At 40.5% G+C, this 288,358-nt stretch overlaps 1 protein-coding gene and 1 pseudogene across 5 annotated transcripts; both read left to right on the top strand.

Annotated features, from left to right (window-relative positions):
• Positions 1–78,693: 78,693 nt before the first annotated feature.
• GLI3 (GLI family zinc finger 3) lies at positions 78,694–284,876 on the top strand. Of its 5 annotated transcripts, none has more exons than XM_014258681.2 (15): positions 78,694–78,816; positions 93,375–93,537; positions 145,148–145,390; positions 189,725–189,830; positions 212,657–212,862; positions 217,697–217,846; positions 225,400–225,601; positions 240,744–240,960; positions 242,414–242,527; positions 243,796–243,936; positions 268,052–268,201; positions 268,777–268,941; positions 273,040–273,330; positions 276,530–276,857; positions 278,023–284,876. In XM_014258681.2, the coding sequence occupies exons 2-15, from the start codon at positions 93,414–93,416 to the stop codon at positions 280,311–280,313; spliced, it is 4,728 nt and encodes a 1,575-aa protein (XP_014114156.1). In that variant the 5' UTR covers positions 78,694–78,816; positions 93,375–93,413; the 3' UTR covers positions 280,314–284,876. The 5 variants fall into 5 exon arrangements, with proteins under 5 accessions (XP_014114156.1, XP_005529985.1, XP_087912261.1 ...); XM_005529928.3 differs by having other exon boundaries at positions 242,411–242,527; XM_088056135.1 differs by lacking the exons at positions 78,694–78,816; positions 93,375–93,537 and adding an exon at positions 138,079–138,170 and having other exon boundaries at positions 242,411–242,527.
• On the top strand, positions 78,806–80,581 carry LOC148185177 (uncharacterized; annotated as a pseudogene).
• Positions 284,877–288,358: the final 3,482 nt, after the last annotated feature.

Genomic DNA, 288,358 nt, shown 5'->3' with positions numbered 1-288,358 from the left:
AAATGTAATTAAAATGGAACAAGTTGGAAGTTATGGGGCAATGTACACAATAAGAAATTGATGTTTCATCCCCTTGTAAAGTGGTGGTTGCAATTCTACAGCTTGAAAATGTTAATCATATAGTACACAAACTTATTCTGAGTCTCAAAAATATAGGTATTTTATGTTACTATTTTAATAATTAAATATGGAGCCTATTGAATGAGAGGAGCCTCCTCTCTCCTTATGCTTACTCTACTTGAAAAAAGTGCTACACAGTTTTCTGTTACCTTTAGACTCTAGACTCCTGCCAAAATTCCAGGAGCTCTCAGATCATTCCCAACAAGCTGGAAGTTATATCTGTATTCCCCAGACACATAGTTGGTTGCACAGATGGACAATTCCTGGGGACTCTTTTACAAATTACAGAGCACCTTGGCTGACTACAGATGATCACTCTGTGACTTCCCTGATCCATCGTGTCTTAGGGGTTTTGTTTTCTGTGCACTGCCTGCTGCCCTGAGCAACACCTGTTTCCTGCTGATGTCTACCAAGTTGTCACAGACAGATGAACCTCAGCAATCCCCAGTTCTTTTTTTGTGCTTGCACTGTATTCTCAATCCTTCTGTTAGCATATGTGTGTAGTATCTCCTCTGAGGCCTTCCAGGACCAGAATGAAAATGAAGGCATAAAAATTTGTGAAACAAGTTGGTTTCTGGGGGGGAAAAAAACCCATACAGTAGTTTCATTTAGTGACGTGTGAAACACTGTATCTCATGTTGGTGTATGCAAACACTTTTACCTACAGCAAGATAGATTTGGAGCCTGCAAGGGTGCCAGCACCTTATGTAAGTCTATATGGCAGGAGTGGGAATGAAAAATGCACTAAGGAAGCTGCAACACAAACACATCTTCTTGCCTGTAAAGGAAAAAGATAAAGAAAAAAATGTCTTGACTACTTAATCTGGAGAAAAAGGAGAGATTACAGGGTGGAGAAACTTGCTTGGAGGGATACTTGTTGACCTTGTGAAGACAAAATCAGAATCATCTTCTGCCAAAGCTTTGTCTCATTTTGGCTTTCAATTCTACTGCTGTGAAAGTCAAGGCACTAAGGCATAGGAGATAAGTGGAAGGGAGCTACTCTCCTATCCCTCACTGGAGAGCCAGGTCCAGCACAGGGACCACTGGTGACTGGCAGTGTGAAGCAGGCAGGTGGGGACAGGTCCCCCCAAAGCTACGTGGGGTGCAACGACCTGCTCTGCTCATATTGCCATAGCAGCACCTACATCATGAGGATGTGTCTGGTACTTTCCCATCCATCTCTCAGATGATTTCCAGTGACAGGGTATCTTGACATACTGCACTCAGCAACGTGCCTGAGCAGCTGAATGGTGGTTTAGTTTTGATTGTCATAGGAGACAAGCTATGTGGAAGCCAAATGTGATCAGAAAAGTAATCTTCATTTGCAAGGAGTTTTTTAGCTCTAAGGTGCATCATACCCAATCTTCTGTCTTTAGAAATGATGCATTAAGCCCTAAAAATTCATGCAATTAACTTTTTTGAAGTACTTTGTGAAGTGAAAAAAGTGAATACCTTTTTTAAGTACTTTTTTTTTCTATCTTTTTATTTTTAATCCCCCAGGCCTTAAGTTCATGTTTTCAGACTTGTCTCTGCAGGCACAAAATCTACTTTTTCTTTTAATGAAAGCTGAGATTTTTCACAACTCCAGAACCTGGAGCTCCAAGCAAAACAAACAATAATTACAACCATGAGACCTGGCAGTGCAGAGAAGTCTTCAAAATGCCTTCTTGCCTCTGCTAGCAAAATCTTTCTCTCACTGGATAAAAGCAGCCACTCTTCACCTAGATGCTCATTTAAGTTACAGCAAGGCAGCTGGAAGGGGCAGTTGAGATGTGGGATATTATTTCTGTGTTGGTGGCTGTTCTGCTTCCCTCTGACCATGCACAACCCCAAAGGCACGTATGAATACCTGTGCCTGGGCAAGGGTAAAGGAGGAGGAGATCTTTGACAAGTTTTAGAAAAGATAAATTCTGCTCTGTAAGAATTCATCCTGGTACTTTCTGAAATCTGATCCATACTTTGAAACAGAATATTCATACAGAATGAAACAGAATATTCATACTGAGCAGTTACTTTGGAAAGTTTTATAAAGAAAAGCATACATATCTTTCTTCAGTGGTTGCCTTTTCTGATTTTTGTACTGCAGATGTACCTACAAACTACAGTCCAGGTCCAAACCACCTTTGGGCTAAATAGTGGGCAGGCATGTAACAAGTTGTGTACTCTGAGTACATGTCTGGGGGAAAAAAAGGTAGTTAACCAGTAAATACAAAGCATCCTTAGTCTTCTAGAAACCCTTACTTGTACTCTTATGAAGATCACAGAATTTTTTATCCAATTATGAATCTATGACCTCCTCCAGTTGGCTGTTATATATGAAGAAATCAGAAGGAAAAAAAGGATCTTGTTTTAATATCTAGGCTTGTTCTAATATAATCTTCACTCAGCTCTGAATACTTAAAAGAATTTGTTTGCAAAGTTAGTTCTAAGCTTTCACTTATGTTCAGTGAAACAGTTCAGCAAAGACTAGTCTTTACAGAAATGTGATTACTGATAAAAACCTATAGCCTGCACTACAGCTGTTATTTATGACTGGTACAATTAGAGGCTTTTGTCTTAAAAAATAAACAGGGTAACAAATTTGTAAGAACCTCAATGTAGCCTCTGCAAACTTTTCTAGGGTTATATTCCATCACAGAGAAAGAGTCTTTCATTGTGTGTTTATGCAAAGCTTATGTCTGAGAAATTAATTAAATCACAGATGGTGACTGCAATTATCAGTCCATATACTTTTTAAGTCCTATAATTCTAATGTTTCTGTCAGTGTAAGATGTTTTTCTTTTAAATGAAGAGGAAGCAACTGAAGGGTGGTGAAAATTAAAAATATGCATATATACACAAACACATATTTGTGTGTATGCACCTATATATTAAATATATATTAAAATGTATATTTATATATAATATATAATGGGCATATATATCTACAAAGTGTTTCAGAGTTTTTCTTTCAAAGTTTGAATAAATTGACAATCTTGGCTGGCTTTTCTGGAGTCTTCCCAAGCCCAGCACATCCGTGGAAAGTACCAGGATTGCCTGCCTAAAAATGTAAGTTAACCTCATCTTCCTGCATGTGCCCCTGTGTGCAGACAGCCCCCAGGCCCTGTGCCACACTCCCTTCTGTAGCTGCAGTCCCTGTAGAGCGGGCTGGTGTCCCCACTCCTGTGTCAAGCCCTCGGCACACATTCCTCTGGAGACACTGAGTTCCAAACCTTTTTTAGAAAGACCTAGCTTGTAATTCCTCCAACTGCAAATACACAATAGATGGATACCAGGCACCTGTTGCCTAATTCTTTGCCAAGCTTTTCAATTTTAAATTGCACTAGATGCTTGTTCAGGGGAATCTTTGTAACTTATTAGCTGTAGAATGTGTGGGAAAGTACCGGCCATGTATGGGAATGGCAGAAAACTGTCTTTTGAGGTATCAGAGAAAAACAATAGCCATGCACTTACAGCAAAAATATGAAGCAACATCTGGTCTTAATTACTGTTGAGAAACGTGCGTATATCATGCATGGAAATGATATCTATCAGAGGAAATTCCTCTCAGTTATATACCAGTGTAATTCAACTGAATCCAAGTGATTTACTCCAGAGTCACCTTGCTGTGACTGAAAGTGGAGTTTGATCCACCAACTCACTGCTATGATCCTGTGTAAGGAAGCACATGTAATGAAAATATGTGGCATACACTTAAATTGTTCTTTCCTGAGCTTATACTGCAGCAGAAAGATACACATGAGACAGGGATAAGCACATCAGGGGCCTGCTTCAATAATATTTAACTGTCTGAAATGATCACTTTAACTCTAAGGAAGAGTTATTAATATTTATTATTTGCATTTTAGTTGTGACTGTAGGTCTCAACTGAGAAAGATAACTATGAGATGTAAATCCCTGTGTTCCTGCAGTATCCATCAGAGGATCCCCACAGCAATGACTGACATTTTAAAAGCTCTGTGGATGGTCAGTATTCCCAAGAAAAAGTCATTCAAGATGGCAATCAGAGGGAGCTGCAGCTTGCATTACACGAGGCTTTTCAAAGAGGTCCTGCAAAAATTCTTGGTATCAGATCCTGTACTTCCCAAATGACAACCCTCTCAAATGCATATATACATTGCCTTCTCTTGTTTAATTGTTCTGCTTTTATACACTGCCAAAATCAAGGCCAGGTCCTTTTAGGGAAGAAAGAGATTAATTCATATGCTATACATTTCACATACGATAACACAAACACTTGCATAGTTTTTTTAATTAACTAATTTGACAAACTCAGTCTGCACTTGAACCTCTGTAATATACCTTACAGATGCATGGGTTTTTCAACTGTTGCATTGCTGCAATCTGTAAACGTACCAAAAGCTTGCAAGACTGATTCTTTCACCACTGTAGCTCACTGTCATACACAAGATACCACCATTTATCCTTTCCCTGTTGTTTCTTTCTCATGATTTTGTCTACTGCAGAACGCACTTAACTGCTGTTAAAATCTCTCTATTATGCTCCAAAAGTGTATTTCTAACTATTTGCCTAAATCAACTTATTTTCAGCTTTCTAAAAACAATCTGTATAATCACTCAATGGTCTGCATACTTCTAAGCTGTGTTAAGTTGGCCTACAGGTCACCTGCAGGCAATGCCAGCTTTGATTTGCCACTACGGAATCTCAAACAGATTTTGCATTTGCTGATCCCTGGGTAAGTTTGCATTTCACGCTTTGTTCATAAATTCTTTCTCTAAATGTAAAAGACTTCTGAAAATAGAGTATCTTGCTGTGCTGCCTTAGCTACAAACAGCTTGCAGACCCCCTGTATGGTCCTCATCAGTACAAATAAAACAAGTGGAGCAGGTGCTTGAGGGTGAGTTCCCTCTGCTTCTCAGAGATACAACACAACTTCTCAACTGTTCCTCAGATTAGACTGAGTGATACTTTTCTTTCAAATTTGTAGGATGAAGGTGGGCAGGAAATGTTTGAGAGACTACTCTTATTTTAAGATTGTAGCTAGTATGACAAGTGGAATGCTTTCAGTATTTAATTTCTTGGTGCTCCTCACCCCAGAGAGCAGTCTCAGTACACCCTGCCTATCTCTCAGCTGACTAGCAGCCAAATACATTTTTGGTTCCTTTTCCGATATGCAATACTGAAAGCATATTACCTGATTTCTGTGCCTTTGCCTAAGGAGGCCTGAGAAACTGGGGTGATCTTTACCGTGCTTTCTACCAAACGTGAAGGTTCTTTAATCTGACCACGCATCCATCCCCCATTCTTCTTCATGCTGTGCTATAAGTTGTTATTTTTGTGCTTCTAATTAAATTCATGCATCTTAAAGAAGCATACAAATTATATCCATATAGGCCTTCAAGTGAAGAAAGCTTTGGGTGTGACTTCTTTCCAGCAAAGAGCTCCACAGCAAGAGTAGCGGAAAAGTCCTCATGTATTTTTGAACGAGGCCCATGAGTCTGCTTTGAGCTTTTTTCTGCTTGCTCCTGAGCAGACATTCCTGTCCCCTCTGGTGCTTTGTTTAACAGAAACAAGGCAGAATGGGATGTCCTAGTAAGCATAAGTTCCTATTGAATTTTCATGGGTTATTTTCCTCCCATAGGGATGGCTCACTGTGTGCTGCATCTCACTACAAATCAGCCTTTTTCTGCAATGACGTCTGAGACCTACATCTTACTGCAAAGGAGGGAATGTAAAAAGCAAAATGCTGTAAATTGTAAAAAAATATCTATCAGATAAGGTGAGCTTAGGACACAAGGCTGCTTTGTCCCTGGGGACATTTTTGTCTGTCATCAGATTATTTGGGAAAACAGGACCGGTACTCCAGAAGTCCCTTCAGAAAATTTGTGTTTTACTTACAGGGTCTGCTACAAATACTTTAAGATTAATGATACTTTGAAAATTGCAGGTAGCTGGAATCCTCTGAAGTTTACATATTAAATTAATGCCTTGAACCTTGTTTCTTCCCTGTGAAAGAAACAGAGAATAGGGAAGGTTGACTGCGAACGATATTATAAAGATATTATAAACATGGAAATTCCCCTTCTTAGGCACCATGGTTGAGCAGCTTCTGCTCTGAACATCTTAAAAATGGACACTTGTTCCTCAGACTAGAATATTTGTCAGTCAAAGAGGTTTATGGTGGCTTTGCTAGTTTTTACCAAGTCTAATTATAACTTGTGATGTTAGGAAAGAGATCTATACCGTGTCTTTCATATTCTGTTGACTTCTGTACTTAAGCTGCATTGTATTCTAAAAATCCAACAGTTGGAAAAGTTCAGTGAATCAATAAAAAGAATACATTAATTAAAAGAATATGTATAGAGCTTTTATATTTAAGGTATAAAACATTACCTGGTAACTGATTTCTATTACTGCAAAAGAACTGTGAATGCGTTTACTGCACTTAGCATATGTTTAGTGTCTTAACTCTGTTTTCACTTATGGCCCATTTCAATTCCTAACCTGTGATTTTCCCCTAAATATGGTCTGCCCTATGGAAAAATTAGGACCTTTACTCTGGAAACTATGAGTGTTTTGTTCTAGTAATGAAGAGTGCCTTGTTTCCTGTCCACAGAATTCCTGGTGTATAGCTGTCTGGAGTCTTTGCCTTCTATAGCAGGAATTGAAGGGAATCTCTAGTAATTTATTTACATGAATATCTTTGGTTTTCATGTGGGTTTTTTAGTAGGGTTTTTTTTATTGTTTTCATAATATTGCAGTTATTAGAATCCCAAGGTTAGAAAACCTCCTAGGTTTTCTGAGCAAATGCAAAATTGACTATGAAAACAGAATGTAAGTTTTCTTTGGTAGTCATCTGAAATATCTAATGTTCAAAATCCAGGTTTCCTTTGATTCATCATTGTCACATTTTATATTAAGGCACCCCACTTTCTAATTGCATCTCCATAGCTCAGTAATTTACAGCTGTGCATTTTGGAAGTCCTGTTTTTAGTTTATTCAGCAAAGTCCTAAAGTAACACAATGGCTACTCTTTCTGACAGAAAAGTTGTATAGAAAGTTTTGTTCTCTTTCATCTGGCAGTTGTGGGTCAGTGCTGAAAAGATGGTTTAGTACTGCACAGGGGACAAGGGGTTAACCTGTATTTATATGTTGTTGTTGATTATTCTGTCAATATCTTACAAATTAAAAATCCTGGCAGTAAAAGTGACATGTGAGGAGTCAAGTGAATAGACAAGCAATGCTTTCATTCAGGGAGGTTTGAACAGGCTAAAAATTGGACTGGGACATGAGCGTTTTGTTCTGATAATGTCGGTTTGGCTCTGCTGCAATTTCATTAAAGTGTTTCTAATCACATTGTTTCATGTTTTTCATTAATCTGAGGTACAATAATCAAGTTCAATGTTTCAGCTATGTTAGGAAAACATGAGCTGTCTATCTAAACCCATTGAAAATATCCTTACATGCACTACGGAAAAATACACCTTCATAAACAAAGTGCACATGTCTCTCTGATGCCTAATCATGTTCCTCAGAAATAAAATGACTGTGCTATATATGATTCTTAAGTGATATATATAGAAACAAGCTGTTCCATAAGCAGTGTAAGTAATGAAGCCTGGTTTCCTTAAGGTTTGTGTTCTTTGTTCTCAAATCCTCAAATTCAGTTCCCTCTGAGTTTACAGTAACAATGACTCACCCATTGTGGATAATATTAGAAGTAAATCAGGGATTAAAGAAAGCCATGTTCCTACGGTATGGCACAGCAATGTTTGTTAAATCCCTGCAGGAAATTTCTACTAAATGTAGAAATTTAGGATGCTACATGCAGAACTGGTTAATATTGTTCAAAACCAGAAGACTCCAAGCTCCAGCCATAAACTTGACACAACTTACACCAAATGTACAAAGCAGTTTCTCCAAGCCCAGGCTAAGGGCACCTCTTGTATCATGCTGAGAGTGAACTCGCGCTGTTGTGACACCTCCAAAAGAGCTCCCAGTGCTTCAGCACTCACCTGGGAGATCTATAGTTTTGCACATGGAAGCTGGGAGCTACATAAAGTGAAAAAATGGGGTAAGATAAGCCCATTTAGGAGTGCTCTGTCATTTTTCCATTTTGAACTTTGACCATAAATTAGAGACTGTTTGGGTGACATACTCCTCACTCTTGACTCCTTCCAGTACAGCTGTATGCCTTCACAGAAAATTGATTAAGACTCCTTGGCCCAGCAGGTGAGACAAGCAAGCGCTTGAGTTGTCTGCAATGCACTCTGGTGCTGTGACCCTGGGCTGAGAACAGGGAGAATTCAATTCTGGAGTGTGACCCTTGGACTTTGTCTGTGTGTTGTGGAAGGACATCTTGTAAGACATTAGCATCTGGAGGAGGAGGCTGCACCTCAGTCAGCAGGGGAGACAATTTGATGTGGGACCATGGGAACTGGCAGAAAATTGGGAAAAAGAGAAAGAGGTGGAGAAGATAATCTTGATCATCATGTACTTTCCACAGGCTGTATCATCCACATGACTGCTGATACACCTGAGAGGAGAGGGGAGCCCAGATCTCCTCCTAGTCACTGATGCTCAGGTGAACCCTGCAAGGCAGATGCAAAGGGAAATGCACATCCCAGAGCTCAGATAGACTAGCAACAGAAGTACTCAAAAGAAATTAGTGTTTTAATCAGATATTTTAAAAGCTGCCCACCTCCATCTCTGAATTTCCTGGTTTGTCTTTTCCTTTATGTACCTGTTTTTTAGATTGCTATCTTTGCTTGATAGAAACTACATTTACTGTCAAGAATGTCAGTGATACAAAGCTATAAGTAGGCAGTAAGCTGTAGTCTCTATTGATACACTATTGCAATAAAAATCAATAGAACATTAAGCAGTTTTCTAAAACCTCACTGCCAGATGGTTTCTTCCGACATTGCTTATCTCTTTGTGGTCTTTGGTCCTATGTATATCCCATAAAGTTTGTATGTGCATTATTGCATCTCTGCTTTTTAACTGCTGTTACTGTAAGAATGAACTAATCAGAAGTCTCTGAATGCCAGTCTAATAAAAGTGCATAAAGATGGATCCTGGGAATGACTTGAATGCATAGGGGACTTCTTGTATGAGTATGAGAAAATATGTTGGACTGTTTGTGACTAATATTTTTGTTTGATTTATGGATTCTGTCATCTTTTATAATCCTCAAATTAATAGAAAACACAAGGGTTTTAACTGTACTAAAACAAAAACACTTTTCATTGGTAAACTTTATCTACATTAGCTTTTCAAGCATTTTGGAAATCCGAAGTTCCTGAAATTTTTGAGCTGGGTGTGATTTGCTAAAATAATAAGGGACCCTCTGAGAGTGCAGGTTCTTGTCTTTTATTTCATTTGCTCCAGTATGTGGGTCTGTTTCTGTTTGCTTTGGGTGGGTTAGTTTGTTTTAAAATTCAGGACTTGAAACAAAACAAGTTTTCTCTGAGAAATGTAAAAATTTGTGTTGTTTACAATAATAAACAAAAGGTTTTTTGACGTGTGCTTTGATTAAGTAATAGTAGTATCTTATAAATCCATGAAATGAGTTACAAAGGAATATCTTTCTCACTTCCAGTTGAAAATAATTTTGAAAGCACAGAGATAAGAGATGTTGTCTATGCAAGGAGATCACCTAGAATGAATAAAGAAGGAGATGAAGAAAGGGGAGGGGAGCTAAAATCCATAACTGAAGGAAGACCGATTATTTCACGCCTAAACATATGTGTGCATATAAAAGCATGCCTTATACAATGCTTAGTTTTCAGACCTATATAAAAATTGTTGGCATTTTTCGCTTGAAGGAATGTGCAAGAGATGCAAGACCATGTACCCCAACTGGCTCCTCTGTGTCTGGGAGGTGAGTTGTTTGGGATGACTGTGAGTAATGGGGTTTGCTGCACAGATGGGCTCTGCTATTGCACCGTCAGTGAGCTCTTTGGTAGATAATTGTGGTCTGGTTGAAGCTCAAGGGACTGCTCGTCAGATCCATTCCATCTTCCATTCTTTCTCATGGTTTGCTGCAATCAGGATCTTTTTATTTTGCTTTCTGCTGCCTGACACATTTCCTGGAATAAGAGATCTCCTAGAATGCAAAGCTTAGAAATGAATATTCTGACTGTGCACAGATAAACACATGGTGAAATACAAAGCTAACTGCACATTGCTAACTGCAACTTCCCCCACTTGGCCATTGCTTGACATGTAGGCTTCCAAAGAAGCTAAAATAAGGAACTGGATAGTTTTCAAGTGATTTAAGTTTGTGGAGGAAATTAAAATCTACCATATTTTCACGTGGGAATAAAAAAAAAAAACTAAAAAAGAGATGCTTTCATGTCAGCATTTATTCAGTGTTAGTAATACATTCATTCTATGAAGAGACCACTCTACCATTAACTATTGTTTGGGCTCTTCCATGTTCATCTGATGTCAAAGTTGGAGTCCTGTGGAGATTAGACATTGTGGATCTCCAGCTATTATCCTATAATTTCCTAATTCCTCCAATATAACAAAATTTACACAACCACACAATAAGCTGGTCCTGAAACTCATAGCAATATGCTGAGCTGCAAAATAATATTTTTTGGACTGAAACTTTTGTAGCAACTACTGTTGCCTATTAAACAAGGAACAACTGGCCACACACCATGAAGCTTCTTCAGTGAAGGGTTACATCACATTAAAATGAATTTTCATTCAGCCTGTTTTTGTCTCTATATTATGTGTTGCTGAGGCACACCAGTAAGGGAAGAATTTTGATTGTAAAAATATTTATAGATATTTCAGAGTCAAGTGTAGTAATGAAATTACTTTTGGGCAGAAACATTCTGTGAATCTCCATCAGCCAACAGACACACCATCCCATGAGTTAAGTGCCAAACACACTATCTAAGATGTGGTGAATTAATTGATGATCCTTTGGTTGTCACTAGTCCTTAAATGTGCATTGAAAATGAGTTATATTTTTTGGGGGGGGGGGGGGAATTTTTCAGTAGTTACTAAGTTTGCTGTCTTTATTTACAAAAGTATATTTATGTTGGATGTCATTACTTTGTTTTGGAAAAAAATCAATAGTTTTAATGTCAACACATCAGTAATGATATCTGCCAAATATTAAATGGTAGGTAAAAAACACAAACAAACAAAAATCGAAAAAGTAATGGAATAATTTTGCATTAGGAACAGAGGGGAAAATAACATGGAAAATATTAGTAGGCCATTAGGCAATTAAGTATGAGGCATGTGTTCACTTAGCATGTGGGATGCCGTGCCCATATGTAGTGACTACAGGCAAGTCAGAACCCAGTGAAAGCAAGAAAAACTCAGGGAAGTATTAACAGCATATGGAAGAAGAAACAGCAGCTCTTATGTGAGGAGGAGTTGTTGTATGAGGTACTCCCTGCTATCTGAGAGGACATACATGAATTTGTGCCTGAGACTCAGTCACTTATTTCACTTGAGACTATAACCTGAGAAATGTAAAATGAGTAAGTCGTTCCTTAGTGAATTATTATCCTCTGGATTATTTCTGATTTCAAAGTTGAAGACAGTATTTGCATGTGGGTTTTGGTTTTTCTCTACCCTGAAATAGGATGAAAAATGATGACAGAGTAGGGCATTTTGTCTCAGACACTTTTCTTTCTTTTTTTTTTTTTTTTTTCTTTTTTGAGAAGCAGAAGAGTCTCTTACTCAGAACATGTAATACAGAAAAGATCATAGACTAAACTTCTGCTGTGGCCCCCAGGAAGTTCTGCTGCAGCCTTTTGTTGTTGTTCTGTCCTGGTAGCTGTCTACACTCACTCTGCATGGGTGAAAATGATAAGATGGTGTGTAGAAACTAGAAGATCTAACTTCAGAAGCTCTTTCCAATTTTAGTGTTTTACCTACTCCAGGAATAGTTCCTACAGTTAATATTGGAAATGACTCTACAAAAGAATATCCTATCTTAAGAATACATTTTGTAGTAAAGAACAAAAAAGATCAAAACCACATTGTATAGACAGGACATTATAAAACATTGTGAAAATAATATGTAAAATTACTTTCAGGTCTCATTCCTCATGGAATCATTTTTGTCAGTGTATATTTTATTGTTGGTGGTGCCTTTCATTTGGGATACTCTGTGCCAGGGGCTGTACTTACTTATAGTGAAATGAATGTTCCTACTGCAGAGCTCATCCAGCCTCAGCACTGATCTAAAAAGAATAATTAAGATAGGTAATTTCCATTTCCTGTCCCAGGGCAGATACAGTAATGAAACAGGCTGAGGATGACAAGTGATTCTAAACTTTTCTTTAAAATAAGGTTCATCAAGCCTTAGTTTGAAAGAATATGAGTGGAACTTGTAAGAGCCAATGACAGACATGCAAAAATGGGCAATGCTTCAGAGCTGCAATCCTGCGTGCCTTGCTAATGTGCTCCATCCCTTGCATGCAGCTAAGAGGTGGTGCATGAAGCTGTTCTTCACATACCCACTGACATTGTTACTAGGAACTCAGACATCCCACTGACCACAGCCATGGAGAAGACCCAGAACAAGTGAACCTCTGCGGTCACTTCACAAGCGCCAGGTGAAATTTAGTAGTCTTTTAGTTGCTTAACTGTAATTTTCAAATCAGCTTCTGACCACAGCTTAATTCCTCCTTCATTACCGTTATTTTATCTTAATTTGCCTTTCTTTGGCACCCCATTTAGGGCCAAGAAGGATTTGTTTGGTGATTAATTTGAAGTAGATGTAGGAATGCATTGGTTGGAGGGAGAGCAATATGTGTCACTCTCTGGGTTCCAGCCTGACCGAGACTTGACCCTTTTGTGCTTTACTGTGTTTTTGTTTTTGATTTCAGAAAGTTTTGATGATGATGCTCTTCAGGAAATAGAGCAAAAGCCCATTGTTTTCTTAGATTATCTCCTCAGATGCACCCCTGAAGTATATTGCTTGGTCTGACTGCAGATCAACCACAAATGCTAAAGCAAATAATACTGTGGGAGCCTGAAAGTGCAGATGCCATTCAGAGCAGTCACAGACACTTTGATGTGGGCACTTGTTATATTTCCTGTGTTTCTTCACTCTAAACATAGTTTTGGGTTAAACTGTTTTCAGCCAGTCTCTCAGGCCAGATCTCCATGCCATGGAAGGACAGTGTATAAACACTGTGCACCTGATGATTTGGTGTGTACTGTTCCATAACTTAGGCCACTAGTACCTGAAACAAAGACTTGGATTTGGAAGGATCAAACTCAAATGCGTACAGTGCTCACTGAGGAGGTTGAAACTCTGGGATTAATTTCACTGGCTATAGAGACTGGTACTAGCCAGTAATCCACACCTCCAAAGTCAGAAAACTGGGTACTCGACTCTGGAGTTTAAATCTGGCATGCCTATAATTTGAGCCAATCCAAGAGACTTGTTCTGGCAGAGTAGTTGGAGATAAAGGAGTGGGAAATGCCTTGTTTTAAGAATATTATATCTTTGTAGTGGAGGAATTGAAAATACCTGTCTTCTGCCGCACTGTACCATTTTCTTCATCTGTCTACTGAGCCAGTTAAAAACATGCTGTAAATCTATTTGTACAGCAAAGAGGATTATGTCTAAAAAGTTATGAATTGCATATGTGCACCAATTCTTGACATGTTCTTACCAGCACTACAGTAGTCATTAATATCTCCCATACTTTAGGTATTATCATCTCTTTTTCTCTCTCTGAAGGAATAACTTCCTCTCTTATTTCATGTGCCATGAATATTTTTCATCCACATATTTTTTTGTTCTTTTTGGCAACTATACTTCCAAGCTGCACTGGCCAGATGGGTTGGGATGGTCTTTAAACCTGCTGTGCAAGACAAAAGAAAACTGAAGAATCCATATCACAATAAAACATGCAAACACCCACAGAGCCTTCCTTTCATTTTCATTAATTTTACGTATGCCTCCAGAGTGCCAGTGCCGGTATGCCCATCTGCAAAACTACTTGAACTCTGATTGGAAGCTCCTGTCTCCAGCTTTAGAAGCAGGAAAATCAAGGTAGTTGTGGGCAAATAGTGGGATTTATGGAAGTCTAAACCTGAAAGAATTAGAAGGACTGTTAGAAAAGTATAAAAATGGCCCAGCAGAGTCATGCTGGCTTAAGCCCAAAAGTGTGGCAAATGTCGTTTACTACTCTGAAATCCCCTGAATGAATACCCAGAGCAAAATGTGGAAGAGCTAAGGTTGGTCTGCCAAAAAACTTCCACAACATTTTTGAGTAAATTCTGACTGAAAGATGGTTTGGTGGGAATGTAGCATAAAGTAGGATGTGAAGTGAGGCAATAGACTAGGAGACAGTCCAGTTAGAAAGGACACATACAGGCAGGAGAAGAGGATCACAGTCCATGATGGAGGGGAAAACTCCCAAGACAACTTGATATGTGAAAAGCAATGTAGAATATATTTTAAAAAAATAAATAAATCATGAACAGAGAGAGGGAAATAGGGTCACAGAGGATGTCCCAGCATAAGGAGCTTGATATAAGCCAGGGAAAGCTAGAAAGTACTATTTCTGCTTTACTTTCCACCTGGTTTTCCATCAAGTGGCTTCACTGCCCAGTTTCAGTGGTTGGCTCTTACATTTTATTGCAATAACCAGAGAAATGTGTTTAGTAAACAGACTATCCATAATTTTATTTGTTTCCATCATGACCTCTCACAGTCATCTCCTCTCAGAGAAGAAGAATGCTAGTTTGTCTAGAAGACACTTCATATTTCTCACCTTCCTCATCTTCCTTTATTTGTTTTCTGCCTCCCTTTTCAGAGTGGTCTGCCAAGGAGAGGAAAGGACAGATAGACTAGACTACATTCTGTATTTTGAATATTCACCTCCATATTGCTTCCCTCTATTCCATTCCTAGTTCTCCTCAGTTATTCAGAGATCAATTACCACCTCTTTCAATAATGCTGAAGAAAAAAATTTGACTGAGTCAAAGCCTGAACCAAAAAAACACAGCCCATTAAAAACTATAGCTTTTACTCTGGAGAAAATACTACATGTTCAAAACCATACAAACATACAACATAAAAGAATGCTCTTCACATCCATTTTCTTAAAAAGGAAAAAAGGAAAAGAGCTGTCAGGGTTAATTAAATGACATTATGTCATCAGCACACAGGAAAGGTGCACAGCTACAAGGGCAAGAAAATCTGATACAGAACTTAACACATTTGTTGTCTGCTTTGTCTGTAGCACAAAATTTCTTGGACAGAAATTAAAGCACCCATGCGGTAGCTAATAATGAAGGATAGATTTATTAGCAGTGGAAATGGTCTTAAACTTTTAAGTTCTTAACATTTCAGGGACTGTTTAGATGTAGATTTTTTTGGCTGAGGTGTAGTTTGGAACAATTTCTGGCTTTGGTTTTTTTTGCTTGTGTTTGAAGGCATTTAAATTCTATTTTGCTGTAGGCTTGATAGACATGCATGTACTATAAGGACAGGCAAAAAATATACAAGTGTATATGTAGAGAGATTTCATACAATGAAAATTTGATGGTGACCTTAAATTCATTGTAACTATTTCAGATTATATACTTCATCATTTATCCTGAGCTAGAAAAATGCTATTGTTAGTTTCCTTTCCCTCCAAGAAAAGACACACAAAGAAAGCAATCCAGTAAGCATATAGTACTTCATAGTACTTTCCTAAAATTTTTTGTTTGTTTTTTCCTTTACAAAAATCATGTAAAAATTTTACAAAATCCATAATAATGCAGAGAACTTACTCTGGTTAATATTATTTATGCTAAAAGTGTGTTTGCCTGTATATTCTGGCAGTCAGTATATCTATGCTCTTCCTCAAGCCTTTTGAACTCACACAATTATTCTGGTCAACCAATTATCTTCTGTGATGTCTTTGAAAAACTGTTTTCTTGCAATTTACCCCAAAACTGCTTCAAATCTCCCTCCCAGGAGACGTGACAAAGTTGAGATTCATTGATTATCTTCTGGGATGAGATGTCCATAACACAGCCTCCAACTGGGTCATTCCCAGATATTTAGTCTATAACCCCAGGACCTAAACAGAAGAGCCTCTTCTCTTGAACTAAAAATCTGTTAGGTAAGAAGGAGCAAAGAAGCAGAGATTCAAATATATATTCCCTTCAAAAAGGGAGGAGACAGGATGGGTTGGGATGGGGAATGAGTGAGCCATAGAGTCTGATGTTTTTCTCCCATGGGGAAAGGTGCTCAACAATCAGACTTCTCTGAAGTTTGTCAAGATCACCAATCAAAGTGAAGACATTCTCCCTACCCTAGACTCTACCAACAGAATAAAGAAATTATACTGTGGTCCCAGTAGCAAAAATGGGAAGGTGGAGTATGAACTGGACAGTCAGGGACATGTGCATTTTTTTACCTGGACATGTCTTTGAGAAAGATAATATTGGAAGAAAGCAAGTTTGTTTTCTTCCCTTCAGTAATGTGACTGTGATAGAAATGCCCATGAGAACAGAGGAAAAAGGGTGTTTATATTAAATCTCATTTCTTCATTAACCTCCTACCCAGTAACCAAATTTCCTCATTTCTTTTCACCAACACCAGCTCAAACTTCAAAATTCTCTGCCATTCATTCCCCAATCCATCAAAAATTCACCTCCTAGACCTCTCATTCTCCCCTATATAGAAACCTCCTCTGAATACGCAGCCTTGCAGCCAGATACCACCTTGGAAGGTGCTGTAGCCCTCTTGTGTGTACTACCCCTGCCTACATTTTCTCCTGTTCTATAAGCTGAACACAAGTTGCACATATATCAAAACAAAACTCAGGAAAAAACGAGATGGCAACAGGAACATGTGCAGAATAAAATATATGTGCTGTAGCTCAGTGTTGTGAAAAATGACTTCCTCCTCACAGGGCTCAACTCTGAGTTCAACATCTGCTAGGCTACTTAGCTCTTTTGTGGACACTGCATCATTGCTTTACCAAAAAGAATATCTTAACATGAAAACAGGGTTATCTTAGATGATACTTGCTCAATATTTCTACCTCCTTTCTGGCAGTCTCCAGCCTAGGCATTTTTGAATTAGAGGTTTATCTTTGTGTTTGTGGAATGTGTATCTTCGTGTTTAATTGTCCCTTGTGGACTTCCATTAATTTGTTTATTTATATTTTAATGCTTTTTGGTATTTTGGCTCCTTCTACAGCCAGGAGTGGAAGGAGGGAGTTCCACAGATTTTTCTGAGCAAGAAAACCCCTTCGGTAAGAAGTACGAGCTTGACCTCCATCATGACACTAGAACCAGGACTGCAATGAATGTGTGAGGGAAGCTAAGTTCAGTTTTATCAATTTGTTGATAAAACAAATGATGTTTGTTGACTCTGAAATCAAACTAACAGGATACAGAGGTAGTAAGTACCAGACTATCTAGAGAGACCCAGGTCACAACCTTTTATTAAAAATAATCACCCTGTAGTTCAGCAATATTTGTCATGCTGTCTCCCAGCTACTCTCAGCTGACTCCAAAAGCTAGTTGTTAAATGAAAGCAAATATTTCTTTTCCCAAAAATAGTGAGACTGGGAAAGGGAAACATCAACTCAATGCATGTCTCAAAAATCTTCTCTCCTGGTGGGGTAACACAATCGTGCAGCCACATAGTTGCTTCTTAAATGGTGGTTAAAAAGTGGCTTTTGTCAATCACTTGGAAAATGTAGCCACCTTATCAAGCACTGGCGAAGCTAATAAAAAGGGGGGAGTGGGTTGTCCTGGAATTCCTCAAAAATCCCTTCAAATATTTGTATTATTGCATTTCAGCTGGATTCCTTTTAAAGTTCCCTGCTTGACTGCCCAGAGCATTTCTGTTCTCTAGCCCCTCAAATAATGGTTCAGATAGAAACTCAGTTCTTAGAAGGATTTTTTTCCTCTTTTCCAAGGGAAAATGTGAAGACAAACAACTGCCTGGGATAAGCTGTTTCTTATCTTCATCTTGTAAAACTCCTCCAGGAAAGCTAATTACAACATGTAAGACAGGGCAAAGAAGTACCAGAAAAGGAAAGGAAAAAGAGGCCTTGAAACCCACAAGCAGTCAGGGGAAAGTCCTGGCCTTTATAGTTCCCGTCAACAGCAGGAGAAGCCTGGAAAAGGTTGTACAGTGAAATCTGTAGCTCTGTGATTCATTACTCTAAGGGGAGGTTTAACATAGCACAGGAGGCTGAGCTGCCCCAGCATTTCTGTGCCTGGGACAGAGCTCCTTGCTCCCTTGGCAGTTCCAGGCACTCCAGGATCACAGTCTTTCCCACACGGCAGACCTGAGCGTTAAGTACCTAGACTTCTCTGAAAAATCAGAACGAAACAAAACAAAAAACAACCCAAACAACAAACCAAACCAAACCAAAGGAAAAAGCCTAATCCCGACAGACAGGCTTGCAGCCTCCCTTCTGCACCTACACTCTGGCACGGCTGGCTCCCAGAGCTGGTGTCCATGTGGCAGCAGTTGGGAATCGTGACACTGAGGGCCAGCAGAAGGCTACTAAGAAAATAAAAAGAGGGTTTATTGCAAGTGCTGTCAGCAACGTGGTGGTAACAGCAATACATGTTTGTGGACCTTTCTCCAGGATATTTTTTTTTTTCTGGCATGAATAGATCTGTGTTGTTTCCTGACTGGCAAATAGGTGAAGTGCCGTTGCATTATGGTGTTATTTTCATCTGCATCTTTGAAACCTCAACGGGTATGATGTATTTCTAGCAGGAGATAAGGGGTGGTGATTTTTGGAAAATATCTTGCTGTGAGGGTAACTCTGGAAAAAATCGCCCTGAGTCACACTTAGGTGCTTGAGAACTCTCAGGATTTGCGACCCCATCAGGGAGTGGTGAGAGCAGAGGGTGGAATTCAATGTACAGATTCCCAGGGAAAATCAATCAATATCCTTCCCTTGTATCACAAGATTTCCCCCCATATTTAAAGAATGTTCATTTTAAAACAAGATATTGAAAAAATATTTTCCCTTTTGCTTACATGTGAAGATCCTAGTCCCAGGTTTTCCCTTTCTCCTTCGAGTGCTGCTGATGAGCCAGACAGCTGAAGTAGGAGGTGTGAGTTTGAGCAAACCATTAATATTGTGGTGCTTCTGTTTTCCTTCTTGTATGAAAAGACCATAACAGTTCTTACCTAGCTTATAGTACATTGAGAGGCTTATTATTTTCCAAGGACTGATGATCTTGATCACTGTTTGCTAAATCAGTAACAAGCTTTCCTCACTTTTTTGTACTCTTCTGTTTGTTTTGGTTTTGTATCTCTATTTTTTTTTCCTTTATTCAAGCCAGTTCAAGTTCCTGCAGCATTTTGTAGCCCTCTTTTACTTTTCACCTTTAAAATTTTAAAATCATCATTTGGGTCATCATTTTTAGTCTCCACTTCAGCTCCTACTCAGTCTGAATGTCTGAATCTCCTCCAGTTCCACAAACTCTGTACCTTGTCCATTTAGTCCTACTGTGGAGCTTGTCAGATTGCTTTGAGAAACACCCAGCCTCAGCAATGGTGCACCATAGCCCTTTCCCTAGCCCAGCAGTAACATCCGCAAAGAATTCCCCTCTGCTAGTGAGCCACGGTGACCTCCCCTTCCTGAAGACATGCTGGCTATTTTTTGTTAATCTGCTCTTTTCCAAATGTTCTCCTTTTTGACTCTAAAAAGTTTCAAAGGCTTTTGCTCACAACTCATGTCAAACTGACTAGTGTATAGTTTCCTACTATGTCTCTATAGGTTCACTTTTCAAGTTATGCCATTATGCATTAGTCATCCTTTTTCCTCAGAGACCAGTTCTGAACTCAGTAAACTTATGAAAACATCTACCAAAGTCTCTCCAGTTCCTACTGTTATTCCATTCAGTATTCTCTGATGGCTGAAGCACCAGAGTCCCAAAACCTGGTCCTGTGGAAGGTCCCCAGGCACACCCCTCATCTTTGTTACAGCCCTGGAGTTCAAAGAGTACATCTAGAGGTGCCAGAGGAGTTATTCTGGCTTTGCAAAACTGTTAATGACCCCAAAGGCTGTCCAGAGAGCATTTGAAATACAGTTTCTGGGATTATGAACACAGCAGCCTCCAGAGAGGCGCTGTAATTTACTCTAGGTCTCTTGTATCTTCAACTATATCACAAGGCAATAGCTAAATATCCACTCCTTAGGAGAACTCCAATGTTGTTTTTTTCTGTCCAAGTAATTAATTTACCATCTTCTCTTGTAGTTATTTATATCCATGACTATTTTAATCCTGCTCTTTGGAGACTCCAAAGGAGAGAAAAAATCATTGTCACCTGAGATCATTGTCAGGTTGTTTGATTTCTCTACTTCTGCACTTTGGTATAGCCTGTTCCCATACTCACTATGTATTTCCTGAATTTATTACATGTGGTTTGGAATAGCCACCATTCCTATGTGAAGTCTTATGCTACTGAGATGTTCTTGCCTTCACTAAAATGGACTTCCAAATGGGGTTTCCACATCAATGTTGTTTTCTATCTCAGTATTTACACTTCTGCTTTTACAAATAAATATTTATATTCTACAAGATATCTTCCCCCAGTATTTTCTAATATAAATTAATTTAACAGATGAACCTATGAAGCAATAAGGGGGTATAAATACAATTGTAAAATTTATAGTAATGTACGAGGTTTGAAAACACCCATTTTAAATTTGGATTAAATGGGAGAAAGGAAGAAAAGCAGAATGTTCTAATATTGAGATTGATAATGAAAAGTTACTTTGAAGTTGGGTTTTTTACTGAAGGATTTGCAAGGATGCATATTGGATGTTTAAAAGAACTCATTTTCCATCTATACTGCAATCACTTCTTTTCATTGCTTAGCATAGATAAAAATTATCTTGACATAATTCCTTCTACTTCCCCAGGACTTCAAAAAAACCACTGCTTTCCAGACTAGCATTCTTGGGCTTCCTGCATCTGCCTTCATGGAACTTGGTGGATGCTTGTCATGCTACTTGTCATACCTGTAACCTGTCCCAACACCACTTTTAGGGGAATATAATTGGAAATTATTTCTTCTCTGTCACTCTGTTTATCTTTTACTAAGCCAGCAGTGATCGCATGGTCTTTGAGGACTTTCTCTATTTTTGGATACATTTCTGTACTGCTGATGGTTGGGGAAGGCAGGATGTTTGTCTTTTTTTGCTTCTGTTTTTGGTAAAAGTCACTTTGAGTTCAAGGCCAGATGGAACATGTTCTTGGAAGAAAAACCAGTGAAGATTATTAAATACACAAGCACCATATCCTAATCAAGAACTTCCAAACTGAAAATAGTTGAAGAGTGGGACATTACTAATGGGATTTTTCAAGCATGCCTGTCTTTTTTTGTCCTCTTTAGGTATCCATGTAACTACCACAGTTGGAGAAAGCATAATGTGCTCAGTGGCCCATTGCTGTGATATGCAATGCCTTCCTGTCATTTCTTTTAGTGCAAATTTTTTTTGACAACGCAAAATGGATTTGTGTTTACCTGGTTACTGCTCCCCCAAGGGAAGAGCAATTCAGGTGCCTGGCTACACTGTAAATGTGTCCATGTGTGAGGCATTTAGGACATTTCAACAGGGCTGTAAAATGTAATGAAAATCTTCCTTTAAAAGTCAGAGCCAAAGAAGATGATCCACAAGAGACTTCTGCCCTTCTGGGGAGCTGGTAAGAGGCCAGGTGGGTCACCCTCATGTGCTGACAATGATGTGTCTGTTCAGGCACTCAGATCTCACCCTAAGATTTTCAGTGTAGTCAAGAAAAATATGTACCCTAAAAGGCAGGATTTACCCAGGGTGTCTTAGATATGCACCTCCAGATGGAATAACTCATACAGATCATATGTCTGACTCTTGGTGTTAGACAGATTAGAGGGCTCCTGGATAACTACCTAGAGATGCAAAGTTTTGGGACAGCAATGCCACATGCCATTTCTTTTGCCTCCTATCTTCTATCAGGGTTGACACTGTTAAGAAGAGAAACATGCATCTGACTCTCAGGCTGGATTCATATGTTGTCTCCCTGACACAGCAGTCCCAGCTGTTCACTCTAATCCTGGCTGGCCAGAAATGTGACCACTCCTTCCCAGTAAAATGTGTAGGTGTGAAATCCCACCAGGTAGCATCGGTCAATGGAAAATGTTAGTTTGGGCAGCAAATATTATAGATATACTCACTGAACCTTTCCCAAAAACATTGAATTTGAACTCTGCTCTAGGTTCCTGCTTGCAATGATAGATGTACCTATTTATTAAGTTATTAAGTTGACTTCTTCATTATCAGTTTCTTCTTCCCCCATATATATACATATATAATTCCCTATATATATATATATACATTCTGATGAGACTTTTCCTTCTTATTTTCAGCAGCTGAAGACAAAGGATAGAATGGAAACCTTAAAGAACTTTTAATGCATTGCATGCTACCTGCAGCTACCTCTTCAATAAAAGTGAGATCTGCTTCTGGATTGTATCCTTATGTGGAGTTCCAGTTTCCAAATCCTCCTTTCAGAGACTCCTTGAACCTGGGATGGTCACATTTTTTGCTGTTAACTCTTCCAAATTCACCATCTGGCACTTCTCAGCGCTGAAGAGTCAAGATAGTTGTCAGCAGCAATGCAAATCATTGTTGTTTTGATAAACTAACCTATAGTACATCCCCTCCTTTATTTCTTTTTTCTTTTCTCTTGCTTCCAGAGGGCATAAATAATAATGTTTAAAAATGAATAAACACACATGAAAAGACATATAATATCTCAGTCACATTCCAAAGTCCTTGCTCAGGTTTTTCATTCATTTACAATGCCAATAAAACTCTAGCTGAGGTGAATGTGATTTTGATAGACTAAAAATTGAGTAAAATTTGCTGAAGAAATTTGGCAGATACTTGCAACAGCAGCATTGGCAATCCAACTCAGAATGCTTATTAAAGGGAAAGCTGAGCTGCCATTTGTGGCTTGGAAAAAAAGTCTATTTTGAGGACTTGGCTTTTTTTCCTCCCATCACTGTATCCTTTCTCAGTAGTGGCATAATCATTAGCACTTATGGATAAAGTTCTGAAAATGTTGTCACACCCGCTACCTCACACAGCAACAATGAGAAATTCACCTCTGGCACACTACTAAGTTCTCTAGCATGAGACAGACAGGGAGCCCGATGGATGGATATCTTTGCTTTCAGTCATTTTGGTCAGTGAGTGGGCTGGTTCATTCATTGATTTGGTTAAAGAGCAGTCATTCCGAATACCATCTTTGCAAACTCCCTTGCAAAAAGCAAAGTTCTTCAGGAAAAGTTGTTGAGGACAAGTTCATAGTGGAGGTTGTATTTAGCACCTGTGGGTTCCTGCTGCCTGTGACACTGTGAATTAGCTTGATGAGGCACTGCAGAGTGCTGGAGCTGCCACCCTTTGTCCCCTGGGACTGTCACTGTGCAAAGTTTTGATCTCCTCCTACCTAACAGGCAAATGAGATTGTTTTCTCAGATACGAATCTTTGTTAATTATTAGCAGAGATATTTTTAAAAAATTAAATGACAAAATATAATCTTGGGGAAGTGAGCACAGCCACAGAAGCAGTTAAGGATCTGTCTGGAGATCTTTGAAATTTCCTGTTAGTGGGATTTCCACGCTGATACAATCTAACACTTTTTGGGGACTGTGTACTTCTCTTCTGCTAGGATATCAAAATTATCAATCTTTTGATTATAATATTCATGATAGACAAGCAGACCAGTATGAGCATTAAAATGTAATTTAATTTAACCATTTCCACTTTCATATTTCCATAGTTGCTGATACAATATCCTGGTGCAGCATATCCTCTCATTATCTTTCCATTTTGCCTTCACAGACTGCTCTCTGCATAGTTTTCCTTTTTCCACTTTTTTCAGACCAGTGGGTCTCATTCTGACCTAAAGTCTACCACTATAACTTCAAAGTACTGCCATTTTTTTGCCATTATATATTTGCACTGATACAAATCACAGCAGCCTGTGATCCTCAGCATGGCTTATGTTCTTCTTTTCTGTTATGATCTCCCTGTGCCCTGTATGTGACTGATCACTGCAGCTCACCCCTGACAGATCCTCAGGCTCCTCCACCCAAATCATCCTCTGATTGCTGCTAACCAAGGGCATATGCTGCAGACTGCCTTCCTCCTGCACCTCTGCCCCATCTTCCCTCAAAAGGGAAACCTTGAGAAGGAATACAGTAAAAAACATGGGAGGTACAGGGAGGAGGAGAGAGACTGAGATTCAACAGCTCCAAACTAATCTGTCAACAAAATCTCATTACAGTAATATAAGGTGAGTCTGTCATTGTACTACCAAGGCAAGTCCATCCTTGTCCCACACTGTTTTGCTACCAGAACTTTTTTCTCTGATCCCACCACCTCCTTCATTATCCTGGACAGTCACAGCCCTTCCTTGTCCACTTGGGAAGAGGCAGACAGCCAGAGGGGCCCAGAATCCCCACACCTAATTAGTGGGTTTGCTGTTCTAGACAGAGGAGAGGAGTGAAATGAGTTAATGTGGCAGCTTTTAGAGCCAAGTACGGTGCACATTGTTGCTCTCATCTTTTGTTCACACAGCTCTTAGTGCTGAGTAATACCTCAGTTTTGTATCACTGCAGCTACAGATTTAGCAGCTGCCTTTGCAGCTTCAGACCGCAAGATACAGACTGACTGACAACCAGTAAAGAGAGGATCCACCTTCTTTTCAGTAGTATAATATCTTAGGCACCAAATGTATTTGCTGTTTCACATTGTCACACATCATATTCAGAATGAGTGCCAGGCTCTGTGAAAGAAAAAGTTTTCTGTTTTGCACCTGAATCTAACAGGAAAGCTTTCCCAGCCTGCAAGGAGCCCTGGTGATTGCCTTGTGAGGCCAGAAGGGAAAGTTTAAACTTTTTAAACCTGACAAGGTAAGGGGTTTCTCCCTTTGTTTTCAAGTCACACTGACTATCTGATATCTGATAGTGGATTTTTTCACTCAGTGAAACCTATGGGTAGCAGAGGGCAAACACTTTTAAACATAATATATTTTTCTCATTTAATTAATTATTTTTTTTAAAAAAAAAAGATATTTCAAACACTAGTGAACCTCAAAAAGGAGTGAGCTGAACAATTTTAAAAATGGCTTATCATGCTCACAAGCCAAACAACCTTTGTGGAGGAAGTCAAGAAACTGATGAAAAAGCTGTTGAGCTTTGTGCTCAGTGTGAGCATCTACTTCAAAACCTCCTAAAGAGAAGACACATCCTGATCTAGTAATTGAACACAAGGTTTTATTAAACTTTTATTTCTTGGGTTATGCATACATGAATGCACTATTCAGTTGAAGGTTTATGAATTGGGTTTATGGAAGGGCTAATATTTTTTAAATCTTACATTACCTAACGGTTTAAGCTAATCCAGAATGTTGATGAATGTCTGAAGCCACAAGTAAAGTTGTTTTTATGTCTGGCACTTTTGGGAAGGTAGACTGTCTTGTTTCTTTAGACTAAACCAAATAGAAAAACCAGTTTTCACATATGAGATTTGGACAGACATTTTTCAGTTTTCTTTTACTGCTGCTGTCTTAGGTTGCATATAGATTAAAAAACAAACCAAACCAACAACTCTGAATCATGCAATACAAACAAAAGGGCCTAAAGGATGCAGAGAGACATATTGTGATTTATTGTTCCCAGTAATTTATAATTTTGGTATTGTTACTGTCTCATATATGAAGATATTGCATTAATTTATTTTAAGAAGATTGCCACATGAATTGCATGTGTATCCACATATATATTATTTGACTTTTAATGCAAGGGTATGGAAAAGCTAAGATGCCTTTGAGATAAGATGTCAGTGCTGTACCTGGAAGAAACTTCTGCAGACCAAACTTGGCCCAGTTTCCAGTTTTATTGAAACCAGATGCCTTTGCAGCATTTAGCTCCAAAATCTGTGGTGCTCTGTCCAATCCATAACCCCTGGGAACTGCTATCACCCAAGATACACCATGGGAGGGTGTCCCAGCAGCTGCTACCACAGCAGTGCAGAAATGATGGGCTTGGTGCAAAGGTCTTGCTTTTTGTGCAATTTGTTAAGAGCATTTAACTCCATGGGAGATTTCTCGTGAGGAGATAGCAACTGTTGTCTCTCTGGATGTTGGAGGATGTGTCTAGACAGATATTTGGAGACAAATTAGCATGAAACCCTTTGCAGTCCCCTTAAGACACCTGGCAAGACTCAGGGCTGAAGCTACACAGGGCTTGGGAGGAATCCCTGTGGCACCAGAGCTTCCCTCCCACCTCTGCAAAGGGTATCCCAGGGCAGGGAAAGGCACTGGCCTGACTTGGCTTCTCCCAGCTGCCATATGGTTCCTCAATGACTGTGTCCAGCTGCCACAAATTAAGGCTGTCCCTCGGCCTCAGACTGCTGGAGGCTACCCTGGAGTTGGGCAGGGAATCAAAGGAGCGCATCCGACTGACGCCCCAACTGTACTCTGCCATGGCAGCTGCTGGAGTCTCTGTATTTAGCCTGGGACATGAGTACTTGTATGCAACAGAGCTGTCCAGTCCAGCAGTACTTCAAGGCTGAAAGAAATGCTGCTTAATTTTTTTTCCCCCTCTTAATCTTCTCCAATTTTACATTCCCACCTGTCTCCAGAAACAGGTAGCTTTGCTCACCACAGAAAGCTGTTCTTGAGGTGGGCTGGTCTGCCAATGGAAACTTTAACAAGACAGTTTTTTCTCATGGGATTTCCCTCTCAGGGTCTTTGGCCCTTTTGCTTTTTGCTGATTTGGGGTTTCTTTCCCCTTGTGAGTAATGCCACAACTACTCGTAGGTTTCAGAGGAGAAAAAGCTGCTGTGTAATGGCCTTGTTTTGAAGGTATAAGGAATGAGATAATTGGAATGTAAGTTACAGTGGTTGGCCTGTCTGTAAGACTGAATGGATCCTATGCCGACACGAATACAAATACACTGAGTCAAAGAGGTAAAATTTCTTGCCAGAGATGAACAATAGTCACAGAAAAACTAGCTTTTATGGAAAAGACTTGTTTAAAGGAAAATTGTGATGGTATATGGCCTGAAAGCAATCTGCAACATGAGATCAGTGCATAGGGCAGCATCCTGGCTTTCTTTCAGTGGACATAGCCCCAGTTATTGGAAGGAAACATTGTTGAAACCAAGTATGGAACTTTCTGGATCCTTATCCCATTTTGCCTTCTCAACACATACCATCATTTTCTTCAAACCTGGAATAGTTGTACAGTGTTCTAGCTCAAAATTCTAGGGTTTTGTATATGGTAATTCATCAAAAGGAATAATTTAAGAGGGAAGTAATGTGGTGCATAGCTTGGAACACAAAGGCTACCAGGAGAAAATTTTAGATGTATTTAGTTATGTTCAAGATACTGTCTGCAAGAAAGAAGAGAAAATAGTCCACAGAACTTGTGAACATGCCAAATATTTCAGTCACAAAGTTGAACACATTATGATTTTCAGCATTCAGACTATATCTAATCATTCTTCTACATCTAAAACACCTCATTCACCACCCCCCCCAAAAAAATACAAAAAAATAAAGAAAATCCCATATCTTTTACCCTTTTCCTATCCAATGCTATAACACTAAAGTGAATTTCACCCCTATTGGTCAAAATTTCCATTTGTAAAAGTGCTCCTTTATCTTCTTATTTGTTCTGCTTCCCTGGGCTGAGTTGCTCTGAGGGAGGAAAAAAAAAAAATCCTTTTTACGGGTTACATTACTTATGCAGCAGGCATGAAACTGCAAACACCTGGTAGAGTTTCCCTTGTGTGAGCTGCAGCCTACCTCAGAGTACTTTGCAAACATCTGAAACTCATTCTGTGGATCTCAAAGGCCCTCTCCATCACTGATTGAATATTTTTATGAGATTCATTATGGAACAGCTGTGATTGATACCGGTGATCACACAATAGAGGCTATTAATGTTTGAGATGTGGTCACTGTCATCCAGAAGAATAATTATTAAATTAAGGTAAGTACAACATGTATCTCGATTCCACACGCATTACGCCTGTTTTTGGCAGGGAACATCTGGATGAGGTGATGCTCGCTGTAGGCATGGGGATGGTTGGAGTATTGGCTCACAAGGATGTTAATTTTGGCTAGTGAACTGAGAGGTAAAATATCTGAAAGAATTGCAAAATTGATATCAGATTTAAAATCGCTAAATAAGAACTGGAATAAGAATGGACAACAAAATATTCTGTGACTGGGCTTCTGCCTTTCTGTGCATTTCCTGAAATATTTTGTCTTTGTTACCAGGGAAGCACCAAAGTTTTCCTATACCACTCAGTCTGTAGGATCTGTGTTATCATGTTATACTTGGGGACTCCATACCACTGTCCCTGTGGAAAATAATATTTTTGGGTGCAACATGAGTACCTCTTTCAAGAGACACAGATGCAGACATGGTGTATGTACCTGTAGTATATTTTTTTGTGTCTTTTTGCATTTGTTTGCACACACATATGCATACATAGCACTGTGTGTAGGGTGTGCAGGACAAGCACGTGTGTGTGTACCTCAGAACCTCTGTTAAGTGAGTAAGACTGTCAGACAAGGGGAAGGAAATCAGCAAGCAAACTATTTCATAACTTAAAAATAATCTCTGGTATCTGGAACACAGCCATTAGCAGCTGAATGGTGCTAGAGCACCAGATTAATATGAGGGGTGCCTTTCGGCAGTAGCACCCTCTGAAGGAGTCCATAAAAACATATATTGAAAAGAAGAGAAAACAGGAACTGAATTTGTTTCCTGCTGGATTGCACCTTTAGTAGTTCTTGATATTTCCTCTCAGTACTTAGTAAGTACTATAGTTTGGAATGGATCTGTCACATGCTGTCTAAATTAATTAATTGATCACAAACTGGCAGTATATTAGGAATCTAAAAATCACCACTCTAATTAACTCCATTGCTGCTGCTTGTATCATATTTCATGGTATTGGCCATTTAAGAGAAACCTATCCAGATTGTTTCATCTCAATGGGATTATGTGTTTTATACCTGGTGGATTCTGTGAGTAGGACAGAGGACAAAAATTGTGGGTTTTTTTCACTGCTTTGATCCTTTGTTGATAGTTTTCCTACAATCTTTTTTCTGTCTAATCAAATGGATAGGATTAAAAGAATAAGACACAATATCAGAAATTATTAAAAGGGCAAGCATCTATCTTCATTCATTTCTTTATAGGCAGACTCTGCTTTTTTTTTTTGTTTCCTACATTTTTTTGTTCCTTAAGACCAGTGGCAATAAGATCTGCAATTATAAAAGTATCCAGTGTTTTATTTATACAAATATCTTACTAAGAAATAGCAAATCAAACAAAAGATGTATTGTTTCTTAAAGTTGACATGTTCTTCTTTCAGTTATACCTGTATATAACTGTGTATTGAATTCAGGGCTGTTCACTGGTAGAGACAAAAATTTAGCTCATATTTTATAAGTGAATGAAGTATTTTACCAGGTTCTCCTTTCCTTCCTGTGTGAGTCAATTACACAATACATTCAGAGACTTGCTCCAGCTGGGGCTTTACACAGTAATCTGCAGTACTCATATGCCAATCTCAAGTTTATATTAGAAAGAATCTTTAAACAGTTGTAAGTTCAACAAAACAGAAATTCAGGGTTCAATGTCAGAGAATTAATCTTTTTCCAGATGTAACAGAACCTGGTCATCATAGATGATCTCAGTTTATGCAGCTGAAAACTGCATTTCTTTAAAGTGCAATTATGCTTACATTTTACATTTGGCTATATTCTATCTCTTCTCTGCAAGCTACACTACTAGGGGTGACTACAAATCAACATATGGGTTTTCTCCAATGCAGAGAAAGCCCAATTATGGCAAGGCTGAGTGGTTATTTGACATTTACACTAAGTACACCTATCCTAAGGTATGGAAAGTTATCATTATTTTCAGATGGGAAATGCCTGGCAGACTATTGAACACTGTCTGTGAGAACTTTTGTTACACAATACAACACTCAAGTTTTACATTGCTTTCAACCATGAGTGTTGGAAGAAAAATTCGGGGAAAAAGAGGCTTGGCATGCTACTACTGCATGTTTTTAAAGACAAACATATTTTTTTTAGTGCATTCTACAGTGCTTTTAATTAGAACAATCCTTTCATATAGGTGATTGCATCCATCAGCATTTGAATTTCAGTGGTAAGACCCCAGTCACCTTAGCAAATGTACTTGTGCAAAGTTATGAGGTTAATATCCCAAACAGTCCTTCTTAGCTTTATTGTCTCCAGAACTTTTCTAATATCCTAGAATTATATAGTCCTAAATGGAGGATAGATAGGGTGTCTTCTGGAGCACTTTTCTGCTGGTTGCTTGGAGGAACTGAATTGCTGCTGAAAGAAGCCCAGAGGAATGTTTTCTCTTACCACAGGGGTATGGGAGCCGTCTCCAAGCACAATTTCCAGCTTACAAAGGAGTCATCCACGCAACTGGAAGTACTGATGTTAGCACCTGCTATGTTTTGAGGTATAAACGGAAGGACCTTGCTTTTCAAAGTGCTCAGCTTTGCAAAGCACAGTTGTTCTCGTTCCATGAAGTCCCAATGAAGGCAGTAGGATTTGGCTGGCCAAACCGAGAGGCCCAGCTCTGGAGGTCTCTGGTTTTCTTGGGTGTGGTCCCTTGATTCAAGTCCTGTTAATACCACTGTGACTCAGTGCTGTAGTTGATTTTGGGAAAGCTGCAAGCGTGTTAGAAATATGAGCTGTGTTGGTAGAAGAGATTTGAAAGGGGGATCCAAAATTCTGTACCTAAAGAGATCAGTCTGAGAGTTAGCAAGGAGGGCTGTGCTCCCTGGGTACTTAGAGCTTGACATTCTGTGTTGCCTTTCCAGCACTTCTGTGTCCTAGGACAACTCCACATCACCAGATAAGGGAAGTGATATTGCATCTGCATTTTTCAGTCATACTTCACCAGAAATCCATGTTATGCTTCCAAAACCTCCAGATCTGATTGTGCGTGTTTTTCTAACCTAATTACATTTACAAGATGATTTCTTAAACCACCTGAGATGAGATCATATCCACACCAAATGGTCAGGGAGAACTTGCTTTTTATCACAGCAACCAGCTGCTTGAAAAGAGGTCTCCTTCAGTCATCCTTTCAAAAATCCAACCTGATCTCATACATTTGTGTGCCTTCAACTTAGCTGTGTGCTCTTTTAGCATGTTTCATTCATTTTTATCTTATGGTATATGATTCAAAGGGAAACACAGCATAGAGGGGCTGCAGATAACCTAGAAAGGCCTGATGGTATCCACTGCACTATGCCTCAGAGGGTCATGTGGAGTTTGAAGTCAGATTCACACTTCTCACAACAGAGATGAAAATTCAGTTACAGTCAAACCTCTTCATTCCAACAGGCCGAAGATAAGGATGCCCAAAGTTAAGCATGCAAATCTGCTCTTTCCAAGGCTTGAACTTAAGAAAGGGTAACTCAGAGAAATGGGGAGGTTATACCAGCACATATGAATATTTTTATCATATCAGTCTAGATTTTTGCTCTCATTTTCTGTCTTTTTCTAAGGCAGGCAGTTGTTCTGCATCCATATGTGTATTTACCATGTCTTACAGCATAGGAATGGTCTCGGTGCTATAAGTAAACACCCCTCAACCATTAGAAACTCCCCACACCACTTCTGAAAACCCCAAACCTCATAACATAACCAGTCCTGGTGACCTCTCTCTGTCTCATGCTTAGAGGGATGAATATTGGTGGTATTTGTTTCTTGGTAGTGATCAGCCAGCTTTCTTTAAAATCAGAAGAGGATGTGTCTATATAAATAGAGCTTTTTTTCTGTATTAATTGTATACTGGTGTTAAGAGGACTGAATTATATCTTAGAGATAATTCCTCTCAAGCTCCTCCTACTTGGTCTGTATTCTAAAAGCCATAATGTAGCTTAGAACTAGGCAGAAAATGCATCTGAATGGGTATATGCACACATATGTGATGCTGTGTGCACTTCACTATGTTTAACACTGGAATTTAAGACGTTAGTTTGCCTGTCTGTTATTCTTGTCTTCTGCTAGTGTCACTCTGCTGTGATGCTTTAAAATTCAGAGAAGCATCCATTATTTATTTTTATTCCCCCAGGTGACATGAGGCCCCAGGCTTTATTTAATACATATCAGCAGGCCCTGCAGTGAGTACAGAATTGTTAATTTCCTTGTAGGCTCACTTGTGAGCAGTGATGAGAGCAAGACTTGGGTGAACATTTCTAAAACAGTGAGACTGATATCTGAAATACGAGATGCAGTGGGACTGTTGTCTCAATTTTGCAGATGAGGGAAGGAGAACTGGGATAAAAAATAAAAAGCCAATCAAAGATACCCAGTAATTTGGAGCAGTGAGCTTCAGGAAGACTTGGCATCTTTATACAATTTGAATATTGAATGCCTAGCTCTGGTTTGTTTTATTTTCTTCTGTAGAGGGTCAGACCTCCACCTACATCATCTGAGTGCAGACTTAGTCACATCCCATTTAGGTGCTCACCATGACTACTTAGGCTGGTAGCATTTCTGGCATCCTTGTCTGGACTTTGCAGATAACTTACAGAGAGATGGGACCAAGCAAGGAGGGATTCATCAGGGCTGTGTAAGGTGTCCACTTTACAAAGTGGTAAAGGATATAACACAAGAATGTATTTTTCTCCATGGGCTATGAAAGGAATAAGGACCACTAGTCCAAGGCTGAGGCCCCAGGTCAGCTGAGATGAACTCCTCTCAAGGGCTGAATGTTAGAAATGACAAAATTAAAACTCCAGCTCTTTCTATATCATTTTTTGATTGTCACATCAGATAAAAGTGGCAGTGTTGTATCACAAACAATGTTCGGTATAATAAATACGTGTCCATTTATCACATATTCATTAGATATGTAGACACATACACACACAGATTCTGAAGCTATCTACATGTTTCTTACGTATGGACATTGAAACATTGTCCATACAGAAGGCATTTCTGAGAAGTTGAAGGGCAACTAATGCAGAGCAGAACTATACTGCTCTTAAATTGAAATTTAGATGTTCTTCAAAGGGATTTTATATGGAACAGGTAGAGTTTCATGTTAACCATTTGGGAAAACACTGCAAAGATCTTTATTACTGGATATAAACCTAGGAATGTCTGCACAGCAATAGGATGGGTACATTTAAGTATTGCTTTGTACAAGTATTTTTAGTGCCTTTGCACTCAATACCAGTGGTGTTGCCTTTTATATGTCAGACATGAAATTTTATTCTACTCCTTCTTCCTTGATTTACTTGACAATAAAAGTTTTACTCAAAGGATTGCCTACATGGCTTGTGGACAACTACTTGAGCAACTTACAAGAAGGTTATCTGGTTTCTTGATTGCCACGTACTACTCTCCATGTCCAGAGATCCAAGAAGCCCTTGCTTTTTTTTGTCCAGCAACACAAGCAGAGGAAGTGCTAATCAGTAGTATTCTGTTGTCGTTTGCTTTCTGCAGTAGGCTTGATTGTGTTCCTTGACCTTGTGAAATTTAAATCTCCTCATCTTGCAGGCAATAGAAACAGCTGTTGCTGCACAATCCATGGCATTGTGGCTTGGTTTCTTCTTCCCAATCTTCTCTTTTTCTTGTTAACTCATCATCTTGCTGAGTGGGCTAATTTGTCTTATACTGCTCTCCCAGCTAATCTGTGAACTGGGAGTGGAACTTAAATGAAGCACTGACATGCTTCAAGAGCATTTTTGGTGGCTGAAAGAGCAGATATGTAAAATTTAAAGGGAAGTAAACATGTAGCTGTATTTGCAGCAACTGCCTTCCACCATGCCAATCCAGGTGCTACCTCCAACTCTATTATGCTCCAGTTTCTGACTCCTTTTCATTTCCAAATTATTTTCATCAGGCTTATATACAAGATTTATTTTAGCTCTGGCCTTTGTTAAGCCTTTTAAAGAAAATTAAGGCGCATGACTTCCAGGAAAGTATTTCATACCATTTTTGTTTCTACAGTTTGGTTTGTTTGATTCAGAGTAATTTGAGGGAACATGGTGAAGCCTCCTCAGTCAATGCTGACCTGTCAAAATGTAAAACCACAATTGTTTTTAGTGCTAGTATACTATTGTACAGATTAATTTAGGGTTTTCTCCTAGACCAGCAAATACAGACAACGATTTTGAGATTGCCTGAAGATTAAGGTAAGCATTTGAGGTGTTTACTCAGATCAAAGAATCAGCTGTTTGTTTATAACTAGTTGAATTGTAGGTACATAATTCCCAAGCTCTTTGTTTTGCTTTAAAGATACTTAATCACAAAGCCAGAAACTCTTGCCAGCTGTAGCAATGACCAAATCTCTCCCCTCACTTCCCCAAAGAATGAAGAAAACCAAAACAAATTGCTCATTGCTTTTCTTTCTTACCATTCTGAGGTCACGAGTTCCACAATCAAATGAGCTTCCTACTGAAAAGCTGTTTCTGTGTTGATTTTCCCTTGGATACTTTTCCAAATCATTGCATGTTCCCTGATACTGAATATTCTAAAAAGGCTGAATATAAATTCCCAGACCATCTACTCTCTCGGGTTTTATTTAATCTGTTTTTAAATTATAGCACCTCTTGCTAATCTCTTATTGAGGGAAAGGGATGATCTGTTAAAAATACCTTTTTTAAGCATTTAGCATTATAGCTATAACAACGCATTATAACGCTTCTCAGGATTAAAGCATGCTCAGGTCAACACTGAGTGCTTTAAACACAAAATTGAGTCTTTCCACCTGAACTGTTTAAAAAGTATTACCTCTTTGCAAAGGGCTTTATTCACATTGGCCAAATAGGGAAGACAAAGCCCACAGTCTTAAATTATTTATCAATAAATGAGAATTTTTAAATTATTAATTAATTTATAATAATAGGAACTCTCTGCTACATTGATAAAGCAAAGCAAAAGCAAAGAGCTTTCCTTGGATCTGAACAGGCACAGAACTACTGAAAGTGCTTGGTGCTGCTCTGTCCCATGGCAGCTATCCATTGCACCCAGCAGGACACACCACATGAGCAAAACCTACTGCACTGGGTGCTCCTACAACTGATCTAATGCCAAACGTAGTTAACAAGGGAAAAACTCATGCAAATAGGAGAAGATGTCAGAACTGAAATCTAGGGTAGGAGAACACAGTCCTGATCCTTGGTCTCCAAAACCTTCCAGAAAGTTTTCATACATTCCATGTGTGGCCATCAAATCTTTTCCAAAATCCATGGAGCGAAAAAAAACAAAAAAAAAAGAAAAAAAAAGAAACCAAACCCAAAATAAAACAAACAAGCAAAAAAACCCCAGTAACAACAACAACAAAAAAAACCACCAAGGAAAATACTTTCAAGGATTCCAGTGTGTTTTGGAGTCAGATCTGTATTATCAGAGCAGTACTAGTACTAATAGTTAAAACATCTATGTCCAGAAGAAACAGAAAGTGCTCATTTAGAAATTATTTTTCTTTACAGAATTCTCAGGCTGTAGCCTTAAATGCAAATTTCATTAACATAGATGATAAAATAATGCAATAAGATACCTTTTTTGTCCAGAATTCTCAAAGTAATAAAAAGAACAGTGGCCAAAAGTGCTTTAAATATATTAGCATTTTTTTAAACTCTGCAAGCCTTTGTTCTCAAGAAAGAAAACTGCTGTTTCACTTCCCTGAAGCCATTGGTAATATGATGCAAAAACATCAGAGAAAATCTAATCCAAGATAGGTGCAGTCCCCAAGGGAACATGCTCTTCTTTGTTTTATATTTCCATTGGAAATCTGGGAGATTTTGCATGCAAACATCTTATTTCATGGGGCTGCTTCTCAAATTGAGAGATTAAATCTAACTTGGTATAAAGGCCTTTTCAATAAAGTGGGTTGCACAGTCTTCTGTTTACAGAAAATTGATGCATCATCTGATATGTCTGAAATTGCTAACTTCTGTTTCAGTAAAGCTGAAGGAATTTCAACCAGCCCATTATCTAATCAAGAAAAATATTCCCTAGGAATCTTGTTTTAAGGTAGCTGGCTAGCATGCAGTGTTTGGACTACTGTATATCACGATTCATTACAGCTGCAAAATGGACTGATTTTCCTGAGAAAGTCATATTTTCAGAACTATCCATCATACACAAAGTGTTCATAAATGCCTCAAAAGCTACAAAACAGCTATTAAATCCTAACTTTATTTTGTTTTTTTCCCCCCTTCATTTCATACATAATCAAAATTTAAATATATGTGATCGTTCTTGTTGAGTGCACATTGACTGAACTCACAGCAGTAGCGACACTCAGTTTGAGCCACAGCTGATTTCTCAGTCCTCAGAGCTTTATGGGTCCCCTGTGCCCATGATTAATATACCTTCCACCAAGGCAGAAACCAGCTGAGTTTGCTCAGTCCTCAGCACACTGACATGACTGAATACATCCCCTGCATTCAAGCAAAATTGCAACCCAAATTTTTCAGGGAGCAAGAGGGAGATGTGCCTTTTAGTGAAACCCTGTGAGTGTGGACCCAGCAGTGCAGGGCCAGGATTTTTCTCTCGCCCTTTGGTGATGCTCCATCCAACCTGCAGAATTCAGGTCCTGCCAGACAGTCGTGCCCAGCAGCTGAAGCAGGAGTTCCAACAGCTTTGCTTGACAAATTTTTCAGGGTGTGAGCAACTGGAGAGGGCAGTGCTGTGAAATGTGTGCATATGCTTCACCAGGTCTGCACACCTCAGGTAATCCTTTGTCACTGCTGTTCTCAGGCAAGTGACACTACTTAAAACAAGCACCACAGAAACTTTTCAACCCAGAATGCAGAAATGAAAGCTGACACAAGCATGGCTGAGAAGCAGGGCAGGTAACATGTACATAACCAAGGTCATGGCCCAACATCTCTACAGCTGTAAAGACAGGACAGCAAACTCTCTCAGCTGCATTTCATCTCCTACCAAGTAAGAAAGAGATGAAAGCTTTAATTAACAATGCCAACCTTTTCTGCAGGACTTTCCATGAATAGATCTCAAAGGCCTTCAGTAATGAGTTAAGTAAAAAAAGTGTGCATCTCCTGGGTTCCCAACCAAGCCTCCCAGCACTGCTGCTTCCGTCCTCATCATTCTTCCCCTCTTTGGTTTCCGGGAGAAGATCAAGTCTTGTATGCTTGCAGGGTAGGACTGTTGACACTCCTCCATGCCTGGAAGGGGCTTCAGTGTCCACTGAGGCGAGTGGAATGGGGGCAATTTTTCTGGAATTAGCTTTAAGAAATAAAAAAACTGATCCCTGTTCCCAGGAGGTGCAGTGAGAAATATATCTGAAGCAGAATCTGCTGCCACGTACTCTCTACTAGTGTTTTCATCTCAAGGTTACTTTTATTAGAAAAAGTACTTCCCTTGGCAGAGAAGCCAATTAACACATGGATTTCAAATTTAGATTTTAGATATTTGTTTTAATGAGCAAACCAAACTTAATCCCAAATTCCTGTAGTTTTGAACAATTGCTGTTTCGCAATTTATAGCAGTACTTCTAGGTCCCAAACTAGCAGTCAGGCCTGAATGTACTAGGCATAGTGCAAAAACAAAAAAAGGAGAGAAACTCTTTCCCTGATGATTCCCTGAGCTAAATACAAAGGTTGAGGTAAAGAGAACATGAGATTATACATCATGTGCAAGACAGGGCCAGTCACCTAGCTGTCTGTCTGTGTGCCAACTCACACTGCTTCTTCTCTTGGGAGGACATTTGCTTTCAACTAACAAGCTGCTACTTCTACTAACTGTACCATCTGAAAACTATTTAATAAAACAGAAATAAATTGGTCAAGTATCTGTAATAAAAGCAATTAGAGCTAACAAGAGTGATGAGAGCGGGCTGTCCCAGAGGCAGCAGGGTCAGGACGGGAGTGCCCCATTATCCTGCCCTTTCTGCATGAGTCCCTCAGAGGAGCAGATGCGAGAATGGCAGCAAGACTTCCCACAATGGAATTCCCCAGCCCTAGTCCAGAACAAAGCTTTTTTGTCAGCCCCATGCCTTTTCTGTACAGCCACAGTGCACAGATAATAGTCAGTGCACTGACTATACCAGAGGCCTGGGGAGGCACTGAAGTTCCAGGATATCTCATCTTCACTCCGTGACTGGAAATAAACCCCAGGCCCTTCCTGGTCCTTTCCCTTTTCTCTCTGTCCTTACCTTTCCCAAAGAAAATGCTTTTTCATGTCTGCTGAAGACAGTAGAGAAAAATATGAAGATGCAGGTAGTGTGAAGAGTTTCAGGTGTCAATTCAGGTAAACACCCAAACAACAGGGAAAACAGCCTCAAACCTTGATCCCATCTTATCAGAGATCAGAAAGTCAATCCTGACAACTACATCTCTGAATCCACTGGTAAAGAACCCCAGGCTGTCCTGTCCTCCTGTCAGCACCAATGGTAGCCCCTTTTCCATCCCGCTGAAGACTACATTCTCTGAAGAAGGGCAAAGATAGAGCTGGGTTTTTTCAGTGTAACACAACACTTTTGATAAATTTCATGTGTGAAAGGATTTTTTGTGTAAATAAATGTATACAGAATGGGGGGGACAAGGGGTTATGAGCTGACTACTACCCAGGATCCTGTCAGCTCCACAGGGAGAGTCATCCACAGGAATCATTGCCATGGGCTACGCATCAAGGCCAAATCTCACACCAGGTTATGCAGTCACTCAGGCTCTGCTTAATCAATTGGAAATCTTTCCCAAGGCAGAACTGAAGTAGGGTCTTAACCCATTGTCAATGGACAGAACAGCAAAACCTCACAGGGTGAGAAGAGAAAATCCCAGATGTGGGCAGCTCCCTGTTTGGTGACTGTTAACTTACTGCACGTTTTTTCCTTTGTTCCTGAAAATGTCAGTGATGTAAGAAAGGCTTATGGCCACCTCCCCCTCACATGCTGTAGGGTTTGATCCTTGAAGGAGATGGAAGTGATCCATGAAGAAGTGCCTTGCAGGCCATTGCTTCCATGAGGGGGAGGCCCCCTCTTTGACAGGGAGGTAACGCTAGGAGAGCTCACAGGCTGGAAATGGAGGATAAGATAGGAATGGGAGCCTGCAGCTGGGGAGCAGAGGCTAGAGATTACTTTTTTATTATTTTATTTTAAACATATGTATTAATCATGGCTCAAAGCAGGGATGGCAATGGGAAACTGCAGCTGGAATGGGTAAGGCGGGAGGAGGAGGTGATTTTTATTTCAGACATAAATTATGTATTAATTGTGGCTTGAAGGAGGGGTCAGTGTGGGAATCTGTAGTGCAGAGAGGACAAAAAGGAAAGATGATTTCAATTGCAAGTATATTTATTGAAGTGTAACTCAAAACAGGGACTGGATGGAAATCTGCAGCTGGAACTGATAGGGCAAAGGAAAATATTGCTTTGGTGGAGTGGTATTATTTTAAACACATGAATAAGTCCTTAGCTCAAAGCAGGCACAAGGGTGGGAATCTGTAGTTTGAGGATGTCAAGTAACACCTGTGGGAGAGAAGATCTTTATGCCTTTTCAGGTGCATTCAGAGCTTGTGAAGGTTGCTGAGCTGACTGCTGGAGCTGAAACACCATCTGTTCTCAGAACTGGGTAATTCAGGATTCCCTAGCAGCCCTCCACTTCCCTGCTGGCTCTCGAGAGTCTGCTCTGCCTGACAGACGCGGATGTGCCTACGTGACCGTCGCAGTGGAGCTTGCACCAGAGAGCAGGGCAGCTGGCTCTAAGCACAGCTTGCAGCTCCACTCAGTGGGACCAGTTTTGCTGAGGAATGGCTGCAGCCACCACCACACCACAGTACAGCCCCGTCCTCCTGCAGGGCAGCAGCAGAGTGGGCCACTGTGGCCCCTTTGCCTGGCCTCTGGGCAGTGGGTCACCACCCATTGCCTCGGTAGGCCACCATCCCTCACACTGATGATAAGTGATCTCCAGGCTGTCAGGTTTCTCTGCAAAGAATGTCAGATGGAGCCAGCTGGGAGTGTGGCTGTGTGCTGCCCACTCTTCTCTGGGCAACAGGAAATTCCCTTGGAATTAGACTAAAGGAGTTGGTTGGCACGTTCTGGAAACCCATTTTCTTCGAGAAGGCATATCTTTGAATTCAAAGTATTGGTTAGAAAGGGAACGCTGAGCCCATGGAGATGTCACTGAAGAGCTAGTGCCAATTAATATTCACATATCCCAGAGACAACAGGCCTTTTCTGTCTGAAGCTCTGGTCTGAAGCCTTGTGTCTCTCCAGTATGTTCTGTATTGCAGCCTTGAGCAGGAACATCACATCTTCCAAAGGCTGATGTCCGAAAGAGCCACTAAACACCATGGATTTTTTCAGTGCATCATTGCAAAACCACCTGTGCTGAGCAACTTTTCAATAGCAACCTGTGAAGACTGTTAGAGTATTCATGGAGCTTCAGAACCTAATTTTAATTTTTTTAAGATAGTTAGATTTAGTGTTTGCTTCTTTGCTCCAAAAAGTAAAAAAAACTTAGAGAAATACTTGATACAAGCTTTTGATGAGGTGTGCCAGTGTCTGTTTCCCTTCTGGCTCTACAAAACATGCTGCTATATCTGTGCTGCTGCTTTCTTTTGAAATTTCCACAAGTGCAAGGCCCTCTTTACTCAACTGTGCATATTTGTGTACATTATGTATATTATATAATTAAGCTTTTGCTCTGTAAAAGTACATGTTTCCCCGTGTTTAGCCCACTCACAAGAAGTTATTCCTGAAAGAGATTCAAAGTGCCTGAACCATCATGAAACAAACTTCCCAGCAGGTTCCAGAGCTTTTTAGTTACTTTGTAGGACTCATGCATGGCATGATGCTGAGTGGTGAAGGAGGCAGGGGTTCTTGCCATTTAGAGGAAGATCAGTGCTGTACCTGACTTTGCTTTACACATAATAGACCATTGCTGAGTGATGAGTTGCAAATGAGAAACTGGTCAGAAAGTCTGAGGAGCTGGTCAGAAGGTTTAGCATTAGGTTATGCTGTTGACCACTTGTTATACCTGAGGAATGCAAGTTTTGAGGTAAACATTGAATTTACCTTAATTCATGCCAGCCGCGGGCGCTCTGAAGAGAGGCCTTAAAAGGTCTCTTTTCCTATGAGTGAAACAACAAATCTTTGCTGCTTCTCTTGGTCTAAGCAGAGTTGACATCCATCTTCTTTCCTACCCTCTAGATCTCAGATCTGCTCACACTTAAGTGCTTGGGGTTGTTCTTTGCCTGTGTTAGCCTGCGAGATTGTGACAGGAAGAAATAACCACAGTTTTCAGGCAATGTACTGTGCCAAACTCACAGTCCAGTCCTTGATCCAGTGTCAGTCACCTTCAGAAGCTCACCCAAATTTTCTCCACCTCAGTGAACAGGGGGAGACACCCCCATAAGCTCAGTATGTTGCAAAGGCCTTGCCGTACCCGAGTTCTTATTTCAGTGTTCAAAACCTTCCCCAAATTGCCATGAATTCATTAACAACTTAAGGCAAACTTTCTGGAGCTATTCTATGTCTTGTGAATTAATAGGGGTTTCAAAAAATTATCATCAAAGTGGCTTTCTGCTATCCTGGTCATTCCTCGTTCTCCCTAAAAACAAAAAAAACAAAAACAAAACAAAAAACAAACAAACAAAAAACCAAACAAAAATAAAATGTTTGGGTTTTTTTCTTATTTTAGGTTTCAACCAAAAGCTTGATTTTTTTTTTTCCCTCATTGCAAAATTAAACAAATAGAAGGGGAAAAAACTACAGTTTCATTTTAGTTTAATTGAGTGTGCGAAAACTAAATACAATTAAGTGAGTATTTCAGATCTTAGTAACATCTACTTTCTGTTGCAAATTCTCTGATTTTACTGGTTTTACTTGTTCTACCATCAGACAAATTTCCTACTTTTATATTATTAACTTTTTTGTTAAATGAACCAATAGCAATCAGATTTAGGCTATAAAATAATTTAAAATTCCCACCTCTTCCAAAAGGACATGACTCTTCTCTGATATTCACATATGGAAGACAGTAGGCAAACAATGTAAGAGAAAATTAATGAAAAAACATTCAAACTGAAGTCTAACTTTTGCATGGCTGCAAACATAAATGGCAACAGTCGATTGTAAGTGTATCTAAAAGGTTGAGGTGTCCATGGATTATTCTAAAAAGTTTAAGAGCTTTTTTTGATTAAAAATGGCCCATAAATACTTCCCTATATAATGGTTTAATAAAAAAGCAAAGTCAAGCACTCCTAATTGTGATGTATTTATGGTTCAGTATATGAATATTGTTGGGAGATGTCCCAGGGGTTGCTCCTTCTTCATTCATGACTGTTGTGTAGCTCTGAGCCAGGATCTTCTGCTTCAAAAGGTTTAAAACTGATGATATTTAATAGAGAGAAGTTAAAAGGGGATGTATTTTCACGTGTGAGTCCATGGTGTTGGGTTTTTAGAAGACAGTTCAGACAGCTGGAGTAAGCTCAAATCAGTGCATGTCTATATGGGACTGATAAGTAAATTATCTGCTGTTGGAATAGACACCAGTCGTGGTGAGGGATGGGGGGTTGAAAATAATCTTCTTATCCTCTGAAAGTTTTTAATATTTTGAAAAGAAGTCTCAAATAAAATGAAGACAAAAAAACACCAAATATTGTATTTTGTCACCCAATAATGTTCAAACCAGTAAAATTTTACACTGAAAAGTGCGGGTTATTTTCAACACCATTAAAATAGTATTTTGATACCTTCAAAATGTTTTCCCAAATTTTGTCAAAATAAGAAATGTTCAGAAATTATCTTTTTTCCACGAAATACTGATTTTTCACTAATGAGTGTGCATTCGCTAAAAAAAAAATGCTTCCTTAATTACTACTAGCCAGTGCTTTTTTAAATTCTCATTTTGAGGATGCTTAAGGATGCTAGTGTAAAGAGACAGCTCATCCAAATTGAAGTTTTCTTTCTTGGCACTCTCATCAGCTTTCTTAGGGTTTAAAATGAAGACTATATATTTCTCTTGAATTTTATGTGTACCTACTGTTCTTTTTCCATTTTCAAACAGAACTCCAAACTAAGACCTGTTCTGTTTTGTAAGACAACAATCATTGAACATTATACTGTATAAAGTATATAACTGTATAAAGTATTTACTGTATAAAGTATACAACTTTACCTGTGTGAACCCCCACATTTCAAGACGCAATGAACCTTTGACTCCCACAAGCTAAATCAGAACATGACACATCTCATATGGGTGCGATTTTTGCCTTCTCCAATCTTGCCTTGGTTCTCTCTGTCATCCTTTTTCACTTCAGTCAAGTTGTGTGTTGGATCTCATTGCTTCCTGGGTTCCCAGGCTTTGAAGCCTTACTGTCCTCCAGTTCCTGGCTCTGCAGTACTCATCCTCAATCCTTTGCTGATCATACTCTCTGTATGATACTTCCCTGGGGCTTCAGACTGCCTATTGATATTTTCTTTCAGATCCTCGTCTCGGCTTCTGCTATATTTCTATCAAGCTTGAATTCATTCATGGCTAAATTGGTCCAACTGAAAGATTTTAGAGTTGTGGGGAACTAGAATCTTCTTAGATTAGACTAGCCATGTAAAACATAAAGTGTAAGGAAAGCAAATCATGGCAAAAATTACATTCCCTCCCACCTCCCCTACAGAAGCATGATAGCTTTGCAGTGTCATCTAGCTAAGGAATATATATGGGAACTAGGCTTCCAAAAACTAGTAAGACTCAGATCAGCAAATGACATTAGACATGGGAAATAACAGGGAAGACGAAACATACACTTCCGAAGTGTTAGCAATGCAAACACTTCTTTCATGGTGATGCTAACAGGCAAATAACCCTGGAGAGAGTGTGCTGTAAGCATAATGCAAGCTCATGTAGGACTAATGCACTAATATATTAGCTTCCTATCCCCAGAACTGCACAAGGCAAGCACTGTGCTTATCGCCTCTAACTCATGGAAGTTTGTGAGATTGCCAGCACAAACAGCAACACAGGAAAACCTAGGTGTACACAGGGAACTCTTGGTGTACATCCAAACAAAAGAAAGAATCCAGGGCGAGGAAGCATGAATGTTAATAATCTTGCCAGAGATCCTTTCTTCAAGGCTAATAGTTCAGTAACCTCCTTTGATGTATGACTTGAATATATCACAGCATCTGTATGCCTCCAGCACCTCCCTTAATGCACAACTACAGCCAGAATTAATTAGTAAGCAGGAGCAGGAAGGAGCAAATGACCCCGTATGATGCCGATCAGTTTGTTCTTACTGCTAGTGCAGCACTACCAATAATTTAAGCAGAATTTTAATAAAGCACACATAGTGGCTGGTTCCCAGTTGCCAAGAGTCTGTGGTAGACTTCACACCCTATAGCTGTTAATTATTCATCTCTGTGAACAACAAAAACCAGATATGCCTAAGGTACTGGACAAATCCCTTGACCTGCTCAGACAAGAGATGAATGTCCATTTGATTCATTCTTCTATTTACCTGTCAGTTTCATTACTCCAAATCTAATTAATTTTGTTTGCACAGAGGGATAACACTATCTTGCAAGTGAGTACATCAGCAAAACAGGGAATTCAGCTGGGCTTCATCTAAAAGGTTTTAAGGGAGAAGTTGGATTCCATTTGCACTGCTAGAACTACTGAAAGCCAAAGTGTAACAACCTTTGCCCATGCTTGGCTATAAGGTCTGTAACCATGAACTGGGATCTGAAATCAATCCAAATTCTCAGCTCCTGTTGTGTTTTTTGCCTGTGAACAGGACATAAAAGGCAATTTGGTTGACTATGTGTGAGAGAAAAAAAATTCCTCTTCACAGTTTTACTATTTTCCTATTCTGAGGACCACAGAAAGTTATGTAACACAGAGAAAATATAGTTGGAAGGGAAAAGCAACTTTTCTGTATGTACAGTCTTGCCATTAAAATTCTTTGCGACAGCCTCTGATGTCTTTTATGAGGACATCAAGTATTTTCTTCAACACAGTTCCTTTTCTGTTAAAAACTTTTGTTTCTTCCTTCATGCTACCCCATTGACCATATTAAGAAAAAGCATGGAACTTCTCTTTCTTCACTCCCTTTCTTAAGGCTTAGGCTTGTGATGGTCTTAGCCAGAGATAGCCTGCTGGCCAAAGAAAGACCAGTGGTGGTTCCTCCCTTTTTTACTCCTTTTCTGCACACATTCTCCTTGATTATAATCTTTTAATTAAAGCTAAAGAATTCTTGAATTCTAGGAAGCATGTAGCTGTCTTACCCCACTCCTATTTTTCCCAGTATATTGCTCTCTACTGTTTGCCTGTATTTCTCTAAAGAGAAAGATTCCCTATTCTGACATTACAATAAATACAAAGAAACCCCAGTCCAACAGCAGCCTTTGAACAGTGTTGCAAATAGCAACAACAATTACTCTTAATGATTATACAAAGTATCACTTTCATGCCTAGGAAAAAATTTAAAATTTACTATTCTGCCTTATGTGATCAGAAAGATTGCTGTGCACCAAATTTATATTCATATTTATATTTTTAGATGTGGAATCACCAGCATGTAAAAATGAGAGAGAGAACAATTAAATAGTCTTAAACTCAGTTTTCCAAGTCTAAAGCAGACTAAGGAAAAACCATATGAGGTCAAAACTCTCGTTGAAGCAATAAAACTAATTCCCCAAGCTAAGCTCAGTGACTTATTTCAATGGGGTTATATTAGGGTGAGTTTGGCCCATTATTTTTTAATTGCTTCCAAATGTGTCTCTGCCTAGTGAACTATCTTGATAAAAATAATGGACTCTCATGAGCTCCTCAGTCAGCAGCAACACCAAAGTACTGCTAAGAAGTGTCTACAGGTAAAGCCTCATCTCTTCATTTCTGTGCACACAAAAACATATAGGCAAAATGTTGGTATTCCCCCAGAGTGAATATCAGACAAGAAAGAGAAGACAAGCGACTGGCCAGAGAGCAGAATTGCAATCCCATGGCTGATCACACTATTGCCCTGGAGCAGCCATGGTGCACAGCCAGGTGCCTCACCAAGATGGACTTTCCTTCCCACTTTCCTTGGTCCAACACCCTTCAGAACTGGAGTCATACACCAGTGTTTTCTAGCACTGTAGTTTTAAAAGACATACTCACCTCTGCTCTCTCTGGAGCTCAAATCAGCCTCCACATTGTTCCTGCCCCACTGCTTGCTACTGGATGCAAAGTGGGAGAACGCTTATAAGGGAATCTCACCAACACCTCCACTGAAAATTTCTTGCTGTACACATGCCATAGATGCTAGACATAGGAAATCAAAACAGGATTGGTTGTTTAATTCACCAAAATAGAATTCCTGGTCCCTTGGGTCTCTGGAATGCTCTCCTGATCATGCAGGCTTTCAAAAATTTGAAATCCTGTAGGCCCAAGCAAGACTGGGCATTTTTTCCCTGCATGCAGTGTTTCATACTGGTAAAGAGGAGATATATAGGTGATTTTAGTGTTAAGAAGACTAAAGAGTTTTAATATGTGTGGCTTTTTATTGATGTTCTTTAAAATACTTTATGAAAGAATAATATGCTTCTAAAGCAAACAGTCCAAAATCCTACCAACTGAGTTTTTGCCTCACAAACTCTAATGACAGAAACACTGCCTTGATGTCAGTTTGGTTCCCTAAATGCTTGACAGCATCTGCAACACAAAGATGGCTGAATTTCAACTCAAATAAAAATGAATATATCTGGGTCCACAGAAGTTCACCTAACATCAGTGAAGGGGTTTAAGAGACAGATCAGTGACAGACATGCCACTACTGCCACTGCCCTGAAAATGCCAGCTGTCTCTCAAATAACCATGATGACAGATGTTCACACCTCCAAGGTAGGGTGCTATTGCAGTGGTGAAACATGGACTGCTATTTCTCTTTGGGAAAAAAGTGGTGTATTCAACAATCTATTTCCTCTCATATCAGTCTAGGTGATCACTGAGATTAATTTAATGAAATCTTTGTAGCACCTTGGTCAGGCAGGAGCTGAGCAGCAGTGCAGGTCCTTGAGGCAGCTGTCACAGGGGCTGGCTGGGATCAGTCACCTGCAGTTTCTGCTCAGGTTTCCATTTTAATTCAGTACTGACCTGACACACAGCGCTGTGAAATGAGGATGCTGAGCCTACTCAGCCAGGCTGCTGTAGGGACACACCAGTCAGCAGGGAGACTGGTCTGAGACTGTATGTGTGGCTGTAGGTACAAGGAATTCCAAATTTGGTTAAGGAGCACACTGAGACCAGTTCTAGCGTTGCCTGCATGATTCCAGCCTTACTGTGCAGCTAACTCAGGCGTGCTGCATGTGTATGCATTCAAATGCCTGACATCATCTCTGAGTTAGCTGGGCTGCAGGGTCATCGCTGTTGGCAAATCCTGTTTTAGACGGTCACTCTTGAAAGCATCCTTCAAGATACTTTTCCCCATTGTTCAAATTCACACTTCTTCTTCTTCTCAAGTGCTTTTCTATTTCTACTCTGTGTTTCCATTGCTGATGGAAGGACTGAATCTCTTCATGCTGGCAATTTTGGCCCCCTTTGAGTTCATGAATTATGTAATTATGTTGCAGTTAGAGCTACAGAAGCCAGTGAATGCTATTACATGACTATAATACACAGAGTGACCAGTATCTAACGGAATGATTTTTAATGTATTGGCAGAAAATTTGGGAGCCAGAAATGATATATTTACTATCAGCCTCTGGCTGATATCCCTTTTGTCAGTGGTATGGAATGAATGTAAAACTGAACAGGGGAAAGTGCAGTAGCTGATACCTATTCCAGATGTTCTGCTAAAAGGTGCTATTTATGAGAGGCTATGATTGGGAACAGTCCTGACCTAATACCTAAAGGATTACACTAACTATACAATACACACACACACACACACACACACACACACTCTCACATATATGCATACATATTCCCACCAGCAATGTGAGAATTCTACAAGTCTGGAGGGGAAAATGTGAAAAACACTGGATCAGTGAAAATGGAATAGTAAAAATATCTTTCCTCAAGTTTAAAGCAGAAATGTAAAGGGTTGGGTTCTCTCGCTAAATACCTCAAATTACCAAAAGAACACTTGGCGATCTATGATTCTGTGATTCTTACCTCTTACCAAAACTCATGGAGAGAAGATCTGAACCTCAACTTCAGTTTGATTCAGTCTAAAGGTCAGAAAAAATTACATCTTATCTGAAAATTTCTATCCAATCTGCAAAACCACATTGGATATTGCAAATCTTCTGAGCTTGATTCTTTGCTGGTGACTGGACACTGTGAATTCTAATCTCGAGTGAAAAAAAGACCAAAAGCTGAGAGGAAAAAATAGAAGTGAAGATAAACATTGTCCGTCCCTGAGTGATATTTGCTCAACTTCTAGGTGAGTTCAGGACTGAATAGAATCTGAAGAATTCAAGGATAATTAAAATTTCATCATCAATTTTTGAACAAATAAGGACCAAATTAAACTATTTAAAGATTATAGTGAAAAAGTTAAAGAAAACTCAGATAAAACCATGACAAAACAGGGGCAGGTGGCCTTTTCACTTTCATTTTGCCACACTTCCATCCCCTTATTAGATATATGAGAACAAAAGTGTGCCTGATGCTTTACAGCCACGTAGGAAGATGCTGTCGCTCACTGAAATTTCACTTAGACTACTGAGGGTAATGGGACTCCATGTGTGTCTGGGCTGCCTGCACTGCACTCATTAAAGATTACATTCTTTCCTGAACAGCTTGTACCTATTCACATGTCATAGGATAATCTTCCAATTACCCTGGAATGAAACAGTGAAACAATGTTGGGAGATGAACAATTTCAAACCAAGGGTTTGGAGATTAGATAGGGATATGTGTTTCAGATAAATCCTCATGTATTAAAGAGTGTGTTTGTTTTAATGACAACTTGAATACTGCATCACCTTCCCTAATAGGGAAGCAATTAAACCTTCAGATATGTCAATTAGCTACTGATGGGCTGATTTCCTGTTTGTTAGTGTACCATTAGAGAGTCATATGGCTCTGGAAAGTTTCAAGACTGCTGTCTGGGGCTTTTTGCACTTCAGGGACATTTCTTGCAGACATTAAACCCCTGCTTGATTCCTCATCATTAAATATCAGGTAAAGTCCGGTAGCAGAGGAGAACTTCAGGCTTGAAACCAGCAGAACTGCAGAAAGTGAGCTGCTACCTCATTATGATCATAGAGTCAATAAAGTCACCTGATGGCAGATTTAGAGGAACTCATTAGGAGATGGAATTTGGTTGTGCAGACAAGCTGCTGTGATTCTGGAACCAGGCCCTTTCATTAAGGTCTTCAAATAGGATACAACGCAGAGGGAGGGGGAGCCTGCAGGGCATTGCAGCTTTAAAGCACGGCAATAAGAATTCTATATGCATAGAGCACTCTACAGTGCAAGGCAAAGGAGTTGAGCTCTTAGGTGAAATTTTTAAAAAAAGAAATGAGAAAGGAATTTAAGACACCTATATCTCCTTAAAAGTGATATTTTGTAATTCTGACTTAGAGCGAAAGTCATGACATCCAATGAGAATACGGTGCAACAGACCTTTTATTACCTAATCTCTATGTAAATTTACTGATTTCTTGTTCTTGGAACTTTTTTTTTTTTAGACGTAATTGAATTAATCTAAGTCAAAACAAACCCAAAGCTTTTCATGTGGCCAATTCATTTTTCCTTTGTATCTCCAACCTAATTGCTGCTAAAGCAATTGTTGATTGTTGCATTTAGCACGCAGCTTCTAATCAGTGAGCTCTGTTCCTGCAGCACTTGGCCTTATCTCACAAAGGTGAAAAGATGAAGCTCCTAAAAAGTATCAGTCATACATAAGTCATAGACATGTACTGTAAAGCCAGCCCAGAGCAGGAGAAACTCTGTCTTGCAAGCAGCAGGCACCCTAGTGAGCTGCTGAGCTGTGCGTGCAGAAGTAGAAATAGGTGCTATAATTTTGAGCCAGAGAGAGAAACCACCACTAACAATCCCCCTTTTGAGAATCACCCATGTAGCAAAAGTCTAGCTATAATGAAAGAGAATAAAGGTCCTGAATTCTTTCACTGCAATTTTGGTTACGGCGAACTTAGAAATAAAGTGAATGGAGTGGAGCAGCTTAATTATAAGAGGGCTTGCTGTGGTTACTTTAAAATCTTGGATAGGGTGTAGGGTACGTTTTCTCCCAGCCATCTCTTTAAAATTAAGGAAGGTCAGGAGTGTTCTGGACAGTCCTCCAGAAAGCACACAGTCGGTGCAGTGTGTACTTGAGCTGCTATGTTTTTCACCATCCTACATCTGCCTTCAAAACATTTAGCATGAAACTTTGTTCAACAGCATTGCAATGGAAGGAAACATTGAACAATTTATCTCTGCTAGTGAGGTGAGTGCATGAAAAAGTAGGCAAATAGTAGACCATTATTATACCACTGAATAGCTTGAAAAAAAAATAAATTAGAAACCTGGAGAAAGTAAGTATGCATCTTTTTATGTGCTGGAAGCTCAAACCAACTTAAACTGTCCGATACTCTGTTTGCTGTAACTGACTTGGCTCTGTGAGCAGTTCCAATCCATGTTTCTGAAAAATACAGTCTGTGTTCAGCTCATAGGCATGAATATGTAAAGGTCTTTACTGGTGTGTTATTTGTCTGCCATGTTCCTGTTCCTGTGCCTGGCTGTCCAAACAGGCTGTCTAGTCTTCCTTTCTGCACTGACTGAAACCAGCAGAAAGTTTCTTGCAAATGTTCATACAAAATGTTAAAAAAAAAAAAAATCACTCTGCCCTGCTTGTTCATTTGATTCTCTCTCTGCTGCTTTTCTTTATACTTTTTTTTTCTCATTTGTGTTCCCACAGCACCTTGCAGGCCAAATTGTGGTCTAGAACCACTGTGCACTGAGCACTGGAGAAACATGAAACATCCAGGCTCTGTCCCAAATGGCTTAAAATAATGTAATCGAAACATAAGACCAGTGAACACAGATGGATAAGAATAAGGGAATAACAAGATCATACTAGGGGGTGCTTTCCATGCGCCTGTAAGCTAGCCATGTTCAAGTTTTTGGCAAAGGAGAATTTTAATAAGGGATTCAAAGGAGGATAACAGTTGGTTTTATGAATGCACATGCAGGCTCTTCTCAAGCCTGAGGGGCAGCAAGGGAGAAAGCACAAAAGATGCTTGTTGGAAAATTTAACAAATTGATCAATTGAAGCTGGCATCTGGGGCCGACTGATGCTGGGCATTTATATTTTGATAGTGAATAAAAAGTGACAAGTTGGGAGTAAGCCATGAAGGGCTTTGAAAGTTAAGAGAGTCACAATAAGCTTGATGTCCCAGAGGAAAAAGGAATCATTGAAAGGGTTCAAAGATAATGGGTATAGTCAGAACAACAGGCCAGGAAAATGATTTATATTGCTGAGGCCTGAAATGAGCAGGGCAAGAGTGCTTTTGTGAGGGCCAGAGAAAAGGACATTGGGCTAATCGAGATGAGGCTCGGACAAGAACTTCAGCAGTAAGAAGAGACAATAAAGACTATTGTTTAGAGATAGCGTGTGGAAATACGGTGTGGGCTGAATTGAGAGCACAGATGGGAGACTTAGTGAGAAGAGAGGATCTCGTGCTTCTACATGTGGACATCCAAGGCTGAAAGCAGTGTTTCTCACCACAATCAAAGATGAAGACAAGAGAAAGGATTTGTGAACATTCAGGGCTTTTAATCACCATTAGTGTGATACCCAGAGACTTCTCAAGACTCTCTTTGGGACAGAAAGACATGTCTGGAATAAATTGCTGTGTAACAGAGCTCTGATTCTGGATTATGGAAATCGTGATTTGTTTGCATGAGTGCATGAAATTATCCACACAGGATAGAAGAGGAAGAGAAAGGAATCTTGTGGATTGCTTAGAGAAGGCAAGAGAAGGGAAGATACATTGAGGAGAAAAGAAGGGGAAGTATTAGGAATAAAGAAAGGAAAGGTGGTCAAGAGGAGACTATTTGATAGTAATACTCACAGGGCAGGAAGTTGAAGATATAGAAGGACTATTGAGATTTAGATAAGGATTTGTCATTTTTGGTTTCTGCAAGGTAAAGGGAAAAGACAATATATGGGGAATATACGGTAGAACCAGAAGGAAGGAATTCAGGGATTTATTGTAAAGAGAATCTTCAGCCTGTTTACAAGGAAAAGAGATGGGTGGAAATTGTAGATGTAAATGCGGTGAAGAGTAGGAGATTTTATCTAGGAGGAGAAACAAGGTATTTTTGTTAGTGTGTGGGGAGAAAAGAGTCTAATGAGAATGAGAGGTGAAGGAAAAAGGAAGGGAGCAGATAACAGCAAACACTGAGACTGGAAGAAAGGGTAGGAAGAGGTCACTGTGACAAGTGAAAGGTCATCTAGAAAGAATGTTAAACAAAATATCTGATTTTTAAATATATCTTACAGGCTATTTGTGGGAAATGCATTTGGGAATAGATATCCACAAGAATTTGCCCTGAAGATCTGCTTTGAAGACCTAAGCACATGAAGTCAAGAAACAGAAACATAGACAAATAAGACATGCTAATTGAAGCAGCTCAGTTCAGCTTTCCTAAGCAAAACATTTGTAAAGAAAAACACGTCTTTTGAGAATGGAACTCTACAGAAAAATAAAAAAGAAGTTCTGAAGGCATATGAGTTTCTATGTTGGTATTGACCTATTTCAAATGTAGAAGACCACTGGTGGGGTTCATTTTTCATCAGAATAATACTGAAGGCTACATTGTGTTCACAGCAATATTCTGCACTAATACATGGCTTTGTGGTTTGGATTTTAAAATCTTGAGCACATCATGGTCTCATCCTTGCTTGAAGTGACACCCTACTGATTCACTTCTAATACTTAGTTCAGCAGAAAATTCCTTAAAAAGCTAATTTAAAACAAATTTCCAGAAGCCTACCCATTTCAAAACCCTTCTGACAAAGAGCTAATGACATCCTCTTGAAATCTTGCCTGCTTTCCAAATATCTTTCCTGAATGCCTGCCCCAGGAGTCAGGTCTCCAGGACTTCTTGGTCTTTGAGAGAAATTCTTAGCTGAAAGAAGGAGGAAGGAAGCTCAGAGCTTAACCTGAGTTGAGCTCAGAAGCTCAACTTAACCTTCCAAGTTTTACACAGTTTCATTGCTTTGAGAGCAATGATTTTCAATACCTTCAAATAGTTTTATTTCCTTCTTTATGAGACTTTCGATGTGTATTCAAAAGTGAAATTATTTTTCCTCAGCACTACTGAACATGTTGCAGAACAAAACCACCAGCTTTTGAACACCATAAATGCTAAACAACAAAGTGAAAAATTGATTTTCAGCCATTAAGAAACCGTATGAAATGAGACATGTCTTTCTTGCACATCGTCAAATGTGTGCATTTTGGGGGAAATTCCGGTAAATTAATGAATGCATTGAACTCCCATTAAAACTTTCATTGAATGGTGCCTGTATTGCGATACTTAACAAATGTTGCTTGTGTTATATGGAGCAGAAGAAAATTAGCTGCAGCTTGGGAAGAGGGAAATGTATAATTTGGTATTGGTAGTGCTTTTCAGGGAATGGCACAGACATCTGACTTCTGGATTTGATAGCTGAATTTGTGGATGCATCAAGTGATCAGGGTAAGTAACCCTATTAAAATAGCAACTTAAATTTTGAGAAAAGGTATTGAACTCAACCCTGTAAATACAGATGGTCAGGCTGCTGTGCTGGATCTCTAAAAGATCACTCTAAAAGAGCGACAATTTCATGTGGCAATCACTGTAAGTGAGTTGATCTGTATTTTAAGGAACAAAAGTCCTGTAAGAAGAAGCTACTGGGTCAACATCTTACAGTTACTATAGTAAATGTACCCTATACTATATGAAATCATTATATTGTGTGGTTGCTTATGAGTTAAGTGCATACAGGACAAAAAAGTGGAGTGATCACAGTAACTTCTAATTTAGAAACTTGAGAGGAACAGACAATTATCACTGTACAAGTTTATAATATTTTTTATTTATTTTAGGGTAAGCTGATCCTCAAGTGAAGTAATTTCAAAGTAGCAGGAAAAGCATATTTTATTTTTGAAATAAATTCTGAAGAAAGCAGGTCACTGGAAGGGCAACATCATGGAGACAGAAACAGCTTGAGAACCACTGAGAGCATACAGCATCTCTTCCCAGCACCCCCATTTGCTGCATGGAAATCACAGTGTACTACCTATTATCCATCTGCAAACAACTTTGAATGAGTCGGCACCCAACGTAATAGGACCTTGCCCCAAATACCCACTTCTGCTTCCTTCATGATAGTCTGTGCCGTGGCTGAACATCTCTTTTAAGTTGCCTCATAAAGTCAGTGTATATATTTGCAAGGGGATGTATTCCTTAATGCTGAAACAAATTGGAAAGGGAAATAGGAAATTCTTCTTGGTCGTAGATGATTAGAATACTGTGATGTTTATCATGGCATGTGTGTATAATTGTGAAAATTCTCAGCTTTTATTATAGTGTGTGATAATTATTATGTATTACTGCAGGTTGATGGCACTGTGCAGCAAAAGTCTTTTTCTTCCTTGCACAATGAAAAAAAATTGAAAGTTGCAGTCACAACAGTTTTCTTAGTATACTTTGCTTCCTTTCACAGAAATCACATTTGATTCTTTGATAAATGTAGACAGAGTACTTTCCTCAGATACACACACAGGAATATTGTTTGCTTATCTGTGTCTTTTCAGGTTGTTGGTTTTTTTTTTCTGTATATTTGACATAATTAACTAACTGATTTTATTTCTCTGAATAGGATTGCAGTTTGTAAGTGAATTCAGATAAGAAGCTTAAAAAAGATGAAGAAATGAAGTGTTAGAAAAAATCAAGATGGAAAAAAAAGGAAGGATCCTTCCAAAGTCAAAATCCCATCAGCTGATATACTTTTTCTGGGAAAAATTGTAGGAGTAATGTACCTACATATAATGTTAGAGGAAAAGTAAATCATATATAAGTTAAATGAAAACAAAATATACTGGCTGAAACTGTACTAGATTGTGCTATCTTGTTAATCCCAGGGATCTCAAAGAAATCTCTTAAGCATGAGTGAAACTTATTTTTATTTCTAAGAAGTTTGTGCTAGCCATGAAAACTGGTGGATGCTTTGAATAGTGTATGGGCTAAGACAAAATAGCATGTTTGCATTTTGTAGTTGCTGCAAGCTCTAATGTAACTGCAGGAAAAGAGTAAGTGCCCACCTATTGCAAAGTGATGCAGATTCTACAGAGGTCTTGGTGAAATTCCATGACACCTACAATAATAGCATAATCATAACTATTTATTACATTATATGTGCTCATATTTTACTTTAAAAAAGTAAAAAAGCATCCATAATGTCAACAGTGTTGAGCTGCTTTCTAAAGGAATAAAATATCAACTATTTGGTATGGACAATTCTGATACTATGGAAAGATATGTAAGTAAGAAAGAAAAGTAAGGTAAGAAAAGCCATGTGTCTTTCATAGACCTAAAGATTCCTTCGGGACAGAAGGAAACCCAGAATTAAAATATTTCTGGACATGAGTGTAACTATCTCTTTTGTTTGTTAATCTTCACTTCTTACTACTGACTGGTTCTCTCTTCAACAGAAATGTCACTGTTTTTCTCTAACTATGCAAACGCTTTCAATGCTAAGATGTAGCTAGCTGAAGTCAGCAGTACCCAGTGTGAGACCTTATTTAATATTTTTCTTAATGAACACCACAATTAGATTTATAATAACAAAGTTTCGTAGGGACCTTGCAAATTGGAAGACATTGCCGACATTTTGTAGAGTATTATAGAGAATAAGTTGCAAGAATTGCTGCACGAATGATTCTGAGAAGTAAGGTAGTAGTAATGTGTTAACAGCAGTTAACAGCAAAAAAATGTTCATTTAGGATCTAATATCTAGCATTTCTGCCCTAGGCCAGGAGATTTTGTTTTGCCAACACCCATGGAAAAAGACCGATGGATGCACGGCCACAAGCAGTAACATGCCATCCCAACTGCACTGGTGAGGTATTTCCAGCAGAGACAGGGAAGTTAGAAGAGCGTTGTGTTAGGTATGAGAAAGAGCCAGCTGGAGTCACTGTTTGTGTAGTTGTGTCCTTCCATATTAAGTGACTGGATCTCAAGCAAATGTGAGAAAGAACTGGTAGGATCCTCCAGGAGCTGCAACTTTGATGGATCAGATGAAAGCAGGAAGACTTGGCAAAACAAAGTCTGAGAGAAGTATATAACTCTACAGTGTTAAGAAGGATAAAGAGTGGGTAGGGAAAGAAGTGTTTCAGCATTATTCAGGTCAATGTTGATACAAACAGAAAGGAAAACCACTGGCCACAAATATATCTACATTTAAAACAAGAAGCTTTTGGACCATCAGAGTGGTAAAGATCTAGAAAGGCTCTCCTTCAAGCAACCCTAGAAAGCAACTCAGTTAGTATTACAGTAAATTCAGGGCAAGTTCTGAGAATTTTGGAAATAGGGCCTAGGGAAATATTCCACTAGTTTTGTTATGGCAGTAATTAAAATGTTCTTAATGTATTGCTGACTGCTTGAGATAATCAATTCTTGGACTTGAATCAACAGGAGATTTCTGACACATTATATTTCTATATAAAGTGATGTAAGTTTTACATTTATGTAATTTGTTGACACAACAGGGAGGAATTCACTCCTCATTGTAAAGGATGTGGTCCTGGAAACCTAGTCAGAATAATAGAAGAACTGAAGGAAAACACCACCAACAGCGCAAGAAGTCACTTTTATGTTGGTTTTAAGAATTAGCTTATTGTTTCAGACAATTTGGTTGGCTAAAATTTGGCCCTCCAAGCACACTTATATAAGTGTGCACCTAATTCTTTTCCTTCTTTATGTTCTCATCCAGAAGACACCTTGAGTATCTCTCAAGGATTGCAACAGTAGAAAACAAAACACTAAATTTAGGTGGTGACATTTTGTTCACTCTCTTTTCTACAGTATTGCTGGCATGCCAGGTCATTGGATTATCCTACAGGGCACAAGGCATCCTTTCCAGGGTGCTTCCCCACACTGTTCCCTGGTGCATCCGTTTTGGAGAGCCACAGGGTCTTCCACTAGTATAATGTGTAATGAAAGCCAATACAGCAGAGTCGGTAAAGGATAGTCTCTGGTGTGGGAATTGTAACAATGTGACAGAAGTTGTTCATTCTCTCTTTTTCTTCCCCTAGTAACAATGTGACAGAAGTTGTTCATTCTCTCTTTTTCTTCCCCTACTTAGTGGTCACTGAAATGTGCTTAAATTTTTTAAAGCTGTTGCTGTTATGATAGTGTTTTATGAAACCTCTTTCATTTTTCTTTTCTTTAAACCTAAATTTTGGGCCTATTCTAAAAGAACAGTGTCCCTTTGACATTCATGGGATTTATGGGCATGCATGGAGGGAAAATACATCCCTTTGCTGGATTTGAGTCAGGAGGATCCCAGAGGCATATACTGTACTTCTGAATTTCCTTCTGCTTTTCATGACTGTAATTCTTGTGTCCTCTTTTGCATACATAATTGATTAATCTGTATTTTTAAAGGTTTAATACGTTTCCTCTTTTTAATCTGGAGGCACATGATTTCATTTTCATTATACTCCCAAGGTCTCTGACTTCTGTTTTCTATTTCCCTACCCTGCCATCTGTGGGAACAAATTAGAGAGAAAATAACACTTTTGGATTATTGGGATAAGGAGAGAATAATACAAGTAGCAAAGAAGAAAGAGAATTAAATGCAAATTCAAAGATTCCCTGAAACACGAGCAGGGAAATTAAAATTACACTTTGTTGTGCCAGTGTCTCTCTTGAGCTGTGAGGGAAATGAGCCCATGTTATTGTTGGTGTCCTATTGCCACACTTCCCAGATTTCAGTGTCCAGGATCCCCCAAAATTCCTACTGGTTGAAGTCACTTAATTGGCAAATTCCTCAGATTCCCTGGTCCTCTCTACATTTTTAAGGCTTAAGAGAAGATCCATTAAGAGACTTAGGGGCTTTTCAGATGCCTAAATGTTGCTGTGCCTGTGCTAATCTGCATAGATGTTGTGGTGTCCTAAGCATCCTCCACTTTCGCCCCTCGGATGTGTTTTTCAGGGAAGCATGACAACTGGATCATGACCCATGAAGCCTCTCTCTGCAGGCTGCCTGATTTGTGTATTTCATGGCTGGGCACAAAAACCCCAAATCTCTTTATGGAATATGCCCCTGGCCACTCCTGGTACTCTTGGTATGGAGAAAAGCCTATCTTTGTACCTTGAGATGGGAAAATATTTCTCTGGTAAATTCCCTGGCCCGTGGGCTTCTACTTTGCAAATCACCATGGAACCAAAGTGAGTCTGGACCATTCAACAAATCTGAGTTTGTATTCTTTCAGGTTTCAGCCCTTACTATTCAAATGAAAATAAATGGAATGTAATGGGAGGGAGCTGAGACTGGGGAGTTTTCATTTCTCACTGTGTATATCATGAGTTAAATTGCTAAGAATCAACTTTATCCCTAGCCAAGATGCATTTTCACTTGTAACTTAAAGTAAGAATTAAAAACATAGATTTACAGTAATGTAAAATTAAAAAATAAACAAAACAACCAACCAACCAACCAACAAAAAAAAAAAAAAAACAAAAAACAAACCAAAAAGGCATTTAGCAAGAGCCTTAACAAGCATCTAAAAACCACAATGTTTCAACTGAGTTGTATGGCAGGCTGTATGGACTCCACAGCCAAAGGTCTAGCCTTTCTTAGACTGTCCTTCAGCCTATGTCTTTTTCCATCTTTTAAAGATAAGTGCAGCAGCTGCTTCAAACAACTACCCCAAGAAGCTTCTCTAGCCAAAGGTGTAATGACCTCCTCCTTCCTCTCTTTTCCTGTTTACCTGCCCTTGGTCTCCATGACTGGGCACTGAGCATTTGGAAATTAGCTCATTTCCTTCCCTCACTGCTTAAGCTTGCTTGATTATTATTTCTATTGTGTTTGCACCTTTTTTCTACCTTCTGAAAACATGCTGGTATGGCTTTATGTGGAACATCATGAGGCATATTGAAAATACAATATTCTTGCCAGAACTGTAGCTATCCTCATTCCATGAATGTCACATAAAAGCTGTAAGTGATACAAGAATGTTGATGGTGGGACCAGGAGCCTTGGGCATCTGTTTGTTCCCAGTGGGAATTTAGGACAGGGGCTTAGGTGGGAAGGAAGGTGAGTGTGTACTTGCCTGATTTGATAATGTGCTGAGAGAGTAAATTTTTTTACAATACCAAGTTGTAAAGCGCTCTTGTGGTTGATATCCTTGAGTCTGATCAGGAGTTTTCAGGGCTGAGAGAGTAAAGGAGTTTTTGTTGGAGTGGGTTTCCCTTAACACAGGAGGAGTGAATCCTGCTTCCTGCCCCAAGTATGAATTAAATGCTTTCCATTTGGATCATGATAATGTGTCTAGATAGGGATGGGAACAGGAAAAGTTCCCATTTTCCTGACTCAGGGGGAAAACTTTTTGTTTTACTTTGTTCCTTTTCCCATCCAACTCATATTCCTCCACTTCCATGGCCGAGTCTCACCAGGATAGAAGAGTGAACCACCTTTCAGTGTTCATACTCTGAGCAGTACTACTGTGTGTGAAGACTGGTCATTGTCCCCTCCTGTCCCCCATTGACTTCTCCTTGGCAGATGAATAGAGAGTAGGATATGGTACCAGAGATACCAAGGTGTCACACCAGTGTAAACACTCCTACTGTGTCTGGGCTTATCTTATCTCCTTAGCAAGGTGTGTGAAAGAAATTAGTCAGTAATTTGTATTGTCAACAATGCTGTTTGGCCTGTTAGCCAAAGTGCTGAGCTTGAGAGGAGAGATGGGCTTTGCACTACCCATCAAGCTCAACTAGTGAAGAAATTGGTTTTCTTAACACGGATTTATTTTAATTGCTCAGTACAAGTAAGTACACATGGAAGTTCCAGTGCAGATCAATATAGTTCTAGAAACTTCATCTCATTTCTCAAGCAGATTATCAAGCTACAGATACTACATCATCAACACAAAGTCCTGTTGGCTGACCACCCTGCAGAACCCAGTCCTCTAGGTTTCGCTATGTGGGCATTTCTGAGCGTCCTGCACACTCTGCTAGCTCATGTTTTCAGAGACTTTGTAATTCTCCATTGCACAACTTGGGGAGGGGAGAAGTAGTGTGTGAATTCAGTCGTTTTCCTGTCTACCTAAGTGAGCCTCCTTCAGTGCTGGCATCTGTCTGACTTCTATGATCTGCTGGAGGATAGTCAGCATTTTTTGCTGGATGTGTTCCATTTCCCTTATCTAAATTTAAAAGGAATATGATTCCTGTTTTATAAGAGAGACAAATGATTATCTAGTAACTTCAGCGGTGAAAGCAGGAGGCCATTTCCCCACAATCTTTTAGCTGACTTGAGTTGTTCTCACCAAAAGCAGATGTCATTCCTGATGATTAAGAACATGATTTTTTGAAGGAAGGGCCATAACCTCCATTCATGAGATAAGGCAATATACTCTGCATTTCCTACATGCTCCTCCTCAGTAGCATCAGTGGGCAGTCTGGGCACAATGAGAGGCAGTTACCTGCATTTTAAGCCATTTACAGCTTGAGGTACAAATATATCCACTGGAGAAATGTAGCATGAAAGGGGCTACACACTGGTTTTCTTCTGTGCCAGTCCCACAGGCCACTATCTGTAGGAGGCCATGCACACAGATAAATGGCATATGACCCAAAGCCTTAATGAAGAACAGATTTTCCTGGGTTTTGGGGCTCCAGTAGGAACTGCACAAACCTGTACTTAAAAAGTATCTGGTTTTGAATATGGCAAGTAGAATTACTGTTTCTTGCCAGCTTCAGGGTAACATTATCTCACTCCTAGTGGTAAAGGGAGGAGGATGAGTTTTGGGTCTCATAAAACAGTGTTGCTGCTCTTGTGAACTATTAAAATGGCAGGGGCTTTAGTGGGGTTAGTCACAGACTTTTTCAGACTTCAGAGTCCTCAGATTGCACTGTCTGAGCTGGCTGGTTCTCCTTATGCTTGTCCTTTTCTAGAGTCCATCCTCACACAGACTGAGAAAGAGCAGTCTCTTTCCTGGTGCACTGGCAGAGCAAGGGGGAGAAGATGGATGTGAAAGGAGTGTCGGCTTCACTGCCCTGTTGCTGGTCCAAATAGGTCACCTTCCATGGATGGTACCTGTCTCTAATGGTTTCTGGCACATCATCAGCATGTAATTGTCCACCTACCACAAAGGAGGTGCTGAGGAACAAAACTTCCTAGGAGGAGGGTGTAACATTATTTTCTGTTTAAGATGTAATGCAGCCCTAAACATTTTATACCCCACTCACATCCATTATCTATTGCAAGATTTTATCTTCATTTTGCAACTCTAAGGCGTTCATCAGATTTTTTTGCAGAAGTGTTTTGTTTGCTGTTTTTGGCTCAATGAGGCTGGCTATTGGTGGGGGGCAGGTGGCAGGGGGGAGAAAAGCATCCTTATAATAAGCTCCCCAGTTTTTTAACATTAGTGTGGGAAATAAAATGGGGTTTTTTTGCAAGCAGCTGAGCTCCAGAGTGATTCCACTAGGCCCCATTCTCCTTTTATTGATGAAACTCAGTTGATCTCAAACTGGCTGTTTTCCTCTCATGGGGAAGTCATACAAGATCCTTCAACTAATTTAGAAAATACTTTATTCTGCATCTCACAATTTCCATTGAAAAGTTATCCTAATTGAATCAGTTTACCTTTTGAAACATTAATTAAATAAAACAGACTTGGTGTTGCCAACAAAACAGAATAAAGCTTTTTTAATGTACAGCGGAAATCAATTATCCTATACCTGTGGATGTAACTGAAAGAATATTATTGTAGTTTCATTTTGTTTTCTTGGGGGGAAGAAAGTCTAATTGTTTTTTAAATGAAATGTTAAGTAGCATAGTTCACCAAGAAGTGTAACCACAGTCTGGTTTGATGTGTGTTGCACAGCTGGAATTAGAAACACACACAAAAAGAAAGAAAAAAAATAGAAACCACAGAGCTATTAAGCTGAGACAGTAAAGAAGCAACAAAATTGCCCTGGCTTTTATTTTTCCACTTAAAGATACTATTCACTTGCATAAACAGTATAGTCTTTGCAAATAAATAGACTTACATTTTTTAACAACAACAAAACAAAACAAAAAAGAAAAGAAACAGAAGAAGGAAATAGGAAAAACCCAAACCAAACAAAACAGTGGGAACATAGGGATCATTAAGTATGTGATTTCAAACAAAAATGCTGTTAATTAAGGGCAACGCCCAGCAGAAGGAATCTGGGAAAGAGGTTGAACAAGAAACAAATATCATGTCCTTCAAGTTTAATTAATTTCTTTGGAAAATCTCCAAACATGTAAGGGGCGGGGGAGGGAGGGGGGAACACAAAATAGACAAAGCAAGAAAAATATGAAAAGAGACAGTTACTGAAATTTGAAATAGTAGCATTTGTAGAAATTTTGAAGTTGGTTTTCCTCCCGAAAAGCTGTAAAGAGAACCTGAGAGGTTGGGAAAATGAAGTTTCATGTATCTAAACAAATGGGGTCTTTTGAAGTGTTTGTAGCAGCTGGATGCCACGGCAGCCTTTTCGTGCTGCACAGTCATTTTGTGGCTGAATGCTTAGAAAAGTGGTTCCTGCTTGAAAATAAATGTTGCTTCCATGCATTCTAATTGCCTGGATCATCACTATCTGCAGCCCTGACCATACCCCCAGCAAAGTGCTTCCCATTGGCACAGCAGTGCCCTCAAGTCTTTTTGTAGATGGAAATGGGACCGGTGCAGCCACAGAGGAGTAATACAGTGATGTGCCCCTGGTAGAGCAAATCCCTGCCAGGTCTTACCGAAAAAAACACCAAAGTCAAAAGAAGTGAGTGAAAGCAAAAGAAAATGTATTCCTTTTCTACTTCATTTGCTTACTTTTTTTTCTTCTTCTTTTTTTTTTTTTTTAATATATGAAAATCAACCTTTTCTGCTTGACTATTAACCAGCTCCTTCATCTTGAATTCAGCTCCTGCTGCTGTAATGGACTTAGTTGTGGGCTGATGTATTTCTAGCCTCTCTCTTTTTTTATTTCTTTAATATTGCCTGAGTTTTCCAGTGAGATATTTGACTCTTCTCCACTCTCATGTTTTCTCTCTTCCTTCTACCCTTAACACTTTCCATCATTGTGTAATGAAACCCTTTCATTGCCAGTCACTTCCCTAAATCTTTACTTGGAGCTGAATTTCCTTGTCTGGCCCCAACAGCCCTGTTATTTCCCAGCTAGGTTTTAGGAGCTTTTCCCAATGAAAGTGATGGGGCAAAGCCTGCCAGGGCAGTAAGTAGACAGAGGGTGGAAAATAAATGGATTAGAAGCTCCAGTTGTCCTGCAGATTGCATGGGGAAGGAAAGAGATAGGCAGTGTGGACATACACAGTGAACTTGTTTATGGTGAGCACTCACAGGACTGACAAAGGTCAGTTCCTTAATGGAAGTGGGATCCTTATAAACACTGAATAGATTCCTACTCAGTTTCTTGTGTCAATATTTTTGGCGGAATTACATTCTATCTATTAAAATATTCACAGGTAAGCAAAATTAATTTTGAAAGACATCTTTTAAAGATGTAGAAAAAGTGACTTTGACAATCCAGTAGTGCTCCCTGACTCCAGTGGGATTTGCAGATACACAGCTTTGAGGATCATTAGACCAAAAATATTAGGTGTGTTGTAGTGAAGAAGTAGGAATGCAAATAGAATTTCCTGGACTTGAAAAAAAATAATAGTTTGATTAGTTGTTCTAAAGAATGCTAACCGGAGCTTTAAAAGTGTTTATTTGTATTTATTGTTGTGCAGTCTAAGAGGGGAATTAAACATCTGGGTAATGATGTGTTTACAGTTTAAAAAACATCCTAATGGTCATACTCCTTCCTCTGTAGAAACACTTGCACACTTCTAAACAAGATACTTGTTTCTCTGTGTTGTTTATTGATCTACTTTCTGGTTAATACACCACTTAAGAAGATTCTGATTCAAACATACCTCTAATGTAAGCAGATGCAATGACTTTAACATTGGTTGCAAGCCTTGCCCTCTGAGTTTGCTCATGAGAGACATTAATATGACAATGACTGGTCAAAAATACCTATTTATTTTAGTTCAAGTCTGCCTTATTGAAACCAGATTTACACCGAGATAAGTTCAGTGAGATCAGCAGAATTGCTCTGAATGTGCTCTAGGATGATGAAAAACAAGCATACTTGTTTTTAAAGAATCCCTTCCCAATGTCAACACTTAAGAGAATTAAAAATGTTGTTCTTTGAATATGTCACTCACATTGGAAAGCTAAATTAGAGCAACCTATTTATACAAGGAGAACCAAGTACTCATGGATTGTTTGCAGTAACAATTATAACAAGGAGAAGTTTTGAACACTATAAAGGAAATTTTAGCCTTTTTTTAGTCAGAAGAAAAAGGAAATCTAGAAACTCATTCACTAAGAGATTAAGACTGTCATTCCCAAAGCCAGCTTGAGTATTTAGATATTTACCGTGCGCTAAAATTAACAAGATTTTTTTTTTTGTCTAAAAGTTTTTAAGCAAAAAAGTTTTTTCTTTTCCTCCCCCACCAGATTTGGACTCTGGCCTAGTCACAAATGTATATGGAACCTTCCCAAGATTAGACTAGAAATACTGTGTTACTGTCTGTGCACAAATGTGAGTCTGTGTACAGTTCCACATTTGAATCTTCAGCAACAGATGTAACATTTCTGTATGATAAGAAAAACTTTAGCAAATTATGTAGGAAGGTGGGTGTCAATTTGTTGATTTACTCTACCCATTCAAGATATGGTGAAATGTGGACCATGTCCAGCCTGACATTGGTTGGAAAACTTGTCTATACCACATCTTTATATAGCATGAGGGAGATGACTCTTTCAAAACAATCCCTGTCTCACAGGTCAGTGGTGGTGGGGAAGTGCAACACTGTTTCAGAAAAATAAGTACTTATTTTGTTTTTCTTGGCAACTCATTGGTTGTCATCAGGGTTGCCTCAGTGGAAATATATATTTTATTTTTTTTTTTAGTTATGAGAAATATTGTGAAATCTTCAGCTTATTGAAAAGTAAGGCAAAGTAAGATTGGCACTGAAATAGGGTAAACGGCTTCATGAGTATTGTGTCTAACAGAGTGGTCTCAGTTGTACACTAAAGAAAAAAGTAACAGTGATTGAGATTTTATATGAAACCCACAATTCTATATGCTTTATAAGGAAAACAATACTGTTTAATATATTTTATCCAGGATTATGAAAATCACTCTGGTTCTGTTGTACTGCCCAGACATGTTTGGGCACCTTGGGAAAAGAAGGGAAGGGAGGGGAGGGGAGGGAAGGGAAGGTGCGGGAAGGGAAGGTGCGGGAAGGGAAGGTGCGGGAAGGGAAGGGAAGGTGCGGGAAGGGAAGGGAAGGGAAGGGAAGGTGCGGGAAGGGAAGGTGCGGGAAGGTGCGGGAAGGTGCGGGAAGGGAAGGTGCGGGAAGGGAAGGTGCGGGAAGGTGCGGGAAGGTGCGGGAAGGTGCGGGAAGGTGCGGGAAGGGAAGGTGCGGGAAGGGAAGGTGCGGGAAGGGAAGGTGCGGGAAGGGAAGGGAAGGTGCGGGAAGGTGCGGGAAGGTGCGGGAAGGGAAGGTGCGGGAAGGTGCGGGAAGGTGCGGGAAGGTGCGGGAAGGTGCGGGAAGGGAAGGTGCGGGAAGGGAAGGTGCGGGAAGGGAAGGTGCGGGAAGGTGCGGGAAGGTGCGGGAAGGTGCGGGAAGGTGCGGGAAGGGAAGGTGCGGGAAGGTGCGGGAAGGTGCGGGAAGGTGCGGGAAGGTGCGGGAAGGTGCGGGAAGGTGCGGGAAGGTGCGGGAAGGTGCGGGAAGGGAAGGGAAGGGAAGGGAAGGGAAGGGAAGGGAAGGGAAGGGAAGGGAAGGGAAGGGAAGGGAAGGGAAGGGAAGGGAAGGGAAGGGAAGGGAAGGGAAGGGAAGGGAAGGGAAGGGAAGGGAAGGTGCGGGAAGGTGCGGGAAGGTGCGGGAAGGGAAGGGAAGGTGCGGGAAGGTGCGGGAAGGTGCGGGAAGGTGCGGGAAGGGAAGGGAAGGGAAGGGAAGGGAAGGGAAGGGAAGGGAAGGGAAGGGAAGGGAAGGGAAGGGAAGGGAAGGGAAGGGAAGGGAAGGGAAGGGAAGGGAAGGGAAGGGAAGGGAAGGGAAGGGAAGGGAAGGGAAGGGAAGGGAAGGGAAGGGAAGGGAAGGGAAGGGAAGGGAAGGGAAGGGAAGGGAAGGGAAGGGAAGGGAAGGGAAGGGAAGGGAAGGGAAGAAAAAAAAGGCCTTATCCCCTATAGAAAGGAGAGGTTTCTCAGCTCATGAAATGGAGTCTAAGTAGTAGCAGCTTCACAATTGACCTGGGAATAAGTGCAAGGGAAACTTGGGACCTTGCGGTTCTTTATCTCTGACCCTAAACTCAAGAGGGGCAGGTAGTGAGAGTATGTATGTGTGGGTTGCTGTGTGTTACAGGTTTTCCAGGTAAAGTACAGTGCTGGTTTTGCCTTTACTGATTTGGTTGGACACACAAGGTTGGGGCACTGGGGCAGGCCAGCTGACGCTCGTGCCATCCTGATTAGACTGCGTTGCTGTTAATAATGTGGAGAAAACAATCAGGAGCTATGGTAGGGATAATATCTGCCCCTTTGGGAGGGTGTGTACCTGCCACTTATCACTCATGTTCCCAGTTCTGGTTAGCTTTCTGCATAACTGGAATCCAAGACTATTTGAGAAGGTTATTTTTCTTCACATTTATCTCTGGTTACCTTTTCCCCATGGCAGACCTTGTTCTTGTGATTCATGCCTTTATCATGTGCAGACTCACCACTGCATCACTGATCTCCACCAAGGCCCCATCTCAGGCATAGCTGAGAAGCTTACAGCTGGGGCTGCCTTGCTCTAAGTACACTGTCCTGCCATTGGCTTTGATTTCTTAAGCTGCATGCCGTCCTGAAGCTGGCCTACCTACAAGGATGGCTCTTACCCTCTGCCAAGCATCTCCGCAACATCAGCAGCATTCCTCTGCCTCCAGCAGAGCCCTGGGGAGGAAAGGCATCTCAGTAAGTCCCTGAGCTTCTTCCAGCCTGAGGGTGTCATGCTTGCTACTAAGAGGCCCTGTAGCAGAGTTCATCTCTTTTTCATGCTTGGGAAGAGCCAAGGAGTTCTTGTCCTTCTCTGTGGAATAGGCTCGTTTTGCTTTTTTTGCTATTCAGTGTCTTGAGAAGCTACAGCCTCATTTTGTTACCACAAGTCTCAACAGATTTTTCAAAAGATAGCAGACCAAACACAGGACCAGTTTTTGAAGTTTTTATTCAGCTGTTCTTGCTGAAGGCAGCTTTCTCACTTATGTCTACCAGACTCAGGCAGTAAAAAAACAATTTAGAACCAACTGGGTAAGGACTGCAGAGTATGACCCACTGACCTGCACCCAGGCAGAAGGAACACAGCACACCAGGTTTGATACCTAGGCTTATACTGCTGGAACTGTGTGTGCAAGTGTATAATGCACATGTGACTGAAGGCAACACATTCTCCCTGCTCCATACAAATTGCCTGATTTAGACTATAAAGATATGCTGCTCTTTGTGTGGTATATAAAGAATATCAATATGAAAATAATTTATGTGTGATCCAAGAGTTTATTAAAAAAGTCCACATTCTCTGGACTTTGCTTCTGTTCTTTCTGAACAGATACAGAGAGTGACATAATTGCGTCAAAGATCATACAGCGCAGCTAGATTGCTGTCTGTCTGTAACCTCCTCAAGTAGGCTGGGCTCTTTTAATGGTTTGATACAGTCTGTGATATTGGACTGCTCACATATTAGCATTCAGCACATCCTCTTACACAACCCAATGTGGTAGAACAAATTAATCACACTTTGGCCTGCTAAATGGGATTTGAAGGCCATAACTATAAATTAAGCTTTCCTCAACTCCACCTCAGAATATTTTGTCCTCCATATTGCTCATGAGTCATACCCTCTCCAGGCTCTGCAAAGCTGGGTTCATTGTCTTCCTGCACACAAATGTTGAAGGTCTGCTTTGACAGTTGGAGGTTTTCTGTTTGTTTTTTTTTAATTGTTTGTGCTTCTCTTCCCTGTACGGAGATGGCAGGTAGAAGCTCGCAGCTTTGTGGTTGGAACAGAAGACAGTAAAGATTTTGCCTCGCTGTTGCCTTAGCCCAGTTTCCTATACAAACAAGATTCTCTCTGGTAGGCTCCAGTGTGTCTGAGGAATGATGTTATTATGTGGTTATCACCTCGAAGCATTAGGCATATTTTTTAGATACAGTAAGATGAGGACTCTCATCTTCTTTGGGATTCTTTGGGAAACCAGTATAGAGGACAGAGGACAGGTCAATTTGCTTGCAGTAGTCTGTGCTCCTAAGGAAGCTTCATGAGCAGGGCTTTTTTTTTCATGTTTTGATAGCAGAAGTATTGTATGGCATACTTCTATCAGGCAAAGGTGAAGAAGGCAAAGGCAGAAGTCAGAGGTGAGGTCACTGGCTGCCAGGAAGGAACCACAGATGGAAGGAAGCACTGCTCAGGGAGATGGCAGGTCAGAGCCCAGGTGGGATTTGTCTCACCAGACAGTGCTGGGGGCAGCCAGATGCTTACCTTCTCCCATGACTTCCTTGCAGTTGGCAAGATTAATTTGCCCTGGATTTCTAAAGACTGATTCATCCTGTCTTAGTCACCTGTTTTAGAAGAGATGAATTGCAGCACAGGGACTGTCAAGGCCATCCAGATGAGAAGTTCAAACTGGACAATGAGCTTTTAGACCATTAAACTACAGTTGACATGATGTCTGCTCACAAGTATGAGTGAAGATTAGGCTCTTTTGAACAGTGGAATGCACTGCCAAATGCTTTAATATACTTTTATATATTTAGCTGGACACAGTATCCCAGCTACTAGTTCTCCATAAAGCTCTTATTGCTCACCAGCATAATTTTTATCTTTGCTGTTCTGTTTTCCACCCATTAGCTGATCTTAATCTATATCTGGGTCATAGTATGTGTAGTCACATAGTTGTATATGGTGAAGGATGAGTAGAGCTCTCTGCCATCTTTTGATCATATTACCATCTTCTGCTTATGAGTTTCCTTTGGTTTACATACTCTGGAAAATGGAAAGTACCTTCCTTCTTCTCCTTTCAGCCTTGTAAAACTTCCTTGTGCAGTGTCCTCAGAACTTAGGTACCCAACTATGTCATATGGGGTTTTGTGAGTGCTTATTTCTTTTTGTTTAAACTCCAGATCCCAGAATCCTGTGAGCATCAGCTATCACAGTGCTTTATACTGTGTATTCCCTGCTTCCACAGAAGCAAAGCAAAATTTTAAGTGTAGTGCAGTTTCAATTTCTGTAGCATTCTTTTCACCATCTGAGTAACCAGAAGGATCTGGTTATACTACTGGTAATAGTACTTTCAGTAGTATTTCAGTAGAATTTCCACCTTTTTATAGTACATCTCATGATGTATCAGAGTCAAATTCATTGGTTCTGAACACTTCAATGTCTCTGTTTTTTATTATGTACAGTGCAGTATCATGTGCATCATTCACCAAATGCATTCAGAAAGCTACATAAAAATGGAAGTGGTTTGGTCCTGTTTGTGCTCCTAGTAACTAATATTTTGAAAGGTAGGAAGAATCTGATTTCTAAGCCTAGTTTAATAGTTCAATAAAGTAAACAAATAAACACAAGGGCAGAATAAAATTGAGAGGGTAAAATAATAGATCAAGCAAGAGGGTAAGAACTCATCCATTTACCATAGCTGTGCTTTTGAAAAGGGAAAAGTTGAAAACTTACAATGAACATAGGATAGATGCACATTTGTGGTATTTGACATTCTTCTTTTGGATTGTGCTTCACCCTAAATATATGTAAATTTTTTGTCTCAATTTTAATAGCTTAATTTTTGACTTTGAGATATTCTGCAAGCTTGCTTTTTCTCCATAGCTATTTGTGGTGGTTACTTGAACTGATGGCGATAATCATGGTTGGTCTCCTTTGTAAAATATTCTACTGCCTTCAATGGAGCACAGTCTTACTGTGCTGGGTATATGTACAGACTGTGAAGAGATACTTCCTGCTTAAAAACTCTGGTGATTTTTTTCTAAACTTCTGTTTGGTTTTGTCTTACTGGTTCAAAACTCAGGACTACATATTATAGCACATCTCACATTGTTTTCCTTGTCTGCTGTTTTCTTAGTTGGCCAATTGCTGGTCTGTGTCAGCACCAATAACAAGTTAGCACCAGCCTGCAATGTTTATTCAAGTAAAATTCACAGACTTTTTTTTTTGCCTGAGCACTACAGGACAGAAACCTTTTAGGTTCAAGCAAAATAACATATAACTCTTCCAATGTGTCACATATATTTTAGATATCCTTGCCAACTGTGTACAAATTTGAGGCATATTGACAAAGCATAATAATTTCCTAAGGAAAATGTTCTTCTATCCCTTATTTTCCAAATAATTTCTTTAGGATGAGATACTGCAAACATACAAAGGATTACTATTTATTTTCAGCGTGCAGGTAACTCCAGCAAAATTCAGAATTTACTGTTGAAATTACATCACTCATGCCCACCAAAGCCTCTGGCAAAAACTGCATCCATTTCAATGAAACCTGGGAGCCTTGATACTGAATTGGGAAGCAAGATTAATATTTGAAACGACTGATGAAAATGTGACATCTGCTTTCACTTAAGACTTGCATATCCCTGGATGCCCTGGCTTGCTAAAGAGCCCTGAAAAGAGCCAGAAAGTTCAGTTACTGTTAGCTACCACCTGGCATTGTATTCTGCTCTGGACCACTAGTGGTGTGCATTACAGCCAGACCAGTGCCAAGGATGGCTGGTTTTGATCCGTGGGGCTGCTCTCCAAACTTCCAATTTGTATAACTAGCAAGGTGTACTTTTGAGATCTATCTACTTAGTCTTTGAGTCCGAGATCTCAAATCTGGACAGAAAGAGCTCTACTGTATTTTATCTTTTTCATTTCTGTGACTGAGAAATTTCAAAAGACAGTACCAAAGAACTAAATATGATGATAGTTTCAAGAAAGGGGGGCATATTGTGGGATGGGTTGTTATCCTGGAATCCCATGTTTGGTTGGCTCATCTTGCTGAAAGTGTTTAGGCAAGAGTGTGTCATTAAGCCCTGGTAAAAGGAACCTGGCATATCAGTGTATGTATTTTTTTGCTTCTGAAGTAGCAGGGCCTTGCTTCCCTTTGAACAAAACTGTGTGACCTTAAGCTGCAGGTTCCTTCTTGTCTCCAGTCTATTACCCAGACTTCCAGTTTGGGGAACAGAGAGGTGTAATTTGTGTTACTCCCTTGTGAAATAGCACAAATCTCCTGCTAATCAGTTCTTCCCAGGTTCTTGTGGATGTTCTTCATTACAGAAGAGGGAATGGGAGATCTCAAATAGTCTGACATAAATGAGATGCAAGGAAAAATAACTGCAGGGAAAATGAAAGGCTCTGACAGCATTTTTGTATGTGTATGTGTACATGGGACTGTTGTCCTCTGCCATTAATGAGAGCTGTGCATGCTGCTAGGTCACACACCAACAATAACTTTATCTTCTCTGAGTACCTGATCACCTTTCTGCCAAATTAATCAGACAGAGCTTGTGGTTTTTTTTATGCTGACTGCAGAGGGATAGAAAAGATCTCATCTGGTATAAATCCTGACTGTACAAGCTCCTTAGTACTTCTTGATGTCCTGACTTTCTATCTACAGAATAGCTTTATATTGAAGTGGTGAGGCATTTTTTTATCCAGTACTAGAGGTTTAGTGTCTATCTGAACTGTAGCCTGATATGGAGCAGGATGACAGGAGTAAGGGTGAGAGCAGTCACCAACAGTCCCTTCAAAGTATTGTCTGATGCAGTATTTTATTTGATCCATTTGGTGGGTGCACAGTTCAATGTCCCAGTCAGAATGAGACTAAGTCAGCAACCGGTACAGACAGGTAGATGTGAAACAGCGATTGAAAGAGGTAGATATAGATATATATATCATATGAGGTCTTGATGGATGAGAAATTCATGCTTTAAATTCACTAATCTCAGATGTCTCCTGTCTAGATATCATCAAGTAAGTTGCACTGTATCTTTCTGTAAGGACAAATGCCCACGAAGGACAGATTAAGGCCAGTAGATTGGCCGGATTCCTGACTAGATTGGAATCTGCACCCAGGTGGCCAAGAGGATAAACTAGCAGTGCTCAGGGGCCCCTTGATGCCCATGGGATGCTACCTGATTTACAAATGCTACTGTCACACCTTGCCTAGGAAAACTCTAACTCGGGATGATCCTCTAGAAGTGTAGTGGCAGCACATTAACACACTATGAAAAAGACATTTGCAAATGCCTACTAAGCAGTGTCTCTACAGCTATACAAGGCCAGGATGAAACAGAAGCTATTAATCTATTTTTTTTCTGTTGCCATTAAAGAAAAGAAAACAAAGCCATTGTATGTGCATTTGGACTAGAACAATGGGCATCCACCAGCTACTGAAATAATTATTTAGGAGGCTGACAAAAAGTCAGAAGACTACAAGCCTTCCATGGTATATGAGCTTCACTCAAATTTTAAAGCATTTGTTTTGAAATGTTGGCTAGTAGGTTTAAGACTTAGGGGAAAACCTAGTCATTTCCTAGGGGAATGTCTGAACTCACCTTAGAATGTGTCTGTCCAATTCACTGCATCAACAACTGGCAAATAAAAGACATTTTGATGGATCCTTTATATATCTGTGATATTCTCCCCATCCCCCATCCCGACCGACACAACTATAATAGGCAATGTTAACGTAAGACATGCTAGAAAAAAACTGTATTTTTTTCTGATAAAGGTGATTTCATTCAAGAAATTGGTTTAAATTCTGCCAGAACAGTCTATACATATAAACTACATCTCCTGGAGAAGGGATTGTGACTATTCCCTACAAAATACTGCTAAATCCTGTCATGTGTAGTTCAATGGCTCAGTTGGGAGACAAGCTGAGACAACTCCCTAGAGAGAGGTTGAAAGTATCCCAGATCATTTAAAGGGGATGTTAATGATGATCTAGCTAATTATAACAACCTAAATATCACCACTGTTAGCAATTTAATTTCTTATTATAGCATGGCAAAAAGGAGATAAACAGGTTATTTGTGCCATTTCTGCATGAAATGTTATGATTTTTGTGTCTTTGTTGGGTGTAGCCTGTTAGAGACACTCTGCTTTTCCCCCCATATGCTACCTGCCTGATAATTAATATGTACAGGGTGCTTCTAAGAGCAAACAAAGGAAACTGCTTGTTTGTTTGGTGTGTTTGTGGTGATCATATATCAAAATATCTAAGGCAGAACAAGATCATTTTAATTTCCTGTAAAAAGAAAATATTCTTCTCAAGAATGTTCATAATAATGAAGGGTTTTAATGCAAACATACATTTAAAGTCAAGGAGGGTAAAAGTATCTTGAAAAAAGTTTGTATTGAAGAGATGGAGAGTTCAGGCTTTCTATGTAGACAGCCCAAAAGTACAGAATTTTCTGCATGAAATTGTCCTTTTTTGTCTGTGTGTAAAACTCAGCTCTTACCCTTAATTTTCCTTCAGTAATGACAACGGAATTTGAAAAAGAAATATGTAATTTTACATATTTACAAAAATAGAAGGGGCTAAAAAAATACTGTATTTCGATCTGCTTAATTTCATCAAACAGCATTCAAAAAAAAACTAGTGATGAATATATGTTATAAATAGCTAGGTTAGTTAGATTAGACATTCAGAGAAATAAGATGTTGTACAAGAGATGATATCCTAGAGTAGAAAGATAAATCTGATCACTAGGGATCAGTACTTTTTCTGCTGAAATCTAGCAATAACCCCAGTGTTAGCAGAAGGAGAAAGACAAAGAGGTTCCTTGCTATGGACTGCCAGAAGGAATTATGTGTATCAAGTCTGTGAAAGGCTGCAATGAGCATCCTTAGAAAAATCAGACTCTTGAATGAGGGTTCCTACTTTGACACATCTGGATATTTGCTGATAAATTTCCATTTTTTTTCAATGGCAATAATAAAAATCAAAAATCCAAATAATGAAAGAATCCAAAGTTACTAATTTACACTAGTGTGCAGTGGTACATCAGTTTATAATTTCTTTCAAAACCAAGAGATTCCAAACTATTTGTTCTTTCCCTACTAAGGCCCCACACCATTTGCCTTTCCTGAACCAATTCTCTGACAGTAACTGCAGAAAAGGTTTTTGCCCTGACCTTTATATCCTTCCCAAATGTGGTCACCTGCACACACCAGTTCTGCATCCCACCTTAGGCCATGAACCTTTTCTTGTGCCCCCAGCTGCAACTTCTGCAGACTTTGAGGATTTTGACATGTTACCATCTCATACTCCTCTTTTCCTTCCACTAGGTACCTCTCGAGACCTCTCTGCTGCATGAGGCAGCCTTGCAACAAGGGAGACGCATAGGTGGGGGCAAGATGCACCAGAGAAGGTCTCTTGTGATGGATATTGCATAAATGACCAGAAATCAGTGCCATTCCTCCATGTTCAGGTGCTTTACCTGAGGCTGCCCCTGTGAAAGCACAGCAGACCTGTCTGTCTATTTCACAGAATTTATTCCTGTAAGGTACTTGCCCACTGGCAAAAAAGTGACTGTCTTAAAAGCTTTGTCTTCTAGTGGACATCACCTGGATAAATAGCAACAACATAAGGTCCTTGAATATGTCCTGCAGAGCATTCACTGGGACTGGAGAAAAAGTGGAGGGTGGTGCTGCAACTGGGAGTGGTGAGAAGACTGGCTCTTGGTGTCACTGAATATCAGATCTTTTGCATGCAGCTTATGTGAGCAGAGTCCCTGCTCTTCTGATTGTGCTTTCCTGTAACAACTGGGGCAGCAAAAAGGGAAGACAAGCACACAGCCTGGAGGCCGGTAAGTTTCAAGTCAGAGGCCGAAGGAGTGGGGACACAAGGTAGGCTGAAGAAATGCAAAAGTATTGTGCATGATATAACTTATGGCAGAAATGCCCTGTGGTTGTGGCATATGAGTCAGAAAATGAATTTTGGCATGGGTCAACAAGTCTTCTGCAGGAGCCAATTCCTACTTGCAGGGAAACATCACAGACAAATCTCAGGTCAGTTTCTCTTGGAGGGGAAATCCAAACGTGGAAAAATCATTACGTTTTATTAATGTGTAGTTTTTGTCTTCCCATTGCATCTTTCAAGTGTGATTCCTCTGAATCACACATGAAAGATGATAAGAAAGGCACCTCCCTGAACAGAGCTGCCCATTCTCATTTTGTTTAGCTGAAGGGTCTTGGATGCTCTAAGCTTCTTTTGCACTCTTCATTGTCAAGGTGTTGAAACATCTACAATACATTTCAAATGGCAAATGTCACCCACTCACCATCGGTTTTTATTTTCTGCTTGGCCTGTGCAGACACAAGCACAGGCAGAAACTTTGGTTATTGTTTCTGTGTTTCTCTTCTCTCAAGACTTTCACTGCTCAGAATTGCATCAGAAGGCTATTTTTCATATGCAAATCTCAAAGTATTCTATCACCTCTTTAGTTCATATTTTTTTTGTCCATCTTGATGTGAGTTGAGTGTAGAGAAATGTTTGGGGTTATTTATTTCAAATTAGAAATATGTGTCTTGAGGAGAGTTGGTGTGAACACTATTAAAAACAAACAAACAAACCAAAAACGAAAAAAAAAAAGTTATTTTATGATGTAACAAGAAGTACAAACTCTGGGGAAATACCTTCTTTTTTAAAAAGTCTAAGATGAATACTGATTTGAAGGCCCAGTCTCAACTTAAAATCATGTCCCAGTTTGAATGTCTTTTAAGCTATTATTAAAAACAGTATCTTAACATCAGCAATACTGAATTATAAATGATTAGGCAAACAGGATTTTCCATATTAATTTGTTTCTTTTACAAAGTATCATTTTGGATCCTGGTTAATTTCCCCTGTTACTTTTAAGGGTTTTCATTATACAAAGAGGGAAAAAAGAGTTTAAGAAAATTGATTGCATGAAATATAAAGGAATATGCAATAGGCAGAAAATGAGAGAAGGGTACAATGGGCTGAAGGAATCATATTGCTCTTAAACAGATCTGTAAAGGGACCTGAGGTTTGCCTAATCATTCTGTACACCACTTCTCCCACAGCACATATATGTGTATCAGGGTGTGGTATACATGTTACATAAAGTACATACATACGGTGGTAGATGTAGTACCTATAGCTAAAACAAAACATCTGCAGTACCACACCACTATTATCATGTATCATGAAACAGCTAACATTTTCCTGGGAACATGAGACTGGAAAAGGAAGTCATATAAGATAAAAAAAGTTGGAAGAATACCAGCTCTTCATATTGGTATTCAGATCCTGGTGTTGCACATGCCTCTTCCCTGTGTAGCGCTACGCCTGTCAGCAGTATTGCTTGGGCAACCAGGGGCTGCTCCTTCTGGGCAGGGGCGGATTTGTCCCTTGGTGAGCTGTGAAATCGCTGGCTATGGAGGCATGGCACCAGGGCAGGATCTCATCCTGGGCCCCCGTGCCCACCTCCAATGGTGCACGTGCATGTAGCTTGGACGACGTGCACCTCTCACTCAGTGTGAAAGCATCTGGCTACCGTGTCTGTCCTGAAAGCCAGGGTGTGCTGACCTGGTGCTTTAAAACCTGCACAAAAAAAGGCATCCCTGGGACTGCCAGGGCAATTAGTCTGACCGTACCAGGGACATCCAGGTATTATGGGCATCTCACCAAAGCTACTTCTTGCACCCAGAAAAGATTTCTAGGTGAAAAACAACTCCAAACCAGTTAGCCTGAGGAAATTAGGGTTGAAGTGGCCCTTTGAGTCAGGTAAGATTGCTTTCTCTTTGTTTCTAAAAAAACTCATGGACCAAGTCCCTCAAACCACAAATACCTGCAGCTTTGTTTTGTAATAAAATGAACATTTTCAGTGGTGAGGCTAAGGGATGCTTTATAAAATGCACAGCATCAAAAGCCAGTCTTTCATTTCCATCAGCAAACATACCTTTCTTTTCAAGAACCACTAATTTTTTGGGGACTTCCCAAATGAAGCCCGAGCTTGGGTACCTTGCTAAACTGTACGTATCAGAAACAAATCTTTACTTGGCTGTGTTGTGAGCCAGGTTATGAACAAAGGGGCATATGAAGTATCTGACATTGTAATGGCTACACTTACACATATATACACATGTCTGTATATATATATATACAAACACACACATACGTTTCCCGAGAGCCAGTCCCACCTTGTGACTTGATAGAAAATGGTTGTGGTAATGTTCATTTACGGTTTCTCAGACTCTTTTAATATCAGGGGAGCAATCTGCAGAGAAAAAGGCAAGGTGTCTTGTCAGGTCACATCATTTCCCGAAGGATGGAGATATTGGAAGAAATGGCATCCTAGTTCCTGCTGTTTCTGAACCGCAGCATGCTGCTCGCAAGGAGCCCGGGGGAAGAACGGAGATGATGGCCAAAGAGGGAGGCAGCGGAGAGCCCTGTTCTGTAGGGAGAAGGCCAGAGGAGCCTGGCAGGGTGCTGGGGAGGCTGGCAGGTGGGCTGGGAAAGAGGAGGCAGACGCAGGCATCACCGCCACTGTTCCCCTCGCCCGAGCACTCGTATTTTTTCACCAAAAGACCAATTTTTCGGTGTCACATGGCTTAGGTGAAACTTTCCTTGAAGTCCTCCAGTGAAGTCAGCCTGCGGCGCCAGAGCAAACGCGAGCTCAGAAGCCGCAGCACACAGAGAAAACCCACCCGGAGGGCACGTTTCCCCCCGAAAAGCCCTGAATTTTTGGCGGCCGGGAGAAAGGGGTGCCCAAGGCATGGGTGCGCGGGAAACGGGGCTGCAGATGTAGGCTGAGCTGAAGGATGGAGCGGGCGAGGAGGGAGAGGGAGGAAGCGCGACCCGAGGCGGAGGGGCCGCTCCGGGGGGGGCCCCGCCGTCGCCCCGCGCTGCCTCCTGGCTGTGGGCGGGGTGTCGCCGCCCTTGGGCCGCCGCCGGGGCGGGCCGGGCCGGGCCGGGGGGATGGCGGGGGAGGAGGAGGAGGAGGAGGAAGGGGGGAGCGGGGGTGTCATGCCGAGAGCGCGCGTCGCAGCCCGGCAGGCCGCGGCCCGACCCGCACCCCGGGGCGCAGCCCTCCGCCGCTCCCCCAGGCAAGCGGCCCCGCTCCCCGCCGGGCCCGGGGCACCCGCGCCACGGGCAGCAGCCAGCCGCGTCCCGAACGGGCGGAGGGAAGGGGGGAAGGAGAGCGGAGCCCTCTCCGCCGCTCAGAGGAAGGGGAGGGAAGGGGGAAAGTTTAGCGGAGGGTGTTTGAGTCGGGAGTTATCCCTAAAGAGCCTTTCCCCTGATCTGATCCAGAGGGCAGCGCTGGGAGGAGGGGGCGGCGACGACGAGCAGCCCTGCAACATCTGTAAAACTTGAAGGAGGCGGCGGAGAGGAGCGCGCGAGACGGAGAAAAGCGAGAGGGACAACTTTTCCGACACGTGAGTACCTCGGCGCGATGTGTTTGTTCCCCTCCTTCGGTGGCTGCGCCGAACCAAAACAATGCGGGGCGGCGGCGGGGCTGGAGGGGACGGGCGGCACGGGACGGGACGGAGGGGTCCCCCCTTCCCTCCCAAAACCGTTTGGTACCAGGCGGTGGATTTGGGGATACTTTTTTTTTCTTTTGCTCCCTCTCTTCTTTTTCTTCTTTTTCTCCTCCCCCCCGCTCTTTTTGTTGAACCAAATCAGAAATGTCAGTCAGTGCGAGTGAGTCAGAAGGGATCAGATTACAAGATCACTGAAACTGATGTCGGACCCGCGCACACACACCCCCACACGGAGGCAGAGGCGCGGGCTGCTCCCCGCGGGAGGCGGGCAGGGATAAAACAACCACCAACAACACCCGCCGGCCCTCCTCTGCCGCCCCCCGTCCCGCCTGTGTCCCGTCCCGTCCCCCTGCCCCGCGGGATGCCCGCCGGCCGCGGCGGGGGCCGGCCCCGCTAGCCGCGGCGGCGGGGGAGCGGCGCGGGGACGAGCGGGCGGCCCCGGCCCTCGCCCATGGGCAGCGCGGGGGCTCGGCGGCAGCGGCGGCAGGTACGTACCCACTTGGGCGAGAAGTTCTTTGTTTCCCCGGTTCTACTCCGGGCCACTTTCTTGTCGTCTCCCAGCGCTCCGGCCCCGCTCTCGGCCCCCTTCCCGCTTCCCTAACTTGGAGGCGGGGGGCCGGGGGGACCGAGGTGTCTAACCCCCAAAATGGCTGTCACGGAGCGCGGGAGCCGAGGCGCGGGGTGCGGGGCCAGGCGGGGGCAGTCCCCGCTCCGGGCCGGGCCGGGCTCGGCCGGGCTCGTCCCGCGGCAGAGCTGCCGATGTGCGGGCGACAGCTGCTGTTTTATTTCCACCCCCTTCTTTCTCCTCGGCCCTACTCCCCGAGCGACTCCCGGGCGTTTTCACGCCCGTGTGGCGGGAGGCCGGCACAAACTTCGTAGGGGGAAAGGCGAGAGGAGCGGGAGAGAATCCGCTGTCACATCTGGCGGAGCGGAGGCGCGCCCGGGGGGGCCGTCGTTCCCTCCGGCTGCTCCCTGCGAGGAAGGGCACGGTCGGGTCCCGGTCGGGAGGGGGGCGCGGGGGTGCCGGCGCCTCTCGGAGCGGGGCAGCGCTCGGGCCGCTCCGCGCCGCCGCTGGCACCGGCTCGGGCGGGGGAGCGGGGCGGCGGGACGGGCCCGGCCCGGGCCGGGCGGGAGGAGCAGGGCGGCCGGCCCCCGGGGGCTCTCGGGGCCGCCCCGGGCCGGCACCGCGGCCCGGCCGTGCACCGCCCAACTTTGGAGGGTGGGAGCAGCGCGTGTCCGCCGCGGTTCCGATTGTCCCGTGAAGTCGGTGGGGTGTTGGCACAATTGCCGCGCTTTCGGACGGGCCCGCAGCTGCTAGCGCCCGCTCCCCAAGCCGCGCACCACGTGAAGAGAAAAGGTAAAAGGAAACACACGCCCCCCGCTCCCCATCTTACTCCCCAGTTTTGTTTTTAACCCTCTGGTGTGTAGTTTTTATCTGGTCCTGCGGGTACGGTGTCCGTGGCCTTCTGCCAGTTTGTATGTAGATATATTTATGTAAAACATTTTCTCCCAGCTCCTTGCCAGCTGTTCCACATTTTCCAGCTGCCACTTCAGTTTGAAATGATGGACTGTACGGATCTCAAAGAGCCTTTTAGTCAGAGGTACGGATAGCTGTCCGTTTGATACACAGTGTCACGTTTTAGAGGCTGCTTCACTAAAGGAGCATTAAGTAGCAGCCCACTGCAAAATGCTCCTCTTCGTCGCGCCCCTGCTACTTCCCGCTTCATTTCCAAGGCTCAATAAACATGATTTCTTAAGCTTCAGCGTGCAGACTTCGTTTCTTTTGTGTGCGTGCTACGGAAAAACTTGGAAGCGAAATTTTCCAGAGGCCTTGAGATATGTGGCTGATTAAACCAACAAACATTTTTAGGCGGGCACGGCTGCCTCTCTGTCTCTCTCTCTGTGCTGTAGGTATCTGTTTTGAAATCGTTTTAAGTTGCTGGAATAGTGAGAAATCACTAGGTTTCTCTGTGTTCCAAAATTGTTTTTCATGTGTTCAACGAGATTATGGATAGAAATGTGCCAGAACTGGCCTTAAGTAGTTTGAATATTTGTGCAATTGCATTATAATTTGGAAAGGTGCCTCACTGATTGATTTCTATAATTATTTCATTTAGGTCCTTTATTAAAAATTAATAATGATCTGACAGTTTCTTAATTATATATGTCATGATTATTTTGAAGGAAGACAAATGCAGTGTTTTAAAAGTAAAGTAACCTTAAAATGTAAAAATTGCCATTCACACCACTGTATTTCAGTCGTGGAAATATATATTAAAAGTAATGGTGAATGAGTTTAGCAGTGTAAACTGTAGGCAGCCTCTTGAGAGTTTGTTTATATAATGAAGGTTTGGGTATAACTAGCTAGTATGTAAATACTTTCAGTTTTGTGTATAGCCCAATTCTAAGAGCATAAATAATAGTAACTATGAGAGAAGGCTATTTTAAGGACAAGGGATTATTTCTTTAAAAGCAGGATTATATGATTTTGAATGAGTAGGAAGAATGAGTAAGAAAAGGACTCTCTCAGTGTATGTGTATTCTTTTAAGCAGCAGTGGAAGCAAAACTATGGCTTAAGGTGCCCGAATGAATGCACTCTTGCCTTCTGATAATAGCATATGGTTTTCAGCAGGACATGCTGTTTTCCAAAGCTTTTCTGTAGAAGTACTGCAAAACAAAGACATCACCTGCATTTTCCTGCGTAAGTGGAGTAACATTTTTGTCTTGAGAAGGTGTACAGTGGCCAAGAAAGTGTTTTACTGCTGTACATAATCATCAGTTGTGAAAGATTGTTCGTTTTCAAATACCAGACCAGTCTGTAGCTAAGAAATAAAACTATCAATGGTTATAAATGTTTTTTGGTTTTTTTTTCTGAACGGTGTTGGAAAAACCAAAACGCTCAAGTTTGGAGACATTGTTATAGTTTGTTCATCTTGCAGATTACTTGACTTTTTAACAAGATAAATGTATGCACTGATACTGACCCATGAAAGTTTCAGTTACACTTCCTGCCTCGTTTTGGGGAAGGCTGATTAAATTACCTGCACTCCTGTAGTGTATTTGAATTTTATTCTGCATCTTAGAGAAAAGAATGGCATATTTTTATGTTGCAGAGTGTTAGTGAAAAGTTAGTCATCTTTGCCTGATAAATAAGGAATTTGAGGGCTATTAAAGCAGGGTTTATTTGGAGTTATGGAAGGAGGCATTTTAATGATCAGTGTTGCATGTGTTCAACTATATGGAGACAGAAATGTACAAAGAAAAAGCAGACTTGAAGGAAAAGTGAATCAACGAGTCATGAAATCCTCAGGAAAACCTTAGTAATGGAATGTTAATGCTTTTAGACTATAGTAGATTACCTTAAAAGTCAGGCTTTTCTTCTTTATGCAATTGCTGTAAATCCCTAGCTAAAGAATACTTTGAAGAAAGCTTTAGTTTTTCTGGCACTCAAATTCTGTAGTAATTCTGGCTGTTTTGGAAGATTCAAGATATTTTCTGCCAACTTGCAGTTAGGCAATTAAAATGCTAAAATGGCTACGGAGGAAGCTTCTTATTCAACAAAAGGTTCAGCTGTAATAATGATTTCAAGTTGTCTTTTAACCACAGGTTTTATAGACATCCTCCCTTTAGACTCTGTCATTTTTATAAGGGAATTGATTTGTTATACTTTAAAATCAAATAAAATGAGACAGAATAAACAAAAATAGGGCATGGGTGCTGCTGCAAACTTTTCAAGTTCTTTCAGTGCATTTTTCATCTTTACTTTTATTTGATAGGTCTGTGAAATAGAGCTGTAGACTGGCAGACTTTAAATGAAATTTCACACTTTGATGATTTTTTTTAAACTTTGATATATTGACAGCAAAAGGAGCTGCAAAGCTTTTATATAACTTGAGCAGTAACGCCAAGCAGCAGTCAAATGTCTCTATGCATTTGTGTTTAACTGCAGAAGAAAAACATGTCCATGGGCAGTAGAGGGTTCTTATCAACTCCCTAATCCCAGATCCCAGCAAACCTTGAGGGCATGCCTCAGATCTTGCTGAAATCATTGTAGACTCTCACAGTTTGCAGATTAAATATGCTATGTGTTCCTGGCTCCAACAACAGTTTTATGAGCTCACTAAGCTTCCTGTTTTAAGATCCTTTTCTGAAGTTTTTAGGAGCTGCTAAGGGCGATGCTGTCTATGGCAAGTGGTACTTGTTAATTTAGGGACACTTTAGGTATTTCATTCTGTCTGTAAAAAGAGCCAAAATTGCTATTTTCAAATTAGAAGTCGAGTTGCACCGAAAAAAAAAGGAGCTCCTTTAAAGAGGGATTCTGTTGTTTCAATGTGTTTGTCAGTACACAAGGTGACAAAGTTTATACGAGGCTTGATTTGTTTTATGGGGCTTGACTTTGACCGGGCTCTTTAAAAGGAGACTTTTTCAGTTGTAATTCTAAGCACAATGCAGCTTTTAGTACATAATTTCTGAGCCTCTTTTAACCAATTGTGTTTGTAGCAGCTCATTAAACATACCTTTGAAGTTCTTGTTCTCCTTTACATCTCAAAGAAGGGAAAATATATTCTGCCAAGAATGAATTTGAGTGAATCAGGTGGTTGACCCTGGGATTTGTTGACCCTTCTGAACGTATGGGATTGCCCCTCACATTCATAGTTTGGTCTTTTCTAGGTGCTAAATAGTTAACTCTTACATTTTATTCACTATAATCATGTTTATGTATTCGGTGTAATAGTTTTAATTAAAAAGGAAAATACTTATTGTCCAACAACATGTGTCATATTATTCCCGAGAGAACTTGAGCCAATTTTGTGCTTAAAGGTTATTCAGTGAATGAAATTTTGAAAGCCCATTTGTCAAGGTACTGCATGGTTTCTGTTGGTTTTCAACCCCCAAATTCATTGTCCGCATGGCCCAGTCATTAGTCAGCAGTGTATTAGTGCTGCCTTCAGGCAATGCTGCCCAGCACTTCTTCTCACCATTATAGCTCTAAAAGTGTACTCTGCCGACTGGTAGAATTACTGCTCTGATTTCCGCTTGGCTGGTTTTGAGGTAAGTCCCTTCCCTACCTTCCAGCTCACTCTAATCCCTGCATTCTTTTAAGGCTCCTTTCTGAGAGATTTAGGGGAAAACTTTCTTAAAGATTGTGCTGGCATCATACTGTGGTTTTGTTGTGGTGCACTCTGTACATGTAAATTGTACCTGCCTTACCTTGAAAGTGTATTAAATTGGCTGCTGACCTGAAGAGTTGGTTTCTCTCTTTAAGAACAAAATAAGAAATGAGACAGTATATTGATGTTAAAAACCCCTGCAAGGTTATTTAGATTACAACAAGGGACAAAGTAATTGGGATAGAATGTGTTTGTCTCTAAATAGTTGTTCCATGTCAGAACTGATAATATCAGAATGCACTACAAGGAGATCTGATTGAATAATTTTCTTAGCTGAAGTTGCCACTCAAATGTCAAATGATTTTTTACACTGATTGTCAAGATGATTACACCTTTTTAAAAATTTATTGTTTATTTTTTTCTGATGCTCAAAATGTTGCTGCATTTTTTTGGTGTCTGATACTTAGTTCAGGGTAAAGTACCCAACAGACCTTTTGGTGGTTTAGAGCTGAACCTCCCCTAGTAATGTTTGCTGCTTTGTATGAGGCTCTGTTTTCTTTGCATACAAATCTGTTAATGTCAAGAAAATCAACTGCGTGTAAAGAATACATCATCCAGCTGCCCAGAGAATGAAGCCTTCATTAGATAAGATGTATGAATACCTGAAACCGAAGAGTCAGAAACACAGATCAAGTTAGTGTCAGTTCAGTATGCTGTTCTGAACCATGTATATTAAAATGAAATCCTAGCACTACTGATTCTTAACTAGCAGGACATAGTTTGGTGGGGTTTTGATTGGCTCTTCAATTCACTATGGACGTTTTTTCTAGGTAACTAATACAGCTGTATAATTCTGTGATTACATTATTTTAACAAGGACAGTGGATTGAGGATTGTGCATTTGTAATGCAGCTGTTCAGTTCAGTTGTGCCGTTGTTTGTCCAGTAACAAAAACATGAAGGAATCGTAATGCAGTTTTCCTGCTATTAGGAGACAGGTGTAAAACTTAAAGTAAACTATAAAAGCTGAAGATAAAGTTTTATAAAGTACCGTTCACACTTGAAGTTCTTCCTGGTTACATGGAGATTTCCTAGCTCTTTCACATGCTAAATCATCCATGTTGGGTTAGAACATGAAACTGTGGATGAAGGTATCCCTTAACCTGAGAGTATGCTGAGGAGATAAACAGGCTTCCAGGAATGGGACTGTGATCAAAACATGGCACTTTCAAAAACATTCTACTTGATTCCTTTGATCTTGTTTTAAAATGCTAATTGTAAAATATGGAATACAGTCTTTTCTTCTTTCATTTGCATATCATAAGTTGGGAACAGAAGGCACATCTTTGCAATAGATGTACATTAAATACATTCTTCTTGAGCTCAGTTCCTGTATAGATTGACATTGATATATAGATCTAGTTTTGTTTCTAAGGAATCTTTCATCTGTTGGAATTGATGAGATAAAGCAAAAAGTGTAAAGAAAGTGGTCATTTCACTGGAATGTTGAGCTCCAGTGCTTGAAATTAGAGTATTTCTGCATTTTTCTCTCGAAGTTGTAGTGACTTCTTACTTGACTGAGAGGTGCAAAGCACATCCATTGCAGATGTTTGTAATTTGCTATACCAAGCTAAGAAGGCAAAAACAAAATGGCAAAGGTGAAAGCAGCCTGTACTGTCAGCATAAGTATCCTAGGAACAGTATCAGCAGAGGAAGTCATAGAGTATGTTATCCACACAGCATTTCTTGCTGTTGTCCCCCTCGCTGCTCTCAGAATATTCCTGGCCTTTCAGATCCTGACCGTGTGAATGAACCAAAATCCAGGTTTCATAAAACAAATATCTTGCCAAAGGAAGTCACTGCACTGTTGCTTAAGTTTGTTTTGGATTTAGTGCTGCTGAATTCCTTAAGAAAGACGGGCAAAAACAGAGTGTAGACTAAGTAGGGAAGTTCAAAGTATCGCCCCTCATTGTAACCTATTGCTACAAAGAGTACAGTCCACAGGAGAATTTTTTCCTACCCCCCTGTGCTAATTCTTTTACAGCTAATCTTACTTTGACATAATTATTAGAGTTTTTCCTGCTGCAGAATTTGAAGCACAAGAACAAGTAGGATTGCAAAACAAGCAGTAACAGCTTATTCTGAGTTTCTGAGCAATATTAGGCAGTTTAATTGGAAGGAGTTCTGATTTCTCAGGGTAAGTGCATTATTAGTTTTAGACACACCCCCCTGTCCCCAAAAGTATTAAAGTGTTTGGGGACTTGAAAGATATGTAGCACTATCTATTTCTTAAGAAATAAACTTTATTCTTTCCATTGTGTTTAGATAGTTTGTAAGAGAGTCAAAAAAGGAATGAGGAAACCCAAGACCATGTGATAAAAATAACAAATGCTTAAATGCAGAGTTAATGACTTGATTTGTTTTGTTTTTGTGGTGGGGTTTTTTGTTTGTTTTTCTTAAAGTTAGTTCCTTACTGTAAATACTTTAATTCAGTGAATTGATTGTAAAATTTTACCTCAGAGGGTATATCATATCTGAATTGTAAAAACACTAAGTCTGGGCTCTGTCTCCATCAGCTTTGTATTGCATGTTCCCAAAGAGCAGCTTCTGTGAGGGATAGACTAGTTGGAGATGGGCAGTTCGACCTAAATCCTTCAGTGTTGTTATCCAGTAAGTTCTGTTTACTGAGTATGAAAATGAATCATCTCTTTCCTGGCAGAAATCTGTTTTATTTATATACAGAGTTTAATCTGTTGAAGTAATAGTAAAAACATTTAATTGGGGTTATCTTATCAGCTTTTTAAATCCGAAAACAAAAGCAGATACAATCTACTTGTAAAGCGGTGTGGTTGATGTGTATTTAAAGCAACAGAGGTTCTGCCTCAGTAGAAAGTGCCGCTTATTGATACAATTGTATGTATTTGTTCAAAATACGTTCAGAACTTTTAGGTAGCTGAGTTATCTGTAGCAGAAATACATAAGCAAATACATAATTCCCCTGGAGTCAAGCAACTATTAGCATCAATCAGTAGTTCAGTGTACGCCACAATATTTTCTCACTTAGGATCTTAATCACGAGGATGCTAATAGCACTGGTTTGCCTAGCTGATTGCCTTTGTGTTTGTGATCCTCCCTTATTGTTGCCACAAGCTATTTAACCTATCAGGAATAGATCAGATCGTCATTAACCAGGCTTTAGGTCTAGTTGTTTTTCATTCTTTATTGGGGGGAAAGAAATCAAAGGAAAGTAACAAGGAAAAGGCAGCAGATAGTAATGAATTTGGAAAGATTGTATTAATACATGTTGTGTCTCTTAACTTGGGGTACTTTTCAATTTCAAGCTACAAATCCACGTATTTGATTCTGTCAAACTTCTTTTTCTTTCTTTCTTTCTTTCTTTCTTTCTTTCTTTCTTTCTTTCTTTCTTTCTTTCTTTCTTTCTTTCTTTCTTTCTTTCTTTCTTTCTTTCTTTCTTTTCTCTTTCTTTCTTTCTTTTTTCTTTCTTTCTTTCTTTCTTTCTTTCTTTCTTTCTTTCTTTCTTTCTTTCTTTCTTTCTTTCTTTCTTTCTTTCTTTCTTTCTTTCTTTCTTTCTTTCTTTCGACAGGTTTAGACATATACAGATAGCAACTAGTGCATTTGTAGATCTTGCATGTAATTGAAATGGAGATAGGTATTGTGAAATATAAGATACCTTGCCCCCCCAACTTATTGTTTGTTGTGGTACTATATAAAGTGGATATAAGACTTTTTATGCTGTTTATATTGGTCTTACTCTTACTGTGAGTAGTTGTCTCAACAGGGAGGAACCCAAGTAAAATTTGCCCTGGAGTAATTAATGAGGGTTGCAGAATTCCGGTTTAGCTTTACAAAGAATTGGGAAAGGATAAAACTTCTAAAATATGCAAGTTAGTTTCTATAGATATTACAAAAATTGTGAGATATACCAAGACGTTAATGTTACATTTGGAAGTTACTTCTTAAAATGCCTGAGCACTTGAACATTTTTCATCAGGTTCTGTCAGGGCTAACTTTGTCAGTGCAGCTCTGCCAGCAGGTTTGATAGAAAGCAATGCTGAAATCTAGGTGGATTTTTGGAAGTTAAATGTATCTGAATCAAGCCTGTATAAATCAGTGTGAAATAGCTCCTGTATAATAGCTTAAGATTGTCTCATATAAATTTTGCATTTGAATGTAGCTGAACAAGATGCATTTTTTTATCCTTAAAAAATCCCAAGGAACAGTGTAACCCATGTTGATAAAATTGATAAAGGGTCCTTTATGGTTGAGAGAGACTGTAATTTCCTGATTGTTCTTCATGCCTCCCCTTGTGTTTTTCACTTTCATACAGTTGAGCTGTTCAAGATGTATTGTATCCCCAAAGACTGCTTCCAGTAGTGTGGATCAAAGTAGTACCTATGAACACCCTAACTACCCAGAGTCATTTCTGAGAAATTAAACATGCTATGTTTGCTTGCACGCTGATTGGGGCACTCTGGTTCCTGATAGCAATCAGTATGAACTTCCCTACTGCTGATGTAATGATGATGAATGCTGTGACACTGCTATTTCAGACAGCTCTTCTCAGCGGATGCAAACCACTTGTTAATGAATTGAATACAGCTATGGCAGCATCAAGTAAAACAGGGAAAGGGTTTACTTGTTCTTTTTTATTTTTTTAATTCAGCATGTTAAAAGATACCCCTCAAAAAATAAAAATAAACAAAAGAAAGGCAGATGGTTTAAGTTCACAAGAAACATAAACCAGTCTTAACATGCAAATTGAGAATTTTAAATGCTTACACTTAAGCACTTTGACCAAAGCAAGCAGTCTTGTTGAAGTCAGTGAGCCTATTCCTAACAATAATTATTTGCATGGTCTGGTCTTTAAAACTAATGTATGCAATATAAATAAAATGATTTAAAAAGTAGTTCAGAGAGGAGATTTGATACAGGGTGAAGATTTCGTGGAAAATTGAAATGTATGTTCAGAAAGCATCAAATTTCTCGTTCTTCCAAGAACAGGGCTGCTCCACTGGTTTTGGTTAGTTTGGACTGTGAGTAAATGAGCAAAAAGATGTGGGTTTTTTCCTCTCCAGTATATTAATATGATCATTTTTACTACTGTAAGGCACCGTTTTATAACCAACACACATAAGGATCGGAAATTACATAATATTAAGTTACTTGAAAGAATGTTTTTGTTTGAAATAAGTTTCCAACATATTGTGATTTGTTGACACTCCTTTTAAAAGGGACAGTTTTCCTCATTTAACTCCTCATTCCAGTAGCTTGTTCCTAAAATTCCTCCAATATAATATGCACTTGGGGAAGGTTTACATTTATATTTTAAAAAGAAGAGACACACCTGCAGGCAGGTTACTGTTTTGAGAGGGATTAGGTTTAAAATGGGGATCTGGAATTAATTGTGCAGGCTTCAGGGATATTACAAAAGGTTCAAGCATGGTTGAATGGGAAAAAGCCATGAATGTTTGCTTTCAGGAAGGAATGTTTATCCCTCTATTTACCTATGGAAGTTCAGGCTTTTGCCCATGTACTGTTATAGCATTTTCTTGCCATTCATATGCACATGGAGATGCTGGCTAGCCATGAAACTAGCTTTCAGGTTTTTTGAAAGTGGGACTCCTTGCTGCGAATAGATGATGATTGTTTCAGGCCTGGAGGCGGGAACAGGAAAGTCACTGACCCACATGCTGGAGAGACACACATACACTCTAATATAAGCCACTTTGTATTTTAATATGGAGACAATGTCAGGCTGGCTGATTTTTAGAATGCTTTTTGATAGGGATAAACAATTAATGGAAAGAAATCTTTACATAACCTTGGACTTTTTTTTTTTTTTTTTTTGGTGATCTGCAGCTCCCATATTTCAGTACAATTTCTGAGAGAAAATAAAAATCAGACAAATTGAAGGAGAATGATTCTAGAAGATGTGTGTCTGGTTTGTGTTTTCAATTTAGTGTTAAGGTAGTCTTCAGGGGAAAACAAAAAATAAATTTTGGGGTACTATATTGATCTCCTGATGACCACTTCCCTGAAGGGCATGCTTGGCAGAACATAGCAAACCACCTCCCTCTAATTATTAGTCCTGGCATTTCTTCTGGCCTTCCATACCTTCCCAACCACGCGTGCCACCATTGATGCACCACTGGGGGCTTGCTGGATCTGCAGGAATTCTTGCAGGTGTCCGTGCCACCTTGTTGTGTATGTGGGTTGGGAGCAGAGGAAGGAAGGCACAGGAGGAAAGGCCTGCAGTACCAGGGACATTGGCTAATGGTGCAGGGTGTAGAGCTGAATAAGAAAGTTTACTCTAGTGGTGTTCCCTCTTTCATGCTGACATGAATAAAAGCAACCTTCTGAAGGTAAACTAAGTAGACATGAACTAGAAAAAGTACCAAGAGCAGATGTTTATATTAGGTCTTGGCCAGTTCTGCAATTCTCTGTCCAAAAATTTAAGTGCTGCTTTAGGCCTCTGTTCCATACTGTGGTCCACACCAGGTAGCATAAAACAGAGAAGTGATAGATACTGATGAAGACTATTGAATTATGTCTGCTATTCTCTTTTCCAGTAAAGAAGATGACTCCAAAGCACCAGAAAAATCTCAATGGCAGGCTGTTGGGGAAAGAAATAAAGTAGCCAAGAGAATAAATTATGTCAGTCCGACCACATGTTGCTCTTGAATTGTAGATAACCCAAAGATGCTTTTTATGAGATTAAGGCTTTTACTCCTTAAAGTACCTGCATTACCTTCCTTTTCTCAGAAGTGATAGGACCAGTTTATGATGGAGGTCCCATCACGATGAAGAGGGGAAGGAGGTGGAGATAAGTGAGGAAGTGGAGATAAATGAAGGCTCCTTACACATACATGCATAGACATCTCTGTGGCAGGAGGCAGTGGAACCACTTTAGATACCTGTCATCATTTTTGTGACCTCTCCCCAAATGTTTCATGTCACTCTGCTGGCCTTGTGGAGGCAGAGTATGTGGCTTCTTCCTTTCTAGTTGAATAGGGAGTATAATTGCTTCGTTTCATGGTTTTAAGTCAAAATCAACATGCTTGTGAACCAAGGACCAAACAAAAAGGGGGATGAGTTCTGCAGCTTTGTTTTCCAGGTTTTCAAAGTCATACTCTTTGATGTAAATGAAGATGCCATCTCAGTGGCCATCTTGGCCCTTAGAAGTCAATGGAAGGAAAAATAACCACGACTGAAGATGTATAGCTTTTTTTAGTTCTTTCAGAGAGGCATAGAAAATCATTAATTTGAGAGAGTTTTAACTCAAAGGTGGTTAGTCAGAGGATGGGAGGGTACATTGAAGGACTCACTCATGCAGTGGTTGGAGGCTGGGTAGAGGCAGGTTTTGGTGTTCATGTGGCCAGGGCTGTGTAGAGAAAACAAACATGTTCCTGTCAGTGTGGGGTAAACAGCTTGGCAGCAGTGCCAGCCCCCATCCCCTCTACTAATGCAAGAGACTGAGAGACAAGAGAGATTTGAGCTAACTGACTGGGGATGCCCTTGTATGAGGTGTGCAAAGGGAAAGAGGGAGAAAGCGTATGAGAACTTTGGAAAGGTGCTGTTTACAAAGGTCATGTGAGATGTCTCCTCAAGGAGACTTGTGCATTGCTGGGTAAAAATTCGGGCTGTTACAAGTTGAGTATTGTTAGATCTCTCCTACTCTCTGAAGACACCTGACATTCCCCGTAGCGTTCTGGTAGGAAGTTGTTTCACAGATCACAATAATATTTATAGCACTTTCACAGACAGATCTTAAGAGTAGCCTTAGAAGTGCTTTTCTATGGTAGGCAGAACTTTGTTATTCCTGTTTTTAGCAAGGAAGAAACTCAAGGGAAGAAAAATGCCTTGCCAAAGCTTAGACAGTAGGTCAGTGGCAGAGAGTATGTGATACCTAGCCCAGTTCCTTGGCTGTGCTACCTAGCTAAATAATGATTCATTTAGTGATGGGGTTCTACTTTGATCCCTACTGTATAACAATGAGGCTTTGGAGTGTTCTGTTGTACTATTAAAAAGAACTCCTACTAGGAAGGTGGGAAGGGGAAGGTTTACTAGACAGCTGTGTTCGTGATGAATTTGCTTTGTAGACATTTTTGTTTGTTTGGTGTTGTTTCTCTGTTAGAATTCGGGAAACAGGCTGCTAATAAAATTATGCTTCATTATACTTTGTGGCTTTTTGAAGCCCTTCTTAAGTTTTATTTAAATGGTGTCTTGGAAGAGTGTGACTTCCTTCCATTTTAGACCCATTTGACTACCAAGCAGTGTTGCTCAGAGCAGAAAACTATTTTTTGTTGTTGTTCCATAGATTAATTTCAAACTGCAAAAGTAGCAAGGTATTAGGTTCTAAGCATGATGTGTGCTGAATATTGATGATTTGTGTGAAGCTTACTTGCACAGATGGGTGTGCATTAAGTTGAATTGCAGACTAGTGCTTAACGTTTTTGTGTCCTTCACAGCCTAAGATCCCTGCCTGGAGAAGTCTTGGGGCCTGGTGTGCCTGCACTTATGCACAAGCAGAGATTCCCCATTTGGAAATTTTTGCGCTTCTTGTGTTTCCATCAGGAATATGAAATATCTGAGAATAGGGAGAAATTATTGGTGGGGTATAAAATGAATGCATCACTGGAGAGGACACTGAGAACATCCAGGAAAGGCAAAATAACCAGATACACACCTCTGCAGAGCTTTTCATTTCCAGCGTTTTCATGCAAAAGAAAGTGATCTCATTATCTGCCACCAGCAATAATATTTGTCTTTCCCTGTGGTTTCGGGGTGTTTTGCCAATACAATTTTGTTTGAGTTAGATTTCTGAACAAACAAAGTGAGGGATGTTTACATGAGTAACAAGGTGTAGAGATAGATGGGATAATTCCTGCTGCAGTGTTTCCACACCATCAATGTTGAAATTTAAATATTTGGCTTCTAGAGTCAACATGAAGGTCTGTCTTGATTTATTTTTTTTTTTCCTTGTTCCAAAGTTCTCTGGGCAGAAGAGAAAAATACTGGCCTTTTTTTCCCCTTGGCTCCATTAAAACCCCACAGAATTAAAAAAAATGGACCTACCCATCAAACAGCATAGTGGTTTATGATGCTGATTCTCTTCAACGGCAAACATGCCTAGTTTTGGTGTTAGTATTTCTTTAAATTCCTCAGGAATTCATGCATGCAAACATGATTTGATGAGCTTACAGAACTGTGAACTGCTAATTCAATTGTGCTCCAGGCTCTTCTTCAGGTGAGAGGGGTTAGAAGATTTGGGCTAAGCTTTCAAACAGTCTTTAGAGTTTATGACTCTCTTGTTTCATTCAGGTATTAGTGCAAGGAGAGCTGAAGTAATGAGAAGTCATCATGGAGGCACAGTCCCATAGCTCTACCACAACTGAGAAGAAAAAAGTGGAGAATTCTATCGTGAAATGCTCCAGTCGAACAGATGTCAGTGAGAAAGCTGTTGCCTCCAGCACAACTTCCAATGGTGAGTAACAGCAGGGATTTACTAGCAGCCAAACCTACAGTAATTTTATGTTCACTGCATTCCTTGTGAATTGAGCATTTGCACCTGGATCAGTGTTTGTTCTACAGAAAGGCTAAAGAAAATGAATGGAGGAGGGGTGGTGGTAGTGGAAAGTGGTAGGATACAATAAGGCCTGTTTTGGCATCAGGCATAGTCTCTTTCTTCCAGATGTTCTAATTTGAGATGTAAATGTGCTAAATTATTTATCATAGGAAGTTCCTGGTTTGGGCGTTTTGGAAATTGGCTTGATTAGCCTGGCAGGGCCTGCAAGTGCTTTGCATTTGGTCATTGAAATGTCTTACACTAGTTAGGTAATTAGTTATTACTATAGAGACAGAAGTAGGTCTGTCAAAATTAATGGCAAAGGGGTTTTTTTTCTTTTCTTTTACAAATAAACTTCCTTCTCACAAAAGGGCTGTCCCACCTCCCCCAAGTTCCTTAATGCCTGGAACAAAACATCAAGCTAAGTGTGTATCCTCTGGTGGATTCATTTCAAAGTTGTGAATGTACAGCTTGTAGATTTGCAAAAGTGGAGTAGTTTGCTTAATTCTCCCCAGAGATGATATCTCAGTTGACAGTTTTACATATTCCCTGCCTCTCAGAAGAGTGTGAGCTAATCCCAGCCCTAGACCTTTTCATTGTTTGGTGTAGGAGGGCTGAGCATATTGGTTCCTACTAATGCAAAACTCCTGTTGCATTAGGAAAAAAAATTGCTTGAAATGGTGTGGGCAGAGTTTAGACCTATGGATTTTGGATAGTTGCAGATTAACTTCTGTTTTTTTACAAATTAGTCTTGTAATGGCTAAAACCAGAAAATACCTTTCTGTATATTTTGTGGTCCTGGTGTATTTCTGGCAGAACATTTTCTGTTCGCACTTTCTGCTTCCATCATGCTCGCTTATTTGGGCTTGTGGTCCAGGTCAGGTTCTCACTTTGATATCCTGAATAAAGGTTTCTGCTTTCTCAAAGAAACAGGTTATGTCCCACTAGACTACAGGAGAAAATGCATGACTCTTACAGCCGTACTGGAGGGGAATCTCCGTGGGTCAGTAAAAATTAGATGGCACATGTCCCAGTATCCTTTTGTGTGACTGGACTTCAGATTCAAAGCAAACTCAACACCTGCTGACCTACTAGATGGAATTGATCCCCATGAGAGCATAAAAACTCTTGAGCTGCTATGGAAAAGGTTGCATCAGTTTTCTGAGGCATATGAAATTAGATTCTCAGCTGGTGTAAGTCAGGACAGATCCGTTGCTGTCAATAGAATTACAGTGGTTCACATTAGCTGAAGAGGTCCCCATTGTATTTTTTTATTTAATTGATAATAGGATTTTCCACATTGGCCCAACTTTTTGAACAGATGCACAGTTAAACACATATGCATATTCTTTGATGTATCAGGGGTTTGCACTCAAACATTCATCTCTGACTGTTTGGACTAGCTTGAATGTTACTAGTAAACACATTTAGAGGGCTAAAATGAAAGGCTTTGAGGTGTTCTTGCCTAATTCTCACCATGTGGTCAAGTAATTTTCTTTATTTAATGGTAGTTATAGTTCTTAACTACATGCTTCACCTATGGGGAGTATTATTGCATGTCAGGGTCATCAAAATCCCAAGAGCTGTAAAGACTTAAAGTCTAATGAATGACTACAAAGTCACTGGCATTATCTCCTACTGATGGAAGGAGATGCTAATGTAGTACACATCCTGGGGCCCAAGGTTTCCTTAAGACAATGGCAGTTAACTTTGTTTTCAGTGGGTGAATGTTGGCCTTGTTAGTCTTTGTATTTAAGGAAGTCACCAGGATCTCCAAGGTTTGGGTTTCTAATCTGCCTTCATTCATAACAGAGGCACAACAGCTTTCCAGAGCTGCAGAGCTTGGCTTCAAAAGGATAAGAAATTCGACTCCCTCTTTGATATGAAAAATTTCCTCTTAGTCTAGAGACTTCGTGGAGCATGTACCAAAACAAATACTAGTACTAAAACTTTAGGAACTTAAATATAAGTTTTACTCTTGCAGTGTTGTAAAAGTTTTGGTTCTTGCAGATGTGATATTGTCATGATAATGAATTTTGGTTACAGGGACAATTTGCATGAAAGCTGTAGCTTGCATCGAATTTGCATCTTTTGTTCTTTAATGCTGGAATGAGTATTACTACAAAAACATCATCATTTGCTATAAGACACCACTCCTACAAAACATGCAGCTTTTGTCGATTCAGTGCCTCTTTTTCTTGTAAAGGTCTGTGGTAATGTTAAATGTTGTGATTTGCATTTGAATGCTCTGTTAAACAAGGTAAGGTACCCTTAAAAATAACAAAAGGGGAGAATGATCCCTGCTATTCTTCTCACAAGACTGATATCATTGCAGAGCAACATCTGCCTATCCTACCATGTCACCTCATAATCATCTCTAATATCAGTGCTTCTGTCCTTCTATACAACTCATGAATTAACAAAGTTTGCAGGATAAAGTTTTATTGATACCTGTCTGAGGTGGGATGTACAGACTAGTATTTTCTCAGTAGCTCTGCTGTCTTCTGAAGTTGTCAGAACTTGGATCATAAACAGATGGAAAGCTGCTAGTTATAGCTTTTATGCAAAGCATACAGTCATGAAGAAACAAAGAAAATGCCTTTATTTCAACGGTTCCCAGAAATAAGTGACACACCCAGGAGCAGGATCTATGTTAATATGGCTACTGAGTGTGGAAAACTTGTAAATCAGCCTGCAGACTGTGTATTGAAGAGTCTGGTGTAAATCTAGATGCAAGGGAAAGTTGGAAAGGTGACCTGGAAGAGGAGCTCACATGTTAACCTGAACAATGAAGTTCTGAGACTCATACTCAGGGTGCCCTTTGGAAGGTACCAGCTGCGCTGCAATCTCAAGCACTGAGCAGGCATGGGCCACAGTTTACACATTAGCCACTTCTGCTGACTTCCTGACATTACTTAGTGCCATAAAGATTTCTGCTGCACTCAGCTGACACACTGTGTTGCTGAGATGCTTGCAATGTGTTAGATACAGACCTGCCAGCATTTCCATTATAAACCCCTAAATTTCAGGATTTATAGCTAAACCATTGAAATTTGCTCCAGGACAAAACGTGTTCTGGAGGAAATTAAAACTTCTTTTAAAATAGAAGAAAGTGATAAAAAATTTAAAAAAGAAATAATAATTTGTAATAACTACAATGTAATAAGGAAATGTAATAAGAAAAATCTTTGGTGCACTTTAATTCCCAGTGTAACCACTCTTGCTTTGTTTTAAATTCATTTTTGCAAGCTTTTGTTCTTCTTTGTGTTTCATTTTGTGTGTCTCGAACTGCATGCAGTTTACTAGGATACATTCCTTTGCAAGTTGTTCCTTTTCATCCTTTGTTTGACTGCTATATTTACTGCTAGGCTAATATCCAGGGGGACAAAAACTGCTAAAGAAAACTGCTAATGGAGATGTTAATTCATGAAAGGCTGTATGAATTAAAAAGTTTGTGCTAGCGCATAAAGTAGGCTTAGTTTTGTGTATGGTGAGATTTGATAACCTCAGGCTGATCTGCTTTGGCAAGGTAATAGCAACAACAAATAAATCACGTTTATGTCATGGCTGTGCCACTCATATTACACTGGAGCAGAGGCCAGTGCCCTGGACCACCTCGCTAACACGGGGGCTGTGTTGTCAGATCTTGTCTTCTCATATGCACATTCGTGCCATTTTTCTGGAAACAAAGCACCCTGTTACCATGTCAGATCATGGATTGAGGTTGTTCTGAAGGTTGCTGCATGCACATACAGGTTTCTATCAGGTTGTGCAAAGAATGGGTTTCTTACGGGTGGTATCCATTGATAAACTCATTAACATTGGTTCTGTGCTCCCATTGGAGAGCCTTTGCTGGTGTTGCAGGTCACCTCTGGGGGTAACACAGTACCTCCTGTAATTTCAGGTAATTCCAGGGATAGAAAGAAATCATCAGGTGAATGCTGGAGATGTTGCAGGAGTCTGCCCAGTGGCTTGCTGCATTGTGATGAGTGTGAGAGCTTGTTCTCCAATGCTCCTCCACGCTGCTCCTCGGCCCCCGTGCCTCGCAGCCTGACGGATGAGCTCTCTGAGACCAGAAGCATGCCAAATCTGTAGGTCAGGCTGAGTGCTGCAGTGCTGGAGCAGAAAACTGCTTGCTGCTATGCCCTGCCTGTGCAGCTGTGCTGCCTGCGCTGGTGCAGTGCCCTCCTGCTGCCCCAGCACCAGGAGCTGCCAGCCTTCCCGAGCAGTGCAGTAAAGTCATGAACTCCAGTCTGGTGAACTTAAGCAAATGCCTTGCTTTAGCCACAGGACTAGTTCTGTTTGCCCTAATAAATAATGTGGGTATTTTGCATGCTTACATTTAGGCAGTGGCTTTAATGCTTTACCAGGCTTGACTCTGAGTTCTGTTTTGTAGGTGAACTGGATCTACTGTTAGGGTGCTTCTTTAGAGATAGTTTAAAAAAAACCCATACTAATTTAACACAGCCCTCAGCTCAATGCCATTTGTTTTTTTCACTTAATCTGTACCGTAGATGTTATTAATTTTTTGTGCCTTAATTTCAGAAAAGTAGAGGGAATTCCTGTAAGGACTGAATTTATACTTGCACAAGGCAGGACTGTGCTTCACAGCATTGCTTGGAGAATATTAGGAAATTATGATGCTGTATTCAAACCTGATTTATTTACTGTATGGCTTGTGAATTTTGTTGGTGACTTGAATGCTTTCCTCTTTTGGACATTTTGGTTCAAAACTGATGTTTTTAATGTTTCATTAAAACAATGCAGTTATTGTATAGGAACTCCTTCAGTGTCTGACAAGCAAGCACTTATTTTCAGTTTGATATGTTTTGTCTAGTTTTTGACCCATGAGCTTGTTCCAGTGTAATCTGATATTTCTTATTAACCTATTACTCTGCCTTAAAAAAAAAACTAATTATAAACGTATGTAGGTTGTGGACTTGACTGCCTTTATCAGAATCAGATAGTTATTGAGAACATACTTTAAAGTGGTAGAAGGCAGAAATTATTATCTTAATGATGATGTAACTTAAAACCAAGCTTGATAGATGAATAAATGAGAGGAAGTTCATGCGTCCACTTTGATTCTTTCAGAAGAAGAGGTAGCTTCATCTAGGTCTCCCTTTTTTTTCCCCCTTCTTCCTAGTACTTTCGGAGTTGATTGAAGGAAGTATTCAGGAGTCTCAACCCCATAAGAATCACATTTCCTGTTTAAACTTTCAGTTAGTTGCTTGTCCTGCTGCTTGCTTTCAAGCCTCACCATAAAATAGGTGTTAATCATAATACCCATTCTTGGCCCCCTCATTGGACTGATGTGCTCAGGGTCCTGTTGAGAGGTCAGGGTTCAAAAGAGGTTGTTAGGTATCAAGAAACATTGCCTGTACTATTTTAGTGACTTGTAAATTGAGCCCTGAATTGATTATATGAGACCTGATTCTACAAAGTGATCAGGAGATGCCATCCTCTTCCCTTGAAATCAAAGGGGATGCAGGGGCCCTCTTCACTTCTCATTTTCAGGTCAAGGAGGAAACAACATCCTGTAGTTTCAGATGCTGGAAAAGATAACTTCAGTGTACATGTTTTCCTGACAAATTTCAGCAAGAAAAGTACTACAAGTAATCTCTGTCTACAAGTGGTGTAGAGCAGCATGAAAGTTAAGGGTAGACTGGCCACATGTGGTAGCCCAGGAGAATAAGGGCAAGGACCTGAACTTGTAAGATTTTTTTTGTATTCTTCTGTCCTAACATTTGCGGTCAGCTTGTAAGAGGATAAACTTAAAAGAAGATACTTTTTCTAGGGGAGAATAAGCTACCCTGATGCTTGGAAGTATTGTAAATGAAAGTATTTGAGGTTGTAATTAAATGGGGACTGCATGTCTTGGTGCATTGTAATCTGATGTGAGTAGCTGATTAAATACATGTTCTTTTGGAGTAATGCACCCATGGTCCTTTATGCTTACTAATAAAATTTCAGTCATCAAGTTATGGCTTATTGTAGACTGTAATAACTCATTCTGCCTGATACTATTTTCTAGTGTTGTTCCTCAGTGAGCCAGCCCTACACTTACCCCACTCTAAACCCAGTGATCTGCAAGTGCAATACAGTATTGCTTCATTAATTCTGCTGAGATTTCCCTCGTTTTTCCCCCCCTTCTCTCCCCTCCCTGCAGTGGTTAATGGCATAAGGGATATTAAATGTCAATCCTCCTGTATCCCTTTGCAAGTTCCAGAAAGAGATGATTGAGTGGCTTATCCCTGCAATCACTGTAATCAGTAAGTAATGACTTAACATCCTGCTGGATAACATGAGGTGGAATCAGGAGAAAACATTAGTTAGCAGCAGAAGCTTGCCACCTGTTCAAGGTGGAGGTTAAATTTAGGAAATGTTACACTGGGGAGATTTTTTCCTGAAAAACAACAAAAACAGCAACAACAACAACAACAAAGACTCAACCCTAAAACACCCAAGCAGCCAAATTAAAATTGTATCTGAGTTTTGATGTAGGAGTGATAATGATTAAAGGGTTTAAACTATGTCTCTGCAGTATGGTGGTGGTACCATGCTTTGTATCTTACTCTTTGTAGGAGCCATGTCAGTCAGAACTAAAAAATTCAGCCATTACAGCCCACAGTACTGATGAGGAGGAAGCAACCAAGAGGTGATTTTTAAAAGAAAAAAGTCTGCTGGCAGCTGAAACTTCTGTGATATTGTAAGCCTTCCAAAAAAAGCTAACTCACTGCCTCCAAGTGCTGGTCTCAGGGGAAGATACCCCAAAAGAGAATGGGCCTCCTAAAGACCTTGTGCTGCTGTGCCAGCCCGTGCCACTGAAGAGGGGAGGCTGCATGGCAGCAGCACTGCTGCTCCAAGTGAAGACATCTTCCTCCCAGCTGCTGGAAACGGGTGTTCCCAAGCAGCCCGAGTCAGGCTGCTTGGGAAGATTGGAAGGGCACTTTAAAAATTAAGGCAGAAAACTTCTGGGTCCTGGGTCCCAAAAAAGAGAATCTGCAAGTCAAGGAGCTATGCAGAGCAGATCATCTTCTTAAAGTAAATAAAAAAGAATTTTTAGAAATCCTTCTAATTGATTTAAAGCTTGGCAACCCTTCTGGTAGGCGCAGTATTTGGCTTTATTATCTGAACTGTGTAAATTAAGGCAGTTGAAGTAATTAAATTACTTAACAGGTTTTCAAATGGCATTCATCTTTTCTCTTCTAGATGCTTGCTATTTCATATCTGTCTCCAGTTAAGAGGAAATAATCAGGAATCAGTGTTGCATTTGATTATATCCCTGCTCTGTATGTTTCTATTTACTTCCCCCCCCTTTCTTTTTTTTTTTCTTCTTTTGCAGAGGAATCAAAACTTTGGCTTCTGCTTACATAGAAATTATTACTAAATATATAGGCCAATAAGTGGGAGAAGTGAGCTAAGGGTATAGTCTGTAATTGTGTAAAGAAGGTGCCATATTAAAACTACGTTTTATGTATTCTTTCCAAGCCATATCTCATTATTTTGGGGTGAGAGTGGAAGGGGAGGGAGATGCATTCTTTTGACATCCCACCTAAAAGGGAATGAGATGAATTTTTAGTGCTGTGTTATTATCTTATTTCCCATTAAAAGTGTTTGCCTTTGATGTATACTGCAAATGGTCACAATTTAATTTGCAGATTCTATTTTTGCTCATAAGGCTGGCAGTTCAGAAAAAATATTTGCTTGTAAATGTGATCTGGACCTACTGATGAATGCATACTTCAAGTGTGCAGAGGCACTTTGAAAAAGTGAAGTATGCAGGAAATACTGGGTTTTGTGCAGATAATTTTAAAATTTGGCTTATAAGGCGTTAAGTGTCAGATTATCAAAAAGCAGGTCCTCATCTTGTGCCTGCAGTCAACTGGAGTCTTGCTATACAGGAGCACATTCTTTGCACATGCCAGCCACTTAAAATACACTGTTTTCCATTCATTTAGTATGACTTTGCATGCATGTTCCACATGCAGCCAAGTGGAAACTGAAGTCCCACAAATGCAATAGCTTGAAAATGCACACAGATGTCCCAAATGAAAGGGGATTTTTTTTGTTTTGTTTTGTTAAATAGAACAGGCTTGTACTGATGCAGTTTTTCCTAAGATGGGTCGATAAATTGCTGAAACTGAAGTTAGTATTGTAGACCATGCGCTCTTTCTGTGCCCCTGTTCTGTGCTTCTTTTCTCATCTTTTCCAGTGTAGGGGTTCATACATAACAACAGAGGGTTTTATGTGTGGAAAAGTTCCTTCTGGGCCTGACCACAGTAGTGTTTTCCCCTCCTCCTGGTCTCTCACTTTTCTCTCTTTCTTCCTCTCCTTTTTCTTCTCTCTTCTTTTCTTTTCTTTCCTCCCCCCCCCCCCCGCCCTTCTTTTAGTTTTCAGAAAGTTGAGTTCCATCCCAATTATTAAATCTTCGGAGACCATTCCCACATGGTTCTGTAAATGGTAGCTTCATCCTGAGTTCTTTCATCTCTTTTCCTGCTCTCCTGGCTTGACAGTTGAAAAGGTCTGACTGTGCCACACAATGGTTTGATTGGTTTCTCTAGGGGAGGCTTTACCCTGCCTCATCATTCGCCAGGCAGGTGGACCAGAAAGTCTCTTGATTCTTTTGTTGCCTCTCAAAGTCCGAGGTCTTTGACTGAATAAATCCTCCGTCATGGGATAATTTGCTAAAAGGAGACTGAAAGATGTGAGAGAAAAGCCTCAGTACTTGGGTGCTGAATTAATGAAATAACTGGGCCTTGGAGTTTGCAATTGAAAAATCACCAGGAATGCAATGGGTGGAGACAGGCTTCAGAATGCAAGCCCGTTACTTCCCTGTAATAAACTATGAGAGCTTTAAATGATATTACTAAATACGTGGGCTCGCCCGGCCGCCTCCGGTTATTTGCATTTGCAGCCCTGTTCGTTTGGTGGGGGAAGCCCGAGCAGAATAAAAGCCGTTTTGGTACAGAGCCTGGTTAGTCATTAGATTATTACGAGGGGCTGGAAAGAATTCCATATGACAGAACTAGGGTTGAGTTAACACAGGACGAAAAGTAATTTACAGATAGGCTGTCCTCAGCCATCTTCGTGGCCCCTGATAAGGTTTCATTTCAGAATGGATAGGCGACATTTCCACTTACGGGCCCATTCTGCGACACCTGTGATAACAGCTTCTGGATCCTAATTGAAATTGGTTTCAAAATGGATTTTCACTTTTCTCTGTCTGTGGAAAATATTGAATGGACTCAGAGCTGCCACAGAGAATCCCAGACCTTGGAAAATGGAGCAAGAAGCCAGGATCATCTTTCATAACTGTGTCGATGATATGACAGTTTTGTTATCTGTCTTATTAATGAAATCATTGATCACCTGATGAGGGGGATAATAAACTACATTTTTGCTGCAGTTCAGGAAGCTCAATTAGATTTTTAAAAGTACAGATGGGGAAAAAGCCAAACCAAAACAATGAAGTGAGTGTTTTCAGGTCTGTTTTCAACTTTGCTTTTCTTGAAGATTTTTTACATGGAAGAAATCTCCGAGACTGTAAAATGCTGACTGCACCTGGAGGTTACTGAAAGTAAAACAAATCTGATGCTCATGTTAAGACGTACTTTTTTTGTTGTTGTTTTTAACAAACTGCACTAAGTAAATAACACTTAAGTCCTGGTAAGGGCCATGGAAACTCAGATGAATGGAGAAACAATGGAGCTCAATTTTAGCTGAAGTGGGATTAGTGATCCAAACTCTCTGAATGCCCTGATGTGGACAAAGGCTGGTGCTAAATTTATTGAAAGCTTGCCGTGATGCTCGTTCTCCTGAAAATTATTTCTTCTCTAAAAATGGATGACAGCCTTTATTTCTTTAAGCTGCTCAGATATTCTGGAAAATAAGTTTTTTTTTTTTTTCTTTTTTCCCTTTCCTTTTTTCTTTTTTCTTTTCCTTTCTTTTTTTATTAATGGTCTTGAGGAGATTTTAAAATGCAAGCAAATGTATAAACTTTCCTGCTTATGATAAAATGTATATGCAGGCTTCAAAAATAAAATCTGAAAGGATTTTGTGATGTGTTGTTTCCATGGCCGTTTTTCTAATTATTGGGGAAAGAGATAAATCTGTTGTTTGTGCTTGGTTGCTCTGGAATGCATGCTGTGTTCCTTGAGGAAGGTGGGAAGGGATAGTTTTTCTGAAGAGGGATGCCAGAAACTTCTCATATTTCACTGTGAATTGTATCCTAGGTGTTTCTTCAGTCCCTCCACTGGTGTGGGTCAATCTTTTTAAGCTTGAAAGGGGAGCTCTGATCAAAGGCTTGAATGATGTCACTGATCTCTGGTGATTGATTAGGAACAGAAGTTCTGGAGCATTTTGTATGTCTGCCTTTACCTTATCGCTTCAAATCCATTAGTGCCTACCCATTAGGGTAGCTTTCAGTCAGGAGAAAAATAACCTGTGCATTTATATATATACACACACACATATAAGCTTCACAGGTAAATGCATATATAGAGAAAAGGAAGAGAAAAGTGTACAAGCTCTGTAGTCTGAGATATAAATATATTTTCCTTTAATATAAAAGGAAACAGTTTTTATTGGTCTGTGTTGACACAGGGTCTATTTATTCATTGCTAAACTCCTGCGTGTAATTCTCTGTTCTTCTGCTGCTTCTCTGACAGATTTAAATCCATATAGGTCTCTCTCACACTGGGCTTTTAGCTGCTTTACTTTCATTTGCTGTAGTTAACCCAGAGAGGAATCATGCCCCTGCTTGTTACTTCTTTTCTGTGCCAGTGGTGCACGTTAAGATCCACCGTGCATGTTAGTGCCTTGGAGATATTTTTAAATTAGAGATTGAAAAATAAATATTTTAAATCCTCAGTTTTTTGGTTGTTTTTTTCAGAAGGTCAGAGCTAGCCAAAATGTATGTTAAGCTGCTAAGAGAAAAGATCTTTCATTTGTAAAAGAGTAGCAATCCTCTGACTCTTAAGTGGTGTGGGAGGCTGGACAATGGGGTTTACTTGTCTACAGAAAAGTGGTGTACATGAGCAAGCAGTACAGGACTTGAATCTGACTTCACTGTGGTACAGATGAGGAGGATGGGTGGTGCAAAGCTGCAGTCCTTTCCTAAATATCCTGCTCCTAACGGTATATTGTGATTTGAATGAGGACTTAAAAACTCCACATAGACTTTAAGAAGTTTGAGTTAATTAATTATTCTGTTAAATGCCAGTTTTCAGTATGTAGGGTTATTAAAAAATGTCAGTGTTATTTTTGTGTATCTCTTTTCCCCTTTCTTTTTAGTAGGTTGGCATTCCCTCTCTCTCCCTCCCTCTCTCTCCAATTTCCTTCGCTCTCTCTTTTGCTGTTGTGCATTTCACACCAGGAGATGACAAGTCTTGTGATTGCAGCAGAGGCAATTGAAAGAAAATAAAAAGAGAGTTCTTTTTCTCTGGTGCTGGCCCATGAACATACCGTAAAAATTGGATTAGACACACCTAGACTTGGGATTGATTGCATCTTGAATGGGAAATTAGAACATCTGAAAAATTCCTTTTTGGATGGAACAGAAGCACAAGAAGGAAAAGTTGGATGGAAACCAGAGAAGAACTGTAAATCACTATTGAAGTTACTTCCTATGGTTTACCATTGGCTGTCAAAGAAAATTGCCTCAGGCTTGTTTATAGCTAATTCCCTCTATAGAAAACTTCAATTTGTGGACTGGCCTCTGAACGGGATTGATAACTCTGTTTATAGGCCAGGATGGGTATCTAAAGATAACAGATAATGCAAATGAGCCTTTTTTTGATAAGCCAGGGAAGCAATTATGGATACAACTTGGTTGATGGATTTCAGAGTGCTTTTTCACAGATTATAGATTTTATTTATTTTTTTGCATTATAGTTTTCTTAGCAGTGTTAGGAAAACAAAATCAAAGTCATTCAAATAGAGCTAAAAAGATGGAGTGGCTGATATAACCAGCTTTCCTACCACTTGTAAACGTAGTGAATCAGATTAAAAAAATAAACAGGCAGTCCTCGGCTTTCTCTGGGAGAAATATGATTTGATAAAAATGTGTGTTTAATATTCAGTTTATGGTTTCATCTGAAGTGTGTAAACCTAGATGTCCCATGGGAGTTTACAGCCCGTTCCAACTTTAACTCAGATAAAATGCTCCTCATAAACTGCCTTCCTGCTTTATTTTTTTTTAAATTTGTATTTCTGCTGGAGAGGAGGAGGGTGGAGGGTGGAGGCTAGACCCTGCCAGTTGCTGGAGGCTCCCTGGGCTGCTCAGCATCTGTGATGAGCCCTTAAGCCTGGACTGGTTTCAGAGCTGACTGCACAGCACGGTGACGCAGAGTGGGCTCACTCAGGAGATGGCTGTGCTGCGTGTGGTGCTTCTCTCTCAACTCTATGGATTTTCCCATTGGAAGTGTCTGGGAATCCTCAGCTTCTCACAGGCAGGATCTCTCTGTGGCTGGGGATTACATCTGCCAGGGGTCAGAAGGAGGTTTAGTACTCTCTCCTCACCTGAAGTGTTTTGCTTACCTTGATGGTAGTAGAAGCTTCTGTGAGTTACAGGTGGTACCTGTGGTGAGGAGCCTGTGCTTTCCTTACCCCTTCTTGGGGTTCTTGTGACTGCTCCAAGCTTCCTGCACCCTGTGGGTCAGGGAAATCCATCCCTTTCTGGGGTCAGGGCTCAAAACAGGGAATATGACTTGTAGGATTCATAGTGAGACAGGGATGAGACAAAATTAACCCCATGAAAGGTGTCTGTAAGGTGTGTTTGTAGTAGTAATTTCATATTGTTCTTTGGTGGTAAGATGGAGTTTTATTTATATTTAATTAATATAAATTAATTTAACAATTTATTTATTTTTATTTACTGTTTACTTAATGGATATTGAATTTAATAAATTTATTTATTTAATTTATTTAATTTTAGGTTTCACAACCCAGTGAAATACTGAAAATATTTTTAGCAACTTTAACTAGTCCAGGCTTTAAATATTCAGTCTTAGGTGTCTCTTTCCAGTCCTTATTCAAGCCATAGTCTCTTAGCTGGTTCCCTTCAGTAAGATACCTGGGCTCCCAGCACCCTAGATCACTGAATTATCACATCTCTGAAACTTGAGATAACTTCTCATGAAGCCATCTCAGGACCTAATCCTGGAAATATGCATTCTTTTACAGATGTTCTGTTTGAAGGCTCTTCTGTACGATCAGAAAGAAGGGAAAGAATAATGATCTCTTAGTTCCCATGCAGTTGTAATAGGATACTCCTTGTAGTTCGAGCTACTCCAGGTTTCAGAGATTTGATAAGATCATGACTTTCACCTCTGTCGTGAGGTCAACTGCCATTGACTTACATGGGAACAACATGGGAATCCTTTATTTTAATCTATATTTAAACATTCAGTCACAAAGTGTTATAAAACCTGCTGTTTTTTACGGGCATTTTCAGGGCCTTCATAAAGAACCACACTTCTCAGAGCTTTTTCAGCAAAATTGAAAACAGTACAATTTTGCTTAGAGTAATGCCAGACTTATTTCTGATGCTTTCTGAACATTATTGTAAACCTCTTTTCTGAAGGTGTATATGATGAATTATTCTTCAGAGACATTTGGCTGAAGAGTTTGAGTGAATGGATGTTAGTACTTTCCAAACACCGGGATGGGTACAGTATCACAGTGTCCCTGCCAAAAAAGCATGGATCTGGAATCCCTCAGGGGATTTCTACCCACTTAATTTCCAACATTCATCTCAGTCTAAGTCAGTACCAAGTTTTCTAGGTATTGGTCAAAGGAAAATTTAAATAGTGGGTTTTATTTTGTATATTCAATTCAAGGTGTATCGGCATCTTCTGACAGTCACCCTAAGCTTAAAATACCTATTCCAAGATACCATTTTGTTTGCTGATATGGTAGAGAATAACGTTGCATATAAAGGAGTGGAAATAATTTTGAAAGTCCTGGTCTCAGCTTTGAACACTTTCTTTTGATTGTTCCGAGAATAGGGGGAGGTTGATTCGTTTTGCTGTTTAAATTCCCAAAGACCTATTTCTTCAGCCATCAAACTTAAATCAGAATTTAAGCCTTGCATACATTTTCTTTGGCACCAACAAATTATTTTTTTTCCTCTGAGAAATAACCTTAGTATGAATGATACCAAAATATCTCAAGTAATAAAATATTTCAAGGGACTGTAATTATTGCTACATTTATCTTCAAGGCTCAAGGAGATGCTAAAAATAAGCCTACTCCTAAAAAAATAATAATTATGTCTATAAGTGAGTTAGAACCTTGAGCAAAGATATCAAAAGTTTCACCAGGTATTTAAAGATTAAAAGAAGGAAACAAGAACAAAAGAAAAAGAAAGAAAGAAAAAGCAAGATTTGTGCTCCTCTGTGGTGCTCTTAAGCAGATTTCAGATGAATTTTTTGGTTGTCATGTTGGACTTAGAACCTGTCAAAATCAGTGTTTTAGCACTGTTAGACAGATTTCATAGTTGTTCATGGGACCAGTACTTTAACTGCAGGAATGTAAGATCTTACAGGTGCAGAATAATAATGCAGAATTGATATAGAAAAGCTTAATTTTACTAATAGGTGAATCTGAGAAAAATATTGTGTTTCAGACTCCTGAATTATGGGGAAAAATGTTACCTTTAGACACAAATCTTAGACATAAAGGAAGAGCAACAGAGTTTTTTGTTTGTGTGGGTGAACACAATTTGGACTGCTATGTTTTTGCTTGCATTTGCACAGACATACTGTGCTAGATTTTGCTTGCCCCCTGAGAAGAGGGCAACCTCTCACTTCTTGGGGAGGTGAAGACAGAACCTCCACCCAACAAAAGAAGAGTTCAGGTGAGCACAACATTTTCTGATGGCCTTTTGACATCCCAGAGAAGTCAGACTTATTGGCCAGGCCTCTGTGCAAGTGGAGCTTCCCTGAGGATGTCATGAACATCCCTTTTATCTGCAGAGTCTCAGGTGTGGTCTGGTTGCACGCAGTATTGCCTTGTACAGATGCTTCTGGATTTCCAGGAGTATTGGCTGCTGTTTAAACCAAATCCTTGGCAGTCTGGTAGTGAAAGTCCCCTGTGCTGCAGGGTTGAACTTATTTTAATGTGGAACATACCTAAACAATGAGAAAATTATAAGAGTCTAGTAAAGCCCTTTATTATGTTGGGCTTATATTTTGTTTAGCAATAAAGAGAGCAGTGAAATTGTTTTTCTAGGTTCTGCTGGAGAGGTTGCAGAGGGCAGTGTGTGTATGTGAAGGCTATCAAGCTGTGGTTGAAAGGGGGAGCATTCAGAACTTAGCAACAGTCAATTCTTCAAAATGTAAAGTCCTTGAAGTTAGGTGGATGTTAACTAGAGTAAACACAAGCCATGAAGAGGTATAAAATGATCTCACTGAAAATCTGTTTCCTGGCTTTGTGTCCGTTCAGGTTACAGACTTTCCCTTTACTTCTTTTGGATTTCAGACAGAATCAGTCTCCAACATGAAAAATGAGACATAAAAATAAAAATGTGTAATAAAAATGAAGATGTTGCAAACTGTGACCAGTCTCCTTCAACTGTTCCCTTCTAGATAGGTCTGTCTGGTCTAAATTTCCTCTTAAGAGGTCAGCAAAGACTGTAAAGTTGGCTCAACTGACTGCCATCATGTGATCCTGGTAGACTTCAAGAAATGGAATAGAAAGGGAGAGGTAGAAGGTGATAGAAAGGGACAAGAAGATTCCACTTTGAAATTTACAGTGCTTTTATTTTTATTTTATTTTATTTTTTTTAATTTGGAATGTGGTACAATATTTCTGTTTTTAAAAAACATTTCGCTTCTATCCATAAACATGTATGTCTTCTTGTTCAGGTCTGGAAATGCTTTTGAGTGTCTTAAACTAAAAGAGGCCATGAAAGCAGGTGAAGGGAGGAAGATGTTTTACCTTCCAGTATTTTAGGAAATAAAAATTAGCAAACACTAATATATGTATCTGTTCGTTTCTATTCTTCTTTGAAATGACTTTATTCAGCATTTAGCTTTTCCAGTTACCTTGAAATGGGAGACTGCAGGCAGTTGGATAAATTTTCTGGAAAATTGCCCAGTTTCACTGCTGGTTATATAAGCTTGTCTGTATCCTCTGGGGAAGACTATTTTGTAACGCATTATATCAGGATAAGTATCCCTATGTTCCCTTTAGCTCTGGGATGACAGAAGTGGATGAGTGGTAGTGGTGGTGGTGATGATGTTTCTCCTGTTTCTCCTTTCTGGAGTTAACGCAAGACAGTCATTAGAAACCTTTGCCAAATCAGCATGCTTACCCCTCTCTACTGTGCTATCATCTGAGAATAGCGTGCAGTGTACATTACTTACGATAAGCAGTTACGGTTGAGTTATACATCATTTTGCAATTGCCATGTTTTTGGAATTGCCTAAATGATAGTTAAGCTTGTTTTGGAGCCAGCATAATCAAGGATGTGTGACTGTTGCGTTAGACCGCCTTGTTGGATTTCAAGAAACAAGGCATCACAGCTTGTTTATATGCTGGTATTTTATCTCTGTAGATGTATGTTCAGCTCTCAGCACTGCTGCAGTTAGGATGGGATTTGAAGCCTTGTCCTTACTCCATTGGATAGCTGCTGCTGTCAAACAGAAGTTCATGAGTTTCATATTTTGAGACCAGTATTGTTAAGTCACCATTAGGGCAGATGAGACAGTTGGAATCTCAAAGCACTGCAGACTGTATCTTCTTGTCTTTGCCATGGTGGTAGCACTGGGAAGTATCTGTTTGTGGAGGCAGACCCCTTTCTTCTATGAATGCACATTTCATTCTGGAATCTGCAAATGAGCCCATGTTGGGTGAGCTATACATGTTCCAATTTACCCGTTCATTCTTCTGTTTGGGTTATTTCATGCAGAAGCATGAAGTCATGCTTTCAAAATTCTGTGCCAGTAGGGAGCAATCTAGCTTCATTATCTACTGGCCTAATTTTATATCAAGAATTGCCCTCAGCTTGGCAATAAGCCCTTGCTATTGGGTACTAAGTCTGATGATGCTAGTTATTTGCATTTTACAGTTCTTGTTGAGGGTTGGAATGCCCTGAGGACTCTTGAGAGGCTTTGAGTGGCAAGGACAATACATCCTAAGACACATTTCATAATAAATAGAAACCTGTTAGGGTATTTGTGATTCACAGAGTCATTCAACATGAAGATCTTCCCAGGCAGAGCTGAGAGGTGCATTCCAGGCAGAACAAGCAAGACTTAGAGTGGGGCAGATTTGTTTAGGGCAGTGTGAGAGTGGGTTGGATAATAACAGTGGTCACTGAGCTGAGGTGATACAGGTCACCTCATGAAGTTGTATAGCAATCATTTATGTTACCTAAATTCCTTGCTATCTGTCTAACTGGTGGGGTCCATTTCTGTTCTTGGAGAAGTCCTTTTTGTTCCTTGACTGAAGTCCATTAATCTGAGTGGAGGAAACTGTTGTGTAGGGCTTTCCTACACAACACACAGGTTGTCCTAATCCAACCTTTTACTGTAAAATTATCTTGAAACAGTGATTGCTTAAAGGTAAGAACCTGACCTAAAAATCCCAGGTCCACATAGTGGCAGATGGTCTTTGGATGCCAATGGGTGTTGCGCACGCTGTTCCTCTGGAGTCATTTATATTTATGTCTGTTGGCAGGACTGGGATGTTGCATGCAAAATGCCTATCTAATAGACTTATGGATTGGATGAAATTGGAAGAAGTCTCTTGGCTTCTTTTCTGCAGTTGTAAGAGGAGGTTTCTCTCTCATGATTTGCATGGTTCAACGATTTAGAATAAAGTGGCAGGTGTGATTCTGAACATGTGAGTCTGCACTGGCAGAAGCAATCATTCGTATGGCTTTTGCATATGCTCTGGTAGATGCTGTAAAGTCAATATTTACTTCTCTGAGAGTAAATGCCAGAATTGTTTCTGAGAGCCGCTACTGCTGCATCAATGGAAGAGTTATTTGCTATGTCATCAAGTATCCTACAGTGCAGATTCCTGGAGTTTTAGAAACATTGTGATTATGGGCTTGTGGACAGTAGCTGGAAACACAAACTGTGTTTTTCAGCAGCTCTGTACAATCAGATCATCTATTTAGAAGTTGTTGCACTGTGACTCTGTAATGTTTTGCAAACATTACGAACAGCTTGTCAAGTGTTTCTCCTTTAGGGTCTTCAACACCATCAAGGAATATGTATTCCAGTTGGCATTTCTGAACTTTTGGTTAGAAGTTTTATTTTGTTGGGATAGGATGACAGGAGAGAGAATTTGGCTAATGACCGCAGGAGCTCTTTCAATTAGTAGGCTTTACATATGGATTGCATTTGTTCCGCACAAGAGACCTTCCCAGCAGAAAAGCAGTGGGCTTCACTGAGGATAACAAAGGTCTGATACGAGGTAGGAAATGTAAAATGATTCTTTTGTCTGAATACTGAAGAATGCTTTAAAAATGCTTTTTTTGTGTTAGATCACCATTTCCTTTGGAGGACCCACCTGTCCGCATCTGTGCAGCCGGGTTCTCTCTGAAGGGTGGGAGCAGGCAATCTGCAGGTGCAAATGTGTACTGCAGCGGCATATCAATGCTGGGTACACCTGGCATTCCTTTGAGTTTCTGTATAATTGCATTACTCCTGCCTCTAATTTCTGCAGAAGGTGCCCCCCACTCTGCAAATCTCTGGGAGGTAAGTGGGTTGTGTGAGGGGGTGTTATGCACTATTTGACCTCTGACTGCATCTCATGGGACACTTAAAAATCTTCTGGGAAAGAGACTGTAGCACAAGGCTTCTCAAGTCTTCTCCCTTTGCCTTTAAAGCCAGGGGGAGCATAACCTTTTTGGAATCTAGAGACTTCTGTGGCGTTCAGGGACTGATCCACAGCAGATTGAGGTCAGTACCCTCCTAATGGGCTTTGGCTATGTCGCTCTGAGAACAGGAGCAATTGGCCCACAGAAAGGCTGCTAACCCATTTTTCACGCTTGCCTCCTCTCTGCTGAAGGAATCAAGGGGGAAAAGCATGACTCTTAATGACTGCTGATTATAAATAATTAGGAGTCATTCAACATTTACACTAACATATTTAGGTTGTGATGTGTTCTGCATTTATTAGAGTATTGGCTTCTCTCCTGTGGCTTGGTGCCTTTGCTTAGTATCTCTCACCAGTTGCCTGTGTAAACAGTGGGGGTTAGATGGGAAGATGGGCCCCCAGTTTGGCATCCACGGAGGCTGGCTGCTATGCAAGTCGCTTCTGTGCTGTGGTTCACTATTGAACAACTGAATAGCAAGTGTTGAGTTTTATCTTTAGTGCTTGTCCTTTGCTTAGTTGGATTTTGCATGGAGTGAGAATTATTAATCTATAGGTGATGCACAACAGAGTCCTTACATAATTCAAATAGCACTGCTTGTTAACACACTGAAATATGGTAAAGCCACATTTGTGGTGTAGGGTCCAGTAGGGAACTACCAGTCCATATTGTACCCGTCATGGTGCACCAGTCATGCTGCTTTGGTATAACTGTGAGTATGTTTTTTCTTCTTTGCAGATCATGTAACAAAACGATAACAGATGAATCTAATAAATATTCCAGCAATGCTTTCATGTGCTGTTTTCTGTAAAATAAAATTAAAACCTGTAGCATATGTTAGTTTTCCAGGGAAATAAGTGCCAAAAAAAAAAATAGTAAAAGCAACACCTCAAAGGCTAGATGTTAGCATTTATATGTACCAAAAGGATTTTTTTAACAGACAAATAATAATAATAATTACAAAAAATTTTGCTTCATCCTCTGATGAAGACAATACCAGAAATGGTATTGTCTTCATCCAGTTCATAGATGTGAAGCTGAGGTGAAACTACACAGTTAAACTGTGATGTGACAAAGGCAGTGTATAACCTCTTTAAAGTCTATATAGATCAAACCTTTAACCTACTGCTTTTAAAGGGGAATGTCTAGAGGATGCTTTTGAATAACATTTTTTTTGTATTCCATTTAAATGTAGATTTTTAAGGCCGTTACTATAGTGGTGCATCTTTTGCAATGAAATGTTAATCAGGACTCTTTTGTAGCAACTTGGTTCGAAGATAAAATATTTAGTGCTGTTGTATATTGAGCCCACATTCCTTCCATACACATACAGGCCCTCTCCCCCTCCCCCTTTCCCTTTCCTCTCCCCTTTCCTTTTAATATTTTTTTTATTCTCCACACCATCAGAGTTGTAAGGAAATATTTTATTTAATATTTGAAGGTCTGGTCTGTGCATTCCCATACTGCTATGGTTCTAGCAGACTGTTAGCAAGGAGCTGTAATACCTGGATGACTGAATATAGTTAATGTCCAGGATCAGTCTCTTTCCCATTTATCTTGAGTTACTCAGTAGAAAAAAAAATTTAGCTGTCTCTAGTTAACTTTCTTTGCTGAGCAAATTTACAATATTAGAGGAAATATGGGTTTCTGTTTCCACTGATTACAGGAATTCTCAACTCGTAGATACAGCTGCATTGTATAGTCATGTAGATCCCTTGAGTTTTGGTTTGTACTGCTATAACCGAAGAACTAACAGTCAAGGTAATTTGTGTGTCCTGAAACACACACGCTACTGTGTGTGTTTACTTAGGTCTGTAAATCTAAGTATATGCACAGACTGCTCACAGGTTAAGGGCTTAAGTAATCAGTTTATTTAGTTATGAAATCTCTTTTTCAAAGTTTGTAACTTTTGAATAAAGAAGCACAGAAGGCAAATTTTATTCGTAGTAACGTTCCATCATAGTGAGCATAAGCGGATTCCCTCTGGTGTGATGGTTGAGAGTTTGTTCCTAGAAAAAGAATTGTTTCATAGAAATCATATTTCATGTAAAGTGTGATTGCTATTTTTTTTCCCTATTTTTCTGGCTGATATCTTGATCTTTCTGGATTATTTTTTTGACTAATTTGACTATGTGCATTTTGATAGAAGCCAAAATGATAGGGATATTGTAACAATTGACTGATTTGAACTGAGTTCAACAAAACTTTAGACTTCACAATACAAGAATGTTATTCCTTGATGTAAGGATTTACTTCAGTCGTGTCTCTTGTGTATCATTTTCATTTTTTAAAGGAACATGGTAATTAAAGAGGTCAGGAGTCAGTCTGTCTGGAAATGTGGGATTAAGGGCACAGGGTCTGCTTTCAGAGAAGTGTGGAGCACACATTTAGACTGTGAGGATGAGAGGAGCAAGGAAGATAGTCCAGTATTTGTGCATTGGAAGCAGTTACTGTGGTATTATAGTTTGTCTTGTCTAAACTCTGCTTTCAGAGAAATTGGTGGGCTTTCTGCAGCACAGCCTATGTCAGTGCAAACAGCCTGTTGATCCTTCTCTTCAAACTTCATAATGACCACTGCACTGAAAATACTCAGCATGGGGTTTTTTGTCTCTTTTTTAATACAGGGGTGAAACACCCCACCAAAACTCAGGAGGACTTGATGATGGGCAGTTTGACAGCTTCCCAGACTCTATCTTGTAGAGTCATCTGAACAAAATCATGTCTTCTCACCTGCACCAAACTGTTTGCTGCAGGTGGATGGTACTGTGCAAACAAATGCAAACCAAGCTTAATGTTTGAACTCAAAAGGCAAATTGCATTATTTTACTTGGTGTGCAACACCCCAAAACTCTCAATGGTACCTCCAGTGGGGATGGTGGTATAAAAGTATTCCATTTTGGAAAACCTTGCCAGCCATGTTCACTTGAGCTCATGGTATCACTGTAATTACAGTGGCAAGTTAATACCAAAATAATGCCAGGTGTTTCAGTTTTGTATTTATCAGGAAACTAGTATAAACATTTTCTGATTTTTGTTTGCCAGTCTCTTCCAGTTCTGCAGGAATCACCAGAGCACCAGGTAAAAGAAGACTTTGACTGTTGTATATATGGGCTCTGTGTCTCTGAATGATTTTGGTATGGAAAAAAGAGGCTAACAGCCATTGCTGTGTAGGTTCCAGATTATATTTGGTCCTGATAAGCCCTGAAATTTTGGAACAATGTGTGCTCCACTGGTCTTTCTTTGAGGAGTTTCTTGTTCCATTTCACTGAGATTTTTACTGGAATCATGAACTAAATTTCCATCTGGTTTCTTACAGCACAGCTACAGCTCCATTTGTAAGTGACAAAGCATTTTTAATGATATTTTCTTAGTTTTATAACAGGTAATCTTAGTCTCCAGACATGAAAACAAACCAGTAAGCAGCAACCTGTGAGAGCTGAAATCAAGCAGGCAATGCTATTATATCAAGGTATGGCAAGAGCCCTTGTGCTTTAACAGAAGAAAAGTCAGCTTGGGTGCCAATAGGGAGCTTCTGGAGTTTGCAGACCAGCTAAGATTGGCTTAGCAACTAAATCAGTGATAGTATGCCCTAGGAAGGCTTTATTATACAGAGGGTAAGTTTTGCTCATGAAACTTCATGAGATAAGAGTCACTGAAGTCACAAGTCAGCAGTGAGAACAATGACACTCATTGATTGTAAGCCAGCCCGGGCGAGGGGCAAACACGTCTCCCCAGGGCAGTGCTCCTTCAGAGACTTGGATCAGTTTTATCTTGGTGTTGCTTCTCTGAATGGCTCCTCTTGGTTTACATTGGTTTTAAGTGAGAGTGTAAACAAGTTTGCAGTGTTTAGTTCATACCACTTTGTGTCATGTGCCCTTTGGAAGTGTTTTCTGAGGTCTTCCCCAGGACTGTTTGAGCATGAAGTCATTTTTAAATAGCAATTGTGATTTGCCCTGGCTGTAATCACATCCACCCTGCCTTTCAGTCACTGAGAACAGCTTTACAGAGCCTGTAAATAGTGTTCCTTAATTGCTTATGAGCAATAAAAGTAACTCCTACACTCACCAGATTTTCTTAAATAAATGACTGTTAAATATTAAGCTGTTTCTTATGGTTAAAACGAGGCAGCCTTGTTTTGTAGGGGGCAAGAGCTGGGGACCAAACCAGTTGCAATCTGAGTTTGATCAACTTGGGTCTTTATTCTTTCAGAGTATGTTGAAGGGAGGGTTATAGATCTTACACTTAATCTTCTATTGTTTAGGAAGAATTTTGCATACAGAGGGCTGTTGGATGTAGATGTTTAAACTGGTACCTTGATGATCAGGAGGCCTGTTGTCCTTCTTCCTGGGGACTTTGCTGTTAATCTGAAGCCATGTATCATGCAGCTTCAGTTCACCAGAAAAATGAGATCTTTTTCCTTTCCTTTCCCACCCTTGCAAAAGGAGGAGGAGGAGGAGGAGGAGGAGGAGGAGAGGAGTCAGGACAATAGAACAGTTTGCAGTGGTTTCCACTAGCTGCCTAGGGAGGGAGGATCTCTTCAGGCTCTCACTCCCTGCTGCCTGGGAGTGGAGGAGTGGGAAGCAGAGGGTGGTGCACTGACTGCATCCCCATGAAAGACCGCTCTGAGCTCCTGCTGCTCTCTCCTCCCAGGCCTTTTGCCTCCATGGTGTGTTGTCTCTGTGGTAACAGGCAGCAGATATTGCAGCTGGAGGTGTTGGCAGAAGCAGCAGCCTAGATCAAACTGGCCTTGCTCAGAGCAGGGCTAATGCTGTAGATGTTCCTTCATGCCAAGGCTAGGGAGGAGAAATGGGGAAGGACCTGCTGTGCCATAGGAGTGGTACAGGAGGTAGGTCCTGTGCTCTCCTAAGACAGCAAAGGGAGCAAGGGCTCACTTTTGGGTGCCACTGCAGCCAGGCAGCTGCTTCTCTTCTTCAGAAAAGGGAGTGGACTCCCACCAGCTGGTGGGGGCATCAGTCCAGTTTTGACCATGGGAATTTAAGTCAGGGCTGTATTTATTTGCTCCCTGCTTTGGTTCATCTTTTCCTTGCCTATGCTTTGCATTCTGCTGGAGGCATGATTCAGTCCTGGACTGGGAAGACTGGACTATGGGATGCTAGAAAATAAAATGGGAAGTGGTGAAAGATAGTAGATCAAAAAACAAGGGGACTTTCCGACAGGGTAAGGGAAACGACATCTGGATTTAAAAAAAATAATAATAAAATAGGAGAAATACACTTTTAAGATCATGGTAGAGAGAAGGTAAGACAGCCAAGACAAAGCTAAAAATAAGTGTTAATTAACTAGGAGAAAGAGATGAAGTGGGTGGAGGAAGACAGACATAAGCTTAAAATGAAAAAGAAAAATGAACGTGTGAGCATTTTTTTGGGGAAGGGCATCTGTGGTAAATCAAAAGCTAAATAGAAAAGACAATAGGGTAGCAGAAATAGGATAGAGAGAAATAAACAGAAAATCACCAAGTAGAGAAAAACATACAACAAAGATCCAAGTCTGAAAAAAAAAAAAAAGACATTTTAATGACAAACCAACATACCGTTGCTTTAATATACCGAACCCCAGTTTCTAGCCCTGCTTCTCAAACTCAGAGTTTCCTTCTGATTAATGAAGTAATTCAATACTGTGTGTGGAAAAGAGAGATGGCATTTTTACACCTATAGAAAGAGTGATGTCACATGTTTTGGTTAGGATGGTGAGAGTTAGAAAAACAGTCTGTATGAGTGTTTTTAAGTTGGAGGAGATGGTGAGATCACAGCTTGAGCTGAAATCCAGACATTCTGCTGAAACAACCTCATGCATAAGAAGTGGCCTGTAGAATTTTTTTCCTTAAGAAAGCCAAACAAACCTGAAACAAAAATAACTTCTCCCACAGTTTGGTGGCAATCTTCAGTCAGGCCCCAACTGATGACTCTCACAACAGGAAACCTCAGTTTGCAAGTATTTTGAGAGTCACCAGTGTTCTCATTATTTTAAGTCTACAAGTGATGAGTGGTGTAGTATGAAGTGGTAAACATGGAAGTAAAGTGGTATTTGCAAAACCAGCATAAATCAGCTAGCGTTGGCTTCTTGGTGGCAGAGTTCCTGGTAAGAGTTGCCTCGGGAAGGATGACAGCAGTTGTTACTGCTTCAGGAAAAACCATAAGGCTGCAGAAGTGGGAGAGGAGGAAAAACAACACAAGAAGTTGCTGGATTTGCCAGAATTTGGGACTAGATTTCTGTTTGTATATGCTGTTGCAAGAGTGATCATTTCTATTTCTTCTTCTGCATTTACCTCTTCTTCAGTTTTCTTCCCTTCCTCACTTAGTTTTCTCAAGTTACCCTTTTGTCCTGATCTTCTGATCTCCTTGCTAAGAATTTCTCTTTGCCAGGTTCCTGTTATTTACACCTCGTTTGCTCTTTCATTTTTTTTTGGTCTTACCAAATGCTCATTTCAATTTTTTTCTATTCTCTCTCATTTTTCTGCCCATTTCTTAAGCTGACCCCATTTAAAACTGCCCTGCACTTCTGAGGCAAGCATCTGCTTTGTCACACTCCCTGTCTTCACTACAACTCTCCCCTCAGTTCCCTTTGTTGTGAGGTTCTCGTGTGTGATTTTCTTTACGTCTTTCAGCCTGGTTGCCTATCTTTGGTTGATTTCAGCACTACCTTGTCTCTGATGCTTACTGCTTTATGTAATTGGAGCAGAATTTACTACCTTCTATATTCCTAGAGCTTTCTAGAGCTGCTCTTCAGCTGTGCTTATTTATGGAAATTGCAATTCTAGTTTTCTTCAGGTTGGTTGGAGATCTATCAAAGTTTCTCTTTTTTGCTACCTGTATATTTTAGTTTTAGTGAGAATCTCAAGCACTGAATTAGTGAAGTGACTCTGGTCACTGTAGGATAGAATGAAAGAGACAGCATTGATAGTACATTGAAATAAAAGGTAAAAAGTATGTAACTAGATTTTATTTCTGTCCATTCACCATCCCATAAATCCTTTATGCAGTTGGCAGAATGAGAATGCTTTTATTACATGTATCTTCAAAACCTGTTTGGGACAAGATAAGGTGATGAATGGATGCCTCAGGGCTCTGATGAAAACCTATATTTATTGTTTTAAAAGGTCTTCTCATTTAATGAAAAACAGGCAACACGCTAGACTGAGCATGCCCTCAAGATATGCCAACATACACAAAACAGAAAAATCTGTGAATCACATCACATAAGTGGTTGTGCATACTGGCACTGCAGTTCTTCACAGACACATGATGGTGATGTTTGCAAGTGTAGGCATTCAAACCTGGTTTAGAAATGAGTGTGAAACAGATTTTACTATTGCAAAGTTTGCAGCGAGCAAACTGTCTGTTGCTGTTTTGCGTTCACTTATTGATAGTGTGTATACCTGAAAAAAAATGTTTCTCATTTTATAAATGTTTACTTCAGTGCCTAAATGTTAATCTAAAGAAAAGTGAATTTCTTAAATGAAGTTCTGCCAAGGTTTGTTAGTCTTTGATTAGTCCTGTGTATACTGGTCAGCAGTGCCAAAGTATTGCTCTCATGACTGAAGAGGCTACACTCTGACAGGCGATATGGATGCCACAAAGTTTGGCACAAAGTTTGACAGAATGTGTTTCAAGGCGCAGAGAGAGATTATTTCATAATTGTCATTTACCTCACCTATACTCTGCCTGCTGCTATGTATTCATTGACATTTATTTTGATGTACTAATTGGTTGCTATTTTCCAGATAAAGCTGAGAGGGAAGTTGTTAATTCCTGTCCCAAAAGTGTCCTTTCTGTAAGAATTGGGAAAAGCTAATACGCCCAACATAAAAATAAGTGTTTCCTTGAAGCCCAGGTCCAGTTGTTTAGCAGCTTTTCTCTCTCATTCTGCAGCCCTTCTGGAGGCTGGTTTGAGCTAAGTCAGTAGAAAAGTTGTTAGTTCTGAAGATCTCAGCTAGGAATGTGACATATTGAACAGGTCATCTTGTAGATGCATCAGTATGGCAGGCGTTGTCTGCAGTTGCAGCGATGGTGACCAGCACTACAGAGAGCTCTGTGAAAGCTGAAATGACTGTACTGAACACTGCTCAGCAGGGCTGGTGCTGCTGAGTGCCTTCACTGTAGAACTTGTAGTGGGGAGGTGTTCTGTGTGCTTTATAAACAGATACTATATAGAACAAATGTGTTGCACTTCATCAGCTGTTACCACCAGATTCTTTCAATGTGTTGAACACACAATATAATTAACTAAAATGTGCATCTGTCTGAATGTGTTGTATTCTGTGATATAAAGCTGCAAGAGAGATTTCTGTGTTGTCACATTTCTAGGAATGATACAACTTCACAGTAAAAGGTCAGCACTTAGTCTGACACTCAGAACAAAACATGAAAACAGTTTCTTCAGATGGAAATTTGAGTATTTTTGGAGAGGTTATGTTGTAGTGTTTGGAATAGTTTCAGAGACAGGACTGCTTCCTCTTTCAGCTTGCTGAGAGTGATCAAAATCCAGGAAACAAAGGAAAACTCCATTCTCTCTATATTTTTGTATTTCAAATTTTTCCCACAGCTGCCATCTACAGCCTGGATGATACAAGAGTGGGGAAGAGCAGTCTTTGGTTTTCATTGTGAAAAGGGGAATAATGACATGTGTGGAACACTATGAGTTACTAGTGAGGATTTGATACTTGGCTGCTAGTGCTTGTTACCATGCCTTTGGGAGGCCAGTAAGGTGAAGACTTCCATGGAATTAATTGGAATTATTTCACATATCTAATCATATTTCACTGACTTGCATAGACAGAATCGCATTTATCATTTGCATTGTGTGTGCTGCATATCTGTGCTCGTAACACTGTAATACAGATTCTAGTGATTTCCACATGCTGAAGTTTGTAAAAGATTTGGGGCATTCACTCTCCACATTTGAGTGAACCTCTGCTGTCTGGAAAAGGTTACACCTGTGCATATGTGGCAGCTTGAGTGTGACTCGTCTGTATTTAAATGCATGGGTCCATAAGTTTCTGTTAGTCCATACTGGATTATTTCCAGGAAGTTCTGATGCACCACTGCTGCTGACCTGCTGACCAGCCCTGTCTGTGCTGCTGTTCTGCTGCCTGCTCACATAACAGGGGCTCCTTGCTTGCTTGGAGCTGCTGCAATGCATTAGGCACGGATAGAAGGTGCATGTAGTTACTCTTGTTGGGCAAGTAATTTCTGTAGTTGCTGTCAGTATATGTGATGTAAATATTAAAAATGTTAGATTCTAAGCCAATCTAACGACTAGGTTCTGAGCAACTTCATAAGAAGTTTGAGGCACCCTGCTGTATTTTCTTTTTACTTGAATGATTTCTGGGGATGGGGGTACTTTGGGGATTTTTTAATACTCTGAGGCAACTCTCTGGCCTGGATAAATCAAATGTACATTCTTTGGCTGTCACCTAGATGGTGCTTACTGTGTTAAACATAAGACTTGATGAAAAGTTTCTCTTCTAAAGGAGCAGGTTGCAGATTTTGTCTTCACCCAAGAAGGTAGGAAAGTTCTGTTATTGGAAGAATAACAGCACAGATGTTAAATGAAGAGGTATAATATTGAACAGAAAGATACGTGTTTTCTTTGTGTTTTTCACTGTTTAAGATGTTTTTTCAAATGGAGGTATTACTGGATGATGCTGTTTTACCTTGGCATATGTTAATAGCTGCCCTGAACCCACTTATGCTCCTATGCAAGAAGAGATTTAATGGTGCGTAATCAATTTTTGCCAGATGCTTAACAGTGCAAAGCCTTTAACAATTTGTACAAGAAAGGTATAAAACAAAGCATTTGGATTTTGGATACAACAACTCCATCTGACTTAATAAAAATTGATGCAAGAGCAGTTGGCACTTAATGTAGGCTGCTCTGAGCTAATATTGACCCAGTATATCAGGCTAGTATGTGTCAGGGAAAGACATGAGGTCACACAGAGTAAACACTGATCTTAAATGGAGTAAACACTGAGTAAACAGCATCATACTGAGTAGACACTGATCATTTGGACTGAAGATTTTTTATTTTTTTTGTTGTTGATATTAGCTTGCTAAAACTTGTGGGACTTAGTTCAGCAATGATTTTGACTGCCATGACTGAGAGGAAGATTTTTTGACCACATGGTCTCTTGCAGCTTGAAGATGATGAGTGTTTTGGGTGTGGTTGTGACAAACTGCAGCTGCTGGAGTGTACTTCCAGCTCTGTCACTGATAGCATAATCTCTCTGCCTTGGTGTGCACTGTTCCAAATCCTGGAACCCTGGGTTCTGAGGACTGGCTGGTTTTGATTAATGTCCTTCAAGGGTGTCACTGGAGCTGAGTGTCACTGTCTTACTGGGAAGTTCTAGAGGCCTTTCAGGATGAGGTGCTATTGTTTGATGGATCCTCAATGCTGAGACTTTGCTGTAGAAAGGATGGATCTTTTATCTTTCACCATTAAGTGAACCTTAATAATATGTGAACTTTGTGTATCCATAGCCAGGTGGTTAATTGTCGTGGAAAGCTGGTCCTGGCAGCTGATATGATGGACTGAAATCATATTCTCTAGTTTGCTGTTTTGTTTTTCTGTTCATGCTGGGAATTGAAAGGACATAGAGGAGAAGGAAGGGGAATTTATGGGATATTATCAGTTAAAACACTTCCTCAGTATGTCTTGTTTTGGTTGAAGTACTGCAGTATCATGAGTGGGAGTGTATGTAGCCTAGCCTAGTTGCTGTTTCTTGCTTATTGGCATGCTTCAGGAATGCTAGGAGTATTTTGACTTTTTTTCTTGCTTAATTTCATTCACAAGAATCTGATATTTCTGACATTACTCCTCATACTTCAAAGAAGAAACACTTCAAAGTCATGTCCTTCTGGATGCCGTGAAACCAAACTTGCTCTTCCTTTAGCCTCAAATTTTGTATTTTTGATTCCAAGAAATGTTCGTCTCTACTAATGAGGGATAACTGTCAGGGGCTTTAAAGAAGTCCTGTCTTGAACCCTGCCTACCCCCTCTCTTGCTAAGTTACAATTTCTTACTGAGAAGAGTTTATAAGCAATGATGTGAATGGATCCTGAGAGCTAATGAAGGCCAGCAGCATAAGACCTGCTGTTTTCTGTTACTGGCCAGCCATGCCTTTATTTCAGTGGGCTGCCGTAACCATCCTTCTGTGTCTGATTTGGGCAGCTCCTCGCAGCGAGACATTCCAGTTCATGTTGTCACTGGTCTGCTTGCACTCTGCCTCCTGCTAGAGACCTTGGGAGTAGATGGCCAGATACTTCTAGAAATGAATTCAAGAAAAGCACAAGCTGGTTTAGCCAGGTCCTTTCCAAATGGTGTGTAGACACAGCTTGGCTGCTGTTCTTGCCACTACATACTTGTAGGTGGTCATCTACACTGGAAGAAATGCTTATTATATGGGCAAGACCCCTGACTTCAAGGCTGTAAGTAAAATGTCAACAGTGTAACATCTATGATATACAGTTGCATGCAAACCTGCAAAGACAGTAGCCTGGTTTATATGTATTGATTCTGAGAGAGAAGAAACCTTGTTTGTTTGTGTTTCTGTCAAGAGCTGCATGGTACCCATGGAAAAAAAAAAAGGATACCGTTGTGATGCTTTTGTGTGCAGTGATGTCTGGGCAGTTTGACCATGGGAAGAGAAGGTATGGACAAAGGTTGGAACAATGCACTTCATGCTCGTAATTTGTGGGGATGGATGGATGGATGGACAGATGAAAAAGGCTGTTAATGAGAGAGCTTCTGGCTTGTCATTATTTAGTATGTGCCTTTTGCTGGGAAAGTTGGATGCTTCAGAGAAAGTCATTGTGATTGGCATAGTAGCAACTGTGGAAATACCAGAGTGAGAGGCTTTCAGGGTACGGTACTTTCCAGAGTACAGTATTGATGCCAAGCTGTGGTAACACAGATCTGTTAAAATGTTATGGGTAGATAAATGACTGCTGTCTGTAGCCCTAGAGTACAGCCTCTTCTTGCCATGCTTCTAGCAGAGCCCAGTTAGTATCAAATAACTAGTCTGTCTGAGTTGGGTGGATACAGCAGATCTTTTTGTTCAAAATTACTGGCTTGTAGTTGTTTTTGGCCATTTCCAAGCTCATTGCACTGAACAGTTGTCACCAAGATAAGGCTGGGTGCCAACACCGTGGCATATTTTTCTGTTGTGTCTGTAATTCTTAAAGTTCATTTATAGAGCATTTAAATATCTCTTTTTCAGACTTGTCTTCCTCAGTACCCTTCTTGTCTTCCACTGCAGACTTACACTGCTGCTGGAAGTCAGTGCCACATTCAGAGCTGAGTAGCCCATGGGATTAAGCTAGGATTTCCTCTTTGCTGTGCATCACCCCACCCCCAATGCTCTGTTTTCATACAGCAGAGAACCTTTTTTTGCCTATATTTGCATAAGCTGCTCCCAGATCCTGTTATCTCTCTACATCTCAGTTATGCTCTCATTTGCTATTGGATTTCTGCCAGCTGGGTTTATCGTTAATATTAGCAAGATGTAGCTGCTGAATCAGTTTTTCTATGCAGATTCCTTGCTTTTTTTCACTACCCTCGGGGTGCAAACTGGACAAATAGCATTACTAGCAATCTGGACTAGCAATCCACGTACACGTACGCTCAAATTCTTTTCTGTATTTGATACCAAACTGAGAAGATTGGGAGGGAAATTAAATACATTGGAGCCAGTTGCTAGAGTGGGTGGACAATGCTGTGTTACGTTGGAAGCGTGAAGCATGAAAACCTGCGATATTTCAGTTGTTAGCTTTGCTTAAAATTGCTATCAACTTTTCTTTCTATGTGACTATATTGCCTTCAGGATGGCAGAGGAAGGGGTGATAGGGCAGTGGGAAGGAATTATCTGTTCCTATGCTAGCGTTTTATATTTTACTCAGCAGTGACTTTTTGTTAAAGAAAAAAGGCAAGTATGAAAGGGGTGGCGTATAAAAGAAAAAAGTGGAATAAGGAGAAAGGTGGGAAAGTAAGCTTGGAGGGGAAGAGGTAATACAGGTATTCTTGTCAAGTTAAATTCACTTTTGTTTAAGTACTTTTATGCTAGACACAGAGCTCCTCAAATGCTAGTTGTGTAAAAATGAATGAATTTTTATGTAAGGCAGTACTTTTACCTGTTAGCTCTTACAAAGCCATTCAGCTTACGCATATGGTCAGAGAAATTATTTCCTATTTAGAATAGCCACGTTCAATCTGCATTAAAAGCAAGAAAAGTTTTGCTGCTAGTTTTCCTAAAAGCCTTGATATGTTTACTAACAGGAAGAAATGTAGCTCTGTTTTAAAGAAAAAATAGATGCAAGCCATATGTACTGTGCACGGAAGGAAGCATCTAAAATCTGGTTTGAGTAAAGAACTGTTCTCTGATCTCTTTGTAGAGCTGAAGGGAGAAGTATTTTTTTTGTTAACAATTCCCTTGCTCCAGTTTTGTTCTGTGGTTGATTTTCCCTCCAGTCTGGTTAGCTGTTAAGTGATGGTAACAGTGTTTTAAAACTCATTATCCCTCAATGGTAAATATAGCCTCTCCCAAACTGGAAATCAAACATTTCAATAATGCAAGTTAAAATTCAAAAGATAAAATCTAAATGTATACCAGCTAAGCACAAATACTTGAGAATTTTTCTTGAACTTGTAAGGCTACCCTTATTATTTACAAACACCCACACTTATAACAATTATTGAATGATTTTGTATTCCAGCGGGGGCTGCTTCAAAGTTGTCTTAAGCTCTGCAAGTAAAGCAATCTATAGTTTTTCTCTTTTATTTCTACTCTCATTTCTCCAACATGGAGATTGTCCTGGCTGTGTAAGAAGAAAGACTTCTTTGAGATGTGATTTAATTACTCCCCAGCTTTAATAACTCATCTGGGAACAGTGACAATTAACTGTCCTGTACAGTTCATCAATCTTCACCGGATCCTGGATTTTTTTTTTTTAAACAGGTCTTAGAAATATAGGGTATGTGTGCTTTTTTTTTTTCCTTTTGATCAGACCAGTGACAGCAGACAGCTCTCCCAACTCAAGTGATATTCCCAATTGTTACTTGAAGTAACAGTGATGCAGGTAGAATGGAATACTTGAATGTTCCAGATCCTTTTTTGTCCAGGCAAACTACCTCTGCAGTGGTGAAGAAATGTACATTCAAGTGAAAATTGGAAGGGAAGGGTGAATATTCTGAGTGTTGCACTCAAAAGATTACTTGGTAAAACATTAGTCATGCCACTTAGACATGGGGAAATTTCTTGTACTTCCTTTTTACTTCCAACATGACTAAGACCTCACCATGTTTTACACTGAATGAACCTTTTTTTTTTTTTTTTTTTTTTTTTGCAATGGTAAAACACCATATGTTATTTGGGCAGCTGATTTTTAAGTACAGGGTCTCTGGTAGTTCTCTGATAAACTCAAATTGTGTAGCCTGAAAAAAAGCCAAAACATTTTTGTGGTGCTTTTGAAGGACCCATTCTGAGATGCCTCATTCTGCTCATTTGTGGATTTATGTGTGATAACATACAGTTCCTGCTGTGGAGAGTTTATAATCAAAAGAGCCAAAACAGATACCGACAGAGAGTCAAAAGTCACAGAAGTACCAGCTGCACAACATTTGTGGAGATCCTGGTCCCTTGCATCTCCAGACTTCTTTGTAGGCACAGACTGGAATACCAGTTGTTCACTAGGACAGGCATTTTTTGGAAATTCAGTTGCTAAACACGTACATGTCAGTAAATCATGACTGCAATTGCTTAGTGGTGATAAAGTCTGTATATTTTGAAGCTGAACATTTCTGAGTGATTCACTGGTTTAAATGGTCTTACCAACATTCAGTACCTTTGCAGCTCAGGCAGTCAGATGTCTGTAGTGAGGTATCTCTGAAGTGTGACATCTGACCCAGGGAACTGATTCTGGAACGGGTCCATCTAGCTATCTCATAAAGCACCTTTTGTAGTCTTACAGATCATAAGGCTCAAAATGCTTGGTGTTCTCCTCTAGGCTGTAGAAGAATAAGGCTGTATTGATTTGGCGGTGTTACCTTACCTTTATTACAAAATGGTAGACTGGTGTATTTGGTTAAAACAACCAATCAAGATGAGTCATAATATTTGGTTGCTGTTTCAGTGCTGATTTTTCATTTTTGGTGCTCTTTGGCTTGGCTTCCTTATCTAAGCAGTGAGAGAAGGTGATCAGGTCTATCCTAAGAAACTGCATGTATCACTGGGACTTAAGGTTTTCCAATAAAGATTAGATGTGTCATCTGAAAGTGAGAATTATTCACTGCTCTTCAAGTTCCTCTGCAGTATTTGGTTGTTGTAATGAAACAGAGAATGAAATTTGTTAGCTTCAGTTTGACTACTTATGTTATTTAAAGATTAAATCAGACCAAACAGTTGCAGAAGTAAATTGAAGATTGAATGCAGATATTATTATTATTAAAAATAGTACCTTCTATAGAAAACCATGAAAGAACAGTTTGCATTCCCCATATTTCTGAAAGTTGGACAGTAGATCCATCTTATCTACCCTTAGCTTTCTGAAAGGTAAATGTCTAACTGGCTGATCTGTAGTCGGTGATGTACATTCAACGAATGAGTCCTTCATTTTGAGATAGCCTGAATCACACTCTGGAGTCATCATTTTCTCAGGCAACAGTAGAAGGAGCCTAGACAACAAGAGTACATTAGAGTTAGGTGAGATGGATCCTAGTTTATGACTCTTATGCTGTGAAATGGCATTTCTCATCTTCCATACATTTAACTGCAGCTGTGAGAGTTGGAGAGATAATTGTTCTTCAGGTATTGTCTTTCTTCTTCCTGAAAAGCATGCAAGTGGACCTTAGGACTGTATTTTTCTTCTATCATTATAATGAGCCAGCTGCATGAAAGAAAAGGCAATGCAAACAACGTAAAGGGAACAGCAAGAGGAAACTGAAGATCTTACAGCATCTGCTGTTCTGAGTATCATGTGAAGGACACCACCACCAGTTTTCCTGTTCTAGTCCAGGGTTTGTTGCTGAGAACAATGGGAGAAGGTTTCTGTTTAGTTTAGTGTGGTTTGGACAGTGGGAGCCTTGTCAGAAGGGAGAAAAGGGGTAAGAGAGAAAAGATCCCATAAAAAGAAGCTCAGAAGAAAGGAGCCCAAGCTGAGTGTGCTGAGACTGGACAGAGAACCTAGAGGGAGAGACAAGGAGTTATCAGGAATGGGGCACAGTGAGTGGCATGCATGACTGAAGATTAAGAAAAAGACATACTGAGAGAGAAGATGGGAATGACTGAGCAAGGAGGTTTTTCCCACAAGGAATAGGACAGAGAGCTTAGACTTCATGGCTAACAGATACTGGTTAAAGAAAATGGGTCTGAGATGAGAGGTTTGTGGACTTCAGTGTTGAAATAGCAAATAGGTCTGGGAGGAGGAGATAGTAGTGGGGAAGATGAAGCATTTTCAAAATTACGAAGGGAAAGATGGAACAGAAAACATACATTTTAGTGGAAGAAGCAGCGAGTTTGTTCTCACTAAAGCAAATTTCCTCTTTAAAGCTTGGGGTGGGATTCAACATGCAAAATTTCCTCTTATCAGCAATTGTCTGTGAACCCTTGATATGCTGTCTGTCATCTTCTGCCCTGAATGTCTTGGGAAATGATAATTTACTGAGTTTACAAGGTGTTCTGTTTGCTTTCAGAGACTCAATGGGTTGAATTAAATTGCCCATTTCTTATAGCTGCCATATGTGTCTTCCCATTTTGCTTTCTCCTTTGTTTTTTTTCTTTTGTTTTGTACTGTGTGGCTACATGCATGAAATTAAATAAAGGAATATTATTTATATCACAAAATCAGGAATGCCAACATAGAATTCTTTGTGCCTGTCCCTTATAGTGCAGTCTTTAATGATATGATCACATGCATTCATCCCTTCCTTGTGTGATGACCTGAAGAAACAGACATGCAGCTATATTTTCTCTCAATCTCCCTCCCATTTTTTCCTTTTATAATAGTCTGTCACCCTCTTGGCCAAGTTTTGCTTCATTGACAGTGAGGTGGAGGTCTTGGTGATAAAAATTTCTGAATTTCATTAAAATACATAATGAAGGAGGCAAAATATCTCTTAGCTACCATAGAAGGAGATTTTACATACTGAACTCATATTTAGATAATAAAATCCCTGCTAGGACAGCGACATTTTTTATAAATGGCCCCAGAAGTGACGAATTCTTCAGTCACAATTCCCACCTTTTTATTTAACTACAGAAGAACTACAGAAAATATGTTGGAATTTTTGCAGTATCAATTATTACATTGAATCTAGAGCTCTTACTACTTGGAGCAACTCAACATCACCAACGTAGAAGGTTTTTGTTTTTGTTTCTTGGTATGTGACTTGCATCTGGTTTTCAGAAAGGCAAGCATGTGTGCATGCTAACAAATACAGTTACAGGTATTTCTTGAGAACACCTGTGTAAAGCAGATTTGATGCTAAATACTCTGAAAATGTGTTCTCTGAAAGTGTGTTCTCAGGCTCTCTAGATTATTCATGTACAGCTGGGGACACTAAGTGTGTAGCCTCTCTTGGTAGTGGACAAGACCATCTCTTCACCTTGCGAAAACTGTTGTGATAAACATTTTCATACTACTAATGCAGCACTTGGATATTGTAAGGAGTGTCAGAGAAAGTCCAGGAGGAAATTACTAATAGATGTGTAGGGCTGGGCTTCAGTGAAGCCTGTATATGGAGCAGAGGGGCATATGTTGAACTCCAAGATGGGAACCGGGTAGTGATAAACTGTTCATGAAACATACAGTGTCCATGCCATAGGTGGTGCTGGATAAAGCTGCAATCTTGCAGAAAAAAATGGCATGTTACTTTGTCGGAGTCTTAAAGCAGGTGGTAGACATGTGATGCTGCACAGGCAACCATAACTTTGTCATGCCTTTCTCTTGTGGGCTTGATGCTGTTTTCAAACTATCCTTTTCCTTGTTGTGTTATTCATGTTCCAACAGTTCTGTGTATGCATAGATGCATAATGCTCCATAAACAGTGCATAATAATTTTGTTTTACACTTGTGGTAAAAATGCATACCCACTCTCAAGTTCTTACAGGTAAAACATTACAATTTGAGATGAGGGAGGATAAATTAATTACCTACGACTACAGAGCAGATAGTTACAGTGGTATAAGGGACTTCTGTGCTCCACAGATGAATAGCTGCAGGACAGAGTCCTAAGTGATTAAGCAGTGGTGGTTGATTTTTCTCTATCCCTCTGTTCAGTGATATTGTTGACACTGTGTTCTGTTGCCTAATGATTTAGAAACCTGCTTGCATGCCATTAAAATTTTAATTACTGACTTCTCAGTAACAAGATAACTTGATGGACCATGGGTATTTTATTGGTTTAAGGTGCAATTTGTTCCCGTCTTCCTTTGGGCCCACTCCTCCTTTTTTTCCTGCTTCTGCTGAAGTGAAGAGAGGTCTTGGTGAGAAGCTGAGAGGAAGGCCCTTATGACAGTGAACCCAGCTTCTGATACAAAAGTCTGGTATTTCTGCAGCCATGCTGACTTATATAGCAGACTTTATAGTCAGTCTCCATCTTCACGCTGGCATATAGTTCATGAGTGGTTGATAAACCTGCTGGGTATATGGAAGTATTCCTGTGCATTCTGTTCCTCAGTGGTTGAGGGGGATTGTGGAAGACAACTGTCTATTGAGTATTCTCTTAGTCCTCAAGAGACTGCTCAATAACTTGAAAGCACTGTGGTTGTTTGAATCATCCTATACTGCTGAAGCCCACAGAACCTCATGTAATTCTGTGGCACTCTGGTGCTGATTTTTTGTAAGATTTGTCCTGGAAACTTGCTCCAGATCACATCACTAATCAGCAGCTCTGCTCAAAATGCAAAGCTGCTTGGAGTAAAAATGGACCTTCCTGGGATATGCCTCCAGGGCGCGGCTTTCTGTCTTAATTCTCTGGTGTCTGGTAAGATGCTGGCTCTGATCAAAGTTGTTTTTTTTTTTTCTGGTGAGATGTTTATTGCACCTTGCTCCTTAATACTTTCTGTATGTTATAGAGACATTACTCCACAACATCAATGCTAGAGGGTTGGTAATACAGCATCTCTTCCACCTAGCTGCTGCCTTTTTCTTGGTAGAAATCTAGTATAGAAACTCTTGCCTCAGATGAAAATGGCTTAAACCAATCAATAAGTTTCAAATATATGTAGTATAGCTACCAAACTCCTTTCTGCCTTCCATCGATACTATTCAGTCTGGTTTCCCTCAGAAATGAGGAAAAGAATGTTGTATTATGGGAGGAGAGCCATCACAGAGAGTTGCATCACAGCACGCATCCTGGCATCCTGAGTTTTGTCCTGTCAACATAAAATGTTAATAGGGTACCAAAAATGCTAAAAATCCAAACTTTTTTTTTTTCTGTCTTCTTTTCATTTATCCTGAAGTTTATATTTGTAACTGGAGATGCATATGCTATAGTTTAAGCCATGATGTTTTGCCCCGGGTAAAGTTTTATGGCATGTTTTGAGTTAACATGTTCTGAGCATCTTGTGTAGACTTAGGTATGAACTAAACTGGTGAGTTAAAGCACAAGGGAAAGTTAAAATTCAAAGTGTTGTCCAGCTATCTACCTGCATTTTTTGTGCTGCCTTTTCTGTAGGACACCTGCTTAGTTGAGTGTGTTCACTGGTCTTTTGTAAGGTCCTGTGTGTGAGTTCTGGCACAGACTCATTTGAATGCAAGTTATGAAGATGGCGTTGGAATGGTCTTCAACAAGGGGGAGTGTGTGTGTGACTGCTGATGGAAACCCAGATTTTTGTGGGAAATAGTGAAGGTTAGGAGATCATAAACATCTTTTTTTACTTAACTTCTTTGATGAGACAATTTGAAGTTCTGTTGGGATACGCAGACTCATAAGAGTGATATATATGATAATAGATGGAATGGGTGGGAGGATGGGGGAATACAGGTGAGATACTACACAAATGTTAATCTATTATTGACATCTATTTACATAAATCTTTATGCAGTTGTATATTCTTTTTTTCCAGCGGAATTGTGATAAAAATTGTAATTTTTATGTAAACCAAAGGGCAGGGATCTTATACGGGCCATGACTTTATCCAATGCACAGAAATTCAATCTCTGGATGGAGATGTCAAAATTTTTTAAATGTATTGAAGGAAAAGAAAGAAAGAGAAAACTTCATGTGTTAAGAAATGTGGACAGATAAATGGTGAAAATGCCAAGAAGTGAATTTGGATTCCTGCTGCTTTCTTGATTGGCAGGTAGTTGCCAAAAACATACAGGGATACTGTGCTTTGAAAAGTCAGTGAGCAAATGCAGGCCACGGCACAGAGCTCAGTTCAGCTGTTTCTGAAATTATGTAGACACCCCTGATTTGTGCCAGTTAGATTGCTGGTTCAAGGCTTTGGTTAATATCAAAAGTAGTGTATATACTTTGATGTTAACACTCTTTAATGTCCAAGTTTACATCTTTGTTTCCATGATTTTTGAAGATAAGACCTGAAAGAGAGGGAAGTATGTCGTTCAGTGTAGCTGACAGTGGTAACCTTACTGCTCTGGAAAAGATTTTTTTTTCTAGTCTTTAGAAAGGAGTTGCAACAAGCAAGTCCAATATGCATTCTGCCGTGAGAAGGCTGTGGACTGTCAGTCTTTTTGCCATGAAAAAACTACGATTTCTAATGGGAATTTCCTCTTTAAAGCTAGCTGGTTTTGATGTTACAACTCTGGTGCATGTGAAATGGCTAATTGAATTTTATAGGACAAATGTGTTAAGTCTCATACCCTCTGCAAGGAGGATGTGTTAGTACAACAAATGATTGTGGCACAGTTCACAACAGTCATGAATAACTGTAGAAGTACATGGAGGTATCTAGACTACAAGCTGTCTTCAAGTTTTCATGTTTAGAAGACTTGTGGTAAAACTGGTAAGAACAATGAGATTAGCATAAAAGTATTATTCTTAATTTGATTAATTTGACAGTATGATGTGGGAGGTGTCTGTATTTCCTTTAGAAACCATAGCCAAAAGACTATGGTTTATAAAGGAAAAAATGAATTGTTGTTCGTGCCAGCAAGATGGAACTTCTGTCCTGTACTGGGGAAGAATGAACATAGCTGCTATTTGGATAAAAAAATTCTTTGACTGTTCAGCAACCTGGTGAGATACTGGTACATTTATTCAATAATTCAGGAGGTTTATTAAAAGCCATGATTCAGCACTTAAGGTAGTTGGTATGAGATGGGGAAGCAGAGCATTTTGATTGAGATTTCTCTGCTGCTGGAAAAATAACAAGGGGTCTGGATGGGGTAGGCCTACTGAATTCACAGCAATGACACCTTGAATGTTGATTTATTAGTTTTCTTCTGGTTTCTGGTTTTGTGTGTTTTTATGTATTTTCTTTTTTTCTTTTTTTCTTTTTCCTTCTGAGGGACATGGTTAATAGTTATTAGTCAACAGTTTTGTATTTGTGGACAAGTTGTGCAAGTTGTGGACAAGCATTTGACGTCATAGAAATGGGAGGCACACTTTTTTTCTGGAACTGGAACATTTAATATGCATGGTGATTCGTAGGGCAGCTTTGGGTTAACTCTTCAACACATTTTGCCTTCAAATCTAAGTGGATGTTTCTGTATATGAATCAAGTGGACCTTGAATCCTTCAATCACATTGTGCTTATTTGCTGTATAAAAATATTTTTTCTCTTATGAAATCAGTTACCAGTATTTTATGCATTTGATGAGTGAAGAAGACAACGTTGTGCTGGTTACAGTTTTCCTCTGCAGCACACAGGAGTAACAGAGCTGATTATACTGCTGGGTATTGCTTGCTGATTGTTTTTTTTTCTATTTTTCTTTGTATATAGCCAAATGAACTTCGCAGATGATTCCCTTTCCCTTCCCCAGCCTTCCTTCCATACAAATCATGCTTCTTTTATGCTTTTGAGGGATGAAACTTAGTTTATTTTTCTTTGAAATGGATGTTGCCCGAGAATGTAGGTAGCCAAGAATACAAATGAAAAAAATAATAAGGAAACATTGAAATCTCCTTTTGCCAGATTGTGCACAGATGAAGCCAGCAGAACCTGATTAGCAATTTAAAAATGCCCTTTTTGAGCTCACATGGCTACTGTAGTAGGGGGAGAGTGCTGTTTTAAATTGTTCTGCCATGTTCTTTGTGAACATCGGAGTGTTTTTCTAAGCTGGCTGTCTTTATGATCTCAGGTGCTCATTGCATTTGGATAAATGGAAATACAAAATATTGCTTAAGGCAGTTTTAAGCACCTAAGTACATGTATGCAGTTTCACAGTAAAAGCTTGATGCCAATATTCCACTTGTCTTTTAGAACCTGTTATCCATCATTAAAAGACAAATGCATAAGTAATCAGAAAAGCAAAGTCTCAAAACCAGTTTTGCTCATCCCTGAAGCTCAACAGAAAACATTAAACATCAACTTGTTTTCATCCATGAAGTGGTCTTGTTGGCATTCAGTTCCACTTCCTGTGGGGTTGTGTTGAGAAGCTGGAAAAAGCTGGTGTGTCTCAGGCTTTCTTGTCTCTTCTTGAATGTAGCAGGCAGGGCTGGCAGGCCCTACTAGAGGCTGGAAAGCCTGGCAAGAACTGTGCAGTAGAAGTGATGAAGGGAGGAAAGAGGCACTGACAAGGAAGCTAGTGGGTAGTAGTCAGTTGTCTTAATTCTTCAGCTCCATTCGTCCAAAGATCCAAAGCTTTTGAGAAGATTCTGTCCCTTAGGTGACAGGAGGGGAAGTCATGGTATGAAGAATTTGCTTTGTCCTTTCCTTCCAGGCTCTCCAATCTCCATCCCTCCTTGCCCACTCACATGCATCCATCCTGGGAACCAGGCTGCTTGCTGTGGCTGTTGTAGCAATATTTTTGATGACTAGAATGTGAAGGCAGGAACTATGAGAGTATGGCAGCATGCACCTCTGCCACAGCTTGTACATCCTCTTTAGGGGAGAAAACTGAGGAGAAAATGAGCAGAGTGGAGAAAAAACAGGTTTGTCTTTGGGAAGGTCAAGATCTTACTAAGGCTTAAGGAGAGTTTTTTCTGTTGTAAGCAGTGTCTCCAGGCATTGGAGAAAGCTCCTGAGCTTTAACTTTAGAGGTAAACAGATGGTGCCTTCAGAATATATTCCTGTTAGAGAAGCAGTGTTGATAAAAGGAATATTTTGCAATATTTCTGTGGATTAGTATCTCTGCTGCTCTAAACTAGTGCACTGATGTCCAGAAGATCATTCAGAGCATCAAATCATTTAGGGTATAGGGCTTGAGAGTTTTACTTTGTTTGAAAACATCTTTTGCTGTAAATCTTATGACTGTTTTGCAGCACTCTTTTGAATTATTTAGACTACTTGTGAGGACTGTGAAAAGGCTCATTTCTACATTCACATGTCCAGCCTGCCTGTGTGGACACTTATTTGCGGACATCATGTATCACGCATCCGCAGTTGGTTGGATTTTATGGAATGTCAGGTGGAGTTGAATTTGTGGGTGCCTGTGACCACACTTTTGTGTGCAGAAGTACATACACATCTGCACAGAGAAATGTAGGTGGCATCCTGATTTTGCCCTTAGAAAACTTCGGTGAAGTCATTGTCGGGAGATTGCAGCCACTGTAAATGAGGGCAGAGTAACCCATAACATATTTTTAAACAACTGGTATTTATCAGAGACCAGAAGTACAGGGATGTAATGGAAACAAAAGTCTTACTGCAACTGTGCAAAAGGATGCAGCAATAAGTAAATTTTGCAACTAAATAGGTGATATCTGCCATCTGAACTGAAGGGTTGCCTGGGTTGTTGCAAACCGCTTAGTGATTTGCTAATGATTCCATTTAGCAGTTTGAACCAACCCAAGGAAAAAAGGAAGAAATATAATTCTGTTCATATGAAACACTATAAATAACTGGTTTTTTTATTCTTTCGAGGTTAATGTGCTGTAGATGCTGCAAAAGGAGATGTTGCACCAAAGGGTTTATAACTCCTCTTTCACTCTTTTGTGGCTTTTAAGGATGGCTAATCAAATTTATATCAGGCTTCGAATGGCTTTAAGGCCTGGTCTTGCTTCTGGCTTGGTAGAAAGTGACAGCACAGAATATGTCCCCCAGTGTCTGAGTGAAATAAGGCAGTTACCCACAGATGGGCATAAACGTGCTATTAGATGGTTGAGAAGTATATGCCCCCCAAAACCCTCCTGGGAATTCATTGTAGCGCCTTTGATGTAACTAATTAGCCTGCTCAAAGTAAGCAATGACTAACAGTCTAATAACTGGCTAATGGAAGGAACTTCATAATGTTTTTAAATCAGGATCCTATTGAGAGTTTTACAATAGGCTGAGGAGCTTTTTCCTTCTGAGAAATAGTTGCCAAAGGTCAGATCCCAATATCTGTTGTTGTCTTTTAGTTATATTTGACTCTCTCGGCTCTTTGAACAGTCTAGATGTTGGAGAAGGGCAGTGATCCTGAAGATATTCTGAACGTGCAAAGCTTGAGTTTTAGCCCTGATCAGCAGTCCTTGAGCAAATGTTCTAGTTTGCTGAGGTTGTTGCACAGTAATTTGCAGTCTTTGCTGAATTTTGAAAGGTAGAACAGTTTTTTGAAAGGGGAAATGAAAAAGTAAGTTTGTTCTTGAAAGAAATTTTTTTTCTCATTTGAGTTTCCCAGTCCTCAAGTAGCAAAATCAAAACATAAAATTTATTATGCCAAGAAAAGGAAATGCTTTTGACTTCCTTCTAGTTCTGCAAATTTAAAAGGAGAAATGGCAGGCTACATGTTAATTTTGCCTATCAATTCTACCTCCAAATGTCTTCTGCTTCTGCATTATGGCTTTCTTTTTTTTCTTGTCCACTGGAACTGCAAAGCACTGGTACTACCCAGAGCCCCTTTCTCATCAGGCTAATGATAGAAAATTCCATGTGCTAACCAACATCTTCAGTGCATTTTCCAGACAGACTATTTGTGCCTAATGGTTGGAGCATTTCTGATGCTGGGCATGAATCCATCTTGCTCTACTTGTACAAGTGGATTCACTGAATCCCCAGAATTTCAGTATGAGTAAAGCAAGCAAAATTTGGGCCTTGTAGGCGTCACAAAGGTAAATTTAAAATTTTGCCACCTGCTTAGTACCTAGGCGCAGGGTTTAGTGTTTCTCCTGCTGCAGTCAATGTCGTCACTAACACCTAAACCAGAGTGCTGGGGGCTGCACTCGCCAGCGGTGTTAAGTATCACCGCAGTAATCCACTGTCTGCCATAGGAGAAACATGTAGCCCTGAACTTGGGAAGGGAGAAAATGGCTTTCAGCTGTTTTGATTTAAATTGTTTGTTTTTGTTATTTTAAAGCTCGTGTGGAAGCGGGCTGCGAGAGGGCTTGTTGAGAAGTTAGGCTCCCGCTTCTTCGGAGGCTGACCCTGCAAGTTGCTGAGAATTTCTCCCTCCATTAGGTTCCCAGAGAGTCTCAGCCCTGCAGGCTGGGGCTGTGGCTGGGCATTGCACGGGTACAAGCTCTACATCTTGGCTAGGTGGTGGTTCAGCTGGGCAGCTCGAGGCAAGCTTGGCCAACAGGATACTGCGGAAATCTGGTTCACAGCAAGCAACTTCGGCAGCTTGTTCTGAAGTTATTGAAGAGAGCGGGATGGCTCAAGTGTCAGGTCAGTAACTTCAGGCATATGCCCAAATGTTACTCCTTTTTCTTCCACATGTCCTGCATGATCAGTGAGATGCAGGATCATGTGTAAGGCAGCCCAGCCCTGCCTCCTGCCCTCTTTGTCCACCATCTGAGGCTGAGTCCTGGGACTGACAAGGAGGTTTCCACAGCACTCTTGGTGTGTAGGTAGCTGTATCTGCAGCTATCTCTTGTGTTTCCTAAGTAGGATTTTTTCAGCTTATATGAGATTTTTAGCATTTTCCTATAGGTCTGATGCAGGGATTTGTAGATGCAGACTCTCAGTTAAATATCGTAGGTGTTTGCTTGTATGAAATTTTAAAGGTGTTACTTTATATAATTTCCTGTATGTCTGTTCAGCTACTGCCAGTTGGTTTTAGTTGGGAGTGGCTGGAGAGGTAACAAGCACTGTAAAGTCATCTGGACTGAGATAAATTGAGATAAAGACATTGCTACCAACAAGGCTCTCTCTGATTTAGGGGTCTGAAAAAGTTTACCTTTTTTAAGCTGCTTTGTGCCATTCTGGGGCTCCCCATTCATCTTGAGGAAGAGTTACTCACACATTTGGAAAAGGCTGTGAGTAATGTCCTCCTGATAACAGTGCTTTGCTGGTTTAGTGTTGGAGTGGTGTGAACTCTCTACAGGCCCAGTTTTGTCTTGTCCAGGTCAGTGGGAACTCTGCCACTGACCCAAAGGAAGGCATGATCAGGCTCTGTTTCCAAAGTCATAGGCCCTGTATTGATGCACTGTGTTCTGTCCTGCTCTGTACTGTCAAAAAAGGAGATGAACTGAGCTGTGCAGCAGATGCAGCAAAAATGAATGTATGCGTCACTGGAGGAAAATAATGGAGTGTGCGTGGAGTATTAGGTAGGTATTATAGGGCTTGGGTCCCCTCTCTCCTTCATTGATAAATCCTTTTTCTTCCAGTGAAAGCTAAAGTTGACAGCAAAAGAGTACAACGTGTTTTTTAAAACAAACAAAACCACAAAAGAGCTGTGTATTCATATTCCAAAGATTATAAATCAATTATTGTAAAATACTCTACATAGGATAAGGAAAAAAATAACTAAGCTAAAAATTCATTGCAAGTGGGGATAGAAATCTATACCTTTTCAGTGGTAAGCTCAGATTATGTATGTTATTTATGAGCACAAAGGTCTTGTATAAGGTATGCTTAAGCATTGCAAATAAAATGCATACACTGTTGTTATTTAGCAGATTTTGTAGCCTCTGGTGTGATTGGAGTCTATTTTTAAAACCAATTAATGGGCATCATCCTTCATATCTGTGTTAGCGTTTCCAGAGTGCTTATTGCTCCAAATGCAGGCAAATGACAAACTGGGGACCAAGAGTGTCCAATTTAAACTATTGTACTCACCCAAAACAAAATCTCGCTTACAACATACGCTGTTTTTGAAGGCTGGCACAATCCTGCAGATCTGTTTCCTCCAACATTGCTCTTAAGGTGGTCAGAGAGTAGTGAAAAGTGTGTCTGTGAGAAGGTGAAGGTACAGGTGTCCTAATGAGCCTGGCAATTGCTCTATTGCATCATTTCTAGGAAGAAAATATCAGGTGACAAAAACTTAAGACTTTCTTAAATGGGAAGGAAATTGCTTTCTTACTTAGGAATCTTTTCTGTTTGGAATCTAAGTAGTCAATCTTTTTTACATTCCACCTTCCCCCTTCCTTCTGGCCCACAGTATCTAAAATGCTACTTTTCTGGGAAAGACTGATATTCTGACTTCAGTTTTGTAATTTAATGATGGAGAGTTTCCTTAGTAAACCAAATTTAGAGTACTAGAATGCTTATCTTATATCCAGACCTTGAACATAAAAGGCATTTTATACCAGCAATTGTTCATTTAATGAGCAATTGCAGAGTGCAGGACGGTTAAGGGATTGAGCTATATGCACCATTATTGCAAGAAGTATTCTGAAATACCAGAAATAGGACGTAAGCTCTGATCAGGGGGACTGTGAGCACAATTACCTTCTTTTCAAATCCTTCTGTGACACTGCGGGAGGAAAAAGGACTTTGAAACTTGAAAGGAAAGAGCTTGCTTTCAACCTCAAAAGCTAGGAGGAAAGGGCTCTGAAATTTGCTCAGTATTCCCAATTCACCATTAGCCTGTTTCTTCCTTTAGCCTCAAGGCATTCTCCGCTTTTTGAAAAGATGTTAAGAAATTCAGTCACAATAGAGAGCCTAGTTTTGAACATGTTTCACTCGGTCCATTGAGGTCTGGTCTTCAGCCTTTGTGTGGGGTGAATTGAGCTGAGCAGCAATCTGGTTGGGGAGAGGTGAATGAGCAGTCTCTGTGCAGTCACAAATTCTGGCAAAGAAAAGATTACCCTTTCCTTTATTTTACAATATGCATTCCTGTACAATCCTGCTAGTGGCAATATGCAGAGCTGAGCTTGTGCTTAGGTCAATATGGAGCACTTGGTTTATAGCAACTCTTGTTAAGTTTGTCTTGTAATTGAAGCTGCTGTTGACCTTGCTTGGAGACCATTTGTAAAACCGTTTATTTAGCATAAACTGAAATAATAAACCCTCCTTCTCTTAGGCTGATTGTGATAGGGTGACATTAGTTTGATTTAATGATTAGCCGCCTGACCCCTCAGCTAGAGAGAGCCGCTTGAATAGGGAGAGTTCACTAGGAAGCACACAGGAAGAATACTAATGAGCTTGTTAAATTTAGCATGGCACCAACCACTTTTAATTCCTCTAATGGGAGAAGCACTGCCTCTGAGAGAGAGGGAGGGAGATGGGGGTGGAGGGGGGAGAGAGAAAGGAGAGAGAGGAAAAGAGGGAGGAATGCCCATGTCCTGGTAGCCAGAGAATTTTGGTCAAGAGAAGAGAAGAGCTTAGAGGGAACATCAGCCAGGGTCGCTTGGACTGAGTTGTAAGTACCTTGTTTTTTCTCTTACTCAGCTGAAGTGCTGTCAGATCTCTCATGAGATAGTAATGCTCTCTGGAAGTTGCAGGCAGAAATATGGTGATGAAACTTAATATATTAAGAGATGTAACTGGGCTGGTGTTCTCTTGATTAAGCAGGGGTGTCTCTGAAGTGTGTTGGGATTGACTTTTAGTGTGCTCTATCAGTAGATTTTAACTTTTTTTTAAGTCATTGACTTCAGGTGGTTTAAAGTAAAATAGCTTCTACTTTGTCTTGGTCTATGGTAAAAAAAAGCAAAAAAGTTCAACAGGTAAAGAAAGTTTAAAGGATTTTTGCATTAGGGTTCGTCTTGTGCTGATTTTTTTAAAACTGAGTAAATTAGCTGTGCAATTAAAAGTGTGTTTATTCAGGCATGCTGTCCAGTGTGAGTTTTTTGAGAAAGCTTTTTGATTGAGTGAGAGGTGCTCCATTAAGTGAGGTGCTCAGCACTTCTAATAAAATTGGCTTCTGATCAAAATAGCAGGACTAAATCAGGTATTTCTCAGTGGATGTGAGAATCCTGGATTAATGTGATCATTCAAGACTGGGCACTTCTAACATGTGTCTTTGGCTATTGGCTTGTTAAGTCAGAGAAAGGGTGTATGTGAAGAAAGAGAAGCTTATGCAGATTGCTCTTGGGCATGATTGCTTTTTTCTTTTCTTATTTAACCCTTCACTCTTACACTGGCAAAAGGTGTGAGGAATTATACTGGAGTTGGTGGGTTGCCACCAACTTCATCTTTCACTTTGGCATTTGTCTCTCTGTAACATTTTAATAAATCAGATGTTTCTTTTGACCCCAAAGCTGACCACATCTGAAACGTGAGCAGAGCGGTAACAGAACGGCTCTCGCTTATTTGGCTGTAAAACCCCTTTGGCAGATGCTGCTGGAGAAGTGGGCTGTTTGCTTACATTTTTGCTTTAGAATCCCACTTGTTGCCATGGTGGACAGTGTGTTTCTGTCAATAATTTGGCCTGGCGCGCTTTGCCCGCACTTACTCTTGAAACTTTATTGAACGCTTCAGTTGAACCAGAACAAGATTAGACAGCTTTCCCCTTTTGGCACACTGGAGTGGCTCGCCTGCCGTGAGAGTCGGCAGCATTATTGCAGGAGGAGTTTCCCGCTCAGCGCCGGGGGAACTCCTGCAAACTGCTTGGCTCTTAGTGTCCTGGAGTGTGGGTGCTGTCCAGTCTCTCATCTGCCCCCTATCACAAGCAAGCCAGTGGTGGGAAGTCAGTGCTTAGCAAGCTGTTTGGCCAATTAATAAGCCTCATTATTATTATTGCAAAAATGCCATCATGTTCAGTTAAATAGTTCTGGGGCAATTTTTGGGTGGCAGAAAACATACAGAGGCTTTTGAGTTGTAATGGCACATGGTAAGAACTTCATAATGAGGCGGGAGATTGTTGATGCAGAAGGAAAAATAGTGTTGCTTTCTTTTTTTCTCAAGTAACTAACAAAGGGAAAAGCTTATTAAAACAAACCATATTTTTCCTTTAATTTCTAAGTTACTGAAAGTAGGTTTTGAATTTCATTCAGCAATTCGAAAAATCAGCCTTTTCCATAACAGTCACTAGTACCTTGATTCATGACACATGCATGTTTTGAGAATAAAAGTATGAAAGTGGAGCCCGCAGTCAGATGTCAGCTTCTTGTTGTATCCCAGGATGGCAGTTTTAGCAAATACTATCTTTATATGGAACAGTAAAAGAACTGAAATCCTATCTGATCATCTGAGTGATTATACAGCCCCACAAATCATTGTAGCTTTCTTCTTTCCGAACTGTTGTAGCACTGGTTAGCTTGCTCTACTTAAGAGTCTGTCAGAATTTCAAATGGAGTGTAATGCCCTATTTTTATAGGAATTTACGTCTCATCAGTGAAAGTTCACTCTAGGTTGAAATTTAACATAAAAGACTCTGGCTAAAGAGAAACCTGATGGAAAATATATCTTTGGGGTGATTTATATATATATTTTTTTTTAGTTATACGAGCAGGTTTCTAAAAGCTCATATAAGTTTTAAAGTTTTAGTCCTCTATTTGCAGTTCTCTAACTAAAACCAGCTTCAGTGTAAAAAGTTGAAACCTTAAACCCTGCTAATCCAGAGCAGGGACCAGTGCCTGTGCATATTAATAAAAAGTAGAAAAGGGCAAAGGGTTTAAACTCTGTAATGTTGTTGTCTATTTCCATTAACTCTTTCTCCTCAGACCCAGTCCTGGAAAAGCTCTGTATGTAGAATTACTGGCTGTAAAAAGAATTCCATTGCTGGAAGATGCTGATAAGTCAGCAAACCTTGGTTGCTGTAATACTTGGAGATAGAAAAATAATTAAGTGCTCAATAGGCTATGCTGCTGAGGTTTTGTGTTGTTGCTACTTGGGGGGAGAAGGGGCAGGGAAAAAGCTGGTTAGCATTTTATTCAAAGCAATGGTGTAGCTAGTTTATTCATATAATGGCCAGGTATCTGTATGTACAGAGCCTGTTTCTAATCTGATTCGTATAAAGGCACATAGGTTGAGTTACACTGGTGTCAGGCTTGCTGAAAGTAGTCACCTGGTGAATTGCTGGCTACTGCTTTTGCTCTGTGAACAAGTACACCAGGGAAAGGTACAAGTGAAAACTTAGCCCTGACCTCAAATCTCTGACAACTGAAATGCAGTCTTGGCGCTGGTGTCAATCATTCTTCCTTGCGTGTGGGTTGTAGAGTAAGAGCACTTTAGTTTATTTCCTAAGGGTGTTTTCATTTCCTTTTCTAGTTACCGTTTTTGTGCCTAGCATTTAATTTGAGATTCTTTGTGTACTTCTAGAACTGCAGAGCAACTTTGAAATGAAGAGTCTTTATCACTACTCCTTCAAGATGTATTGGTGTATGTTTGCATGTGCAGCGTGGTTGCTGGGACAAGGCTGTGCCCGGAGCATTGGTATTGGCCAAGGACTACAGCCAGCAAGCAATCATGCTTGTTTAGAGAAACATCTCTATTTTAAACCAATAATGCAACTGGAGGAGAGCATTTACATTAGAGACTTAACGTACCTAGCAAAGCCCCTCTGCCACTTGGCATGTGTGAAATATACTTAGGAACACATCTGAGGAGCAGAACCATTTTGTCTGGTTTTTGAAGGGTGTGTGTAGTCCCTAGGAGTTAAAATTCACGTGGGAGCGGTGGGTTGTTTTAGCGCCTAGTCCTGGTGCTGTCTGCAGGGAAGACTGGTAGAGCCATGGTTAGGAGGCTCTTTTCCCTTTACAAGTGGTACCACAGGCCTAGAGGCTTACTCCAAACAAGGGCTTGGGTTTGACCCACTTAATTATTATTATTTTTCCCCCTGCTTTTTCTTCCACCTTGTTCATTCAGAGTTTATGGGTTTGTTTGTTTGTGTGGATATGGGAGAAAGAGGTGGTTGAGTGTACTCAGCCATCCTGCACAGGCACCAGCATGGTGACACTGTCAGAGCAGGTGGCCTTGTTTGTGCCTGCCTGATGCTGCTGGTCCTGTATCTTGAGCAGCTGTACCCATTTTATTGTTGCCCACCTTGGTTCTGATCACTGCTGACCTCCCTGCAAGGTTTCAGCCCCTCACACAGGCAAACCCCAGGGACCTGGAGCTGGGCTACAGAGCTGTGGTGGGTGGCTGTGCATGATTTAGGCCCAGCTGGTGGGGTTCATCTTCTCCTCCATGTGAGAAATCATTTCTTGACTCCCCATCAGGGAGCTCCCAGCCTCCTTGTCCCAGAGGCAGGGAAACAGCAAGCCTCTGTTCCTGCACAATTGATAGCCCCGCTGGTAGGAGCATCAGTGCATGGGTGACGGTGATCTACTGCTTCGCTGCTGCCGGCTCCGAACGGGCGAGCATCCCCAGGCCATCCCTCACAGCCACACAGGCACCTCCTGTCACAAACTTACACCGGGAGGAGGAGGAAGGCAGCGGGGGGAGAACTTTTCTTTATTGTATTTGCTATAAATGGGCTAAAAGTGTGTGTCTCTCTTTTTTCTTCCCTTCTCTCTTTCTTCTCCCTCATTTTTTTGCAGAGGATGAAAGTCCTGGGCAGACCTATCACAGAGAGAGAAGGAACGCGATCACAATGCAGCCGCAGGGTGGGCAAGGCCTCGGCAAGATCAGTGAAGAGCCTTCCACGTCGAGTGAGGAAAGGGCCTCATTAATCAAGAAGGAGATCCATGGATCTATATCGCACCTTCCCGAACCTTCCGTACCTTACCGCGGGACGCTCTTTACCATGGACCCCCGAAACGGTTACATGGACCCTCATTACCGTGAGTATTGATTGCTGGCTCATTTGGGGATGCAAAGTTGGAAGGCTGTCAAATTTAACGTGATTTTGTGACTTTGCATCATCCCCAGGGAGAACTGCTTTATCTGGAGGGAGTGGTGTTTGTGGTAAATGCAGTCTCTTTTTCCTGAAGTTAAAAACCAGGATGCAGTTGCACTGCAGCTAGAAATTATTTCAGGCCTCTGCAAAGCGACTTCCACAGGACATCTCATCTGTTGCTAATCCTCCTCAGCCATCCAGGGTTCTGTTTTGCTCCACCTCCTTAATACATGAAGAAAAATGGGCCTCATTATAGAAAGCAGAGAAGGAAAATGAAACAGGCCTTAAAAATCCCTCTTTTAAAACAACGTTAAAGTATGTTACAGAGAGGAAGAAGGACTGTGCCCTGTACACTGAGAATTTGGGGAATTGGAAGGCTTGTTTTTGTGCTTTGGTACTCTCTGTTTTGTTTTGGAGGGTTTTTTTAGACATTCACGGGTGTGTTTGGGAATGTAGGCTTGATGGAATGGTTTTGCAATTTTCTTTCCCAGCTATAGTTCCCTGAAGTTGTAAGGGGGAGGAAAAAAGGCAAATGGTTTCAACTTCTGAATTCCTGTTCAGGCATTAATAAAAAAGTAAGAAATTAACTGACACTTGAACACAGATGTGGAGTGGATTTCTCCACAGGCAAAGGATGAAGTAGTTAAGTAATTTTTTTTTCATCTGTTTCTAGTTTACAAAAAAAGAGAAAAAAGATCATTTAGTTGTGTAGTAATGAAGTACATCTTGAGGTGTCAAGGCTTGTGCCTTTTGATTATAGATTTATCACCCAGTCAGGATACAGATTTGCCATTTAACCTTTCAGTCTCCAATTCCAGATGATAGGCTTAAGACCCACAAAGAGAGTGCAGTCTGTATTGGTTTTCTGGTTTTTTTTAACATCATTCAGAAATTTTAGTGTTTTAAGGCAAAAGGTCATTAGCCAGACGACTGATTAGTGAGGACAGCTGATTAGTGCATGTTTTTTTGCTAAAGAAAGTGCCAGGGATAAAAGCTAATTTTATCCCTTCATTAGTTGGGCTAGCAGCAAAGGGGAATGTTCACTCATCAGGGTGCAGATCAAAGTATGTCTTGCACAACCTTAAGTCTCACCAACCTCCTTCCTTCAAAAAAAAAAAAAAAGAAAAGAGCCTGATTGTTAATAAGGGTGGAGGTATTATGAGAAAACGAACACTTGTTGTCTGTATAGTTTAGATCAGTATTTAGGAAAAAGTCTGCAGATAAGCTTTTGAGCTCTTTCTCAGTGTAGTCAGTGGGTTTTTGTACACCCTCCTTTCCTGCTCTCCTACAGACCTGCTCAAACCCTCAGGGGGAGTTACTCATCTCTCAGTTGAGGTGCATGTGCTGCAGCACACCAGTGGCAGACTCCTGCTAGAGAGGCATGAGTGCAAATGCCACTCGTGCACAGCAGTGTGTGCAAGTATTACCTCGGGGGCTGGAGGCACCATTCCTAGCTTCTGGTTAACAAATGTCCAAATCTAGCTTAAATGAAACCCATCAAAACAAGCAAGTATTATTTGGGAAGCAAAATAGCTTCTCTGTAGGCAGTACAGCTGGGGAGAAATGAAATGTGTGACAAAAACAGACCTCAAACAAACAACAAACCTTACACTGAATTTAGTGGGGAAGATTGCCATTTTGACCATCTGACCAGCTGACAGATCACCCCTTAAATCTTCTTCAAAATGTTGCTGAAATTTCTGAAGGTTCAGACGGAAGAAAAAGATCTGGTCAGTCAGGATGTGTCTGAGTGGTTTATATTGAGTTTATTTTGGTTTATTTTCTCAAATTCACCTTTTGACAAGAGTTGTCAAGATTTAATGAAGCTACTGTGTCTGTATTGTGACCATTAATGCTAGCTAGTTAGACTACTAGAAAAACATTGATGTCAAAAGTTGAGAGAATACCAGAAGTTACCCACCATACGGCAGTGGAGAAACAGGAGATGAGTTAATTTTAAATGAGCAACAAGATCTTAAAGCAGAAATCTAAGTCAGAAAGCATCAGATGGACAAACCTGCTTCCCTCTCCTGTAATGAGTAGTACATTTGTATTCACTGATTTATAAAGTCCCTCAAGCTATTAATGTCATAAGAAGAGCCATCATGCTTTTATTTACCTTTAATAGCTATGATACAGAGAGACAACTAAAAAGACAAATGTCTAGTTAGATTTATAGGAAAGCAGACAGTCTTACTGAAATTTTCATAGTAGTTGTATCATTTATATATGTAGGATATGCTTTCATCAGAGTGTCGACTGTATTCAGACTGACACTTTTAGTGGTCTGTATGAAGAAGGCTGAATAATGTAAACTGTAGCAACAGGTAAAGAACCAGAGATGCCATTGTTTTCCTTTTTTAATTTGACAGTTTTCCTGGGCATATGAATAGAAAACATTTTAATTCAACATAGTCGGATGTGTAAACACTCACAGTAATTTCTTAGTTTCTCTGTGGTTGGAAAATATAGACTTTTCAAGATACCTAATTTGTGCCTCTTTTTATACCCACTTCGTATTTAAAAGTGTGGGCAGGCTTCCTGTAACACAGGGAAAGGGAAAATAATCTTTTAGAAGAAAGACATCTGTATATTTTTATGATTCAAAAAAAGAAAAAGAGTGTTTAAGTCAGTTGTGTGTGGAACGCATATCCCTTCCATGAGCTGCAGCTAATAGAAACAACTTGAGTGCTTTGCATTTTTACATGTGAATATGTATGTATCTGTTTGTGCATTGCAGGATCTTTTTAGCTTTAATTTTTTTTCTAATTAAAATGACTGATGTTGTAAATGTTGGTAATAATAGTTATAAGTGTGGAATAAATCCCTCATTGAGGGGGAGTTTGCTCTCCTGCAGAGTGTGGGTGGAGATAATGGTTGTGTTTCAAGTGAACCAGCTTTTCAAACAGCTGGGATGAAACATGCTATGGAGCTGGCCCTTCTGCACCGTCGGAGAGCCCCTCAACCATTTAGCAACTGAGAATGTGAGTGCAGTCCCATGCTCAGCTCACAGCCTTCTGTCCTCCAACAGATAAAAGGGAAAACACAGGCCTAAACCAGAAACTTTCCTTTTCTGTCTTTTTTTTTTTTTGTTACGGATTTCTTAACCACTATTTAAACACAGCCCACAAAAGAAGAGGGTATGTGTTTCTGTTTGTGCAACTTTTTAAAAACTTTTTTCTTTAAAAAGGCTTTAGAACAGATGACAGAAGTGCTGGAGTTAGCTTCTTTTCTTTGTTGAGGAGAGCAGAGTTACTGACCTTAATCACAGTGTTTCTTAGAAGGATTTAAAATCCTGAGTTTCTCAGACACTAATTCCAGTGGTAGTTGGAGCCCCTTGTTAATGTAAATTCCATCTCTAGGGTTGGGGCTGAGGCAGGGAAGATGGGGATAGCAACTTGCCTTTGTTATTCTGTTCCACAATTTTAATTTTCATGTAGATTTATGGCAGTGCTAAGACTGCCTGTCTCACAAGTCATTCCTCATGGAAAAAATGAATCATTCCTGATGTAAACACTTTGATTTAAAACATACTGTTGATATTCTTCCCTGGGCTACACAGCTCGTCTGAAAGAATTGTTAGTACCTAATTAGCAAAACCTGAAGAATTATCTTAAGTAAAAAGCAGTGACAGATCACTTGGCTCTGATCCAAAAATTTATATATACAGGAATGTATGGCCCTTGCAGGATTTTCTTCGCAGTAAATCACTTCATCTCAAAGAGGTTGCACTAGCTGAAAGCAGGAACTCACTCCTTTCTTTCTTATTCTTTTTTTCCTTTTTCCTTTTCCTTTTGTTTTTGTTTTTTTTTTTCCCCCTCTTCTTACCAAGGATTTTTTTTGCTGGTTTTGAAGCTTCTGTATCTATCTGGGGAAGTGGGAACTGCTTATTGCACATTTCATAGGATTAGCCCTACAAATATTGATTGCCCTGAGTTCCCACTGACCGTTCTTGGACTTAGCTTTGTAAGGACTGGGCCTTACATAACTGCCCAAGTTAGATTACCCAGTGTTAGTGTCACCTCAAAATCAATTTGCAACATGAACAAAAGACCCCAGCAAGAGAAATACCATGCTGGTTCTCTAGGTGCACTTGTTCGTTTACTAGTTTTAATTTCTGTTGACAAGAATTCCCCTTCCTTCATATCCCTATAGGAAAGGAAAAGGGATTGTGGGGAAAAAAGGGGGAATTGGATTCCATTTCTAAAAAAGGAAACTGTTAGCTGGAAACACTTTTAAAATGCAGTAAGTGGAAAGCAATGACTTTTCATGGCAGAGACTCTTGAACCACAGTGGCCAGCGATGTGTGGCACATTTGACAGTGAGAGACATCCAGATGGGTCATGGAAAACCACCAGCAGATGGGCTCATGGAAAGGGCATACAGAGGGGTAGGTGGTGGCCTCCCTTTTCATTTCTCTGGCATAATTTGGGACTCAGGAGAGACAACTGAGACACTTCTGGATAGCCCCAAAGCAGGCACTTTTCTTATCTCACCTCTAGTTTCCCAGTGTCTTTGGATGGCAGGAGACGAGGACAACTTTTTTAGAGAGTTTCTACCTGACCTGGTTGGACAGTGGTAGGAGAATGTCAGTGGAGAATCCTTGTTGAGATTTAGGGTCAGAGTCTTTAAATACATTTAGGGACTCTTCAATTTCAGACTGTGTTTGGCCTCTGAGAATCTGGATCCTGCTTCAACTCCACAGCATTTTGCAGGGGAGAGGCTTAAGCACTCTAGTTACAAAACTCTCTGCTGACAGTGATTTATGGGGTGGTTTCCAAATGTTGTCAAGTAGGAGTAGTTGAAAAAAGCCAAATCTAAAGCTTTTAATAGAACTCACAAGGAAAAAAGACTATTTTAGAAAAGTGAATGTCAGACTGCTCATGTCAGCTGAGCAACTGAAGTGTGGGTCTTTAAAAAAATTAGTGTGTTTGCAAAAACATTTTTGGGATTAAAAGTCTAAAATATAATAGTATTTTTCAATAGACTCCAAGAAAAAAACATCACTGTTCTCAAATTCAAATGCTCAGAGGCAACTTCAGTGTGAAATTTAGGAAGGTGCTGCAGACCTTGTAAGCTTAGCAGCTTATAAGTTGAAAAAGCTTCTCCAAGAAGCCTTCCAAACCTCCTGTGTTGTTTTTGAAATTGCTCATTACAAGTACTCCTACCCATTTCTCTGGAGGCCTGTGAAACCATCAGTGTCTCCTGAGAGCCCTGGAGTTGCTGCCCCTGTGTGATGGTCTCATTTGGAAGTAACAATTGCACCTGTAGATTTACAGTATGTAGATACGTTCCTCCTTCTCATGCATTTTTTCTCTCCTCAGCATGAGACAGACTCCAGAACTGCCAGTATCTGGAAAGCATTGAAGTGTAATGTGATTGAGCAATTGAAAGGTGATCTTGTAGGTTTGGGTAATTTTTTTTGTTTGGTTTGCTTTGTTTATTTTTTGTTTTTTGGGTTTGTTTGTTAGGTGTTTTGTTTGAGTGTTTTTTTTTTGTTTTTTGTTTTTTTAATTTGGTAGGGAAGAATGTTTGAGATTTCTTATTTCTAAGAAGAATTTATAGAAATTATTTCTAGCCCTGTAATTCTGTTGGACTTCAAAGTTCTAAAAATGCTTTGAGAAGCATGTTAAAAATGTTCTATTAATGTCTCCTTATTTTGGTGTTCAAGTGCACCTAAGGAAGCTGTGGAGTGAGGTTTTATGTGTGGTGGTTTTTTTTGTTTTGTTTTTTTTGTTTGTTTAAAGAACAGAGAAGATTAAGGTAAGACAAATGCAAAAACACTTCTCTAATGGATTTGATTTGTTTTTTCCAGATAAAGTTTTTTTTTAGCTGCTTTACATATGTATTTGTTGAATACTGCCTTCATGGAAAGAGGCAGAATTCATTGCTCAGAGCTACAGGATCATGGTTAAGAACTGTGAAGAAAAAGCTAAGAAATAATGTAATCCATCTCTTGAGCATCAAGGCAGATCAGCTGTCCCTAAATCGGGAGAGAGTGAAAAGCTTCTTCAAAGTTGTTGTATCCCTTGATACATGGACATTTGTCACAATGCTTTTAAAACAGAAGGTTTGTAGTGGATTTGGGCTGATCTTGTGTGCCTACAGTGTAACTGCTGTGGTATCAGCAGCTGGAAGGTGGGGAAAAATGTGAGATGGTTCTCTTGCATTGGTGCTCTCTCTGGTCAATGCTACTAGAGGGAATTTAGTTACCTAAGTAGAGATTGGAATTTGAGTGCCATTTTCATGCCAATGAGGATCCTAAGTGGTCTGACTGCCAGCCTGGCCAACCCCTGCATCCTGGGTCATGTCTTTTAACTCTGTATGAATGTCCAGATATATCAGGGATCTAAGATGGCCCTATGTGTCTGTATTTAGGCAGCAGAATCCTCAGTTATTGTGTCTAAATCTAGAAAACAAACATTTAAGTTCAGATATTTTGGAGTCATCTCTGCTGTTATTATCCAGCTTTTGTTAAGGAAACCGTAGCAGTAAAACAATTTAAATGCTTTTATTGCAAAACCATTTTCAGGATGGCTAGCAGATACTTTATTCCTGTTGATTGAGCTCAGTACTTAGGAGGAGAGCCACTTAGCCATAGCCTCTACTTCCATTTATTCACACCTACCAGCACAATTAGCTTCCTCTTAGTCTGGCTCTTTACCTCTTAGCCTTGGTAGTTTACACAGTACTCTCTAAACTCTTATTAAAACACTGCTCAAATTACTTACAACTGGGGCTCTTGAGCTTGCTGAGTGGATCACATTTGAGTCTGGAGATCATGTCAGGAATGCTTACCCATACTGGCTGCCTTTATTGATTTCTCATAATATAGCTTACAGCCGAGGCAGCCAGTGCAGGGAAGCCGTATTATCCTCAATACCCATGTATTCATAGCTGAGTTTTAAAGCTGTGTTGCCATGTAGTCATTGGCATGTGTGCTGGTGGGTACACAGCAGCAGGAAAGGCAATATATGCATGACAACGTATGTATGGACAGGTTTTTATATCTTCATTCTTCCTTTTAAAAGTATGAGTTATCACTTAACTAAATAGTCTTTCAATTTTACTTCTTTTTTTTTTTTTTTTATTGTCTTGCAGCTTTTTGGAGTTCAAAACAGATAGCTCACCAGATAACAGAATCACTTTCTAATCTCAGTTATGCTTCTTCCATGCTTCACACTGAATAAGGTAGTATAGAGGGTCCCCCCATTCTAGTTTCCCTTTCACATTTCAGTACTGCCCTGAGCCATCATTTTTCCCAAACAGTTGAATGATGCTGATCCAGAACCCAGAGAATTCAATGAATCAACAGCTGCTGCCTTCAATAAACTTTAAAATAATCCCCAGTTGCCTTAGATTCTACCCTTTCATCTTGCCTGTTCTCCATGCTAGTTGTAGTTTAAAACAATAATTGCCAAGAATCCGTGTTACCATTTTGCAGATGAAGAGCTGAACGTTGTTATTCCTCCATCTACAGTCCCCATTGAAGTAGCCAGTGGTAACAAGCCAAAAGTAATGGCATATGAAATACTTCAGAATAAATGTCTGATTATAGTAATGGCTGAGTCTAACACCATACTGAGTGTTGAAGCAAATAACTAACGAGTTAGAATGTGTTGAATTAAATTTCATTCCAGCATGTCAGACTCCTTAGTGTGAAAAGGTACTGGATTTGATTGGTGTGTTTTTGGTTTTTTCACCAGCCTATATACAGATACAGCTTAGGAAAACGACAAGCTTTTGCCTTGACTTCTGTTAGACATTGTTGTAGAAATAGAATTGGGTTACTTGGATGACTGAAATTTGGATCAAGGCCTATATTATGTATAAACATTGGTTTCTCACTTTACCGGGATGGGCCAGCATGGTACAGTGATAGGAAGCTGTTGGCACCAAAGCTGTTCTTCATGCTGGACAATATTTGAATTGGCATTAACACCACTGAACTAACAGTGCTGTTAACAATAAAATTGGTGCCAGACATCAAAAACATTAATTACCACTATGATAGGAGTGGAATTTTTATTTTCTTTTAAATAGGAGGGAAAAGAGGAGCACTGATCATACATTGCTAGATAATTATTGAGCTGCCCAGTATTTGGGATGTTTGATGTGGAAAGCCTGATGTATGTCCTGCTCATCTAAGTCTTTACATTGCATGAGACTGGCAATGGCTATGGTCTGTGCTTTTTTTCACTCTTAAAAGTTTTTGGTTAATTTTCTTTTGTTTTTAATTTAAACACACAAAGCAAAATGGAGGAAACCACTTTAAATAAAGGCTGAAGGCCTGATTTGGTTTCATATGATCCCACAGAATAAACTAAAAACCTAAATGAAGCACAGAATGCTGACCTGTGAAAATATTTCCACTTCTTGTGGGAAGATAGCACATTTCTTCAGTAGTTATTTATCAGATTAACACATATCCAACGTTTAGTACTACCATTCATCCTTCGTGCATTATAAACCAGAGTCAAGGAGGACAAAGGCTGTTGTCGTGGTTCTTCCCATAGATGGGAGTTTTGTGTGTATTCTGCTCTGAAAAGGTGGTCTGTACAGGTGGGTTAAAGCATGCTGTGTCTCTGTGTTGTGACCAGCCTCCCTGTCTGGAATTTTTTAGTAAATAGCCCATGGGAGTGTTGCCTGTATTGCTTTAACACGTGGGGGCTGCCTGGGCATGCAGGTCCTGCTGGACCAGAGGCATGTTGGCCCAGTTGCTGCTGGCTGTGCCTGGAGGCTGGCAGAATGCAAGGTTGTCGTGCCTTACCATGAGGGGGTGGCCTCTGGGCTGGCTTTAAGAACTGATGTAGACGTGGATACTCTTTGTTAAGGTTACACAAGGTATTGGCAGAACTCTCTGAGGAGGACACTCATCTGAAATGGTGTGCTCTGCTGTCTGTTGAGAAACAACTTTTCTATTTTCCTAATGGGAGCCTGGTGCTTAGCCTGGCTGTGGTCTTGAAGCACAATACCCTGTTGTGGGAATTGTTTTATAGATGGGGAAAAAGCCATCTTCACATTCCTTCTGAGCATGCCTCTAGGCCACATTTATTTGGCAACGCGTGCCGGTAGGTCTTGGCTCCAGAAAATGCCAGGGTCTGCTCAGTGTTTTCCATGTAATGCCTTTTTTTTTACTTATTATTCAGACTTTATGTCTGCTCATTGTTTTCTGCAGTCTTTCACAGAGTCTAACTCAGCTGTTTGATTCAGAATCTTACCATTTATATGGTTGGTTGAATTCTTCCAGCTGTGATTTCCTAGGGAGCTTCAAAAGCACTCAAGAAGGGTGCTTTCTCTTTCTGCTTCCATCCTGCTGCATAGTGCTTCCATGAATCCCACCTAACTGCAACTAATGACACCCTTTTATTTTGTCAGCATGGGGAACTGAGAGGTGCTTCTGGCAGGCAGCAATCTGCTCTAGCCTAGCTATATTTTGCTGCTTCTTCTGACAGTGCCATGTACTTAGAAGAAAAGGACTTATAAAATAGTCCAGAATTAATTGAGTGCAAAAGTGGGAAACCAGAGGTGGGAGTTGTAGCAGTATTCCTCCCCAGCCAGCCTTTTTAGAGCCATGGTGACTTGTATATTTTGGCTTGTAGCTAGCTATGAGATAAAAATCGGATAATACTCCCCTGAATTTATCTTCAGTTCAGTAACTCTGGCTGATCCTACTGCAAGTACGTGTCACCAAGTCAGCGCGAGTGTGGTTGCCAGCGCATCACTGGTTACAAACCAACTCTGATGTGCAACATTTGTGGTGAAGCCATATCCCTTTGTGGGAGACGGGTGTAATACTTTATGTCATTGTGGGCGCATGTCTCAGGTAGAAGACCTGCTGTTTTATTTGTAGTGACCAGTTCTTTTTCTTTTAATCTAGGATGATTTTGTCACTGTATGGTGGACACTGGTATTAAAGGCTATTGGTGAACAACATGGGATGCATATACATACTACAATAATTTGGTGTTTTCTCTGAGGCTTGGTGCTTCCTGGTTATTTTCCTGCTCATTTTCGTAATGTGATTTTTTGTATACTTCTGTATTACAAACCTTTTTGTTTTTTTAAGCTATCTCTGATATGCAGCTTTCATATCTTGGCTCCCAGCAATGTTGAACCTCATTTTAAAGTCCCTTCGTGTAAAAGCCATCTAGTTATAACTCTCAAAAATAAGAGGCTTGTCTCCTGAGGACAGCTCCATATTGCTGGTGAAGTATAATCCTTAACATTGTTTTTTTGCTTTCAAATAGCTGGGGACAGTAAGTCAAGGAGTGAGAACTCCCTTTGTTTCATGTAGTGTGCGTTGCAGGGAAAGAATGTAACAGAGCAGAAAATGAAGAAAGACATAAAAGAATCTCAGCTCAAGGAGGTCAGATCCATCACAGGCTTAGCATTGCCTTCAAAGATGTCTGGGACAGGTGGCAGTTCAAGACAATCAGAGGAGAAGCATCCGCTAGCGCTGAGATAAGGGATTCTTGCAGAATCCTGCTATCTGGTCCCAGTTTGCTTTGATGTAACTCTGCTAGAGAAGACTTCTGGGAGCAGGCTACTGCTTCCCTCCGTGATAGGCTGCTGTTGTTCAGCCTTTTAAGGTCTCATTACAGTGGCCCTTGAGGATTAATCCTCTTTAAGGTTTACGTGGGAATGGTTTTGTCTGAAGGCCCAGCCAGGGACCTCACTACCACCTGTACAAAGCATTATTGAATTCTTTCATTCTATTTTTTTAAGTGGCTCATATTTAACAGTATTTGACAGAAAGTAAAGCCAAACATCTTGCCTTTTTTTTTACTTCCCTCTTTGGCTATTACTGAGTTTTTGTTGAGCACAGCTTGAGCAGTCCTTTGCAGACACTGAACCATTAGCAGTAAATTGTACGCTTCCGGTTACTCTACTTAGCCTGCTGGTTTTGGCTGTCTTTCTTTTTCTTTTCTTTCTTTGTCCTCACCCCCCTTTCTGTTTCTAAAAGGAGGGGAGTGATGATGTTTGGCTTCAGAATCAGAAATCATCCTTGTGCTGGTTTATTCCCATGCCTGCACTGGTGGGTTTTGCATTTGTGCTGTTTTGCTCAGTGTTCAAGTTATGGAAATGTCATCAACTATCAGCATGAATTTATCAAAAGAATATATTGGCATTTTATAAATGTTTGTTTATGAAAATGCATTTGCTGCTTTGAAATGACAAAGCTTGCTTTTGCTGAAATTCCCACTCATTGGGGAATCAAACCTGGTTTTGGAGATGCAGTAGGCAGGCAAGTGCCTTCCAGCTCCCCAACAGATTCTGTTCTTGGTATTGTTTTTGTGTAACTCTGTTACAGATCTGACTCTTGAAGATGGGAAAAAGGCAGGCATCCTTGATGCCAGGGAAAGGAATGTTACTCTGACCTGGAGTCAATTTTCCCAGTGTCATTCACTGTTTCCCAAACTGAACAAAAAATGACAAAGTCATTTTGATACTGTAACTTCAAGATGGTGGCTTGAAGTAAAAGACTGAAAAGTTTCTGCTGAGAACAGTATCCATGACCCTGGAAGGTGAAAGTACAGTTACTGTTCTGAGGGTAATACCTAGTTTAAGGGACTCATATCTGTGTTGCAGTGTAAGTCTTAAAATTTAGTGCTTCTGAACCCATTTCGAGCATCTTGATGGTCCTAATTCAAATTATTGTAACAAGTGATAGTGTATTTAAGTTTTAAAAAAAAGAAAAGGCAACAAACAATTTCTACCTAGAAAACTCAGCAATAGCTATAAGTTGAATCCTTTTGGTTTAAAATAATGACTTGCGCATATTGCCTACAGAATAACTTGTCATGACTTACTTATTGAACTTATTCTACTTATGAATAACAGGCAAGCAAAACAGCACCTTCATAAAGCTTCTGGGTTTTGTTTTGAGTGTTCTTTTTGGGAGTTATCTGGTGTGTTAAAGAGGGCTTGTAATGTATGTACTTGTAATAGTAGATTAGTTTTCTTTATATATAAAAATATTATAGGAAACCCTATAGCTAATGCTGGCTATATAAAACCTCATGTTGCCATTATAGCCATAAATATGCCTGTTGCCTTCATATGCTACACATAATTTAAAATTAGTGCACGTGTTTAATTTTTACTGTGCTTGTGGAGATTGTTAAATTCTGCCCATACAATTTTTTTCCGTGTTAGCTCATTCTGAGGGGGTGGAAGGATGAGAGTAGGAGAAAGTAAGGAAAAAAAATACTAACTCAAATAAAGGTATTGAAAAGTCATGATGTGAGGTGCTGTATGTAGAGCCCTTCCAGAGGACCTGTTGTCTGAAGAAATACAGACATATTCTTGGCAGCCTAACTTTATATAAATCAGACAGGTGTGCCTGTCTGTGCATTTTATGCACATGCAATCAAGTGCTGTAGTAGTCTTGATGCACACATTGAATATGTTTATAAATAAAATAGTCTATATTACTGTCTCTAAGCTACAAATACTTTCAATAGCATGATGTTAAATTTCTGTTCACTTTCTTCAGTTTCATCTTAGAGCTAGTTGTCAGCAGTTTGGACTTCTATGGAACTAATCAGGAGGTTGCTGTTTTGTTTCTGAGTTCATGAAACACAAGGAATGTGAGGTTCTTTTTATTCCACCTGATGATAAATGCATGAAAGATGTCAGTGCTAGGTTTAACTGAATTTAATGGATATTTATGTAATTTCAATGTAAAGGTGTCACTATGGAGCATCTTTTCAGACTGAATGTCAGCTGCCCTGCAGTTTAACAATGTTTCATCAGCGAATTAAGTGTTTTTCAGGTAAAAAAATGTGCCTGATGACACCAAGCCAAGTTATGACCTCTGTTCTAAAGAGCCTTGGCTCCTTTTTCACCCAAACACAAGTGGGCTGGATAGGAAAAAGGGGAGGGCTGATTTCAGACAGCTTGTTGGGAATGTGACGCTGAGGTCCAAAGATTCAATTGCACAGTCTACAGCGAGGCAAGAAATAGATAGAGCTTCCTTCTGGCCCCTGGACTGACTCCTGGGATTGTCTTTATCCAGGTTGTAAGAAATAATATTTCTTGGAGACAAGGAAGTGAAATGGCTGGCTGTTGCACTGTTAGTGCATACACCATGGGGACATTTACCATTAGTGTTTTCTAAATAAGAAAAGTAACTAAAATTCAGTGGGAATTAGCCATCCTGGGAGTTCAAAGTGTAAGGTTCAGCCATTTTTTCATTGTGAGAGTAAATCAATCTATGAAAATGAAAATCTGGGTGTCTGTTTTCAGGTTTTTTTCCTGTTGTGACATAAAGCAAAAATATTATATTTAATTCTGCTGAGTCAAAAAATCATGGAAAACTTCTGAAGAAGTAGTTTTCAGAAAGTTATAATGGGCTAAAAATAGTGTTTTGTAAGACATTATATAAATCCACTGCAGCAGGTGCTACCCAAACCTCTCATATATATGTATGTGTGTGTATATATATATTTATTAAAAATTCCTTTGCAGCTTTGGGCCTTTATACCTCTCATGAGTCTGAAATTTTTCAATAGTAGTAAATTCTGCATTCTGTATTATTAGCAGTGGAATCTTACTTTTCCTTTTTTTTTTTTTTTCTACAACAGAACAAAATTGTAGTCAAAATTGATTTCATGCTAACACATGTAGAGTGGACTAGGAGTTGTTCAAAGTCCAATGGTTATACCACAGTGTCTTTATTTGTACTTAGAAAATACTTAACAACCTGAGAATTCAAAAAAGCAATACACAAGTGTGTGTATCAAGTATTTTATTTATTTATTTACATACACAGATGCCGTAAGGTGCTGAATGCAGCACGTACAAATTACTTTCAGAAGTGGCTGTAGCAATTGTACTTGCTAGCCCTGTAAGAAAAAGCATATACTCAAAAATATATTATAAGCAATGTGGTCTGAGAACTGTAGGAATTCACCTCAGTTAAGTTGCTTCAGTGAATTTTAGCTGCCAAGTGTTGTTTTAAACACTAAGTAAAGATTCAAATCATATTAACAGTTTGATTAGGAGCAAAAAACTGGATGAGTTTTCAAATTGTCTTTTCAGAGCCTTTTAGAGTCTCCTTGCCCATGACTTTTTTTTGGTCTTGTCTTTCTGCCAAGGTAATCCAAAGTTTTCTCCTTATTTTCTGTGAAGCCTTACGCACTCCTCCCTTCCAATATTAGTCTCCTCTTCATGCTTAAATATGCACAGGATAATTAATTTTCCTAACTGCTCTGTATACATTTTTCCTGACCCATCTCCCAGAGCTAGAGCTGCTTCAGATTTATCGATCTGTCTTCTGTTCATGCTAAGAGAAAAATCCTCAAAACTTGGGCTATTTCTGTGGACTTTGCTCTGTTAGATCCTGTCCTGAGCTTGCATGTGCTGCAAACATTTTCATCTTAGCAAGGACCTGAATACTGGGTGTCAGAGAATCGAAATGTTACTCAAGCAGCTCTGACAGCGTTTGGACATTCAGTAGGTACCCAGTCATTTTCCTCTTGTCTAAACACTCTGCAGCTTTAGAAGAACATACAAGTCTTGGATATCAGGTGGCCAGCAGGGGTTTTCTGTGGTGGGTGCTGCAGTGTGAAACACTGGCTTTGGCTCTGCAGGCAAAGCTCATTCAGTAAAGCTGTGCTTGTTCTGTAGAGCAAATAAACTGATTTTGGACTCATTAGGGATGAAATCCCACCACACCCAAAACAGTTGAAGACTTTCTAGTATGTTCAGGATTAGGTTTTATAATCTTAAAACTAGAATAGAGATGAAGTGCTCCTAAAAATAGCTTGATTAGAAGTGATTCCTTTTTGGAATTTTGGTCTACCGTCTACTTTGCTGTTTTGTGCTACATGTTTTTTCAAGGTGTAGCTTTGGTGAGGGGCAAGGAAAGTAATTTCTTCCATATGTCCTTGCAAGTAGTCATCTAAGATAGTAAAGGAGTTGTAAAACATGATTATTCATAAAGTCAGTACGGAACAGTGATTAGTTGAGAATGTTTTTTCATCACTGACCCACTTTTTTTTTTTCCAAAAAATGAACAAAACTCCAGAATTGATTAAGAAAAGCCCCATGTCATGAATGTATGCCCCATGTATGAAGTGCTATTTTTTCTCAAAGCAGGTATGCACAGACCCATTTCCCGTTCGTAGCAGCTGACAGGCAGACATTTGGAGATTTGCTGGAGGTACCCAAGTCAGTTTGTGACAAAGCCACAAATAAAAACCTTTGTCTAATGTGCTATGCTCGTGCTTTACTAATTAACTAGAAAAGCTTTCAAAGTGGATTCAAATCTTTCTTCCTAGCCTGGATTTCAAGTTGGGTAACTTTCTTTAACCTTTTATTTTTTGGAATGCCCTTTCAAAGTGTAGTTTGTTAGAATTTTTTCACCAGAAGCTTAAAAACTGAGATTGGGACAGTAATTTGAGCGTTAATTATTGTTTAGGCTTTAAACATTGTTTCAAGAACTGGGGCCAAGCTACAGCTTGATGCAGCAGTGTAAGTAAATGGCTGAATTGTCAGAAGTGCTGAGCATTGAGAAGTTTTTCTGGAAGGTTTTTGTGTCTTGGTAATTTGAAAATGAGGAGTGTTTCTCTAACTCACTCTTAAACTCTAACTTTGAGTTCTGATTTCTAAAAATCTTGATCCTAGTTTCTAGTCTTGAAGTTGGAGATCTTTGTGTGTATTTTGCCAGTAACCAAGGTGAATATGGACTGTGCTGTAATGTATGTGGTTAATTTTGCTCCACAATGAAAGTGCAGATGATGTCAAGTATGCAGTGAGTACGTCAGGTCTCAGAGGAGCAATTACCAGCCTGGCCAGCTCTACTCACACCTAGATTTTTACATGATGGACTCCTTTTTTTCCCCCACTTAGTGAAAGAGGTTTTTGTGGGGGTTTTTGTTTGTTATTTTTTGTTTCTTTGGTTGTTGTTTTGTTTTAATTAAAAAAAAAATTAAATTCTCTTAAGCTTATTGTCATATTGCAGTGTACTCTTGTCCTTGTAACCCACAAACTGCAGATTGTTTCAGAGAGTCTCTTATAGTTGAGTATTGGCTTAATTGTTACTGAGATAGGATTTCCATGCAATAAGATTGAAACTGCATATCCCAACAGAAGAAAAAAAACAACCGAAGAAACTTGGACACAGAAGGTAGTGTAGGGACCTCATGGGGAAACTCCCTAAAGAAAATACTCATTGTAATAGCCAGTTACAGTTACCAAATTACAACAGTGGAATTAACCTGTCTCATAGTTTATACAATCCTCGCACTTATAAATGTGAAAATTAATAGTTAAGGCTGTCATAAATCTTACACTACCTACATAGTAAATAAGCACATTATTCTTATCAACTTTAAACTGCATTAATTCAACCCCAAGTAATTGCTAGTTGAAATTTTCGTTTTGTAGTAGAAGGAGACAGACTAAATTTGGACTCTTGGTTGGAAAACCCCAAGTCTGCTCTTGTAACTGTAGTGTCCAATACTAAGAACTACAAAGAAATGTTGTATGAAAGATTACTAAAACTAATATATTATGCTAAGTACTTATTAATGATCTGCTACTTAAGACCTCAAATACTAGTCACTAGCTATTAAATTTTTACCAAAATCTGTGTTACAAACATATCCTTTTGAACTTCATACAGAATTGTACAGGAAAATATTTTTTTGACATTTTGGAGTGCTAAACAGAAATGTTTGCTTTCAAATAAGCTTACAAAACAGAGCATGTGTTTAAAACAGAACAGTTAAAACAGTTTGATAAGGTGATACAATGCAATTGTGAAATCTCAGCAGTTCAGGCCGTGACATGGTAAGTTTGGGTAGGCGGATAAGTTACGTCACAAGGATCATCAACTCCAACCCTTAACAACCCACAACCTTGGTGTTCCAGCACCACTCCAGCCAGCTGAGCTAATCCCAGGGCCTCCTTATCTGATGAGGGTACAGGGAGAGTTAAATTTTGTCTGCAGTACTCCGTTCTTGACTTTCAAATCAGTAGGGTTTTCAAAGTGATGTGTGAGCTGGGTAGGCTTCTGTCTCCCAGCAGTATTAAACAGACTTTTGAAATGCTGTATTTGGAATAGGAAGTTTCAAATTATCATCGAATGGAACAAACCTGGGTATCCTAGGCACTCTCCAAAAGCAGATAACATTTCAGATGTTCTTTTTGGTAGGAAACCTTTGGAAAGAAAATGGCTTTCAAATTGCCTTGAACTTTAACAAAATTTTTTGAGAAGTAGATACCATGAAGTAAGATCCCGATATTCCAAATGCCCCACCTGTGTTGGAGTTGAATGAGGGTACCACAGGGACAAGTAAATGTGTTGATACTTAGTGCCATACTCTTGTGCACTGAGTGATCTCCAAAGGAACTGGTGCTCCTGCCCAGTAAGACTTAACCAGTACTTGCTGAACCAACACTTCAGCAAAAATTAAACTGTCCATTGATTCAAAGCATGAACCTGCAGAGTGTGTGGGTGCTAATAAAATAAACGAGTATTTTCTGTGTGTAGCAAGAAGCACCAATGATATCTAATAATACGGTTGAGTATCCAGATTTTTTGTTTTTTATAACAGAACAGATGGGAGTACTGTTCATTGGCAGAAATTACAATATTTATTTAATTACAGAGATAGGATTTGTGTGCATTATAACATACATAAACAGCAGGCATCATTCAGTAATTCTGATTTTCTTGCCCTCTTTCCCTAGTCCTCTTGCCCTGAAAGAATAAAAAGCAAAAGAAAAAAAAGCAAAACAAACCATTGCAACCTTGCAATAAGAGACTAGGAAGGGGGTAATGAGCAGTACTGTGCTGATATGTTTTAATAAATATTAGTTTACTGCATACCACAACAGAGAGTAAATACATGCAATTACTTGCAAATTTCTTCAGTGTTTGTACTTATAAATCTCTGCCTAAATCTTCCCAGCTGGGAGTTAGTCTGGTCTTTCTGCTGTGGAAGCAAGGCTTTGTTCTCATGTTCAGCTTCGGCTCAGTCTGGAATAATTCAGAAACGTATTAGATAGATTGCTGCTCCCAAAAGGCATAATGAAATAACCTTCACTCCCAGCCTTAGGGAAATAAGCACACAATCAGGGTTTGGGCAGATTTCTCGATTAAACAAAGAACTAACTGTGCACAAATTGCTCCCTAACAATTTGTAAAGAGTCCACTTTATAAATTTCTTGCAGATGTAAAGCTGATATTTTTAATCAGAGTGGCAGGGCTGTTGAAGTTGAAATGTCTTCAACATTCTCCTTTTACTGTATAATTAGTATCAGAAATATTTAGATTTAAAATGGAATTGGTAACACATCCTAGGTTATTTTTGACTTGTTTTGGGGAGTCAGTGAAATGCAATGTCAAACCTAAGCTAAAATCTACACTTAATACATACAGTGAACTTAATCCATCTGGAATAGATTCAAGATAACTTGGTGCTGTCAATTTTTATTTTGTTTAATTTCATATGGTATTCAGCAAAGGAATGAAAAGTTATTGCGTTTAATGTTGTTGTGACTTAAGGTGTTCTCCAGTCAAATTATTCAATAAATCAAAATCAGGCTGTGGTTGTAGCTGCAAAGTGTTGTTTAGAATAGAATATTTAGGAGATTTTCTGCTGCTTTTCACTGATTGAACAAGACGCATGTGTCATGCAAAAAGCATGCAGTATTTTGATGAATAGCTGTATTAGGTGGCAAGTCTAGGGACCCAGTAAACACAACTTCTTATTTTACTAGCCTTTGTTTTTAGCTTGAAGGCTTCAGTGTAAAAGAAAACACCACCTGAGTATCATTCTGATTCCTTACTATTTATGTACAACTCATGCTCTTATCATCCAAAACATCCCCATACATTTAAGAATACATACCTATTTTCTGTACATTAGCTTGCCACTGATTACCTCATTCTTCAGCTAGTTAGATGGTTCAAAGTCTTGCTCTCACTGAAATGTGCAAGGATATTACTACAGTTCATGGAGAATGGTAGAGATTTTTAGACAGTCTTTTCTGTGAAGCAGTGTTCCTGATCTTTATGCTGGTGTCTGTCTGCGTCTCTGGCTGAAGTCGATAGTCCTGCAATCACAGAGCAGAGAGCAGAATCCATTCCCCAGTTTCCTGTGTCACGCTGAAGAGGAGCTGTGCTTGTATCAGCACAGCTGTCAGCAGATGCTGTTGTTAGGTCCTGTTTCTACAAGCACAATGTTCAATTTCAGTTTAAACAGACCCGATTAAAAAAAAAAAAAAAAGGGGGGGGGGGAAAAGTGAACTTTGATCAAAATGCTTGCAGCTACTTGGCATGAAGTTGTGCTGCTGAGCTGCAGGAGTGCACATCCAGCTGCTGCCTGGAGTGGTTCTGGTACACCAAAGGTGCCAGTGCAGCCTGGGGAGCTGCTCCTCCCAGTCTGGGGTTGAGCTGGGTGTCCTGCCCTGGAGCATCATCTGTCCACTGCTCTGCTCTGATGGTAAGTTACCAGCTGGGGAGGTTTTGACTTGGAGGTGCTCTGCAATGTTTTACTTTTTGCGGCTAATGTGTAATTTCTCACGCAGGCCCAGCTGGTCTGACATCACCTATTGCTTTCAAAAGAAGTATGTGAGACACAAGCAGGAATACTACTTGTGTGATTTATTAGATCAATGACAGAACTGGAGTTCTAGAGTTGTGTAAGTTTAGGTGTGGTTTGGGCATGTGTTAAGGGGAAACAAACAAAAATATCTAAATGCATCCTCACTGAAGAATGGTCTTGCCACATTTCTACATAAATATGTAGCACCCATTTTTGTCTTGTTTGTGTGTAAAAACAGAAAAAAAAAATACTAAAATAGCTTTAGGAGAGATAAGTGAGAAAAAAAATATGAATAGAAGCTGGGCTCTATTTGGTCTGCTCACTGTGGAATAAAACAGCTAAATGCTAACCAGCATCTTGAGCTAAAGAGAAAAAAAGACACAAGTAAATTTACCAGGAAATTAATCTTTTACTCTGTTTCATGTTTGACAGGACTTTCTGACAGCTTTTACCCATCAAGTAGATATGAAACACTGTTTAAACCACTTGTATTCGGATAGCTGAACTCAGGGTTAGGAAATGAACTTTACAGTTGTAGTGGACATTTAATTAAATACAGTGTTGTTCTGCCAATAGACACTGTAACAATTGCTTGAGGTGCTCTGCTTTTACGCTGGAGAATCTGCAGTGGCATGTTGAACAGGAAGGCCTCAGCCTGGTTTTCTTTTAAAATTGTGCTTAAATGTATACTAGATACACATTCATCACTTTAATCTAAACTCTACTGTAAATTAACATGTATAGCCTCTGAGATCATACACTTTCACAGAAGTACTCTAATGAAACTTGGCAGCTTTCACCCCGTAACATCATTTGTTCCATTCACTAGAAAACACAGACCTTAAACAAGTCAAAACTGTGCTCAGTAATGAGTTCCATTATTTTTCTTCGTGTTTTTGGAGTCTCAAAAGCCTCCTGTCCCATGTCTTTATTTTACACTAAGTCAAAAAAGCATGACAAGCCTGCAGATGTATCAAAGGAAAGCTTTCTCATGTAAGATCCCAAGATGTTTGTCATTTACTGTACCCTAGCGTGGGACTTCAATTAGCGTGAGTGACTTGTTGTCAGTAAGGAAGCTTTCTTCTTAAAACTGGTACATGAGCAGCTTGATGTACATGGATGCTGTTACCCATACAGTTGCCTGGATGATTCTGTCATACTTTTGCATCCCTATTAATACTCATACAATGCTGACATGAAAGCCAGGTGCCAAAGCAAGCTCATACATATGAAAGTTTTATTTGGATTAACTATTTCTTCTGACTTCATGGAAAAGTGGATCCTATTTATCACAGATGCACCACTGGTGCTGGGCTGAGGCATAACTTGGTGAGAATCGGATGTTGTCAGTGGGAAATGAGGCGAGTTGTTCAGTTTCAAGGTGGAATGTGGAGAGTTTGATTCAACATGCTGTGTTGCTCCTCTGTGGGGGGAAACCAGGGTAGCTCAGTTTTGGCCCTCTTAACCTATAGCAATGAGAGGGAAAAAAAAGCTGTAGGAAGAACCTGTTATCTTGAAAATACTGTGTATCAGGGAAAAAGTCAAGGACCATCTTCATGCTCCCTTGGTCCCTTGTGTGAGCTGTGATGTCTGACCTGTCTCAGCTCTGAGCCCTGACTTGAGCTCAGGACAAGCAGGTTGGATAAAGAATGGGCCTGCACCTTGAATTGATTTATACAGTCTTAGGTTAAGAGAGCAGATAAATTTTGAGTTTATCCCGTGTCTAACTGCTCTGCCTAATTGTGTAGGCACCACTACTATGTAGAAGACATTATAAAGCTGTGGGCTTGCATGTTTTCAGATTTCTTTTTCTTATGCTCTTGTAGGTAAATCTAATAAATCTAATGCCATTCATCTTCAAGATAAAAAAATAATCATGGCAGCTGTCACTTCTGCATAGAAAACAATTACTGGAATGCAGTCAGTACAGATCTTTCATCTTCACTAAGCAAGTGGTTTTGTAGTCATTCAGTAGTTAATAATAGGTTTTATTGCACTGAATTAACAACTTATTATGGCAACTAAAAATAACCACAAAGTCTTTGTGAGATCTTACCCATATTATTTTTCTAGGTAAAAATTTAATTTTAACTGTTAATATATGCAAATACAGCTTCTTCATGAGGTTTTTTTTTTTTTTTTTTAATGAAAATAGCATTAAGTGTTAGTAAACTGAAATAGAATTCTGATTGCAAGGAAAGGAAAATCAATTCTAAAATAAATACCACCCCCTTAAAAAATATACCTGATTCAACATATGGGCTGACAGCCCACTGAAGGCTTTTATTAATGTCAGTGCTGGTCTATATGCTATCAATAGGTCAGTTAGTGGCTTTCAGCTTATCTGTATGGATTAACCTCCTCACCTTGTCTTTGGGGCTATTCTGAGAGCTCTCTAGATACATAATTTTGGAAGCAGGATGAGGTACCCAAGAAGTTAGAGGAATTTGTCTTAGAGGGGTTTTGCTTCTATTTTATATACATATTGCTTCCATTCCTGTTTGTTTTTTCTTGGATTCTGCTCACTTTGTACTTTATTTCAGTAAGATATTTTTCCTTCTCTTTTCATACAGTATCTCTGCAGCGTGCTTAGATACTGATTAATGGGGACCCTGACTCAGAACACCTGGCTACAGTGAGTTTTTCGTTTAACAGAGGATAAGGCAGCAAAATTTAGGGCATAGAGCTTTCTCATACTTTATTCCGGTGATCACATTTAAACAACAATCTCATACATTCAGACTCCACCGTGTAGGGGAAAACTGCATATGCATCTGATAATATATATGTGCAGTTGTTGTTGGTTGTTTTCACTTGTGTCTCTCTTGTACCCCACAGGTTTTAGTTGATGTGACACTTTGTTTTGTCTTTACTCTCCATGCTACAGAATCCATCAGTATCTCCCTCTTCTTGTGAAAGAAACTGGTGATGCTCTCTATATTTTTCTGTGGCCCTGCCTGTAGTTAATTATTTTCACATGGAAGTCATAACCAACTTCCTGGTGTGGGAATACATTTGCTCTCTGTTTCTCTTGCTCTGTACATGTATGCATGTGTCTTGTATTGCAGAGCATTTATTCATAGCCTGTGTTCTGGTTGTTCCCTTCTTCCTTTGGTTTGTACTTAAGAAAGATGAAGGCTAAGAATTAAAATGAACATAATAAGGGGAGATTATGTTGGTGACTGGTGTAAGGCCTGTGTAGTCAGTGGTGAGGGTTGGAAGCCTGCAGGGCAGCCTGTGATGTGTAGACACCTTCATTAAAGTGGAGTAAATTGGTCCTGCAGGTGTTTGGGTCCTTGATTTTTCTTGCAGCATAGGAAAAAACCCTTGGACTGAGCACTAAACTTTTGGATGGTCCTGTTTCCTCATTCACTCAAATGCCTGATCGGAGACACGTGTAAAAATGGGTGCAAGCATCATTCCAGAAACCAGGTAACCATCCTAGGGATGAAAATGTGTGCAGATGTCAGTCCTGTCACCAAACTCCCAGGTGGCCACTGAATATATAAGTGATTCTTACACTTTGTGGTTCACATCTTACATGACCAAATTGTCTTGTGGGGATCTTTGTTTCCAGTTTACCTGTTAGTAAAAAGGGATCTGCGTTCAGGGCTTTTCAGAAGAACCTGATTGTCCATTTCCTGTGTCTGTGTTTGCTAGACTCTAGAACATGCCTGAAGTGATACGTTTTTCTGTAGTCCCATCTACCTCATAGATGTTTTTCTCAGTAAAACTTCCATTTAACTTTAGAAGCATGGATTCTTCTCAGACTGACTGATGTTACCCAATAGGTGAAAGAATATACTTGATACATCTATTCAGCATGCGAGTTCACATCCTGGTGTTTGAGTGAACTTGTATTGAACTGAAAATAAGAATATTGATTGAGTGGTGGAAATCATGTATGGTATACTCTATTTAAGTGTACACAGCTTACCAGATCCATGTGTAATTATGGTACTGAACATATAGAAAAACCACAAACAAGCACAAACAAAAAAAAACCCAACCAAATATATGCTGTTCCAGAAACCACAGTAGCCTTCAGGGTCTGAATATATATTTATTTTTAAATAATCTTGCCAAAAGGGGTTTCTTATCTTTTCCTTTTTATGTCTGTACTTGAATAAAAATTGAATTCAGGCAGTGTGGCGTGGCAGGACAGCAACAAAATACATAACCTTTCTGAAGGTAAGATACTGGAAGAAAAATGAAAAGTTTGTAAGAAATTCTGATATCCTGAGAGAGAGAGATTGAGGAGGTTCAAGGAGAACTTTGTTTGCTTTGCATGACTGTTCTGCTCTTCTGTCAGCTGAGCCCAAGGTGACAAGTTGTTGACTCAAAAGGCTCTGCAGGAATGTTAAATGGTTAACATTATTTAATACTTGTGCTTTATTAAGTGACAGCCTCTACTGTGCATCTTCAAAATGCTTTTCAAGCATGCACTAGTTTTCAGGGCTGGAGGCTGTTCTTTTATACAGGTAGGCCCCGAGGTCTTACTTTAATCCTGCAGTGAAGCTGAGCTGGGGAGGAGTTATAAGCAGAGTTTCTACTTTTGCTGGTCCCTACTTGCTCTTTGTGGTGCAGAAGCAGACTCAGAAAGGTTGGCTCACTCTGGGGCTGAAGTCCCCCTTAGTAAGAGATGACTGAAAGCTGTTTGTTTAGAAGCTCTTTGTTGAACCTGTTGGTATACAGACTATACAAATGGCTGCTGAAGTTCCCACAGGGCAGTCCTGCAGCTTTTCTGCTGGTTAGGAGAAACTTAAACCACCTCATTTTGGGGGTGGCAAGGCTAAGTTATATTTAATTTTTTTTATATTCCCCCTGAATTAAATATCATTCACTTATTCCAGTATTTTACTGTGAGCTTTATAGTTCTCACCAAGCACTGAAAACACTACCAAGCTTGCTGAAAACCCGAATTGGAATGTTCAAAAAACTAACTGTCAATAATGGTGGAGTTTGGGTTTGATTTTACTTTAGGGAGCTGTAACTTTAGGAAATCTACAAGTTGTGTATTTCAGTCTCTTCTGGGGAGCCCTACTCTTTTAGCCTTGGCTTTAATTATTGTATATTCCTTCCTCTTAGGTCTGGTCCCTCCTGTGAGTTTTGTGACATATTCTGGACAGTTTAGCTTGATGTATTTTGCAGCTAACTTTCAAATTGCCATAATCTTTTCAATGCTACCTGATTATTTTAGCTTAGAATATCTCTACCACACAATTGACATGCTTTATAACTAATATACATTTGTACTTAAAAATTAAATCCAAACAATGAAAGACAAGATTTGATTGTACAGCTCTGGAAAAAGCAGCAACACCTTGAACTTCACCATGTTAGACCTCTGATTTCATTTGTGTGTTCTATTTTTGTCATCAGATGGTCTTTCCTTTTTTGTCTTGCCAGCATTGCAGTAAAATAGTTATGCTTTAAATATACTTCAGAGAAATTGTGATTTTTGCAACACCTGTGAAATTGTCTCTTAGACCTCTTGCAACGCTGCTGCTGCCCCTTTATGTTGCCAGCAAATGTTAGCTCAGTAGAAATCAAAATGAGAATTTAAGACAGTTAAGGTACATTAAAGTCTTTATACTCATAAATTCAGAATTTTTCACTTAAAGGGCTTGCATTTTTTATGAATAGACATTTAGTGTGTAAAAGACGAATACATTCGGCACACAATGAAAAATATCTTTGTTAAGAAAGAAGTTGGGCTGCAGGAAAATAGCCATAGTACTAGGAAAATATCAAATTATGTGACAGTAGTTGCACATTTTTGAAGCATGACCAAATAACATATAATTCGAAGCATTTCCCTACCTCCTTGTTGTTTTTTCCCCCCTGGAACTGGGAGGAAATGGATACTACACACCCACCCATTCACAAAAATCCTGGCAGGAGGCCAGTTTCCCTCTCTCTCTTCATCCATGAGCCAAACTCCAGTCTCTTTTTCCCTTCTCCTTTCTTACTCCTCTTTGCAGTTGCTGCCTGCCAGATTTGTACCTATTTCAGAAACAAATGAGCTCTATGAGGCCTTCTCACAGAGGTTTTCTAGTATTGCTTATTATCCACACAGATCCTAAAACATGCATTCATGCTGGACTCTGGCTCATTGGGGATTTTTTATTTTAGTTGGTATTTTATTTCCTGATTCTCCTACAACTTTCTCTCTGTTCTTTTCTGTTGTTTCAAAGCGTCTGTATTGGCACAGGCTGCTGCCAGCAAGTGGTGGGGGGAAAGGAGTTTAAAAGCCCTTGCACACATCCGTGTGCCAGATCTTTGCCAATTCCTCTTCCCCAGCTGTTTTGGCAGCAAAAGCAATACCTGTTATGGTGGCAGTGGCTGCTGCAGCCACTCCAGATGCTGTGGCTGGAGCAGTGTGGCAGGATTTAAATGCACAGTCCCCCATGCCAGCGCCTGGGGGTTTGAGTCTGAAGCTGTCAAATGAATAACAGTGTGTACTGAATTGTCCCCATGGTGATTCTCAGCCGCTTTGGGAATGTGGGTTTTGGATTGTGTCCAAAGTCTGATTTTTATCCACCCCAACCCCCCCCTTTTTTTTTTCTTGTTTCCATGATGGGGTTAACACCATATGAAGAGGCAGTAGGATATTAAATAGAGAACACTGGCTTGTAAAGCTCTTCCCAGCAGACGCCTTTTTTATTTGACGGGCTGGAAACTCCCTGGCCCGCTTTAGCTCTCAGTCTGCTAAAGAGCTGGTAAGGTATGATATTCTACAGGAGAGCGAATGTGTCCGTATATGTCAAAGAGTGCCTACTACAGCTGAGCCCCACTCGAGGTGCTGGCTCTGACCACTGCTGCCATGGAAGCAGAATTGGAGCATTACTTCAGCATCCTGCTGGCCACAGCTGGGCTTGTGCCCACAGACCTTGGGATGGGGGGGTTAGCATGGAGCCTGCAAGTCCATCACAGTCAGAGGTGTGTCTGCTGCTGGTGCTTGTGCCCAGCAGCATCCCACCAGCTCAGGTGGTGGGCAGCATGCAGGCTACCCCAGCTCTGGGCTCACTGCCTGAATAGACTGGCCAGGATGGTAGCTGCAGTGCCAGGGTTTATACTATCACGGTTTATATTACCACAGCTCCGCTCTTGTGGAGATCTTGTGAATCAGACTGAGCAAACACAGAGCAGACATGGCTTTGCAGCAGCTCCAGGCTTTTCATCCCACTCCACTGTCCCTGCTATATTAGCAATGGCAGAGGGCTGTGATGAGGGACAAGGAGAGTGTTGCCAAAGCAGAGGAGGGAGGCTGTGGCCTCTTTCTGTGGCTGCAGGAGGGAGTCCCTGTGACAGCTTAGCTGTACATGGCATTTTGGGGTGGAAGGAGCATACCTTCATTGTATGGCTCATGCATGGGAGGCTGCTCCCAGTCCTCAGCACAGCTTTGCTGTTGTCTGGTGTCTGCACATGTTGGTCAGATCTCCTGCATGCAGGCAAAGCCTCAGTGGGCTGCTCTATGCATGCACCAAATGTTCCTACTCCTGGTAGTCTTGAGCTTTCCTTAAAGAATGGAATATACATTGCAGCACTTAACAAGATGACTTTGGGTTGGTTAAATTCCTCTTTCAGGCTCCCAAAAAAGTCACTACAATCCAAGTCTGCTGTGTAGTTTGCTGGGTTTATGTAAGTGACGTGGCTAAACTGGGTTTTCAGTCTTACTGAGCAGCATATTGGTGCAAATCTGGTGCTATGCACGTCCCCTTAACTGGGCTCTGGTTTCAGCAAGGTCTTCACAGTTGTCTGTGAGCACCAGCTCAGTTCCAGAGAAGAAGGAGTTTCCCTCTGTTGAAGGCATAGAGCTTCGAGCCGGGGATTTCTGTCTGCTGAGCTCACGTGCACAGGAGAAACACCATCTGCCCGTGAGCCAAGTGCTTCAGTTAAGAATGAACTTAATTGGGGATTACTTACAGAGAGTTTGCTGCACCCCCTGACCTCTACCCTGTTATGTGCAGCTTGGGAGAGGAGGGAATGTGAGTCTCTTGTTTTCTCTCTAAGCCTGTGTCTGAAAAGGAAACTCTCCCCTGATTTTTTCTTTTTTTTTTCAAAAGGCAAATTCTATGCCAAATCCGTAATCAGATACAAATAGGAATGAATGCCAGAAGCAAAAGCAGCCAAAGGGAGCTTTTCATCTTGAAAACAGCTTTCCCACCTGGCCAAGAAGAACTCCCTGCATGTGCCTGGCACGATGGGGCAGCCTTCCCTGAGTTTGCCCATGAGGGCCTGCTTGCTGCTCAAATGTTGATTGTCTTCTCCATTTAAATCATGGTTGTTGCTGCCTCACTTTGACCATCCTAAAATCTTTCAGGTGAGAGGGGAGGAAAGGCATCTACTTCTTGTCCTGAGGATTTACATACTGCCTGAAATGGAACTTACAGCCTGAGTGCTTTAGGAAGTAGCTCCTTAGATTTTTGCCAGAACAGGCCAGAGACCAGACATTTGTTTGAAGGAGAAGGTGGTAGATACTGGCCCTTTTGAAACAGCTTTGGTTAGTTTCAGTTTCTGCCATATTTCATTATAGGGTCATTCACTACATCCCAGTAAAAGTTTGGTGGTTGTGATTGCCTCTGTTGTTGGTTTTCCCCAGGTTCTACCCATGATGTACTATGAAAAATAGCTTTCCACCTACTAACCTGCTACCTGTTTAAACCATTTGGGAGTGTTCAGGAAGTTCTGGAGATCTGTTTTGGTAAACTGAAGAAAATGCCAAGTGTACTTGTTGCTGCTTTATAGCCCTGATGGTGTTTGTGCATGAGAAAGGGAGAAGCCCCTCTTACGTGCTCTTCATCTGCCCTGAAAGGCAGCTTGTGCCACCATTATTGTAAACATCAGTGAAGGGTTGCCATCCCATTTTGACTAATAAGAGTATGTCATCAAGAGGAATCTAGGAGCACAGGCTATTGTTGATCTGACTTGTTCACATTCCTCTATCAAGAAGGCTGCTGAACTCAAGCGTGATTGAGAGTCTCTCAAGGATGACCCTGGCCTTGGGCATCAAGTGAGAGGTCACTTTTTGCAAAGAAATGTCACCCCAAGTTAAACACTTGGAAAAGACAAGCCATGGTGATATCTCATGGAGCTAAAATAGAGCCCTGGATTTCTTCATTGAATGCTTGTTATGTATTTCACTCCTAAACTGCATTCGTAAGATGCCTCATGTGAGTTGTTCTCTTTAGCTCATTTTAGGTTTTTATTGCTGCAGTATGGGCAGAAGAAATGGAACTAATTGGAGACTGCTCAAGTAAACAGAGGAGTAGAAATGATACTTCTTGAGAAAGATGGGATAATGCTTTTCTTGTGTTTCTAGGATTCTTCTCTGTGTTTGCGTGTCAGAGGATGTGTGATTTCCTTTTCTCCAAACTGACTCTTCCATGCAGGTTGGATGTTTGTGGCAGGAGGGCTTAGTGGATTTGGAAGGAAAGCTGTGGTCTGTTGGCTGGTGCCTGAGATAGAGCTTAGATTAACTCTGGCACCTTGAACCACCAGCTCCACAAAACCATGTGTTGTTTTTGTAGGCACAACTTTTTTCAGCTACTAGCTGAACGTGCCAGGGAACAAAAAACTGCAACAGAGGACTCACTGGAATGTTGTAAAAAACTGCAGAAGTGGTCTGGTTTAACTTGAAGATTGGGGAATGGCATAATAAAAATAAATTGTTTCTCCCCTTTTTGTATTAGAAAAGCCTCAGGCCATAAACATCTTGAAAGAAATAGATTTTTATTTTTCTTTCACCCTTCTGAATGGATCAGAGTTGCTTGAAGAAAATCATACTGTACATAAACCACAGGAGCAGCAGGGTTTGGAGTCCTATTTTTAGTGTCAGTAAGTCAACCAGCTTGGTACGCTGGGAAATTCCCAACTCCTGGCACGTAAAGGTTAGTATTATCAGCTCTCCAATAACTGGTTTAGAACATCTGTTGCATTAGTTCAGCTTGTGCTATCTGTTGTAATAATAATAGTAAATGTATTGCTTGTATTACTGTAGCCCCTAAAAGAGCTGGCTATGATTGTAATTTTCTCTAGTTCATGCTAAAACTTAGTATTCTTATTTCCACTTTAAACCTAAATTCAGCCTTTCTACTAAAATTCTCAGCAAGCATCTTTCTACCTCATGTCTTTTAATAAGCACTCTTTTAATACTATAATCTAGGTATATGAGGAGAATTTAGAAGAATTCTCAACTCTTAGTAGATAGGACAGAAGTTACTCTGTGTACAGGAAGCATCTACTTAGTCAAATAAAAAAATCATTGAAATATGAAGAGCAATTCTGGTATGGAGCAAAATCTCTGCAAACAACTTTAAAGATAATCACTGTTAAAATGCACAGATTTTAATGCCAACAGATACCATTTGTGACACAGATGTACTGTCCTGCCATCACCTAGTATCTAGTTCAAAATCATAACTTTGTGTGTGATCATGCAAAATACATACATACCAACTGTAGGATTCTGTCTGTACCTACATACCTGCTCATGTACATTTTTTTTTAGAGCTTTTTATTTTCTCACATGGTATGAAACCTGAGAGTTTCTCATTTTCCAGTTTTTCTCTGCAACCATGACAGCTGGAAACATACGTGTGGTTTTTGGTTGGTTTGTGGGGGTTTTTCCCCTTTAAATGAAAGCTGAAATTCTTACTTACTGACATGACTGAAAATACTGGAGCTTTAAGAAAAAACAAACAACTGAAAAGAAAAATAAGATTTATGATAAAATTGCAAGAGCTGGCTATGCTGACTCCACTGAAATTAATGATAAAACAATTCTGACTTAGTGGGATTTGATTTTACCCTGAGAGTGGAAATAACTGAAAAGTATGTTTTGCATCACTGCAGGGTTGATGTTACAGTTGCTGAGGTGTCCTAACCTTCCTGTCCATATTTGATAAGACTTGATTCTCCCTAATAAAATTGTTATCTGTTCTTCTCCTCTTTATATGATATTTGGAATAACTTCAGCACTTTAACAGCTTGTGAGGCCTCACTGTGCAGCCAGATGCAGTGTGTCCCTGTTTACAAACTTTTTCAAGGATATTTAGACTTTTGGTTATTTTTTTTGTTTGTTTGTTTGTTTTTTTCCTGAGAATTGATTTAGGAGCATATGGATAGTTGATAATTTTTTTTGAAGGTTATGTGAAAGCTCTGGGCTTACTGGGGGTCTGTGCATTATGACTGATGCAGAGATGCCGTCCCTGTAGCTTGCTGTGATCACTCTGGTGATGACAGTAGTGATGAACACAGTGAAAGTGCCCTTAACTTGTGACAACCTGCCTTCTGTCCTTCCCCTCAAATGTGCAAATGACAGTATTTTGATTAATATTCTTCAGCTGACATAAAGCAGTTCTAAGCTGCGTATCTCTCTTGAAGGTGCATTCCCAGCTCAACAATGAGCGTCCCCAGGAATCACATGGCTGTGAGAAAGGGAGGAGGGGGGAGAGGAGCCTCCTAACGCTGGCTGCCTTCCATTGCCTCTCCTTTCTGTGTCCACTTGTCTTTTTTCTCCCTTCACCTTCTGGACTTCTGGGATATAAGAGTACTTTGTGTGCTCCTGAGGCATTTGAATTGCTGTATGTGTTTTGTGCAGAAGGAATTAGCGTAGTGCTTTATCTGGTGATTTGTTGGCTATGCAGCTTTCTCACTCTTTTGTACAGCTCTCTGATGTTTGCCAGTTTAACAACTCAGTTAAAAAACCATGGAGGTGCAATAATGTTTTCATTGCTAAGGGTAAAACTTGCTGCCCTTTGTGGAGCCAAATACACCAAAGCAGGCTACCAAAGCAGCACTGCTTTTCCAGTTTAACAGGTTTAGCTGATGTTACTGGTTTGCCACTGAGTTTATTACAGTTTCATATCTTACCCTGGGCTGGCAGCGTTTTGGCTTTTCTTTCTCTGCCTGTGCAGTGGTGGTGATACTCATCAGGGCTCTCAGCCCTGCAGATAATCTCTTTGGGTTATCATTTACTTGCATACAGTCATGTGAAGTATTTGTGAAAAGGCTTTTGAAGTGGCATTGCAGGCAGATGCTGCCCGGAGCTGCAGAGCAGGCGGTGTTTACACAGGGGCAGAGGATTTCTCTGCCCGGTGTGGTTCTCCTCAAGTGCTCGTATTCTGCGGCCACGCTGTTTGCCTTTCTAATGAAGTGAACTGTTTGTTTGAAATATGTGGTAGAAGGTATTTACACAGAGACTAAAGTAAACTTGAGGGCTGTTCACATAAGCTGTTCACATATCTGGTTTGTGAAATGAAGGAAAACAATTTGGCTGCAGTTTACCTCTGGGAAGGGCAGTTAGGAACTGTTTAAACAATGAACTGGGCTGCAGCGGATGTTGCTGCAGCCTCTTACAGGCCTTCAGCGATGACTGCTGCTCATGTAGGCATTCCTCAGGATGCTGCCTTGATGGAGATTTCAAAATTGCTGTCGTTATTTAAAAGGGGGATTTATTCATTAGCTGAGAAAACTCGGGTACATTCATATTTGATTAAAACCATCCCAATTAGACAATGGACTGTTGAGAGCCAACATATGCTATTGCCTTTATAACGTCATTAGTAACCCAGAGTCCCCACTTTGAAATAAGATCGTGCCCGAGTGCACAGACATCTGTTTCTGCCTAGCCAGATGGAGGTCAGCAACATAACTTAAACTGCTAATCCTTATTGTGGAGAGGGAAACAGGAATCTGAGGAAGGTAGGAACAAATGAACTCGGATCCCGCTCCTGGCAAGGCATGAGGTATTGATGGCAATACAATGCCTGGAACATGCTCGGCAGAGCTCTGGTAGTAAGTTTCTGCCTAACCGCAAGCAGAAGTTCAGAGAGCAAGGAGGGCTGGGTGAAGTGAAACTGTCTGTGGTTAAGGCATTTCAGTTTGACTCAGAGAACCTCACTGCTGCTTCTGGCTCTGCCACAGTTGTGCCTAGCGGGAGCGTCAGTCGGCTGCAGCACAGCGTTTCTCAACAATGACTGGCAAAACAGACCTTGATGGTGGGGAGTGCTTTTCACCCCCTGTCATAGCACAGAACAATTAAAACCGGGCATACAGGGACTTCAGGAGCAGAGATTTCAGCCCTGGCCAATAGAGACCATATGTTTCCATCCATCATTTATATATTTGGCGGGGAAGAAAGCACCAAGTTGGTTGGGACTACAATGCCACATCCTCTGGCATTGTTTCTCTACTCATTCTCCTTGGGAGCAATGGGACTCACAACACTTCGGACTCCTTGGGTTCGGCATAGAGATTAAAACAAACAAAAAGTCCTTATGCACCCGGAGTGCCATAAATATGCTAGAATTTCAATAGGATCCAAACAAGCGACAATGGTAGTATTAAGAGCTGGCAAACCCTTTGATGTTATAGACCAGAAAAGGACTGTTGTGGTCTCTGTCATGAACATTTAAACTTTTGACCTCCAACCTTTGTGTCAAATGGCTTTTCCATATGGAGGGCTACTATACCTCTCTCACTGCCACTGCATTATAGTAGAGCATCAAACACTTCACTGGCGGGAAACTGATGCTTAATGCATTGAAAAAGGTCCAAGACTGACAGAGGGTGGGACTGAAGAAAACTTCTCTTCCCTTCTTCTGCTGAAGTGTAAATGAAGTCCCCTGTTTTCTTATAGCTTGATTGCATCTGAACTCCACACAGAACTGTAGAAGTGAGGATTGTGTCTTGGTGGTCAGGAGATGGACATCTTAAGTTACTTTTACCATCACTTCTTTTATACAAACATACAGCTGAATGATGGGCTTTCACAGGCTTGGGATAGCTTCATGATTATGCCACAGAGCTGAAACCCTGCAGCACTGGCACTGCCCTTGGTGATGTGCTGGCAGAGTGCCAGAGAAAGGGGTTTACTTTGGGGAACATGCCAGCAGTGCGCAGAGTTGAGGGACCCTACTGTCAAGCCTGGTGTCATTTCCAAACAATGACCAAAAGCAGATGCCATGGGATAATGTAAGAACTTCACAGGTGGCTCTCCTTTCCTTTTGCTCCTCTGTCAATTTCACAAAATTTTTAGTTGAGGAATTCCTTGGTCCTATGGTTTCAGCACTTTGAGATCTTTACTACACTTCTTTTCTGTGACTTTCCCCTTGAGGCCATTCAAACCTCCTGTGTCCATAGCCTCCTGTATTACTTGGCTGTGTGGCAGGGTATGATATGCCTTGTCCTCATCTGGCAATCTTTCCTCTTTTCTGGCTCATTTTGTCTCCTTCTAGCAGCTCTGGCTTCTCCTCTAGGATGTAGAGAGTAATGAAAAGAAGCCTCCCTTTTAGTGCCCCCTTACCTGTTTGGATGGGCAGCAGAACAGTTCTTTCCTTCTTCTCTTGTATTTTTGAGTTTGTGTTCCACCTAATTCTACATTTTCTGCTGTCTTGTCCTGCAATCACCAAACTGAAGAACTTGGCTGTGCACAGGCAGATTATGTAACTTTTTTTCTGGTCTGCCTGGACTGGAGTCTGGAGAAAGCTATCCTGTTATACTCATCTATGGTGGTGCCAGAAAGCTCAGCCAGAGCATGGGGCCCTGTTGCGGTAGGCACTGTAGACAGGTGATGTAAAGAGAGAAACTCCCCTGAAGACTTCGCTTTTATGTTGTTGCAATACAGAAAAAAACCTTCACTCGTGCTATGGGCTGCTTTACCCACTACTGCATTTTTATGCTTTTGCCTGTTCAGGTCTCTGTTCTTCCATTTTCCCTTTACTCTCATTAGTGGGAGTGTTTTTCCTCACTGGTGAAACTGGACCTACCCATGAGTTTTGGCAATGATGCTGGTGCCAGTAGGACACAGTGCAGGCAGAAGACCTCAGGAGATGGTGCAGCTGGTTCTGCAGCCAGGTGCCCTTTGCAGCTGTGTGCCCCTGCTCTTGATGTGGGCACTACTGACTCAGGGCTGTCCTGAGGAGTATTAATTAATCTGAGGTTGTCCATTTTTGATTTGTGCTTCTAAATAACTGTGCTCAGACATATGTGCCTTTCTTCCTGTGTTCTAGCCAGCTTTAAGCGGTTATGTAAAGGGTTGGCTACTTTGGGTAAGCAGCACTTAGTTTCCAAAACAAGAGAAGTGTATGTCAGATCCTGCCACTACATCTGCAGAGAACAAGAGAGAGGATGAAAGTGTTGATAAGACTTTCTGGAGAACTTCCATATTTTCACATAGAGAGAATGACCTTTGGTGAGGAAGAGGAATTGGGGAATCCTAAATCCTAACAAAAGTCCTAAAAATAAAAAAAAGTGTGGTTATATCTAAAGCTGATACTCTCATCCTGTGTTTGGGTAGTGGGAAACAGAGAAGTTGTCTGTAAAGAAAAATGAACTTAATAAAAGGTGATGAGCAAAAACCAAGAGAGATTAGTAAAAGAACAAGCAGTTTCAGACAATTGAGCCACTATTTTTAGAAGAAATAATGGGGAGTTAATAAAATACTGTCATTTTAGCTTTTTATTGGGACTTTTTACTGAAGAGGTTTAGACTGTCTCAGAAAGGGTATCTCTCTGTTAATGGTGACCAGGCTGAAGCCCAGAGAAGTGACATAATTTAACTATGACTCTTTTTGTTAAAAATATTTTCCTAAAATTTTGGCTTGTAAAAGTAACTAAGATTGATTGGAATATTGACAATATGGCATCTCAAAAATAGGCTGAGTGAGCACTTAGAATAAATGTCAATATGGCAAATTAAGGGAACTCACTGTGCTTTCCATCTTCAGTAATGATCTGAAACAAAAAGTAACCAGCATGAAAATGAAATACAGAGGAAGAACTAAGAAGCTGATGGAAGGTGAGAGAACATAGAGGAAGAAAACAGCTTAAAGTCAAGTATTTAGAAATGTCAAGAAATAATAACCAAGAGTTGGTTTGTGTTGACTTTATTTGACTTGAGCAGTGCCTCTTTCACCAGAAGTCCCCTAGAAATGATGGATAAGGTCACTGCCACATAATGAATGAGACACTGTCTCATAGTGGGAAAATGTACAATAATGGTTTTGGAGATTTGTGTGTAAGAAATGCATATCCTTGCTGAAAAAGGGAAAATTTCAGAAATAGTTATTTCTATTATAAATTTATAAGGCTGCCTCCTAAACAGTGTCAGCCTACATGAAAACCCAGTGCCAAAGAGTGCAGGGATGACAACCTAGGCTGGAAGAAACACAGAAAGCAGAAACAAGTCACTGTGATTAATTTAGAACATGGACAGAGAAATTAAAGGTTGCAATAAATGTATATTATCAAATAGCCTGATAGAACATGTGATAACTATCTGCTCATCTCCAAGAGCTTGAAGAATATAAACACCTCAGAAGGAGAGTAATTGCTAAGGATGATACAGAGAGAAGCTAAATAATTATGAATATTTGGAAGAAATTTTTAAAAATCAGGTTGAACAGCAGGGAAAAGAGATCTCTCAGTGTTCATCTGATTGTGCATCCCATAGAATCTGAGTTTTAATATCTAAAAATAGACATCATTGATCTAATTATACATTTTCCTCTCTAATTCCTATTATGCCATGAAATACTCATCAAAGCTGCTAAGTATTACCTATATCCAGGTCTTTCACACTGTGGTCCAGACCTTCAGCTGCTGAAAATCTGTTTAGCTACAGTGATTTTCCCTGTGCCATACTGATACCCAACTGTTTGAGGTTTGGCCTTTCAAATAGCTTTTAAACTTGATTCTGCTACACAGAAGAGTTCTTAAGTCTCCAAACCATTGTTTAAACAAATAATGTTTGCAGACTGACTCACTGCTGCTTACAAACTTCTAAGAATGTCACCAAAGCTTGTTGAATTACCTAACTTGTCTTCATTTGTTCCCACATCAAATCAGCAGCAATACATGGGTATTTCTAGTCCCCCCCTCTGCTGATTCTAGATCTGTTGCCTTTCCTTAGCCACGTTTACCTTTGCATCTTACAGGTATTTGTCATTGCTGATGTCAGCTGATATCAGGACATTAAGATGCATTCTTTGAGCTGTGTTGAGCCTTAGGGAATAACCAAGCTGATCTGTGGCAGCACCTCCTTCCTACTGTTCAGGAAGTCCATGATAAACTTCTGCTTAGAAGTTCTTTGGAGTTGAAAGCCTTGGTGTGAGATTTCTTCTTTGGTTCTTACCAGTGTGGATCAGGATTTATTTTGTTTGTAATCTTTTAATTTCCTCAGCTTCCACTTCGTAGCTCACCTTCAACCACTGGAATTTGTAGTGTGCTACAGAAATGGATATGAACAGGTAGATAGGTACAAATTATTTTTGTATATATTGTGGTTATGGATCTAGTTACTCACTGCTTGCAGAGGAGGAAATGCTGAGGATGTGATCCTTCATACTAAGTAATAAAAGATGGGAAGCATTCCAGACCAGCTGGTTAAAACCACTTGTCTGTGATTCTTGAGAGTTAGACATGGTTGCTCATTTTGGTTTTCATAATTTTTAGGAATGGTTTTTGAAGTGGTGAAGGCTGCACTGACACATGGTGGCAGGAGCAGCTAGAGGCAAGAGCTGCAAGTATGGCAACTGTGTTGCAAAGGAGAAGCTGAATTATTTTATTACTGCAGGTCCTTTGGATGTAGAAGAGGGAGGGATCTCTTTTGTCAGCTTCCTGGCAGAGGGCAATTTTTCATTTTCTTGCAGAAACCACATTATTAAGTTTTTTTAAGAAAGGCTGCATGTGATCCAGAGGTTATGAAAAAGATGAGCTGTGCTCTACTGAGAACCAGCTGTGTTGGGTGAGACAATTATACCTCTAAGAAATGGGATGTTGGGGCTCATCATCCTCTCATCTTGAAACCATGGGCCAATGTACAGGTGCTGGGTATATGCAGTTGTGCTCCTCTACATCAATTTTTTTTAAGGTTCCTTATAGGATGAAGCAGCCAGTATTGCTTGGGTGGAAGGCAGGATATTCCTGATATGTTTCCACCAATTTGCTGTTTGTTCTTGGGCAGACTGGGCTGATGGGGTGACTTGGCTTTCCTCCTCTAAAAAGTATGTCCCAAGAGGGTTGTGGGGCAGCAGTGTTTTCCTCACCCTACTCACCAGGCAAGTTCATGGCTGCTTGATTAGGGCAGCACAAGGAGTTCTTTCTTCACTTACCAGTTCATCCATCCGGGTGGAAAGAGTCATTTGCAAATCACTGGGCTGTGATGAGTCATAAATTATGTTCTGAAAGAATTGGAGGCTTTTCTGTTCAAGGTGTTTTGTACATGCAAGATATTTGTTACCGTGGGAGTCTGTCTCTTACTACTTTTTTTTTTAATTTATCTTTTATTTATTTATTTTTATTTCCAGATGGGCAAATGGCAGTGAGCACTGAAGTCTGTTGAATGGACTTAAGAAAGTTTAGTTAGTATTCCAGAAGGCAGTCCTGCTCCTTAGACAGCAGAGTTGCATTGACTGGAAAGAATAATAAAGTGTTCAAACTGAAATCAATCCAGCAGTTATTTAGCCAATACCTGCAGCAAATCTGGCATATTAAAACACCTCTCAGTGCCAGCTGATGAAGCCAGTTCCAGCAACTTTTATTCCAGCACAATGATAGCTACTCCTCCCTCAAGTGTTTGGCATAATGGTTGTTGTGGAACTGCTAACAATAAAACATGTTCCCACAAGGTGTTTAGATTTAGAAACTGAAAGTATTAAAATGGATGGCAGGAATTGAAGATGCTCCAGAGTCTTTTTTTTTTTTTTTTTTTTTTTTTACAAAGATAGAAATTATTTTTCAGCCATAACAAGAGCTGGAGCTCTGCTCTGGTTTGTGAGGCTTGGCCTGGAACTTCTGTGGTTTACTTTTAAGATCAGTACATAGGCTCTGTGAGCACCAGCAGAGAGTAGAAAGGGGAAGTTTGATCATCATTAATACACACAGACACACGGAAAGGAAGTGAGCCAATGGAAAACTGTGTATTCTCTGAATGTGTTACATCTACTGTGTGTTACCACAATTAACATTTAGTGCTACTGGAATGGAGAGCACTTGCCCCTTAGAAGTTCTTTTCCTCAATTTCCTTCTGTCTGTTTCTTGGCTTTATACGCTTACTTGACTTTTTTTTCCTGCTTTGCCATGGCTTTCCTTTTTCCTGTGTAGAATCCCCTTCTCTGTGAAGTCGGATGGTGAGTTAGCTGTGTCCGTGTCAATGCGACTGTGGCCACACTGGAAGCGTGTGTGTGCACGCGCACAGACAGACACGCAGAAAAGCATCCTGAGCTAACTGTCTGTAGCACAGCAGCGGATCAGCCTGCAAACAGGCAGTGCTTCAGATGGCAACCAGCCACACTTGAAGCAGCAGCCCTGGTCACCATAGGGGAACTCTTCAAAGTACACAGAGTTAAGTGCGTGCATTAACGTGTAGCTGTGGCTCAGCCATTTTTTCTTTTGATTAAAGCCTCTGTATGAGCAGACGTAGAAAACATAAATCACCCCTTATTGAAAGAGAACTAAAAAAACCCTCAGAGACAACATGTGCTCTTATTGAGCCCTAATGCCAGCTGTAATTAAACAGAAATCCAAAAAAAGGTCTTTGCTTGGCAACTAAGAACGTAGTTCTTGCCATAAAACCTGGCAATACCATTAAGTTCAGATCAGTTGAAGCAAATGTACGTGAAGAAACAGTGGTGCCCTTAGGGACTCTGTGCAAAGCTGAATATTAGAAAATTCTCATCTGGTGATCAGCTTGCAAACCAAAGGAAGTGTAGAAATTTGCTGGCAAACTCTTCAAAACTGTTCTGCATATTGAAAAGACATTAACAGGGAGGCTATATTTTGCATCCTACTGTATCTGTTACATGTGGTGTGAAAGGTTGGTACTGTGGTTCAGCACCAAGACTGTAATGGATTTAAGCAGGAAGGAGATTTCACCTCAGTTGACGTTGGATCTGAGATAGAAGTTTTTACCTGGCTCAGCTCTGACATGCAATTTGGTGAGCTGATCGTCCTAATGACAAACGTGCTGAAGCATAACGAGGGCTTCCTGTGTTGGGCTTGGGACCTCTGTTTTCTTGGACTTGACCTCATGACACAGGTGCAGACATCGGGGCCAGACTGGGTGAGTTAAGCCAGTGCATGCATCTTTTGCGGTAGCAAATGTTTTCTTGATGTGCTGAAAAATGCAGCTTGTCATTTCAGCAGCAGTGTCCCTCAAGCGTTTGGCAGGAATCACAAGGTGCTTGAGCAAGTCAGCTAGCTGAGGGCAGAGTGTTTTACTAGTATCACCTTCACAGCCGACATTCCCAAATGTAGTGATCCCCTAAGTAAGGCTTATTTGAGAGACTACAGAGTGTACAGAAAAGTTATCACAAACTTCAGTGAGCTTCATAGCTGCCTAATGCTTCTGCCATCATCTCAGGGTGTTGCACAGCACCTTTGAGCCAGCTGGCATCACCCCCCTTTCTAACAAGTCTTGCTGTGAATTGCATCTCATCAGACTTCAATTCAGGTTTGCTGTTCAGCATCAAGGATCATACATACCTGTCCTTTCTCCCAGTTTCTTTCTCTTGATGTTGCAGCAGACTTAGGTTGTCGACTTTCAGAGAACAGGAGTAGGTCTCTTTTTTTTTTCCTGTATGGGAATGATTGTAATTGGAGAGAGATGATCCTATTCACTTCTTTAAGAAGGTAAGAATGGTTCTTGAAGGAGAAATAAGAAGGCAGGTTTTACACAACAGAAAGTCAGCATAAATTGACATATTTTCCAGAAAATCTCACAGTGATAGAATTGATGAGTTTGTAGCATTACAGGCAAACTGTGTCTCCCACTTTGTTTTAAGTAGACCCCGCTAGCTGTGCAGGACACAGGAGAGTATCTGAAGGAAGCTTACAGTAGTAGGCAGCAGACAATTCAGAAAGCAGCAACAGCTACCAGACTCAGCAATGTGTGAGCAATGTCTTCAAATATATTTCCAGTGCTTTGGCATGTCCTTAAAAGTTCTTGAAAACAGTAGAATTTTTGCACAGAATCAGGTACTTCTAATGAGTTGAAGCTGAGGGCTGCAAATACACCACAGCCAGCATCTGTCCGTGTACTGTACACTTACATCAGCCTCTGCAAGGATGGGCCCAGGAAGTCACAGTTGCATTTGGATGTCTGTAAGAAAACTGCCTGGCATATTCTGTGTAAGTTTGCATCTTAGCTAGAATTTTTAAGAAGGTCATAAGTAATTTCCTTAGCAGAATAGGAAGTTAGATTTTATCGATTTGTTTTGGTGAGAGGAGTTTCTCATTGCTGAAGATAAGAGTTTTTGTCCTCACAGTTTAAATGAATTAATGAAAACATTGTCAGAGCAGCTATCCTGTCTTTTCCACGGAGTTTTTCCCTGGATTTCTAGATAGGTAAAGCATCTTGCACAAAAAAACATGGCTCAGATAAGTTCAGATTCAATTCTAGCCTCATTGGTCTCAGTTTTTTACTTACCTACAGTATCAATAATTGTGGCAGAATGTGCCATTAGTATTCTGATGGTGCTTTTAATGAAATAGTTACTGGGTGGGATATGAAAAGTCAATGTGAAACTAGCAACAGCCTCAGTAACTGCTTTATAAACTTATTATCTATTTCCATAGAAATACATGTCAACTGATTACATTTTATGCCATTTCAAGTGAATTCCAAGTGAAGCCCTGGACGATGGGTGCTCCCTGATCTCAGAGTTTTTCCATGTAAATATTCAGTGCTTTTCAGAGTGGAGTGGTCTTGGGCACCCACGCATGTTGAATTTACCAGCTGCTTTTGTGCTGAGGGCTGACCCAACACGGCAGGATTTGATTTCCATCTGTAAATTTGACTTCACCAGTTCTATAGTTCTGTACATTATTCTCCCTGTCTCCCATTTAGCATGTTAGTCTGCTGACAGTAGAGTACACAGCACTTAGCAGCTGGTTTGTGGAACCATCAGTCAGGAAATTGTATGATGAATAGGAGGTAGCCAGGTTTAGTGGCACTTTATTCTGCTTCAGCAGTTTTAGCCTGACTTTGGAAAAGTCATCATGTGGTTTATCTTAAGGGTTGCAACAAGAGATGGCTACAGTGTAGTAACTTATTACACATACACTTGAGTTACGATGTTCACCAGCTGTATTGCTCATGTGTAAATAATAAACTTTGAGATGGATAATTATGTTGGGGTTTGATATGCAGCTCTGCTCCGGACAGCTCAGGGCTGACAGAGACAGCTCCCTGTGCCATGATGGAGTACGGCTGTTTCCCAGATGGAAACTACAAACAAGATGCAACCAAGATATACAAAGGAGCTTAATGTGAGAGGACTGAAAAAGATGTTCTTGGAGATTTATAGCCTATGCATAAATAAAACTTGTTGACGATATGTACTGCATAAGCCCCACAGAGAAAAATACCTTTTTTTGGGTTGCTTAATACTAAGTTTCCATTTCTCAGCAGAAAGTAAATAGATCTTGAGGAGGGTCAAATGGTGTTTCACTACATAATTACTTGGACTGATTTTAATGGATAGATGGTCTGGCTGGGTGAGGGTGGGACAGTGAGGAAGCTTGGCATCCTGAGTGGGATTTCATGTTTTGGCCAGGGGAACCACTTCCTGTCTGACATGAATGTGTTGCAAAATCTCTATGGTCTTACCTGTGCTCTCCAGTCTCACTCTTTGAAAGAGATGCATAGAACAGAGAAGGATTTCCCTGTGCTTTTATGAGGGTATGAGTGACTTCCTTTTTTTGCTGAAAAAATGGTGGCAGACTTTGTATTGTGAAATGCTAGACATCTGCTTTGAAACCTCCGCTGTAGTCAAAGCAGTTTAGCAGGGAAGAGGGCAGACAGGGAGATGTGGTAAAACACACTTCCCATGTCCCTTTTCTGCTTTGCCTTAGTGTCTGCTGGGGAATGTGTTTCAGGAGGTGGCAGCAAGCATTCTTCACTCAGACAATGACAGTATGTTCCTGATCATCTGTGACACATTTTTTACCTCCATTGAAGACTCTGAGTAGTTGGCATGGGGAGCGAAGCTCATAAGAGATTGCATGCCAAGGTCCAGTTGGTGCAGCAGAACCAGAATTAAACATACTGTGAGTTTGAGCTCCCAGCTTTTGCATCATAAGCCACAATTATTTTTCATTTATGGTGCCTAAGTCAGTAAATGGCTGAAATATGTTGTAGCTAATCACATGCTGATGCCTTTCACAAAATCAAGCCATGTAACTGGACAGTCTATGTCAGATGTTTCCAGGCTTTCTTGAAATACTGGGAATATTTCCTTAGAAATTATTTCCCCTTCATCCCCTGTGTGTATTCCCTCAGGGCAATGAGGTTTGTTGCTCTCATTCTTCTCTCACTTCAAAATACAATAATAAAGCAACCTAACTTTTTAAAACATGAGGAAAAATCCTTTTATTTTTTTAACTGTGTCTAGTTGGGACCAGGGAACTGCTTTCACAAATAATATTACCTAAGAGGAGGTTTGTATTTTGCTCAATAGGAAAGGTGGGCAATATAAAGAAAAGATACCTTCAAGAGTTGGTGTGCAAAACTGGAGTAGAATTAATTTTACTGGCAGCACACAACTGAAGTCTTCTTTTTTTTCTAGAAACATTTTATTAAATCCATGACATGACCTAATGTATGTACTTCTCAGCCTTTAGTGACAGATAATCGCATGACGTCAGCCAAAGTGGCAATTGGGTAATGATTGTGCAGGATCAGTTTGTTTCATGCCGCTGGAGGTGCTTAACATCAGTGCATAACATTTTGAGGCACCCAGATCGCAGCGGCGTGCTGGTGGGGAGAGCTGTGGTCTGTGTGAACTGTGCCCCTCCAAGCTGGGAGGCAATCCAGCTGCAGAAGCCGTGGGGAGGGCGGGCCGGTGCCTGACTCCTCAGGGCAGAGCCCATGGGGGTGTCAGGGGCGCATTCTCCCTTTTGTCAGCCTGTCTCCGAGGCTCTGCGGAAACAGCGGGGAGTGGGAGTTCTGACAGCTGCAAAATCCCCCATCCTGTGGAAGCCATGGAGGAGATAGAGCAGGGAAGCTGACTGCAGCCATGAGTGCCTGGGTCTCCAGCCACGGGGACAAAGAAAGCACCCTTCCTTGATAAGAGCTGGGTATGAAATGAGTTCCTCTGTCCTCACACACATTCCTCCAGGTTCAGACATTGGTGTGGTGCACTTAAATGTCTCCAATATGGCCCTTCCCAGTCGCATTGGCCTTCGAGTATTGTTGTCTGATTTACTCCAGTTTTACGTACATTTATTTCTCAGTCACTTCAGTTTGGCTTTCTGTTGTAGGACTGTGAGTACAGCTCTGAGGAAATACTTTTTTATTGCATTGTATTCTCTGCTTAGGCTTTTTGTCCTGGGATGATTTTTATTTTTTCTTGTTTTAATACAAAATAAATAAATCAGGAATGCTTATGAAAGCCATGATGGTCCTTTTGATCTGATGCTTCATATGCATATGGGCACATAATTATTTATTAAAGACATTTTTTATGCCCATTTCCATTTAAGCTATAAAAAGAGAATATTAAAATTAGTAAATACATATTCATGCAAACACTGTGGGCCAAATTCTCCTCTCAGACAGACCTGACTGACAGCAGCATGGAAGGAGATTGTGATCCTTAAGTCATAGCACTCTTAACACATTGTTTTCAGTATCTGTTCTGTCTTTATGAATGTTGTTTTTAAAGAATCATTGGAGATACTCAGATCTGGGAACCTCGCTTGTTTTTTCAGATCCTCCTCACCTTTTTCCAGCATTCCACCCTCCTGTACCAATTGATGCGAGACATCATGAGGGACGCTACCATTACGAACCATCTCCCATTCCTCCTCTGCATGTGTGAGTATTCAGTGTTCCCCCTTGCTTCCTGCAAGAATGGACAAATACATGAACCTGTGCAATGGTTGAAACCTGTACCTGGAGCACTTTTCCAGTCTTGCCAGCGTGCGAGATTTACTTTTGGAAAACATTGAGTTTATCTGTTCATAAAGCAAAACCCATGCTGGTGCTTGAGGAATTCCTCTTATAATAGGTAGCTGGCAAAGGTTACTTATGTGTTTTGCTGACATTTATTCTGTATTTTGTCATTCTATAAAGGCTAAATTTTAAAGTGCTGAGCCCTGTGAAATACAGCCAGATAAACATATATTTAATCTGTATTAAGCTTGGTATTCTTCATAGCTAAAATTTCCTTTCATGCCAAAGGTTTGTTTACAAAACAACCAAAAGGTTGGGTTTTTTTCTTAGTGACTGCTATGAAGCATAATGAAATTTTTGGTAAATTTTCTTAGTCCCTGTTGTGTGCACATATAGGCAGTTGGTTGATTGATGGGAATGTCACCCAAACAAAATGGCAAATGTGATAGAGCACATGGTTTACACAAAGATAAAAGAAATGAATACCAGTGATAACATGCATTAGAAAAGGATGGTAGTAGTGAAATCCTGTAGAAATAAATTTTATCTTATTCTGTATAGGGAGTCAGGTATCAGCATTGCAGAATAAACCAGTAGATGTGTCCAGAAAACTGCTAAATACCATTTAAAATGGAGCCGAAAAGCAGGGCTTGGTACTTCACTAAAAGGCTTGATGTATACATTTAATCATATCTACTAATCACCTCTCACACTGAGAAAATACAAGAAGAAAAGCACAAGTAATACTTTGAAGAATAATGCTAGTTGTTTAGATGGCAGATTGCTTTTCTATGGCTATTAGTTACAGCTGTGTAATTACATATATGCAGAAGAAAAATGAAGTTGTTTTAAAACAAGTCCTCCTCTGTGAGCAGAATTAATTGATATTAACAATCCTAACTACATGCCCAAGTACACACACAATATTTTACTAACAGGTTTTTTTGGGTCAGTCTTCTATTACTGAATTGTAATTTCAGAGCAAATTTGCCTGGAGGTAAGTAATAAATCTGTGTTGCAGTCTTTTTGGGCATTAGAGGGAAAGTGGGTATTTATAGAAAGAGAGAGCACAGAAATTTGTGATTTATTCCTCAGGGTTCCTCAGATGCATCACCATTTACACCACAATCTACCACATAATAAAGTACACACAAATACATGCTTAAATTTGCTGCTAAATACTGTTGTAAGCTGAAGGTGGCAGGCTCAGACAGTCATTACAGGGTCATCCTAGATTTTGCAGTGCAGTCAATATTCTGCATGGATGGACGTTTTTGGGAGCTGGGGGAGATGATCCTGCCCATTCTGAAGCTAGTGCGGGATTTGCCTTTCTCTTTGTATTGGGCAGATGGGGTAGGGAGTTCTAACCTGCATCAGCAGAGGGCCATCATCCAAGACACAAGTACTGCTTACCGGCTTGGAAGAGGCTTCTGGAAGTCTCTGCCATGTGGGACCCTTCCTGACTGCATTTGCTGAGCTGAGCCCTCCCTGGAGCCTCAGTCCCATGAACCCAGTCCATAGCATGGCACCCCAGGCCCCAAGCAGGGCTTTTGGGTGGGTAGACCACTGTCACTTGCTTTGAGTGACAGTGGGAAATCAGGACTAGCAGTCTATGCTGCTCTCAGTGCCAAGATTTCTGTAAGAGTCCCAAAATACGTTGGAAATGCCTCTTTCATACTTTGTTTGGCATTCAGGGGTTGTCCCCTCTGACCCCAAAATCATGCTTCTTCTATGGAAAGGTGCCCTGCTGTGTGCTGTGCACCCCTGCTCCCTGATTAAGTGGTGATTCATCTGGGCCCTGCAGAGGCAAGGAGATCTTAGCCAGGTGCAATCACTGAAGGCAGCTGCTTTAGAAATATACTCTGATATCAGCCCAAGCTTTAAACTCAAAATTGCCTAGATATTGGCTATTTTTCCTCATTAACTTATGTTGATTCTTTTGCTCATTTGGTTTATGTCACCACTGGAATGATGAGCTGTAGTGGACCCTTGGAGCTGTAATGGTTGCTGTAATTTAATATAAATAGGCAATTAAGCAACTTAAAAAATCCTTATGGCTTCAGCATCTTTGTAGATGTTAGGGTTTGTCATGCTTTTGCAGTTTTCAGGAAAATATATTAAAGTACTTACATGTGAGGTAGGCACCCAGTGGTTTTCTTGCCAAGTTTTACAGAGCCTGGTGTGAGTAGCACTTAGGATCACCTGGGATCACTTGGAGCTATTACTTGAACTGCTGTCCTGGCACCCAAAAAAAAAAAAAGAGAAAGAACTGGATGTGAGAAGGTATTTCAGAATTCTGAGAGAAAATGGCAAGAAACCAGTCAGGAAGCAAATGTTTACCTACAGCTTCAACAATTACTTCATTGTATGAGTGGCTTTCTCCTTAGCTTTTTAGTACTCTCAAATGTGTGTATGTAATATAAATTAAAAATAAAATTTAAAAAAAGGCATGATTTTAGTTATCCAGGCTCCTTGAAATATGTTCCAGAACCTGTCAAGCCTTAGTGGAGTTAGTTTAGGTGTAATACAAGAGCAGAAAAAATGTGAGGACGGCCTTGTCTGCATGGTACCTACAGTGTCAGCACATAATTTTGAACACTGGCCAAATGAAAAAGAAAAAAAGAAAGCAGGAATTCTAAAGATGTTACAGAGCTCTCACATACTTGCAGTTCTAGAAAGGTATATATATATTTATATGTGTGACCCTTATTGTTTAATTGCTGATGATCAGAACTGTTGCATCCCAAATTTCAGCCTGGAGCCAAATTTTATAATTTGAGTTATAAACCCTTAAAATAAGGGTTTATGTTTATGATGGAATTGCTGACAGATGCTTATGTATAGTAGGACTAGCAGGCATTGCTGTAATTATGCTATCGTATCCTATCATTAAAGATTTCAATTGAAAGAGGTTTATAAATTGCTCTTCCTCTTAGATAAACCACCCTACATTAAGGCATCAACGATATGGTGCAGAATTAAATTAAAATCTCATAAAATGAAATATGTTCTGTATTAGCTGTTTGACACTTAATTTGCCTCTGAATGAGTAGAGGAAATCACAAATTAACCTGCCTTTGTTTTTCCAGCCATGCCTTATTAGGTGTTAGAACAACTGCAATTACAGTCCAATAATAACCCCCAACCCTTATGAATATGTACTGAAATGTGTCACTTTGTGTTACCAAAACCTGTTAGGACTGTGTAGTTATCTTGGAATTTCTGCAGTACATCTTTGGTTTATACTTCAAGAAGATGTATGAAACTTAACTTGTTCTTCAGTGGCAATGGAGGAATGGCAGAATTGAGGCTGGACCTCATGTTTTTATTTTATTATTTTGTTTTCTCAAAATATTTTATTATTCTGTTTTCTCAAATTCAGTTTTAAAAAAATCCAGTAAACTGTAATTTTACATTGAACTAGGAGGTTAAGTTATGCGATAAGCACTATATGATTAAAACTTAACAAAAGAAGTGTTGCTTTAGTAATCACATTCCTTGCTCTGTTGTTGTTGTTGATCACTTTCCTAATTTCCAAAATTGTTTTCTAAAATATGGTATTAAAGGAGGAGCTGAAGCTTATCTGTAGTTTGGTTCTTGACATCTGCTAGGTCATCCATAAGAGTGATGCCTTCTCTGGTTGGTGTGCAGTGATTCAAAATCATGCCACTAATGAGGGTGTTTATTTGAAATTAATACCATGAGTATGCTATTTTTCTTCAGGATCCAAATCACAAATTCATTATTGGCTAACTCTTACAGTTGCTTGATGTCTTTGTTTGGAATGAGAGTTGTTAGCAGTGAACAGAAGAAGAAAAAGGGTATCTTGTATATTTTTATGACAGTGCAAGTGTAAATAACTTTATAGTCCCACAACTTTTAAAACCTATCTTAGCCAGGAGGAGAGTTTTTATTTATTAATTAAAAAGCTCCTAAGGCAGAGGCAAAATTCTACTGATGGATTTAAATTCAGTGATTCAGGAAGCTACTATTCTTGGCCATTAATTCATTCATTCCCATACTTCAACCAAGTTACATCAGTACGTTTTTCCCAGTATGCTTCATTTCAAAGTTGAGTTGGACAGCCTTTGAAGGTGACCTATCCTGATATTTTCAGGCACTGTTACCGTGGCTGTGGAGGGAATGCACTCCTGCAGAGATGAAGCAGGAGGCAGCAGTCAAGTGGCAATATCAGGGATGGCTCTGGGGCAGTGGCTTGTGTACATTTCGGAGTGGTAAATACATGTGTTGCAGGAGGCTAGTGGAAAGTTAAAGTTTCAGGACTGAATATATTACGAGATGCATCATGCACATTTGAAAATATTCATCCATTTAGTCTCCATCTCCTTCTGTTGCCATCCCCTTTTACCGTAGCTCTGGACTACACATGAGGAAGAGTGAGCAGGTAAATCTGAGGGAAGGTGCACTGATGCCATCCATATGCTTACAGTCAGGGCAGGCTGCCTTTGCCAGGAGGAAGTTGCAAGGTACAGCTGGTGTATTTTAGCTTCCTAGGATCAACGATACTCCAAGCTCCTTTTTTTTCCCCTAACTGCTGATTGAGACTGGTAAGTTTGGCAGTCTTACGCCCTGAAATAATTCACATGCTGATAACCGTGCATGTGCCTCACATGAATGCCTTGAGCAGGTATTTTGAACTTTCTCAATGCTCTGGTACTAAACCAAAGCACTTGTTTTGCTTGCAGTCAGCTCCAAGTTGATAAAAAGGGAGTCCGATTCTTAGATACATTATTTCATACCTAGTTTATACACGCATCAGTTACACAAGGGTGGAAAGAAAAGCAGTTGGGCCCAGACACTGAGCTTTCATCACCGTCTGATTTTGGACCATGCAGAAAAAAGGAGATGCCCAAATGTGAGAAGATTAAAGCATATCCTCAATTATGAGAGAAACTGCTAGCCACACATTGGATAGGATGTTTACGTTTCCCAGCCTTGTCACTGACGTTATGATTTTTTCTTTTCATTTTAATTTCTAAGCTCTAATTTCTTTTTTTAAATCTGAGTGTTTAAACCTCTTAAATCTTTTACCTGCTGCTTTACCTTAGTGTACCTCTAAGCTGTAGAGTTGGCAACGAGTTTGTCAGCTTGTCAGAGCATTCATTGATCCTTTCACAGCGGGAAGGAGAGCCCCACCCAGCATGAAAAACACCACTCATTGAATTGGCTTAAATTACTTTAAGACTTGGAATGGGTTTTAAAGTTTAGCCAGGAGCCATCAAAGAAGAAAGACTGGGAAGCTCTTGGGACATGAAAAGATGACTGTAGTTACAGCTTTCCAAAATCATCCGTGAAAGTATTTTCTTTAAACAGGAAGAAATCTTGTATTAAATGGGAAACACCCCAAGAAACCTGTCCCGGGAAGTGAAGTGCAGCATGAAGAATAAGCAGCTGCTAATAGCCTGGAGGATTTTTATAGCAAGCCTCTGAGAAGGAATCAGCATGGTCTGGTGACTCGTTAAGGTTACTCAGAATTTGTTACGTGCCACAGATATGCGTGTTGTAGGCTCTGCAAGCAGCCTGTATCCCTCTTTTCTTACTGGTATTCAGGGAAGTAAAATACCAGGGCCAGATGCCCACACATAAACTTCAGCAGGTCGTTTCCATTCAGTGCTGGACCTCTTGCAAAGCTTGGGAATAGGAAGCTTCTGTCTGGGCTAAAACTGTGATATCTTACTCACTGTATAGTTTTGCATCATTTAAAATAGTGAGTCAGTGTTTTTTAAAAGTTCAGCTGTTCATTCTTGTTTTTCCTTGTTTACTCTTTGCATTTACCTTAAGATTTGTGGATCATAAATTCTCCTTTGTAAGCTTTGTAATGCTTGCAGAGTAGCTTCAGAAAGAAAGTGTTTTTACAAACTATCTGAAGCTGTGAAAAGTTTGGAAAGCAAATTAGTAGTGGCATATATTGATTTGCAGATAAAAAGATGATAACAGTTTCTCTTAAATTTTTAATTCTGAGCTACTTTTTAAAGGAAAAAAGTAGGTTAAAATATGGATAAAAATAGTTAAATATTTTGATGTACTGTTTTACATAAGTTCAGTTACATTCATTTGTTTAGGTAAGCTGCAGTCTGAAGTTACTGCACAGTCAGTTCAACTCTTCTATATTTCTCACTGATTTGCTCTCTTCTAGGAAAAAGCAGTATTTAGAAAAAAAGCTATCTTACTTAATTTCTGCTGAAAAATAAATTCTAGATCAAATAAGGATTCACTGCTAAAACCCATCCCTCTTTTAAGCCAGCACATTTACATGAAAGTCAACAGAATTGCCTCTAAGCGCACCAGATTACATTTGGTTCACATCATTCATCTGTTTCTGTGGTGGATAATACTTTGTGACATAATCATTTTCTCTGGAGTAGCTAATTGTAATGCCAAGGAACTACAGATTTATAAAGGAGAAACAATAGCAGTAGATAAATATTGAGTTAACAGAGGCCCTTTGTTCTTTTCATACAGCCAGCTTGATTTTGAGCTGTCTTGGGAAGTTGCAGCAATTGGAATTAGAGGAAAGTTTTCATGAGGTTTTTAATGTAGAAGGAAAAGCTTGTAAAATGTAATGATTTGTTTTGTTGAAAATCCTTGGTAGAAAGTTCCCCCAAATCTTTGGTTAATTTTTTTTTTTTTTTTTAATGTTGAGAAAAGCACTCAAGTGGCAGCAGCCCCCAGCCCTAATGAGCAAGACATGCCTCCAGTGGTGGCAGCTGGCTGACCACCTCTCTTGAGCACTCCCGAGTAGCAACAACGTACAGGGTGTCCTCCTGGTGTGATGAAGGGGGAGGAAAAATTGGGGAAAGCCCTCGGGAACACTCCTCCCACGGTCTAAAGGGGTTTGGTTGCTTCATTCCCACCTGAGACTTAGAGAGGCACAGGTTTGTCTGGTGGAGCCCAGTCCAGCGAAAGGGATTCTTTAAGAGGTTTTTATGGATTATGCTGTTGCAGAGGAGCAGTTCCAAGGTTTATCAGCAGTAAGGTGTCTGTCAGCACTCGTCAGCACTGCCATTTAGCTGATTTACCCCATCTGGGCAGTTAACAGTTCCTAGATGAATTCTTGGCTGCCAGTGAGAAGTGGTTCCCTAAGGCAGGCTTTCATACCAGCATGAATTAAGGGATGATGGAAGCAAAAAGAATGGCCAGCAAAGTTATGCCTCAGGTCACTGTTCTGTGTAACATTTTTCTGTAAACTGAGGAATAACCAGACATGATTTCAAGCTGTTTGGGTGCTTGCTGTGTGCAGATGTGTGTACAAGTGTGCCAGTTTGTGTATGTGTGTGCATGTATCCTCTTTACGTAACAAGGTGAGTATCTTTCCTTACATTTGTCATGGACTGAGTAATTTTAGATCTCTGCAGTTAAAAGAAATGCAAGGAGCTACTCAGAGTGTGAGAAAGATGGAAAATTAGAGCAAAATGTTAACAAAATGCTTAGAAAAAATGTTTGATAGCAAAACCTTTGAGAACATGTGGATCATTACCTTAATTTAACATTTAAACAAAAATATATAGAATAGCAGCGATGCTTGAGTTCTGCTGCTTGAAATTTCTATTATCTCATTCTGTTATCAGCTGCAAAGAATGCAAGCTCTAAATATAGTGCACATTCAAAGGCTCTGAGCCTGTGGTTTCTTGGACAAAATTCCTGTGTTCTTTGTGCTGTAGTCAGCAGTATTAGTCGAGTGAGCAGATATTGACTGTGGTATTCACGTGCAGTGAACCAGAAGCAAGCCAACTCTATAGAGGCTGCTGTCAAACTTGTTGCAGTAGCCTGTGAGGTACTGGACTGTGACAGACTCCTTTTTTTTCAGTACAGTTCTTCCACTCATGTTAAATCTTGCTTCAAAGAGAGCTGAAATGTTACAGTCTTACTGGGGATTTTTCTTTTTTGTTTTTTTCCTTTCTTTTTTTAAAGCATACCTATGAGATCCCTGTGTTGCGATTGGAACCTAAAGTTAGAGTAGGTATAAACTACAAGAAATGTGAGTAATGAGCAGGATGTGTTGTAGGAACATAGAGCATCTTCATCACACTCTCACACAATCTTTCCCTGACTTAAACTCCATCCTTCCCCAACAAAGACATCAAGTTCTAGAATCTTGGAGTATGGACTGAATGTAGTTGAGACTTTTCCTTTCCCAAAGGATGAAAAAAACAGAAGTTAAATTAACACCTTGTTTCTCTTTTTGGCATCACCTACTCACACCACTATATATTATATTTATATTTATATTTATATTTATATTTATATCTATATTTATATTTATATTTATATTTATATTTATATTTATATTTATATTTATATTTATATTTATATTTATATTTATACTTATACTTATATTTATATTTATATCTCTGTGTGTAAGTCTATATTTGTTTACATATCTGTAGCAAAACATAGGCTGTTGAAGCTGTGCTTCTGATATGTAGGAGACTAAATAGCTGTCCTTTGCATATTCTGTGTTGTGTGATGCTAGGAAAAACCCAATGATACCTTAATTTCACTGCAAGGGTTGTGTTTTGTGTTCAATGGGTGTTTCATCACTGCAGCTTGGACCAGGCTGAGCTATCACTGATGACTGATGTTATTGATTAATAGAGGAAAAAAATTAAAGAAAAATGTTATTCTGTTTGATTTTTGTTTTTAGGATGCATGACCAAGAGATGGCTTGGGACCTTATTTCAGAGTAATATTTACATTGAAGCTGGGCCCCATGAAGTTGCCACTGAAGACCAGGTGCTTAATCCCTTCCAGCACCGAATGTGTAGGTCTGAATTTACAGTAGATTATGACTGCATTTATAGTCAGCTTTATAGGTGTGTTGGCAATTTTCTGGAGACTCTGTGGAGGTTAGACACAGAGGCAAAACATCCTGCAGCTCATGAGTCAGGAGTACAAAGCTTCTGAAGGAATGAACTAACCTATCATCTTCTTGAAAGCATTATTTATGAGGTGTTGTGTCCATTGGTGTTAAGGATCAACAGAAAATTAGGGAGTATTTCACATCAGGGAGAATTTCTAAACATATCAGATTTAAGTTGCTATCTCTTTAAAGATACACATCTTTCAGTCCTGTATCTCCTGTTGAAATTCAGCCTAGATTTATCATGCCTTTTCCACTGGCCCGTGGAAGAAAAGATTGATAGTCTAGTCCAGTTTATAGAGGCCACCAACGCAAATAGCCCCATTTAACAACATTGTAGACAGATTTGGCAGAGAGAGCAGTAGCTGAATGACCAGGGGCAATCAGGTGTTCTCTGCTTTACCCTGGAAGATCACTATCAGTGTATATCATCAAGACAGTACCAAGAAAGCTTGTGTAGCTTGCCTCTGTCTTCGTTTGCCTTGCTTGTTCCTTGGACATCAGGCTTCCATCCTGACACCTTTTCTGGGAACTGTGTTTCTAGTCCTGTGAATAGATTGAATTGCAGAGATGCCAGGGGAGCAGATATGTAGCTTGTGGAGGTGTGTTCCAAGCTGGCCAGGTTGTTCTCCTTAGGGTTTTCATTTACACACCCAGCTACCTACTCTGTTTAGAGAACTAATAATGCTTCCAGCATATAGATAATTACTTCAAAGATTTCAAAACTGAATTTACTACTTTTGAAAAAAAGTACTACTTTTCAAAAAAAAATGCAGCCAGAATATTATTTTCCTTTACACTTGTTCAAAGTTACAGGTTTGCCCAGGAAATATTTTTAACTCCAGTTTTTCACACAAGTAGAACAAGAATAGCAGTGCAAGGACTTTATCTCTTCTTTCTTTTGTTGGCTATAGTGTTCCAGCCATTTTATGTTTACCATTTATTAGGACTAGTACTCTGGACTATGTAGCAGCAAAATGGCTTTCAGTGCTTGCAGGATCAAAGGGCTGGCCTGATGGAGACAGGACTTCTCAGCCTGGCATGAGAACTGAGTGTTTTTGTGATCTCTGGTTGCACTTCAGCCAGCTCCCATACCTGGACCTTCAATACTGGCAGAAAAAATAGAAGGACCCTTTGCAGAATATCTTTCTTCCTCTCTTGTGCCTTAGTAGCATTCACCTTTGATGTATGTGGTGCTTCATGTACCTGTGAATCCTGCTGCCCTCGTGATTGTTGGTGCTGATCTGTGACTTGCACACCTGCTGTTTGTGGTGGTGACTGGAGGATGGGAAAAGCTTGGAAGTCATGTTTTCATAAGGTCACCCCTTGACTCCAGTCCTGAGTACAGCATAAATGTGTTCTGTACAGCTGATACTGTCATTCAGGTGCTCTCTCAAAATGACTTTTCTTTCCCAAATCATGTATTTGTCTAGGGGAAGGGGGAGGATGCATTTCAGAAAATAATCTGTTTGTTTTATACAGAAATGTATATATATATATGGAATTCTATTCTGGAGTTTCTGTAGATTTGTATAATCTATTTTTTTTTCCTGCTGCATGTAGTTTTAGATGAGAAATGCCAGCTGATACTCTGTTCAGTAACAGTCACTAATCCCTGTGAATATCAATTTTGGGCTGTCTGTTGATGATAGTACGAAGGTTTGAAGCAAATCCAACCATACCTTAACAGAAATGATTAATGCTGAACCTTCACATCACTGGTTTGTCAGGACTGTAGTCCTGTAAAGTTAGAATTTTAGTCAAATGTTCCCTTCACAATCAAATACGGGTAGCAAGTGCAATAGGAGAAATACTCAGTCCCTGAATTTCTCTTTTGTTATTGCCAACTCGTTTTTGTTTTAAACAGTGAAGTTTTTATTTTATTATATAAAATAATTAAAGACAAGTTTTCCTTCTTTCCCATGTCCTAGTTTTGTAATATTATGAACATGACTTAGAGTAGGTACTGGAAATGAAAGGGTTTGTTTTGGTTTGGTTTTGAATTTGGGAAAAGAGTGCTTCTTAGCATTACAGAACAGCCGCTGAGGACAGTGTTCATTTGAGGTAATGTGAGAAGCATTTTTGGTGCTTTTCCAGGAGAAGGAGCACCTGCCTTAATGGGAGGAGGGACTTAAGGGAAGAAAAGAAGCTAAAATTTGCTGGAACAATGGTGTGCAAAAACTCATTCTTGAGTTTGAGGCAGGGAGAGTTTAGAAAAATCATAAGTGAATGAATGAGTTGAGGAGAAAGGTTCCAAAATATTAAAAGCGATAAAAGCTTCATTCTCTAAAAATAAAAAAAACCCCATTAAATTATGACAGTAATGACACATTATTTAAAAATACTGTTTTTCAAGAGAACAAAGTATTTGTGAAATTCATATATCGGTTGATTTAAAAATTTAATTTTAGTGTCACGGGTCATACCTGTCATGAGAAAAACTTCCCATGAATTGCACATGAGTTTTTTTGAGATTTAGGACAAGCCTCAAGCTCTTCTTTCTGGTCAGATAATCCCCCTGGTGGATGCAGTAATCTGGTCCTCACGCTGTGGGAGTGGATCCTAATTAGCAATGCTGTTTTTCCACGGAGAGTGTTGCTGCACACAGGCAGGAGCACTCCTTGCATGCAGACTGCATCCTCTTCTCATCTATGAATGGTAGAGAGAAATGAGGAGTAATTGTGGAAACCATTTCAACTCTCTTAGCTTTGTACCGTTTGGTTGCTTTTTTTTCTTTTCCCAATCATGCATGCAAGTATATATGTGTACTTTCTCTGTCCTGCATAATGACATCAAGTTTATTTTTAAACTCCTACAGGCATTTTCTAAGTGTTTTTGAACCAGTTCACTATTTACCAGTATATTGCTTTTATAGAGGTCATCTTTGATGAGTTTTTTGTCATATGTGCCCACTGAAGTTTCAGTGTACTCAAGCATTAGAAAAGCCACTATTTGAGCGTCTTTGTTTTCTTTGTTGAGCTGTTTATTTTGCTTTCTTCCCACACAGTTCCCTGGCCTCGCTCTGACAACTGCTTTTCTGCATGAATTACATTCCTCGGGGCCGCAAGTCTCCTAATTCTTCCAGTCGATTTGATTCCTGCCTGTGTGATTAGTCCTCTGCTCCAACACACAGTTGGTCTTTGCCAAGCAGGCTGCTTGCTAAGTGCCTTTAACATGAAGACCTAACTACATTTTTTAACCTCATTAGTGTGTAGGGCACTGCTTCATTCTGGCTTAATAACATGGCCACTATTGAATCATCACTTGCTCTAAAGCAGGTTACAAAAAGGTTACCTAAGTTGTCTGTTTTTCTTTTTCTATGACTGTGCTTTTGCTGGGTAAGTTTTTTTCAGCTCATGACCATTTTTTAATATGTAAGTTGCTTTTTTGAAAGGAGACCCGTACATTCTACTGAGGTAGATTTATGATGTTAAGAAATTTTGTATTTGTACGTTCAAAAAGAAACACAGCGCCTATTTGGAAATAGCAAAACTAAGTAATAAAACCAGTAAGAAAATGCGTGGGTTTGGAAGAAAATGGGAAGAAGGCTTGGGGAAAAATTTTGCTACTGGTTTCAGCTTTAGAATTATAAAGATGTCATTCTCACCAGTTTAAACACAAGCTTTTCACTATAATGCTGGATTTACAGCAATGCAGCCACCTTCTGCATGGCTTCACTTTGTCTCCTGGCTTCAATTTTTAGCTGAATGTATTGCCACAAAAATTCAGATTTCAGTTGCAGTTGTGTATAAACTTGAATAGAAAAGACATTCCTGGGCTTCCAAATGTTGTAAAGGCAACAGGAAAGTTTCCTAAGAGGACAGCATCACCAGGGAGCTGGGGGGAGAAAGGAGGCAGTGGGTCACATGCCACTTGTGATGGTGCATTTGTGCAGTTGCATAGCACAGCCACTCAGAGGGTGAGACTTCATGATTAATGGTGTTTATTCTTGACAGAAGCCTCCTTTATTTATCTGCAATACAGTTTAGTGATTTTATCAGTCACCTGAATGAAAAATATTCAGTCATACCAATATTGCAGTGTAAATTGAGTAGAGTCACTTTTTATTATATCTTTCAGCCTTATCATCTGCACAGTAATTTTCTAGCAGGGGTTTGATATAGAAAGGCTGGATTTAGCTGTACTTGACACAAAGCCTCTTCAATTTCCTCTAAAAGTTCAGGCTACTCTTAGAAATGTGTATAAATATATATATATAATATAAATATATATATATATATAAATATATAACCCTCTTATCCAACCAATTTCAGTATTTGAAAGAATAAAGATAAAATGCGCAAACCTGGATGTGAGAAATGTTGTTCATATGAAAACATCTAATAGCTCTGAAGCCACTGGTTAAATGCTCTTTAGTGTTTAAGCTTGTGGCTTAGTGCAGTTCTTTTTGCATGGCTACGTAGTCTGACTTTCTTCTAATCAATCATCATCCAACTCCAATCAGCATACAGGCAGAGCCTATCGTTCATCCTGGGTGTAATTTCAGAGTTGAGGACTATAATGGCCACATACAGCACATTAGTCACTGCGATAACAGCTAGTGGCACTCCTGAGGAAGGGGGAGGATGGGGAAGAAGGGGAATAAAATTCTTCTCATTCTCACAGTGCATTAGTGAAATAGGAGCAAATGTTAAACAAATGTTTATTCAATTAGCTGACTTAACAGCATTAAGTGTGAGAAAGCTTCTGACACTCCTTTGACCCACTTTTTCTGAGAGAGGAGAGGAGCAGCAAGGGAGGCAAGAAAGGGGTACATTAATGCAGTCCAGATTTATATATGTCCACATACTCATATGATGGTGCCTCTGCTTAAACACTGGAAAGGATGGCAGGCTCTGCCTGTAGCCTAGAGGAGTCTAAAATTTGAATAGCAAATGGGACCACCTCTAGAGCATCGGAAGAGAATTGCAGAGCAGAGAAGTTTGCTGTGGGAATGCAGCTGGTAATTTCGCTGCCCAGTCTGTTAATACTGACAATAGATAATGAGTTGGCTGTAGAGGTTTTAGATTTTCCTGCTGCACTTTGTGCTACAGCGTAGTTTGAAGAGGAAATAATGTGTGGAGGTCCATGTCAATCTTATTCAAATAACACTTTCTTGTCCTGTGCATCTGTTTTATATTCATGATGATGATTTCTGCATCAAATGCAACATTGCTACATGATCCTCTTTATGTTAATGTACAAGTCAGTGCATTACATTTACAAGTCAGTAAACTTGGAACCAGCTGAAGACAGGGGAGGAAAAATTTACCAGTGCTGAGGTTGGGCTGTCCTATGAAGGTATAAGGTAATTTTATATATAATTACTCTACTTATGGTTCAGTTGAAGCTGAGCAAAATAAGGTGGTGCCTGGGTAAGGCTCTAGCAGAAGCAAGCGATGGAAATCCCATGTTAGCATTACTTTTATTTAATGTTTACTTTACTGCGGTGTCCAACAGTGTCTGTGCAGGATCAGAGCTCTGCCGAGTGTTGTGCAAATACGAGGAGCTCTGCCAGGAAGAGCTCGAAGTCAGACCTCTTTGGTAAATGAACTCTGGTGAGTCAGCTCTGATGGCCTCAGGGTTTACCAGCCCCAGCTGTTTCCTTGCCCTGGGGATTATCCCTTCTCCCTCAGCAGGGTTATGTGCCTTTGCCCCATTTACAGCCTCACAGCTTTGCTCTGGCTTCCTGAAACTGGGCAATGAAGTGGCCAGAGGCAGAGATGTTCTGCCTGGGAGAGGCACCAGCTGGGTACTCGGAGGCTTACACAGTTGCCACAAAATTTGCCAGATAACCTCCAGCAGAAGCCTAGAATGGGCAAGTGGCATTTGCAGGGAGTAGTTTTTGTTGGTTACTTTTCTGTATGTTTGCATCCTTTGTACACGCAAAGAAATTGCCAAGTAAATCCATATAATCTTCCCCCAGTCACTGATTTCTTTCCAGGATCCTGGGAAGGATTTGGAGAAAGGAGAGGAAAGCTGGGATGCTCTGTATTGCAAAGGCCAAGTGGACAGTGTTTCAGAGCAGTTCCAGGAGGCAGCAGGTGGGTGGATGGAAGGAAGAGGAAAAGGAGATGCAGATTGATGTGGGGAGATGCATGTGAGGAAGAGAACAAGAAGACTTGACTTGAGAAATACTGGGAGTCAGTAGATAGTTTTATTTATGTTTTTCATAATGAAGGAAAATTAAACAGTTGAAACTGTATCAGCATACACATTGAAGGAATGCATGATGTCAATACTCCAAGTCAAGGCTGTATCACCTGAAGCAGCAGTTGCTTGCTGTAGTCAGTACAGGTGTTTCTGTGGGCTGAAGGTCACCAGAGTTACAGCTGACCTTATGTAAACAGCATTCTGTTAAACAACAGAATGAATATTCATTGCTTTTCATGGCATAAGCTATTCTTGAGGAAATCCACAAGCTGATGGTTGGGTTATTTATGAAGTCTTATAAGTAGCAGACGGTGTATGTGAAAAACTGGGGTCTATGTTCAGGCAGTCCGTCAGTTGAAAAATAGGAATACAGTCACTGACTAAGGATTTAGTGCTTGATTAATGTAGTCAATTTTTAACTGTAACTACATAATTTTAACACTTCCCAAAGAAGGAAAGGGGAACCGGAGTAATATTCTTTTGCTGTCGGTCATTGCCTAATTGTCGTGCACGTTTCCTGAACCATGAACATCTCTTGTACAGTCATTTGTGTCCTTTTTTTTTTTTTTCCTGCTATGATGCCTTTTAACTTTATGTGGGAGAAACTTTTTATTCTAACCCTAGGTGAGGTTATTTGTATATTCTAAGATTTTACATACCAGAACTGCACACATTTTGTAAGGGGCACTGTCCTTGCGTCAGTGAGAAAATACTCATAACATTGGATGTCTTGATATGACCTCCCTACTGTAATACAGAACATTTTCCAAGTGTTTTACCACAGTTTTAAAGATGGGGGAAGAGTGGATCAGGGAGACAACAAACTTGTACAAGGTGGACAGCAGATAAATGATCAAAACCAAATCAGAGTCTGTCTACCTTAAACCCTGATCTAGCTTCTGTGTGAACTATATAGGCATGGGCCCACTCATGATTTATTTGAACATGTATCTACTGAATGAGAGATTGTTACCAAATCAGATTCTGTGACTTATTTCCCTATGCTGACTACAGTCCCAGGGTGAATTTTGGAGGAAAAGTGAGCAAACTCACTAGATGTTGGAACATGGAAAATAATACAGGAAATCAAGAGGAGTTTTTTGTATTGGGACTTAAAAAACATGCTCATGTTCTCCTTTTTCTTCATTTCCACCATTAAGAAAATGTAGTTATTAAGTTACAGTGCTTACTCTTTTGCAGCACTTGAGCTGTTTTATATGAAGTGTGCTCTGACATTCCTGTGTGTTCAAATAATTCTGTAAATGTTCATAATAACTGGCTTAGTTTTCCATGGTCCAAGAATGTGATACAGCAGGTTTGATGCCATGAGTGATTCTAGGAGAATGAAGTGCCTCTTTGGAGCTGGGAAGAAAATAGGTATTAAAAATGATATTACTGATTTCCTGTAGTATGTATTTATAGGTGTGACTGTTTACCAATTCAATGAGAAGTGAAAAAAGGAATGTTTTTAGTCCTTTTTGCATTTTAAAAATGCTCGGTGTTGGCCTCAGTCTCCTTACATTGAAATCTCAGATCTCAACTTTGTTAATATAAAAACCTTTTATCAGTCAGTTGTCTGCTGGTGCTGAAGGGTCAGTCTGTACAAACAACTATGGTATTAAGTAAACAACAGAAACTTAACATGGGAGATATTACCAAAGAAATTGAACTATGTGCTTTAGAATAGGAATCGCCGCATACCAAGAAAGTCCTTGTTTGTCCGTCTTCCAGGTTCTACTAGAAATGAGTGTTAATGTTTTTTAGGCAGACATCAGAAGATTACTGCAGAAAAAAAAGAGAAAAAGATAAAAGTATCATAGGCAGTGTAATGAGTTCAATATTTTTCAATTCTCCAGGCAGGACCAAATTGAACAGGTATCAGAGAAACAGTGTGGATATCATTGGTATGAGAGTTATGCCATCAATGCTTGCTCCAGCATTGAATAACGTACTGTTAAATGATTAAATATCGAGGTTTGAACTTTGACATGTTCATAATATAACAAGATGGATGAAAAGGCAATAATAAATTAGGTTATGTTACAATATTTCATCCCACTTCGTTGACAAGCTTTGTTCTGTGAGATAGATTATTGTTCCGTCTGTAACCTCAGCTCAGTGTCATATTTACAATGTTATAGTTAAGGATCACTTGCTGTTTTCAATATAAATGTATTTTTCAACAGATTCATAAAAAAGCCATTTAAAATTTTATCAGGACAAAACTTGGCATTAAGATTTCCAGTCGTGGAGTTATAGTTTCCTTTAAAATCAGAAAGAGCTTAAATCACCGTGATTTTTTTTTTTTTTTTTTAAGATAGGATGTGCTTAGAAGAGGTTTTTGTTCAAGCTCAGCTTAAAGTTATTTGGAAACTATTTATGAGAGATCTCTAACACCAAACCAACCTCAAAACAGTAGTCCAGATTTTCCTGTGGCGCAGACCTTCGTGGCAGTTCTGAATGGCTTTACATCTGCTTCCAGAAAACGTTGCTATTGAAGAATGCCTGTGACAAGTGTGGGGGTTGTACTATGCCCAGCGGCCTCCTGCAGTTTTCACAGTTGCAAGAGATAGAAGAACAGGGACAGTTTTCACTGTATTGTTGTTTTGGTGTGTATTAAAACAGTTCAAGCACTCCAAAGCAAATAAGTATCCTGAGGCTACTAATTGGCTGTAGTTGTCTTGAGTGGCCTTACTGGAGACCTCTACCAGCACCTCATGCATCCAGGAACTCCTTTTTAGCTGAGCTGCCTGACCTGTGGTATAAGTAGTGCAAATTTCTGGTCCTGCTCCTGGCTGAGCTCAGGATCTGCACTGTGTGGAGCTGTTCTGCATAGAGCCCTCAGAACCATGGTGTAGCTTGTCTTTGACCTGTCTTTGTCCCTGTCACCTACTGCACTTGACTGGCCCAACCCAGACCTGATTTGTCACTTTGCCTCGTCTCAGATTGCTGATTGATTGTGTTAGCACCTGGCTCTGGTCACTCAGATCTGGTGGCGTGGAGTGCATTGCCTGTGATTGGCTCCTGGCTTGCCTTTTCTTAGGGAGCAGCTGGCCTTTGCTGCTGCCCAGCACCCTGAACTGGGTCTCTTTTCTTTCTGTCCCCTCCTTCTCAATTCCTAACTCAGTTATGGGCATGAATCCACATAAGATAGTTTCATGGACTTTGGGCTGATCCTCTAATCCCATCAGTAGAGCACTGAGAGGGTGGTTGAAAGGACCCACAGTCAACAAGCTCTGTGCTGGCTCACCTGCCCAGGAACTTTCTCCTCTAGTCATAGCCAGACAGCAATATTTCACCTCAAGTTAGCTGTTCCATTAGTACCAAAGAAAGGGATAGGATACGAATTTGGGCAATCCCATCTTTCTCTTTGTAAAACTGGCTAATGCTTAAGTTCAAAAAGCAGCCTAAAGTATGTGGTAGGAGTCCCTGTATCTCATTTTTTTTCTGCTGATGGAAAGAATGTGTGATCCTTTTGAGATGATACCTAAGTAATGATCTGTGCATGCAGATCATTTTGAAATACGTATAACTTGCTCATGCTTGCCTCATCAACTCTCAGATTCCCGTGATCTTCCTTCACCAGTGAAAAAAAGGGCTGTATGGGCTGAAAAGGGAGTTTCATTTGATTCAGTTTTTGTGGTTGTTAAAATCCAGCCCTGCTGCTAGTCTTCTTGTGCAGAGTTCATCTATTGCAACAAAGCAAAGTGACACACCATTTTCATGAGTAATAACTGAAATCCTACAGATAGCTCACCTGTGGTTCAGTAGTGGTCAGAAGAGAACCCATTTTTTTTAAAAAGCAGCTTCACACATACTGTGATTTGCCCTACAACTGATGCTGTTCACAGCTGCTGTACTGGTGTGACTATGTAAGCTTTTAAGACTGTGCAGACACCTCTGCAACAATTCATCAAAATAGTGTCACGACTAATAGGAAAAAATACACCTGTTTGCCCTTATGTTGATCTCCCTGCCTCAGCATGTGTGTGCCATTTGTGAGCTGAGGAGTTGAGATTCCCCAGAGCATCAGAGTTGGGACAGGAAGAAGCTGGCAGGCTGGATATGGGTGGGGGGAGTGGGAAGTCCTGTGTTAGTTATGGAAGCTGGGTGGCACTCAGGGTATTTCAGCACCTTAGCAGTGAACAGGAAGGCCTTCTAGACAGAAAGAAGGAGATGCCTTCACAGCTAGCCCTGTTCTCTGTTCCTTCTCATTTACATCAGAGTTGTAGATATAATCAAGGTTCCTGAGAAAATAATAAAATCATCCTAATGTGCCAGGATAAAAATCAGGGGTGAAACACAGCCACAGGATCTCTTTTACCCACAAACATGGAGACTTTCAATTGTGTCTTGAAACTGTGATCAGCTTTGTATCAAATTTGAATTCAGTTTGCAAGGTCTCTAGAAGTAGACACAGAGGTCCTGATTCAGAAAAGAGCATATATCTGCTTTGCTCCCTCCCTTAAGTAGTCTGGATATGTTGTATAACAGAAGAACCTCTGCACAGGAGAATATGCAGGGCAAGTTCTGCCTTCCCATGGTTTAGAGGTGAGGCATAGACTATCAAGCAGTATCACTGGAAATCTCCCTGCCTCTTCTCATGCTGAAGCCTCATTGCATCCTGTGGAGTAGCCTCAGACCCAAGGCAGAACACCATTCCAAAGGATGCACGGCTAGGTTTCAAGATGCTGGGCTCAAGGGTCCTGAGTCTGAAGGAGGGTCCCCAGCTTCTTTCCCAGCTCATGACAGCAGGATTGGACTAGATGACTGGTAAAGGTACCTTCCAATCCAAACCATTACATTATTCTATACATGTGAAATAAAAATGATAGGGATGGACTACCACTCACATCTGGAGATTTGGTTTGTCACTGAATGAGCATCTGCAGAGCCACTCCTGGGCTGTAGTGTTTGCTGTTTACAGGACAGAAGTCATTCCTTATTGGTGCACAATTAGGCTGCAAAGCAATAGTAAGGGTGTTAGGCAGCGCCCTTTCTAAAAGCTGCATTTTAGTTTGAAGGAGGGAGTTAATACTTGTGGAAGATGTTCGCAGTGAAATTTAATCACAGAGGGAAAGGAAGGATATGTGACATTTATTGGGATAAATCAGGATGACTCAAATTGTGGGACTAAGAGCAGATGAAGAGGGCATGAGGGAAAATGGGTATGTAGGGAAAGGAGGATCTGGGAACACAGAGTAGTGAGGGAAGTCGAGACTGAAAGTGAGCACAGTAGTTAGCAGCATGTTAAAATCAGATGCTTGAGTGAAATTAGGAAACATCAGAGTACACAGCTGGGAATTCTTTGTGGAATCTGATGACTCCTTATTTCTGCCTCAGATAATACTGTTTATATGCCTGCTGTTGGCTGATGTTACCCAGGTCAGTGTCCTTTGCATCGACTCCTAGGAAAACTGAGGAGCTCAGAAGAGGAGAAAGAGGCAGGGCTGAGGAGAAGAGCGGCTGAGTCCTGGTGTCCTTGAATGGCTCTTGTTGGATCTGGAGGGAGAAGCTGACAGCCTGGCTCTTAATCTTGCTCCTGCGGCAGCATTTGGCTGTTGGCCAGCTGGAGAGTGAATCACTGAGGCCGATACAGACTTTCAGCCTTCTTGCATAAGCATTTAAAGAGTTTTCTGTTCAGTATGCACCAGATAAGGCTAGGGTCCCAGCCTGCCTGCGTGCTCTTCGTGTTTCTAACTGTGAGTTGGGATCACATTTAAAAAGAATCACTTGTAAAATGACATCTGAACTTAGTTTCTTTGTTACTCTTGTATTAGATTTGCTGTACTACTGTATTTTCCTCACTGCCAGGATAGGAAATTCACTCTGTAATGTGGTACCCAGCTGTAGTACTTTTGCTTCCTACATGACCATGATTTTTAAAGCGTCTTGCCCACCAAACTTGGCCTCATAGGGAATCAGGAGACAACGAATATTTCATGTCTGATGGGGTTCCATAGTACCAAGATAAAAGATGCACTTCCACTGTGAAACAAAGGTACTTTAGAACCATGCAGACAAAAAGTTCTTTGAGGAAAGGAGATGTCTGGTTTGCACAGTGGTGGAAAGTGGCTGGCTTCTGGTTTCAGGTTCTCAGTGTATTTCAAATATGGTGAAGGCATGCTAGTGAGTGGCTTAGCTTTATGTGGGTCGCTTTCTTGGGTGCCAGAGGAGTAACTGCACTGTTGGTACCTGCTGCTAGCACAAAATGCAGATCTCTAAAAAGCTTTAGGAGGAGGTATTTTCATACAGGAAGGCTGAACAGGCTTACTTTGCAGAAAGCTGTTGGAGGGCAAGAAACACAAAAAAGGTCAAATAGGGAAGGGAAAAGAGGGAGAAAAACACATCAGGAGAAGTCTTCATTCCTCAGATTTTACAAGCCCTCATGGATTTAGTGGCAGGGAAACTGGCGTCATGTTAGGAATTCATGACTTTGATCACTGTCCCACTCATATGCTAGCATTTCCGAGCTGATGGCAGGGCAGAATTGGCTCCTATGTAAGATTATGTTCTGTTGGCCTTTTAGGTGATGACAACTACCTCCATTGATCATGATATGTGTATGTTAAAGGGGAAAAAATACATTTCTTGTTTGATTACTCTTTGTAAGCCAACAGCATCAAATGAACAGGCTGCCCTCACTGCTCTCACAGCTGCTGCCTGTGTCTGTGCTGTATATATGCTAAATTAATTGGAAAAACAGGGACAAAAAGGCATTTAGTTCGGGTCAGCCAGTTGGACTACAGAAAATGCATGACAGGCTTAATCATTGTCTTTTGCCAAAGAGCAGGTTGGCAAGGGCAGGCACTCCAACCCCTTCTGATGAAATTTGAACTTTTTCCAGTGCCTTTGGTGATGGGATGCTGTGAGAGAAAAGTCTCCAAGCAGAGCCCAGACACTGTTGTATCGACAGGGTGGGATGATGGGGAGGGTTGTGGAGGGTTATTTATCTTTTGTCAGCTGTAAACTCAGCTTTCAGCCTTGGTTCATAACACATAGCATGAGGGGGCACCAAGCTTTCCCTTCACAAAAATGATGTAGTTAATTAATGGGGTCTTGTTAAAACACATTGGTCACTGTGCCATACTAAAAACACACATACACGGCAATCTTTCTTCCTCTGCCACCAAGTTTTGTGAATTTTTCATGGGAAGGGACAGCAACAAAAAAAAAATGCTCCAAAGGACCCATCTGTCTTAATGGCTTACAAAGTTTGGGACTCCTGAAGCGATTTTTGTATAAACATGCTATCTTGCACTCTCAGAAAGAGTAAGCTGGCATATGATGGGAATGGGTGCAGTGTGGCTCTCAAAACTCCTTTTTCAGTAGCCACATGGTTTTGAAGGTATAAATCATTCTGAATCTCAGTATGAATTTCATATTGCAGTAAGAATCACTATGTAATATAGTGTACTTATTTTGAACTAATTGAAGTGATTTTCTCCTTAACTCTTTGGGGAAAGGGTATTGAGGGGTGTAGAGATTAAACCAAATATAAAATCACGTTAAAATTTGTCGGAGAAATGTTACTAATAATGGGGACAGAGAAGAATTAATTTCCCATCCTTTTTCTTTCCAGGCAGTTGACTTCAGTACATGTGCAACCTAGTTGTTACTCTTCAAGAAACAAGTGTGTTACCTTTATAGTATTTTTTTTTTATTGTATAGATAACCTGGCTGGTTTTGTTTTTCTTCCTTTTGTTTCTTCCAGGCCTTCTGCCTTATCTAGTAGCCCAACATACTCAGAGCTTCCATTCCTTAGAATTTCCCCGCACCGAAATCCTGCTGCAACATCAGAGTCTCCCTTCAGCACCCCTCACCCATACATTAACCCCTACATGGACTACATCAGGTCCCTGCACAGCAGCCCGTCCCTCTCCATGATCTCGGCAGCCCGCGGACTCAGCCCAACAGACGGTGGGTTAAGACAGGCTTCCTGTTTTCTGTCATTGTAGCAACTTAAGTTATATTAATCTTGTCAACATTTTTCCCCCTTGTTCAAAGCAGCTTCACCAGGTTTGTCAGACATATTCATTATGTCATAAATGTTTCAATACTTCATCAGCCGATCATGGCTCATTTGTACATCTCACAAATGTTGAAACTTCAGGGAGAAAAAAAAAAAAAGCTGCCTCATTCAAAATTTATACTGGAAGGGTGGTGTATGTCTTGTGATATCTTTTGTTTGTGGGGCTGACATGGGGTGTAATTCTGATCTCCCAAAAATCCATTGTATCCACACTGAATCAAATCAGATTCTTCATGAGTGCATGTCGGTGTATAACCATGGAATTCTTCAGGCACAAAAGCCTTGTTAATTGAAATAGTATTTTTCAATCATATAAAACATACACTGACTAGTTGCATTTAGTCAATAGTTTTATTAAAGTTATGTAGAATTATTTCAGTTTATCCTAGACAACAACATGGGCAAATGAAATGATGCTTACGTAGAAGTGACTGTTGATCAAGATTGTCCGTTTTAATCTAAATGAGGCAGTATACTTGAAATTCAGTGCTTTAGGTCTTGGTGTGACCATGGCTTTTACTTTTCAGACTATTTGGGCTGATCACTCCTGTGATCAGTCTTTTCATTACTCTAGCACATTTCCTATTCATTTCAGTGGGAGTTTTACCAAAGTGAGCCATCAACAGAGTTGCAAAAAAAAGGCTGTCTTGTTAATTCTAATTTTTTCAATAGTGGGTAAACATAAGCAGTTTGACATTTCAAAATTGTAGCATTTGCTGAAGGGAACCAAAATACACATATTCAGAATCAACTGTGTAGAGAAAGGTAATTAAACTGGTACTTTAACAATGGGAAAGATCTTCCCAGTGAATTCAGAAACTTACCAGAGTTAAACTGCCTTTAGCTGAATTTGAAAAATGAGCAGTGCACCCTATCCAAACGGATAACTAATTAATCCTCGCTTATAAGAATATATACCTTTACAGTTAATCCATTAGTTATGGGCACATATTCTTATGAGAATAAATTTTAATGACCTATTGTCAGTCAAGGTATATGGCATTCACATAGGACTTTCCTAGCAGCACTTAGGGTGTTGCATGAATTCTTGCTAATTCTACCCTTTTTGTTTTAGCAGAGGTATTAAAAAAAACACTTTGAAAAAAAATAAATTTGAGTGGTCAGAAAGACAAGTTTTGACTTCAGGCACTTTGGAGCTTTAGATACAGGACAAAAATGACAGAGCTATAATGTAATGGCATATATTGGGAAAATTCTTGCAGTGTACATTCAGGCTTTTTCACAAGAGCCAATATGCAGAATACCTCGCTATCTTCAATACTCCTCTGGTCCCATTCCTGCAGAATTTCACTTATGCTTAAGGTATGTTCCAGTGGCACACAAGGGTAGGTGTGAAGGAAACCACCTATCACCACCTATTACATTAAACTGTATACAGTTGTGGTCTCAGGTGTACCACCCTGAATTCACTTGCAAAGAAGTAGGCACATAGCGTTCTCTGACCCAGCACCCAACTGACACTCCAGAAGTCACAGGGTAGAATTTGGTTTCAGATTCTGGCACCTAAATGTAGATGTCTACAGTACAGAAATGTGTGATCCTGCTGTGTTGTTCTGCCACTGTAGTCCAGTGAGTTGTAGGTAGTGAAGCCTCAAGGAACTATTCAGTTCCCCAGCAAACGGACACTTGGCGTGTTAGCAGCTGAGTCTGGAGCTCCATCATAATTATGAAGGTGCTAAGGTTCATCTGCATACAGTGCAGGTGCTTGGTGTCAGTTCAGGACTGTGAAATACCCTGCCTCAACTCCACCTGCCACCTCAGAAAGACAGTTTTCTCCTGCCAGCCTTTGTAGCTTGGACACTCCCAGGCTTTCAGATGGCATGAGACACTCAGGTGTGGACAGTACAGCTGAATACAGTCTGTCTTAATGCTCATCCCCTGAGCTTTGACTCCTGACTGTATACACAGCCTTAATCTGTCATAAGTGCATGCTAAACTTATTAGTTTAAGAATGTCTCTTCAGGTTTTAAACAAATGCATATTACTTCACACTTCCTGTAGGCTCACAGCTCATCTTTGATCAGTTACCACAGCCCTGGTGATGTGCAGCATCCAATGACAATATAGTCACTTGATTGAGGCATTGAAGATATCTCAGTCAAACAGCATGTTGTTGAAAAGCTGCAGGTTTGTTCCCTGGAATCCATAGTCTGTTGTATGATCCATCAGGGATACAATGAAATGCCTCTTTTGGATGTGGGTTCCTGGGATCAGAGAATCTGAATCATGGCTTGAGCTGTTCTAGAATGCCAGTGAAACACTCCTGTGGTTTAAAGGGGTACATGCACATAACATGCTAATAACATGATGGACACCATGGCTTAAGTGATACAGCATTTGAGCTGTGAAAACTTGTAAGTTCTTACCATTCTTCCGAATGCCATAGTGAGATTTCTCTTGCTACCCTAATTGCTTTAGGACAGTTAGATAATTACATCAGTGTACTATTGGGCTCAGTCTGTCAGCTCACAGATCTAGGGATGGCCAGGAGCCAAAACAATCTGGAACATAACTCTTGTCACTTCTCCTTAGACAGCAGATTTGGTGGGTCAGGGGTGGCTGAGGACTTTTCCGAGGATTTGGAGCAGGGGTAAGGATGGAGTTGTTGCTGTGTGCAGAGGACAGTGCTCAAATGAAGCTCAGCTGTGCCTCGGTGCAGAAGCAAATGCCTCTGCTTATGGAAAAACTGGAAAAAAGCTGAAACTACCCGGGAATAAACAGGAAAAAATTCAGGGTTGTGGATCTTCCTGTTTATCCTTCATTTACCCTTCACACAATACATCATTTAGTAGGCTAATTTTTTATGTTTGAGGGAGGTAGTAAGGAATAATCTTATAAGAGCACCAGAGCATTTCTTGGCATATGGGACATTTAGTAATGCAGTTATGTGTTCACTATGTTTTCTGCAGCAGTTAATTTTAAAGTTTGCAGCCAATGTTATTATTAGTTAACCCAGACACTTATGTCAGAAAGCTCAGGAAGTATTTTCAGTCTGTCTGGAAATATACCACAGTTGCCTACTACTGTAAAACTTTAAAATCAGTGATTCAGTGTAAGTTACCCATCTTTGAAAATTTGGTCTGAATAATTTCTTTACCATTTCACAGGAAGTGGAAAGATGGTGTTTAATTGTGAAATCAATTTGTAATTTGGAAAAAATACCAGCAACTTTACATTTTTCTCAGCTCATTTTTATGCCATTTCTATTCCTGTTTGACATACTTCTCTTTTTCAAAACCCTTTCTTATATGTTATATTTAACATTTTAACATCAAAAGCACATTCTTTCATTTTATTTGGTAGTAATAAAGGCAGGTTATACACTTCAGCAATCTTTTACTGAATAAACTTTTCTCCAAATTCCAATGCCTTGTTTATGTTCAAAAGAACATTAAAAGTGTAAATATTGATTCTTTGTTTATAAGGTTTACATTTAGGATCAGCTTTTCTAATGAAAACGTAAATTACCTTTTTAGTAGCTCTGTGGAGGTAACAATATTCAAAGAATTTCAGCCTAAAATTTTGTTTTCATTCTAGATTCCACTGCTGAGATTAAAGAAATCAAATTATATGAAAGAATATAAAAATGATCTGGTATACCAGTTTGGGGTGCAGCTCATTAACCTAAGGAACCCTAAGTGTTTTAGGCAAGCTTGCATACCATCTTGTGGTGACCAGAGTGTAAACTGTTTTGCAGGTGGGACAGGGAGAGACCAGAGAGAAGGGCTGTTCACCTCAGGTTTCATGGCAGGTCAGGGTCAGGATCAAGGAGAAGGAGCCCAGCTTATTTTATGTCTTAAACAAGTTTGTGAAATGGCCCTCTACCTTCGGTAGCACCTGAAGCCTGCTGAGAGGAGGTGATCTTAAAGTGATGGCAATTTTTGTATTTCTCCAGGGTTTCCCATTAGTTGAAGGCCTGGTTGAAAATTGGAGTGGAACAGGAAGCTCTCACGTTATTATTACATGAGACAGCAGCTAATACAAATCATTATCAGAAGACTGTATCATGATAACCTCACTGATGTAGCATCTATTCAGTCTGTAGTTTTGACTCTGCAAACAGGCTTGTGTGTCAAGCATATTTATACTTGAACTTTGAAGGATGGGATGGTCACATTTATTGACTACAGTCTGTCCTCATAAAAAACTGACCCTGTGTTGTCTGTGGACAGTTATTATTTGTCCTGGAATCATGCTCTTTGCTCCACAAACAAGAGGCAAACAAGACACAGAGGGACATGGTGAGGGAGAATCTTCTAGCCCCCTAAGTAGAGACTCCAGATACCTGATGCTTATGGAAGTTCAGCCACACTGTTACCTTAGAGACGAATTCCTTTGGGCCAGGGATGAGGTAAATGTGAATAAAATGCTAGGATGGTTTTCCTGCTTTTTTATGTCACTAAATAAATCATACTAGTTTCCATTGCTGTCAGCCTGTCACTTTTTGAGTCACTTAATAATAAATACAAAAATATGAGATCACCAAGCTCATTAATATTTTATGTCGAGCTGTTTTAGTGAATGGTGTCTTTACAGTACCATTGGTTAAAAATACTGACCAGTGGTGGCATACTGCAGACATTGCATTACATTAAAAAATAAACAGGCTGTTTTAATAGCCAGAGAAACGGGCAATGTGATAAAACTTTCCTTCTTGTTTATCTTACGTCACTAATGGTACTTTTATGTTGTTTTTTCTAGCTCCACATGCTGGCGTCAGTCCAGCTGAATATTATCATCAGATGGCTCTGTTGGCAGGCCAGCGCAGCCCGTATGCAGACATCATTCCTTCAGCTGCCACTGCAGGAGCCGCCGGGGCTCTTCATATGGAATATCTTCATGCCATGGATAGTGAGTGATATTTTCTAGAAATGTAGAAAGGTTCCTACAAAGGGAACCACATGGATTGTTCATGGTCTGACCCGAAAGGCCTCTGTGCTGATAGAGAAGTGGGAGTCAACATAAGCCTCCTCATGAGGCTAGAGGGCCAGAGAATTGATTGCCAAATGCACAAGGGTTATGTCAAGCCTAAAAGTAAACTTGGAAAGAAAGTAGGGAGAGGAGCAGGACTGCTCCTGAAAACAGGTTATAAATTTTACTTCTAGCAGGGCTTGAGTGCTTTTGAAAATGTCCTTTTCTATTTGCAATCAGTAACTCACTTTCATAGTTAGTCTGAGTATTTCCCTGATGAGCTCTCTGTTAACAGAAAGTTTACATCTGTTTTTCTGCTAGGAGAGCGTGCCCTGCACCTCTCAGAGAGTGCTAGCTGCAATTACAAGTTGTGTATCATAGACCAATAGACCAGCAACCACTTGTATAGTGAAGCAGTTTGCTGGATTCTCAAGGATCCTGACTTAGTTTTCCATAATATTTCCATAATATTAAGAGCCTTCTTATCCACTTAGCATCTTTCAGTCCTCTAATCTGTTTCTGTTTCTCTGTTGAAGTAGGAAAAGAGAGGACCCCTTTGCAAACTGCTTGCTACTGCTTCTTCTGATCAACCAGAAGGGATTATGCAGAGCATTCCCTCGAGTCATAGATGCTTACATGCTTTTCAGGATGTACTCTGTTCCTTCTGATGAGGGCAGTAAAAAATGGTGGCAAGAAGAGGTGGTGATGTTGACTTTTGCTTGGTAGTACAGACCAATACAATAGTATTGACAACCTTATTTTCCTGTAGAATTTTAAGCTTTTTGTTCACATGCAATTTCTTCCTGCTGTTGGCTGCACACCATAGCTGGCAATCTCAGGGAGCCTGGGTGTTGGGAGGTTTACCTCTGGAACACATGGGAATAAAGGAATATATATAGCTATCCCTGCAGAACACATGCCTTGGAGTGTGATGTACTTGACTGACCAATAATTTTTATAATAATCAGGCAAGACAGATAATTGTGAAACTGTGCAGGAAAGCTTTTTTCATTCTGTTTCCTTGGATTTGGAGAGGAATAGGGAGAGATGAGGCAGACTGCTAATGCACTGAAGGCCTGTTAATAATAGGTAATGTAAATTTGCTGCTGTGTTCTACCACAAGGACAGATCCCCAGCTTGTGTGACTGGGCATGGCTTCCTTGCAAAGGATCATAGAATCCTAGAACAGTTTATGTTGGAAGTGAACTTCAAAGGTCAACTAGTCAAACTTCACTTGTCACGAGCAGGGTTGTTTTAAATTTTCAAGGGTTTTGGTTCCTACTGTTAGACAGTGTCTGAAGGCACGTAAGTAGCAGTGCCAAACCACATTCTTGGGCGCAGATTTGATCTAATGGGTTTATTCAGCCTTTAGAAAGGCAGATACCCATATATATGCCAGAAAACCAGAGAAAAACAGAAGACATTGCAGCACTCATACAAATAATGCATTTGCAGAAGGATCTCCATGTGTTAGTAGAGATTGTGTATGCTATAATATACATAGAATTGCATCTTTTACATCCCAAGAATGTTATCACTTCTTACTTAACAGTAAATATTTTGACCTTTGCCCATAATTTCAGTCCATTCATAAAAGGTACCTAACCATCATCTTTAATAAAGATATTTGTGTTCACCAGCTCTAGCTAGGATAGATTTGAAATGCACACTTTAATTTGTTTTGTGTTTGTTTTTAAAAATTAAGATCACACATTTGAGATTAATTATACCAGCAACTTTTCAATTAGGCATTTTTTCAGAGTTAGAGACAAAAACTGCACTATTATGCAAATGGGTTATTTTTCAATAGTAAATAGAGAATTAAAATAAGAGTGAATCCTAGTAAGGTCACTCAGCTCACCTTCTGTATTTGATGAGAATGTGTTTAGTCAGGCAATAGCTGCTTTTATCTAAATAGAGTATGAAGTTACCCTTTTACTTTGTAAAAACTAATTAAAACTATCTTAACTTGCATGGGTATACAGTAAATTAATTGTCATTAAGTAGGAATCTGAATGTCCTATCATTCATCATGCTAAAGAAAACCCCTTTCTTCTTTGTCAGATTTTTAGATTAGAAACAAGAACAAAACAATTAGCAGGAAGCTGATATTAAGACTTTAAAAAAGTCCCCAATAAGAATGCCCATGTATGCATTTAATAACAAAGTACAGCGATCAGTGCGAAGCAATGCCATTTGTTTGGATCTTTCTTCTTAAGGATTTATATGGTGATCTTAAAAGTAGTGTTTCGCCTTTGCCAGTCTTGTCAAAGGAAGCAGAAGACACATGAGTAGTTTCCCTCATTATCTGCTATCAAATTCTGAGCAAGTTGACTCAACTGACTGAAAGGCTGCTGCTCATTTATTCTGCACAACAACCAAATAGATACAAGCAAGACATTGTTCTTCTTTTTTGAAGCAAGTCTGTCTCCTAATTGTGTGCTTAGACAGCATCTAGCACAGAAATTTGGAATCTCTACCCCCTCCTGTAGTGCAAATAATAATTCCAACAGCAGCATGCACTGAGTTCCAAAGTGTATTGTGTACAGTATGTGCCGTTTGGGGTCTTCTGTTTTGCTCTGTGGCGCTGGAAAACTGATTTCAAATGGGGATTATAAGAGTGGGAGAATTATTAATCAGAGGTTAAATCTTATCCAAAGAGCAATAGAATTCTTGCAGCTCTGACATCTTCACTGTCCTTGAGCTGTCAAATTGCAGAATAATAAAGCTTATTCTTTATTCTTCTGCAATGTATTATAAAGCTAAATCTTCCAAGATTATGCTTGCTTAATTGTAACTCTTCTTCATCCTGTCCTGAGCAGCATGAAAACTGGACCAAAATTTTCTCTGCTAGTATAAAGCTTTTCTACAGTTTTGGTGGCCAGAGACCCTGAGCAAGCCTTGCCATCTTCTTGCTTGTTCTAAAAAAGTCCAGTTTGTTACCTGTAAGTGTAGCATCAGAACAGGAGCTGAATAGATGTGGAAGGTATTGACAGCACCACAGCAGCAAAACTGAAATTGCTTGTTGTGGCTGTAAAGATAATGAATGCCACAACTATCTTTAAGCACTATAACAATTTTAAAAATCATTGTCTTTTGGGTTGATAGGTGCATTTTTCACTTGGGGAATATGTTCTGCTCTCTTAAATGAGGTTTAGTGGAGCGCAAGCATGTTCTGTGAGGTTTCAAGATTCCAAATTATTAATATCCTCACTCTGATTTACTTTTGTCTGTCCTCACTTAGAACAGGAGGTTTCTCTTTTTCAAAGGTATTTGGTATTGACCTACTCCTTTTGGCATTAGAGACTCTAGTAACCCAGCTGACCTCAAGAGTTTGGGCAGCTGTGGTGCATTGACCTTGGCTGGATGCCAGATGCCCACCAAACCGCTCTGTCACTCCCTGTTCTCAGTGGATGTGGGAGAGAAAAATAGATGGAAAGCAACACGTAGGTTGAGATAAGGCAGTTTATTCAGGCAGAAGTAAAAGATTGCATGTGCAGAAGCAAAGAGAAAACAAAAATTTTTATTCTCTACTTTCCACCAGCAGGCAACATCCATCCACTTCCTGGGAAGCAGGGCTCCAGCACAGGGAGGAGTTGCTCCAGAAGGCAAACATTGTGAATAACGAATGCTCCCTCACACCCTCTTTTCCTTAGCCTTCATGTCTGAACTAACATCACGTGGTTTGGAATATCCCTTTGGTCAGTTTGGGTCAGCTGGCCTGGTTGTGTCCCCTCCCAGGATCTTGCCCACTTCTGGCCTTCTAATGGGGGAGAATGCTGGAAGACAGGGCTGTGCCAGCACTGCTCAGCAGCAGCCAAAACTCCTTTCCAGATGCCAGTGCAAAGCACAGCACTGTGAGGGCTGCAGTGGGAAAAAATGAACATCATCTCAGCCAGACCCAAACACCAGCCCAAAGAGTTAAACTGGAGTGAGAAGCTTTGGACTGGGTTGGGTTTCTGTTTGTCAAGCACAGTTGGGGAATGAGGGTGGAGTATCAAAGCCATTCCTTCTTCTCTCATACTGATGACAGATTTATCATTTTGAAAACTAAGACAGAATTTATGATAAACTTTCATACAGTGAAAACAAAGTTTTTACGCCTCTGTAAACAGAAGGCAGAAGGAGAAGAAAGAAAAAAAGTTTTGACTTTAAACCCACCCCCCACAAATGTCCCATGTTCACACCCTTCAATAAAAACTAGTGCCTGAAACGTGTTCAAAGAAGTTTGATTTAAAGGAAGGGAATAAAACAGGTTTGATGAAGTTTGATTTAAAGGGATGGAATAAATGATACATGTCTGAAGATTGCCTTATAAATGATTAAGCAATGCTAAAAACTTCAACTCAGAAATCAAATTCATGGGCAAATTTGCTGGATGGCATATTCCATTTTTGAAATTTATGATGGAGATAGATATCTGTTATTTTAGAATTGATCTCCACCTCAGAATAAGATCTTTTTTTCTGACACCTGCTGGAGTTTTTGTTGGCACATTCAAGTCTTTACTGTCTACTACTGACTTTTTATTTCTATAACGTCTACTCCAAAAGGGTGACATTTCCAAGCAAATCTTCACTGTCAGCTTCCATTTGCATGCTTTGCCAAAGCTGATGTTTTTTTTCATCAGCACTTCCACAGAGGTAAATGGATTTTTAGTGAATCAGTGCTCCTTCATTTTCTGATTTTAAAGCATTATTGAGTAGGGAATGTAATACTTCAGTGGGAGAGCACTGTGGGCAGATGAACATCTCAAATTGATAAATAAATATCGAAGTGTTTGTTTTTAAAATAAATGCTGGGCAAGGCTGGGAAGTTTGGTTTAGTATTCAGAGGCACTGACAAATTGTGACCTGTTCCTTCTCATAGTAGCATACTAACTGAAACTGATGTTATGCTAAATAAATGGTTAAGCAAATGTCCTGTACTGAATGGCCAGCTCATGCTTAAGACTTTTTAGGCACGTGAGACCTAATTAAACCACGAAATTCTGGCAAAACAGTAATTCCATTCAATTGTATTTTCAGTTTTAAGTTGTGTCCCCCCCCCTTGAATTGAATCCCTGTCTCCTGTGAGTCTGAACTCCATAGGGATCTTTCCTGGCTGAAGCAGAAATGTTCCCTTTTTGTAGGATATTGCAAAATCTCCCTTAGGAGATTGTTCCTGTCCTAGGTAGATGGAGGGGACTGCTGAATTCCCAGAGCTAGATGGGGCCTGAAACAGGTGCTGCCTGGAGGAACAGAGGAAGGCTGAGACTACTGTATGTGTGGCTCAAGTGCTGGTGCTGCCCCTGGCAGCTGTAAGGAGTGTCTTTCTCCATCCCTGGCCACAGATCTCCTGCGTCCAGAGCAGACACAGGGATGCCCTGGCAGCAGCTGGCAGGCAAGGCGAAGGTGTAACAAGTAGTGGGCAGACATGCAAGAGCCATAGCATGATTTAGGCAGGGGGTAAAGGAGACAGGTTCAGTCCAGAAAGGGCAAGGAGAAGAAGGAGGAGGAGGAGGAGGAGGAGGGACGTCTCTGCAGTTTTTGAGACTATACAGGGCACTGCAGGGAATATCATGTCTGTACTTAGCTATGCCCTTGTAAACCCATGATAAAACACTTGAATTGTATCCTCATCTGGGGTAAATTACATTAGAAGCACTAACTCCAGAGGCATTGTTTTAATTCATTCCAGCTGAGCAGTCGGCAGAGAAGAGATGTGGATGAAAGATGCAAGTGCAAATTACTACTATTTTTGTTTTACCATGACATGTATGTTGTATTTCCTTGTTAGATATATTGCAGTTTATTGTAGCTGCTGATCGTTGTTGTTTCTTATTTTAGCACAAGAAAAAGATCTCTGCCTTTGAAAGACATGAAGCACAGGACTAATAAAATATCAGACACAGTACAATAGCAAACTCCTAAAAAGGAGATAAAACAGATTACACAAAATAGCATGTGGTAGGTTTTACGAATAAATAAATGGCTGTACCTAAATTTTTAATGATGAATCAAGACCTTGATGATTCATTGAAAGATTGGAGCTGTATGGACTAAGGCTTATTCTGGAGACAGAGCAGGAAGGAACAAAACTCTGTATTACCCAGGTGCCAAAGAGAAGGGTTATAAATTAAGATCTGATCACACAGTCACAACAGCAATAAAATGGCAGCCCTTGATACTGTATTAAAATCTTGGCTAGCATGCACAGAAAGAAGGGGAACCCACTCAGGTGTTTAAGAAAGCATACTAATAGATTCTAATCTAGCTCAGGTTTTAAGATTATTCTAATTAGAGTCATTTGGGTTTTTCTTCTGGTTATTGTTAGACACGTAAATTTAATTACCCTGCAAAAAATTGGTCCTGGACACAAAGATAGGAAAGACAGACAGATCTATACTGGATGCTTGTGGCCAACTGTGAATTATTAGAAAGTTACAGAGAATGTCAGGGACTCTAGGAGAAGTAGCTGTAAAGTAGGCATCAAACCCAAGACCTGCATGACCCTGGCTGTCAGGATCATTAGGATTCAGTCCTTTGCTACAGGTTAAAGGGATTAAAAGGGTAGAAGCAGCAGTACTGTTATAGGAAATTGTTCAGTACGCAGTGGGGAAGCTAATTCTCTCCTTGCTTTCAACCAAGATGGAAAATAATTAAATAAAGGGAATAAATTTAAGGTGATATATCTTCTGTCAGGACTGCAGAGAGTTGGGATAACATGGTAAAATAGATCAGAAGAGGTAGAGATTTTCAGGACAGGACATAAAATTTAGAAATGTAATATGTATTTATTTAAGTGGTTTCTGTATGTTTGCCTTAATTTTGCTGCTTTGAAAAGTCTGTTTTCCAGTTTTAAAGAAATTTAGCAGTTGTAGGCCCCTATACACCTCAACAAAAGAATATCATGGGATCTTGGACAAATTCAAATAAAGCCTACTGTTCTCATTTGAATGCTCTGAATGTCAATCTGATTTCTGCTGATAGAGCTGGCCCTTCTAGTATTTGTTTTAGGCCTGATTTTTAGTTTTGCATCAAGTATCCCCCTGGCAGAATTATGGTCAACAAAGGAAAGACTGCCTCTTCATTTCTATATCGTATTTGACATGTGTAGGTTTGGCTGTACGTATTAAAGTGTTGTGGTTTGGGCTTGCTGGTATCCCCCACCTGAACCATTGTCTCATTGCTCATGGTTGAATTAATGATGTGAATGTCTAAGAAGCCATCAGGTTCATAAATCACCAGAAATGAGAGGGATAACTCATAAAAGTCTTTTCCTTTTGTTTAGCCATTTATCATTTTGCTTGCACATTAATAAACAGAGCTCCCCTGAGGTAAGCCATAGGAAGAAAGATTTTTCTTCCTAATTTTCCTCAATCGTAGCCAGTAGATCACAAATGAAGAGAGCGGACTTGTCACAGTGTGCTGGTGTCTCCCTCTACCCATCACTGATAACAAATAAATCCCATGAAGTACCCTGGTGGGTAATTATTTTTGTTTCCATAACAGGTGCCAGGTTTCCAAGTCCGAGGTTGTCAGCTAGACCGAGCCGTAAGCGTACGTTGTCCATATCCCCCCTGTCTGATCACAGCTTTGACCTTCAGACCATGATACGGACATCTCCTAACTCCTTGGTCACCATTCTCAATAATTCTCGTAGCAGTTCGTCAGCCAGTGGCTCTTATGGCCACTTATCTGCAAGTGCAATAAGGTAAGAATTGTATTTTCTACATGAATTGTGTATTCTCATTTATGTGTCACACACACACAAATGTTAACGTATACTCACATCTTTAAGTAACTTGTGGGGGTTTTTTGTGAATACGTGCATTTTGCAGTTTCTATAATGTGTATTCACCTGAACTTAAAGTATAAAATATTATTTTCTTGCTCAGAAAGGTAACCAGAAGGAACTTTTTGGCCTATTACTGTCCAGTGCAGATAATATTTTTGTCTGACCAGTAGGAATAGTGTGTGTTTTTGAGTCCAGGAATCCATTTTCAGAGAAGAAACTCTAGGATACGCTTGTGACTTAATTCACTTGGGTTCTTCTAGCTATAGATATGATGGACAGTGAAATGTTCCTACATTACAATCATCAGAAAGTAAAGAAGAGAAATATGGTACTGTTCAATTCAAATGTTTGGCTTTAACTTTTGGGTATTCATCTCCAATTTTTTTTTTTTTTTTCATGTGTTGAAAGATATGACATTCTCTGGCTAATTTTTTTTCTCTTTTTTTTGTGGCACCGAGGAAGTACTGTCATCAGAAATTCTGTGATTTTGACTTGGCTGCTTCACTTGTGTGTGCAAGAAAATAGTCAGAAATGGTTGTTCTGGAGGCAGAAGAGCAGAGTAGCAAATGAAGAGATGGACAGAAGTTGTACAGAGAAGGGAAGAAAAATAGGGCACAAAGGCGAGGACACTAAAGGAATAGTGTGAAAACAAAAGAGTGGAAGAAAATTAAGAGCTGGAGCAGGAAAAATGGAGATGCAACTGCAGAACATTTTTGTATTTGTAGCATGGCTATATGTTAACTGAGAAAAGCTCCTTTGGTATTCTAAAATAAAATCCCCCACCTCTCCAAAGTGTCAGAAAATGTTGGGCTTGCAGTTATAACCCTCAAAGAGTGCTTCTGGGCCCTGGCTTAACAGCAGCTTCCACCTTCAATTTGCAGTGAGGCAAAGGAGCAAGTCCCTATAGCAGTTTCTTGAGATGGGGCACCCATTTTAGGCAAGGCTCAAAAACACTACCAAGATAATGGGTTTGTCCCCTTGTGTGGGCTGTTCACTTAAAAAGTCAGATTTGATGAGCATCGTGGGTCCCATCCAACTCAGAATATTCTGTGAAATCTTGAAATGCTTCTGTGGCAAAAATGACACATTTACAGCTTTGAAAACAGGCTATGGGGATTTTCACTCCTGGAGAAGATGGGGGGCACACAAGTGGTGTGTTAGAAATCATGAGCCTGATAAACTCTGAGAGTGACAACACTGTAAATATTGATATTTTTGTAAGTGCTGTGTTTTCCTTTTTAAGCACTTGTAAACAGTCATGCTTCGTAGCTCTGATGTACTTGAGTAGCTGTGTAGTAGTTCACAGGTACAGTGTCATAGCTCTGTGAAGTACAACTTCGCAGTCAATGGAGCCATGGTCCCAGTTATGAAGCCCCTTAATGAAGAATGCGATTTATGTCAGTGGCTGTCAGCAGTTGGACCACATCTGTCAAATACATGTAACTGTGTGGAGGTGTGCTATCTGCACTGTCATTAGGGTGGGATGGCACTTAATAACTAAATTCCTTTCCCATAACTTGTGACTTTGGTAAAGAAAATAGTGCATGAAAGTTGGCATAGTCTCTGCAGTGGAATAAGTCTTCTCTCCTTTCACTTCTCCAAAACAAAGCTGGAGTCAGATGAATAGTTTTGTTGAAGACAGTTGTGGAACTGGAGAGAGTTGTGGGCAAAGACTGAGTAAGGATTCTAGGGAGCCTTCAAAGTGAGTCTTGTGAACTGGTGTCACTGAAGAAAACAATGCTTGTGTGGCTGAACCTGTGGTTGACCAAAGCTTTCAGCCCCTCTTGGTCATACTTCCCAGGAATGCATAATACAGAATTTCACATGATTTTGAATTAAGATTTTTTTTTTTCCATTTTTATAAGGGTATGTCTATTCAGCATGCAAATTTGGAAATGTATACCTCCATTCTTCTCAGTTGAAAGGAAGGAAAGGGACAGCTCTTCTTCCTGCTTTTCAGCTCACCTCTGTTGGTACCCTTTTAACTTCTCCAGTGTGAACCTGTCTATATAAACCAAAATAAACAGTGATGTAAGGTATTAAATACAAACCACATTTAATTTCCTTAATAAATTCCAAGACTAAATGCCAACAGGACTGTCACTAAAACCTAATTTATTATCCACTGTCTTGCAAATAATGCATTCAGCACAAGAACTGTTATATTGAATAAAACCATAGGTTCATCCCATTTAATATCCTGTCAGCAACCATGATCAAAGTCTATAAAGAAACATTTCCTGGTGTAAAATCCCAGCTTCTGGAAACTTGCAGGTTAACGTCATCAGAGTTGCTGCAAGAAAATGGTACAATTCAGCAAGCCACTAGATGGAATTGCAAGACAGGAAGGATTTATACTTCCTATAATATCAGTAGCATTAACTATACTTAACATTACACAATCCTTCTACTTCTTGATATTGTTTCCCATCTTTTTTAATTTAGTCCAAATAGTTTACACTTGGCAGCATTCTTCATGGTAAATACCTATCTAATGCTGAATATTTCCAAAAAACATCAGCAAGGTTATTAATTTATCCAAATGAAGTTAGGGAAGAAGAGATTTTTCTGTACAAACTAGAAGAGCTATTGCTTACCTTTTTTACTGGGAAGCTGAACTTTGCCAGGAATGTTGCCTAGAAGATGTAGATGTGATCTTTGCTGTTCTTGAGAAATTGTCCCATTCAGCCAAGTGATAAGCCCTTAAGAGGTTTCTATTAGCATGTGTTAAATAAACGAAGCACTCAGTCCAGGGCCCACAGAGGGGAAGGAGGACCTTTCCCTGCAGCTGCAGCTCTGGTACCTCCTTGGGAAGCCTGTGGAGTCTCAGCTGTCTGTCCAGCCATAACAGTTTTGTGAAACATAAAGTAGTCTTTAGAGGAGACAGGAGACACCCCAGAAGCTGTACAAGCTAAGCAAGTTGGTGTGAGATGCCTTTCTATAGCACAATGTAGACTTGCAGCAGCAGAGAGAAAAGGCTGCAAAATAAAGCACTCAGAAGTCAGTCATTCGGAGAATGAAGGTACTGCCCCCTTGTGATTGTGCTCTGATACCATCTTTAACTTCAGGGTTGCACGGTTTTTGTAGGGCCCCTGTCTTCTTCAGTGCACAGCCTGAACATCCTGAACATCCTCTGTGGATCAGTGAGGGCCACAGGACACTGCCTCACCTGTTCCAGGCAGCCTGAAAGGGAAGGGAGCCTCGTACCTGGTTGTTTGCTCCCTGGAGGGCCTCGTGTGCTCCTGCATCACAGTTCCAGACTGATACTGGGCAAACTGAGTTAGTCCAAAGTGTCTGCCAGGCTCAGTTTGTCTTCTGGAGTCCCAGCCTACCACTCTTAAGTCTTCAGTTGAGTCAAATTACTCACAGCTATGACTTGAAGATACTGACAGCTGTTTTGGACACTTCATATGCTGTGTCATGTTTACTAGCCCAGATCTTCTTGCCTGAAATTGGGTGACCTCAATGAGTGACACTTTTTGCCTCCATCTTTCTTTGATTCACATTCCTGTGCAAAATGAATCCTTCCCCCTCACCTCAGAGGGAGGTTGAAAGCATTAATGTTTTGTGAAGCAATTAGATTATACAGTGATGAGCACAGTGGAGAAGCTCAGGAGGGTGTCAGTAATTATTTATTCACTGATGGTTTAAATACAAGGGAAGGAAGGCCTATGGGCATTACTCTGGGCACAGAGAAGAAAAATACCAGAGGACCTCTTGCTGAAGGCTACCGTGTGTCTTGTGGACTGAATGAGTTAAGAATCATGCAGAGGGGAAAAGGGGTGTGCTGTCACATAACTAAAAGCTTATAAAGCAAAATAAAAAGTCAGCACATGAAGATGTGGGCAGGTTTACTTCTGTTATGTTTAATTTTGTGGGTTCAATGCTCTTTTACACTCATTTTTGTAAAGGTGCTGCTTGTGTTAAGAAAGTGTCTCCAGAACCTCACTGGTCTTTGCACTGGCTAAAAAAAGAGGCTGAAAGAGTACATCCTGTGCTTCACACAGCTTTTCAGCATTGGATCCTCTGTATGAGCACTGTGGGATGCTGAGGATGAAATCAGGTGAAAAGAGCCACATTTTGGTCTCTGTTTGTACAAAGCCAAGCACAGAAGGGCTCTGGTCTTTGACATGGATACTACTGTAGTTTGAATAATAAATACTAGTAGTTTAATGCAATCCAGAGAGAGCTTGGCTTGGCGGGTGCTTTGCCATTGTCAGCTGGCAGTGTAGTGCTGTATCCTGACTACTGGCTGAGTACTTGAAAAGGAGATGACACTCCTGCTGACAGCTTATAGTGGATCTCCTTTAGCACACCAGGTAGAGCTTCTACTTTGTGCATTTGAAAACACCTGGTTTAGGTCTCAGCTGGGAGAGATTATGCAGAAAGGAGGTGTGTGAAATAGCATCAAATGAGGATAATCCTTCATTTGACATTTACTCATTTGGTTACCTGCCTCAGTCCTGCAGTGCAGCACCCCTGCTATTAATCCTTTGTCAAGACGTACTTAATGTTCTATCTGCTACCTGTGACAATTATTAGACTTTGCACTTCAGTAGCACTTCTTTTTGAGAGACAGCGTGGTTTAGAGTGAGTATAGAGGGGGTAATCACTTCCCATGATATTAAGAGTACTGATTCAAAACCTTTACAAAAGATTAACTGGTCTTTAATAAACACAGGAGGCTGGGACTTCATGTTCCGTAAGATTTGAAATTTAGAACCTCTAGTCCCTTGGCAATGCTGTGATACCAAAATTATAAAGTCAGTCAGAAAATGATCTGAATTCCCTGTCAGATCCAAGGTGTTTAAATCAGTAGTTCCACCTACTACAAGAGACTTTCTTTGGGTCTAGGCAGATAAAACTGGGAATATAACTTAGCTGTCTCATAACCTGTGAAAATTCAGTTTCATGTGAGCAGAAGAGCCCTTTGGGATCTCCTTGAAGGTTTGAAAGAAACTGAGAAAACACAGTAGCACTTTCTTTTTTCCCCATGAGCTGCCCTGTTTCCCTGATAGTATCAGAACAATTAACATAGCATGGTTAATTACAGCCAGACTCTGGCTGCTCTGGCTCCCATCACTTTGCTCTGAGTTGATCTGAAGCATCAGGGAATGGTGGAAAGGATATTTTCACAAAAAGCACTAGAAAGGGATAGCTGGGTTTCTAGGGTGAGCTTAGACAGCAGTGGATTAACATCAGTGAAGAAGAGTTGTATTTCTCCAAGCAGGTATTGGATTCTTAGTTACTTCCTCATCTCATATAAGCTCCTCGTATAGAATGCTTGCTGTATAATGAGTCAGTGCATTGTATCTAGAGATGAGTGCCTAGGTAATAATTTCTCCAGTTTTCCTTTACAAACACAAAGAAAAAATCAAGAGAAAAATAAAAATAGAATTAAGATATCCAAATGAAGTACAAAGATATCAACAGAGAAAAGTGAAAGTATCTTTAGCAGAGAGACCAACAGTCTAATTATACTCTGTTGAAAAAAAAAAAAAGGAAATAGTATCCTTTTATCAGGTTTAAATTATCCAGTTTTTGAATTTAACAGAATGTCTCATGGTTATAAGACAGGAAGCCCTCATGTTCTCAATCCTCCTTCTTTATTCAATATTTTATATATTCTTATTATGTCTCCTCTTATTCATCTCCTTTCTGATGTTGTTTTCAGTCTGCTCTTTAGAGTTCTTGCATTGTCTTTTCTGCTGATACTGTCTGAAAGTCTCCTTCTACTACATGCAATAATATTCCAGGGGAGGACCAGCAATTCAAATGCACCATGATTTTTTCTAGTTTTTTTTTCCCCTGGCCAATTGTTTTAACATGTTTTTTCCATAGCTTCATGTTGATCAAATTTTCATTCCTTCATTGAATTCTGCATTGAGACAAGCAAGTGCTTCTTGTCATTTGTCTCAGTTAATTTAGAACCAGTGTATGAGTAGCTCTGACTCCATTTCAGTATCGATATGCATCTTGCTATCAGTATTGCTCATTCATCTAGCGTACTGGGCTCTAAAGATAACCACTTAGCTTTCACCATGCTGCTCAAAATAATTTTGTCACATATGCAGATATAATTTTTTCATTTCTCAACTCCATGCTCAGATTGCTGACAATTGCACTATGAAACAGAAGACCCCATCTGTGAATTTGTATCTAATCTTTACTTAAATCCGACTACTTTAATTCTTACCTTTGATTGATGTTTTAGACTGTAAGTTGTAAGTTTGTATATTTCTGTAACTATATCTGTGTAAAAGGACACAATCAGATGCTGGTTAATGAAGTTAAAAAAGACATATTTAGCATAGCACAGGTAGAACAAAATACATTCACAGCAATATTTTGCAAGAAGCTTGTTATGATAGAATGTGTAGGATAAAAAGTTTAATGATGTAATTATTATTATTATTATTATTGTAATTAGCATTTATAGGTTTTTTGTTGTTTTATTATCACTCTTACTGAGATCTGGCTAAGTTAGATACAGAGCTGACTTTGACTGAAAGCCTTTCTTACATTAAAAGCTTTCTAATTAATTGCATGCAATATGTTGTAAATGAAAGCTTTGTTTCAGTTCAGACTGAGTCAAATTCAGTCTGAGTGCAACCCCTCTGAAACAGGTCCTACTCTAACTAGACCTTCACATATGTGCAATATAGGGCTTTATTCTCCATGGTCTTGTACTGTGGTTAATCTAAAGAAGGGAATATAATGCTCTATCCTGCAATAATAGCTTCATTTCATACCTTCTTTCAGGAAGTGTGAATGACAGAGAAGTGCCACAAAGTGAATAAAAGTGAAATTCACCAGTATTACAGAAAGTTGCATCTGTATCAGGCTCTGTGGAAATATAACCATGCAGCTGGCCTCCTGCACAAAGCTCATGTAGATTATAGGAGGGTGACATTCAGGGACATTGTTTCAGAGGTCACTCACACCTCGTGTTAGAAAGTGGTGGATGCTTCTCACCAGAAACACCAGAACCATGAATGGCAAGATTTCTGCCTTTGGAAAGTGCAAAATCTAAGGAGCTGAGCAACATAAAGAATGCAGACTATGCAGGCACCTATTGCATGCACATTTACATGTACAGGTGCACCTATATACAAGTGAGATTACGTATACATGCCTGTAAATCTGTGTCACAGATCTTCTAATTAAAAGCCCGTTTGAAGCAACTTGCTCCAGACCAGCTCAGTGTTGCTCAAAGAGTTTAAAATCATTGAATCCAGAGCAGTATTAGTTCCAGCAAAGTTCTCAAGCTAAGACAAGTGTGCTGGAGTTTAGCACTTCATTACTTCATTTTCAGACCCTAAAAGCAAGTATTAATTAGCACTTTGAATGTAATAAATTTTACCAGGTTTAGAAGCCTGAAAGTGCTTAGCCATGAATTTAATTCAACATTATGTTTGCTAGAAGCAGCATCAGCTTGCATGGAGGGAGCACAGATAAATTATGCAAGGTACCATTAATTCAAAGTCCAGTTAGGATACTAAGGATTCCTTCACAGGAATAATCCAGTGAGAAGGACAAAGCTGACAGTGCTGTCTGAGCACATAAGGTTAATCAGCGTGGCCCCACTGCTCTCAGTGAAACGATGCCATTTTACTCTGGGTATGGCAATATATTCATGAAGAAAAATTTCACCTAGCCTAGCAGATAAAACAGAATAGATAATAAGGTAAGCTGAAGAGAAACTACAAACCACAGACTGTTAATTTTAAACTGGTAATAGAAAGTAAAAAAATAAAAAGGAGCAATGATGTATGTGAATTGAATGCAATTGTACAGTGATGGTTATTATCTGATGAAAACTGGAAAACCTAGTAAAATACATGCTCTAATTTATTAGATGCAAGATATGTCTTTTTATGAATTCATTTAGATGACTTGTCTCTAAGTTAATGATTTTTAATGCACCATGTCAACATTACAAATGCAGAAGGATATTTGAAACCTAGTCATTTTTGAAATATTTTTTCAAAGGATTTCAAGTCTCATACCTGCATTCAAGATTACAGTATGTCTGTGATTCATAGTCAAAGTCTGTGTTTCATAGCCAAAGTTGGGTATTGTTTTCCCCTGTACTTGAGTAACATGCCATAAAAACTACTGATGACTTCTCTACATTGCCTACTCAAAGCACAATGTTGTCAGTTAAAAAATTCAGGGAGAAGAACAGAATTTAAAGCACAATTTTTTATTACTAGAAGTATTACATATATTGTGGGTAAACTGCTCCAAACAGAAGTGCATTTTGAAGTCTTCCTGTAATGCTGTTTGGTTTTTGTTTTGTGTCTAAGATACTTGAAACAGTAAGAGTTTCTCAAATCTCTTAAGGGCTGCAAGGCTGCCAAGTGATTTGTCACTCATGTGTCCTGAGCAATTTATCATCATTCACTCTTGCAGGTTGGTGCCATGAGGAGAAGTAGAGGACAAAGTTAGAAACTTCTTTTTACTCAGTCCTGTGTGTTTGCAAGGAATGTACTTAATTCCTGTTTCTGCCAACTCAAACAACAGGAGATGGTTTTCTTACATATTGTTACTGGTTGCTTCTTATCTTCTGCATCCTTGTCTAAGGAGAACTCACTGGCTTGTTTTCTTCTACACCTCTTCTGGGGTCTAACTATGAGTCTGTCCTGCTGACTGTCCACAGCTTTTCGCATCTGAGTATGCAGTGTTCCTGGCTCCATCTTATAGATGTACATTTTTCCATCAAAAGATCTATATAAACTTCTATGCATGAAGTCAACTTACGCAGATTCTCTCAGCACCCATGGCTCAGCTCCCAGCCATGCTTACATATGTCCTGTATTTCGAATAGTGGCTCCTACATGGCAGTTTATCATGGGATGAATGAAGCTGTTTCCTCTATTAGGTTTTATTTTTAAAAAAACAGCAGATGAGCACGTGAAAAGCTATATATGGTCACTGTTAACTTGTGACTTGTATTATGACTTACTTGAGATTACTGTGTCTGTAAGACCCAGGTTTTAGGATGGCACTTAAGGACTTGCTGAAGTCAGTCCCTCTTCTGAAGTATTTAAGAGTTATTAGGGTGCTTTCCTGAACAATAGCTGGGTCCACTAGTAAAACAGAAAGGTGCTTGTTTGCCTCTCAACAACTTTCATAAACAATTTATAAGGACTTTGGAAATAGAAATGAAAAACTGAAGGTGAAATCCTGGCCTGGTCTTAGTAAAGGATAAAAGCATCACTGAATTCAGTGAGTCCTGATATTCTTCCAACATTAGTGGTTTCCTACTAACCCAGATTTCTGTTTCCCTTGTTCACAGGCTTCATGCAACTCTTAAGGGACAATGAGCCAAAATGGTGACAACTGTACCTACTTGAATATGAGTATTATATATATTGTGGGAAAACAAACAGAAGTGCATTTTAAAGTTAACTAGGTGTTATCCTAGTTTGTGATGATCAGCTTTATTGAACATGAAGGCAGTCCACCTAGAAATTACTTAGCCCTTTCTTGAACTGGGGTTCTTTTTGGAGGGATTTTTATAATTTGGTGTAAGTCCCTGATGGCAAGAACAGGTGATGGAGGCTGTACAGCAAACAGGGAGTGCCAAGGCCCTTCCATGAGTCAGGAAGGGCCTGCATGTCCCTGTGCAGTGCTGGTTGCAACCTCCCTCGTGAAGTGAGTGTTAGGATTGTGAGTGCAGCACCCAGACATCAAAGACCCTTCAAAAGGCCAAAAGGCCTGAAGCCCTCTCCTGCCCCATGGTCTAGATGGAGACAGTGTGTCTCACTACACCCCACATTCCTGTCCGATGACCTGTTCTACATTGTTTTATTTCAAAAGATGCTGGACAGCTGGGGTACTACAAGAACAAGCAAAGAAAAAGATCAGAAGTCTGAAAAATTATATGGATGAATTGAAATAGAGTTTACCTGGTTTTTTTTCCAGACTGCACAGGAAGAAGGCATAGAAATAATTTCCAATATTTGAAAAAGAAAAGAGAAAGGGGAAGGCAGATAATGAGTGCTACGTGGAATAACAAAGTGCTAGATCTTCAGTTGACACAGGAAATACTTTAGACAGAGGATAGGAAAGAAACTTTTAATAAGTATTATACTAAACATAATATGTTTCTATATGAATAAATAAAGATACCCCAAAGAAACAAATTTATCTTTCTGAAGTTTAAAAATGTAGGAAAAAAACCTCCAAAAAACATCAGAAATATCCCACTGGGTAAAACTAAGGGTGTTACTCCAGTTAGTGTGTCTCTGATGGTGCAAACAGGGGATTCTATTTAAAGAAGCACATGAGCCCCCCTGCTTGCTCACTTTTGTTCTCTTAGTGCTTTCCCAGCATTTAGGTTAGCAACTCCCAAAGTATACACTCTTGCTTGTTCTCTTCAGTATTTCTTTATGGACATGTTGTCTTAGGATTTGTCTAGTCACATATGAACCTGCTGGCTATGTCTGCAGCTATTCCAAAAGTTCACAAATGCTTTTTTTAAACTCTTTCAAGTTGTTCCCCTATGTCTTTCATTAAATGCTCCCTCATTACCATGCTTAGGAAGCTCTTGTCCTAAAACCTTGCAAAGCAGAACCAGAAAGGGGAAAGCACTCAGATACTTGTGCAAGTCTTCCATGCATCTTTGTATTTTATAACACAAAGAGGGTGCCTTCAGAGACTTTGGGAAGAAAATTACTGTGATATAGTGAGACAATCCTTGTAGTATTCACAAAATTGAAATCTCTTCATTTTTTGCATTCTTAGGCACACCTATGCAATGCATAGGAAAGAAGGATTTTTTCCTGACTAATTCACAGATGTTTTGTGGTAAATTCCGCAGCTGTGACCAGAAACTGAACGACCTTGTTAGCAGGACAGCCACAAAGTAGCCACAAAGTTTGGTTTTGATTATAATGTCTGTTTTTCTTCTTCTTGAAGTCTGTTCTTTAAAATTTGATGTGCTCATGTAATTGCAATGTAGTTCACTGCCCTGAATTACCTCCAGTGAAGGGAGTTTGAGACTTTGCAGATGAGGAGAAGAGAGACAGACAGACTGACAGACAGACACAGAAGCCCACTATATGATAAAATAAATGATATCACTGATGGGCTTTTCTGTCAGTGTATATGAGTTATTGAATGCTTAAGCAGAAATATTATATGTTTCTTCTAGCCCTTATTCCTCATAAAACTCAACAACTAAAAAGATAACTGGCATGTAATTTTTAGTGGCCATACATGCTTTCATCTTCTTTTCCTTTTCTAGTTTGTTTAAAAGTCTGAAACAGAAATACAAATTAAATTCCCTCCAGTGGTATAAATTTTCATATCTCAGTAGGTAGATGGATGGAAAAGATTCCTAGTTCATTTACATTTCTGTGAATCCAAGATTTTTTGGAAGTGGCTGGTGTTTGGAAAATATGAACAGTTGGGGCAGGAATCTCATGTACTTCTGGCATTTGGATTTTGGGAGTCTTGAGCTCTCCTTGTCTGAAATGCAGCCTCTTAAAACTATCTTAAAAGAAACATGACTCAAAATGAGGCCTCTGGAATTACTCCTTGTTGGTTGTTGGTTTGCTACTTTCAGGTTTTTAAGCATGAATTTCAGGTGGTTCCTGAGTGACACTGCATTTATAAGCCGACATGTTGGAACAACTGGAGAAGGGCAGCTGGTGCCACTGTCCACCGTTCCTGCTGGTGCTGGCCGCCTGGCAAGGAGGAAGCAGTGTGAGCTTGGCAGAGCCAGCAGGAGAACATATGGTCAAGGCTTGCTGGTCAAGGCAGAGGGATCACATGGGGCTCTGGGCTACAGAGATTCCCCATCCATCCTGTATTCAAGAGTTGCTGAACAAAGTGCCGTGAAAAACTTTGAGAAGGAGGGCAGGAATCCAGGCCTTCTCTTCCCAATAGAGCACACCATGCCAGCACAATGTTGAGAGCTTTGATTTATTTTTCTGCTTTTTGGCCCTCAACATTAACTTCATTGTATGGTTTCTGAAAGGCAGAGAAAGACCTACCACCTTCTGTTCTCTTCAGAACCTTCTGATCTGTTCAAATCAGAAAAATCCTTCCAGGCTGCCCAGTGACAGCATCTTGCATGTGAATGACATTAAACCCAGCCAGGTCAACTTGCCTTATGAGGAGCTCTCCAGAAATAGCTGGAGAGAATTGTTATTTGAAGGCAGCTATCTGAGCTATTTAAGAAGTCACTCTGATGGCTGAACCATTGTCTCCATTTCTGAGTTACTCCCCTTAGCTGTGCTGGCTATTCCTCTGCTCCCTCACAATCACCTTTTCATTTCATTCTGAGATGTTTGAAGTTTGGAGGTAGAGGGAATGAAGTGCAGGTTTTCAGGCTCCATAGGAAAATCCTAGTCCCTTAGACTCAGCCCTTGCTGATGAGCACAGGGTAAAAGAAAGATACTAAAGAAAAAAGGATTCCTCCTTCCCCTAGCACATCTGTCCAGCTTTGTCTTAATGCATCTGCTGCTGGTGTCACTGTTTTCCAGTAAGGACTTCTAGCTAAGACAATGTCTGTCTCCTATACTGTACTTTAAAATTTTGTCAGTGCCTGGCTTAGCATCCTCTTTGTGGATACTGCTTATACAGTGTTAAGATAGATGTAGATAAAAAGGACATCTCTAGCAGGTAAAATCTATCCTTTTGGTGGAGGCCATTTTAATTTATGTCGGCGGGGGAATAACAAGTATACTTACTTAATGTTTAAGCACTGCACTGCTTGAGTCATACCATAGTCTTTTTAGCATGTAGGGTCTGAAAGACATGACAGAAGTTTTGAACCAGGACTTGAAAAGCTAAGTATTGTTGTGCATGGTCAAATGGGAAAAAAAAGTCAAAAAAATCCCCAAAACTCAACCTGTATTTCCAGTGTGTCTATGTGCTTGGAACTGCCAATGAAATCAGTCAATTTTTTTTTTTTTTTCTTTTAAACTGACTCATCTGAAGGGTGAAAGTCTCCTAGGCTTTAACCACTCACAGAGAAAGAAATAAAATACCTCATCCAAACTGTTTGTGTCTCGTGTTTGTTGATCTTGGTGAATTTGACTGCATCTTCAGGATGGTGCCGTCTAGTGTTTGAGTGTCTGAGGTGAACTCAGTGTATGTGTGGAAGCAAAAAAGACCAGGTTATAGTAAGGAGGCTTTATTTTTTTTTTCAACCTCATGTATGGCAGTGTAATTGTGTTTTTTTTAATGAACAGACCAGAGTAGTTACACTTAGTAATGTTTGTTCACTAAAAAGGAAAAGGGGTGTTAAATCATTATGTTCTTTGATGAATGGCTTGTACACTGAAGAATAAATTGAACAAACTGGCATAGAGCTCAGTGAACATGAAATCAGCTATTAGAAGAAAGCTTGTGAACAAATTCTGAGCCTGATATGCATCTTTTGATTAATGTCCTATTAATCATCCATAGTGGCTACCTTAGCTAAGTCGTGCTGTAATCATTCATGGTTGCTTACAGGAACACTAGCAGGGACTATAGAGCTTCAATAACTGAATATTATTACTGATTTCTCCCTAACTCTTGCTGTGAACAATTACTGTTTTCACTACGTTTCTGCCTCCCTTTATTAGAAGGAATACAATGCAGAATGAAAAGGGAGTTCCTTAAAGACCAGTAAAATTCTCCCAGGGTATTCTTAATGATATTCTGTCCTAAATGGGCAAACTATTGTAATGCAGAGTTCTCACCAGGAATAATAGTAATGTAATCACATTGAAGCTATCTTTTTATGGACTGTACTCAAACAGACAAAATGTATAGTCATATTAATGAACAGAGAATTTTTGTGGAATTATTACTTAAAATGGTTGAAATTATTTTGGCTTTTTGTATTACAGTATTTTCAGTTAATGTACTTAGCAGCAACAGCAATTAAGACTCCGGACTCTTAATTTGGATAAATTTGACATTAGAAGAAGCCTTGATTCTTGGAAGGTATAATGCCCACACCTCTCTCTTTGGAGACCAAATGTTTTATATTCCTGTGGCTTTTTTGAACTCTGATAGTTCAGTGTATTTTTTTTTTAATCAATGAAATTATTTTTCTTTTTTTTTTTTCTCTTTATGGCTTGAAGTTATTGGCAAATATTTACAGGAGGATCTCTTACTCCTGTGTGTGAAGACTTAGTTCCACACCATTTATTTCTCAAGTGTGACACAAAGAATGCTTTTGCACTACCCACGGAACAGGTCCTTAGATGGCAGCGTAATTTCCTTCTAAGTCACTGTGGTCTGGGAAATACGGTGAAGTAATGAAGTGATGACAGGTATTAACATGCATAATGGGCTTTAATAGACATTTAATGTTGTTTTACTGGAAGAAGGAGAAGTGCTTTCCCATTGGAATATTTCTACATTGGAAGTCATTGATCACCAATTTCAAAGGGGAAAGGTTAATCCATCAGTTTCTGTAACCAAACGGCACTGATGGAAATTCTTTAGGTGACATTCTGGATGAACTGAGCTTTCCATCTTTGCAAACAAATGAGTGATATGACAAGCATGGTGTTCAGAACGCATTTAACCAATTGATTTTCTCTCCTCTTGTAATAAGATCTAGAGACATATGAAAGAGAGTAGCATGAGCCAAGATTAAAGGAACTGCTTCATACACGCGAACATAGGGGAACTGCATTATCAATAAAAGTACTATAAAGCATGTAGGCACCCATTCTTTTTCTTTATATAAAGTTTGTTATTGCAATAAATAGCTGTTATTGAACTGCCTGCCTTTTATTTCAGTTTTTCTGAATTTTATTTCGGTCAGCTTTCTGTGGTTTCCTGGTAGAGGTTAGGAAAAAATGTTATGTTTTGTTATTGGTATCATTTTTGTACTCACTAGTAAATCCAGGGCAGGCCTGGATTTAAAATCAGGATTTATCATCCTTTGGGGCATGAAGGGGATATGAGGGGGAGGGGGAAATCTGGCTTCAAGTAGTTTAAAGATATCAAATATGTTTTAAAGTTTTAATCTGTATGGTTCCTTACCATAATGATCCTCATCTTTTTCCTCCCTCTTCCCTCCTTTTTCTCCCAAATTCAGCCCTGCTCTGAGTTTCACATACCCTCCTACACCAGTATCCCTCCAGCAAATGCATCAGCAAATTATAAGTCGTCAGCAAACCCTAGGTTCAGCCTTTGGACACAGCCCTCCACTCATCCATCCTGCTCCAACTTTTCCTACCCAGAGACCCATCCCTGGCATCCCCAGTGTCCTGAACCCTGTCCAGGTCAGCTCTGGACCTTCTGAGTCCACACAGGTGAGAGACAACAAAAGAAAGTTTTGCACCCCATTAATTTAAAAATTAAATAAATGGCATTGTCTGGATGGCAATTAATCACCTCTGTCACTGAGACCTGTCGATAGCAGTCTTCTTGTAGCTCTAGTGTTTGCAGTCGCTGCATTATGAATCACGGGAGCGTTGGTGCAGCTCCTGATTGGGAGTGTGCTTTTTAGTCCTCATAAACATTCCAGTGTACTGCAGCAGCTTCTTGTTCCATACTGCCTCTCCTCGATCTTATGCAAGAGCCTAGTAGAGGTGGGGAGTAAGAAAAGAGGCAAAACACATCAAAAAACCAATGTTTTAAAGATCAGCAGCTTCAGCTCCAAATCAGATTGACCCTAGGATATACAGGGTCATATTCTGCCCTCCTTGTACAGCTGTGAGTAACCTGAAGCAAGTAATTCAGTGAACAAGAGAGTAACTCGGAGACAGTGAAGAGGATTGAAGGTTTTTTTCTCTGATTTGTGAAAAAATTTGACTTAGTGAGTTTGAATGAATCATTTCCATAAGGTGTATTCTCAAAAGCTGGGAATGAGCAGCAGTGAATCAGGCCCCTAATATGGAGTTTAACACGGTTTGTGATTTGCCTGTTATTAACTAGTGCTGTTTGTTTCTAGATGACCTGGGATATGTTATTTATCAGTCTGGAAGCTGTTTATCTCCTGGCTAGCTTTTACAAATGTAGAGGAAGAACATACTGCTGTAGAAAACGTATTGATTTTTTGTGGGGTCCCTGCAAGTTCAGATATCACTAAAGGATCTCTCGATTCCTACAAGATCCATTTGCAGGTGTAGATAATGGTGTTCAGTCGAGCACAACAAGAGAAAAACAAGATTCTGGCCTGTTTATGTCAGCTATTTTGCTATTAACTTGTGAGAATCCAGGACTTCATCTAGGATTTTTTTGGTTCAGTCTCACACTAGCATTCAGCTCTTCCTCCAGTCCACCCATTATATTGGGAAAAATAGTGAAGAAGCTGAAATCTTGTGCGCAGATATTAAATGCAAAACCTTTTCTTCAAGTGTGAAAAAATAAATGTTTCTCTTGTGTTTGTTTGAGCATGCAGTGATTTTCCTTTTCAAAATTGCCTTTCCAAAGTTGTAATTATGTGCAAAATCAAGTTCTTACTACCTCTCGCTGCTCTGAAAAACACCCAGCGTAAGTTTTTAGCAAGAAATTACATCAAATGCTTCCCCTCCCACTCCCTCCCTGCTCTGCTACAAGGTTGAGCAATGCAGCTCTTCCATGAGTTAATGCTATGTAATCGAAGAACAATTTAATTGCATATCCAATACAATTAACAGTGCAGCTTCTCCATACAGAGTCACTGAGCAGATGCTGTGTATTTTTGTTTGGAGCCACATATTTATTGCAGTCTAATTTTGTCTTCTTCTGGGGGGAAAAAAAAAACCCACCTGCCTGCAGCAGAATAAACCCACCAGTGAATCTGCAGTGAGCAGCACAGGAGACCCCATGCACAACAAGCGCTCCAAGATAAAGCCTGACGAGGATCTCCCGAGCCCAGGAGCTGGAAGCATGCAGGTATGGCAGCCAGGTTCCAGTCATGAGCCTTTCCTCTTGTTGCTGGAGGGAAAATTAACTTTTCCTGTGACACACACGTTTTCAGGCTCCTTGCACTTCGTGTGCTGCGCACACGGGCAGCCTCTGCTCGCAGTAGTCGGGGCTAAAGGAGCAGCTCCTGGGGAGCAGGGTCTGTGGCAGGATGAGGGCAGAGGGGAAGGAGGCTGATGGAGAGACACCTCTGACCAGTCAGAGCACACTCAACGCTCTGCCACGGAAAAGTGAACAAGAGACATTCAGGTCTTTATTAAGAACGTGTTTTCTGTTCAGCAGAAATACTTAAGGCCACCTTGACTTTTACTGGGTCTTAGCACTGTACTGCATTGAGGCTCCAGTGTTGGGCTCCAGTCTTGTTTGCTGTGCTTTCTATACCAGTTAAAGCCACTGGTTTTAGTAGAGTGACTCTTGATTTACAATGACTCAGGGGAGATGAGAATCAGAGCCTCAGTCTTGCGAGTGAATCCATGAAAGCAAAGCAGAGGCCTAAATCCTTCAGCAGGTTTGAAATAGAAAAATAGCAGGAGTGCATAATCTGAACCAAATGCTTACACTAACATCTGATTCTTACCCTCAGCAAATAACAAGGAGATTGAGGCACCCTGATGAACTAGAGGTGGGAAATCCTAACCCCAAAATGAAATACTTTCTTCCCCTGCTCACCCCTTTTATGCACATGTTAAGGCCAAGAATAGACTAACAAGTAACTCCAAAATTACCAGTCTGCTCTTGGAAAGGTTTTAGCATGCAAACCTGTTACTGTTTTAGCAATGGAAACACACTGGATTACTGGTGATCCAATTTCTGTCCAACCCTAGTACTAAAATCAAATTCCAATTAATTCAACTATACTGAATAGTGCCTTTCACATTAGCAGTGTCACCGAATCATGAAAGCCAGGTGCACAAATAACAAGGTGCTTAAATAAAGTGTGAGGGAAAACAGGCCATTATAATTTATTTTAAATTGAAATGTAAAGGGAACGAAGAATTTATTTTATGTGCATAGTTTGCAAATGGCTTCTGGCTTATCAGGCCTGTTTTGGGCTTCTGTATTTTGTAGAATGGAGTAGCATAGTGAAGTGAGAGTAAAATAAAACTCCCTCCCCCGCCTCCTCCACACACACACCCCCATCATCTTTCTTTTAATGCTGAAGTAATTCACTTTTCTTCCTCCTCAGTTTCAGAATTTCCTCTCTCTTCTTCTCACCCCTGTTTTCTTCCTCTCTCCAGGAACAGCCAGAAGGAATGACCTTGGTAAAGGAGGAAGGGGACAAAGATGAAAGCAAACAGGAGCCTGAAGTGGTCTATGAGACAAACTGCCACTGGGAAGGCTGTTCCCGGGAGTTTGACACGCAGGAACAGCTAGTGCATGTAAGTTAATGGTATTCAGGAACTAGGTTTTAAAACTACGTGACCTTTTTCATGGGGGTCAGGTTCTGTGACCCTATGCTGAGTCAAGTTTCTTAGCTAACAGAGCTGCAAACTGGAGAGGGGTTTATGAGTTTCTGAGAATAAAGAAAACTCGAAGCCACAGTGCTTGACCTGTTCAGTCAGCTAAAGCTTAGTGTAAAATTCAATAAAGTCTTCCACAGAGATTGTAATGGCTCTGATCCTGTAAGCCAGCAAACGCTATTTTGAGTTAGAGACTTTGATAGTTATTGAGTAATAGTAAGCTGGACATGAATGATTATTAACCTTTAGCCAAGTTTGATTTTTTTCTCCCCAAAGGGGCTGTAACAGTAGAAATGGGTGAGGGGAAATTTTTCCCTTCCCTAAGAGAGGTTTTGCTATCAATTTACTGTTGTGTGTAAACTGAAAGGGATTATTTGGCTAAATAAATGGGGACCGAGTTACTTCAGTCATTTTAGGAAAAGCAAACTATAATCTTTTCTGTACTACACCAAATATAAATTCTATTTCCTTTGTTTTTATTCCTTTTTTCCACCTCTCCCAAATAAACAATTTGTACTCTTTGACAGTATTGTAAGATAGAAAGTGAGTGACCAAAATCCAGAACACAACCTGACAAGTACAATCCCCTGCAATTCTAACCTCCTTAATTAGCAGGACCTCTCTTACTTACTGACATCATAGAACATATTAAATATTCTGAAAAATAATTGAATTCTTAGTACAGAATAGAGAGGAACATCTTCAGCAAATGAGCAGTGTGACAGAATTGTATTTAGTTTAGAAAACCGTTTCATACATGACTGGAGATCATGCAAAATCTATTGCAGAATGTGGCTAGTAGTTGTGAAATAGCTAGTTGAAAAATCCACTTTATCACACAAAATAAATAAAAACAAACCCACCATATATTTCCAAACACTGTGCCAAATGGTCAACTTATCCTGCAAAGTTGACTTTAGTAAAGCAATGTCAGCTTTCACTTGCTGGAGTGTGAGAACCTCTTGGTGTTGCAGTTATTCATCAAGATGTATTTTCAGGTTCTTATTAAGTAGTAGCAGCAGCAGTAACAACAGTAATGATAAATTAAAGACTATCAACAATTAGAATAGTAGCCAAAATGTGACATTTTTCCAAGAATTCTTTGAGACATTTTGCACACATAATTCCCTAGCATTTGAATAGGGCAAATTTAAATATGTGGAGAAACTGTTTTGGTGTCACAGTACCTTTTGGGGAAGAAATGCCATATGAATGGCTTCTGCAAGTGGTTTGACATATGTAAATTAAAAGATCAGATGTTGGTCTTTGAATTGATTCTGTTTAAACAGACCAAACAGACATCATATGGGGCTCTGCATAGGAAGAGTCTTTATATCTGCTATTTATGATGCCTGGAAAACCTTTCAGTATTCAGAAGAGATCCCAGTGATGATGATGATTATGTTGATAAATAATATACACAAAAATATATGAAATAAAAGAGAAATTCAGAATAAAGGTACCCTTGGCAATAAAAAAAAGAAAAAGGATTTTTGATGTTCCAGGTGTAAAACTTAATGGAAGTCCAGCATGTTAGCTAATAGCTTGTGTTTTGTATTTGAAGGTGAATTAATTTGACAGGGTGGTAGTTTAGCTCTTCTGGAGTTTAATTTTAAAGTTAATTTGTTGGTTTTGGTGTGATTTTTATAGCAAATCTGCCTGCATTGTAATGGCCAATAGCAAGACTGAAAAAGTGTATTTCTTATGCTTCTGAACAATGGCAACGTCTGAAACAAGTTTCTCTAGACATAGAAAAGGAATGTAAAAAGTTTTTCTGTGAAAGGGAGTTCTTTTTGGCAGGGCTCAGGATTCAGGTATGTTATGATGGTGTTTAGGATTACAAGGTGCAAGACTTGACTCCATACCCTGAAGACAATAAATTCATCATGGCAACCATCACATCTAAGTAGCACAAATCATGCTGTAAGAGTCAGCGGGATTCAGTGATGGGGCCATGGTTTGTGATTTCTTTTGCTGCTCTGGCAGAGCCCTGCTGTGGGGACTCGAGCGAGTTATTTCTGCCCAGAATTGCAAAGGGCTTTAGACATCTATCTCTGTTTGAAAGCCTGGCCACTCACCCCAGTCTGCCTTTTGCACATTTTGTCTGCCCTTGATTGCCACAGCCCTCTGATGTACATCTGCAGCAACTAGGGAAATGAGGTCTGGTCTCAGTAGGGCTTCACGGGAGGGCAGTCCTGGTTTTGCTTAGGTGTGTCACTCTGGTAGAAAGTGTTCCATCCCTGAGTATTAGGTCCTTGAAAATCTAAGTTGAAAAAGTTAAAATACGTGGTTCATGTGTGCCTCCTATCCAAATACTGTAGGTAAATCCAAGTAGATACAAATTGCTGTAGCTGCGCTTAAACCAGTGTCAGCCCAGTTCTGAGTGCTGTGTGTGTGGCATGTGCATGTGTGTGCCCAAACCGGCACAGGCATGGTGTGTGTCTCGGGGCCCGTGAGCACGCTTGGCTCCACAGCCCTGACACTGTGGTAGCAGCTGGAGGCCTCCCCAAGCCCAGAACCTCACAATGCCAGGGGCTGCTCAGACATGGGAGGAGGAGTGCAGCTGGCACGGGCACGAGGTCTTTCACCCCGCGGCTCCGGGGCCACGTGCATCGAGCTGTTTGTGCTGTCAGGAGCTACCTGATCTAGCAGCAGAGTTCTGCCACCATGCCTCTCCTGGCTGCACAGTTTGCTGCTCTCTCAGTGAACCCCAACCCACTGGCAGACTCAAGAGAGCCTGAGCTGCTCCAGCTGAGCTTGAAGAGCTTGAAGGTTTGGAAGTAAGGTGCTGGGCCGGATGTCAAAAGTATAGATAACCATCGGGTTTTGTTGATTCTGCTGTGGGGTAGTAATCACCAAGATAAGGGCAACTGGCATAGATAAAAGTAATAAAGGGTTAAATTGCCCTAGCAAGACTAATCCAAATAACATCTGCCATCTTTCTGTATGGTTATAACCATGTACAATAGCAAGAGATCAGACCCAGAATGTCCAGTGGCACAGGACAGACTGTTATCCAAGCCTTGCTTCCCAACGCACTGACATTTTAGAGGAGCTGCAGTGTTAAGGGAAGAGATGCAAGCTGTTTGTTTTGTTTCCTGAAGGGTTAGGTAGCTCTGTGTGAACTCCAGTCATGCCAGGTTGAACAGAGCTTAGAAAAGCTTTTCTACAATACACAGTGCATACAGTTCATGGTATAGATGTCATTATCCCTCTATGGAGTGTACACAAGGACATATTCATGTGTTTTGAAAAAGGTAAATATGAGTTCATGTATATTCTGGTCCTTCTGTCTAATAGCTCTGTTATTTCTTGGAGAATTTTGAGACCTGATTTACTTTGAAATCAACTGCACTTAAATCAGCATTACAACGTGATTTGTGACATAGCATGTATTAAATGGTAATGCAAACAAAATCTGTGTCTAAATATGTGGTATAGCTTTACAGTAGAAATTGCAATGTTGTGCACAGTAGTCATCAGTATTTGATGTCATTTTCTGCATTTCTGTAGCAAAGTCCTGCAGTTATTAGTGTAAAATGTGGGTGCCACTGAAAGTGTTCTTTGGTCCCAATGTTTTCTGACTTAATTTATGAACAGAACCTGAGCTGCTATGAATAAATAACTGGAAAGCTACCTAAAAGAAACATTATTGACCCACCCAAAAGGGTCTGACACTGAAATGATTTTGGCATGGGTGCTCTTATTTTCCAGTGATATGAGCCACTTAGAATTCAGCATGGTTAAATTTTCATGATGCATGCACCAAAAGGCAAGGTGTTAAACCATCAGACGCTCTGCCTTATTTATAACACCTATCCATCCTTCCTCTCCCCCCCTCCTTCTCTTGCAGTTAATAGAAAGATTCATGATTCTTCATGGTTGTCTATCTAGCGTCTGACAGTACCGACTGCGCTGCTAAAGCAAGTCACTATCTATAATTGATATCCTTCTATGGAATAGGGTACTGGCTGCAATTGAAGGGTTTTGCTGAAAGCTCTTAAATCCTGACAAGTTCTGCCCTTGTTCTGGTTGTTGCTGAGCTGCACTGCTGAGATCCCAGGGTTATTTGAAGTTGATGCAAAAGGGGTGCGTGTGTTGCACATTAGCAAGACACAAAGTTGGTGAGCCACGTTAGAGCTGCCAAGGCATTCTCCCGCCAGGTAGTCTTATTTACAGTGCATTGCACTCCTGAAAAGCCTTGTTACATTAATGTTTGAAATGTCTGTTACAGGCTTCTTTCTTTCCCTTTTTTCTTCTCCTCAAAAAATTAAAAAAAGATATTATTTATTTTAAAGCCTCAGTTTGCTGCTGGGGTCTTTATCATTTAGCTGTTTAATTAATTTCTCTGCCCAGTGAGATATTATAATTGGGCTTAGCTGAGCTCAAGTTTGTTTTAAATATGTGAGCGCCTAGAAGCTAATAAGATATTGTATATATTTATAAATCTGCTTTTTTGTTGCAGTTTGTCCCTTTTTCTCCCCCAGAAATCAGTTAAGAATAAAGTATTGCAAAAGGGTTAGACGCTAAAGATAAAAGTTTATTTAAGAAAATTATCCTTCAAGGAAATGACTGAATTTATTGTTAAATATTAATACAATGGCAATCAGAAAAATGCAGTGCTGCCTATTTCTCATCCCCCTTGCTGCGTAGCCTTGATGATAATTATTTTTTATTCAAAAACATGCTTGAAGAACTGTGGAGCTATTTTTTTGTTAGTGTTTTCTCCTGAATTGTGCAGCAATAAAATTCTTTCATTGTTGTTACATTTGATTAGATGAGATCAAAAAGCCCTAAACTATCAGCAATGGATAGACATTCAGGATTCCATTTACTGAGGTCTTCCTGCCTGTTTACAAAGCCCTGGTGACTGGAGTACTCCCCTGGCACTCCCTGAGGATCGTACTGCTCCATATGGTTCTCTTCTTGCACCAGAGGGCAGCTTCCTGTGTTTTTCAGGTGTTCCCAAGGCATCACAGTGCACTGAGGGTACCCAAAAGAACCATTACATGCAATTCTGAGACTGGAGTTTCTTAATGTTCTTGCTCTCTGTTCCTGCAGAAAACAGTGAGTTCAACCCTGACCGACAGAATTTGGCCAGCAATCCATGGACACCTACCAAAACCCCAAGTTGTGCCCACATCCAATCTCTGCTTAGATTTACAGCATCTGTGAGGTACCTTAATCAATTCTGCACACCTCAGAACACTTAGGAATATCAGGAGGTGGGGAACACACCGCTCTGAAGGATTAGCCCACTTTACAGTGAGTGATTTTGGATGCCCAGAAATAAGAACACTCAAAGTCAATAGATTTGAAAGTCCCACTTCCTCTGTTACTGTGCTGGCTTTGGCTTGTGGCTTCTTCCTCAGCTCCTCTCCTGTAGGAGAGCTGTAGGTAAGGACTGGAGAGAGCTTCACTGCTCTTCTCTAAACAAAGATCCAACTGCAATAGGAGGGTAAGCCAGATTAAAGCAGTTCCCCTGCATATCAGCTACTTTGAAGCAGACCTGTAAGTGACCCTGAGAGTTGCACATTGCCCACCACTTGAAAGAGGAGAAACTGCCCTGTGAGCAAAGGGCCCCAAAGCTGCCAAAGCCAAGCAGGTGCTGGGTGCAGCAGTGTGAGCAGGCATCTGCACCCAAACGGAGGCAATTGCACACAAACAGATTATCCTTCATGCATTAACGGTGTATTTTCTCTGGGTCCTGGAGGTGTGCTTGCTGGTTGTGGGGCAGGTGAAGTCTCAGCTTTGTGAAGCAAGTCCCTTACAATCCCAAAGGGCTGTAATTACGCATCCCAGTTTGTGTGCTTCTCAAAATATGTTCAGGAGTTTACTTAATATTTAATTCTTCTTTGCAGAGGCAGTTTTTGGTGCATTTTCATTATAGTTTTATTTGGCTCTAGCACAGCAACATAGAGAAGCCTCAGCCCATTCACAAGCTCATTGTGCATGGCAGTGACAGCTACTGCTATGAAAGGCTCAGGAATGTCTCCTTAAAATTGAAAAGAGTAAAGACTAGATAAGAACATGAAATCCATTATAGTAATCATTTTTTCCTGACAAAAGGAGAATGTTCGACGTACAACAGCAAAGGGGGTTTTGTTGGTGGTTTTATTCTGTTTCATCTTGTTTTATTTTTTACTCACTGAGGTCTGGACCCTAACTCGTACTTGGAGAAGGAGTGCTGTGGAAAAAAAAAATCAGTCTTTCAAGTGAGAAAAGCCCAAGGCTTGGGCTGAAAGCTGGGACAACTTGGAGAAGGCAGGGAGTTGTTTCATTGGCAAGCAAGTGCCATAGGATGGCTTTTTTTCAGTTTGTCCATCCCCTCGATGTATTTGATCTATGTAGCTGTGAGGGTACAAAGGAAAGGAAGAAGAGATTATAGCAAATAATCATAAGAGACATCTGTAGAGAAGTTTTTAGATTTTGAAATCTCTTCCTCATTACCTGTTTAAAGACTGATTTCTAATTAAGACACCACCTTACTGTGATGGATTATAAGCTGCTGAGCCCATCCTTTTGAACTGTGCCGGAATTGTTGAATTGTTTGTAGGCCAGCAATTTATTAGATGGCATAGCAAAGCTGCTAAGCAGATCTGTGCCCTTGAGAGCATGTTCATTCTCGCTCGGTTTCTGTCTGGGTACCTAACACAGGCTTGTTTAAATTAAGCAAGTCTTTAACCCCCCATCAGAGGTGTCCATGTAAGTGCTGTTGGGTTTTAAGGTTAAGTAACCACAGACAGACCTCACTGCTGTTCTGGAGCCTCAGTAGCCCCCAGGCTCTGGCGTGGCCCGAGCTTGTGCTTCTCAGCACATCCTTGTTCTTCGTCAGTCACCGCGATGCCCTTTGCCTTCCAGCAGTGATAAAAGTCATCGGTGCTGCCTTGTGAAGAGATCTTATCCGCTGTGGGCTTGACCCAAAGGCCAGCTGTGCTTTGGCTTAGGTCCTCTTGAGCACTCCACTACACAAGTGCATCAGCAGTCTCCCTGCCTAGAGTCTGGCTTTTGATGAATCACAGAGAAGAAGAGGGGAAAAAAATAACATGGGGATTTCTTTTTTGATAGAGAAAGGTTTACAACAAAATAAATCCACGCTAATCTGTGAAGTATTAAGAGGGGATTTAGAGAGAGAAATGTAATCATTTTTTAAATTTTAATTCCTCTGTAATTAGCATTTCTTTCACAGCATTACGAAAACTTGTTGTTAGTCTGCTGCTGCTGTGGCTTCTGTTCATATGAATTGCCAAAGTCATTGTCTTTGAATTGGTATCCCTGAAAGAGGTTGCTAAACTATGGCACGTCCTTTAAATAACACATCTTTTTCACTGTTGTAGGTAGGAATGAACAGTGATCCTCCTGTGCCCTGGGAAGTTACTCTACCTACTCTACCCATAGTGAGTGGGCACTGGGATGGAAAGGGTTGTGCAAGGCTTGACTTCGGTCTGTGCTTTAAATCACACAGCACTATTTAGGTGGTTTGTGCATATATATATTTACTTGAAGTGTTTGCCTGAGAGTTCAGCTGGTGAACTTTTCCAAGTTATTGATATTTTATAGGTGACTTCCAGTTTTGGGGAGAAATGTAGGATAAGAAGCTGCCAGCCAAGTCTCAGGGGAGCCCATGCTGACTGAGTGACAAACACATAGACAAGAGAAAAGCCGCAAACTATTCTGACTCTTTGTCTCCTGACCCTTGTTGGCATATCATGGAGAAGAGAGAAAACTGAAGTCCGTCTCTGCTGTAATTTTGCTGCCTCAGAGCTGCAGGTGGGCTGGGTTTGTGCATGGACTTCAGGTACCTTTCAGTCCTGACCAAAGGGCCAAGACAAAGCAGATTCACCTGGACAGAGCTGTTCTTTCTGTTCAGCTTTTTCATGCCTTGCTTCTGTTAAGTGATTTGATTTTTTTGTTACATAGCCTGTGTTATTAGGTGAGAGATCTACCTTGTGTTTGGTGTGGAATGTCTCTGCACTGCTTTTGTCACCCGTATTCTACCAGAAAAATCTACCCATACTAAACCAGTCCTGGGAAAAATGGGTATCTGTGAGTGCTGGCTCAGCTGCATGTGGAAGTGCTTTTTCTGAGACAGAAGTGGCAGATCAGCATGTACAAATGGAGGCAGAGATAGGCAACTCAAATACAGGCACGAGTGAAGTTTATGAATTTGGTTTAGAAAAGGTTGGACTGCATGGATTCATTTTTGCAGTCTCTATTGTTTGTGTAACCTCTTAATAGAAAGAAAAAGAAAAATGAAAAGCAGATGAGCGTTTTATCATGGGGAAACAAATCTAATTCTTTCCCGTGCTTAAACTTAAGTGTGAGCGTGACTTTTCTTCAAGATGTTGAGTACCTAATCTATAAAATGAATGGGTGGTGGTTTTGTCAGGAGTGGGTCCTCTGGTGGCTTGCACTGTAGGTATGAGGTCTGCATATACCATTCTTATGTGTATCGCAGGGCTGAGATGCTGCAGTTCTCCGTGAGATAAAGTAGTCAAGCTGAAAATGAAACAAAGCTCCAACTGCATCCCTCCTTGTGTTTAGCAGAGATAAACTACAGTGGAGTCTCAGTGCTGCTCCGTTTGGCTTCTGGCAGCAGCTTTAATTGGTAAAATGCAGATTTTTTTTTTGATCAAGAGAGGATTATTCTTGTTATCAGTCTGGAGCATCTTATTTCAAGATGAAAAGGCTTCGCTGAATTACAGATGCCAACATTTTTACAAAGCACTTTGGCGATTGACATCTCAAAGAGAAAGTATGATTTATTAGCCTATAATGGCTAACACTCAGCACTGGGCTAGGTCCCACTGATTTGTGAAATTGCTTAATATGAATTGCCTTTTTGTGCAATTCAAGCCCCAGGTTTTTCAAATAAACTTAGAATATAAAGTGTATGAAACATTACCTATCTGAAAAGGGAGAAGGGTAATGGGACTGTGTAGGTAAAAAGAAAAGAAAAGCGAAAGGAATAAATGGATAAAGAAAGAGAGGGAGAGAAAGAAAAAGAGAAAATAAAGAGAAAAAAAAACCCAAAAACCTACTTCTATATCCATCTTGGTGGTGCTTTTTTACAGTAGTTTGGTTGAAATGTTGGCAGGGTAAAGATTAATAACAAGCCTAGTCGCTATCAGTACTTGCTTGTCGATTCTCTGTAACAGGGCTGTCTGTTCAGCATGGAAATTATTGATTAAATAAAAATTGCTATTAGATTGTGATGTGATCCATAATCACAAACAATGGTGGACATTCTTCTTTCAGATCCCAAGCCATGCATCAAGTTTTTTCTTGCAGCAATTTATATTGTGCTGACACTCGCACCCATTAGGCTTTTATCCTCTCCTACATGTGCCAAGAAAGCACGAAAAGAAAGAACAGCAGCAGCACAGCGGCAGGTAGGCACTCACTAAATTTTCAGAGAGAAGCACAGTACAGATAAGTTCATCCTTTGCTTCTGGTTAGCACCTTACCTCAGAAGTGATTCCTGCCAGGTAAGGGCAACACACCTTGAATGTATCCAGGGAGGTCCAGAGAGGGGAAGGTTGTGGTGTGTTATTTTAGGATTCGGTAGCGTGAAGGACAAGTATCTTTCCCATATTTATTTGGCTCTGATGCTCCCTAATTTGAGGAATTCAGGAATTGGAACACATTACTTACCACTGCGTTAGTTTAGGCTGAATTAATTAAAAAGGTAATATCTCACTATTCACAGCACATGTGAGCATGGTACCAACTTTCTTTCTCCTGTGAAATCCTTTGTCTGAAACAAAAGGAAACTTAGTGAAAAAAATTTTTTGAGAGTTTGGCTACCTATAGGAGCCTCTCTCTCCCTTTTTTTCTGAATATCTTAAACAACATATTTATGTCAGAACTGATCAAGCCCACCTGGCCTGGCTGCTAGGGAGAAGCACTGCTGTAGCTCTGGTCTGTTGATTGTAGTGTTTTGCCAGTTACCAGCATCAGGCAGGATTCCTACAGGAGTTCTGTACCTCTGTACAAGAGCTGAGAGTAGAGAATCTTAATACACTGTGGATATGCAGTGATTTTGTTGTTGTTAGAGTAAGTTTTCTTAAAGTGAAGGGCTGTATCCTTTAAACTGTTATCAGTGCTAATTATCGACCAATGTATTGTACAATTCCTCTATCTCACTGCCATTGGGGTAGTATTTACTTTTCTTTATTTTGCCTATATTATTTGTAATATTGCCTCAGATAACCAAGAAAACCCTGCCTGCAGTGTTTGACCATTTGCCACATTATACTTGGCTTTAAAGAGTGCTTAACAGTGAGCTTAGCTTACTCCATTATGCAGGGCAAGTACAAAGTTTTCAGGCTTGGCCACTGTCATTTAAATAAAGAGACCATTTCATTTTGCAAAGTCAGAGCATGTGCCTTGCACGCCTCCCTCCAGTGCAGCCACTCTCTCTGCATGGATCAGAGCCAAGGGTTTACCAGCCAGGAAATTAATTGCCAAGGGGATCCCGACACGGTTAGTAAAAAAAGCCTGAACAAAGAATTGTGTTTTATATGACATTCTGAAAGTGCCAGCCTCCAGTTCTGAATAGTTTTTGCGTGAGGAAGAGTTACAGAGATACAGGACTGCCCTCTGCTTTGCTGCTGCAGATTTCTGTGTTTGACTGCCAGAACAAGTCTGTCTCTTTCAGCCAGTGCCACGGTGGTATATAGGAGAAGATAGGAATCTTTGAGATAAACCAGACTATTTAGGACTGATTTTTAGTTACCAAATACCCTTGTAAGTTCACTGGAAGTCAATGAAAGTTTGTGTGTGGAATGCAGGGGCAGAAAAGAATTGGCCCTGTCTAAGTATTTTAGGTGATACTCCAAAGTTCTAATTTGCTAGAATGTGACAGGGATGATTAAGCCTATCATGGATGCTAAAGGAAAATTCTAAGTGGATGTCCGGTAAAAGAAATCCAAGGGAGGTCTTAGGGCAGCAATAAACTGCTGCATGTGCTTGTTAGACATGTTTCTTGGAGGTGTTAGGAGGAAGGGCCCAAATTACTTCACCCATTCCAGTTGTGATGTTGTGGCTTTAACACATTGCTGCTGCTCTCAGCTACTGAGGCTGGATTAATTCTACCAGGGTCTCCTCTGTGATTAGAAATGTTAAAACACATATTGCCTAGTGGAGATTTTGGCATTGCTTATCACTACCAGCATTTTTCTTTGTAGTTTCTGTGGAAAGTTCTGTGTTTTTAAGTCACTGTATTTCCAGTTTTTATAGAAGTTTTTGGTGCCTTTCATTGCTAAACATGGATCAGGCATTATCTCTAAGATGAACTGCAGCTTTCATAGGTTATGTATAAGGAGACACTATGCGCATTTATTGAAAAAAAAAGCTGTTATTCAGTAGTCTCTTTCTGCAGACAAAGCACTGATATTTTAATCATACAAACAATTTGTATGTGTCCATGTGGTAAGCACAAGGGCTCTCTTTACAAAAAATTAGAAGGATTTACTGATTGATTTACACAGGAAGATCCTGCTGAGGAATACATTTTCTTTCATTTTAAATGGATCTGTATTAGCTGTGCTGTATTTATTAATAAAGTACTAAAAGTAGAAGAAAATGCATGATTTTACAAAATCTGGTCCCAGGTTAAACCAAAGGGGGTGCATGTTTTTCAGCGAGTCCTATATACATGCTTAGTACTAGTGCCCATATGTTTAATGCACCTTGAAATGCAGATCCCATTTAAATATCTGACACTTACCTTGCTATTTATCCCCTTTAGGAGCAAAGGATTTTCAGCAAAAGGGACAGTGGTTTAACTTTCTTGTAAAGGATCAGCTATTTTGCTAATCTTTCTTCATAGATAGTTTACCCATTGTACCACTGCCGGAGTTTGGAAGAATTCAAAATTTCATTTGAATGGTACTTTTTAGCTTTTCCTTATTTTCTCTTGCTATAGCCTTCCATAGGTTTCTAAATTGGTTCATGGAATTAAGCAGTTTGTCTCTGCTAATATGAAATTGTACAAAGCTGCTAGAATAGAAGGTTACATTTAAACTCAAAGAGTCTGTTGTTTCTAAACTGGTCCAGTGTATTTCCAAACACATGCACTGAAAGGCAGTGTAAATTTTAACAGATTTTTGTCATTACAGCATTACAATTTTTATAAAACATTTCTCTTTATACATTCATTTGGTGCACCAGTTGTTGGGATATTTTGCTGGGTACTTTCTTCCTTTTTTTTTTTTTTTGCTTCTCTAGGCATCTTTACTCTTAAGCTTTTATTTCTTGGCTCCACTGCTCTTGTCTGTGCTATGGAATGTAAAGATTAGGAATCTCTTCCAATTTTACTTTCTTGTGAACATGCCCTGTGTTAAAGGAGAATATTATTACTTCTAGCATGGTTTGAACCCATGGCTCAATAACTAACTATAAGAGTTGCTAAAGCCTCACTCCTGCAGAGAGCTCAGTGTGTTTGGACCCAATCGAATTTAATGGGCTCCAGGCTGCCATAAGAGCTCACTGAACCAGGATATGTGCATTTTGGCCAGGAGCAATGGCTGGAATTTATCAAAGCCAAACAATATGGTGGGAGAAAAGTTAATTTCAGGTTTAATATATACAGCAGGTCTGATTTCCATTGAAGTCAGATGAGTTATGGTGGCAGGAAGGAGGCCTATAGACTTTGTCTTCTGCAGAAATGTGGGAAAACATCCAAAGTATTTAATTCTGCCTCGTGTGTGCTGGTGTGCTTCTGTCAAAAGCAGGAATGGTATTTTCACTCTTCATACTATTTGCAAATAAGATGAAATACCTTATTGTAATGCCTCTTTATGATTACTTCCTTCTCATGTGTGCTGGCAGGAGTTCTCTGTGGTCTGTCTTTGCCAGAGAGAAAAATCCAGAAACAGAATATATGCTTTTAAGTGTGTTATACTCACATCTGTAGGAGTGCTAAGTGTCGAGCTGTTCAAGTTTTTCAATTTTTTTTTAAGGTAAGTCCTGTATGTTTTTGCTAAAGATTGTACACAGATGTACACAAGTTCAGGTTTGTAAAGAAGAGTAAGCTATTGCTTGCCTTGGGTACTGCCTATGAGGGAGATTTTTAACATGGTTTTCCTGGAAATTCTCCAGCAGTTGCACGTAAAATCAATTTTTATCCTTAAATGCAAAGATCATGAAGCAGAAAATTTAGAAGTTGAGCCTCAGGTGGTTTTCTCTCCTTCCATATTCAGCCACTCCTAGAAGGTATCAGACAGTACATTTCCTAGGCAACATTGACTGGCAGTCTTGGAACCAGTGAAGGGCAGATGTTTGGCCAGTCTTCACCCTCTTCCCCATCCCTCTTCCCTACATCCCATGTAGGAAAAGCCCTCTCTTGTTTGTGCATGACTGCTTTGGCTAATTTGAGAGAGGAATGCCTAATGGATTTGAGGGGAATGTGGAGCTCTTTCAGTGTGAATTTCCTCTCTTGTGAGCATATGACTTGAACAAGTATTGCACCTCCTTGCAATCATGCTGTAGAGCTGTTTCCTGAAGGCAGGAGATCTTCCTGCAGCTCAAGCTGTAGAATTCCTGCCTGTAGTCACCTCTCAGAAAGCCTGTGGGGAGAGCTTGGATGCATGTGTGATGGAGAAGAATGAGAGGAAAGCAGGCAGAACAGGCTGAAGGTCATCAGTGCAGGGCTGGGGTATAGGATTTTGGAGAAGACCACCTTCATTTGCTATTGCACTATAAAGATCAACACCACAGTTTCATCACAGTCAGCAGTGGGTCTTAAACCCTTCAGCAAATGGCCTTCATCAGCTTCCTTCTTCTAGCCCTGGTGTTTCAAGCCAAGTTCGAATTCTCTATCACTGGTACACACTTCACCTTTTTTTTTTTTCTCCCTCTACTTTTCTTCTTGGTAGTCTCTTTTGGGGCTCTTGTTATGCTGCAGGTACCAAATTACCCTATATTTTTCTCATACGTCCTTTACATAGAAGGCAGGTGAAATGTAGATGTAGCTGGGAGACCTAAATGTGAAGAGTTAAAAAAAAACAAAGTGAGGCAAAGACACACATATATGACACACACACACATATATAATATATAAGCTAAATTTTGTAAAAGTAAATTCTGTGCATTGCTGGAGTCTTGGTGATGTTGAAAGTTATAATGGAGTTCTACCTGTGATGTTGCCTTTTAAAAAGGAAAAAACCCTACAACAAAAGGTTTTTGTGCAGTTAGCACAGCAGTTCAGATGCTCAGAGCAGCTCTCAGCCTGTGTGTTCAAAAACAGACTACACCAAGAAAGATCCTGAAGCAAGTGGAAGTTGGAGAAGAGTTTGCCAGCTCACATGCAGGGGTGTGGAGGGTGTAAGACAACCTGTAGGAGCTGTGCAGGGAGCGCTGTGGCGCAGGCAGCTGGGAGGGCAGCCAGGAGAGCTGGGAATCACTGCAGACTGCAAGCAGGTAGGAGAAGGTGTTGGGAGAAACACCAGGAGTGCCCAGCTTGTGGTTGGCCCCTTGTACTCTTCGAGTAGCTCTGCAGGGGCACTTCTGCCCTACACTGCCCCAAGAACTTGTCATCCTCATGTAACCCTTTTGCATCTTTCCTTGCTTCAGCAGTTCTCAGGAGAGCAGGGCTCCTTCTTGGAGAGCAGAGATGTAACAAAAACATCCCTGTTTGAGGACAATTGACTTGAGCATTTGGCTTGTGGTTTCCACTGCCAATTCCTTCTGCAGCCTCCTCAGGCAAATGCAATTAGCCTGTCCCTGGGCAGGTCACAGATTGGGCAGGTGGTTGAAGAGGGAAGTGGAGCTTTTTTTTTTTTTTTTTATAACATTGTTAAAGTAAGGAAGCTGTGATACCTTGCTTGAACTAAGGCAAATGTGATACAAAGCATAAGTGCTGGAGAAAATGGTAAAACCCAGTTATCTTGACAGCATATATTGAAAAATTACTTTTCTACAGCTGGGGAAAAAAATAAGGAGTAAAGAAAGCTGGAATTCCTGTACCATACTAGCTTAACCTATTAGTGTCCCAGTTAGTAATATAAGAACAAAAGTTCCAAGAAAAACAAGTCACTTGATTTTTGACAGAGTTACGGAAGAGAACATCAGAGAAGAAACAAACCTGAGAATCATCAAAACAGATTCTCTACCACTGTAAAACTGGAATGATTAATGTCCACAGCATTTGTGTTGCTGTCCTGGCAGACTCTCATTTATTAGATTTTCAGGTTTAGCAAATAAAGATGTGATTTCTGCCCATTGCTTTATAGCTGCATGCTCTGACACAGGAAATCAAGGGAGAGCTGTAAAACATTGCCCTTGCTGGAGTGCATTTTGCTGCTAACAGACTGAACTGTACTGCATACGTGAATATTTGTATATTAAATGAAACAAGAACAAGATGTGATCTTATTGGGAAAGAATCCCTGCAATATCCCATAAGTTCCATTCACTCCTCAGAATATACCAGAGCCTACCAAAAAGCTGTCTAAAACCTGGAAATAGATACAGGCTGAGGGAGTTGGTTCCCTGCCTGATGAGAAAGCTGTGTTTGCTCTGTTGGTATTCTGTCACATCCATACTGGATAACTGCTATATCAGAGATTAAAAGAAGGTCATGCTATATTATGAACCACTGTCTTTATTTTTAGGATTAGATAACTTTTCTCTTGTTTTCCCCCCACTGATTCTCTTTATATCCTAAGGGCAGATCCTTTCTCTTGGGTCAGGAATGTAATAAGGCAGGTTTTCCTCTCTCCAGGATATTGTGTCTGTCTCACTGTGTTTAAATTGCCACAGAAAGCTCTTCTGAGCAAAATACAGTATTTTCTTTGTACAGGAGCCAATGATTGACGTATCCGTGGGGACTTCTCTGTCTTTAGCATTTAAACATACAAGTTGGATATGTTTAACCTATTGATAGGCAATGAAGACAACTACAGGATTTACTGCAAGAGAACAAAAGAAGTAGAAAGAAAATAACTTTTTTTTTTCTGGGTGATTTAGAAATTTTATTGCAGTTGTTAGGGCAGAGAGATAAAAAAAATAAATATCAGACCTATATTTTCAGCTGAAAGAGAGAGGTGAAAATCAAACAGTCCTGGTGAGCTGTGTCCTTTGAATTAGCATATTCCTGTTTATTAGTAATACAGTTTCACACTTAGAGAACAAAACTTATCCAATCCCATACGTAAAAAGTCATTTGATTCACCACGGCTTGCTTAAACATCATTTGAGGCAAAAAGCTGATTCCTGCTCAGGCATACAGTAAACTCCACAAAATGCAAAAGTTCATTAGTTATTATTAGTTTGATTGCTCTTGGCCTTTGTGCATTTCATACTTCTGAACTTGTATGCCCCATGAAACAGGGACAGTCTCTGTCCATGTGTTACACTGAGCTCAGATCTTTACTAAATTTTTACATAAGACTGTAAACCTAGTCTTCTCCCAGCGGCAGCTGTGCTCGTCTGGTCCAAGAAAGCTGTTGGCCCCAATTTTTTATTGCAACATCTCTGAGGTTCCCTTCAGTCTACCATTTATTTGGGGATGCTCCCTCAAACACTGAAGTCCTCCTTTCTTACTGCTTCAGTCCTCTCTTCCAGCTATTGGTTTCTATGCTGCCCTTCTCCTGTGCCTGTCACCCCTGTCCTTCTACATACATGTGTTATCTCAAGTTATAAATCATCATAATTTTTGCAGTTGACTTAGGGCTTCTAATTTTGATTCCTCCCTTTCTTCATTGACTGCTGTCACCAGTTCTCAAGGGAAAGAAATGGGTATCCAGAACAGCACAGTAATAAATGGGCTTCAAGCATGAATTCAGCTGCAGTGCTGACTGGAGTCTCTTTTTATTCTTATAATTAAATATTAACAGTCATGGACAGAGAGTTCAAATGTTAAGTTTGTAAAATAGGTTGTTACATTTCCTATTTTCCACATGCTTCAGTCCTTTCTGAAATAACCATTTTTTAACTGAAATGTTCTTTCTGTAGTTAATTTTTTTTTTTCTTAATGAGTAAAACTTTTTTAGTCACACTGGAGTAAAAAATATTTGCAGTATATATCTAATTCTGCATGCTTTTATCCTGGTTTTGGCTGGGAGAGAGTTAACTTTCTTCCTAGTAGCTGGTACATTCTATATTTTGGATTCAGTTTGAGAATAAGGTTGATAACATACAGATGGTTTAGTTGTTGCTGAGCAGTGCCTACTCCAAGTGAAGGACTTTTCAGTTTCCCATGCTCTGCCGGGGAGCAGGTGCACAGGAAGCTGAGAGGGTACACAGCCGGGAACAGCTGACCCAGACTGACCAAAGGGATATTCCATACCACAGAACATCATGCTTAGGATATAAACCAGGGAAAGTTGGCTGGGATGAACAATTGCTGCTCAGGGGTGTGCTGGGCATCAGTGAGCAGGTGGTGACCAAGGGTATTGTGCATCACTTGTTTCTGTTGGCTATTACTCGTGTCCCTGTTCTTTTCTCCCTTTTCATCATTATCATTATTAGTGCTATTTTAGTTGTTTTAGTTTTAGTTTAGTTGGATTTTAAACTATCACTATCTCAACCCATGGATTTTACCTTTTTCCAGTTCATCCCATCCTGCTGGCAGGGGCGTTGCTAATCGGCGCTAGTAGAGATCTGTCACAACAGCATTTCTTAAGTCTTCCAGAAAGTATGAAAGACAGCACCAAGAACTCTAATAGAATAACAATAAGTGCATCCAAAGGAAAGGAAGCAGGATTGGAGATAGTCATCTGAGTTTCTCCACAGGCATGTGTCTATGTGGAAGTGCAGAGTTCTTCATGTATAGCTATAGCTTCCGCTTGGCTTTAGGAACTGCAGGCAGGCAGCTTAAGTGTTTATGCCACCATAAGGGCTTAAAGCAGCTTAAGTGCTTCTTCCATCTCAGGAACTAAAAATGGCTTATGTATTTATGCCACCCTAAGGACATGGGGTCAAAAGTGTACTCTCAACCTGAGCAGCAGGGAGGAGACGTTGGTCTCTTGGGGCTGTTTAGCCTGGTTGTGCCTGCAAAATCTTTAGTAAGGAAAAGACAGGATCTGTACCTATTTTCCGTTAGATGGAACGAGGAAGAAAGAGGGAAGAAAGAAAGAAAGAGGAAATTAAAATGCATGCATTGTTCTAACAGAGAGTCGCAGAGGTTAGAGAGAGACTCGATTGCAGTGATTGGAATGTGTCCAAGAAGTCTGCTGGGGATTTCACTCCATGGAGATGCATTTTTTTTTCCTCCTCACAATGAGATTTCTATTGTCACAGGAGATTTCCTGGCTCACCGGGACCTCCTTTATATCCTGACTTTTTTACGATGCCTTTGTCTGTTCATCTTGCCGTGGATCATGGAGTCAACCTTTATCAAGATGTTAATGAGATGGTAGGGAGGCCCGTCTGATGTCATCTCTCAGTTGCCTGACTACCTAAAATGGTAACAAGGAGCAGTGATGAGTCGCATAGTGCATCCCTGGGGAGCAGGCAAGCTTGGGCACTTGCTTATATGCTGTCCTGTCACTGTTCTGAGCACTGATACCGTTTTTGCAGTCACTTGGCTATCTCAGAAAGCTGTGTAGGTCAGGAACCTCAGAAGTATGCACACCACTCATGAACAAGTGACTGCTTTTAGTGGTAATCGGAGATCCAAATACTTCTATGAATGTGGCCTTTGGGTTTCCTGGGCCTTAAGTCTCTGCCTCAACTGTGGCCATAGTAGAAGATACTCTTTCCTGAAGTTTGTTGTTAGGTTCACTACCTATGAGGTACTCAGAGGCTTTGGTAATAGTCTCAAGTCTAAAGTGAATGTGAGATCTGTACTTACACCTAAGTGGGGACAGGGAAGTTTGAATTCTCTTACACCGAGTCTGGTGAGCCCTGGTATACTTCACACTGTTCTGGTCAAGAAGGTTGAAGTTGTACTAGAGCAGGTGAAGAGGCTGAGAGAGCCACTAATGGACTAATACAGTCCTCAAAGTGGCAGTGGGGAATCTGAGAACAAAATGACAAATGGAATTTGGGCTTCCCCACCTCAAGCCAAAGCAGGTTAAGGGGGGAGTGAGGACTTGATCATTGAAGGGGAGACCAGAAGGAGCTGGTTTATTTAATCCAGCAAATGAAGACAGAGAGGAGAGTGCTGTCTGCCAGTTAGTTAAGGTGGGGAAGGGAGAGAACTAAACACTGCAGGGAAGCAGAGCTGTTTAAGCTAAAGGATAGTGTTGGCACGAGAACAAATGAATTTAAATTGGCTGTGAATAAATCGAAGCTAGAAATTAGTTGCTAACCAGCAGAAGAGTGAGTTTCTAGAAGAGCCATCCGCTGGGAGCAGAGGGAGCTGATCTCCAAGGCACTTAGAAGCTGATGCTCTGTTCATGACCAGGATTATGTGCAGTGGGACTTGCCATAGCGAGGGGATGGGCCTGATGACCAGGAACCTGTTTCTAGCTGTATGTGGGCTTAAGGACAAATCTACATTCCCTATGCAAAACACAGAAATAAAAGCATTCCCTGCAGGACTTGCAGGTCAGGGACAGCTAATCCCCTTCCAAACCAGCTTCAGAGCTAGTCTGGTACTGTGTCTGCCAGACACAGCCTCTGTATATGTCCTCCCTGTGGGCTCCACAGCTCTTGTGCGGGACGAGCTGTGTTTAGCAGCCATTCCACTCGATGTCTCTTCACCTTTCTCACTTTGTTCCCTAAGCATCAAATGCAGCAGCTCCACTGGTTTGAGGGACTTCTTGTAGCAGTACAGTACAGAGGGAGGTTTGTGCCTGAAGATGGTTTAAATGCTGCCTCTGCTTAATGTCTGTGGTAAGATCTAGTGAGAAGTTATTTAGCACTTCCTTTATAATTTTTTTTAAAATACAGGGAAATAACTGCGAGAACATAAAAGTCTGTAATTGTTGCTGTATAACTGAAATTAAACCTAATTTTGGCAATGGTGATACGCCTTTCACTGCCACTTACTTACTACATTATACCAATACAGCATGGTCTCTGCCCAGTTTTCTCTTACACTCTAGGGTAGGAAGCAGAAATGGGAGATGATCTGAGTATTCTGCTCTTGCCACCAAATAGCACTTTGCTTTCAGATGCAATCTCAGTTACAGCGACATTCTTTTCCTGTTCCTAAGTTTTTCCACTGGTATGGAGAGGCTTTTCCTCCTGCTGTTTGACTACTGTGAGAGCACGTTTGGCCTTTGTTTATGTATTGAATAGCTAACGGGTACCATGCAGTCAGCTAGGACGTGTGCATATTATCCTTTCTCCTAAAACCTCTCTTGGAGGAGGGAAATGGAACACTAAGATTGTTGCAGATCCTACCTCCAGTGTCACCTCATCTCATCTGCTACAGTATCAAGTAACAGGTATGGTTGGTATGGATTGCAGGAGACCATGTATGATTTAAGGCATTCCCTTTTCAAGAGTGTTTCTTACCATTTCAGCATTTATGCTTCCAGCATACTGTGGATTGAATTTCCCTTTACCTTTGTTTTTTGAGATTGCCCAGTAGAGAAGACAGGCAAACTTCAGGCTTCATTTCAATTAATCTGGTGTGGTTTTATGCTCTGGAATTGAAATCCATCTTGGAGCTTCCTCCTTCAAAGGCAGGTCATTCTGAGACCAAAATCAGTATTTAGGTCAGCTCCCTCTGTTCGTTTTAGGGTGTTTTGGAACTGGATGATAATAATAACATTTTTTAAAGAAAAAAGGAAATGAGCCAGGACAAACAGAGGTTTGGTAATGAACGTTGAAGTAGCATGAAAGTGATTGGTATTCTGCAAATGACCCCTGTTTAGCAGCTTTTTGGAGCTGTGTGCAGTGGGAGATAGCTTGTAGAATTCCAGCTTTTAATGGGGGCTTTTTTTTCAGGTCAGAAATTCTTAATAATACAGAGCTGGTGCTTCAGAGCCTTATGCTAGCAAACCTGACACTAGGGAGTAATATCATTGGCTTTCATGAGCCTATTTACTGTAATAAGGATTACAGACATAAGTAAAACTTGCAGGTTTGGGCCCACAAAATTAAAAGAAAAGCCTTTTCACACCCTGAAACTGCATCAAAATTCAATTTCACCAGGAAAAAAAAATCCTTCTGATCTAGTCCCTGGAATGTGACATTTCATGGGTGTAATAAGGTTACAAACAGATTATAAATTGAAACCCTATAAATCCTTATTGTACTGTACCAAAGCTTCTACTTTGCATAATACTCTTATTCCTGACTGTTCTTTGTTTTACAAGCTCAAAACTGTTCATTTCCTCTCATAATAGGGACCAGGGAGCCAAAAGCACTGTGTAAAATCCAAAGGTAATTATCTGAGTCAAAGAACCTGAATGCCAGAGTTCACAAACTTCTGAACTTTTCTAAATGGTGTTGTTTGCACAGTGAGACCTCCCTCCTTTTTAAACATGTTGCAAAAATTGCACATTCTTTCTGTCAAATGATAATGGTAAAAAATTCCAGTGTAGATTTAGTTCATGGTTTTCATTTGTGTAGTTCTGCCTGTAGGTCCATAGCAGATGACAGACAAGTTTTCTCACCATATCTTGAGCAAGTGGGGGTGTTTGAATCTCAGGATTACAAGTACTGTGAATCTCTGTACCTGAGTACACTGCTGGTGCTGATTTTGTGTCTAGCAAGTGTCTTCCTCCAGACCAGCATTTCAGTATTTGGACATATTTGTAGGTCTGCTAAAATATCACCCCTCTGCAAAAAGCAATTAAGCAGCTCACCTGTGAACCAAAATAAATTACCCGAATTAGCAGATCACAGGCTCATTTATTCCAGGCTTCCCCTAAAGGTGAGGATCCTCAGAGGGATTGGATGAGAATGAGATGGATTTGTGGGTGAGCTCTCAAGGGCCACTTGGAGCATCAGAGCAATGAGGGAAAACAGCACAAAGAGGGGTTTGATTGTAGGAAGATCAGAGAGTCTAGGAAAGGATTGATAAATAAGAGAGCAGGGAAAATGTATGGAGGGCCACAGTTGTGAGAGACCAGAGGATGATTACAAGATACTTGGCAGGTAAGATGGTGATGGAGAGAGGCAAATGATCACCACTCTTGGCAAGTTCTGTCAGCTGCTGCAGTGAGCCTGGGCTGGGGAGGGAGTGAGGAAAGGACTTTCAGGCCCATGAGAAAGGTCAGTTTTAGAGGATTGTCATGCTGTTAAAGGCTGGAGGTCTGGAGCACAGGGAGCAAGCTGATTTGAAGGGACAAAGAGAAAAAACTGTCCTATGGAGATTTTCTGTGAAAGAGCCTCCATGGTGCCTGAGTGTCCACGCAGCAGGAGGTAAAAGGAGGTGCTGTGGTAAAGTGATTGATCCAGCCTTGAGGTTTTTGTATCAAATGGAAAGCCTGTGTCACACACTCAAGTTTCATCCCCCTCGTGGCTGTGGAGGTTTAACCACATAATGCACTCTGTAATGTTTACAGAGAGATTTGGCCATGAATTACTTGAACGCATTAAATTTTGTCCTGTTACTTCTTTCTCTTTCAAGAGAGAGCACACATGGCACCCACTGAACTCTTTTGATACCATTTCACAGAGCAAGGCATGTGCTTGCTTCTGGCACAGGTGTGTGTTTTATCAATGGCTACGGAGCTGCACTAGGAACATTAACTCTTGCAGATTTTTTGCAGTCGTATGTTGCCAAGCACATCTGCTCTGGTCATGCATCCTGTGCCCCATAACAACTTTAAAGAAATGGCAATAAAGTTTCAGGAAAAGAGCTGTCATCTTTTACAGGCAATGGATGTCTGTTTTACAATGGCAATGGTGCATAATTTTGAACATACGTGATTTTATGTGGCTTTCTGACTGATTTCAAGACAAAAAGATTGGGATTATCTTCCTTGTGTTCCAGTTTGAACTACTGAGTTTCTGTATGGCTAGCATTTTCTGTGGGCCCATTACGGAACAGATGCAGATTTCATCCCTGTGCTGTGATCACATAAAAACTGGAGATTTTTTTTTGGTGGTACCTTAGTGGGAATAATGTCATTCGCTGAGTAATGCAGCCATCTAGTGGCACAATGATAGAAGTACGGCAGTGTGGAATGATTTCTACAAGAGAGTGTCTGGGAGGATGAGTCGGGTAGCCCCTATCGGAAAAAAGACTGAAAGTCCAGGTGTAGTTTTCTTTTCTTTTGTTTTCTAAAGTCGTGCAAAAATATTCAAACAGTTAAGCCTTAAAAAAAAAAAAAAAATCAATTTTGAGGCTGACCCTACTTCACCTGCCTGTTTCCACTCAAACACAGAGAGAATGAAATCCAGTTTAAAATTATTTAATTTAATGAGCTAGATCTTACTGAAAGAAACAGAGCAAGCTAATTTTGTGGAAAAGTAGAAGGTACCCAGCCCTGTCCTGCTTCTGGATACACTCAAATGGATGGCACTGACCACAGAAAGACATGCCTGTGAGGCAGCAGGGCTGGGGCAGCTGTCACTCCCACACACATTCAGACAGAGCCAGACTGGGCAATGGCAAAACCTGGCTTGATGTATGCTTCAGTACTCAGAGTTTATATTCACAGTGTGTAGGGGTTTATTTCCACTGCCATGACCTGTACATTTATGGAACCAAATATGTTTACTGAAAGAAAATATGGGTAACAGGGAGTGAGTTGAAATTTGGGGTGGAAACTTGATTTAGCAGTTGTATTGTTTTTTCGGGTTGGAGGATATGTTTCTAAAGGCCCGATTTTGTAAACCTTGTTTATGTTGAGCAGCACTTAAGTGAGCACTTCTCTGCTCTGCAAAGCAGTACCCAGTGTGAATCACCCAGTGCATGAGATTATCCAGGATCCATTTATCAGCTTGTATCCCTGGGGCCTGATCCAAAGTCTGTTGATCTCAGTAGAAAAAAATCCATGAGCCTTAGTGACTTCCAGTAGGATCTGTAATTTGAACCCTGTGGTCACTTGGAAGTGCAGATTATCTTATTCTTTCAGTACCACAAGGACGTGGTTCACAACTGAATCTCTAGTGCTTTTCCAGTGTGAAATTGCAATAATTGTATTTCTGTTAAGCTGTAACCTCTGTTCCACCTGAACAGCATATCAACAATGACCACATACACGGTGAGAAGAAAGAGTTTGTGTGCCGATGGCTGGACTGTTCCCGGGAGCAGAAACCTTTCAAAGCCCAATATATGCTGGTGGTCCACATGAGGAGACATACAGGGGAAAAGCCACACAAATGCACTGTAAGTAAAGGGGCCTGAGCTCCAGGCTTGTACAGGGAAGCTGGGGCTGTGAGGAGAACAAAAAGAGCAGGACGAGTGCTGCATTCTCTGAGCTCTTGTCTGTCAGACTCTCGTGGAGAGGAGACTGCCATGTCTGTTTTGTTATCCAGCACAGATGACAAAAGCTTCAGGAGAGGATGATTTGGCCCACTTCATGAAGTTTAAAGTAAAGAAGCCCTAAAAGGCATTATTAAACAGGGCTCAGTTTGCTTAATTATTTAAAGGCACTTTCTCTTACAGAGCTTGATATTACTGCTGGCCACCAGCCTCCTGGTGGCTTTGCAATGGATTTCAGTCTTAGTCAAAGTAGGCAAACACTATGCTCTCCTGTAAGAAAAGATTTACATACTGCTGAAAGCATTTTAACTTGAGCTGTGGTGGAGTTTGCTTGGGTTAAATTAAAACCCTCCCAATCAAACCTACATTAGACAAGGTTATGAGGGCTTGGAAAACTTCTAAACTTCTATAAGTCCACTTCTACTGTTTCCTGCAAGTCCAAAGATTAAAACTAAACCAGACTTATTTCTCATCTGCAGTTTGAAGGTTGTACAAAGGCCTACTCCAGACTAGAAAACTTGAAAACGCACTTGAGATCTCACACTGGAGAGAAACCGTATGTGTGCGAACATGAAGGCTGCAACAAAGCTTTCTCCAATGCATCTGACAGGGCCAAGCACCAAAACAGGACTCATTCCAATGAGGTAAGTAAGCACAGCTTCAGAAGATTAATATAATTCATTGTTGAACAGACTTTCAGTGTGGTCATAGCAATCTATTACAGACAACAGGCACAGCAACCCTCGGCAACCTGAAAGGAATGTAAGATCTGGATGACTCTTACAGCACAGTATGTCATACAGACCTGGCATTTTATTATGTGTAAGAGAGTTTTGAGTGAGGGAGTCTAATGGAAACACATGGATTAATTTGGGACAGATCCTGTTCTCCCTGTAAAATTAGGATTATTTTTTCCTCTGATGCTGGAAGGGCTCGTTGAGTGCCTGAACCCATCCCCATGCCTGTGTTGGCACCAGGTATCTGCTGGGATGCAGCTTCGGACAGCCAGCATACTTCAGGGTGCTGCAGACAGCCAGTTTCTGCATTTGAAATCATGGGCTGCCTTTTAAGTTCTGAGTTAATGCCTTCTCTTCTCTGGCCTCTTTCACTCTTTCTTTCCATCTTGAGCTGACCTCATGGACTACACAGGATGGCCAGGGTATCAGACCCAGTCAGCATGGGTTTAGGAGGGGTAGGTCCTGATCTCCTTTTTGTGTCCTTTTATGACCTGCCTGGTGGATGCAGGAAAGGCTGTGGGTGTTGTCTATTTGGACTTCAGCAAGGCCTTTGACACTGTCTCCCACAGCACACTCCTGGAAAAGCTGGCAGCCCATGGTTTGGACAGGAGCACTCTGTGCTGGGTTAGGAACTGGCTGGGTGGTTGGGCCCAGAGAGTGGTGGTGAATGGTGCTGCATCCAGCTGGGGGCCCATCACCAGTGGTGTTCCTCAGGGGTCTGTGCTGGGGCCAGTCCTGTTCAATATTTTTATTGATGACATGGATGAAGGTATTGAGTCTTTCATTCGTAAATTTGTGAATGACACTAAGCTGGGAGTGTATGTTAATCTGTTGGAAGGTGGGAGGGCTCTGCAGAGAGACCTGGAACAGTTGGATGGATGGGCAGAGTCCAATGGGATGAAGTTTAATAAGTCCAAGTACCGAGTCCTGCATTTTGGTAACAATAACCCCCTGCAATGTCATAGGCTGGGGACAGTGCCCAGGCAGAAAGGGACCTGGGGGTGCTGGTGACAGCAGCTGGACATGAGCCAGCCCTGTGCCCTGGTGGCCAAGAAGGCCAATGGCCCCTGGCCTGGATCAGGAATGATGTGGCCAGCAGGAGCAGGGAGATCATTCTTCCCCTGCACTCAGCACTGGTGAGGCCACACCTGGAGTGCTGTGTCCAGTTCTGGGCCCTCAGTTCAGGAAGGACCTTGAGATGCTTGAGCGCGTCCAGAGGAGGCAATGAGGCTGGTGAGGGCCTTGGAACACAAGCCCTATGAGGAACAACTGAGGGAGCTGGGGTTGTTTAGCCTGGAGAAACAGAGACTCAGAGGTGACCTTATCCCTCTCTACAACTGCCTGAAAGGTGGCTGTAGTCAGGTTGGGGTTGGTCTCTTTTTCCAAGCAGCAACGAGAGGACTCAGTCTTAAGCTGTATCAAGGGAAATATAGGTTGCATATTAAGGAAAAGTTTGTTATGGAAAGAGTGATAAAGTACTGGAATGGTCTGTCTGGGGAGGTGGTGGAGTCACCATCCCTGGATGTGTTTAAAAAGCAGATGGGATATGGCACTTGGTGCCATGGTTTAGTTGGGGTATTAGGTATTGGGTAATTGAGGTATTAGGGCATGGGTTGATCTTGAAGGTCTCTTCCAAACTAGTAATTCTGTGATTCTGTTATTCTGGGACTAGGGATGCAGCAGAGGAACTACAACTTTTCTCAAGGAAACCAGCTGTGGCAGTCACAGCTGTTTTCCAAACACTCAGCATAACTTCTTGTTACTGTGTTTCCTGTTACTGCTTCCTGCTTTTTCAGGAAGCACACCATCTTCATGCATTGTCCATGTTTTATTACCCTATTTCAAGTTGCACAGAGAGTCACATGATCTCAGTCTCACAACTCAGAATCAAATCTCCTCTCCTTGACACGTCCCTGAACTGCTTCACCTCTAGCCTAAACCTGGAAGTACTGGGAGGGTGGGATGTACCATAGCAGCTATATCCATTTCTACACAGCTTGGATCTTTCTTTAACTGGTATTGGGTAGTCGCAGGCATACACAATGGCCAGCAGGGATGCTCCAGGGAGCATTCATCTTCTTCCAGTCCCTACCCTGCAGCATCTCGTTAGTCACAAGGGAAGCAGAGGGCATTGCACATCCCTGAGTTTCCTCATCCCCCCTGTGTTTTCAGCAGCCCAAGCAATAATGGCACTGAAGCCCTGCAGTGATTTAGTGAATGGTCACCAAGGTAGAAGGAAGTTCACCGAGTCTTGCCAATAGCTGCCTGAGCTTTCTTTTCTCATACACTGAACTAATCTGTGTGCTGCCTAGTTGATGATTTAGATCTTCTCTTACTTAGCAATGTGACCTGCCCTGTGTTAAGATCAGAATTTGTGTCTAACAGTAAGTCAACCAGAGAAATTTTATGCTGCATATGATTTCTGATAGGTGCAGCCACAGGGGCAAATGAAATGTTTCCTTCACCATTACGTCACACCAAAACAGGCTAATCTTCTAGGGCAACCTATACTGGTGGAATGATGTGAATACCATGAAAAACAGACCAAATTCAGCAGTTTGCAGTGCCATTTTGGTTTTCAGGAGGTAACCTACAGAGAACTTTAAAAGCAGCTGACATCTCTTGATTACGATATACCTTACTCATGTAGAGGAGAACTAAGGGACTTGTACTTCCGTAGCAACTTGAGAAAACCTGCCTCGGTAGATCAACATTGTCTCTAAACTGCTCATTTTTACTCCTATTCAAGTAAGTGGGAGGGTTTTTTCCACTGATGTCAGTGGAAGCAATCTCAGGCCTTAGACAGCTATGGCAAAGCTGTATTTGTCCAAGGCTCCACAGTGCCATGTGTAAGCAGACACAAAACCCCTCTGAGAAACTCTGCATGAGGGTCTCTTTCTATTTTTTGAAGGCTAGTATAAAAAAAAAACCAAACCTTTAAAACAGTACTTTCTTGGAAACAATTCAGTAATAAAAGTGTGTGAACAATACTTTGCTTCCCAGGGCAATTAAAGGATTTAGGAAGTGCTCAGCTCTTCTTTTTAATACCCTCATAATACAAGAACAAAGGCTATGTTAATTTGTAAGACAGTAAATTTACTTTATTCTACATTGCTTAGTGAGCTATAGAAATTCACAGATAAAGGAAGTGGTTTCTAAAAAAATGAGTGATGAGTTATGCTGGTAGCAGTAATAATAGTGCATCTATTTCTGCAACATGAAAATGTTCATGGCACTGTATCTTATGCTTTGACTGGTGATCTGAAGGAGCCAGGAAAAAAAATGCTTCCTTGGTTAATTCTGCCTGAACAAATGGCCCAGCACCTTTTGAAGTGGGTTGTTTCTCTCAGTGTCAAGTAGTAGGTATTAGGCCTATGGGGAACACTCTCAAACTGCTGAGGGCAAGGGACAGGGTTGAAAACTAGACCAGTCTTCATAAGTGGCCATAGCTCGGTTGACTCTTCTGCTAAGCTAAGTGAAAGCCGTGCTAGTTGGTAGCCGTGAGAGACTCTTCCCTCAATCAACTGTGCAGCACTAATTGCTACTTTCTGAACCAAGGGGAGCTAATGGTTTTGACTGGGTACAGTCACTGTTCAATAGGACAAGGGGTGATAGCTTTAAACTGGAAGAGGGTAGATTTAGATTAGTTAAAAGGAAGAAATTATTTACTGTGAGAGTAGTGAGGCACTGGTAGAGGTTTCCCAGAGAAGATGTGGATGCTTCATTCAAGCAGTGTTCAAGTGCTCCATTGTTCAAGTCCAGGTTTGAATGTGGCTTTTACCAAGGGGTCCTTGCCCATGTTGGGAGGGGAGTGGATAATTAGATAATCTTTAAGGTCCCTTCCAACCCAAACCATTCTATGATTCAGTTGTTAAAGAGACCATAAATTAGGTAAAAAATTCGCTGTGAAAGCATTTAACTGCAACACCAGCTGTGCTCCAAGGAGTTCTTCAGGAGTCCCACATGGAATTGAATCTAATATAGGTGTTTTTTGTGTCTTGTCAGAAACCATATGTTTGCAAGATACCGGGCTGCACGAAGCGCTACACAGACCCCAGCTCTCTCCGGAAGCACGTGAAGACCGTGCATGGCCCGGAGGCACATGTCACCAAGAAGCAGCGGGGAGACATCCACCCACGGCCTCCGCCACCAAGAGACCCAGGCAGCCACTCTCAGACCCGGTCACCAGGCCATCAGACTCAGGGTGCAATTGGTGAGCAGAAGGACCTCAGCAACACTACCTCAAAGCGTGAAGAATGCCTCCAAGTGAAAGCGGTCAAGTCAGAAAAACCAATGGTATGCAATACACCGTGCCACTCCCTTTGTCCTTTTCTTCCTTCCTTAATAATCCCTGTATGAAAATCTCAAGTCTGTAACCTCTAGCTCACAAGGTTTGGTTTTGTGAGGTCTTTTTCTGTGTTTACATGGTAAAATGTTTTTAAAGCCTAATAGCAAATAAAAAGATGACATCTAGTATGTGTAATATGGAGTAAGCATGGTGCTGGCAGCTGCCACAATAATTGTTTCTCTTAAAAAAGCTCCATCTTCTGGAATAAGCATAATATAAAAAAATCAGAATTGAAAAAAATAACACGTTTTTTCCACTCTTCTGTTTCCAGAAGAAAGATGGCGAATCTGAATTTTTCAGGCTGAAAGCCAGAAAAAGAAAAAAACCAAACTAAACCACAAGAAATCCAAATTACTAAAATGATGGTATTGATGATGATCATTTTTGGAGAACCTAGGGAAACAATCAGATTTTAAGGGCTTGAGGCTTTTGGGTTATGGATCAAACTGAAGCAGGATGAATTGAGTTTCTTAAACAGCAGATGGGCATCTTTTTAATAACATCTCTGTTGTGATGTGACCTCTTATGCTTATTGATGCTTAACTCAACCTGCTCCAAGTTTAACTAAATCAACAGTCTGCAAGTCTTTTCTCTGGTTTACCTTAACGTATTGCATTAAGCTATTGAAAGGACTGTATTCCATTTTTTGAGATGCTGTCTTAAATATACAGGTTCTTTTATTTGCCTGAATTTCATGTGCCATCTGCCCTCTTCACAAGGGTTAATTCAAAGGCAGCCACTCCATCCTCTTCCCCATCTGGGTCTATGATTCATCTGTATCCAGCCCCTGGGGAATACAAATATGAGCCCTCCAAATTCTGCTCATACTGTTAATCATGGTGCAATTCAAAGTGATTACTCACTGAAATATGAGTTACTGCTATGTTGTGCCTAAGGCTTATGCTCAAACTGTTCAGTATTAATACTGAATTAAAGAACTTTGAAGGGCTGACAGTAAACTCCTGCTGAAGTTTAAAGGAAGTCCTCTGCCATCTTTGCTGATAACTACCTTAGTTTACAAAGGAGCAAAGTCTCTTTTGCTTTGCTAGGTAAACATGTAGCATTATTGAGGCATGTTGAACACAGTTCTAACAGGAAAATTTGTGTAAGAGGGGTACTAATGCCTATAGCTTACATAGTATTAAATATTTTTCATGGAAAAGTATATTTTAAAAATAATTCTGTTTCTTGTTTTTCATTGCATGTATGAATTAAGGTATATTTTCTGGTTTTCAACTAATCCAATGTCTTTTCTGTCTAATGCTCTTAAATGTCTTATTCTAACTTCCTAAGGACAGTGGGTAATAAGGTGAGGGCATTTTAACTTCTCTGCTGTTTTTCTTATTGCAACATTATTTATGTTTTTATTTTAGTCTTCTGCCTGTTGTTCAATAATTCCTTTATTTAGTAATGTGCAATCCATCAAGCACATTCCCAGTTGTAATGTTGTGAGCATTTTGCAACACTTGACATGTGAAAAATCTGGCTTATATTGGTGAAACATCTTCAGAAATGTCTTTGTACTTTCCCCTCTAGATGACACATCCATTTTTCTTCTGTATTGCACATCTAGAAATATATGTCCTGCATAATACAGTTCTTATTTCTGTACCCTACCTCACTGTGATCTTGACATGTGCTACAAGAACAGGTTTCTGATCACTATTACTCTTCTTCCATATGGCATGGAGCTATTGTCCAGAAGCCCAAACTTTCTTCTGTATAACAACTGTTATTTCTATTCTTGTCACCAAATCTGCTGTGGCCAGGATTTGGAAATGAACTTGCTCAGTGTGGCCTCATAAATTCTAAGTATCATCATTCAAGTTGGAAATAATAAAATAGTTATTGAATCTCAAATGGACTCCTTAAGGGCATGAAACTACAGTAGTGCAATGAATCTGAGTCTTCATTCATTGATGTTTAAAGTGAGAGTTGTCCCTGCCACTTCAGAAATTCAAGACAGCATTTTTCAGTAAAATGTACATAAAGATCACAGAGTGGCAGAAAAAAAACAAAACCAAAAAACAAAACCACATCAGAAACCCTAAAAGTTAAATACTTACATGAAACTGTTCTTGTGAGCAAAATGATACTGCATGCCCCACTGATTTGTGATCACACTGATAGAACCTTACAGTGAGATATTAAATCCAGAGACTTCTGTCTGTCTTTGTTTTGTCTGTCAGTTTGTCAATTTTCCCATTCTTTTGCGAGAACTTCATAAAATGTCTGAAAAGTAAATCAAGCCTGTGTTTCCCCACAGCAAGAGTTCTGCTAGAGCAGCAGGGAACACTCCCTGTTAAGAAAGAAGATGCTATTGTGGCATATTTATATCCCTTCAGATTACCAGCCTGTATTGTCTACTTAAATTCTTGCACTTCAAATCTTAAATTCTAATGAAACAAAGGATTTGATTCAGTAGATCATCACCTTCTTGATTCAGGTCAGAGGTGGTGTAAGTTAGGTGGTATAAGAGGTATAAGAGGAGGTGTAAGTTAGACCTGAGTGCTGCCAGGGTCATGAGATGCTGATAATATGATACAGTATTTTTTGCACTGATGCTTTGTCCCTGTTTTATTACATGCCAACATTTCAGGCCAACCACTGCTTGTAACAATGAGCCTTAAGCCTGGAAAATGCTTACATTCTTTAGCCACAAGTCTAATTAAAAAAACCCGAATTCCAATGTTGTTGGAGTCTTGTTTGTTTGTTTGCAAGCCTAGCAGTGTAAACTAATACCTTGTAACATGGCTGAATTCTGGTTTGGTTTTTCTGAGCTGCAGCTTCAGTTGGGAACAGCACATTAAGCAAAGTATGGTATCCATCCATAGATGCTCACAAATGGCTTGAAGTGATAGAAGTAACTCGGGGAATAATTCCGATAAGTGTCTTATGGAGATATATTGAATACCATCAGCAACATGTGAAAGGGGACTTTAGTCTTGTGCTTTACAGTGCCATTCACTGCAGTTGAAGCCAATATCTAGAAAGCCTCTTTATGAATGATCACTGTTATCATTTAATGCTGAACGTTTCTGTACCTATATCTTCGGCTCCATTTAGACCTTCATTTAGCACAAATACTCTGGTTAACATTGTTTGCTTAATCCTCACACTCTTTTGTCTCTTACTTCCCTCCAACAGACATCTCAGCCAAGCCCTGGTGGTCAGTCTACATGCAGCAGCGAACAGTCCCCCATCAGCAACTATTCCAACAATGGGTTCGAGCTTACTCTGACCGGTGGTGGTAGTGTAGGAGACCTCAGTGTCATCGATGAAACCCCAATCATGGACTCTACCATTTCCACAGCCACCACAGCACTTGGCTTACAGGCCAGGAGGAATATGACAGGGACCAAATGGATGGAGCAAGTGAAATTAGAAAGGTTGAAACAAGTTAATGGAATGCTTCCAAGACTGAACCCCGTTCCACCTTCCAAAGCCCCGACCTTGCCGCCTCTCATAGGAAATGGTGAGATAGACGTAATAAGAGTGATAACGCTTTTTGTCCCTTATCTTGCTGCTTCCTAGCTCAATCGTGCAACTCTTGCAGGAGTTGCACAGTTTAGGGAACTCAGCAGCTGTGAAATGGTTTGTAAATTGTTCACTTTCTGTTTGTGCCCTCATTGCAAGTCCTTCTACCCACCCTCTGAGAAGTCTGTTAGTCCCGTTGTTTTACAGAACAAGGGTTAGCAGGGGAGCCATGAATCACATTTTAAATATCCCCTACAGTTAAAGGTTTTGACCCAAGATCATCAAAATTCTGTCCTGTTTCGAGGCAAGGCAGAAGAAGTAAATACCTGTGAATTTATTGTATGGAAGTCTTTCTATTGAGGCCCTTGCAAGGCAGCCTTTGCAGCAATGTGGTGGGCTTCCCTTTAAATAACCTGTTCCCACACATAGAAGGAATCATATGTACAGATGCTGCTGCTGCAAAGAGCAAATATCCATGAATGGGAGCAAGGCAAGGTTGAACTCTGAAGATCCCCAGTTGTTTTCCTCCAAAGAACTGCTCACGACCAAATTGGATGTTGCTGCTGCCCCTATTTTGCCTACAGCATGCCTGTAGGTTTCTGGGCTCCACCCAGCAGTGGAGGTTTTCTGAGACCCATTCAGTCAAAACAAACTATGTAAAATTAAGACATTTATCCTGTTTATTAAAACCAAACCAAAACAAGGAAACCAGCAAAGATGTTTTGCAGTTGTTAGGAGTTATTTCAAGAATATTTCAAGAAGTCTAAGAAATGACCTTGAATAGCCTCCAATTTGTATATTTTGCCATTCCATGCAAATGCCTGTTCAATTATATTTTGCCTATAAAAAGCTCCCTTACGAATGTGTCCTCCTGGCACATGAGCTGCACTGCAGGCTGGAGCACTGCACCAGCTGATGACAGTTTGTGGCTATGGGCTATAAATTTTCTGCTGGGATTCACACTGAAATGTTACCCTTGAGTCTCTGAATTAGCTTTTAACCTAAGGACACAGTTTTTATCCCTACTTCTTTCAAGAAAGAGCACTGCTATGATTGGGTGTGATGATGTTCTTTCTCTATACTCCACTGAGTTCTTTACTGTGTGTTTTCCACACCAGTTTCTGGATAATACCTCTTTGTTTAACTGTGAATTTTACCTGCAGGTACCCAGTCAAACAGCAGCTGCAGTGTCGGAGGATCCATGACTATTCTGCCAAACAGGAATGAACTCTCAAGTACAGACATCACTGTGTTGAACATGCTGAACAGGAGGGACAGCAATACTAGCACAATCAGTTCAGCTTACCTGAGCAGCCGCAGGTCCTCTGGAATCTCACCTTGCTTCTCCAGCCGGAGGTCCAGCGATGCCTCCCAGGCAGAGGGAAGACCGCAGAACGTGAGCGTTGCAGACTCCTACGACCCCATCTCGACGGATGCCTCCCGGCGCTCCAGTGAAGCGAGCCAGTGTGATGACCTGCCAAGTCTTCTCAGCCTCACCCCGGCCCAGCAATACAGGCTGAAAGCTAAATATGCAGCAGCTACTGGTGGACCCCCACCAACTCCACTGCCTAACATGGAGAGGATGAGCCTCAAGACAAGGATGGCACTCTTGGGTGACTGCAGGGAGTCTGGAGTATCTCCACTGCCTCCAGTGAATGTCCCTCGAAGATGTAGTGATGGTGGGGCAAATGGTTACAGCAGGAGGCATTTTCTGTCTCACGAAGCTTTAGGAAATGGGACAAGGAGAGCCAGTGATCCAGTCAGAATGGCCTCTGACAATCTCTCTGTCCCAAGAGTCCAGCGTTTCAACAGTCTTAATAGCTTTAACCCTCCTGCTTTGCCTCCATCCATGGAAAAGCGCAACCTTGTTCTTCAGAACTACACCCGTTCTGAGGGTGGCGTCTTCCGCAGCTTCAGCTCCCCCTGTCCTCCAAGCATCAGCGAGAACGTCGCCCTGGAGGCTGCTACCATGGAAGCAGGTAGCAGTCTGAATGATGAGGATCTCCTGCCAGATGACGTCGTCCAGTATCTGAATTCCCAGAACCAGGGCACGTACGACCATTTGTTGAACAATGTCCTAGACAGCAACAAAATGCATCACAGCTCAGTTTCAGGAAACAACAACCCCAGCAACTTTGACCAAGCCCCTCCACTGAGCAGTCAGCAGGCGGGTCCCGAGGCAAATAAGAGTGACTTGCCCATTCAGTGGAATGAAGTAAGCTCAGGAAGTTCTGACTTATCTCCTTCAAAGCTGAAATGTGGTCAGCGGTCAGCAGTGCAGCAGGCTCGGGCCTTCAGATTTTATAACAATATGATGGTTCAGCAGCAGAACCTGGAGAGAAGCAACATGGCCCAGCAGAATGGCTATCAGAACCTGGTGGAGAACAACACTTCCTACAGTTTACAGCAAAACGTGACTCTTGGCAGCGGAGCTGGGAATTCTTTCAGCATGCATTCCAACAAGCCTTACAGTGAAAGCATGGGCAGGCAAGCGATGATGGCTGGGGTGACAGACAATTCCTGTGGCATGGCAGTGCAAGGGCAGAAGCTAAGAATCAGCAACATGCCAGTGAATGGGAACCAGCAAAATTTCAGCCATCCCCTGGCATCCAGTGATCAAACCACCAGTATGGCAAACGGGATGCAGGACAGGAACATGATGGAACAGGAATATTTGCAAAGCCAGCCAGCTGGAGATGGTGTTCATTACCAGGGAGTCAATCACTCTGGTCAAATGATGCTAGGGCAGGTTAGTCCTACCTCACAAGGCAGCCTGTATCAAGGGCCGCAGAGCTGTCCACTGGTGTCTCACACCATTGGTAGCCAGCCTTCAGGCTTGTCAGCGGCCAAAAGTTACCAGTCATGCTCTAATTACAGCAGCAACAGACGGCAAAACGTGTTGAGAAACAACCTGTCCCAGCAGCAAAGACAAGTAGATGATGGCAACCAGACGTACAGGGTAAACACCATTAAGATGGAAATGCAAGGTCAATCACAGCAGTTCTGCTCTAACATGCAGAATTACTCTGGTCAGTTATATGACCAAACCATGGGCTTTAGCCACCAAGCTATGAAAACAGGTTCTTTCTTTGGTTCAGAAGCCAGCTGCCTGCTGCAGGGGACTGCAACTGAAAACTCATCTGAGCTTCTTTCCCCGGGGGCTAACCAAGTGTCAAGCACAGTTGACAGCATTGACAACAACAGTCTAGAGGGTGTGCAGATAGATTTTGATGCTATCATAGATGATGGGGACCATGTCAGCTTAATTTCGGGAGCCCTGAGCCCAAGTATCATTCAAAATGTCTCCCGCAATTCCTCACGCCTCACCACTCCCCGAGCATCTCTTACATTCCCAGCTATGCCTGTAAGCACAACCAACATGGCTATTGGGGACATGAGCTCTTTGTTGACCTCACTTGCAGAAGAAAGCAAGTTTCTTGCTGTTATGCAATAGACATAAAAAACAAAAACACTTAGGAGATAACAGATGGAAAAAAAAGACTCATATTTTTTAGTTGTGTATGTATTTTAGCAATCTCATCTCACCTAAATGGGATGTGTTTCAAGTATATTCCTTTTATGGAATAAGGACTCTGAAAACCCTAAAGTGTTCTAGGGAGAAACTGTCTTCCATTTCAGTTTTGAATCAGTATTGCTACGCCCATTCCATCCCTTTCTCTCTTTCCTCTCTCTCTCCCCCTCTCTCACTCTTTTTGAATGTCTGTATGCTTCTTTTTTTTTTTCTTTTGTTTTTTAATTGTAAACCAATGTAAACGTGTGAAGTGCATGTTGCTTTTGTTTTGTTTTTTTGTTTTGTTTTGGAGTTTTTTTGGTAAAGAAAGGCCTGATGAAATGACTTGATAATTTTCTGTTACTCAAATGAAGCTAGACCTTGTAGAACTGTTGCAACTTTTCCCCTTGAACCTATAACCAGGCACAATGTGAAGTGAGCATACAGCAATGAAATCATCTCTGGATGCACTGGACACATCACACTGAGGTGGAAAACCAGTTTAGAAATGCACTGCCATGGTACCCCTGGGCTGCAGTTTCAGGGGCAAGGAGCACAAAATGTTGGGAGGTTCAAGCAAATAAGAAATGTAAAAACCATCAGCCGTTTGATCTCTAGTGAAAGCTTAAGGTTGTTGTAAATGCACACAGAGATAGCTGTCACTGCCTTGAATAACGATACTGAGATTGTGTCATGTTCAACCTGTTTCAGAGGAAGGAGAGGACCAGAAAACTGTTTGTAGTCCAACTCTCATCTTTTGCAGTATTTGGTATTCTGGTTTTCAGCCTTCGTTTTTAAATGACTGGATAGCAAAATTATGGGGGTGTGTAGTGACTCGGCTAGTCTATATTCTTCTCATTGCATACCACATTTGTGGAGATATGATCAGGGTCTTTGCAGTATTTCATGCAGTGAAATAACAAAATAGCAGTATTTTGTACTGGGGATTTTTTTTTTTTTTTAATGCAAATTATTTAGGTGTAACTTGCTGAGCCACTTGTTCTTATTTGCTGGTAAAACTTTGTGTACGTCCCCTTTATCCCAGACAGCTCCATGGATACATACAGCTTCAAAAACATCATGGGCATGTCATGTAAAAGAAGCAGAAAATGAATGGCTGGCCCAGCTCTCAGACTAGCCAAATAAATCAAAGCAGTTGCAAGCAATCTGATAAACTTAAATGTTTTTTCCACTGTGTCCAGGCTTTACAAAATTAAGAAATTTAAACTGCCATTAAAAAAAGCCAAGAAACAAGGGGAACAGCAAGTATTCAGAGATCACAGACTATTCAGATCTGGAATTATTATCAGGTCCAACTCTTCAGTGAATGGCCTGTGTGAGGATCAAACCCACAACTTTGATGCTATTAGCACCATGCTCTAACCAGCTGAGTTGTCTGGCAACTAATCAAAGCTCAGAAAGACCAACCCAGCTTCTTTCTCTCTCTCTTGGTGACACCATGTGCATTTAATTTCAAAGCAAACCAGTGGTTCAATGCCCAGGGTCCGTTATACCGGCAAAAAACTGAAACCAAGGCACTGTGATCATGAAGCTGGTGGAGGTGAGTGGCATTTGCTCTGTGAACACAGGCTTGGTTTTGGCTCTGCTGGGCTCTGTGTCTGCACCCCTGAACACACAGTGCTCCTGGGTGAACAGGCTGCTGTGGGGAACAAGCACAAGACCACAGTTTAAGTTCACCCACTCCTAGAAGCTGCATGGAGTTCCAGCCCTTGCAGACTTCTCAGTTAAGTCCCAAAAGTGAATGAAGTCCTACTACAGGATGTAAATTGTGCAGGCATTTACAGTCATGTATTTGATGTCTGTAAGGAGCTGATGTTATAGTAGACATACAGTGAGAAGAGAGAGTGTAGTCAGTTTTGAAATACAGATAAACTTTAGCCCAGTCAAAATCAGAAGATGACTTCTGTAGGCTAGAAAACCATTGCATTTTTTTCAGTTGTAAAAGAAAAGGTGAAATACCAGCTGATTGAGGACATGGCATTTGAGGAAATGTGTAGGAATGAAATATCCGTGAATCTGTCAGATAACACTGGTCTGTTAACAGCTGTTAAAGTCTGAGGATGAATCTATAAATCAGTAGGAAAACATCACAGGAATCTGGTGCAGGGGCCATATTTGAGCTTATCACCACACATACCAAGAGATTTGCACTCAGCTGGAATGTCAGAAATCAAGACAAATGTAGATAACCTACCTGTTTTATCATGATCTAGCTCCTGTCTTTCTTTGTATCTTTAGCGAGTATTTCTTTCTTACCCTGTCCCATGCACACATATTCACTCATCCTACACTTTTCTCTTTGCTAGCTTCCCTTCCAGCCTCCCTGCCCCTGACCAGCTACCACAACCCACCTGCAGTGGTCCTTGGGCTGCACGGGCAGTTGGGCACAGCTCACCATGGCAAGTGGCCGTGGCAGCAGAAGGAAGCTGCTCCCTATTGCCCTCTCATTGCCCAAAGGCCCTGTTGAGACCTACTGCCTGTACACAACCATTGTCCCTGCCCTGCTGCTGGGACAAGAAGGGATGCATCCCACTGGGCAGGTTCCCAGGGACAGGGATGTTCCAAGGGCTGTGCTGTGCATTGCAGCGTGGGGATACAGCTCATGGCCCTGCAGAGAAGCAGCAGTATAGGCATGAGGAAAGGCTGTGCTGGACAAGTTTCAGATAGTTCTCAGTAACCAATCCTGGCTATTTATTAAAGCCATCAATTACATGTTTATAAACAATTTCAACAGGGAGACTTACGACCAGCCTGGGAGTAGGTGGCTTGGGAGAAAAGTCTTTTATTGTTATGGAGCCAATACATTAAAAAACCCCCAGACATCCCAAACTATTTTTTAAACTCAGTTTTCCAGTTCATAATTGTATCTGCTGGTACAATTGATGCTGGGAAGCTATTAACAGATGTGATCCATCAGAGCTTAGAAGGAGCCATTCATATTGCTCCAGGCTAAAAGAGACTGTTTGAGTAGCCAGTTTGCCTTCCTGGATTTGACAAACCTTCGTCACTCACTTAGCCTTGTTTTGGGCCAACAGTGTGTCTTGGCAGAAACCACATGCTCAAGAAAGGCATCCCATTTGATTTGGCAAAGTTGAAGAATCAGAGACTCCACTGTGTCCTTGGAGAGTCTGTGCAAATGATTTATCATTTTCACCATTAAATGTATGTGCCACTTACGTTCATGTGTCACTTTCCAGCTTTAATGTTTTCTCACACTTTTCTGTTTTATACTCAAGAGCCTGGTTTTGGTACCTGTGAGGGTAGCAATACATTGTAGCCCAGCTGTCTGGGTTTTGGTTCTGTTTTGATAAGGTGGACTGGTCTCTCTGAGCATGGCACTATTACACTGGACACCAGCTTTCACTTCTCAACATGTGGCAGTCTGGGGAAGGTCCCATCAACACTGGTGGGATGAGTTTACTAGCACCCCTCTACTCTTCCAGTTACAGAGTCAAAGCTTGCTTTTGTGTATGTGGCACATCAGTTGATTTTTGCATAGCTGTTGGAAACACACTGATCACCCAAGAGTATAAGAAAATGCAGAAAATGTTGTGAATGTTCTATTTTTAAAGCATTGCAGCGTAAGTCTAAATTGCCATTTCTTGTAATGGCTCTGTGAGGGTCTTCCATATCCATTACTGTTGGCCTTGAGCACATCAGTAACATTCAGCCTGCCTGAAGCATGTGTGTTTCTCCAGACAGTTTCACTTTCCACGAAGTGGAAGTTGCCAGTGAAGGGTTTATCTGTCAGTTACACCTAGGTAAAGATAAGGTGTGTTTGCATGAAAGTCAGTGGGCTTCCACATGGGCTTTGCTGGGGAGTACAATGGTCCCTCACATCCACATGACAGATGATGTTGTTCTCTCCTTGGAGAATGGCCCCAAATGGTGCGTGCATTAAGATGCTGGCTGCCTGTTGACTTCCCATCACTGCTTCCCCTCAGTGAGATGGCTGGTCAGCTCACCCATGCCTATCCTGCTGTGGCTTGTCCACCTGGACAGCAGTGTTTATATTCCCACAATGTATGTGCCTTATTTTGCGTTGACCCTGTAAAAGAGAGGGACCAGGATGTGTTGCCAAATTTTCCTGATGAGGCTGTACTCGCCATTGAGTTAATAGCACATACCACTGTTAATAGTGTCTGAAACGTCTTGTAAACCTCTGGTATTCATGTATTATTGTCCTTGGATTGGTGGAATGTCTCCTATGGAACAGTTACTGTTGTCAGTCCTGCAGATGTGTAAGATAAAAAAGTGTTGCTTTTTTTTTTTAATTTTTTAATTTTTTTTTTATAAAGCTTGTAATCCTTTTTTTTAAAAAAGAAAAAAGAGAATGTGTAAATACATTTATGTACGGTAGGAATAGTGTTCAGCTGTAACAGACCTTAGTGGTCTTCATTTGATAAACCTGCAGTTATGATCTGATGTTTCTCAAGCCTTAGGTTGATCTGAAGGGTCTGTAGCACTGTGTACATATGAACTGTACTTCTGCTTTCAGAACCACTTAGCTTTTTTGTAACAAAGAAAAAAAAAATGTTTCTTACAATGTCAATAAAAACAAAAGCCTTTGTACTTAAGTTCTTAGCTTTCAGCTTCTAAAGTATCTCCTTGGGGGAGGGAGTTATTTTTTAATACATCTGAAAAGCCTGGTTGCAATCAGTGCTTGTATCACTTCCACTCAGAGCTGCTTTCCTCTTTCTGCTTCCCAGCCTGTTGCTTCACTCCATTCACAGTTTAAATACAGATGGGAAAACAAAACAGGGTGTTTACCTTCTTGCTAAAGAAAAACGGCTGTCAGGTGGTGGGGGGAAAAATAAATGAAAATGTGTTGTTACACAGACAGATAAAGTGTTTGAAGGGAGGAAAGAGACTGACCTGGTTAACTCTGCTGCAGGAGGAGTCAGTTCAGAGGCCAAAGCCGAGCCGTGCTAAACTCCGGGCTGATCTATGGGGGCTGTTTCATCCCTTGCTTGCCAAGGGTGTCTCACAAAGGCTTGCCCACCCATGAAGAAGCGTAGGAAGGAGGAAGAGAAGTTCCCCTGGCTGTGTTAATCAGTAGATGTCCACTCAGGTGGGTTACAGTGTGATCTGCAAAGAACTAGACGCAGTTATCTTCAAAGCTGGGCATATTTAATGAGTGTTCCTGTTGAGCACAGTTGTTACGGATGGTGTCAAGTTAGTGGTGGCTTACAGTATAGAAAATGTTGTAGCGCTGCTTGGTCTTAAGGTGTTGTCTGAGCTGTTCTCATTTCTCTTTTGTTACCATTGCTGGCAAGACCCAGAGTGCTCTACTGAGCTATCAGAGCTCAGCTTCTGCTGTAGTCCTTCATCAGCTAAAATAGGTGAGCTGTTTCCCAAGTGGTGGGAGGTAACTGCATTATTTGCTCATGTTAACTTCTTTTTTTGTGTGTGTGTCCTGTTTTGTTTTGTTGCTCACCATTTTTATCATTTGGCACAGGCCTTAAGGTTTAGGAGGGACAAAGGGTAGAATGGAGAGCCAAAGCCTAGAGCATATCCAGCTGAGAAGCCAGTGAGGCAGGAGAGCCCTGGGAGTGGCCTGGTAGGGGTGAAGGAGATCTTGCAGTTTGAAAGAGGGGGTTGATGGTGGCCATGGTGCCTTAGTTTATATGCTGCAATCCAAAATTCTCCCAGAGTTTGGCAGTGCTTCAGTATTAGCTCACTTTGGGGGATGGGTGCGTGTGACAGTGGCATCCCCACAACTTTGACTAGGAGGAGGTGAGCAGCAGGGATGGAACAAGCCTCACAAAGACATGATGGACCAGCAGAGAAACGAGCAGGCCCATGGAGACTGGTGGGTCAGCAGCAGGATTCATGCTGACCACAGATCATGTCTGTCAGGAGCTTAGGACTGATCAAGGCATTTCTGAGTGTTAGCAGCTGCCTACAGGTAGTGGGAGGTGAGGAACTCGCACTTGTTACATGCTAATGCAGTAAAGTCCTGCACACGTGCACGCCTGCAGAGCATCGTGCTAAACAAGTGTCACCAGCATTGCACACCTGCTGCCATAAGAGAGCCCACACACCTGGCCTGACAGCCCCTCTGTCAGGGGCTATGCTCTGTGCACCAAACTTGCACCACTGCCTCTACCTTTAACCAACCCCTGCATGCTTGTCTTCCATCTGTAACTCCTCCACCAGCTGGATCTACTTCAGGATGAATGTCGAGGGCAGGAGATGGGGCCCCTGTCCTGTTCAGCACGTTGGTTGTTTGCTGTGTTGTGGCTGCAGATGAAGTTGCTGCCAAGCGGTGCGAGGTCAGGCACCAAGGTTACAGCATTTCCAGACCTGAGCACTACTAGGTGAAGGGCTGGGGCTCCAGGTCATGCTCTTGGTCCTCCAGCTTGACTGTGATTGGGCTGATGAAAAGCTGCGTGTTCAAAGTTGCAGCCGGAGACAGGAGGACCTGTGTTGCCATGTGGTAAAGCTCAATATAATGCCAAGTTCTCAGGAAAACAAAAATAGCAGGGCAGTCATGGTTTGTACCATCCAAAATCAGCAGATGCTATTGACCTTTAGTCTGTGCTCTAGTGCCAAGGCTGTAAATGAATTAATTTAATTCATTAAATTGGTTTCTTACTTCAGAAGGGCATGTACCCAAGAGAGAACTGCAGTTTGGAAAACCTGAAAAAAAATGCAACAGAGATATACAGCATCAATCAGCAAAAGAAGAAAAAAAACCCCACAGCCCCTCAGTGCCCTAAACAGGTGGTGTGACATTACTGCACTCAAACCCAAAGAAGGGCAACACAAAAATCACCAATAATGTCAAGACCTGGCCTGCCATTGTCGGGGATGGAGCAGGGGAAGAGCAGACAGTGTGGGCCCACAGTGCTGATGGAGTTACTGGGCTGGCTGGATGTAAGCGATGGCACTGTAGGGCAGCCCAGTAATTTTTTTCCTTTCCCAGCTTTTGCGGGCTTGACTGTGTAATCTTCAAGCTGCTTTTTCAAAGAGAGGGTAATGGGAAGGAGACGACTTGTTCTCTTCAGGCTGAAACACAAGCTATTTGTGTTAGGAACACGGCTTTGTTACATGATTAGTGCAATGGGAGCCCCTAGGCACCACTTCCCAGTACAAACAACTAGTATTAATAACTCATGTTAAAATTGCCTGCTGTTTAATAACCTGGGCCTCTTTCCACCCCAAGAAGCACATAACTGCTTTGTGTTCCCACCATCTCTGCCCGTCTTCTCTTGCTGGCTTTGGACTCTCCCTGCTCATTTCCCAGGAATTAAAGGAGTAGGTCTGGGCAAGGAAGAAGAAAGAACTGATGGTGTTTAACTGGAATCCCTGCAGCCCATGTCTGTACCTCCTTGCCTGCCCTCCCCCATCACGGGTTACTGCTCCTGCATCTGATGTGAGGCTGCTCGTTGCTGCCATGCCTTGCAATCTTCGTCCCCTGTTTTCACCCATGTTCTGGGGACGGAGTGACCTATTTCATGCCTTGCCAAGGAAGCAGCCACCCTCCCTCTGAGCTGCCCCAGCTGGCTGAGACGTGATAGACCAACACTGTTACTCATGGGTGGGAGGCCCATGTGAGTCATGCTTCCCTTCGCCCCACACACAGGGTGGCTGCGGCAGGAGAGCGGGGAGCAGAGAGCAGGACTGCATCCCGCGCACGGCCACGCACGGCAGCGGCACAGTTGGGCCCAGGCAGGAGCAAGAAGCAGTGGGTAGATCAGATGGTGATGAACCATAAACAGGATCGTTTCCCATCGGCTGGCTGAGCTGCTCCAGCCTTTGCCAGGAGCATTAGGATGGCTGTCAGGTCTGCAAGGCGGTCTCTAAGCCACCCTGCTCTGCAGAAAAACATTACTAATGTTCCCACGACTGGAGCAAGAGAGAAAAGACAAATAACTTGGACGGCAACATGAAACAGTGGCAAAAATCTGGAGACAGAGGAGGAGAGAGGAAAAAAACAAGAGGGTGGAAAGCTCTATAATGAT

The sequence above is a fragment of the Pseudopodoces humilis genome, chromosome 1, assembly GCF_049639895.1.
Source record: "Pseudopodoces humilis isolate 2021_Gansu_Grassland_sample_001 chromosome 1, ASM4963989v1, whole genome shotgun sequence".
Lineage (NCBI taxonomy): Eukaryota > Metazoa > Chordata > Aves > Passeriformes > Paridae > Pseudopodoces > Pseudopodoces humilis.
The sequence above is the reverse complement of the archived record's forward strand: the minus strand, read 5'-3'. Positions and strand labels throughout refer to the sequence as shown.

Excerpts from the sequence above, each read along its gene's own strand:
- GLI3 (XM_005529928.3), top strand. The coding sequence starts at position 93,414 with ATGGAGGCACAGTCCCATAGCTCTACCACAACTGAGAAGAAAAAAGTG. Across the intron at positions 243,937-268,051 it reads CGCAGGAACAGCTAGTGCAT|CATATCAACAATGACCACAT; the intron begins GTAAGTTAATGG and ends CCACCTGAACAG. Across the intron at positions 276,858-278,022 it reads GCCGCCTCTCATAGGAAATG|GTACCCAGTCAAACAGCAGC; the intron begins GTGAGATAGACG and ends TTTTACCTGCAG.